Genomic DNA, 288,358 nt, shown 5'->3' with positions numbered 1-288,358 from the left:
CACTGTCACTTGCTAGAGCCAGAGAAAAAGCAGGATTTAGTGATCATTTTATAAAACTGAGGCAGGAGATCCGACTTCTCTCATACCTGCTTCACAGCAGCTACTTGACTTTGGTCAAATTGCTCATAGCCTTATCTTCAGGAGGTGTAGAGCATCAGCAAAGCTCATTTAATTCAATGAGAACTGTAGGTGTTCAATGTCTCTGTAAAATAGGCCACTTATTTCTATGCACCTCAATTTGGAACCAAAATCAGGCCTGACAACTTGCGAAACCATCTCCTTTAGCAATATAGGGCCTTTGGGTATGGCTCCTATGCAGAGTTAACTCAAGTTACTATCGTCAAATGTATTCACTTGAGCTAGCCTAGTCCACACTGCAAAGGAAAGTCGAGCCACACTAGTTACTGCATCCACACAGCCCTTCACTGAACCAAGTGAGCTGCTAGGACTTGTGGGAGCATATCCCTTGAGTCTTCGTGCTGCACTAATGAGAGCTTCTCTTTAAGATCTTTCAAGGAGCTTTAGGGAAGAACAGTCTGTCTTTTCTGGGCACATGGGCAGAAGCTGTGTTAGCTGGACAACTCATTGTTGTACTCCACCTCTGGTGATGTGTTTGTAGCTTGCTTTCCAGCATGAATCCCATTGAAAACAATTACCTATATACCAAATGCTGGCATTAATAGAACTCTCATTTTGGGAACATGAGGCAGATACAGGGCACATGGCATGATGGAGGGTCTTTTGGCAACAGCCTGTCACCCTCAGAAGGTGGCAACAAGCTTTGCTAAGATCACACAGGCTGCATGAAGACAAGGAGCAGTATGGATAGTTGATGCAGGTTTTAATGGCCGTGGAATCCGTCTGTGCTGACTGGTGGTTCTGAAGCAGGACCACAAGAACAGAGTCGCTGGACTGCATTGTCATGCAGCTCTGGGATGATCAGCAGCGGACCCAGAACTTCCTTATGGGAAAGGCTACATTCCTGGAGCTGTGCGAGAACCTTGTCCTGGCCCTTTAATGCCAGGATACAAAGAGGAGACTGGACACGCCAGTCCAGAAGTAAGTTGCTATTGCCATCTGAAAGCTGGTCACACCATACTTCTACAGATCAGTAGCTAGTTGGTGTTGGAAAGGCAACTCTCAGTTCTGTGGTGATGGAGATTTGCATGGCAGTTATAGTTTGGTTCACCCACAGATAGTTAAGGTTGGAAATGTCCCTGTAATAATAACAGGCTTTGAGTGAACGGGCTTCCTGAACTGTGTCAGAGCCATTGATGGCAAACATGTGCCATAGTCTGCCCCCACTCCCAAGATGCACATGGTTATATAAACCAGAAAGAATACTAACCTAATGTTCTGATGGCCTTGGTCAATCACAGAGAATGATTAATGGCCAGCTTTGTGAGATGCACCAGGAGGGTGCATGATGCCATGGCATGCCAAAGATCCAGGGTCTTGTTTATTTTTTAATTTGGACAAGCTAAGTCTTTATTCCCACACGAATATCAGTGGAGTGTCTGTCCCCGCTATTGTTTTGGGAGGCCTAGTATATCCTTTGCTGCCCTGGCTCATGAAGCTTTATCCTAGTGTGAGAGCACCTGGCATAAGAAGGTTCAATTACACACTAAGCAAGTGCAGGATGGCAGTGGAATGTGCATTTGGCCAACTGAAGGCCTCTGGAGAAAAGCTACTCATCTGTGACATAGAGTTGTTTTGTTATCTGCTGGCTGATGGCAGATTAAATGACAGGAAGGGACTAGTGAGCTACAAGAGGGGTGGGGAAGGAGCTGCATGGGAAGTTTGCTTTGCCAAGACATCAGAGATACCATGTGGAACCCTTGTTGCATCAGAAGTTCTCCTGCATCATTGCCTAGGGAGTGACTAAAATTCAGACCAGTATAAACAGGGTGCTGACCTAGGATGCAGCAGCATAGAACTATGCCTTTATAAACTGCCCCTCCCCATCCATTCCACCCAGATTCATATTTTGAGAGACTTTGCAAGTGCTCTGGATTTAATAGCACCGCAGACCATGCAGTGGACTTATTTCCTAGGCCAGTGCTGGTTTTTTTATTGAAGTTTTAGCTGTCTCTGAAAATGCTGTAAGGCATATGCTGTGTGCATGGATTCTGGATTTCCTAGGCCAGTTTGAGAGAAAGCACAGTGCTATGTATGTACTCCACAACTATGCTTGTCCCATCCTCCTTTCCCCTGTGTTTGTGGTCATTGCAGGATCTGTATTAATAATACCTGCTTTACGCACTTATAACAATGTGTGCCACAATAATTCTCCCTCTCTCCTCCCCCCGTCCACACACACACTGCAGTTCATCTTACTGAGTGGCAACTATGCTGGTTCCGCTTCTGTGTCCTCCCGAGTCTGTTCTTTTATCTCTTCCCCAACAGCTCCTGACAGTCTTGGGCAAGGTCCAAGAAGTGCCCAGAAGTGGTGAGCATTTGATCCATCTCAGCTGAGATTGCTCCTTCTCCAAGTCCACACACATTGCCTGTGACCATACACATTGCCTAACATATCAAAGATGTACATGGGCTCCATGTTTTGGACACTGTTACGCATCCAGCTTCTCATGGAACAGGGATGTTCTAGGGCAGTCACCAGGCTGGGAGTTGTGGTTCTTTGAGGAGCACCACAAAATTGTTACAGGTACAGAAAGCTGCATGCAAGGCATGGTCCAAAATTCAAAGCAGGCTATTTATACTGGCTGGAGGTAGTTTCTGGTCTAGAAGCAGGGAGTAGGTAAGCAGACACAACAAAGGCCTTACGAGGAATTTTGGGAAGGTGCTGGGGGACTATCAGGACTTGAGTGGACTCTAGCTTGCCCACACAGCACAAAGTAGCTTTGAGTTGCAGCAGCTCTTGAGCTTCAGCCTATACCCCAAGATGGGCCAGCTATCTTGAGGTTAGAGCACCACCACACTCAGGCTAGAGATTTTTCGGTGTGGATGGGAGTCAGGTTAGTGACAATATTCAAGTTAGAACTTGAGTTAACTTTGCAGTGAAAACAAACCCTTTGACACACAGAGATGCGTAGTTCTAGTTCCATCTAGAGGGCAGGGATAAAACACATGCACTAGTTCAGTATGGTGGCTAGCTAGATGCAATTTGTTCCTGAGCGTCTGGAGTTTGCAGGAATTCAAATTCCACTTCTCACATTAAATCCAGAGCCACCTAGTGAAACAACTGCTGTCACTATGGTAAACACACCATGGTCCCTTGGGATAGAACTCAGGTCCTCTTGTTCCAAAAGCCACAGACCCCACTCATCTGTTGAACTAAAGGAAAAATCAGTTAACATACATATATTAGGGCTGGCAAGCAATTAAAAAAATGAATTGCTATTAATCATGCTGTTAAACAATAGAATACCATTTATTTAAATATATTTTTGAATGTTTACTACATTTTCAAATATATTAATTTCAATTACAACACAGAATACAAAGTGGACAGTGCTCACTTTATATTTATTTTTATTATAAATATTTGCACTATAAAAAACAAAAAAAAATTATTTTTAATTCACCTCATACAAGTATTGTACTGCAATCTCTTTATCATGAAAGTTGAACTTACAAATGTAGACTTATGTACAAAAAAAACTGCATTCAAAAATAAAATAATGTAAAACTTTAGAGCCTACAAGTCCACTCAGTCCTACTTCGTGGTCAGCCAATCACTTAGACAAACAAGGTTGGTTACAATTTGCAGGAGTTAATGCTACCTGCTTCTTGTTTACAATGTCACCTGAAAGTGAGAACAGGTATTCGAATGGCACTGTTGTAGCTGGCGTTGCGAGATATTTACGTGCCAGATATGCTAAAGATTCATATGTCCCTTCATGCTTCAATCACCATTCCAGAGGACATGCTTCCATGCTGATGATGGGTTCTGCTTGATAACAATCCAAAGCAGTGCGGACTGACACATGTTCATTTTCATCATCGGAGTCAGATGCCACCAGCAGAAGGTTGATTTTTTTTTTTTTGGTGGTTTGGGTTCTGTAGTTTCCACATCAGTGTTGCTCTTTTAAGACTTCTGAAAGCATGCTCCACCCCTCGTCTCTTTCAGATTTTGGACGACACTGCAGATTCTTAAACCTTGGGTAGAGTGCTGTAGCTATTTTTAGAAATCTCACATTGGTATCTTCTTTGTGTTTTGTCATATCTGCAGTGAAAGTGTCTTAAAATGAAGATGTGCTGGGTCATCATCCGAGACTGCTATAACATGAAATATATGCAGAATGCAGGTAAAACAGAGCAGGAGACATACAATTCTTCCCCCAAGGAGTACAGTCACAAATTTAATTGATGCATTATTTTTTTAATGAGCATCATCAGCCTGGAAGCATGTCCTCTGGAATGGTGTGCGAAGCAAGAAGGGGCATACAAATGTTTAGCATATCTGGCATGTAAATACCTTGCAACGCCGGCTACAAAAGTGCTTTGCAAACGCCTGTTCTCACTTTCAGGTGACACTGTAAATAAGAAGCAGGCAGCAGTATCTCCCGTCTGTGTAAACAAACTTTTTTGTCTTAGCGATTGGCAGAATCAGTAGCAGCACTGAGTGGACTTATAGGCTCTAAAGTTTTACACTGTTTTGTTTTTGAGTACAGTTATGTAACCCAAAAAAATCTGCATTTTTAAGTTACACTTTCACGTTAAAGAGATTGCACTTCAGTACTTGTATGAGGTGAATTGAAAAAGACTATTTCTTTTATCATTTTTACAGTGCATATATTTGTAATCAAAAATAATAATATAAAGTGAGCACTGTGCACTTTGTATTCTGTGTTGTAATTGAAATCAATATTGAAAATGCAGGAAAAATATTTAATAAATTTCAATTGGTATTCTATTGTTATAAGTGCGATTAATCGTGATTAATATTTTTAGTTAATAGTGATTGACAACCCTAATATATATGTGTGTGTGTGTAAAACATTTATATATACACACCCACACACATACCATTTTAAATGAGTTGTGCACTGCTGGTAAAGAATCTCCATCTTCATTCTGGATTTCCTCAAAGTATTCAGGGCTAATCAATGTTCTAGGCACTAGTGTTTGGATCAAGAATGAAAACTCTTATTACATTTTCCAGTTCTTATATTTTGTCTGATTGAACAAGTTAGATGCCATCATGTTGGCAGGGCCTGACAAAATATAATCTAGAATACTTAAGGAACTAGCTGTAGAGATCTGAGCCATTAGTGATTGTCTCTGAGAACTTTTACGATCATATTAAAGAAGTTCTGTATTAAAATCACAAATGAGTTTGATTCCCCATAGTTCAAATTCCAGGGTATTACTAATTAAGAGGTCTCTTGGTTTTTGGTACTGTTTCTCTCCCTCTGTGTGTGAAACTTGCAAGCTGCTAACTGTGTTAGTACATTCTAAGACAGAGTCTGTTCTCAAAGCAGTTCACAGAGAGAGAGACTCAAAACAATACTCTAACAACAGAAACAGCACCCAGAGACTCCCCGCCCTTTTGTTGTATTAACAATTGTGATTAAAATAGAGATAGAGGATGTATGTGGATGGATGCTTGGTGTGGATAATAACTGAATGATCAGGGAGGTGCCAGCCTAAGAATCCAGTGTCCATCGGCTGAAGAAGGCGTCAATTGGAAATAACCAGAGGACCCCCCCCCCCCGGAGGGCAGACTGGAATCCACCCAACAGCCTCAAGAATGGGAGAACCAAAGAACAAGATAACATCTTGGAGCCGTCAGGAATGTGCTATCTGCTGATTGATTCAGCAACAGCATGATGAAGCAATTCCCATAGACTGGCATAGGAAGAAATTCCTATAAAAATAGACTCTAAAAAGTGAGAACTTTGGGGGTCTGATTCTGCAAACCAACTTCCAGGAGCATCAGATGAGCATCTGACAAGGCCCTGCTCCCTCCTCATGTCCAGGCCACCTGGCCAGTGACTTGGCATGAGCAACTCTAAGGCTGGTAACTATGATAACAACCTTGCAGAACCTGTGTGTGTGTGTGTGTGTATGTTTGTATGAATGAATGAATGTGAGAATAAATTTGAGATTGAATGGAATGTTATAACTATAACTAACTGCTTACTATGATCCTTTCTGTATTCACAATAAATGTGGTATTTTGCCTTTTTCCCTTTAATAAGATCCTGCTGGTTTTTATTTTATTGGTACAACACTAGCTGTAGAGATCTGAGCCATTAGTGATTGTCTCTGAGAACTTTTACAGAACAGGAATGATCCTAGAGGACTGGAAAAGGGCAAATATTCCCCTTTTTATAGATGGGTACTATGAGGACAACCCAGGAAATTATAGAGCAGTCAGCTTAACGTCCGTACCCGGAAAGATAATGGAGCAAGTAATCAAAAACAAACAAGCAATTTGTGAGCACATAGAAGATAAGGTGATAAGTAACAGTCAACATGAATTTCTCAAGAACAAATCATATGAAACAAACCTAATACCTTCTTTTGACAGGGTAACAAGCTTTGTGGATGCGGCCGGGGGGGGAGGGAGGGGGAAAGTGGTAGATGTGATATATCTTAACTTTAGTAAGGCTTTTGATATTGTTGCACATAATATTCTCATAAACAAACCAGGAAAATATTGCCTAGATAAACCTACTATAAGATGGGGGCACAACTATTTGGAAAACTATACTCAGAGTAGTTATGAAGGGTTAGCAGTCAAGCTGGAAGGGTATACTGAGTGGGGTCCCTCAGGGATCTGTCCTGGGTCCAATTCTATTGAATATCTTCATAAATTATTTGGATAATGGCATACAGGGTACATTTATAAAGTTTGCAGAGGATACCAAGCTGGGAGGGTTTGCAAGCACTTTGGAGGACAGGATTAGAATTCAAAATGATCTTGACAATCCAGAGAAATGCTCTGAAATAAATAGGATAATATTCAGTAAGGACAAAATGCAAAGTATTCTGTTTAGGAAGGTAGAATCAATTGCACAGATACAAAATGAGAAATGACTGCCTCGGAAGGAGTACTGCAGAAAAGGATCTGGGGGTTATAGTGTATGGGTAAACAATGTGATACTGTTGCAAAAAACCACCAGCAAGCAAGATTCTGGGATGTATTAGCAGGAGTATTGTAAGCAAGACACAAGAAGTAATTCTTCTGCTCCACTCTGCACTGATAAGGCCTCAAGTGGAGTATTGTGTCCAGTTCTCCACACCAAACTTCAGGAAAGGTGTGGACAAATTGGAGAGTCTAGAGGAAAGCAACAAAGAAGATTAAAGGTCTAGAAAATGACCTACAAAGAAAGATTGAAGAAAAAAATGAGGTATGTTTAGTCTGGAGAAGAGAAGACTGAGGGGAGACATAACAGTCTTCAAGTACATAAAAGATAGTTATAAAGAGGAGGGTTATAAATTTGTTCTCCTTATCCAAGGAGGACAGGACAAGAAGTAATGGGCTTAAATTGCAGCAAGGGATATTTAGATTAGACATTAGGAAAAAACTTCCTAACTCTACAGAAGGGTAATTAAACAATGGAACAAAATTAGCTAGGGAAGTTGTGGAATCTCTGTCATTGTCTAACCTGTTCTTAAAAACCCCCAGACACCTGTCAAGGATGGTCTAGAAGAGGATACTTAATCCTGCTTCAGTGCAGGAGACTGGACAAGATGACCTGTCAAGGTCCCTTCCAGTTCTACATTTCTGTGATTCAGCTAACTAACCACATTTGTGCAGTCATTTGTTCTGCCCTTAAACATCATAATCTTTCACAAGATTAGATTCCAAGCTACAGCACATAAGCATCCGAGGAATGACCACCATCACATATATGCTTGCTTTTTTCATCTAAAGTAGTAAAGAAATAATAGAAGTCCCCTTTCTTGGGATTCCTTGATAAAACCCCATCCAACTTTCATCTTGTCAAACTCCCGAAAAAGTGAATGGACTTCTGCATTTGGAATCTGAACAAAAAAAGTTTTCACTGAACATAATCCGTAGGTGCCATAGCCCCAAGTCTGGAAAGCAACCCTGTTCAGGACAGCACTTAAGCATACGCTTAAGTCCCAGTATAGGGGACCAAGCACAGACCAGGATCTGGCCCACTGTGTGATTTAAAATAATTACAGCATATATTGGTCTCTACAGCTAAAAAAAGAGCTAAGAGGAGGGCTGCAGAAATGCAGAGGTTATTTATAATAAACTTCCGTAGATAAGAAAAAGAAATGAGTCAGTGTGATACAACAGGATGGAATTTAGTCCAGCTGTGCGTGTCTCATCTGGCTACTCCAGATAAGCAATATTGGGAAAGTATGTTAGGAAAAACAGACAATAAATATCACTATCGTCAATAAAAACCAAACCCTGGCAGTTCTTGGAGTATTTTGTCTGCTACCACAGATCTAACACATGGCCATTATTTCACAATGTTCTTAACACTTCAAATGCAGAAGTGAAAAGTTGGATTACGAACGCTTGGTTTCATTGTTCAGTTACCCAAGATACTATTGTCATGTTTTCCTGTATTCGTTTTTCCCGCACATGCATTAAGTAACATCTTACGTTTGCAGTTTACCTGAAACTAAACCCCAAAAATCTCTTGGGACTGAAAGTCCAGGAAAGGGCAGTTCCAACATAATTTCCCCCAGAATAGCCCCTAGCATAAGAATTCCATAATTGTGTACGCACAGACTGGGCATGGCAGCTTTGCAGCACCATCTCAGAATGCAAACATTTTCACAAATTTTCCGACTTGGTTTAAATGCTCTCTGAACATCTGTCTGAAGAACATAATTCACATCGAGATTATGAGAGAAACTAAGGAAAATATTTTTGGTTGTGGAGCTAAAGAAAGCACAGCATATATGGGAAAAGAATGTCACTCGTTTAGTTAAAACAGTATTCAAATCTTTTAAAAAAATACTATTTATTGAACATTTAAAAAAAGGAAAAAACAAACAGCTGCCCCCAAATTCAGCAGTGAAAATGACATTCTTGTGTGGAAAGAAAGGGACTTTATCCTTTTATCAGATACTGGGCATTTCTTCCTTTATCTGAAATTTACCCTTTCATCACATTAGGTGCAGACCTTAAAAGTTCAACACATTTTCCTCTACACTTTCTTATTAAGCTTCTACTTCAGGAATATCTATTTGTGGTTTATCACTTTAGTAAGATTAGAGGGATTTCACCACAATTCAGGAGCTTTTAAAAATGATCCACAATGCGAAATTTCAAAATTCCCAGCCACTCTAACCATATATGTTGATTGTCCCCAGTTGTCAGCCTAAGAGGGGGATTCAGCACATTAGCTTAAAACTGACTTTTCCCCCTATCCTTTTCCTTTAGATCAATCCTGGGTTCTGTTCCAAAAAAAAAAAAAAGCAAATCACGTGATTGGAGACAGTATCCTAATGCATGTGCACATGGGGGCAGTTTCACAGGCAACCTTAATCCTGATATTTCTAACTTAAGTGTTTTATTTTGTAACCATAACTTGATTACATACAAAAAATTGTTTAAAACAGCACATAGACTGTACGGGTATGCGTGTATGACTGTTGTGTATGGGTATGCCTTCACTGCAGCCGGGAGCATGTCTTCCAGCCCAGGCAGATAGACATTACCTCTGCTCGAGCTAGCATGTCTGTCTACCCAGGCTGGGAGTCACGCTCCCAGCTTCAGGGTGGATCTAACCAGGGCCGGCTGTAGGTTTTTTGCTGCCTCAAGCAAAAAATTAGCCACCCCAAGTGCCGAGAGCACAACTGCCCAAGCCAAAAAAAAAAGGATGTCTGGAATGCCGCCCCTGGAATTGTACCGCCCCAAGCATGTGCTGGCTTGGCTGGTGCCTAGAGCCGGCCCTGGATATAACCTATATCATGATCTGCCATGCTTGAAATCCGGTCTGTCTTGAGAATAAATTACTGAAGAAGAGAACCATACCGTATCAATTCAGAGAAGGACAGAATCCTGTTGCAATAACGGCATGCTATCCCTCACGTCCTGTTGCTGCAGGAGACAGAGGGTATTTGGTGAGATATCACAAATAATTGCTCTAAGAAGGGTTAACAAAATATTTCAATAGCTAACATTTCTACAGTGAAACTCGAGATCTCTCAACTCCAAAAAGCAAGGTGTTCACATTTTCATTTCAAGAAACTACATCTGTATCCAGAACACTTGAATAAAATACATAAACCATTATAGACTTAGTAGATGGGCAAGAGCTAGACATTCCCTCACACTAAGCATTTGTCCGTGAAACACACAACCTAGACGAGAACCCTGACAAAGAGCAGTAAGGACCACCAAATTAACTGCCTCTGAGTCAATGGATTTCTGCCTTTTCCCCCCCCGTATGTTGGTAGGTAACTCTTCCTGCCCCCCCCTTCTCTTAAAATTCTGCCTACTTTCTATGTAGCTACACAAATAAAAATAAAAGCATCTGTGCACTGGATATGCACAGCTGTAGTGTACGTGTAGCAGTGCTGGTCCAAATGCAGAACATACCACGTGCTAGTTACTTAGGTTGGGCTTAAGGGGGGATTAAGAAGGGGAAAGGGAAGAGTCCACAAAACCATTAAGAAGCTTTTTCTTTTTTTGCGGTTCTATTTTTATGGTAATGTAGGTAAACAATGTTAAGACCATTCTTCATGATACCTGAAGCAGTGATATGGCAAGTTCTTTAGATAAGAGCTTCAGATACTGGACGCCAAGCAAGTGATCAGGTTTTTGGATGCTAAGTTAAACGGATGTATTATCCCAATGATGTGCCGGATCCTTTGCCGGTGTAAACCAATGTTGCTTCACTGAAGTCAATGGAGGCATGCCACTGTACATCAGATGGGACGGTCAGTGAGCAGGCACATTGGATATTTTCCCCAGAGTCACGAATGTGCTCCAAAAGCAACACTTTCATGATGAAGACTCAGCTGTATAATGCACTTTATAAGATCCTTGTCGGCCTTGTGGAAAACTTAAGATGAAACTGTCATAAAGTAGCCTCTCCTTGGATGCCTTCCAACATCAGGTCACAGCACAACTGGTATGTCTGCCTCAGTTTCCCCTTAAGTGCGTCCCTGAAATAGTCCAGAAAGTCTTTCCAAATAAATAGTCCTTGCAGGATTCATGTATTTCAAAAGAAAGCTCTGTAAATGTAAACCATAATAAAAGTCCCACAACTATAATTCAGACTTCCCCTTTATACTCTAAATGGTACATTAATTCAATCTTCAAGTCCCAGCAGTCAGTCAACAAACCAAATATGGCCCTGCATCTCAGCCCACACAGGCTCTCTGGTTCAGCTCCAGCATTTCACACTACACCTCACCATCTGCCTTCAGCCCTCCAGCTCAAAGAGCCAACAGGGATCTCCATCTGGTGCTGTCAGAATTCAGCCCTCTCTGGCCACAGCCCTCTGGCTCTGGAAGGTCAGCCAGCGAGTCTCTCCACTGGCTTCCTGACTATTCCTCCCTCTTTCCAGGGAGGGCCTGTAGAGGGTTTCCCACTTTCCACAGCTTTCCCCAAAGACCTCCTCCAGGTTCCCAGTCTCTGGCAGCTCTCACCCACCAATCTCCTGACTAACGCTCTGTTGTCAGGCTCTCTCAGGCAGCTAGCACCTTCCTCTTTCCTTACTCCTCCAGGGTCTGCTGTGAGACAGCTCTCACCTGCCTGCTGAGGAGGCAGCTGACAAGTCACAGGAGCTTTGGACCCTGCTCCCTCTTGAAGGGGCCACCCACACTGTGACAGAAATGTTACATGTTTTCTATGGCAAAAGTTTCTCCTCTGCCCTAAGATTACTCTGACAGCCTACATCCTTGTAGTTCTGTAGCCTGTGAGTGTCAGTCACACACTGCAGGCTCCCCAGGCACCAGTGAGGTACCTGATGAATTCAAGAGTACCTACTTCTCAGTAGGTGAGGTATATTTACCTGTAAGTTGTCTGCTAGGGATACCCTAACATTTGTTTCTAAGTTTGGTTTGGCATCTGTACAGTACTCAATGGACTAAGGGGGAGATCCACAAAAGGTATTTAGGTGCCTCAGTCCAAGTTTTAGGTTTTACTGTGATCCATAAAACTTCCACCAAACCCTGTACCCAGTTTTCAGGGTAAAAGCTCTCTCAAACACCTACGTTTCTGTCTCTGGGCTTGTGCACTGCTGCCTCACTCAGGCATCTGGATGTCTATCTCCCATCTAAGCCCCAGATTCACGAGCCAGGGAAGACAAGGGCTCTTCTGCCTATGTCACATATGGGATCCAATCTAGTAGGCATCCTCAGAGGACACTTAGCAGATCAGGTCCCATTCAAATTCTGGTAGCGATGCCCACCCCAGTTTTTAGCCCAGTGGTTAGATCACTCACCTGGGAGACTCAGCTTCAATTCCCCCTCTTTGCCAGAGTGGGGGGAAGGAATTTAAACAGGGCCACCCACTTCTCAGGAGAGCATTCTAGCCACTGAACTATGAGGAAGTTAAAGGTGTTCCACTGTAGATAAATACTGGAAGAGTCATTGGACTGGAGAGGGAGAATGACTCTGTAGTCTAGTCATGGTAGGGTACCCACATGGGCCGTGTTAGACCCACAGCCCAGTGTCCGTGTTCCAGTCACTCGTTCATTATTTATCCACAGTGGAACACCCTCAGGAGGAAAGATGGAGGGAGCCCCACATCAGAATATTGCCTAGCTCTGTGATTAAAGCACTCACCGGCAAGGATTTGAACAGGGTCTCCCACAGAGAGAGGAGGGAATTGAACCTGGGTTTCCCATATCTCAGGTGAGTGCTCTAACCACTGGGCTGAGAAGTCTAAAAGTAGGCACCACTGGCACCAGCATCACCTCTTTCTCTGGCCATTTTGTGTGGGGCAAGACAGCTACTTAATTCATTCCCACAAAAAGCAACTTAGGCATCTAAGCCACCTGACTCCTGGAGGCAGATTCCCATTTGTCAAACAGTTCAGACATAGGTGCCTATCACCAAGAAATGGGTGGGGCTTAGAACACAGCCCTTTCATCAGCATCTCCTATTGGCTAGTTTAGGCAGCTCCCAACTATCATGTTGACTTTTTGTGGTTCGTACTTGAAGGTGCTTAGTCGAGCTGAGTTCATTTTATAGGGAATGTAGGTGCCTAATTCAGGCTTTGTGGATTGCAGTGGGGGTCCTATAATTTTTAGTCACCTGAAACTTAGGTGCCGCAACACTAAGCATCACAAAGCCTATGTCCCTTTGTGGGTCCAGGCTTATACTTTTACTAGACTTCAACCTGGTCACTAAATTGCACCTATGATTTTGCATGTTACATTTTTTGCAGTCACATATTCAATTTTTTGCATATACAAATAATAGGTGCTCATGCATATAGGTTAGTTCCAACTACCTGATCGTGATGTGCTGATGGTATTTGTACATCGAAAGTAGGGTTCTGTGCTATATAGCAGAGATAGAGCTATATGTGAAAAATTGTGAGTGAGGATTTATTCACCACTTTTCAAACCTTGGCTCTATCAGCGTAAAAGAAGAACATACATTTTTCTAATACCTAAGCCAGGGATTCTCAAACTGGGGGTCGGAAACCCTCAGGAGGTCATGAGATTATTACAGGGGAGGTCGCGAGCTTTCAGCCTCACCCCACACCCTGCTTTGCATCTAACATTTATAATGGAGTTAAATATATTAAACAGTGTTTTTAATTTATAAAGGGGAGTCACACTCAGAGCCTTGCTGTGTGAAAGGGCTCACCAATACAAAAGTTTGAGAACCACTGACCTAAATAGAATTTAAAAGAATGGAACACATTAAACTATCCTCCAGCCCCACACCCCATTCTCAGTCTGTACATGGGGATCTCAATCAATGAGACACAGGCAGGAAAGAACAGATTTCTGAAAAGAGACAGCTATTCTTACAGAATGTAAAAACATAGCTGAGCACTGTTTGTTTATTTACAATTTGTTTTGAGTCTTACCAAGATATGCTCCACTTGACTAGCCTGTCTTGAGGCAGCTACAGAGGTTTTGGTGGTAATCTGGTTTTTTAAAGGAGTACAGGCACTGGAACCGTATCAGATACCTACATCCTAGATGTCTAGTTGGCAGCCGGTATCAAGCAGAGCGCCCCAAGGGTCGGTCCTGGGGCTGGTTTTGTTCAACATCTTTATTAATGATCTGGATGATGGGCTGGATTGCACCCTCAGCAAGTTTGCAGAGGGCACTTAGCTGTGGGGAGAGGTAGATACACTGGAGGGGAGGGATAGGGTTCAGAGTGACCTAGAGAAATTGGAGGATTGGGCCAAAAGAAATCTGATGAGGTTCAACAAGGACAAGTGCAGAGTCCTGCACTTAGGACGGAAGAATCCCATGCACTGCTACAGACTGGGGACCGACTGGCTAAGCAGCAGTTCTGCAGAAAAGGACCTGGGGATTACAGTGGACGAGAAGCTGGATATGAGTCAGCAGTGTGCCCTTGTTGCCAAGAAGGCCAACGGCATATGGGGCTGTATTAGTAGGAGCATTGCCAGCAGATCGAGGGAAGTGATTATTCCCCTCTATTCGGCACTGGTGAGGCCACATCTGGAGTACTGCATCCAGTTTTAGGCCCCCCACTACAGAAGAGATGTGGACAAATTGGAGAGAGTCCAGCGAAGGGCAATGAAAATGATTAGGGGGCGGGGGTACATGACTTATGAGGAGAGCCTGAGGGAACTGAGGTTATTTAGTCTGCAGAAGAGAAGAGTGAGGGGGGATTTGATAGCAGCCTTCAACTACCTGAAGGGGGGGGGGGTGTTCCAAAGAGGATGGAGCTAGGCTGTTCTCAATGGTGGCAGATGACAGAACAAGAAGCAGTGGTCTCAAGTTGCAGCTGGGGGGAGGTCTAGGTTGGATATTAGGAAACACTATTTCACTAGGAGGGTGGTGAAGCACTGGAATGGGTTACAGAGGGAGGTGGTGGAATCTCCATGATGAGAGGTTTTTAAGGTCAGGCTTGACAAAGCCCTGGCTGGGATGATTTAGTTGGGGTTGGTCCTGCTTTGAGCAGGGGGTTGGACTAGATGACCTCCTGAGGTCCCTTCCAACCCTAATATTCTAGGATTCTATGATCCACACTGCCCTGTTTCTTTGCTGAAGTTAGATTGCTGCCAAACATGCCATATAGCAAACAAAATGATCAATTAGAGCCAGGTCACCGCTGAAGCCAAAAATAAACAGTTCCAATTTCTCTGAATTTTCAAATGCATGTGATATCTCATGAAGGAAATAAAACAACTATGAAAAACATTCTATAAAGAATAAATTCTGCTTATACTTCAAAAATCCTCTGCGGGAGTTTTTCCACTCATCACTAATCACTGATATATTGGCATGAAAAACAGGATCTTTATTATTAAAAGCCCATCTGTTCTTGCTTCTTATTCCCCACACATGAGATCCACCCTAGGCAGAGATCCAGCGCAAGACCTAGCCCCTGCATAAGTCCCTTAAAACAGTGGGTAGGTGGATAGGTCTTGTGCTGGTCCTAAAGGTCTACCTTCCAGTAAGACCATGCACTACTTACCTGCAGCTGAAGGGGGTAATCCATGCCTGTATATAAACAGAATACACTGGGTCAAATCCACATTTGGTGTAAATCAGTTTTATTCTATTGAAGTCAATGGAGCTATACTACAAACACAAAAACAAACTCAGTAGAAGGCAATGTAGAACCTTTATAATGCAAGAGGACTACAGTGTAAATACAATATTTCCTGTGCAGTAACATTAGCAAATTTTAAGTGAAATAAGACCATTTTTAGCTATTGTACTTGTTGTAATTACACTCGGAAGCAGAATTCTAAGTGAACATGTAACGCTCTTGTAACACTCACAGGATCTGTATTTGCTTATTTATGCATTTTTACCTTTTAAAGAAAGAGTTCGAGTGACTGAGAATCTGTGTCACTAAAACATTTGGGCCAGACCCTTAGCTAGTGTAATTCATCATACTGCCAGTGCAGCACATAACAGAGACCCTTCAGAATTTGCAGGGGGGCACGTTTTTAGGCTTTCCACACCTTAAGGCTATTTTTCAGTTTTTCCTCTCTGCTTTCTTCTTGATCACGCTACACCACTGACTTCAACTGACACCAGCTGAGGCGCCTGCTTTCTTGTGTAGGCTACCGCAACTTAACCTCACAATAAGGGAAAGATGTATGTTGCAATGGGTACAACAGCTGACAGCCCCTGAACTACCATCAAAGGCAAACTACCCAACATGCCTTTCACTTGCAGCATTGTACCAGAACTTTGTTGGACTACCCATTGCTGTTGCTAGGTGACAAATGCATTCTTTGGTACATGCATTCTTCACCGACTATTGTCACAGAAGGGGCTGTGACATCACTTATCTTTATGGGGTGCTCCAGTGTCCTCGCTGTAGCACATACAGCTCTTCATTTGATTGAAAAGCCAAATAAATCATCTGGCCAAGAGCGGTCCTTTAAACTTTGTTTTCTGAACTGACATACCTATTTGGAAACAAAAAAACCCTAAAAAGAATGTGTTTCTATTTCCCCAGTCAGACCTTTAGTGTTAGCATATTGAGATACTTAAACCAAACTGTCTTCTTATGCTTTGGAACACTGTCCCTTTTGAAGGAAATAAGACAGGGATTTAGAAGAGGCAGTTTAGCATGGTAAAAATCACTGAGGAAGTGGTGTTTGTCTCTGCACTTCCCCAGGGGTTTCATGTGATTGTGTGGTTATTCATGACAAGTGCTTTGCCTTAACATCCATGACATCCTTACTCTTTAGGAGACTCCAAAGAATTGGTATACTCCCAGTCATTGAGGTTTCCATATAGAATGACCATTCTTCTTCTTCTCTTATTATGTTGTTCTCTCCATTATATTATTTCCAAGCTATAGTCAAATCTCTAAAAACCCTAAAAGAAGTAAAAGAACAAATGCTGCATATTTGCTGTGTCAACTCTTCAAATCATAACAGATGAGAGACAGGCCTCAGCCAAAAAGGCCCGGCTCTGAGCTTTCCCAAACGATGAGCAGATTCAGATCCACTGTTCTCAGCTCAGTTCTGCCGGGAAGAGGAGAATCATTTATACTGAATAGAGGAAAAGTTGATGCAGTTGAGTCTAATTGCATCATCACCTGGAAGTTATTTTGAAACCCACAACATATTTTAAGACACGCAAAGGCCATTGTATTGTTGCATGCGAATCTTTGGATTAAGAAATAAGTACTGGTTGATCTCCACCTACTATTCCCTTATCATTCCCCTATCCCCTCTCACTTTCTCTCTCTCTCACACACACACACACACCTACTGACCTATCTGACCCTCCCCAATCCACTGTCCCCCCTCCCGCCCCGCCCAAGCTTTGTATTCCTGATCCTGTGCCATGGCTTTCCTGATTCAGCTCTGGCTGCTGATGGTGAAACAGTCCCATCTTGTGACCATTGGGCTTTCCCCTCCTCCAACTTTTCAGCTATTAGGAAAAGCTATTGCATTTTGCTTCTTTGAGCTTGTGAAAATCTGGAAGAGAAAGAAAATGTGTAATGGCTTACTCAGCCTGTTATTCTCAGAGGTTCTTGTAGAGGGGAACTAAGACATTTGCAATAACCCTGTACAGTACAAAATTATATCCCCTCCCAATAGGCCAAGAGTCCACTTCAAATTAGGTATTTTAGATCCTAACCTTTAGAATGGAGCCATGACTACAGTCTTAGTTCTGCCATTTGATGAAGTCAGGTGCATCTCTCAGAGGAAAAGGTCATTCATAATTAAAGGACTATCAAATGTCTTTATGAAACACTGCCTGTGCTTATTAAGAGGTTCCATATGTGAGATCCCCAAAGCCCTTGTTGGATAGAAGTCACTATTGAGGAAGACAGAGACCTGGTTTTATAGTTGTAATGATTAACAATCATATCCTGTGTCACAGAAAATTGCTAGCATTGATTGCTTTGTTGTGGGAGAAGGAAAGGGGCAGGGTTAGGATGGTTCAGGGAGTGGATGATGGAATCTAGAGACTTTCATATCAGCAGGTGAAATTCCACATGTTTTGAAAGCAATTTCTGGCCCCGGAGATTAATTCCATTGAATAATACTGAGCACCTGTAAAAAAAGACTCTCCTTTCCTGCAGGATTTGAAAGCCGAAGGACTGTAGTTCACTGTCCAAACCACCTAAGGCAAGTGCTCACTAGAGTTAAGAAAATAGTGGGAAATTTTTTCACCATACATTCAAATTCTAAAAAACAAAATGTTGTTTCCACCATTTTCTTGACCTTGGTGTGTCCTGAGCAGTCAAGCTTTACTAGCAGGAATAATCACCAAAAATGAAGATAAAGCTCTGATCGTTCAACTGTGTACTGAACGCGTATTTTAACCTGTACATCTAATTGCCAAGCTGGAAAATCAGAGTGGGTTGGTTAGTTACAAGCCATTCAGTCAGGGAACATAAATGTGTTGAATGCATTACATGAGTAACCAGCACAATGCAAATTGTGAATATGCACCATGGGTTGAATTCACTCCTCCCACAGTAAGTGCTAAATCAGGCCCTATAGGCTAATCTGTTGAGAGAAGTTACTCTTTGTAACATTGATACTGTAGTCTTTGCCCTTGGTGGGCAGGTCTATGAATAAGGATAAAGATGTCCTTATCATTAAAGGTGCAGGAACCCAGAAACACACACAGAGGGAAAAGGATGCCAGCAAAACTGCATCAATCTTCTCTTCAGAGCAGGGCTTACTGAAAACTGACAGGTCCCCTTCGGATCCTAGAGCTGACTTAATGCATCTCACAGATAGCTAATATTATATACAAGTAATTAGTTCATTTAAAATGTTTTTAAAATGCCTATAAGACAAATTTTGCCCTATGATGTGTGGCTACAACTGCCACATAAGTGAGTAGAAATTCCCTAAACCTATCCTGTAGCTGCCTATGTTGAAATGCAGTATCTTCCTTAGTATTAATATACTGTGTGACAAACCCTGGGTTTTTTCTGGTCATAATTGAAGACATGGTTATGACTGGCACAGGTGCCTCCGCAGCAAATAGGTGGTGTTCTTGAAGACTCATGCAGTTTATAAGCAGCAGTCATTAATCAATAAACCTTTTGGCATCTTACTGACTTGAATGTACAGGAATGTTTTGAGATGGAAAAAGGTTTGGCATTTATCAGTTTTTTAAAATTACTTTAGGAACTTTTCATAAGTTCCTAGGTCCCAGTTGTCTTAAAGAAACCTTAATGATAGTGCTACTATCCCTTTCTTGACAACTTAAGTTGACACAGGAGTTGGGGTTGAAGTTACAAATGCCAGAGATGATCATGGAAATATCTACATGCCACATTAATATTTTTTTAAAAATAGCTAACAAGCCAGACCTTGCAATAGAACAAACAAACAGTTACTATGGTAATTGTTTTTACCTTCTGCCCCACTAAACTAACAGTACTATGATCTATCAGGATTGGAAATCAAACCCAGGTTTCCCACATGGTAGGACAGACCAGTAATGAACAGACTATGAGACTAGCATCTGCTACACAAACATCCCAGTGACCTATAATACAAGGAATGGGATTCAAAAACAAATTTTGCAGACAGAACACTAATGACCAACCTATTGTTACATTTGAGCCTCTCACTCAGAGCTCTGAGGATTCTGTACCATCATATTCTTTGTTTTTCTCCTCTCACACACAAAATCTCATGTCAAGAGGCCCATCTTTCTAGCAGAGGAGGGCTGGATGTAGCTTTCCTACTGAGCCCATAAAGCATTGCTGCTGAATTGGCCGCAGGGCTTGCTGCAGACTGTCAAGAGGCTGAGTGCACTGCCAGCCTGGGAGCAAAAAGCAGCACGCTGAATATCAATTCCCCCAACTTCTGTATGGTAGCATAGGGCTAGGTCAGCTGCTAAAATTGGTTTTCCACTGGATATCAGATTGCTGTAGATCTTTACAGATGAAGGAATGTTCAGAAAGTAAACAAAGTAATAGCATTCCTTTATTATACTGTTCTGTCCTTCAGGAGAAACCAAAACAAAATAGCCTTGTTTAGTTCAAAAACATCTGACTTTTCCAATAGCATTTATCTTGCCAATTTCAGCAACTGTGAGCTAGTTCAAAACAACTTCAGCTCAAATTCTGGAGACCATCGTAGCTCTTGGCTAAGCCGCAGCCTTTGCTGTCAGGCTTTCATTTTTCTAAAAGAAATGATGTCAAACTAACCATATATCTGTACCATTAACTGACATTTACCTAGGTCCTTTCTTAAGTGATCACAAAGCATTTTACAAACAAACAGATATATCCACCATGCAGGGATCACTCCATTCATCTGTGAAATGCAGATGCTGTGGTGGAACCCCACACTGCTTAGCTGTGCATAGCAACCGTATTTACTAAAATTTAGGGTAGAAAGTGAAGAATAATGTACCCAACTGAAGTTTAGATTTTTTTGGTAGACAGTGTATATAATTATCCACGATGAGCTTTGGACAGAACATCAGGGTTAACAACCTTCTTCTTATGAGCTGTAGCACAAGGTATTTAATGACCAGAAAGGATCAGGTCTATGATTGTATTTCAAATTCAAACAATGGCCTCTCCTGCATAAACATGCTTCTTGGCACTATTCTGTCACATGGTTTTAGCAGTCTCTTTACTGAATCACTCCTATATTTTCCTGACGTACCTACAGCTCCAAAGGTAACTATGACAACTCCTCATCTGGTGCTGAAAGTGGTTTGACGATTAGTGTAGATAGGGTAAAACTATATTCAGCAATTTGCAAACAGTGTCCAAGACTGAGATTGTATGCCATTGTTTTCTAGGTGTAGACGGTGCCTGTGTGCTGTTCTCTCCAAGTAGACAATACACATGGACTTCAGTTGACACAATAAGCCAGTCATTCTGTAAAGTCTGACTCTATGTTACGAAAGTGACTATAAAGCTGTATGTCACTTTGCTGGTTTTCCAACCAGTGCATAACTGATTGATAACTGCTGTCTAGGAACAGTTTTCCCATGATTCACAATCAAGCTGGAAGGGCATATCAAGTGGGGTCCTGCAGGGATCAGTTCTGGGTCCGGTTCTGTTCAATATCTTCATCAATGATTTAGATAATGACAGAGTACACTTACAAAGTTTGCAGACAATACCAAGCTAGGAGGTTGCAAGTGCTTTGGAGGATAGGATTAAAATTATCTGGAAAAAGTGGAGAAATGGTCTAAAGTAAATAGGATGAAATTCAATAAAGGACAAAGGCAAAGTACTCCACTTAGCAAGGAACAATCAGTTGCACACATACAAAATGTGAAATAACTGTCTAGGAAGGAGTACTGCAGAAAGGGACTTCAGGGTCATAGTGGACCACAAGCTAAATATGAGTCAACACTGTTGTGCAAAAAAAAAAAAAAAACAAAGAAAAAAACCCCCCCAACATCATTCTGGGATGTATTAGCAGGAGTGTTGTAAGCAAGACACAAGAAGTAATTCTTCTGCTCTACTCTGCACTGATTAGATCTCAACTGGAATATTGTGTCCAATTCCAGGTGCCACATTTCAGGAAAGATGTGGACAAATTGGAGAAAGTCCAGAGAAGAGCAACAAAAGTAATTAAAGGTCTAGAAAACATGACCTATCAGGGAAGATTGAAAAAACTGGGTTTGTTTAGTCTGGAGAAGAGAAGACTGAGGGGGGACATACCAGTTTTCAAGTACATAAAAGGTTAGTAAGAAGGAGGAGGGAGGTAATTGTTCTCCTTAACCTCTGAGGATAGGACAAAAAGCAATGGGCTTAAATTGCAGCAATGGTAGTTTAGGTTGGACATTAGGAAAACTTCCTAACTGTCAGGGTAGTTAAGCACTGGAATAAAAATTGTTGAATTTAAGACTATCTGAAGTATTTTCAGTGTGACATTGAAGTTCCTGAATGAAATTCAGGCTTGAAGAATTCATTCTGAATGAGAATGTGCTGTCTAGATCTTACTGAGAAGTGATAATGGCTCTGTCCACTTCTCTAGTCCACTTAAAATTACAGGTTTCAGAGTAACAGCCGTGTTAGTCTGTATTCGCAAAAAGAAAAGGAGTACTTGTGGCACCTCAGAGACTAACCAATTTATTAGAGCATAAGCTTTCGTGAGCTACAGCTCACTTCCTCAGATGCATATCGTGGAAACTGCAGCAGGCTTTATATATACACAGAGAATATGAAACAATACCTCCTCCCACCCCACTGTCCTGCTGGTAATAGCTTATCTAAAGTGATCATCAGGTGGGCCATTTCCAGCACAAATCCAGGTTTTCTCACCCTCCACCCCCCCACACAAATTCACTCTCCTGCTGGTGATAGCCCATCCAAAGTGACAACTCTTTACACAATGTGCATGACAATCAAGTTGGGCTATTTCCTGCACAAATCCAGGTGTGGGGGGGGATGTGAGAAAACCTGGATTTGTGCAGGAAATAGCCCAACTTGATTGTCATGCACATTGTGTAAAGAGTTGTCACTTTGGATGGGCTATCACCAGCAGGAGAGTGAATTTGTGTGGGGGGGTGGAGGGTGAGAAAACCTGGATTTGTGCTGGAAATGGCCCACCTGATGATCACTTTAGATAAGCTATTACCAGCAGGACAGTGGGGTGGGAGGAGGTATTGTTTCATATTCTCTGTGTATATATAAAGCCTGCTGCAGTTTCCACGATATGCATCTGAGGAAGTGAGCTGTAGCTCACGAAAGCTTATGCTCTAATAAATTGGTTAGTCTCTAAGGTGCCACAAGTACTCCTTTTTTTAAAAAATTACAGTAGACAGGGTTATTGGACACGGATTTTCTCACTGAGGATCTGATGTATTGCACTGATGGCTGATACACCATTTAAGCGTAACAGATGCATTCTATAGGTTGAAGGACAGGATCAAAAAAATTGATGAGCAGAACCCAAAGTGAAGGAAACCATGAAGGAGGACTGTCATCCTACAAACAAGAAGGTTTAAGGGTAACACAGTGATGTGTACAGAGCATAGCCAAGCTTTTGTGGGGAAAAGGTTATTTAATGATTTGTTGTGCTCCCGTCACAGTAGCCTGTGAGCACCAGAGAGGTTAAAAGGAAAATGAGCTAATAAATCAAGCCATTTGCAACTGATAACATAAGCAGCTCACATGCTCAGTAAATAATCTACTAGTGATCCATACTCAAGCACAAGCTTCATGCTACAACTCTCTTTCTAAGCAGGAAATGAGGGCAAATGCCCCTTGCTATCATGGATTGCAAGGACCCCAGTATCTGAGGAATGGGGCTAAGCACAGTTGATCATGAAGAGGAAAGCTGTGCATAACAAGGAAGATGATGTGGAAGTAGAACAGAAGTAAGAGGGAATAGATTCTCTCTGAGATATTGGGTAAACTGGCTGGAAGAAGCACTCTGGTTTATCCATTAAAAAGAGTCTATAGACCACATTCGGCTCTCAGTTGCATGGGTGTAAATCCAGAGTTGGCATCACTGAAGTCACTCTGGATTTATACTGGTGTAAAAGTAAAATTTGGCCCTCTGGATGTAGTATATTGTTTTTTGTTTACAGGACCCTGGCTGCAGAAACCTTCATTGGGAAGTCAAGTTTTCCCATTTGACTTTGGCCACTATATCTGAGGTTTGCTTATAAGAGGTGGTTGGTGAATGCAGGCCAGCCCACTAACATAGCTCAGTGGGATCAGGGTTCCTGATTCCTTCCCCGATTCAGATAAAGATTAAGTGTAGCACCCAGCATTTTACACCAATTGCTCAGTTATCCGTTGCCTTGACAGGAAGATTAGCAGGTTTTATTTTGTTTTGAAATAAAGCACATCAGCTAGTTGCTGGAGATAAAAATGCTAATCCTATGGAGGGAAATATCAAATGAGCAAGACATGAATCAAGCCAATTACATACAAGGTCATAAAAGTGAAAGAGAAGACAGAACTCTGGTATTCTGTATAGTAGTCAAGCCTTTTCTGAGTGTTTAATACCAAAAAAAACCCACCATTATTGCTTTCTGATTCCATATACATGTAATAGTAGCTCAGAAAACATGGAGTGTAATCGTATATTTCTTGCAACTCTTTTTGCGTTAATCTTGCGTTAAGACATTGGCTGAGACTCATTATTTTTCAGCTGCCAGATGCATGAAAGCTCCCAGCATGGAAGCTCATGCTCCCAGCTTCAGTTTGTTTAGCTTTTCTCAATTGCTCAAAAACAAGACAGCGCTGGTAAACAACCACACTGCAAATGGAACATGGTCACAAGTTCTTGCTGTTAAGTCCTTGCACTTACTCAACAATGAAAGGAATAGTGAGTATCTGACTCATTTATTGAAAGTGTGATTTTATTTTATTTAAAGAAAAGACCTGCACACTCAATATTTTTCAGCTTTCCCAGAGAGTTAAACAATGAAGGAGATAGTTAACGGCATCTTTACTCCACATATATTGGATAAACCACACTAACAGATATCGTTTGGGACAATGGTCTTGGACCAAAGCCCAGTTAAGACTACTCCTGAACTTTGGGAAACTTCAGATCCAGATCTGAACTTCATTGTTTACCCCCATTTCCCAAACAAATGGTTCCTTTAAGCATGTGTATCCTCCAGCAAATGGGTGAATGATTCACAGCTACATAGCTATATTGTACCAGCTGAAACAAACGCACAGTGTTTTTTTCTTCAATCAGATGTGAAAGTAGGGAAATCACTTAGGAAACTCTAATAGAATATGAGCTTGATTAAAAGCACATTGAAGTCAATGGGAGTTTTTCCTGTGGTAATCAGTGAGCCTTGAATCAGGACGTAGATGAATAAAACCCCATTCCAAAGCAAGGCCTGCAGTAAACATTATTCAGTCTGACATACCATTACCGAGATTCTTTGGAGAAGCTCGATGCATCCTGCGTGCTAGTTCCAAGACTTCCCAGTGCTCTTACTATTCTTGGTAATAGTCTTCTGCTTCTTAGTATTGTTTCTTTTACATTTTTCAGGTCTCTTTGATCATTGTCATTTGGGTTTAAAAGATTCTAAAATTGCAAGTCATTTCACAATTTTGTCTTGAAGATTATCCAACGCGCACAAAATAAATGCTCAAATAGGTTACGTGAGGAACCAGGAGAAAAACTGTGACAAGGAAACAAAACTCACCATGCAGTGATCTCCAGAGTACGATCACTGTCAACATATTCCATATAAAAGAGTAGGGAGCAGGCAAAAAGGAAGTGGACTGCTGTCACCAGCATAATTTAGAGTGTCACTAAACTGCTCTAAATTATTCCAGGGTCTGTTTCATTCCTTAGCCAGCTCTGGGATTGGGGGAGGTGGCTTAAAGCCTCATTTTCCCGTGTTCTCCAGGCCCTGCACCAAGCACCGCCTGGACAGACACAGAGATAAGGCCCAATGTCTTAACTTAATGGGAATGATAGTTGTATCAAATGTGATGGTGACTACGGGGTGCCCGGGTCCTTTGTGTATCTCACTCTAGGCAGGTTCTGCCCATTTGCTCCTCTAACAACAGCCCTCAGTCTCTCTCCAGCTAAGATATCTGCAGGAAGTTTCACCACTGCCTGTCCCTGGCTGTTCATTTGGTCTTTCATGCCAGTTACAGAGGTTGGGCCCTCAAGACTTGTGATATGCATGCACCTCTGCGGTTTGCACTGAGCAGACAGCAGGATCAATTTCTCCTGCTGTGCCTCCTTGATACACCCAGTCCATGCCCAGTAACATGAAGCTCACCAGTCAGTGCCATCGATATTATCGATATTTCTCTTAAATGGGAATGCCACTTCATAGGGATAAATGGTCAGAAACCAGAGTGACCGCTGACTGGGATAACCCTTTTGCATTGATAGGATACCTTGCATTGACTGTCTAGAGAAACATAGGGCTTGATTTTTTAATCCGGTTGAGCTGCATTCAGCACAGATTCCAATAGGAATGGGTGGTTTAGGTCACCTTTCTGTATTCCAGTCCCAGGGCTGGCTGGGGGTTAGTTTTCCCTCCTGGCACAAGCTACAGCCACCTCAGGAGAGCTCTAGCTTGCACCAGCTTGTAACGACTCCTGAAGAGCCACTCTGCCGCAACACCCAGTCCATACCCCCCACGCTGGAGAAATCTCAGCTCTCAACCACCCAAAAATTCATTGATACCAGGGGAAATCCTCAGCTGTCTGGTGCATGCAGCTTTGTGGCCTCTTTGTTCCACTGGAGCAGTGCAAAGGGGATGGCACTAGGGTCAATGATCTGGTCCACAGAACTGGGCCTCTCCTTCCAGCTCTGTCTTTAGCTATAACGTCCTCCCAGGAAGACTCAGAGATTCAAAGTTTTATTTTAATTAGTGGAGGCTTTTGCCAAAACCCTGCAACATGAATATTGTGCGTCATATGCCAATGAGAAGAAGAAAAACCAAGTCCAGAAATCTCAGAATGGGGGCAGAATGAGTGACTCATTCAGACAGCCATATTCCTTATAGAAACAGACAAACACCGACATCAATGAACTTTAACTTTCTCTGTAAAATGCTAACCACAAAATCTCTGGCATCAGAACTAGCAAACTGCCCATCAATGCATGACATTTTGTGCACTTAATTCTTTAACTGGATTTGAGCTAATGAAGGGGTCTTGCATCATTGTCATTTTTCTGCCTGACTGGCAAATGCAGAGCAGATGGCACAATTCCTTTTCTGTTCAAATACAGCTACCTTTAGTAGAAATATTAAAGAAGCAAGGTTTATTTGTCAGCCAATGACAAAGTCTGTGTCTAATTTGCATCCGAAGGGTTCAGCAGTCAGGTAGCATCACATGGTCACCTTGTCTAAATTCCACAGGAGCCAAGAAATTAAAACATTCCTCTCATTTTGCTATGGAAGACGCTTACAGAAGCATGGCTGCAGCACAAAGAAGTTTCTATGTGTACAGTTTCATGAATAGGCTTTTGCTGCAGCCTATTGTTTCCATCTGCAGTTACAATGTTTCAATCAGAGGAAGCAATGGTTCATTATGTGGCTAGGTTACCAAAATGTAAGCGATTTAAGGGGGGAACTAACAAGGTCCCCAGTTATTTGTCAGGTAAGAGGAACAATTCAGATTATTTAAAATCATTTATAAAACAAACTGTTTAATAAAATAGTTTAAACCCTGGAGCTTTTTTTTTATTTTTATTTTTTTTTAGATTTGATTTCAGGTTTATATTTGATGCTACTGAAATCTAATGAACGGGAACCTGGATTTGAGGCTACTTTCTGCCACCCTTACTCACATAGTGAAGTGCCTTCTTCCATGAGTACTCCCACTGAAAGCAATGTGACAGCTCATTCATCATAAATTGACAGACTCTGGAACTTGGAGTAAAGTTTTCAAAAGTATCTGAGGGCTTGTCTACATTTGAAATGTTGCTTCAGAGTAGACACTACATATGCTGACTGGAGGGGTTCTTATAGGTTCTGCATAGGTAACCCATTTCCACAACAGGTGGTAGCTAGGTCAGCTGAAGAATTCTTCTGTCAACCAAGGGCTGTCTACATCAGGGATTAGGTCAGTTTAACTACATCATTCAGGGGTGACGATTTTTCACACCTTTAAGCAACATAGTTGGGTTGACCTAACTTTTTAGTGTAGGCCAAGATTAATTTTGAGCCTAAATCCCATTTTCAAAAGTTAGACACTTAGAAACTGGGGTATCGTTGAAAGTCAAGCTTTAGTGTCTTATCCATTTTCCATTATTCCTTTTTCTTTTTAAACGGACACTCATTTATGACCTACCTGCAATTTGAAATGATTTCTTACTTGGGAATAAAATGATCTGTTGAAAATAAGAACAAAATCCTATCCATCTGTGCAAATGGAACAAAACAATTAAAGATCAATGTGATTCAGAAAAAGCTAGATCCCATAGTGTTAAAAGGGTGATATGTCTGTGCCTAACAGTGAGGAATCTTTTCATGGATGGTGCAAGAATGAAGATGAAAACTAGAGGCTACATCTGACTCTCAAGAAGATGGCCAGAAAAGATGCACACTTCAGAATCTGAGTTAAACAAAATTGAAGAACAACACTCTGACCAGATGCTAACATACATGCAAATAGCAGATATGCAAATAGCAACAGTTTGCTCTTCATGCATTGTAGTCATGAGGTGAGACTGATTAACATCCTTCCTTAGAGGTTTTTAAGGTCAGGCTTGACAAAGCTTTGGCTGGGATGATTTAGTTGGGGATTGGTCCTGCTCTGGGCAGGGGGCTGGACTAGATGACCTCCTGAGGTCCCTTCCAACCCTGAGATTCTATGATTCAAATATCAGCTTTTGTTGCAGCATTTCTTCCATTGTCTACATTCAGATATTATTATACATGTTTCAACAGTTGTAGGTCATCCCATGTTTTTCTGCTATTAGATAGCAAAGAAAACAGGGTTTTCTGCTGTAACAAACAGCAGGATGTTGGAAATATTGATAATTTAACAGCATACTTCTGTTTGGCTTTGCTGGGGGAGGGCACAGATGGGGTAATGGGAGAGGGCAAGTTTTGAGAGTCCTTTGCATTTCCTCTCCCCTTTTACTTTCCAGTCACTAACTTCAAAATCCTAGCACTACTTAGGCAAGAAAGATGGGTGGGAAGTGCTCAACCTTGCTCCTTCCAAACCCATTGACACTATTCTGTGCATCGCCACACAGAAGGGGTGGGGGGGGGCAGAAATCTCCCCCCTCCAATGAAGCCAAGCATGGGCTTCATCCAAAGCCTATTCAAGGCAAAGAACAGACACCCATTGTCATCAGTAGACTTTTGATCAGGCCCCATGTTTGCACTCCCAACCTGAGACAGCAACGGAGGAGGGCAGGGCCTAAAGCACATGCTACCTGGCTTGAATTCCTTTTGTCACATATGCTGTTATGTACCTCACATCCTATCCCAGGTACACTGTGTTCCATTTCACACTAAAGTCTTTTTGAAAACTCACTCTCATTTTGCTTTTCTGGAGTGTAGACTCTCAGCTCATTTGTTAGGAAAGCATGTAACTGTTCTAGTGGATATATTTTGGTATGAATTATTTCACCATTAATCTACTTTCCTTCCCTCACATGAAAGAGTTAAGATTTTATGGGGCCCTATGTAAAAAAAAACCCAAACAAAGTCATTGTTTCAGAGCAGCATTGTTGTCATTGTCAATTGAATGTCATTGTTGTCACCCAATTACACAGAAGTTTGAGTCTCATCTTTTCTCCTTCCCTCAGGCAGTTAATGCTTCCACAAGCCGTCTCTCAGTCCCCACTCTTACCACCCCACCCACCCCCACAGCCCCGCACTCACATGCAAGAGTGTAGGTTACTGGCTGTTCAATGACCTCCCCTGAACTGCAGGCAGATCACGAAAAGGTACAAGGGGAAAAGCAACATTTTTAGGTCAGTTTCTTCAGATTGCGTGCATGAGCTGGATGACAGCATCTTTTAAATTAACATCTGGGCCAGTGACAGTTTAAAGAGCATTTGCAGCTTCTCTGTACTAGGACCCCGTGCAAGTGCTACATTGGCAATAGTACTCCCCAATGACTCTCATGGCCAGACATTTGTTTGTAACACACATGAGGAAGGGCCAGGGGTCTTCAAAATAGTTATTCTTCACCAGAGGAATTTGGTCTATAGGGATTTTCTTTCCACTACAGATCTGAGTCAATCTTTGACATGATATACAGAGAGAGCAAAAGGCTTGGTCATTCTAAATCATTTGTATTGTGTATATTTATTTTGCTTTACTGAAACCACTTTCTGTGCAAGACTATCCTCCTCATGAGTGAGCCCCAAGATATTTATTTTAGTTTTCCTCTGTAAAATGACTTTCTTAATATTTTTGATAGTGATCAAGGGCCACCCAAAAGCATCCTTTTTCCCCCTACATTTATCTCAACCTCTTAGGTTCCAAAATCTCTTGGGAATTCTGATCTTAACAGCTGGGTTAGAAATACCAGGAGAATGAATGCTCTTGGTTGGCTACAATCAGGCAGGGAGACCATGTCTATGGGAGTTCCCATGCCAGAAAAGATCAACAATTTAGTTAGCTCAGCATCCTGTCTCTAACCATGCCCCAAAGCTGGATGATTCAGAGCAAACCACAAAATCCTCACATTACATTTACTTGTGCAATGTGATACGATGGGGGTGAAGTACAATAGGGCAGTTGCCACACTCACACACTCTCTCTCTCTCCCTCATGGCCTGGGGTGACACTGCAGCACCCTGTTTCTCCTGCTCTGGTCCTCTTAACAACTCCAGACAGTCTGAAAGCTATGAGACAGAAGTCCCATGCTGGGGTTCTATTTTATGAGAGTCCAAATCTAAAAAAAAAAAAAAAAAGTCTCTTCTGCCCAGGCTTCAAGCAGACCCAGCCCTTTCTCCCTGAGGAACTCTATCTTTCTGCTATCAGAGTAGGTAGAGAGGAAGACACAAAACCTGGCTTGCCTTTCTTTGCCTTCTCCAGCCTCTGGTTGTCATTCAAGCTCCTCATTCTCCTTCTGAGTCAGGACGCCCCAGAACTGGGTTATAAGCCAACAATCCCTTTTACTCCATGCTGGAGCCAGCCTTGATCCCTGCAGCACCCACCTGTAGCTACTTTCTCAGACCAACTGCAGCTTTCCAGGCTGCTCTCCTGCCTGGCACTCCCAGCCCTGATAAGCTGGAGTGTTATGCTCCCACTGAAGCTCCCTTTCCCAGACACTACTACAAGAGTCTCTCCTTTCCTCCCTTATCTCCCCAGGCTTGGCCTGAGTTAATCACATGCCCAAAATCATTTTCCCACGTGGGGAGGTGAGCTGATCTTGTCCCAGGTGGGACTGAGGCCCCATTTCCCCATGAAGGGGCCAGCCACCATGTGACATGAAGGCAGGATTTTTTTTTTCCTGATGGTCCCCTTAGTTTAATGATCAGAATATTTCAGCACTTTGCAGGTTAGATCTCAACCACGTCACCATACGGACACCTTACCTTTAAATTGTGCGTGCTCATTTCTCATGTTAGTTTAATGTGCTGTGTCATTCACTCTCATGCTGCTGGGCTTTTCAGATGTATTTCATACCACCACCCATGCAAAATCACAGAATTGTTGATAATCTGAGGTACAGTCAGGCTTTGCACTGATGTCTCTCCAGTGCATTCCGAATGCTGCACCCACTTTACAGCAGGAATAGAACATACGAGCTAGATGAAAAAAAGTGATGTGTCACCTTATTATTCATCAGGCCAACCTATGACATGAAGTTCAGGCATGTTGGCTCTGTGGGGTCCAATAGAACACTTCCAGTCTTGTTACCTACAGTTCCCTCAGCATCCGATCTTACCAATATGAATGGCCCCATGAGGCAAAGGACTATAACTGACAAGCAGTCATTGAAGCACTAATTGGTACAAAGCAACAGTGGCTAGGTTTCTGAACACTGCTAAGAAGCAGTGCTGCATGTGGCAGCCTGCTATCGCTGCCCCTCCCCCAGTGTACATCCATCATTAACACAAGGTACATCCACATCACTAATATGGTAAGAGCAGTTAGACTTAGGTATCTAACACGTCTGACAGTGGGCAAAATCAGCCAGTACATCATGGGGAGCTTCTCTGCACAAGAAGTTAACGATACACCTACTTAAGCCCAGAATATGAGAGAGGTTAGACGATATGATCCCAATCCTGGCCCATTTACAGTAGTTACCAGCTCATTTTTCTTTTAGAGATATATGGTATGTACCAGCAGAGTGGGTCACCTGAGCCATCAACATTATGGTATCTTCCTCCAACAGTATCTCTCTCCCCATAGCTTTTCATGCTCAAGGGCTAATGTGCTGTAAGATATGAAAGCATTTATACACAAGCAGAAAGCAGCTAGCCCACTAGGAAAACCCTTTGTAAAGCCCAGAGCTCTAACTAGCAGGAGGAAGGCTGATTTTATATAGGTTTCAGAGTAACAGCCGTGTTAGTCTGTATTCGCAAAAAGAAAAGGAGTACTTGTGGCACCTTAGAGACTGACCAATTTATTTGAGCATAAGCTTTCGTGAGCTACAGCTCACTTCATCATTCCCTGGCTCTCCTCTGAGAGCCTGATTTGGGCGTTCAGTCCCTAGCCTGCTTCCTGACCCCCCCTGAGCACCTTTGGGAGACCTGAGGAGGGAGTTATTTCCCTGCTTCTGTTGCTCAGCTGGGGCCTCTATGCCCTATCACAGGGTCTATATAGATTTTTAAAACTCTGCAGCAATCGATTAACTTTGCGTGTGAGTAAACTCTTTATTCCATTGGTTGCTGATTGAAGTGTATTAACAGAAGCTTTCTAGCACATTCAGTTGCTAGACCACAGCTGTGTACTACCTAATGATGGTATTATTATTATTTTAAATACTTAGCATTCATATAGCATCTTCTATTTGAAGTTCTCAATGCACTTTACAAACATTCAGTAATTTTCACAGCAAAACTCTCTGAGGTGAGTGTTATTATCCCTATTGTATAGATGGGTAAACTGAGGCATGGAGAGGTGGCATACCTTAGGTCACACAGTAAGTCAGTAGCAGCACTGGAAATAGAACCTAGAAGCCCCAGACTCCCCATCCTCTGTTCTGATCACAGGATAATCCCTCCCCAGAATAGCCTTATTCTCCTCCTTGTTCCTATTAAAGTTCAAATACTTACTTTCACTTCCTAGATGAAAGTTGCAGTTATTCATTTTTATGCATCAACCTTTGTATTTTTGTCTCTGTACAAGTTTTCACGTTAATAACTGCCTGCATGGCATTTCATATGCTGGAAAGGTGAAGAATTAATTACAGTAGCACCCTAAAGCAATGCTGTAAATGCTGTAGTGGAAATGGCAATTAATGTAGAAAGAGATGTTTCTAATTTGAAAAATATGGCTAAATTGTGAAAACCTAAATCTTCAAATATTTTCTGTGTCACTGAATCCCTTGCATTATGAAACTGCTGCAAGCTGATGTTTTTAAAGCATCATTTACAGACAGAAAGCACTAAAACACCATGATTTAAAAGCAGATCAGCTTCCACGAATGAGTCAGGATTTCATCTGAAAATGTATCAATGAGTACTTTATAAATACTGTCAAGATTTCCCTTTTGTGGCTACCAGTGGCATGCAAATTAAAAATCTCATAACCTTTATACAAATACATTCTGCATTCTAGTTGTCTGTGTTCAGATACATAGAACTCTTTAGCCTATTAATATACTCCAGATCTTGTTTATATTTAAACATATTCAGGACACATATATATGAAAAGAACTTCAAATGCTGACCTTCCATCTAAATAACATCAGTATATTCCCTATCTAATAAGGACGTTTATTAAAAAAGGAAAAGGCTGATTTAGTTGACAAAGTACCATGCCATGGACATAATCGGTACTACAATACCTGATTAATATTATAATCCCTTTTGTAAAAAGAAAAAATCCTGTTTTACAGCCTCATGGGCCATGTATGTGCGTGTGCACATAGATGTGGAATTCCCCGTCTCTAGTTCAGCTCATGCCAAGTTTGTAGCTACAACTCCATCCATTTAGTAATTTGCTTCCAAAATCTAGAGACACTAACTGCTCAGAGAACTTCTCTACAAACATGCCTTTCCTTAAATATACCATGTGACAGGATCTTTCGGATAAGTGGTCCTTTTCCCTTCAGCTTGCATGGTTACCTGACCTCAAATTACATTTTCCAATAGAGAAAATGAGGGAAGTGGGGAAAGGAAACTGACTTCATTTTCTGTGCAGATCAAACATTCCACGGCCCTTTTAGTTTCTGTCTTCTGAAAGCTCAGATTAAACAAGATTTCAAACTTGTTTTTGGACTGGTTATTTTGTATAGAACGTTGCCTGCTTAGGAATAAACATCTTGTCAGAAACAAAGCAACACAGACTGATTTATTCAGCAGTATAAGAACTGTTTCTAGCATGTGATGAGCTGAAAAACTACACATTGATTTATTAACTCCAGGGATTAAAAGTCTTCTTAAAGTAAAATTATTTGTATCTGTTTATAATTAAAACCAGAAGATATTCTGTTTACCTGTACCTGAGGACATATATTCATTAAATGCAAATGTATATATATATGCTTAAGTGTGCATGGGTGATCTGGAGGATGCATATGTTTCATTTGCAAAGTTACATCACCTTTGGTTCTGTTTTATGAATTTTTTAGGCCTCTGGAATAAATTTTAGTAGCTCCAGTTTTGTTTAAACTTTTAAAATATTAAGTATTTTTTTCCTCCTCTGAATGATGAAAAGTTATCCAGTGACCACAAAGGAGACACTCTTCCCTATCCTGGAAGAACTGCTCTCTACAAAGGGCAGTTATGGAATACGGGCATGTAGAGTAAGTTATTAGGAAAGGTCATAAGCAGAAAGAGTATATACTTGAATTCAAAGGACACCTAGATTTTTTTCTGGAAAAGGACATTTGATGGTGTGGTGAAAAAAAGCAGGAAGGCAGGATTAAGAATAGCCGAAAAGGGGCAGATACCTTGGGTCAGCAGGTAGGTTTTTAAAAAAAATGTTTTACACACAACAAATCCTGCATCTTGGCAGGGAGTTAGATAAGATGAACCTTGTGGTCCCTTCTGACCCTATGATTCTACGTGTGCTTCAACATCTGAGCAGGGATCAAGATGTGCACACATGGGTGTGCAGTGGAGCTAGAGGAGTTCCTCTGTGTTGCTGAGTAGCTGACCAATTTCTTTAACACCACCCTTCACTGGTGGGCTGTCATTCAGGTGAAAGTTGCTGAGAGGAAACTGCATATTCCAGGTCCCTGACTCTTTTCTTAAGTGCTCACGAAAGATGCCAGACTGTCGGCATTGCAGGTTATAATTCTCCATTTAACCACAGAGTAGGTTTAGGACTGGACAGAAAGATGGCTGTGTAGTTCTGGGGCCAGACTGGAAATGCCAGGAGATTTGGGGTTTATTCTTGACTCTGCTATGTTCTTCTTGTGTGAATGTGGACACGTTACTTTGACCTAAACTTTCAAAGCAGCCTTAAAAATGGAGACACCCAAAAGCATTCAACTTTATAACTTACCTGCATGCCCTGATTTTCAAAGATCCTGAGCACCTGCAACTCCTACTAAGTTCAATGGATTTGTGAATAATCAGAACTTCAGGAAATCAGGCTTCTTATTAGATGAACATGGATTTAGGAGCCTAATGTATACATCCAGATTTGAAGACTTTGGTCTTTGTGTCTAAGTTTGGAAGCACAAAATTTGCAGCCTCCAAATTAGAAGCCACTTTTCAAAATGTAGTCCTCAGTATCTCTGTACTTCAGATTCCCTATCTGTAAAATGTGGACAATAAAGCTTCCCTATCTGAGTTCATTAATGACTGAAATTTTCACTTATACTTCACTGACGAGTGCCCTAACAATGACGATTAAACACTAACAACATAAAAAATAAATGTAAGCTTCCCCAATGTACTTTGCCAGCATGTATCAGTCTTGACTCCAGCCCCTTTTCATGCCACTTAGTGGTTAGTGGCATAGTTAGCTAAAAACAGTGTTTACATTCACATATCACATGCTTCATAACTGGTTAATAACCAGTGAACTTTAACAGCATGCTGCTCTGCGGGAGACTTAATCTTCCACATGGTTCAGTTTCTGTAGCTGATTGAGTGCTGTTTGCCGTGTTCCCAGGACCTCTAACTATGCCACTGGAACTGATAAATCCAGTCCTTCCCCTTCCCATAACACTTTGCAGTTAGACCCCCCACAAAGTTCTTTACCATTTATTGTGGGTGCCATTCTACAGCCTTGTCTACAGTAGGGAATTTTCACAAAAAATTCCCATCCTAACACCACTTTACCTGCACCAGTATCAGAAATATTGGGAGCACTAATGTAAATAGCTCTCTGGCCCTGGCATCCACCTTCAATGGGGTGTTGAGTAGACTTTGGCAAACTCTCACTGAGGTCAATGGGAGTTTTGCCTCACGAAAGACTGAGTAAAGTTGAAGGATTTGGTCTCTAGAATCTTATGGGAGTCACCAGATGGCACTAATACAGATATTCTAACAAGTTCTGCTTGACTGAATGCACAGGCAGTTAGACCTCGGAAGCAATGTTCTGTTAGTTGCAATGCAGGGTTCTTTTAGAATCTGTATATATCACCAATAAATCCCTGAATGCCTCTTTCACTGGATTCAGAGTAGCAGCCGTGTTAGTCTGTATTCGCAAAAAGAAAAGGAGTACTTGTGGCACCTTAGAGACTAACCAATTTATTTGAGCATGAGCTTTCGTGAGCTATAGCTCACTTCACTGGAATAATTTCATAGATGCACAGCCACCACCTACTATGAAATCAAACAAGAGTATTATATGGTGTCAGAAACATTGCAACCCTCATAACTTTGTAACAATTCTAATGAATATCAGTTTTATATACCAATCACTTGACTTAAATTGACAGTCAGTGTCAAGGTTCCTTCCCCACTCTGAACTTTAGAGTACAGATGTGGGGACCTGCATGAAAACCCCCTAGGCTTATTTTTACCAGCTTAGGTTAAAACTTCCCCAAGATACAAACTATTTTCCTTTTTCCCTTGGACTTTATTGCTGCCACCACCAAGCGTCTAACAGATAGATAACCAGGAAAGAGCCCGCCTGGAAATGTCTTTTCCCCCAAAATCCTCCCCAAACCCTACCCCCTTTCCTGGGGAAGGCTTGATAAAAATCCTCGCCAATTTGCATAGGTGAACACAGACCCAAACCCTTGGATCTTAAGAACAATGAAAAAGCAATCAGGTTCTTAAAAGAAGAATTTTAATTGAAGAAAAAAAGTAAAAGAATCACCTCTGTAAAATCAGGATGGTAAATACCTTACAAGGTAATCAGATTCAAAACATAGAGAATCCCTCTAGGCAAAACCTTAAGTTACAAAAAGACACAAAAACAGGAATCTACATTCCATTCAGCAAAGCTTATTTTCTCAGCCATTTAAACAAAACAGAATCTAACACATATCGAGCTAGATTACTTACTAAGTTCTAAGACTCCATTCCTGTTCTGTTCCCAGCAAAAGCATCACACAGACAGAGAGAAACTTTGCTTCTCTCCCCCACCTCTGAAAGTATCTTGTCTCCTCATTGGTCATTTTGGTCAGGTGCCAGCGAGGTTATCCTAGCTTCTTAAGCCTTTACAGGTGAAAGGGTTTTCCCTCTGGCCAGGAGGGATTTTAAAGGTGTTTACCCTTCCCTTTATATTTATGACAGTCAGCCATCACCATTTTTCCATATAAATTATGCTGTGTGTGGTTTGAATTTAGGAGACACAAGTCATAGTAGGATACAGTTCTAAATGGTATTGGATAAGGACCTGATCCTGCATGCACTTATTCATACCAGTGGTCCTTACTCATATGAGTAAGGCAACAGGACTACAGACATGAGTAAGGAGTAGAGCAACGAGTAAAGATCTGCAGGATTTGACTCTGACTTTGTGATGTAGAAAAGACTAACACAAGTTGAAGATGGAAAGGATCCTCACATGTTTCATATACACTGTGCATCTAATATGTGTACAGCATCCGGCTAGTTTACAACAACAGCAGGCTTGTGAATTTCAAGTGGGTAAACTAATTTTTCAGTTGTCTGAAGGACTCAAAGACTTCATGGATCATTTCATGTTCAGAGTAATTTGGCAACATTTCTTTCTTGCTTGACTGCAAGAAATTGTTTGCAACAAAATCATGGAAATAACTATATGAGGCAATGTTGTTTAGTCTCCTCCCTCAGAATGAAACAGAACCTTTTCATTTCTGTGTTCTACATAAATTGTCCACGTCACTATCTATGTGCATGTTGTGTAACAGCTGCTGCATTGACCCACTGCTGATACCTTGCAGCATTCGTAAAAACAACACACAGGCAATTGCTTTTCGTTTTACAGCCCAGCAGTGCAGTTCTATGCCTGATGTAGCCTGCTGATCTAAAACAAATTCACAACACAGTTGTGACAGAGGCTGCTCCATCATCTCCTCAGTAAGAAGAATTTAACAAATGCGTTGTAGTTTTCAAGCTTTCCTCCACGTGAAAATATAATCACAGTGTCCACTATTAATTTCTATGTTCCCATACTTTTTAAAACACCATTTAATTCAAAATGCAGTGCCTGAAAGCCACAGACTCAACAATTCCTAGCATGCAGTTATTCTTTCTTCTCTGGAGTACATACAATTTATTCATTGGTTATGTTAGTTGTCTTAGATACATATTTCTAAGATGTGTAATGACAGCACAGAAATTTCATATATATATGAGCATATATATAATGTTCAACTTCTGAACATATCAGCACCAACCTAGTTCTATTCATTTCACACTATTATGTCTGGCATAGATCTGCCTTCTAGTGCTCTTTTCACTAACAGTTAAAATAAAAAATCATGTAATCATACAGGATTTGTAATTATTTTTATTTAAATCCCTATATTCTTACCCTATTAATTGACCTTTTCCTTCTAATTAAAAAAAAAAGATGGAAAGAATAGAAGGGTGGGTCTGTATCTGACTAAAGCATTTTGCCATAATGGCCACATGTTGTGGTAAATACATCTCTGTTCCTTTTCATTGTAACTTAATCCTGCTTCAACTGTCTAATACAAAGGTAATTCAGAGATTCATTCGGAGTATGATGGTGCAGTTACCCCTCTCCTCCCATTTTGTAAGTGAGAATGAATTCAACAAATCTCTTTCCTACTGTGTATGTGATTGTCATGAAGGAACATAAGATCCTCATCTGCTTGTTGAAAGTACAAGAGAACATATTTGGTCACATTCTGCTCCTGGATGCTGATGAGCATCTCTTATTAACTTCGGTGGGACCAAAGGCCCCAGTGCAGCAAAACTCTTAAGCACATGCTTGAGGCCATCCCTATTCAGCAAAGCATTTAAGCATGTGCTTAACTTCGGTGCATGCTTGAAGTCCAATTAAAATCAAGGGAACTTCAGCATGTGTTTAAAGTTAAACGTACTCAAATGCTTTGCTGAATAGGGATGCTTTGCTGAATCAAGGGCTAGGTACTTATATCAGAGGTTGAATGTGACCCATTGTTAACAAAGTTAACCGAGAAGTTACCATTATAAAGTTTTGACTGAATACAACAGTATGCAAACATTGCTCCTATATTAAAGTTAGCAATGAAAGTCAAACTGATATTTGCTTTCTTTCAGTGCAAGCCACCTTTTCCTTTATTAATTGTTTTAAACAGGAGGAAAAGCAACATTCTCTATTACTTTGTAGTTTTGTTTTTTGATAGTAACAAGAAATGTAACCCTGAAGGAAAAGGATCATTGCACAAGCAGGTTCTTTTGATGTCCAACCACAAGACAAGCCACCTCAGAACTCTGAAGTCCAGTAGTAATATTTTGGGTTGTTTGTTTGTGAAAAATAGCAAACTGGAGGGAAACAATCTTAAACGTTGATCTTATCATTCTTGTTGTGTGTCTGCTGCCAGTAGTTCAGTAACACATGCAGTTGACTGTAAGCGAGTCATCTCACCACAATATTATTCCTTTAAATCACATTCCCCATATGAAACTGAGCTGTCCTTTGCCAATACCAATATTTGACTAACAGTAAACAAATGCATCTGGGCTTATATTGTAATTTAGCAGAAGCTCAGACAGCTGCAAAGATCTCCTCTTATTAAGTGGTTGGGATGCAGTTGAATAACATATCAGTTAATCAGTCATTCACAATTTCCCACAACATTTTTGACATGGGTGTAGGGCCACATTTGGTGCAAGAAATTCAAAGGCAAAACTATCTGAAGTCTGAGTTTTGGATGCAGCCAGCATGTAGCTTGGGCTTGGATGAGAACATACATACAAACAAAAAATATTGATGTGCAGACACACAGTCATATTCTAGAAGAAGAAATTATGTTTTTAACTGGAATTTGCATGGGTGGCCTCTTTCATTGAGTTGCAATTGAGCCACTGTTCAGTGACCGCAAGATCAAGTGTCATACAGCAGGAGTTCTGCCCTGCACACAAATCCTCACTCCCAACATTATGTATCCATTTCCTCTCTAGAGCTAAACATCAATTTCCTTTAAAAAATATGACAACTAAATAGTGTTGCTCGGCACGTGTGCTGGGTTGCAGGGATAATCCACCGGGAGACATCAGGATGACAACCCTGAGTGACGATGATGACAGTGAAAATGAGGAGGAAGAAGATAATGGCTGACACTCCAAGGAGATGTGAGTGATGCCAGTCAGAGGATTAGATGCTCTGCACTTTCTCTCAGTCTGCTATTGTATTTCACTGTTTGTGGGATTGTTTATAGTTCACCAAAGAAAGTCACAACATGAAGCAAAAAGAGAATTGTGGCTTGTACATCATAAGAATTTTTAAAAGCATTGCTAAATTGTCAAACAAAACAAAACAATCCCCATAGCTTCATCACTGCTCACTGCAGTTCAGAAGTTCGTGGTATAGTGAACAGGACAGACATATTATACAGCTTCTTTTGGGACTTTCCATTTATGGGAATAAGATACATAGGTTCAGATCCACAGCTAGTGTAAATTGGCATAATTCCATTTACTTCACTGGTGCTATGCCAATTTAGTCTCCTCCCTCAGAATGAAACAGAACCTTTTCTGAAGGTCCTGAGCTGAAAGCTAGCCCACAGCCACTATACCCACAGTACTTTGGAATACATCATTACAAGTCCACTTAGTCCTACTTTTTGTTCAGCCAATCGCTAAGACAAACAAGTTTGTTTACATTTACGGGAAATAATGCTGCCCATTTCTTATTAACAATGTCACCTGAAAGTGAGAACAGGTATTCTCATGGCACTTTTGTAGCCAGCATTGCAAGGTATTTACGTGCCAGATAAGCTAAACATTCGTATGCCCCTTCATGCTTCGGCCACCATTCCAGAGGTCATACTTCCATGCTGATGACGCTCATTAAAAATACAATGTGTTAATTAAATTTGTGACTGAATTCCTTGGGGGAGAATTGTATGTCTCCTGCTTTGTTTTACTGCATTCTGCCATATATTTCATGTTACAGCAGTCTCAGATGATGACCCAGCACCTGTTGTTCATTTTAAGAACACTTTCACTGCAGATTTGACAAAACACAAAGAAGGTACCAATGTGAGATTTCTAAAGATAGCCACAGTACTCAACCCAAGGTTTAAGAATCTAAAGTGCCTTCCAAAATCTGAGAGGGATGGGATGTGGAGCATGCTATCAGAAGTCTTAAAAGAGCAACATTCCAATGTGGAAACTACAGAACGCGAACCACTAAAAAAGAAACTCAACCTTCTGCTGGTGGCTTCTGATTCAAATGATGAAAATGAACATGCATCGGTCCACACCACTTTGGATCATTATCAAGCAGAATCTGTCATCAGCATGGACGCATACGTTTTGATATGATGGTAGAAGCATGAAGAGACATGAACCTTTAGTGCATCTGGCACGTAAATATCTTGCAATACCGGCTACAACAGTGCCACGTGAAAGCCTGTTCTCACTTTCAGGGGACATTGTAAACAAGAAGCAGGCAGCATTGTCTCCTGCAAAATTGTTTGTCTTAGCGATTGGCTGAACAAGAAGTAGGACTGAGTGGACTTGTAGGCTCTAAAGTTTTACATTGTTTTGGTTTTGAATGCAGTTATTTTTTGTACATAATTCTACATTTGTAAGTTCAACTTTCATGATAAAGAGATTGCACTACAGTACTTGTAATAGGTGAATTGAAAAATACTATTTCTTTTGTTTTTTATAGTGCAAATATTTGTAGTCAAAAATATATAAAGTGAGCACTGTCCACTTTGTATTCTGTGCTGTTATTGAAATCAATACATTTAAAAATGTAGAAAAGGCCTACAAATATTTAAATGGTATTCTATTATTGTTTAACAGCACAATTAATCGCATGATTTATCATTATTAATTATTTAATCACACGATTAATAGCGAATACTTTTTTTAATTGCTTGACAGCCCTAAATAAAACATTAATATACCATCTTATACATTACTTATTGCTTTTCCCTTACAAGGACAGTCTACATTTTATTTTACCACCACGATGGAAGGAGACATCACTTTTTTCCAATCTATCTTTTTAAACCATCAACCTTTCCCTGCCCCTTAAATCTGGGTAATGGGGCAGATCATCATCTGATGTAATTTGTCATAGCTGTTGTGATGGGTTGGATCACAGAAAACCCCTTGGGAACTACCAACTGATGTGCTGAGACTATCCCTGAGCCTGTTTCCCCTGGCAGCTTGGGACTTCAGTGCCCTGCCTGGTTTGAGCCAGAGACGCTAGCGTGCTGCAAACCCATACCCAGGTCTGAACCACGTTCCCTAAAAGCTGCAGGCTTAACTGAAAAGAGCTTAAGAAGTGTTCCTGTCTCCAACACTCAGATGCCCAACCCCCAATGGGGTCTAAACTACAAATAACTCCATTTTACCCTGTATAAAGCTTATACAGGATAAACTCATAAATTGTTCGCCCTCTATAACACTGATAGAGAGCGATGCACAGCTGTTTGCTGCACCCCTCCCCCCAGGAATTAATACATACTTTGGGTTAATTAAGAAGTAAAAAGTGATTTTATTAAATACAGAAAGTAGGATTGAAGTGGTTCCAAGTAATAACAGACAGAACAAAGTGAATTACCAAGCAAAATAAAATAAAATAGGCAAGTCTAAGCCTAGTACAGTAAGAAAACTGAATACAGATAAAATCTCACCCTCAGAGATGTTTCAAGAAGCTTCTATCACAGACTGGATGCCTTCCTAGTCTGGGCACAATCCTTTCCCCTGTACAGCCCTTGTTCCAGCTCAGATGGTAGCTAGGGGATTTCTCATGATGGTCGCTCCCTTTGGTCTGTTCCACTCCCTTATATAGCTTTGGCACAAGGCGGGAATCTTTTATCTCTCTGGGTCCCCACCCCTCCTTCTAAATGGAAAAGCACCAGGTTTAAGATGGATTTCAGTACCAGGTGACATGGTCACATGTCCTGTGAGACCCCAAGCCTTCATTCCTCCCAGCCTGACTCACGGGAGGGCCTGCAAGCAAACAGAGCCATCCACAGTCAATTGTCCTGGTTGATGGGCGCCATCAAGATTCCAAACCACCATTAATGGCCCACACTTTGCATAATTACAATAGACCCTAAGAGTTATATTTCATATTTCTAGTTTTAGATACAAGAATGATACATACATACAAATAGGATGACCACACTCAGTAGATTATAAGCTTTGTAATGATACCTTACAAGAGACCTTTTGCATGAAGCATATTCCAGTTACATTATATTCACACTCATTAGCATATTTTTATAAAATCATATAGAGTGCAACGTCACAGCTGTATTGAATTCACTGAAGCTATAACAATTACACCAGTTGATGCTCTTTACATTTCCACGTCTGTCTCCCCACACAATCTCCACAGAGGGTCAAAGCTCTCTTAAAATACATGCAAGGGGCTTGTTTCTCAACAGCAATACACACACCAAAAGTGGGGAGAACCTCTTTCTCAGTTCTTGCTCCTTCTTCCTACAGAGATAGTCCAGTTAAAGATGATCACTCTTATGTCAGAGCAAAAGAAGTACATGTTCACTACAGGATTTGTAATGTTTCTTTTTGGGGCCAAAGTAACCTGTGCTGTATATCAGAAAATAAGGCAGGGGAGGAGGCAGAAGAGGGTCCTATCGTGTTTTATGCTTGAATCATGCAAAACAGCTGAACCAACTGGGTTACAACTTTTTTTAAAAAACTATCAATGTCAGGCTGAGACCAAGCATGGGAAACTGCATTCCAAAACAAATTAGAGGAAGTTCTGAGCAATCAAAAGGGGAAAGGGTGCTCTTTCCCAACAGAAATTTGAATTTCCAAATGAGAGTGCATTTCTGCAGCTGAACACATGTAATGTATGGTCTGCAATTTCAGTTAACATTTAAAAGCAACCATGTGTAGTTGCCATCTCCTAGTTTTGAGTTTGATTAGAGATTAATGTAACTGAATTATACTCCCTTCTTTACATGTACATAATATGCACTGCATACTATATTTACACACTACATACTACACTTATTCACTATCCACTTATGGATCAGCACACTACCAACATTGTGCTCACATTCTGCATAACAGAACTTACACTATGCTCAGACATTACGTATATCCACTACATCACTGGCGATCCCTCGAGGTAGAGGATGATCTCTTTCACAGGAGTTTATTTTTTTGTGTCCTTTGGTGACTGATCCTTGAGCCACAGGCTCATTGGCAGATGTTGCAGGTGGTGTTGGAAGTCAGGGTTGGGCAGCGTTTGCTGGTGACAGTTGTCTGTCTTTTCTTTTCTGGTATTTTTCTGCAACCAAGGCAAGGTTTTCCTCAAAAATGGATGTTCCCTCTCTGACAAGTCTTTGCTAGTTATCCCTGTCCTGGGCTGCTATCTCCCAGTGTGTGGTGTCGATGCCATATCTCTTGATGTTTACCTTGAGGGTGTCTTTAAAGCGTTCCTTTTGGCCTCCCCGTTTCCTTTCTCCTTTGGTGAATTGGACATACAGCAGTTGTTTTGGTAAGCGTACATGAGGCATGCGCACACAGTGCCTGCCCCACCTCAGCTGGTGCTGGATAATCAGGGCCTCAACATTGAAGATGTTGGCTTCTGAGAGGACACTTTTCAGAGGAGCAGCCGTGTTAGTCTGTATTCGCAAAAAGAACAGGAGGACTTGTGGCACCTTAGAGACTAACCAATTTATCTGAGCATAGGCTTTCGTGAGCTACAGCTGCATCCGATGAAGTGAGCTGTAGCTCACGAAAGCTCATGCTCAAATAAATTGGTTAGTCTCTAAGGTGCCACAAGTCCTCCTTTTCTTTTTGTGAGGACACTGACATTAATGTGGCAATCCTCCCACTTTATGTTGAGGATCTTCTGAAGATAGTGCTGGTGCTGACGTTCCAGGTTTTTCAGGTGTTTTCTATAGGTCACACAAGTCTCACAGCCATGTCCTCTACACACTACATACATTACACTCCTCGCACATACACTGCATACTTATATATACAAGTGTTACACACCCATTGCATATTACATCTACACAACTTACACTACTATTCATATGCACTGCCCACTACATAAACTAAACTCACACACTCCAAACCTACCATACAGTAGATGTACTATACTACGCTCAAACTCAGCATTATTACTGGCACACACTACACATTGGGCATATGTACATAGGCACTAAAGTCACCCATATCCTGCCACCTATCCAACCCACTCCCACACACTACACTATAGCACGCTCACTGGGAATTTAAACGGCATGATTAACCTGGAGACACGTGTCTAACTGTTACCGATCTGTCTTGCTTTCAAGGTTGGGGTTGCAGGATATGTGTGGGCACTTGTCTGGAGAAGACTGATAACCTGGGTCTCCTGGTAACAATAACAAGGCTGTACAGATAGATCTGATTAGCTCATAGGTCTCATCCCACCCACTCCATTGCGTGGAAGGGCTGCTGCTGCTCCCACGTCAGTGCCAGAGGACATGAATGGGATTCCAGACAGCTGGAGTAATGCTGGCGAGGGACAGGTTCTGTCAGCGTGCACTGCACCGAGATCCCCTACACAGTAGGAGAGCACTGAAAAAATCAACCACCACCACCCAGGAGAATTGCACAGCTTCCCAGCCATTAACGTACATCTGCTCGGAAGCGCCCGGGGAATAGAGGAGACCGGCACGAGAGATTTTTAGGAAGCAGAGAAAAGAAAGAACTGCCAGCAGCTTCTTTCCCAGTGAACGAATAGCGATTGATGAGGACTTTGGTGACATCATAATTCTCTCCAAAACTCAGGCAAGAATCGCACAAAAAGTACAACTGGGGAGATCCGGTTTGCAGGGGGGCGCGCGGGGGGGGGTGAGTTTCAAGATGCAACTTCATTATTTCCTATAAAAGGAAAAATGCCCTTTCCCCTTTAGGAATGATTAACTTGAGAACCATTCCCTCTCCGGCCATGGCGATCAGAATTCGCAGAGCGCCGCCAAGTGGACAGCTTGGCTTTGAACACTGCGAGCTGGCATGGGACGCGAAGGCTTTTTGAAAGCGTGCCCGTGGTCCGAGAAATGCATCGAGTGAGAGCCCTAACCCGCGCCTCATGGAAGGTCCGTGTATGTTTCACACCTCCGAGCCCCGCTGTGCAAACAGCCTGGCCCAGACATCCAGCAGCAAAGATACCTGTGGAAAGAAAGAAAGTCAAAGAAGGGTTTCAGCCAGTGAACATGAGCACGGATTAGTGTAGCCCCAGCCCAGCTGCGATCAGCAACGAATTAACGACCGGGGTAGGAGGGGGGACATCAGACTGGGGAGATCAGCGCTTTCGCGGCCGGGCTGTTCCCTCCCCTACAGACCCTAGTGCTGAACTACTCCAGAGTGTGGTCTCGGGGGAGCTAGGCTCTCAGGCATTCCCAGCACCGCGAACTGGGGTACAGCAAATCCCTTGACAGGTCTGTAACAGCGGCATGGCAGCGCCGCCACCCTGGGCTGCTGGGCGTGCAGAATCGAGAAGCGGGAGGGTGATAATCGCCCTCCCCCCCGCCCGCCTTTTTTTTTTGGGGGGGGGGGGAAAGTTTGTTTCTCTCTTGTTGTGAGGTAACTGGATAAACACCAGCCCGCTTCCTGCCCGGCTGCTGCTGATTGGCCCGCGGGACTTTCAGGAATGTGAGCGACCCCTTAAAGGCGAGAGCAGCTCCTCCAGCCACTCCACTGCACCGGCCAGGGGCTGCAAGCCAAGGGAAACCTGCGGGGGCTGCAAGCGGCTACCGATCCGCCACGCCACGCCACGCAGGACTCACGGCGACCCTCGGACTGCTCCAGGAACAGGGGAGACCCCGCTGCAAAGAGACGCTGGTCTGCAGAGACGCTGCAAAGAGCGCTCGAGACGGTAACTCACCTAAGAGCCACCGGGAGACTCCGAGGATTTTGATCGCTCTTTCTTCAGTGGCTGCAGAAGATAGTTCCTCCCCTGGGTTATCTCTAGGCTCTCATCATCTTTTCCTGTAAAGGTAAGTGCTGAAGCAGCGCTTTGATTTCCCCCTGCGACGTAATGTAATTTCTAAGAGAGAAAATCGAATCCAGCAGAAGGGGGGGAACCCAGCTGAAATGCGTGGGGGGTCTGTGTGTGTCTAGCTACCTAAGCACTCTTCGCTCGTCTCTCTCTCCCTTCGCCCCACGTAGCCCTTTGCAGCGGTTTCCATCTTCAGGGCACCTGACAAACCTACTGATTGCCCCAAACGTTACTTTTCTGAATGTAATGGCTATGAGATGCCCCTTTATTGTTCGAAGGTTTGTCCGGGAGACCGATCTTTGCCATGGAGCTATCGGGCGGACTTTTCCTCCTCCTAATGTTTGGTGTCTGCGGAGCAAACCAGATCCCAGGTAAGAACAGCGGCTTCATTCTGTACCTGGCGATTATAAAGAGATTTATTGGGTCAATATTAATGGTGGGGATTATTATTATTATTATTTTTTAAAAGGCTTCTGATCTCTTTGGTGCTGACTTGGAAGGAATGAAACCTTAAACTGTGGCGAAGAGCGGCTTTGATATTTCCAGCCCACAAAAATGCATTAGCCTGAGGAATATTCAGATTAGTGGTTATGAACAGCAAATATTTCCTCCTGTGCAGAATTTATGTAACCTTCAAACGAGGAAGGACTGAGCACTCAAGGACTTCAAAGTTGAGCATGGTTAAAAAATGTACCTCAGGAACTAAAAGAAGCCACCTGGGGCACTCTCCCCTAGCTTGCCTGCACTGTCCATTACTTCGCAGCCTAGCCCCTGGGGACCACAGAGAGAAATGGTTTATGTACTAGTTGAGATCTCTGTAGGTGATCAGAGAACTCTCCCCTTAGATCTTAAAATGGGATCTGACAGATGTGGGCACTCTGCTGTCCTCCCTTTGTGTCTCCTGATAGGCTTCCCCTCCTCTACTGGCCCTCAAAACCCCACTCCCTGTCCAGCTACCTTTGTGCATAAATCAGGATGTAAATGACACTCACCTGCATCCCAACTGGACTTCTCATGCCCTTCTGCACAGCAGCCCCACTACAGGGCTGAACTAGCTTCACAGCTGCCCCTGCCTGCACTGTCTCTCCATCAGCTCCCCCACCCCATTGGGCTGACCTTCAACTCCCTTTTAAAGCCCCCACTCAGCCTCCGTGAACACCAGCCTGCAATGGGGCTGAGCTACTTTCACAGTCCTCAGCACCTGAGTGTGTTCCAGGGGTTGCATACCACTCAGCCCCTTCCTGTCCTTGTTCACAGTGCTTGCTCTGGTCTCTCCACAGAGTCTGGGGGCGATGATAACAGTGTGTTTGATCTCTTCGAACTCATCGGCTTCACTCGCAAGGGGGCCGGACGTCGGGCAACTGGGGTGCACTTGGTGAAGGGACCTGAGCCCTCCAGCCCTGCTTACCGCATTGAGGATGCCAGCCGCATCCCAGCCGTGCCTGATGACAAGTTCCAAGATTTGCTGGATGCCATCTATGCTGAGAAGGGCTTCATCTTGTTGGCTACCCTCCGGCAGGCCAAAAAGAGCCGGGGCACCCTGCTGGCCGTGGAGCGCAAGGACAGCTCTGGCCATATCTTCAACCTGGTGTCTAACGGCAAGGCAGGCACCCTAGACCTGAGCCTGTCTGGTGATGGCAAGCAGCAGGTGGTGTCAGTGGAGGATGCCCTGCTGGCCACTGGGCACTGGAAGAATATCACCCTGTTCGTGCAGGAGGACCGGGCCCAGCTGTACGTAGGGTGTGAGAAAATGGAGAATGCTGAACTGGACATCCCCATCCAAAACATCTTCACCAGGGACCTGGCCAGCAGTGCCAAGCTCCGCATCGCCAAGGGTGGTGTCAATGACAACTTCCAGGTTAGGCTCCTTCTCTCAGTCAGCAGCTTCATGGGGATCCCGCAACAAGAGAAACACTTAAAGGCACAGTGGCCGCACCTAGACACCCTAGAGACAGAGTAGTAATGAGAACAGGAGGGGTGCAGCCGCTGATCAGCTTCTGCAAGAAAACTGTCAACATCCAACATAAATAGCCTCCACAATCTACTTGAATGCTTGCATGTTAATGGTGGGTTGTAGAAAATCCTCTTCAAATCCCAAGCACAGTTAAGCTTTAGAATCATTTAGTGAGAGATGGTGAATTTCGTAAGACTACAGGAAGAACTCAAAGTTTCTGAACAGATAAATAGTTGTGTAACAAATTTTAGTAAACAAAAATAAAACCCAGAATATAGAGAGGAGAAGAAAAGACATTGTGCATCTGTGGAGTTATTAGACACTTAGAGCTGGGGAAAAGAGTGTTCAGACTTAGGGCTTGCTATCACTGAGTCAACAGGGGTAGTGAAGCATTCTGGACACATCCCTCACCCTATTGCCTTTGACTTTTATGTTTCAATTGAAACTTTTAAATTTTCTGTGCAAAATGACACTTCTTTCCCCTGTAATTGCGACAGAAAGTTGTCATTTTTCCTCTGTCCACAGGGAGTGCTGCAGAATGTGCGGTTTGTCTTTGGAACAACCCTGGAGGCCATCCTAAGGAACAAAGGTTGCTCCAGCTGTAAGTCTGCAACTTTTTTCGAATCCACTGACCTATTGAAAACAGGATTCCTCAGCATGCTGGGAAGACAAGTTGAGACAGAATTCAGAAGTATGCTGAAATGCAAATCATTATTGTATAACAAATTATATTACCTTTTCAGGCTTATAAACAAATGAATGGACTAGGTGACAGCTATGTTAGCAGATGTTACGCACACTTCAGACGATGAATTTTTCACTTGTAATCTTGAGAGATCAAGTGCATGTATCTATATTAACATGCACATACTGTTTTGTTTTTAGCCACTAGTGCGATCATTACATTGGACAATCCCATCAATGGTTCCAGTCCAGCTATCCGTACTAATTACATTGGCCACAAAACAAAGGATATCCAGGCAATCTGTGGCTTCTCCTGTGATGAACTTACAAATATGTTTGTGGAAATGCAAGGATTGCGGTCCATGGTTACAACACTTCAAGACAGAGTGCGTAAAGTGGTAAGTGCAGAGTAAATCCAAAGTAGTTTTCATTAGCTAGTATTTCACTCTCAAATACAACTTGCCTCTAAGACTTGTAGACCAAACTACAAATGTTGAGACAAAGGAGAGCTTAATACAGAAGATACCTGTGATGCTTTTTCTTTTCTGTTTCATTAAGACTGAAGAAAATGAATTGATTGCCAAAGTAGTGCAGATCACTCCTGGTGTGTGCATTCATAATGGAATTCTGCACAAAAATAAAGAAGAGTGGACTATTGACAGCTGCACTGAATGTACTTGCCAGGTAAAGACTTCTTACAGTTCATAACATGCCAACATCTGTATATAAACAACTGCTACCTAAATGATATTCGTTCTGTAAAAGAATGAATCCTACACAAAACTAGGCACACTTAAACTGCATATTGTATCAGACCCATCTAAAAGACCCATCAAGCACCCAGTGATGTAGTAGGCTGTGCTGTAAATGCAGCTTTCATTTAATGTTACCAAAGAAACATTTTAGAAGGGCATAGGCTAAAAACATCCAACTGATATAATAGTCTATTAACCAGTCTATTTCAGTGATTTGGGGAATGCCTCTGTTTAGTTTACACAAACCAAAAAGTAAACTAAGTTAAATACTTGGGGTCCAAATTAGGCACTCAACTGCACTTTTTGCTGACTTAAATGAATAGGAATGAATCCTTGCCGTTAACTAGAAAATGTAACCAGTTAAAAGAAAATCCTGATTCTATAATGAAACTGTTAATGCCACTGAGTTTGCAGACATTTTGCAGCCTGGAACGAAGGACTATTTCATAAAGTTGGTAACTGCTAGCCAAAACTACCACAGAACCATACAAGGAATTCATTCTTCAGTATGTTCTGTTCCTGTAGAATGCTATAAAATATCCTAAAATGCTGAATAATGCCATAACTATAGTTCCACAGACTTCTTTTTTAAAAACTCATCCTTTTATGGCATTCTTCAAATTTTAATTATACCTTCTTAAAAACACTTTGGAGTACAAATCCATCAAAGCCTGCTTCAATTTGGAAACCAAAGGCTAAGAATTAGATATAAATGGAATACTTGTAGGTCTTCATATTCTTTAAGTTGTAGTCAGCTAATGACATTATGATTCTCATTACTGAATACTGGTAGCTGTCACAATCATTTGCTGCACTCTTTTCTAAAACTATATCTATAAGAAGGCCTGTTGTCCTGAAAGGAACAGAACTGGCAAAAGTATACACTGCATTTTAGTTCTCATTCAGTCTTTAGTGGAGTTTTTTGTTCTGCTTCTGGCTTAAAGATCAAAGCCACATCTAACTATAAATTATGGATTGCTGTTTTTTGAGCCAACTCCACTCAACTCACTTTATATAATCAATTTCAATTCAGATTAACATATGAGAAAGCTGGTTTCAAATTCTTCATTAGTTCCCCCAAAGTTTGAAATATTTGGGATATGATGCAGCAGAGTTTGACTCAGACATTTGGCAGTTTCTTTTGCTTAATTTCTACAAATTCTAAAACATTTCCACTCTTGGTTGGAAAGTAACTAAAGAACAACTTGGGAAAACAGGTCTACGAATGACTGGAACAACTACCACTATTGTGTCAGCTCTAAATACAACAAGGAGTTATGCAGTAGACTTACTACTGAATCTTTTCCAAGAAATTCAGTAGATAATTGTCTTTAGCATTTGATCTTTTTCAGCTAAAATTTCAGCTTAAACTTTATTTGTACTTGCTTAGTTATGATTCTCCTTCTTTGTAGAATTCTGCCACTATATGCAGGAAAGTGTCTTGCCCTCTCATGCCTTGTTCTAATGCCACTGTTCCTGATGGGGAGTGCTGCCCACGATGCTGGCGTAAGTAGTGAAATTTGCTTGGCATTTCTGCTGTAATCTGCTCTGCTGTCTCACTTAGCTAGGTATAGTGTACTAAAATGTACTCTAATTACCACAATAGGGTATAGGATTACACCACTGGAGAACCATTAGCCTTAGTTTGCATTAACTGAATTTTGAGACCCTTAAACGATCCTGCAGTCCTGTCCTAAATAGACTATAGTTGATAATTTATCTATTAAATTCTAATTACCACTTCTCAAAGTAATGACCACTGCAATACTGGAAACCTGAAAATACTTCAGACAGTCCAGGCATGGATCCCATGGCATGTTTGCCATGAAAGGAGGGTAGGGTGGACATTTCAGATGTGGTTACTTGCTTTTGAATTTGGTCTTTATGGCACTGATCCAAAGAAACATGCCACATAAAGGAAGTTTAACTGTCCCTCAAAAGCCCGTATTACAAAATACTGTAGACAAATCTAGTCTGATGTAACCAGTATTGAAACTGGAATGCTCTAATACCAGTCAAACCTAAGTCCTTCTTTTAAATCATCTGAATTTGGAACTGCTGTATTTGGAATTACAGCATTGTTTGAAACTCTGCCTTTATTGTGTAGCTTAATTACAAAATAAACATATTTGTATACATAGTCTCAAATATCTAATAGCTTCATATCAACTTTCTCCAGCAAAATATTTGACTTTTCAATATAAAATTTGCAAAAAGACTCTCTCTTAAAATATCAGAAGTAAAGCTGTTACCATCAGGTTCTCTGATAACAGCTTTTCTGATTAGGTCTCTATCTTCCTCCACAACAAATATAACTATACTGTAAACTATTTACAAGAATATTTTGTCATGATTATACTTTTTTGAAAAGTGAATCTTCAGAGTTTTTAGCAACTGAACTATGACCATAAGAGAACACTAATAACGAATTTAGGAATGACAATAGAAGCAAAAATGTCATAGAACTCAAGTCATAATGAAAAACTTGTTTGCTTTTGACATATCACAGCTATCGCTGTATTAGATCTGAGTGAACAGAGGGTGGCCTCATATCAGTGGCCTCATAACTTCAAAGTCTATGGTGAAAAATAAGAAGCCAGGTACTAAAGTTACAACATGTACCCAATAACTAGAGCTGTGCAGAAGATGGACATTTTGTTTCATGAAAGATTTTGAAATTTGCCTTCATTTTGAATCTGAAAAAAACCTGAAAATTTCAAAATTCTCCAAATCAAAGTTTTGAAAACTTTGTTTTGGACTGAACAAAACACTTCATTTTGATTTCAACTCTTTAAATCATATAATATAAAATTTTTCCAACAAAAAGTGAAACATTTCATTCTGAAAATGTCAAAATCGGATATTTTGACATTGTTAGAACTTTTTTCCAGGTTTCTCCAAAATGAAATTTTGGCAGATGCAACATGATTTTGCAAAGCATTTAGATTTTGACCATTTTTTGATAGAAAATGGTTCTGTTGAAGTTTTTCCAAGCAGCTCAACTTATGGCCTAATGGGTTCAAGATAAGCAGCAATAGAACATACATGCAGCCCTTGCCTAACTGTTAGCTGATCTTCCAAACAGTGACCTGAGAAACTCTTATGAAAGTAAAGTACAGCACTAAAATAGTTGTGTTGCCCTTGCCTTCCTCTGTGCTTGCCACTGAGACAACACCACAGAACCTTTAAAGTTCATGCTGAAATCTTTTGTAAAAGGAAGGGAAATGACATAATTGTAGCCTTTGATTTTTTGGGGGGGAGGGGGCAGGAAAAGGGTTTAAACGTAGTCTATAAAATAGAAGTTTTTTATTCAAATTTTAAGCAGAAGTGTACTTCTCTTACAGCCAGTGACTATGCAGAAGATGGCTGGTCCCCTTGGTCTGAGTGGACTTCATGCTCTGTGACCTGTGGGAATGGGGTTCAGCAGAGAGGCCGCTCTTGTGATAGTCTCAATAATCGCTGTGAAGGTTCCTCTGTGCAGACTCGCACCTGCCACATTCAGGAGTGTGATAAGAGGTGTAAGTATTTCATCTGCTTGCATAGCTCATAAAAATTACCTGAGCCTACCCTTGGCTTCCACAGTTGTAATTTAAGTATTAAATTACCACAAGTCAGGGTAATGGTTTAAACCACAATAAGCTGCTTACAGATGGTACAAAACATTGGTTTCTAGCTCTAGCAGTTCCTAAGGTTTTTGGCTACTAAACTCATGTCAGAATTGAAATGTATGCAATGGAAGCAAGCATGAATGTTTGTTTTGGCACTGGGCCTGAACTAAACACAGCAAAATCTCAGGCCAGCATGCATTTAATTTTTTTGACTCTGTAGCCACGATAGTGGTGTAGTAAAACTGTGGTTTTTATTTAATATTGGCATTCACACACTGCCAAAAGTCTTCTTGGAACTCTGCAGACATGCCTCAAAGAACTCATAGATGGTAATAGGTGTTTGTCTTTTCTGAAGTCAAACAGGATGGTGGTTGGAGCCACTGGTCGCCATGGTCATCATGTTCTGTTACCTGTGGCACTGGCATGATCACTAGAATCCGTCTTTGCAACTCTCCAGTCCCACAGATGAATGGCAAACCGTGTGAGGGTGAGGCAAGAGAAACCAAATCATGCCAGAAAGATCCTTGCCCAAGTAAGTATACTGGTCAAATAGAGACTATTACATTATTTAACTTAAACAACAAGCCTCTTGAGCTGGAAGTTGCTATATAATCTATTCCTGGCATCTGTCTCTTGTTAAATCAACTGTTAGGTAAAATCTCATATTTACAAAAAACTCACTACAGAAAAATTAAATTTAAAAATTACTTTGAATAACACTCAGGCTCTAATTTTAGCAAACTCAGAAATGAAAAATGTAGGGCTGCCATTCTGTCCTTCATTCTTTCACGATGTCTAAGTGCAGCAGTGGTGTTGACACATGCATCAATACCTAGGTTAGATGCAGCTAGTAGAATCTTGCTGAATTTACCATCAGTTTTGTGAATGTTTACACTTTCCATGGATTTGTTTTGTAGTAAATGGAAACTGGGGACCCTGGTCTCCATGGGATGTATGTACAGTCACATGCGGAGGAGGCATTCAAAAACGTGGACGTCTCTGCAATGACCCTGAGCCTCAGTATGGTGGGAAGGACTGCATAGGTGATGCCACCGGGACCCAGGTCTGCAACAAGCAGGACTGTCCAATTGGTGAGTAACTCTAGGTTTAAAAAAATTGTTTTTACATAGCACTTGGATACACTTACATCTTCAAATATCTGTGCAAAAATTACACCTCATCTGAAGTCCTGTATTATCTCCAGTTTAGTGATGGGGAAAACTGAGAGTCAAATTCTGTCTTCCATTGCATTGTTACAAATCTAGAGTAACATAACTGGTTTCAGTGCCATTACTTTAAATTTCTATTTGTGTAACTGAGGGTAGAATATGACAAGAATAGCTGGATTACTTTGTCAAGACATGACGACAAGTCAGTGGCAAAACTGAGATTAGATCTGAAGGAGTTTTTGACTCCTAGCCCCATTATCAATCCATTAGACAATACTTCTTTCTGCAGCTAAGAATGCAACTGAAACCAACAACTTCTTACTTTCATTTGACATTCTAATGTCACTGCCATGTAGAAATTTACCTTTAGTATTTTCCACTGGTTAGTGAGGCTGTTCAAGTCTAAAATGCTGCCATACCCCTCCAAAACAGTCCAAAGAGTTTGTTTAAATTCACCTATTGGCCATATCCAGCACCTTAACAGACTGCTAAAATGATTGACATTTACCATGATCTAATCTTGTGTCTCAGATGGATGCCTATCTAATCCCTGCTTTGCGGGAACGACATGTACCAGCTCCCCTGATGGTTCCTGGAAGTGTGGTGCTTGCCCTACTGGTTACCATGGCGATGGTGTTCAATGCAAAGATATTGATGAGGTCAGAAGCTTGGGTTCTTGTTTGTAGTCTCTCTTTTTTTTTCTTTTTTTAAATAAAAAAGTACAAAACACTAAACTACAAGATAAAAACCAAATGCCCTAAGAAATCCTCTAATTTTCCCTGCTACCCCAATCTTTCTCCCTTCAGTGTCAAGAGGTTCCTGATACCTGCTTTGTCCTCAATGGCGTGCACAGGTGTGAGAACACTGAACCTGGATACAACTGCTTGCCTTGCCCACCACGTTTCACTGGAACACAGCCTTTTGGTCGGGGTATTGAGGATGCCACAGCTAACAAGCAGGTACTGCCAAGTTGAGAATTTTCCTGGTTTATAAAACCTCCCAGCTGCCTTCTGTATTCTAAAGCACCTCCTGAAAAGGTTGAAGTTTTCAAAAAAGGGAAAAAGCAAGTTCTTTACCAGCCTTCATAGTCTGGGAAATTAAAGGTTGTCTGTAAAGAGACAGCATAGTACAAGCGTATAAACTGCTTCAGTAAAATGAGTTTTAGAAGCTGTTGCTTTCTTAGCCTTTTAAAGGTGGGAAGGTGCATATGTCATGAGTTTGGGGGATGAACATTGGTTGAAATGTTGCCAATTCAGAAATGAAGTAAATATTTAACATGTGACTATTTAGACCTGTACGTGCCTGATCCCTTTGAAGATAGGTTTTGAATAAGGACAAATAATTATTAATACTAAGATGGCAACTGTGCTTCAAGATTTTGTTTCTGAAAGATCTAGGATCAAAACAGCCATAAATTCCTCTTGCCTTAGTGGTATATCCAGGAAGAATGAGGGATAGAGACTTCTGCAGTGGTTTTACTGTCTTTGTGTGTGTGGTCTTTTAGGTCTGCAAACCACGTAATCCATGCACAGATGGAACTCATGATTGCAACAAGAATGCCAAGTGCAATTACCTTGGCCACTTCAGTGACCCCATGTACCGCTGTGAGTGTAAACCAGGCTATGCTGGCAATGGCATAATCTGTGGAGAAGATACTGATTTAGATGGATGGCCAAATGAGAACCTTGTCTGCGTTGCCAATGCCACTTATCACTGCAAAAAAGTAAGGATATTCCCCTGTTCTCCCACTTAACAGTTTTAAGAAATTGCCTTAGCATATATCTAAGGAATGTGCTAAATGCTCAGTATTTTAAAGGCTTATGAGACAGTCAGACCTTTGAGTAATTACAGGTATTAAACTACCTATAGTGCAAAATAGGAATATATCCCTTCAGGGATATCATGGCATTGTACTGTCAGAAGTCACAGATTGTCAGAGAAGCTGTTATTACAGTAGTTGAGTCATGCCTGTAACATTCAGGAATTCGGAACATTCCAGTAATTCCAAAAATACCACATCTATGTTCCTACAAAGAGCGACCCATAAACTTTCTCAATGTCATAGAGAAAAGCTTTAGGCAAAAAAGATACAGGAGGAGACTTTCAAAAGTGCTTAAGTACCATCTTCAAAAATAACATGCACTTAGGCTTCTAAGTGACTTCTGAAAACTTTATCTGCAGTCTTTAAAAATTATGATGACTGGTTGAAATCAATGTGATTACACTGAGGTATCACCAGTGTAAATGAGATCTGAATTATGCTGTATAGCTCTAGCGGTTCACTCTCTTAAAAAAAAAAAAATAAAGAAAACATGGCATTTATGCCTGGGATAAAAATACTTTTGCATTTTCTCCTTTCTAGGATAACTGTCCCAATCTTCCCAACTCTGGGCAGGAAGACTATGATAAGGATGGAATTGGTGATGCATGCGATAATGATGATGATAATGATAACATTCCAGATGACAGGGTAAGGCTACATGAAAGATTCATGCCTTTTCTAGTGTAGCTTTTCCTTTCTCCACTCCCAGTGGTCAAGTCCTGGCCTCTGACCTTAATCTTAACAGATGATTTTAGGAAATTGACAGGGTCAAAGGGAAAGATCTCTATCTGAAAAGAGATGCCTAACTCTGATTGCATCTTCAGTAGTTCCAGGAAGTAGCTGCAGCTGCCTGAACTTTGAAAATGAGATTGACTCTTGACTTCATGCTTTCATAGTCTCATGCAGGCAAAAAGACTCTTGAGACAGCTGAAGCGTCAGCAAGTAAACAGTAACATTCCAGCATGCAGGTGGCTAATCTTCCTCCTCCCATTCTTCACTTCCACATTCTAGTTGTTGGTTTACAGTAGCAGCCTAACCAAGGTTTTCAGAATGTCATTGTAATTCACTGCAAGTGAGAGCAACTTTATCACTTCTGCTATTTACACCAGTGGTAAATTTGGCTGAGATGCAAAGGGCTTGAAATATTGGCCAATGTTGTTAAGTAGGGTGCGTGGTTTTTTGTTTTTTTAAATCTAAATTTGTTTTATTCCACTTCTTCTTCCCAGACATCCTTTGGATCCATTACAATCTGAGTGTTTATTTATTTTTTTAAGGAAACTGTAGTTCTGATCTGCCCACTGAAGAGGGCTTAACTAGTTTGAATTTTCAAGCATTTTCTTAACTTGCATTAAATGTCCTCCTAAAACAAATGTCCTACATTTGCATTGTGTTGGTAAAGCACCAAAGTAGTTCTCTGTTTATTAATAGTGGTTTTGGACCTCTCCTCCCTCTTGCAGGACAACTGTGCATTCATTTACAACCCACAGCAGTATGACTATGATAGGGATGACGTTGGTGACCGCTGTGATAACTGCCCCTACAATCACAACCCTGATCAGATTGACACTGATAACAATGGAGAAGGAGATGCATGTGCTGTGGATATTGATGGAGATGGTAAGGTGTTCTGTTGCCATTTCCACACTCCTAAACGTACAGATAGTTCAGTACTGCATAGATGGCAGTTATATGTTGCCTCTGTTGGTACCACTGTCTTGTGCAGGATAGAAAGTCAAGTATGTGATCAAGTCACCTCCTAGTGACTGAGGCTATAAGCACTAATCCTATTACAGCCAATGGAAATCTCCTTTTAGTTTAGGAGCCTATATTTTTTGAAGCAGATGGTCCTGATTTATAGCCCCATTCACACTGGCAATGGGTGAGAGATATAACTTATGAAGTCCTGTGCTATCCCACGGTTGTAACAGGGGTTGCAATTAGTGTTCGATAAATTATTGTAGATTATGCTGTACAAGTGTGGGTTTTTTAGCAACATACAAACTGTTGGCTTAATTGTCAACCTTATTTACTTTTTGCAGTTCCACTGCCAGTTTACAGTACTCAGATTGTGGAGCTTATGATCTATGTAAGCCACTTGAATTCTTCATCTCTTCTCTGCTCCTTTAGGCATTCTTAATGAAAGGGACAACTGCCAATATGTCTACAACGTAGACCAGAGGGATACAGATTTGGATGGTGTTGGGGATCAGTGTGACAACTGCCCTATGGAACACAATCCAGACCAGGTAGGTTTTTGTATTCTGACCTCTATCTGCACCTGCTATTCAAATCGTATTTCCCATTTAATTTTTACCCTTTGTTATACACACTGTGCTGACATGATGCCTTTATCAGGTGATAACATACCTCACAGGAAGCTCACACAGCTGCTAGCTATTGTCTGAAATTGAGTAATGGAGGTTTGTAGGACTCTTGCTTGAAGTCATGTGTGTCCTGAGCATTTTTAATGGGAGACACTCCTCCTGTTTGTAAACTTGACTATGGATCTTGTCAGTTGCAGTAACTCTGGGAGTACAGCATGAAATTTACATGGGTTACAACTAATAGTAAACAGCCTATGAGAATTTCTTCTCAGTGATTCTACTGTACAGTCTGGAGTGTAGTCAAATGAACATGCTGTACAAGAAAAACTAAGACTATGTAAATTACAAATAGAGACACACGCATTACTAGGGCTGGGGTTAAAAAAAGTGGATCCAAATTAGCTAAAAATAGAGGAGTAATGTGACTCAAAGCAACTGTTGCTGTTTTTTTCTTTTTTCTGAAAAAAAATCAACCCCCAAACACTTGGCAGGTGCTTGACATTAATACAGGGTGTATGCAGAACATCTGTGTGTGCTAGAAATAGAGGTAGCTCGTAGGCACAGCAGGGCCAGAGGCTTAACTAGTGCAGTGCATTGCATTTCATTTTGTTTAGACACATTGCTTTAACCTTTGTCTCAAAAAAAAGCAGTACAAAACAACCACATTTCAAAAGATTGCCTTTGCCAGTACAATAAGGGTAATGCTGCCTGCTTTTGCCTCTTTATGGCCAAGGCTCAAAGGCATATTCCAACATTCATAAATAATATGAAGACTAATCTTTACAAGATTAAGTGGAGGTGAGGGAGTTTCCAGCCCCTTCCACTGAATTTGCTGGTTCTAAGACACTTGACAGCAGCAGTGGGTAAAGCCTGTATAGTCCTGTCAAGTAAAAGGCAGTAAAATGAATAGCTTCAGGGGCATAACTGGAATGCTTGACTTCTTCCTAATAGGTGGAGGTGAAGTGGGGGGAAGCATGGTCCATTCTATTTTTGTTAGGTTTTTCACTGGCTTTTCATGGAGCGTTTTCTTGAATGGTTGTTTTAAATTAATCCACAAAACTCTCACCTGTAAGTATTGCTGTAGGGTAGCATATTAAGGAAAAAATAACTTAAACCCTAGCACTTGTAGCAATTCAGAATGTGTAAGTTAAAATGGCCTCTGACATTTCAATAACTCCTGGGGTCTGAGGAGTGTCTGCAAGAATATAGGACAGGCTAACTTTTGATAGCTCTAGCAAATATAAAGCTAGATGCCATGTGATCATATTACAGAAACTAACTTAGCAAACAACAAGATGCAAAAGTATATACAAAATGCAAGCAGAAGAGGGTTTTCCAGGTATAGCCCACTACTAAGGGAAGTAACTATCTCCTTACAATACCACTTAGTCTCTATGTTTATAGAGGGCTTTGGAGGCTGTTTCTGTAATTAAGAAAATTATGACATGGAGCGGAAGCCATACAACAGTCTGTCAAAATGTTCTTATAATGTAAGAGTGATCTAATGGCTAGGTACATACTGAAGTCAGTTTCATATGGTGCTTGGAACAGAAAGATACAAGGTGCAAGATGGAGGGTAAACTGACACTAGATCTCTGCAAATCTCATGGAGTAAATAGAGACTACTCTGCAGCTGCAGAAACATTACATGCATAATTGTAAAGCTCCTGGGAAAAAGTTGAAAACCACACTACTCTCTGAGCCCCAGATGTTCAGATAAATAAGCCTAAAGCAATTGGTTAGTGAAATGTTAATAATAAAGTAGTTCAAAAGAAGTTAGCACAACTAGTCTCATCTGAATTGCAAAATGAGTGTAACAATTTAGCACTGGTCCTTTAAGGGAATAGCAATCCTAAATTCTAGCCTTGTATTTCTGTCTTTCTTGTCAGCATCCTCAAGTGCTGCAAGAAGTGTTGTGCATTTTAAAGCTTGTTCTTCAAGCTTTCCCTCTTCTCCAACAGGAGGATTCTGACTCTGACCGCATAGGTGATAAATGTGACAACAATCAGGACATAGATGAAGATGGCCATCAAAATAACCTAGATAACTGCCCCTATGTGCCCAATGCTAATCAAGCTGACCACGACAAGGATGGCAAAGGTGATGCCTGTGACCATGATGATGACAATGATGGTATCCCTGATGACAAAGATAACTGCAGACTGGTTGCCAACCCAGACCAGACTGACTCTGATGGTAAGTAAGATGAACATTATAATATCAAAACCAGTAATTTCCCATACAGGCTTGTCTAGCATTATATACCAATGTTTAAAAAATTCTGTTATGAATAACTTGTTCTCTTTTTAAAAGATTATTAAAAAAAATGTACAGTTTGTATTGGTATTATGTCATTCCTTTTTACTGTAGATCTTATGCTGATTCCCCATATCTTAATGAAGTTTGGGAATATGCCAAAATTGAAGAAATATTGGGATAGGGAAAAGGGGGTCTGAACACATTAATTGCTCATGGCTACTGTAATTAATGTAAACCTAAGCCATATCTTTAAAAAAAAACTTCTTGACACTAAGATACCAGGGTGACTATGTAAATAAATCTAGGCTTCTTGTAGTAGAGACACAGCCAAAACATTGCAACGGATTTCCATCTGAAGTGTCATGTATGACTTTGAGGCAACCGTAGTGATACATCATTCTCAAATTATGCCAGTGAGTTTTCAGAGTTGTCACTGTGAAGCTATACTTTTGTAGGTGATGGACGTGGAGATGCTTGCAAAGATGACTTTGACCAAGACAATGTGCCAGACATTGATGACATCTGCCCTGAGAATGTTGACATCAGTGAGACAGACTTCCGTCGATTTCAGATGGTTCCCCTGGATCCTAAGGGAACATCGCAAAATGATCCTAACTGGGTGGTTCGTCACCAGGGTAAAGAGCTGGTTCAGACTGTCAATTGTGATCCTGGACTTGCAGTGGGTGAGTAGAACATTTTGGATCCTCTCTCCTCAGTGTCTTATAAAAGTCTAGAAACTTAGCTTTAGGTTCAGCATAAGGCTAATAAAAGCAGCAACTTCAAACCTAGTTTCCTTATTATTCACCCAGGATTTGATGAATTCAATGCTGTGGACTTCAGTGGCACATTCTTCATCAATACAGAAAGGGATGATGACTATGCTGGCTTTGTATTTGGTTATCAGTCTAGCAGCCGTTTCTATGTAGTCATGTGGAAGCAGATCACCCAGTCCTATTGGGACTCAACACCAACCAAAGCTCAGGGATACTCAGGTCTTTCTATCAAAGTTGTGAACTCTACCACAGGTCCTGGAGAGCACCTTCGAAATGCTCTGTGGCACACAGGAAACACCGCTGGGCAGGTAAGAACTGCATTTGTGGTTAATTATTTTCTTGCACCTGAGGCCAGGCTTTACTCTAACAATAAGCATGGTAATTCTGGGGAGTTTGTGCATCCTGTTAGTGTAGAAAGGGGCTCTTAGAAGAAATAATGATTTGTAGTTGTAGGATTTTGTGTATAAACTTGACTATGAAGCATATGCTCTACATAGTTTCCGTTTGGAGCTAAGGGACTCTACTAAGCTTAAAACAAGTAGGGAGTCCATTATTTCTGATGGTCTTCTGAAACATTCAACATCCAGCACTAGGCAGATTGAATAATTAAACAGGAACCTCTCTAGGAGCGGAGTTAAATCAGATGCATATCAAAAGACTCTATTCAGAGCCTGTCTTTTGGATACACTGTCCAGCTGTACGCCCTTATTTTGAATATAAAAAGCTTCTCGAGATGTCATGGTGTCAAAATATTGCCTAAATAATTGGATTCCTCTGGTTATTTATCATCGTATCCTTCTTTTTTAGGTGCGGACCTTGTGGCATGATCCTCGTCACGTAGGTTGGAAAGATTTTACTGCCTACAGATGGCGTCTTAGCCACAGACCAAAGACTGGCTACATTAGGTAACCATTGTTGAGATATATCTGAAGGGACTTGAGGGCAAATGTCATTTTGGTAACGGTTAGCCTTATGTTAAAGATAAAAACTTACCACAGCTGACAAGGATGATTTATTACTGCTCTTCTTGCAGAGTTGTAATGTACGAAGGGAAGAAAATCATGGCTGATTCAGGACCAATCTATGATAAAACTTATGCTGGTGGTCGGTTAGGATTATTTGTCTTCTCTCAAGAAATGGTGTTCTTCTCAGATCTTAAATATGAATGCAGAGGTAAGGATGGCATCTTGTTGGAATGACATTTTACTGAAGTACACTGAAATGACAATTGTTTTCTTAAGGCCACTTTCTTAAACAAATTTAAAGATGAAATTTATCAGTTTAAATCTTGTGGGATTATACAACATTTTAATAATCTTTTACTACTCTTGAGCCACATGCAGGATTTCTTTTGAGATCTGTGTTGTGCAGGGATGGGTAGAGGACATCCCGTTAATGAATTTTGCATAGTTAAAAGTTACCATCCACTAAAAGTGAAATGTTGAAGAGACTTAATTGCAGGACATGATGTTTGAAGAGGCATATAAAATATATTTACTTCATGCTTTGAACTACAGCTAGTGATTTTTTTAATACCTGGCCGGATTTTTCAAATGCATGTGCATAAACTGCAGTGTGAAAAGAGAAAATCCTTACTTACATATTAATGTACACATATGCACATGCAAACATACCCCAATTGGCTTGGACCCATGCAAAATGTATGCACAGCTCATGGTTTATGTGCCCATACAAGTCAGGGTTTATGTGTTCAGCTGAGTTAGGCTAGGTTTTCAAGTGTGTATGCACTCTATCATATAACTCAAATCTTTCTTACATTCCTGACCATTTCATACAAAAGTCTGGCTCAAGAAATTGCTACTAAAGGGGTAAAGAACTGCTTTTCAGATTAGTCCCTAACTATAATTATGATTGATAATACAGAAATATTTTAACTCATTCTGTAATTTTTCTGTCTCCCCCCTGCCCTTCCTCCACAGATCCATAATCACGAGGTTATTGATCCAGAGACTATTTAAAAATGCTGGTATTGCACCTTCTGAAATGTTTAATATTTTACAAACCCTGGGACCATTGTATTCCTTCCTTTCTTCTGTCTGCACAAATGTGGACTCAAAACACATGACCTGCCTCAAGAATGCTTTTGAAAGAATGAAACTGAAAGTAAACTCAACATATGACCTCGGCTAAAATGGAAGGAAACAAATGTGTTTTTCATGAATGAGAATTTTTCTTCATCTAAAAAGCACACCTGTGCTTCAGTAAAAGACGTTTGCTTTGCTGTTTTATCACAGTGCAGTGTCACTGCCTCTCTTTTAGTGGTGGTCCCGCCAAGTAGCATTTTTGTAATAAGAACATCTTTGGATGTGCTTTGGACTACTTAAAAACAAAAGATATTTCAATATGTGGGGAAAGGGGATTTGGGATGGGAGGGTGGACTTTTAAAGGTTAAACAGAAAATTGCCATGCTTGTCTAAAAGGTGCCTATGCTCTGGGGTTTATATCCGGGTAACTTGGAGAAACTGTTACATTTTGGACTAAATATCTTTCAGGTGACAAATATATTCCTTGATTTAATGACGTAGACTAGCTGTAGTAGCAAATTAATCCATACAGTATAAAATAGAAACTGTAAAACAGATCCCCAGTGGGGAAGAGGGAATAAAGATTGACACACAGGATTGTACCGCTTGGTAAGAACAGGGATTCACAATTGGAATCTAGTGCCGTTGCCTGATTAAATAGAGATTTATTTTATTCCACATGTAGCAAGTGCAGATGTAGCAAGAACTTTAAAAAAGGTGCTGGAAAGCACACCAGCTCAATTAGCACCTCTGCTGGCCTTCAAGGAACAAGAATCTTTGCTTTATATTTTATGGTTAAAAAGGCACAACAAATGACAATAGTAACATTCCTTTTTCTACAAATTTCATGGACTTTTTTTAACTCCTCACTTTTTGGGAGGAGGAAGAAGGCTGTAGATAAAACCTTAAATGTAAAATATTTATTTTTTACTTATCCTGGATGTCATAATGACTGAAGGACTATTGATAAAACAAAACAAAATAAATGCGTCAAGACTATCCATAGAATCATTGTTACAAGTCTTCAAGACTGTACAATTGTAAATACAGATTATTTATTCTGTTCTATACTGAACCTAGATTTTAGTTTAGAAAGCTTTTTGTTTGGATCAGATAGCTGAGATGTATTAATTACAAAAAGCAACTTTCCCATAGAGAATGTGGAGAACAGGGAACAGCAGCTGGAGGGAATGGAATGTTTGTTGGCTTTTTCTAAGTCAGCGTTCCATGTATTGGTTTTTTTACTTCTTTGTGCAAAGCAATTGGTGATGGCCTGGTAGGTTACCTTTCTGCTTCTTTTAAAAACAAGTCCTTTTTTATATGTTGTCAGTTCCTATCTCTTGTGCCTGTTACTGGAGGGACTAGACAGCATTTGTTACTAGTTAATCATTTATGTAGTGCCATTAGATGTTCATGGTGTTTTACAATTGGTCAACAATATGCCAGACAAAGAACAGAATCCCTGCCCTGACAAGTTTTCAAACTAGAGGCACAAATGGCACTTGTCTTTATGGCATTGGATTATAGCCATTTATGAAGTTGCAGGTTGCACATTGGAATGATCCATGTGCAGTGGTGAAAACAGGAGTGCTTCACAGAGAAGGTGGGATTTTAGGAGCTCCTGGGAGAGGGTGGCAAGACATACATTAATTGAAGCTTTTCCAGGTGTAAAGGGCAGCATGATTATACCTATAATCCTTTGTCTTTCCGGAAAAAAAAATAACAAGGTGAAACTTTTATGTACAAATATTACCTCATTGTGTGACTGAGAAAAAAATCTTTGGATCAAGCAGAAGTTAAATGTCTAACAATCTTTAAAGCTACTGTAGAACTTTTAAAAATAAACGCTGTACATAGTCAAATTCTCTTTGCGGAAAAGTATATTCCCCATAAGAAAATGGCATTGAAACAATGTTAAATATTATTTCTAATGTTGTGTTATATTTTTGTCATCTTGTAGACCATTGCCTGTATTTTTATAAATTATTTTTCTCATTGCCATTGAATAGTTAATCTCATAATTGTGTAGATACGCTATTTAAATAATTTATCAGGAAGTGCTACCTGTAGAGTTAGTATTTCTATTTTTATAAAATATTTGCACACTGAATTGAAGATTTTTGCTCCCCCGCCCATGTTTTTGCTATTAGCATAATTTTCTGAGAATATGCTTTTTTGTACACATTTTTTTAACCATTTTACATTTTAAAGCTCTGTAAATTGTACAATAAAATTTCTTACATACAAGGAACAATAAACCAATATGGAAATTTATATTTACATAATTTTTAATCCATTTTTCATTTCTTCTTACTATGATTCTATGGGCCACTTGAATTAATGGGTCAGTGTACATTAACTCAGTTGTGAAGGCTCAACTCAGTAAGGATAGCAAAGTAATATAGTAATGATATAAAAATGAAGATTTTCCTAGAAACATAGAACAGGGCCAGGATTGAAGTCAATGGCAGGATTATACCCCATATGTTAAGCACCAAATGAAAGAATGATGCAGACGTGAATGTGTTCCATACTGTGGGCATGCTCCATGAAGGCATAGCTAGTCAACATGCATTAGACTATGTCAATAGTATCCACTGACCTGCTATTGGAACCTGGTAGTAGAATGTCAAGTTACTGGGGCATCACTCTGGGGAGTCTTCCCCCAGACAACCATAGCTAGTAACTTAAAGCTGCCACCTGTTGTCAGAGAGAGAAGGAGGGTGAGGTAACATTTTTATTGGACCAACTTCTCGCCAACAGAAGTTGGTCTGACAACAGATATTATCTCACCCACCTTGCCTCTGTAATATGCTGGGACCAACATGGTTACAACACCACTGCAAACATCCACTGTCAGGGCCTTTAAGTAGGGCAGTGGTAGAAAAACTGACCTTACAGAAGGCGGTGGGAGCAGGGAATAGGAGAATCATTCTGTAGAGTGCAGCTGTCTCAGCAAGGTGCAATTTTCAGTCCCCCTGCACCAGCACGGGGTTATCAAGCCCTTACCATTAATAACATGATATGGCAACCACTCCAAATAAATTTAGTGTATGGCATATGTTATGGATTTACAGTGTCTGTGCTATGCCCTGGCCTTTGAATAGTCTTCTGGGGCTACCCCTTTAGTGTGTCAGACCCCCACAGGTTCACCCTCTTCCACAAGGGTAGGTCATGCAGCCTCAATGACTCTGGGAGTGAGCTACTGGCTCCAGAACTCCTGTTTCACACCATTAGCTCTGCCCAGGGGGTTTGAATGAGCTAGACAGATGTTCAGAGACACTTACCCCGTTCAGAGATCAATGCATGTCAGTATGTGCAGCAACACCAGGCAGCCTTCTCAACACCAGGTTGGTTTTAGTAGTCAGCTGTGATACAGGGTTGGGAAGTCCTCAGGTTAGTATAAAGAAGAAAGGTTAAGACAGAGTTCATGCTGGCCAAAGTCAGGGCTCCACTAAGCCACGCTGCTGTAGAATCCATCTAGTCTTTCTCCCTCTCAGTCCCAAATGAGCTGCTGTATGTCTGTGTGAACCCAGTTCTTTACACAGCTCCTGTCATCTTTGTTCTCTCAACATCACCATACTATGTTTGCATGTTGAGTTACTTTTGCAATGAGGTGTCGATCTTTGGGGTTTCCATTATCCCTGTGTAATCCTTCCATTCAAACATATGGATTGCAGCCCTTGATATCTCATTCACCCCCACCCCAGACAACTATGTGACATACCTCATGCCTTCTCTCTGTTCCAGAAGAAATGTTTAAACCTTATTGCACCCACTGGGTAGCAATACCAAGCCAAATGGGTCAACTAATATGCCTATCATTATAAAAATACTACAGAAAATTCCCACTTCTAGTACAGCACATACTTCAGACGAATTGTCAGCAGCTTATATATGGAACTCACTGCTGAAAAGTAGTGAGGCTGAAGTCAGTTTGCTCAGGAATTTCTCAGTTGTTGCAATAGCAAATCCTAGAGAATATGCAAAAATCTCATGATGGCACCCAGGACCCTCTGCTACTTTTCAGGGTGTAAACTCTAACTTGCTCTAACTTGAGTGGAGCTACACCAATTTACCATTAGTTGAAGATCTGTCCCAATATTCCTTTTTCCACAGCTAAAAGATTGTTCAAGACACCAAAAGCATACAGACACCAGTGCTAGCACCTGCTGCCTGGTCTTGTTGTCTTCAACTGGATATTTTTAAACAATTTCTTCTCTGGAAAAATAGCAAAGGGTCATGGGTAGTTTTTGGTGCTCAGGTGTTCCTTTTCTTCTTAATAGCACTACTTATAGATGCCAAGAATTCTGAAGGAACTCAACTGTGAAATTGCAAAACTACTAACTGTAGTCTCTAACCCATCATTTAAATCAGCTTCTGTACCAAATGACTGGAGGATGTGACGCCAATTTTTAAAAAGGGCTCCAGAGGTGATCCTGACAATTACAGGCTGGTAAGCCTGACTTCAGTACTGGGCAAACTGGTTGAAACTATAGTAAAGAACACAATTGTCAGACACATAGATGAACATAATTTGTTGGGGAAGAGTCAACATGGTTTTTGTAAAGGGAAATCATGCCTCACCAATCTATTAGAAGTCTTTGCGGGAGTCAACAAGCATGTGGACAAGGGGGATCTAGTGGATATAGTGTACTTAGATTTTCAAAAAGCCTTTGACAAGGTGTCTCACCAAAGGGATAAGAACTAGATAAATTCATGGAGGATAGGTCCATCAATGGATATTAACCAGGATGGGCAGGGATGGTGTCCCGAGCCTCTGTTTGCCAGAAACTGGGAATGAGCGACAGGGAATGGATTACTTGATGATTATCTGTTCTGTTCATTCTGTGACATTGCATATGTTTTATGGAAATATACTTAGTTGATCTAGGGGAAAGTTCTACATTGGTCCCCACCCCAGTATAGCTTAGAGCAGCCTCACAACTTTGTGTTCTTCCCACTCAACTGGCAGTTTAGGCATTGGGGTGTGATGGATGGGAATAAGAGGTAAAATTTACTTTACCTACGTGTAATTTTTCCTTCCCTGATGTGGGCACCTTGTTCTCCATGTTCCATTCCAACTGGGTTAGTCTTCCTGATCCGCCAAGCACAGCTGCTCCTTTTTCTTTTCCTTTCGTTTCAACCTCTCTCTCTAACTTCACAATGACTCCAGATGGAGTTGTTCACAGAACTGACTGTCTCTAATAGCCCTGCCAACTGCTCAAGTTGAAAAACGAATTATACATTCTGACTGATAAACAATATGAAAAATTAGCTATATCCTGTCAGGATACTTTATCTTTTGTCTTATTCATGTATTATACAAGAAATGGACACACAGAAAACAAAATCCCAATATGAAGAAATCCCAATATTTCTCCATCTTTCCCTGCAGGAATGGTCCATAAGGGAAAAAGGAAGGATTGAGGTATCTTTCCTCCAACTAGATGTTAATGCAAATTAGGTAATGACCTGGTTGGGGATCACCATGTGCCCACTTTAGAGAAGAAAAATTGCAGGTGAGTAAGTGTTAATTTTCTCCCTAATAGACACTTAATGCTCAGTAATCCATTCGAAACTGGAAGTAGCCAGCAGTAAAGCAATCACCACATATGGAAAGGAAACTTAAAACATAAACAAAACTGAACTATGACGAAAAACAGCTCTTACGTTAGATTCCTGGGTGTTTGTTTGCTTTCCCCTTTCTTCCTTCAACCACTAGATGAAGGATTTTCTGAAGGAAAACCAAGAGAGAGCCAGCAGAACCTTTTGTCCAAAAGCCAGATCAGGCAAAGACAACACAACTATTTTAAAATGATAAAGGAATTACTTAAATGAAGCTTCTTCATAGGAAATGGCCAGGTACCTGATTGAATAGCCTTCACAGAAGGAGGGAGATCTTTTACAAACAATTTGTAGGCCTGATAAATTCCTGAATTTATCCATCTGGAAACAGTGCTTATGCTTTGTATTCCTTCTTAAATAATCCATCTAATCCTAAAACTGGATGTGATTTTTTTTCTAGGATTGATTCTGCATAAATAGAATTCGAGTGTTCCATCCATACCTAAGGTGTTCAGAGGATTCTCCTAGCTGTGGTATGGCTTAAAACACACAGAACACAAATCAATAGACTGGTTTAAATAAAAATCATAATTTTGGGGGTAGAAAATTCTAGTGCTAGCTGAGAATCACCTCATCTGGACAAAACTGCACATAAGGAACCCAGAGTGATACGTCCCTCAACTTACTAACTCTCCTGACCTACGTAATTAACAAAAGTAAAAGGAATATTCCTCTAGATATTAAAAAAAGTTCAGAATTCCTAGTCTACTACTTGGCATCTCTGCAGAGACATAACTTTAAGAAATAGGGTAAAGTGAGGGTACCGGGGAGGAGGGAAAGGCTAGAAGTGAAAGAAATATGCTACAAGGCTCATAACACTAAGACTTGTACCTTCAGGAAGTTAGGACTAGGACCCAAACAATAGACCATATAGAAGAAACTCCAGTATATCTCTGATTTTGAGAAAAAATAGGATTCTTGCACCATAATGATCAAGTTTTCAGAATCCCCTAAAATCCCAGATGTGTGGATAGTTTCTACATTTGTTTTATAGAAGCAGGGAATGGTGATGAAAGGGGACACAGCCAAACATAAACACTCACATTTGAAGTCCCTTGCTTCAAATGATGCACTCTCAATCCCTTGATACTGACATTTTAGTGCGGGATCACAGCCTTTCAGATTGTTCATTAGAGCTAGCAAGCCACTGGTGTGAGCAACTGAACATGCTCACCAATATCAATTGGATGAAAGCTGCCGTCAGGGTCAATAAAATAGCAGGCCAAGCTGATCTGGCACATAAGAAGGGAAACTGGAAGGAGAACAGCTTAATCACAACTCTACTTGAAGATTCCAACTACTTTGGTGGTCTGTTGGTACATTCAAGCTAGAAGTATGGGCAAATTGAGGCTGCACTGCTAAGAGAAGCAACCAGCAGACGTGGTAAAAAGACAGGCTAAGTTAGATCACACTGACCTAAAGGAGGCCAAACAGAAAACCGAAGGTCTGCTGCCACTGATAGGCTAACAGTATGGACTAGCCTGCTCTGCTGCATCCTGTGAAAAGAAAAAAACAGAGAAAACAGTAGTAAATGGAGGGCTGGACTAGGCCATACTTGAGGGAGCCAAGGGAAGAGAGGGTTCACTGCACCAGCAGGCTGGCAGTATAGACTAGACAGTTCTGCTGACTTACTGAGGAATAGCCAGTTGAAGGAGTTAGAAAACTGTGGGGAAATAGCTGTCTAGGCAACGCTGAGCAAACCCACATCTGAAGGGAGAACAGAATCAGTGCACAGAACCCTCAGGCTGCCCGAACATAATGGTAACTGGCGCCAAATATGGAGAATCCAAGTCACATGAGTGCTTTGGGAGGCATTGGGGGTTGTTTGTTTTTTAAACTGAAGTTTCTGTTTCAGAGCCTGTGAAAGTCATAGATGATCCCAGAGGTGGAGGAGCTGACAGAAGTGGGGGTGGGAGTTTTATAAGATACCAACTACAACAAGTACAGACATGCTCTCCTTGAACAATCAAGGAAAAATTCCATGTTAGTGTGGTGGCCTGAAAGGGGGTGCAGGGTCCTGTGCCATGGGTTTTTCCTGCTCCTCTGACTTTCCAGTCTCTTAGAGACACTCCTGGAGCCCACATTTTACCCCAGGAAGCACAGAAAAACCAGTCACAGACTTCTGACTTGTCATGTCCAAATGCCAGTTTCTGCTGCTGAATTTCTGCTCCAAACAGCTTAAGGCTGCCTGCCACACTGCTGTAGAGTGGGAGAGGCAGTGCACTATTTTACTGGGCTATGAGCTTTTGATCTTAGCTGGGTCTGCTACACTGCAGCATTTTCACCTCAAATACCAGTTTCCTGCAGTCTCCTGTTCTCAAAAATCCTTTGCCTACCATGAAGGGCACCAAGAAGAGGGAGAAAAATGAAAAAAAACAATGGAAAAAGCTACTGGCTGAAGATAGAGAGCCCCAGAGGAACTTCTTGTCCTTGGAGCAGAGGGAGACATTGGGGAATTAGAAAGGCAATCAGCTGCCTGAACAACTCCATGTGCCAGTGCTATATTGTGAAGCTTGACAGAAGGATTTACAAAAATAAAATAAAGAGGAGCCTCTGTGGTTGGAGAATAAAGAGGAATAGTCCAGTTGTCCAGATAGTCCAGATCACGGAGCTCCAGATTATAGCTTTAAGTGGTCTTCAAGAGTTACCACCCTATTTTATAAGGATACTTATTTTCCAATATATAAATCAGCCTCAAACAGCACAGACTTTTTTAAAATAAAGAACTCTGTTAAAAAAAAAGATTTAAAGATTATTTCATAATGTTCCATGCCTTTTTTTCTAGACCTTAAAACTTTTCTAACTTAAAACCCTCCTGTGAATCTGCCAGTGTATTTTGTCTTCAATATGTCTGTCTTTCAAAGTGTAATAAGATCCATAGAACAGGGACTGTCTTTATATTTGTGTCCTGTGCAGCTAGGAGCATATTTTTGGAATTTAAATAATAAAATTAATAACGTACATAAAAACTGAAAATGAGCGATATGATTTAAAATTGCTTTTAGAAACTAATTCTTAGGGCAGGAAAAAGGGAGTGTAGTCTATAGTATATTACTTTTTTAATTTTGTTTGAGGAAGAGGAGGAGCTTTTCAGATATAATTCATATCTGAACATTCAGACAGAGCATTAATGAGTTTACCGAAATTCACCTGAATGAATGGAAATAATAATCTCTCTGATGACCATCCCCGATTCTAGTGTGAATTTATCCTTCCTAGCCTACGTTCTCTGCTGCTCTTTTCTACTTCCAATCTTTTCCATACAGTTTTGAATTCCTAACAAACATGATGTAGTAATATCTACTTTTATCATAAAGCAAACTTTTCCTCTTTAATCTGTGCGGTAGATCACTGTAGGCTGTTCTTGGCCTGTGCTCAGAGTTTCCACTGACACCACGCATATCACAGGAGTTCTGCATGGGAAATTAGAGCAAATTATGCACCAGAGAGCCACAGAGTAGATATGATAACAGCCATAGTCCATCGCAGAAAAGACCATTTTCATCATGTTTTTTTCTTCTGTTTATGACACAATTGGGGTGTTTATTCTCCCTTTGCGATATGTATATAGTTTTTATAGCCCTAATGGGAGTGTTTATGCCCACCAAGAGAATAAAAAATTCTATTATCCAAAATTTCACTCTTTTGCTCCTAATTATCTGTAGTTCCCAGATGATTTTATCAGGAAATCCAGACATAGGCAGATACCTCCAGTACACTTCATCTAATGGGCCAGATCCACAGCAAGTGTAAACTGTCATAGCTCAATTGACTTCAATGGAGCTATGACAATTTACATCAGCTGAAGATATGGCCCAATAATTTTATATCACTGTCCTACACCAAAACCAATACTTAAGAGTTCCTTGAATCACCATAGCTAAATAGGTATTGCATAGCTTTTCCACAAATCGTGTAAGTAGGAGATATGATTTCTATTGTAAACATGTTAGTAGCAGGCTATGAAAGAGGTCTCAGATATAAATGTGCCTATCATTTGTCTATCTCAGCAAAAAGCACTGTGGAGTTTATCATAAAAAGGAAGCCAGCCATGCAAAATTGACACACACATAATCACTGAAGTTATTCATTATCAACACTTGAGCATTTCCCAATACAGAACAATAGTGCTACATTCAATATACATTACTCAGAGTTTCACTGACAATGGCAGAATGGATTGCTTATTTTCTGCTCAGAAAACAGATGGGTCTTATGCAAAAATCTTCTGTTATCAGATGATGAAGTGTTGACATAAAATACTTTTTGTGAACAATCAGGTTACTTGGTAAATTGGGTACCTTTCTTTTAATAAAAACCTTACATTTTTGGAACAGAATTAATTATTTGCAATCTGCTGGAAGACTCATACTAGGACATACGACAAGAAACATAAAGCAGTACAGAGTTGAACACAGTCAAACTTTTTCTTTGCACACCAAAAATCAACAGTCTCAAAACAGAAAAGGCCTGTTAAAGCTAGTGGGATAACTTTTAAGTGTGAATATCCTTTGCTCGGCTGTGTGAGAGTATAAGCAAAGAGCTGAGAAAGCCTTAAAAAAAACCTTGTTAAATCCTATTTTGTTGCAAATAGTTCTATGGGTTGAAATGGTGCCTTTTATTTTGACAGGCCCGTTACCAAATCCTGATTCAGGTCACAAATGTAAACATATTTAAAGGTCTTAACCTCCGGAGTTGCATCACGACACAGACTAACAATCTCTTATATTTCAGCTTTGCTGGCAGACTGCACAAGAATGGTCCAAAAGCAGGGGTTATTGCAGGTCATGACTGAGAGGCATTGGAAAAACTAGGGAAAAAACAAGTCTTCTCTATTCTTTTGCATCCAACCTGTTTTTTTGCATTTCATCCATGATGCTTCAGCGAATGATATTTTGTGGTTACCACATTTTGTCTCTGTTATTATGAGTGTAGTGCTGAAACCAAAAGTTAACATATTTTCCAAATGTTTTCATTTCCTGTGGTTTTACCTAAAATAAAAGAATTTAAATGAGGCCTCGATTTTATGTTTCTATTACCAAACCACACACATAATGACAGGCAAGAAATGTGGTTATGCTGAAGAAAACCAGCTGTGATTTAGAGTGTTTGATACCAAAGTCACACAAACATTTAGGTCAGTATTTTCCAAAGTGGCCTCTGAGTTTGGGTGTCCACCTTGAGACACTTTGGGCTAGATTTTTACAGGTGTTGAGAACTCACAGCCAGTGATGACAGCTGGAGTTGTGATTGCCCAGCACCTCAGAAGATTAGGCCTACAATGTCTCAAGTTCAGCATCTAGAAATGGTGGCACACAAAAATCAAATACATCTTTTTACAGTGCCTTTTATTCACCATGGCCACTACCACTGAGCCCAGTGCAGGGTGTGAAAAAAATTGCTCAAACCTCTGGGATGCCACATGGTATTTGTGCTCCATGCACTTAGCCATTGGTAGAACAGATATGAGGGGTTACCACAGTGACCTGATGAGTTGCATTATCACCTCACTTATAGGAAGGGTTACCTTCCCTGCAATAGCCAAGTGCAAAATGTCTATATGTTTGTGAGAACTCTCCTCCAACACCTCCATTTAAATACCAGGAGATACAGCTATCTTTTTCAGGAGCTCTTTTTAGATTTTGCAGTCATCCAGTATCAGAGAGGAAGCTTCCAGTACAAGAGCCTCATCAAGTGATGAGGATTATGTATTCAGTGGAGGTTGATCTTGCACTGCTGAGGTAGATTATTAGTCCAAGGCAAGTTGGGGAAGCTCCAGAAACTCTGTCTCTGGAGACAGTTTAATAACAACCATTTGTGGTCTTTTCATACTGGGGTGTGGGGGGTGACTCCTGTCTTGGTGATTTGCTTCTATGAGGAAGCAGAAATGTTTATCAGGATTCCTGAAGCATCCCTCAATGTGTCCAATATGGCCAGTTGGGAGACTGATACAGTACTGGAGGCCAGTTGTGCCTACACCGAGTTTCCAAATCCCGGGGTCTGCTCCTGACAGAGAGTCTTCTGTGAGAACAGGAATGGATTCTGGAGGAGGCCCTGGACTCTCTGATGTAGGAGACCTAGGAACCCACTTCGGACTCTGACAAGGAGTAAGAGAACTCTGAAGGCCAAGATGGTGCAGAGGAGACTTTGGAGACCAGGACATGGATCTATGTTGAGACTGCAGTACCGGCAGCAGCACTGAAGGCTCCCTGGAAACTGGTACTGTGTGGAGTCTGTACCGGAGGCCTAGATATCAACACCAAAGAGGTCAATGAGTGCAATACCAGCCCTGAGATTGATGGGGCTGCAACAAACCCTAATGTTAGTGCTGATGACTGTGGCACATGTGCCGGTACCAGTAGAGGATCTTCACCCTGAATCAGTGGTGATGGCGGTACTAAAAGGCACAATAGGTCCCTGGCAGCCACAAAGGCTTCTGGTGTTGTTGGCACTGAAATGGATGGCTGTCCCACTGTAAGCAGCAATGATAGATCTCCTACAGTCTCTTTTAGGTTGGACATTAGAAAAAACTTCCTTTCAGGGTAGTTAAGCACTGGACTAAATTGCCTAGGGAGGACCGGGAATCTCCATCATTGGAGATTTTTAAGAGCAATTTAAGTCTAAATTGCAGTTATAAGCAACTTTGTTCACAGATGAACGGGGCTGTAAAGCACAGAAATGCTCCAACTACAAACCACAGACAGTAAGAAGGAACTGAAGGATGAGCAGGGTGGTTGTCTCCTTTATACTCTGTGTTGGGAACACAGGGTGCATGCAGGTACCATTAAGGAATACTCTCCAGTACTGGTGCATGAGATGTACACGCACCGGCACTGTAATGGACATATGCAAGCACACAAAGAACAGGGGGCTTCGTTTTCTAATGCAAGGTTCTTCTCAATAACCCTCTTAATCAAATTATATGTAGAGGTTACAGATAGTACATTAGCTTTTTAATGCTATTTCTTAAAAATAATTAAATTATAGAAATTCCATGTGTACATAGGAGGACCATTAAAGGCCTGCAGCTAATTCATAGCTCACCATGAATATCATACATACACAGAAAATAGCACTGAACAACCCAGACTTGTCAGAGCTGCTCTGATTATATTTATACCATAGTACATAGATTAGGACACAAATCTTTCAGAATAAATTGAGCTGAGTAGATTTGTAAATATCAGTGAAATCTGCTTACAGTAATCCTTTTATCCAAAGAAGTGTGGGATATCAACTGCCCAGTACTTGTGGACATTTGTTGCTAAGTGACTCAAAATAAAATGAAAAGACATTTACAAATGTACACTAAATTACAGTTCAAAACTTTAAAGTATATATATTAGGGCAACATTTTCTCAACTGAGCATGCAAAAAAGTGAGTGCCTGCTATATATGCAACGTGAGTAACGGTGAGCATAAGTATCAGATTTGTGTTCAGATACCTGACATGCACATACGGGATTTACAAGTACCAATTTTTAGTCAAAACTGAGGCGTCTTCATTTTAAAATGTAACTGTACAACTCTTCTTTATTCATCATCATCATGCTTATACACATTTTACATATCATCATCATCATTTTTTATTCATCATCATCATCATGTTGCCAGAGACTGAACATTCTGACATACCAACTGAAATAGGAACATTCCTGGAGTTTGTAAATACATTTATTGCTTTCCACATGTAAAAGGTCCAGAAATTCTATCTAACACACCTACAAAAAAATTAGGTGTATGAAACAACATATAGAAGTGTGTACTTTTGAGAAATGTAAATCTCAGACAATACATACTGTACAACAGGGAACAGAAAATAAAGTGATTCTTCTCTGAAAAGTGATTACTTAACAAATCTGCTCCCTGAGTATTGAGAGTCATATCTGCTTACTACTTATTTCTCCCATTAGAATGGCAGAGTCAATACAGCTATAAGTGAGCTGAATTCTTCCTAGAGAAGGGCCTGGCCACAGTGATCCATGTATTTTTCATCTCCAGATTGGATTAATGTAATTCACTGTCTCTGAAGTTGAATGTGAAAGCAAATTCAAAGGCTCCAGTTTGTGCAGAATGCAGCTGCCCACTTCTTCTATGGGTGATCACGTCGCTGTCCTCTACCTCCACTGTTTTCTCAACTACTTCTGCTGCAAGTCCAAGGCCTTTGCCTTGATCTTATTTAAGGACCAGGTCTCAGCTACATCAAAGGTTGCATCTTCATCTAGGAACTGCAAGACAGATGTGTTCCCCATCTGCCCACGACGAAGTCCTTGACAGCTGGAGGTAAGGCAATCTCAGCAAGGAAATCCAGTTGTGGAAGACGATTAGACTAATCCAGAGTCCGACTATTTTTAGGACACACCGCAAGACCTTTGATAAAGTTTTTGTACCAGAACCAGAATGATCCTTACAACAATCATCACTTCCAAATATGAAAAAGAACAATAACCAATGAAGAGCTGAAGATACCAGGAGGTCCATTAGGGACCATGCTATGCCAACTGAGTTAACCTGGGAAATACTCAAGTATTAGAGTGATAGGGACTAATATAAAAACCTTAAGATAGAGAAATAGCAATCATGTTGTTCATGAGACTCTGCACAAATTGCACTCTGATCTGTGAAACAATGATTTGAAAGTCAGTCTGAGAATTCTCAACTACAATCACTTTATGTGAAACTTCACCTCGATTGGAGGCATTTGTGCGATGTACATCCAAGGCTCAGGTTCCAGAACTAAAGAGTTGAGTATTTTACAAGTGTTGATGTCAGTTGTTGTAGCTATCTTTGGCCTTGTCTATGTGGGGACATTCAGAAATGTTACAGCAAATCAACTAAAGTTGTGAAGTCAATGCACAAGAGTTAAAGCATGTTAAACCCCTGTGTGGATGCTCTCATTCAAAAGTAAAGTGTCACGTAGAGGCCACTTCTAAACGAGAGCATCCACATAAGGTTTAAGGCACTTTAATTTAGGAGCTTTAACTTCAAACCCTTAGTTGATTAATTTTACCTTTCATGAGTGTCCTTGTGTAGATAAGCCCTTAGAAGGGTCCTTCCATCAGATTATCCATCTGGTTTCGCATCTGAACTTACTCCTTCATCTGAGGGGAAGCTTCATCACTGCAACTGGATCCTTCAGCTGGACCTGCTACCTTAGGCCCTGATCCAGAAAAACATTTAAGCACAGTTTGAATTCAATGGGGTTACTCATGTGCTGAAAGTTGAACGAGTAATTAAGTGCTTTGCTGAACTGGGGCCTTAGTCACATGTGCATTAGGAAGAGGATTGGAGTATGAAGAGAGGGAGGGGCATTAGGCAGTTGTGGAATGCAGCTGTCCAAATGAATTGAAGCGTCACATGTACTTTGTAATTCTTTTAGCTGCGTCCAAATGGGAAATAGTGTGGGTGAGCTCCCCGGGGATAAAATCAACACAGTTATAGAATCCATTCGATATTCATGAAGGGTGGGCCAGGAAAAAGGAGAAGGAGCGGCACCAGGGAACTTGGTGTTCCCTGCACAAAGAAAATCAGCTGAGAGAAATCAGTGTAAGGGTTTTGGGGAGAAGCAGGTCTCAAACCTGCTGGAACAGGATGTAGCAAAAGCAGCTGAGCACATGGCAGCAAGACAGCAGGCAAGGGGCCAACTGCAGAGGTGCACATGCCTTAATCACACAGACAGGAGTTGGCTGTAGCAATAGGATGAACAATGAAATCTGCAGGAGAGGCTGCACACTACAGCTGTATGTCTGGGAAGCTAGCAGCATGGAAACAACACTGAGAGGACCTTCCCTATTAGCATGCAGCAGTTAGAATTACTGAAGTGGGTAGGTAAGCAGACAATGGGACAGAGGGAATTCTGGATAGGGAGGCTTACTTGCCCAGCTAGAGCTGGGGCTGAGGCTTTTGCAGGCCCTGATTAGAGGCTTCTTGTCTCTTTCTCTGCCAGAGTTGATGGATTTCCCCACACACACTTTTTTTTCTTTTTCTTCTTGATCTTTTCATCTCATAATTCCCTGTTAGAAGCAACAGGAGCTGGAGGTGGTTCAGCAAACTCCATACTTAAAGGATGGGGGAGGGGGAAGGTAAGGAAGACAGAGAGGTGGGTAAAGCCTAATAATGGTATTTTGATTCTAGTATGGGAAGAAGAGAGTCATATGACAAATGGAAGGGAAACACATTTCTGAGAAAAAGGCCAGAGGGAACACCAAGAACTACTAGTGAACTCAGAATTTGAAATAAAGTCTACAATTCTAAAATAAAAAATTTACCAGCAATACAATATTGAATTCTACCCACCTTTAACTTAAAATGAGGTAACACAAATGGCTACTGAAAGAGCCAGTAAGTCAACTCTTTTTACACTTTTTAATTTAGACACCTAGAGCCTGATTCAGGTCCTACTGAAGTCAATGGGAGCCTTTCCACAAACTTCAATGAGAGTCAGATCAAGTGCTCACAGAACATACTTTTGTAATACATGAGATAGATGAGATAGAAGAGATCCTCACCACTGCTCTGGTCCCTTTAAGCCACATAAAAGGGCCAGGATAGCAAGAAGGGGCCCTAAATGGATTCCCCCAGGGCAGGCATTATGCTGAGGCCAGGGCTGGGGGCAGGAAACTATATGGTGGAGGGGCTGTATCACATAGAGCACTGAGCAGATTCTGCAGCCCACAGCCATACTTTAAACAGGCCCCAGGTTCCTCTCCAACCCTCAAAGCAGCCCAGGATCAGAAGGGCATAAAGGTGGCTTAAAATTGCTATAGCACCTCACCATGCACTGTGAGTTCTGTTCTGTATCTCTTGGAGTTGCAACACAGAAACTCACTCATAGAGATTAGGAAAAATAGAAGAAAGTAGGGCCAGTAAAATGGATTCAAGAAGAGAGAAGATTCTGAGACTTTTACCTATATTTGATCATAGAAACTGGTAACATCTTGGGTCTGAATTTATTGTTACATCTTATACACATTTTACATATAGTTATGACTTTAATAAAGATTGCAGTTATATTGTTGTGACAGATAGTCTGCCCCTTCAGAAGATATGGAGAGAAAGGAAAGGGGTCCTAGCCAATAAGGAATGAGCTGGGAGAAGGGGTCAGCATAAATGCTGCCCCCTTCTTCACAGCAGGGCAGGTGCCTGTGAAAGGGCCCAGCTGAGGAGAAGCTGGCTAAAGTCCTGAAGCTGGCCTGAACCACAGCCCAGCTCCAGGGAAGAGAGGTGTGGGAAACTTCTGCATTAAAGAGGAAAAGTATAAAGGACAGTTTGGAAGATAGCCCCATTTGTGCCAGAGAAGCTGAGAGGCAGGCCTATTTATATGACGTTCTTCCTTTGGAGTTAAAAAAAACCCCTGAACGGCCACTATTCAATATACAAGCCCCACTTGATTTATTAAAACTCTCACTTGGGGAGACTGAGGCAGAGATACAATGGTGGCACTGCACTGGGCTGTTAGGGGATGCTCCATGGGTGAGGCCACCCACTAGAATTGTATATTTATCTATTCTTTGTGTCACCTCACAGATATTTTGTATGTATGAGATGATATTTTGATTTAATTTTTATGCTCTACAAAAAAGTTCCTAAGCTGCTAGTCCCCAAGATAACTTCACTGTTAGGCTTTCATTTTCTGACATAATATATAAATCATGCATACAATGTGGTGGCCTTGATCTGGAGGGGTTTGGGTCGGGTTCCTGAGCACAGCATTCACTAAACTACCAACGGGACAAGTGGCACTTGATTATGGCAATTATAATGCATCAGTTATCTAAATTCATAAGCTAAAACATATTGGGCTAGTTTCTGATCTGTTAAATCCATGTAAATCCCAAGTACGTCAATGGAGTAACTCCACTTGCATTTACACTGGTATCACAGATTAGACTTTGTCTGAATATGTTTATTACTTTGAGTTCGGATTAGCTCATGTATGACCTTTGCCATTTCTGACTTTGTATCAGTACAACCAGAAGTTTCTTCTCAATGAATGGTGGATAGACAGCATGAAATCTAAGAAAAAAATTATGCTTTTAGCTTGTGTTAACTGAAAACTTGTCAGTGTGATATATGTGGAGGTCACATTAAATTAATAGATTTCTTTGATGTAACTACCAAATTATCTTTGTTAGAACGACTATTTTTTTCCCTCAGAATCTTTAAAAAAAAATCACTTAAAAAAGTTATTTTATTCTCACATAATAGTGCACAAGATGAAAAGAAAATTGCCTCTTTAACAAAGCAAAAATTCAAGAGACAGAGTAGCGAGGGAGGGATTGGGGACAAAGTAAATTTTTAATACTGTTATCTCAAACATAAAACAGCTGCTGTTTTCCCCCCTTCTGCTAGACATTACCAGAAGGTTTCAGATTCCGATACTATCACTCCAGGTCCTGCATACCTTCTGTTACATCCAACTTCTAAATTCCATCTTCAGTTCTTATTCAGACAAAACTCCCATTAAGGACTGTGTATCTATCTGATTTTCAGTTACACTATTAGGCTTCTCCATACTGTCAAACTGGTGTAAAGGCATTTTAGTGCAACTAAGAAGCAGATCCTAAGAAAGGACTACAGAGACTGACTCACTGTCTCTGTGCAAATTAGTTATGTACCTCAACTAGAACCTAAGGCTACTTGCCACATGATTAAATTCTTATCTTCACCTATTGCTTAATCCTGCAAAGTGATGAGCACTCTAGCTCTAATCCAGCAAAGTATTATTGCACATACTTAACTATATGCATACAAGTTGTCATATTGATGTCAATTATTGTTGATTTAAAAATAAGCAAACGACTATGCAATTTGCTGAGTCAGGGACAGAGTGCTCACCACTTTACAGAATCCAGTCCGTACCACAGACAACTTCACTGCAGGCAGGAATAGCTGCAGTCAGATTTTAGCCATTTTTCTTCAAAACAGTAAAGTGTATGCAAAAAAAGGAAAAAAATAGATTATTAGAATTGACATGTCATATTTTTACAAAGTTCATATTCAATTTTACCAAATTCAATGCAACTTTGTGATTATATCTACTACTGTATGTTGAAAAAATGTACATTGCTGGTAAAACACTGAACACTATTATGTAAAATATTCACCAGAAATTCAATTAAATGGAATATTTTTCCTTTAAAACTCAAACTGCAATGTGTGACAATAATAACTGTCTCTGTAAGAAGAAACTATTTCACAGTAACAATTATGGTATGCAGTATATATATGCATGATGATTTCACTGTATTCAGAGTCTGAAATGATCATGTATTAATGAAAAACACTGAAGTGTAGTTTACCAATGTTTTATTAAAATGACTAAATTGGAGTATGTATATTACTCTGCTGTCACATCTTCAATCTTCAGATCATCTGCACAAAAGAAGAAATCATACATGAATTGCCTGAAGTCCAATAATATTCACAAGTAAAACTAAAAAAAGTAGTAACTGACTGTGATACACAATCTTCCTGAACACTAATAAGCCCAAAGAAAGCTGGGAATAAGAGCAGTCACTCATGCACATCTACTGACTGGACTCTCAAAATGGAGAAATATCAACTTTTGATGTATATGCCTGCACCTGTGGATACGTTTGGCTTCTGTTTATCCCAATAGGCATCATATGTGCATCCAAAGGTATTTGACCGTCTGCCTTTACCAGTTCTTGAGGGGAAGTAGAGACGTCACTTACCTCTCAATGATAACTGTAATCACTGTTCTCTTAAGGTAAGTGCTTTTTTAGCTCTGAAAGTAATTTTGCATCATAGACCTCCATGTTATGATGGATTTGAAATTAAAACTGAATCTGTTTTGGAAATAAACAACTAGCTTTATATTTCTGAATTATTTGAAAGTATAACATTATCCACTATTTAACTTAAACCACCACAGATTGTTCAAGCTCTTGAGCTAGATAGAGGTCTGAAATTTCAAAGAAGAAAATAGAAGGTTAGGCTGTAGACTTCCAATGACAGCTTTTTCCAGGTGAAAAGCAATCTCAAGAAACAGGCATCCAGAAGATAATCAGTATAAAGAGTTTGAACAAGATAGCTGGTCACAGATGTATTTTAATAATTTGTATTAGAAGATTTATGGTACAAAAAGCTCACATTATTTAATGATGCACACTCTCTCTGCAAAAGATTAATAATATAAAGAGAAATAAGTCTGGTATTATGTGACTGTAATCAAAGTCAGGTATTTTCTTTTTAATGCAGTTATGAAGGTACCTGTGTATTTATTTAGAAAGTCAGTGTTTTTGATCACATGGTCCTAGCAAACACTCCACCTCCCAGGACCACCATTTCCCTGAAACCATTGATTTTAATGGAGTTACTGTCAGCTGACCAGGATAAGGCGGTCTAGCCTAGTGGTGGGAGCAGGCATCAGGAACCAAGGACTAAGATCATAGCCGGATTCAGAAGGCAGAGCCAAGGGTCAAACCGGAGCTCAGGAACTGGAGCAAGAAGGGTAGCAAGCAAGAAGGGATTCAAGGCAGGGACAGGACAGAGGAAAGGCTGGGTGCAAGGCAGGAGCAGCAGGAACAAAGTAACACAGACACAGTTGTGGGCATGAGCACTGAGAAGCCAATAAGCTGCTGCTGGCTTAAGAGCCAGCCTGCTGCCCCAAGAGCCAGCCTGCTGTCCCCTGCAGCAAATCAGGTGGCGTAACCAATCAGGCAGCCTGCTACAGATCAGATGTCTGGATGAGGCTGCCTGGAGACTAGCTCTGCTGCAGGCCCTGATTCCTGACAGTTACTCAGAATTTACACAGTCACATGAGAAAGCAGAATTTGGCCCATTTAGTTAATCTTGAACTTTCCGGCAGACCTGAAGATAACATTCTTCTTTTCATCAATTCTAGCAGCAGGGGTTCTATGCATAAAGAAGTCAAATCCTGCCAGTTCCAGTTACTTGCCTGTTTTCTTGCCTTACCTGACACTCTATGCACTCACTGAAAAAGTACAATAATAAATTCTTGATTTTGTGCCATAAATGGCAATAGATGCTGGAGTATTAAGATCTGATCATTACCCACAAGTCTGTTAACTGGATTCTTTTTAATAGTACTAAATGTGTAAATCTTGCTAGGATTCTTCACTCTTCTTACAATGAATATGTGTTTTTTAAGGAACTAAGTGATGTGGGAAGTTACAGTATCTCTTGATGTTAAACATCTTCATTAACTTTTTTGATCATGAGAGACAGTGAGGTGAAACAAAGTTCAATATTTCTGTCTGAAAGCTAAGTAAATGAATGACACCTCAAATTCCTGCAGGGAATTTGCTACCAAATTTTAAAAAAATGTCTCTGTGTGTCTATATTGCCTTCTAAATCGAAAGGGATTAATAAAACAACTTTATAACAAAAGGCCAAACTCTACTCTTGGTTGATCAAGTGTAACTCCAAGCTTCCTGCCTGCATCTGGGGGTCAGAATTTTATCAGAAACATTTCTCTATGAGATGACATTCTGTTTTACTGTTTTTTTCCCAGATATTGAAGGACTCAAGCATTTATGATTCAGTTTAAGATTTTCTCTGCATTGTACAGACCAAAACATGCTCCATGTCTTAACTCTTGGGGGATATAAATTGACATTGATGTAACTGATTATTCCTCAGCACAGAGTACACCAGACCCTCGCTAGAATGCGCGTCTATATAACACGAATTCGGATATAATGCAGTCGCGGCCATGGATCCCAAATTTAAGTACTGTACAGTACAATTTTTTTGCGCATAGATGTGATAAATCGACCACTGAGCACTTTCCTGTCGACTCTAGTACTCCACCAGAATGAGGAGCGCAAGCACAGTTGACGGGAAAGCATCAGCTATTCATGCTTGATCAAGGTGTTATCGCCATTTTTAAGCAGCACTATCAACGGAACTTGGTACGACAAATGATAGAAAGCGAGTTGTCTGTCACCGATTTTCTGAAAAAGTTGACTATAGAAGACTTCTTTTACTTTGGCGGCGATTCCCGGAATTTATTATGCGCTGAAATGATAAACCGCTGTTGGATGGTGGGACTGAAAGAGTCATTTGGCCACCTGCTCCTGGAAGAAAATGAAGAAAGCAGGAATTCGACTTTGAGGGATTTATAGAGGAGGAAGTTGGAAGAACAGACATGGAGTGGATGCAGGAGCTGTGCCAGCAACTGTTCGGGCTCGGAGTAACTGTTCTGCCGCAGAATATCGAGTCCTGGATAAGAGGCGACGATGAAGCAGAAGAATTTTGTCCCGTTGCTGAAAGTCTAACGGATGACCAAATTCTTCAGGCAGTACGACCAAACATACATTCCAGAAGCTGAAGAATTGGCCTTCGCCATGGAAGAAGAAGAGGAAGATGAAGTAGACGTCGTTCCAATGTCAACTGCGACCATAGCCGGCTTAGAGACTGCTTTGAGATGGTTTGAGACGCAAGAAGTTGAGCCTATAAAAATTATGCAGCTACGTAGTCTTTTGCAGTTTGCTAAGCAGCAAGAAGCAAAAGCAACTCACCGACTCTTTTAAGAAAAACTAGATAAGTTTATTGTAATATCTACTTTAAATCTCTAATAAAGCAACACTTTTTTCTCATTTATTGTTTCCTTCAAGTAGGAGTTTATTTTCTAAGGTTTTCTATACTTTATGGATGTGACATTTACTGTATACAGTAATTTCATTTTAACGCGGTCCCCGCTATAACGCGGTACTTGGCATGGATCCCAAATCCCATGTTCTAGCGAGGGACTGGTGTACTTCTAAAATATCACAGTAAGCACTAAAATATCACAGTAAGATATTGTAAAAGTCCTGGATCGCTGCAGTCTGTATTTCTGCCTGCTTCAAGGGAGCTGATACTGTAAGATATAGCATGTAAGATTCACTTGCCTGACAAAACAAGAAGGTCCACTGCAAATATTAAGGATCAGGTCAAAAGCAGACAATAATCCCTATATATTTAAATAGAGATGAAAAAATATGAATAACTTCTGAGTTTTTCATTCTGTTTGAGAGGTATTGTACAATATCTGCTTCAGTAAGTGAATCTACAGGAATATATGTCAATGCTCTAGTGTACATCCATTCTCCGAAGGACTGTATTTTCATAAATAATTTAAAGAAAAAAGATGTGATTCAAAAGCTCAAAAAGACAATCTTTAAGAACTTGGATAAGCTTTTCCCTTCCCAAATAAGGAAAGATACAACAGACTTTCTTGCCTCCTGAGCTCGGAAAGTCTCAGTGAACATCCCAAAATAGATCTTATAAGAGAGATCTTATCTCTGACAAAGCAATACAGCCTTCAGTAGAAACACTTGAGAGGTACAAATAATGATTTTTTAAAGAAATGTAAATACTGAAGGCCAATGCACATACCTTCTCCCAGAAGGTCTACAGGCCAATGACCATGTTCTCCTGGCCTTGTAGGAAAAAGTAGAAACACTACTAACTTTCTAAATTGTCTGAGTCTAAAACACGGTCAAGGGTTTTTAAATAAGTATCTTCCACAAAGACCCTATCTTTTAGAAAAGCATAATTACCACATACTAATCTTCCACGATACTAGGAATTATAGTCATACTACATTTAGCAATATAGTACATGGCTAACTACATTAGGATTTTTTCACTGAAATTTATATATGCACAGTGTGCTTTAGTAAAAAATATTAATGAGTCACAATAAATCTATTTTTTCTATCTTAGAGGTCAATGGATAACTCATGCATAATGGACCAAATCTTGGATTTAAATAGCTTTCTTGGATGGAGTTCAATCCAGCTGCAAGGTCCAGCTTGAATTGTGTCACCTACTCAGATTCTCAGGAGTCAAATGTCCCAAAGAATAGTCCATGATTCTAAACCCCAGGCCTGAGTATTCGCTCTATTACACCAGCTTTACACTGGCATAACTCCATTCACTTAAACAATCACACTGAAGTAACACCAGAATAATAGAGTGAAGCATCAAGCTGCCACATACAAACTTCCACATATGATGTTTCAGAGGTGTTTTGAGATGATATAAGAGAAGACAATGATAGCATTGAGAGAGAGGCTAGCTTCCTCCCCAGCTGAGCAAGAACTGGGGAAACTGCATGATGGCCTGCAGAGGCTCTGAAATAAAGCTATCAGCCATTTCCATAGTAGTTTGGGGTGTGTAAACATGCCTGAACTGTCTACAACCATGGCCATTAAGGTCTTACCCCTACCTTCCCTTGGATTTGGGGCTATGTGGCTAACCAGTGAAGTGGTCTGGTAGAATTTTTCACTATGTTTCCTATTTCCAAAAAAGTAAAACATAAAATTATCCTTAGTGTGGTTCTTATATTAGGCGTAGTTTAAATATGTATACGTAACATGATGCAACTATGGGGATGTCTCTTTTAAAAATAATTTAAAAAAAACAACCCTGGAGCTTGGAATAAAGGATTAAGAAATCTGTTTAAATAAATATGGGTTGAAACTTTGAAAAGAAATGTATTTGCCAGAGATTGGACTCCACTGGAATCTCCAAGGATCTAATTCCTACATTAGTCAACATAATTTATCACATCTAGCTACTGGAGTAATACTGGGCTCATCTATAATATAATATTGAATAATTTCACAGCCTTGATAAAGGTTATGAACTTCCAGTCATGGCCATGAACAAATGTTATAGCTACACATGATTTGTCGTTGCAGGAATCACTTTAGTCCTTTGGATAAATAATGCAATCTTCTCTTTAGTGTTATATCCCATATAATCAGTAATAAACTGACAAAAAAAATTAAAATACCTCACATTTATTTTTGAATTTTAAGTTCTACATGTATTTTAATGTCCGAATGGCACATCTGAAATACCCTCTATCGGCCTCAATTTATGGGGAACTGGAAAATGGCTCAGTTATGAAAAATGACATTACAAATGTCCGAATTCTTTTTTTATACTTCCTTTCATTCTGCCCTACAGATCATCAGCTTTTCATGAGCCAAATCCACTTGTTCCAATTACCTGACCAGAACCTAATGTGATGAGTCAAAGACTCATGTGACAGCAGGTAAATGTGAAGAGGTTTTTCATTATGAAAAACTGAACCACAAAAGTTTGGGCAGAAAAATCTCTGCTACTTACCTACTTTCTTTCAAAGTATTTGATAAACAAAACAGGTTGGTAAATAACTATGTGCATTTAAACTTTACATATTTTAAAGTGTATATAGCTGAACATTATTCAACAATTAATGAAACAAAGGATAAATACACCAGACAATGTTGTGCTGACAGAGTGAACTACCATGACACAGAGACCCTTATATTATTATTAAAGCTACGTTTTAATCATGGATATTTTTAGTAAAAGTCATGGACAGGTCACGGGCAATAAACAAAAATTCACGGCCCGTGACCTGTCCATGACTTTTACTATATACCCTTGACTAAAAGTTGGGGGTGGGGGGCACCCTGGAAGGGTGGCCCTGGGAGCACCACAGGTGCTGGGGGGGATGGCCTGGGGGGCACCATGGGCACTGGGGAGGGGGGCGCTCCAGGGGTGCCACGGGCTGGGGGGGTGGTTGGTGGGGCTGGGTGGGCTCCCTAACTGGCTCCTGGGAAGCGACGACCCCAGCTCCCAGTTCCACGTGCTGCCTCTGCTCCACCCCAAGCTCTCATTGGCTGGGAACCTGGCCAATGAGAACTGCAGGGGTGGTGCCTGCGGGCGGAGGCAGCACATGGAGCTAGGAGCTGAGGGAAGGGAGTTGCTGTCCCCCTTCCGGAGAGCTCCCCCCAAGGAAAGCACTGTCTTGCACCCCAAGCCCCAGCTCTGAGCTCCCCTGACACCCAAACTCCTGCTGCTGGGGGGCGGGAAAGCCCGAGTGTGCCCCAGCAGCGGCTGGTGCGCCTGGCCCAGGGGCTGCCCGAGCTGCTCAGGCGGTCCTTGGGCCAGATGCACGGGCCACTGCAGAAGTCATAGAAAGCCACGGAATCCATGACTTCCATGACCTCTGTGACAAAACGGAGCCTTTATTATTATGTAATAAATCTAACAAAGTAATTCTATAGACTTCAGTGCTTTAGCATGTGATGTTCTACATGGGAAAATTACTTACCAAGTGTTTGTTTTGTTATGATCTACTCTCTTCTCTACTCTGCAAGAAAGATACCTCAAATTATGCCAGTATGGCTCCACTGTCCTATCAGGAAACAGGAACTAAGTGAAATTGCTAGTCTCACAGCCCTATATAAGATGATGGTTCATCTGCAAATTTTGTCACTTCACTTTTTACCCCTTTTTCCAGATCATTTGTGTCTATGTTGAACAGCACTGGTCTCAGTACAAATCTCTGGGGGAAACCACTCCTTCCATTCTGAAAAATGACCATTTATTCGTACCCTTTTTTTCCTATCTTTTAACCATGTTGACAATCCATGACAGGACTTCCCTCTTCAGAACCTTTGGTGTTGGACCTTGTCAAAGGCTTTCTGAAAGTCCAAGTTCACTATATCCACTGGATCACCCTTCTCCACATGTTTGTTGACCCCCTCAAAGAATTTGAATAGATTGGTGTGGAATGATGTCTCTTTACAAAAGCTGTGTTGACTCTTACCCAACAAGTCATGTTCATCTATGTGTCTGAAAATTCTGTTTGTATGACTCTGTAAAGAAGGCTATTTGCTTCCTGGCTCGTCATCTCTGTTTTGTTCTTCTCTAATATCTTCTCTCTGTCATCCTTACACCTGTCATTATCGTATGTCTTTTGAGAAGGAAAGGGGAGAAAGATCTTGCAGATCTTGTTTCCCCATGCTTCCAGGATGAGGTAGTAAGATAAGACTGGGGTGTGGTAAGCAGGGTCTTACCTCTGCAGGCTCAGTTACTGACAATCTTTCTTACCTCCTCATTCCTGATAGGTGGAGTGATAACAATATAATGTGAGGCACCATTTTTACAGAGGGGAAGCAGAATAATGTGCAATCAAAGCAACCATTATGATCAGAGCTCAAAAATGCTACTGTAATAAGGAGGTGTGACAGAGCTCTGCTAAGTTATACCTGAATCCAAATTTGGAAATGATTAGGTATAGCATGACAATAATTATTAAATGATGAGATCTAATTTAGTAAATTAAAGAGGATTTTGTTAAATTACAATAAAATCAAAAGATCTCAATTTATCACAGTCAGTAACGTTAACAGTGTTTTACCAATCTGATGCGATTTTTAGCTAACAATGATATATAGATCTGTGCCTCGCTGATTTATTAGAACACAATTCTGTTTTTAAAAAAAGAGGGGTGACTTGCACAGCTATTAGGCTAAAAATCTGAATTTGGATTTTTATTAAAATATCATAATACAAATGTGTTGCATCAGTAAAGAAATTAGAAATGTGGACACACCTAAAATTTTATAGTAATACATAGTCTCTGTTTAACTGTGCACTGGGTGATATGTACAAGTCTGTCTTTAATGAATGTAAACAACTAAAATTAATATGTAGAATACCAATATGTATATTTAGTATACTTTTATACTATGTGCATCCTGTCAGCATACAGGGTTGAAGTGCTGTAAGCAATTCTGATTAATTTTTCTTATATTTAGATAATGATATCATTTTATTTTATTTTTTAAGTATGGAGTTTGTCATATCAGAGAAACAACTCAACAGATATATGCTGGGACTCGTGTGAATTAACATGGAAACTACTATGAGAATATATGTTCTCCAGAAACAGAAAGGAAGTTCAAGATGAAGAAAAGAAACAACAGGTTTTACTATTATAAAAAAATATTCCATGTGTTTCTAGCATTATTTTCCAGTTGACAGTATTAATCCCAATCAATACTATCAATATAATAAGATGCCAGGATTGTCACTCTGAAGCGATAGAAACAGCTACAAGCATGATTGAGGGCTCTTTTTGTTCAGAATATCACCAGGTTGAATCCTCACTGGGTTTTGCAATCTGTTACCATCCAATTTTTAAGTTCTCAGCCATTTTGACTTTATGAATGATACCCATGTGACAACATGGGCTTTCAGCTACTAGTATTTCATAAAACTATTAATTTTGGGGGCAATTACATCAGGGCAAGAATTTTGAAAAACAGCTTGTGTGTGTTATTTTTGGCATGGTTTTATGCTTTATAAAAGTACTTTGTTGCCCCACCACTGTAATTGTATTGCATTAGTGAATATCTTTGGTGAGAAACTGCTTCTTTTGTTCATCTTAATCAAAAGCCTATTCTAAATGGTTGTTAAGAGCCTCACCTCCTCTGGTCTGCAATGGTATGCTGGGAATGTCAGCCTCTGTGGATAGTTCATTGTTCATGCTGATGCAATAAAATGGTTCATCCAAGAAAGAGGGTTTTTTCAATCTTTTTGCGCTGAGTGCTCTTGACATAAAGTAACCTTCAGTATTACTCTTATTCTCCATCTCCTGTGAACTTTCTAGGTCATCAGGTTCTTCTATTTGGGCCACAGAATCCTTTGATAAATGACTAATGGCCAATGCTTTACTGAGATAGTAGCCACAGGTTTCACTCTCTGCACTTTCACATATACTTTTATCTTCGATACCAGCCCCCTCCTGAGCTGATAACATCCCCACGCTACGGGCTTCATCTAACAGTTTGGAAAGAGTAGACCTGGAGAGCAGGGTGGAGTCTTGAGTTGTGTAACAAAAGGGACTTATTCCATCAGAAAGAGATTCCTGTAATTCTGGCATGGTAACATTGCTTGTTGTTCTTGGAAACTGCATACATTCTTCCAGAAGAGTCACAAGCTGCCCTTCAGAGAGACAAGGTACTTCTTCAGGCTGGAAAAAACAAGCAAAAATTTCTTCCTGTCAAAATCTAACTATTAATAAAACCATCACAGAAGAGTTTGGCAGACACAAAAGAATGAATATTGATGCTATTATTTTAGGGGTTTCCTGAGTTTAAATATACTTATATGTAATTATACTACTTATTAAACCGTTCCAAAGGGTGTGAGATAGATTAGACACTGAAACTTATTAAGGAGGCCTGCTGTATACCAGGCACTTAATGGAGAGGCCTTTCATTTCACCTACAATTTCACACAAGACTTCATATTATTAAAGATAAAAGCACAGTCGTTTACCTACTAAGTTAAACAGTTTAGTTACTTTTTAAAAATATAATATTTCCTTGTTGATTTCAGGGCTCTATTCTCTTTCAAATATCAAGAGAAACAGAATACATAGCTGAAATTTAATTTTTAATTTGGATGATATATTTGGAGCTCTTACACCCATGTATCCCTTTTTCAGTCAATTTCTTATACTAACAATGAGGGGGCAGTTATATTAGACAGGGCTTATGATGTAAAATTTCAGTCATCACAACCTTTAATGCTCCTTTGGGTATGTCTACACTACAAAATTAGGTTGAATTTATAGAAATCGGTTTTGTAGAAAGCGGTTTTATACAGTTGATTGTGTGTGTCCCCACACAAGTGCTCTAAGTGCATGTAGTCAGCAGAGTGTGTCCACAGTACCGAGGCAACCATCGACTTCCGGAGCGTTGCACTGTGGGTGGCTATCCCACAGTTCCCGCAGACTCCGCCGCCCATTTGAATTCTGGGTAGAAATCCCAGTTTCTGATGGGGCTAAAACATTGTCGCAGGTGGTTCTGGGTACATATCATCAGGCCCCTGTTCCCTCCCTCCCTCCATGAAAGCAAGGGCAGACAATCGTTTTGTGCCTTTTTTCTTGAATTACCTGTGCAGACGCCATACCACGGCAAGCATGGAGCCCACTCAGCTAACCGTCACCGTATGTCTCCTGGGTGCTGGCAGACGTGGTACTGCATTGCTACACAGCAGCAGTTCATTGCCTTTTGGCAGCAGACAGTGCAGTATGACTGGTAGCCGTCATCGACGTAGTCCTGGGTGCTCTTTTAATCGGGCTCCTGGGCAAACATGGGAGTGACTCTGCCAGGTCATTTCCCTTTTAAGTTTCATCTCATGGCGATTCAGTCCTACCGGCAGTGCGCTGTCTTTTAACCTCCAGCCAGCAGAAGATGATGGCTAGTCATCATACTGCACCATCTTCTGCCAAGCACCCAGGAGATGATGACGGCTAGCGGTCGTACTTCACAGTCTGCTGCCAGCAAGATGTATAAAGATAGATGAAGTGGCTCAAAACAAGAAATAGACCAGATTTGTTTTGTATTCATTTTCTCCTCCCTCCCTCCTTCCCTCTGTGAAATCAATGGCCTGCTAAACCCAGTTTTGAGTTCTATCCTTGAGGTTTTGAGTTCTATCCTTGAGGGGGCCATTCAGTTTCTCGCAAAGCCAACCCCTTTGTTGATTTTAATTCCCTGTAAGCCAACCCTGTAAGCCATGTTGTCAGTCGCCCCTCCCTCCGTCAGGGCAATGGCAGACAATCGTTCCGCGCCTTTTTTCTGTGCAGACGCCATACCACGGCAAGCATGGAGCCCACTCAGATCACTTTGGCAATTAGGAGCACATTAAACACCATGCACATTATCCAGCAGTATATGCAGCACCGGAACCTGGCAAAGTGATACCGGGCGAGTAGGTGACATCAGTGCGGTAACATGAGTGATGAGGACATGGACACAGACTTCTCTCAAAGCAGGGGCCCTGGCAACGTGGGCATCATGGTGCTAATGGAGCAGGTTCATGTGGTGGAACGCCAATTCTGGGCTCGGGAAACAAGCAGACTGGTGGGACCACATAGTGTTGCAGGTCTGGAACGATTCCCAGTGGTTGCGAAACTTTCGCATGCGTAAGGGCACTTTCATGGAACTTTGTGACTTACTTTCCCCTGCCCTGAGGTGCAAGAATACCAAGATGAGAGCAGCCCTCACAGTTGAGAAGCGAGTGGCAATAGCCCTGTGGAAGCTTGCAATGCCAGACAGCTACCAGTCAGTCAGGAATCAATTTGGAGTGGGCAAATCTACTGTGGAGGCTGCTGTGATGCAAGTAGCCAACGCAATCAAAGATCTGCTGATATCAAGGGTAGTGACCCTGGGAAATGTGCAGGTCATAGTGGATGGCTTTGCTGCAATGGGATTCCCTAATTGTGGTGGGGCCACAGACGGAACCCATATCCCTATCTTGGCACCAGAGCACCAAGCCGGCGAGTACATAAACCGCAAGGGGTACTTTTCAATAGTGCTGCAAGCACTGGTGGATCACAAGGGACGTTTCACCAACATCAACATGGGATGGCCAGGAAAGTTACATGACACTCGCATCTTCAGGAATTCTGGTCTGTTTCAAAAGCTGCAAGAAGGGACTTTATTCCCAGACCAGAAAATAACTGTTGGGGACGTTGAAATGCCTATATGTACCCTTGGGGACCCAGCCTACCCCTTAATGCCATGGCTCATGAAGCCATACACAGGCAACCTGGACAGTAGTCAGGAGCTGTTCAACTACAGGCTGAGCAAGTGCAGAACGGTGGTAACATGTGCATTTGGACATTTAAAAGCGCGCTGGTGCAGTTTACTGACTCGGTTAGACCTCAGCGAAACCAATATTCCCACTGTTATTACTGCTTGCTGTGCGCTCCATAATATCTGTGAGAGTTACGGGGGAGACGTTTATGGCAGGGTGGGAGGTTGAGGCAAATCACCTGGCTGCTGGTTTCGCACAGCCAGACACCAGGGCGGTTAGAAGAGCACAGGAGGGCGCGGTGCGCATCAGAGAAGCTTTGAAAACCAGTTTCATGACTGGACAGGCTACGGTGTGAAAGTTCTGTTTGTTTCTCCATGATGAAACCCACCACCCCTTGGTTCACTCTACTTCCCTGTAAGCTAACCACCCTCCCCTCCTCCCTTCAATCACCGCTTGCAGAGGCAATAAAGTCATTGTTGCTTCACATTCATGCATTCTTTATTCATTCATCACACAAATAGGGGGATAACTACCAAGGTAGCCCAGGAGGGGTGGTGGAGGAGAGAAGCACCAGGAGGGGTGGTGGAGGAGGGAAGGACAAGGCCACACAGCACATTAAAAGTTTAAAACTTTTAAAACTTATTGAATGCCAGCCTTCTGTTGCTTGGGCAATCCTCTGGGGTGGAGTGGCCGGGTTGCTGAAGGCCCCCTCACCGCGTTCTTGGGTGTCTGGGTGAGGAGGCTATGGAACTTGGGGAGGAGGTCTGTGCTCCTGCTGCCTTTCCTGCAGCTCCACCAGACGCCTGAGCATGTCAGTTTGCTCCCCCATTAGCCTCAGCATTGCATCCTGCCTCCTCTCATCGTGCTCCTCCCTCCTCTCATCGTGTTCATTTAATGCTTTCCTGGACTCTGCTATTGTTTGCCTCCACACATTCTACTGAGCTCTTTCAGTGCGGGAGGACTGCATGAGGTCTGAGAACATATCGCGAGTTCGTTTTTTTCGCCTTCTAATCTGCACTGGTCTCTGGGATGGAGATGATACAGGAGCATAGAAATGTTTGCAGCTGCGGGAGGAAAAAAAGGGAGAGTAGTATTTAAAAAGATACATTTTAGAGAACGAAGGGAAGACTATTTCACACTGACATAGCACATATGCTTTGGGTACAGGGTCGCATTTTGCCTCTTATATTGGCTGCCTGCCAGTTTGGTGTGAGACATCATATACGCTTGGCTGGGCAACAGAATTCGGCTTGCAGACAGCTATGGTAAGGCAAAGGGTTTCGGCTTCTTCAACTTTCATAACATGTGGGAATGGTTTCAAACAGCAGCGTCCTTCTTTCCCATATCAAGCAAAGCCTGTTGGGTTGGCCATTTAAAAGCAGGGGCTGCGGTTTTAGGGTGAATGTGCAGCACAACCCAATCCCCCCCCCTAACACACACACACCCAATTCTCTGTGATGATCGCTTCACCCCACGGCTAGTATCAGGGAAGATCCCTGTCAGCCAAACGTGAACAGCTCAGTATGAACGGGCCTCCCCACACCGCGTGGCTAACAGCAGGGATGATTTCTTTTCAGCCAAAGGCAAATAGCCCAGCAGGAATGGGCACCCCTGAATGTCCCCTTGGTGTGGTAAAGTGTCCTACCATGGAGGACGGAATAAGGCTGCCCTCCCCACAAACCTTTTGCAAAGGCTTTTAGAGTACCTCCAGGAGAGCTTCATGGAGATGTCCCTGGAGGATTTCCACTCCATCCCCAGACACGTTAACAAACTTTTCCAGTAGCTATACTGGCCACAAGTGCATCCCAAGTATTCAGGGCAAATCAACTATTAAACACGCTTGCTTTTAAACCCTGTATTATATTTACAAAGGTACACTCACCAGAGGTGCCTTCTCTGGCTTCATGGTCTGGGAGCCCGCCTTGGGACGGTTGGGAGGGTATTGGCTCCAGGGTGATGAACAGTTCCTGGCTGCCGGGGAGAAGGGATTCTCTGCTTGCCGCTGTGTGCTATCCTCAAGCTCCTCCTCCTCATCCACAAAATCCTCATCACTGTTGCGTGAGACTCCCCCCTTGCAGGTGTCCACAGACAGTGGTGGGGTAGTGGTAGGGGCCCCCCTTAGAACTGCATGCAGCTCATCATAGAAGTGACATGTATGGGGCTCTGACCTGGAGCGAGCGTTTGCCTCCTTTGTTTTTTGATAGGCTTGCCTGGACTCCTTAATTTTCACGCGGCACTGCTGTGTGTCCCTGTTGTAGCCTCTGTCCATCATCCCCTTGGAGATTTTGGCACATATATATTGGCATTTCGTCTTTTGGAGTGGAGTTCTGCCTGCAAGGATTCTTCTCCCCATACAGCGATCAGATCCAGTACCTCCCATTCGGTCCATGCTGGAGCTCTTGTGATTCTGGGACTGCATGGTCACCTGTGCTGATCAGCTCGCCACGCTGGCCAAACAGGAAATGAAATTCAAAAGTTCCCAGGAATTTTCCTGTCTACCTAGCCAGTGCATCTGAGTTGAGAGTGCTGTCCAGAGCGGTCACAATGGAGAACACTCTGGGATAGCTCCCAGAGGCCAATACCATCAAATTGTGTCCACACTACCCCAAATTCGACACAGCGAGGTCAATTTTAGCGCTAAACCCCTCGCCAGGGAGGAGTACAGAAATAGATTTTAAGAGCCCTTTAAGTCGACAAAACAGGCTTGGTCGTGTGGACGGGTGCAGGGTTAAATCGACCTAATGCTGCTAAATTTGACCTAAACTCTTAGTGTAGACCAGGACTTAGTGTCCATTCAAGCACTAGCCTTTGAAATTCTATTTAGAAGTCTGAATAACCAGGGGAAATGATGGGAATATATACTTACATTAAATGTATTGTATATATGAAACCACAAAAGCACTTTAATACCTGGGATTATATAGAAAGTTGATACTATATAATATTTGTATATGTCAAACAAAATCATTCTTTTATGGTTAACTGTACACATTTAGGAGGTTCAATACTTGGAATCAACAGTAAATTCTTAGGAGGACACTAAATTCCAGTTCTCCTAAGCTTTCATTGTCTTCACTGTAATGTACTTATAAAACCTCATTAAACAGACAAAACATTTACAGAGATATTATTTTAATAACATATAAATACATCATATTCATATTGTTCAGAATATAGAAACCACATACTGGACAAGGCAAAATGATCTATGAAGTCTGGTTCCTATTATAATTGGAAAAGCTCCAATTGTTCTTGCAAATTTTTAATAGGGAACTGAATCCCATTCAATTGCTAGGCTTTTTACTGCTAATGGTCCAAGAAACTAATTCCTAGCCTGGAGTCTAGGATGCCTGTTAATGACCTTTCGAGCAAGAATCTATTTATGTGTGCAGCTAGTTCTCCTGACCCCAGTTGCCTCTCTCTACCTGAGGGTCTTTTGTGTTTAGCTGAATTCCTCAGAGGCATGGGTCTATAGGATAAATCTTACTGCATGTGGTAGGAATGCACACTTGTACTTATTTTGTGTATAGACCTGCTCTGACTCTGGGCTTACAAGTTCAAAGCATTAGGAATGTTTTCAATTTCTATACAATAATGGAGACAGACTACTAAATTCATTCTCTGTACTAGAAAAAAGACAAAGGAATATTTAAGCCTTTTTGTTTTGTGATAAGATATATTTTTGTTGTTCACCTTGAAGGTACTACAGTTACTTGCTGTGACTATGTCTCTGAAGTTGTTCAGTTTGATTCCTTAAAATTGTTGGAAATGTATTGTAACTGTAATGTAATGTCAAATGTACGGTTTGTAATCTGTTCTGAAATAATCATCTCCCTTCCTGCTGAAAGGAATCCATGACAAGAGTGCAATAACCTACTGAAACAACAATCTGGCTTTTGACACACCAGCAGTGGTATCATTTGGAAGTTTTAAATAGTTATTTACTAAATGATAAATAGCACTTTAAGTGCATAGCTCTACCATATCACCAACAAGGCAATCCTTGCCCTGTACCTTTCCATTTAGCATCTCACACCAACACGCCCGCTCAACAGCCAGGCAATGCCATACATTACCCTCCCTCCTCAATAATCACACATATTTGTCAGTCAACACCACTCATTAGGATATTTGCTTAATCTAATACATTGCATACAAACACCTGGAGACAGCTGATTATTAAACGTGAATGATTTGCCTAAAGTTTTCCAAAAACACTTTAAGGCCCAGATCCTGCAAATACTTACACACATGCCTAAATTCGGGCAAGTAAGTAGCATTTCTGAAGTCAGCACAGGACTGGGGTTTAAAAAACTTGAAAATTGGTTTTAAGTTGTTGAGTCTTATGCTAATCAGAGCCCTGTGTTAATTCTGAGGTGCAATTGCCAGTTATGTCTTTCTAACTTTTTTAAAAACACTAAGAACACAGAAAAAAGATTAAAGAAAAAAATTAGTCTGACATCTGTGAGGTTAATTCCAAGAGGAAATGTAACAAAGACTGCTAAAAAGAATGGGCCGCCAATGTAGCTAAGCAAGGGTGAATCTGGCCCAGAGTCTCCACTAATTTTGTGCCATTAAAAAATTAAGGAATGAAGCCAGACAGAATAACTTGAAACATTAATTTTGTTATTTGTAATCCTATTTGCAAACCTGCTAAAACTATTATTATTCTCAAGTGTCTACTCCACTGAAATGCTGCTCAGTTAAAATTTAAGGACAATTAAATCACAAAACATCATATGGAAACTAAATAAAATACTAACAAGCCACAGTACAAAGATATATTTACATCTGAAAAGAAATCAATCAGAGCTACACAAAGGTTTGCATCCATTCATGCAAATGGCAGTTTTCAGCATTACACCAGGTTCATGAAGAATCAAAATAACTGAGTAGCAGGTGCAACTTGTCTTGTTTTAACGTGGACAACAAAACAAAGACAAAGACAAGACAAGACAAGACATTCAGCTTCCAGAGGCAGAGAGAATATTCTGAATGAGCCAAAAGAAAACTAACCAATTTCCTTCACACAATTTGAAATGAATGATTAAAAAAGACAGAATAATAAATTGAGGTATAAGGTTCCCAGGTAATATTAACCACCATTCAGCACTCAAAGGTATCAAGCCATTAGGGGTGGACAGAAGTATGGATGGAATTGTTCTACAACATTTTCCAGGGAAAAATAAAAGAGCACTGGGATAAAAGAGAAGGTTGTGTATGAAGAGGATTCCTGATCCATGTAGGAAACGTTCCTTTGCATGTTCTCTCTTTCTGCCCATCTGTTATTCTCCTTCCTACACATTAGTCCCCTCACCCTTTTCTAGTTTCTGCATTGTATCCCTTATGCTGCTTTACTTGTGCTATTAGCAGCAGAGTAAACATGTCTAATATCCCATTCTCTGAAGATGCTTCTGGGAGCAGAAGAGAAACAATGCGGGGGGAGGGGAGAAAGTTGAAGGGAGGAGGGGATGACAGAAAAAGGAAGACAAGAGGATTAGCGGGGACCTTCTAATACTATTGGTCAAAGCGGAATGTCAACTTGCAGTATCCTATTTTCATGGTCTCAATATCAGCAAGGCGACCAGCAGCTTTCAGAACCACAACAAAGTGAGTGTCGAAGGGTAGGTGGCTGATGGAAGACATGAAGGCTTCCCAGGGGAAAACAAGCCTAGAAACAGAAAAAACTAAGAACTGAAAACAGCCTAAAAGCTTCATTTTGTTAGTAGTTTGGGAAGTGGGGGGGAGGGAAGGGTGAAGAGATATCACTAAAGAGTTACTTTCCTTGTTTTCCTTTGGTGGGGATAGAGCAAGATTCAGGTGAAATTAACGGCCTTGATAGGGACATTGGTTTGTGTAATTTTGTTAATATTTAGAAGATCAATACAGATAAAACAAGAAGAGACAGAAGAGTGAAAAAATAAAGGGTAAGTCAGATACCCAAACTTTGTGACAACAAAGGCTACTTGGGTAACTGTGCTGAGAGCCTGAAAGCTGAAACTAATTTCTGTCTATCTATCCACACACACACAAAGTCATTAAAAATGAATATACTTGTGATAGCCTGTACCCTTATGTTCACCCTTTTTACAAAACTAACATAAATTTTGTACAAAGTGCCTTGTGAGGAATCATTTGAAAACTCATAATCTGCTGAACATTATTGTTCTGGTAAAATATGTGTAGCAAAGTTATAAAATTCTACTGTATATGACAGGTTCCAAATTTGGGGAAACAGCTTCAAACCAGTTCCCCAGAGACAAACGGCTGGCCAACACCTCAGCCAGGTGTCAGTATAATCAAATGGACTATCACCTGGTTAAGCAGTCATTCCTTGACAGGAAGAAGGGTGTGAGTGAGAAATTTAGATCTTGGCAATGGAACAGCTGGACGTTCCTGTACAAAGAGACTTTCTGTCACCTGAACCTCAGCTGGAAATGATTTTCAAAGAGGAAAAGAACTATAAGAAGTGAGAACAGAGGACACAAGTCATCTCTCCTCCCTTTGTCTCTGCCCACAACATCTACAATGACTGAAGGACAAGGAAAGGAGCATTGGACTGGGTGATGGGGTCCAAGCTGAAGGGCATCCATCCAGTAAGACTGCAAAAGCATGTGGTGAGAGAGACATTTTGCTTTGAATTCACTCAGCCTGTTAGATATTAATTGCATTTTACCTTTTATTTTCTTGTAACCAAATTCTGATTTTATACCTCATTACTTGTAATCACTTAAAATCTTTCTTTCTGTAGTAAATAAACTTGTTTTATTGTTTTATCTGAACCACTGTGTTTGCACTGAAGTGTTTTGGAAATTCCATCTGAGATAATAGGATTTGTGCTATTAATAAACTGACGGATTTTCTATGAGCTTGTATTGTCCATGAAGGTAGTGGGCAGTACAAGACACACACTTCTGAGGACTAGTCAGGGACTGGAAATTTGCTGGTGTCACTCTCCAGTATAATTTAGGAGTGGCTGGCTAGAGCACTCATATAATACAGCTGGGAGTATTTTACATGCTGGAGGCTGTGTGGGGGCAGACCAGGAGTGGTTGCTTTCAAAGTGGAGCAGTGTAAAAGACACCCCAGGCTGGAGAATTGAGGGGATACAGCTGTTCAACAATCCAGATTGTACTCTGGGTAATGTCACAATACTAATCATAGTATCTGATGTTACTTTATCTCAAAAACCAGAAATTTGTTTGAGTTGGCAAATAATGAAAACCTGCACTTGATAATCTTTGGCCTCATTCTGCAGTTACAAGGAGGGTTTAGCAACGAGCCACACACAGTGATGCCACAAGAGGGAAAAAAATAAAAAGAAAGCTAATATCTTTAAAAACTATTCCCTCTAATTTGGAATCACAGACTCTAAAATAACAAACAATCATATGGTATTACTGCAGGGCAGAGTTAAGGTTGTTTGGGTGCCTTATCTGTGCATTTCTTACCTTATTGTATTTGGATTTGTTTTAAATGTAACTGGAAAGGTTCAGACTCATCCCTACAGTGCCTCCTGCTGGTCATTGGGAATTAGCTCTTTTCTATCGTGGAGCACCCTCTGCAGGCTGGTGATCCGCACAGCTCTGGCCACTGTGTCCCTCACAGACCCCGGTGCCCCTTTCTCTGGGGTTCTGCCCCCTAGCAGTACCCCCACACTCTGCCTCTGGGTCTCCCCTTTCTGGGGAACCCCCAACCCACTATCCCCACCTTGCCTCAGTCTGAGCTACTGCCAGTCATCACCAAGCCCCCACTCGCTGAGGCAGACTGCAGTGTAAAGGCCACTCTTCATAGGCAAGGGGGTTTGGACCTGTTGCCTTCCTCTGCCTCCTAGTACCTCTATGGGCCTTGGACCAGGCCTTACAGCCTGGAGCGCCCCCACTCAGCCTGCTCCTTCCCCAGCACTACACCACCCTCAGTACCCTGTCAGGCAGGCCCTGCTCTTTCCCAGCCTGGAAAGAGACTCCTTGGGCCTCTGGCTCACAGCCTTTTCATACAGGCCAGCTGGAGCCTGATTGGGGCATGGCCCAGCAGTGGCTGCTTCCCCAGTCAGCCAACCCCAGCCACAGCACTCTCCAGGGCTACTTTTAACCCTTTCTATTTTAGGAGCAGGGTAGCCACCCCACTACAGTAACCTTAACTTTAAATTTCCTGAGTGTTTAAATGCTTTGAGATAATTACAACAACCCTGTAATGTTTTCCGCCATTAAGTTACTGGTGCATACTCTCAACCTCAACTCCTTCTTAATATAATTTTTTGGAAATTTGGAAATTTCTGGAAATTACATAATGTGTTATAAATGGTGTCATACTATAGCCAAAATTTTCAAATGTGGGTGACTAAATCTGTATTTACGTACAGAGTATGGATTTAGGTGGCTTACTTTAGGCACCCAAGTTTGAAAATGCTGTGTATGCATACAGTTCCCTAGTCTCCTACCAGCTCTTTATCTATTGATCAAATAGCTTCTGTACTTACAGATTCTTCAACACAGTATTTTTTGCAATTTTCTGTTTATAGGAGAATGGTTTGCAATGGTTCCTTTTACTGGGAATGCTTCATTTTCATTAATTGAATCAATTATAACATTTGTGACCTTGTGATTCCCAAAATAGTTTTTGGGAGATTGAAATCAAACCTGAATTGTTAAAACATTACACATAAATGCTTCAATGTTTATGTACTTTTTTCATCTTGGATCCTTTTTTTTTTTTTTTTTCATTTTGAGAGCTAAAATAATAAAGAAATCCTGAGATAAGTTCTTTTCTTGTGTGTTTTGAAACAGAGGGGAAAATAATTTAGTTTTACAATCCCACTGCAAATTCCACTGTAAGCATGTTTTAGTGGTTGATTTGCTTCTGAATAGTATGTCATACACAGTAAGACATAAATCAATGTAAATGGAAGTATTGTGACTGCAACATATACAGTTTTTAAAGATGTAGAACATCTTAACTAGGAGGCACCAGTTTGGGGAGAATTCAGCACTTCTAAAGTCAAATCAGTTGAATGTTCAACATGCCCAATGCATTAATCAAAATAAGCACTTGAGAGAAGGTCACTTCATAAGGTTTTTTTAACTTCTAAAATCTGCTTAGGTTAAAAAAAAAACAAAAAACAAAAAACAAAGAAACAAAAACTCCAGTGTTTTTGTCTGGACATCTATTTTATGTGCCCAAAAAGATAAGACAAGAAATTTTACTTTTAAAAAGATGTAAATATGTATAAATACAGATAATTTACTATGCTGAATAAAACTTTCATCATCTGGGCTCTGTAATAGCATATAACTGTTACTTGGGAATGCAAGTTATTTGCCATGCATACATCTATCTCATGTCTTTAATTGTTATTAAACTGTCATCAGGTTTCCTTTGATTAAAATATGACTCAACTATATTCATTGAGTATCATTAAACTGTGGCTTTGATTTTTAGCAAAGCCAACTGAGTAGACAAAAAATGCTCAGATGTGGTTTTGGCAGTTTTTTGTTACAAAAAGGCCACTTACTTTTTTTTTTTTTTTGCTCATGTTTGCTTTTATTTTCCAAACAGTTAGATACGAAGTGGCGAAAGGTGGCTGCTACTGTACCCTCTATCTCAATTTTAAAACTCTAGCACAAACTATTGAAAGATAGTAAGAAAACTCACGAGTCAAACAGATCCCTTGCCTTAGCTGAGGAACAGAAGATATCTGAACAAAACCAAGGGCATGGACTCTGTTTCTGACGACATCCAAAAAGCTTCTAACACTGGTTGTCAACGGACAGAATTAACACATGCCCATCAAGCCAACGACATTGGGAAAACAGAAGCATCAAACACAGGATCAGATGGCAAATCCACCTTGTGGCTAAACATGCCACTGCAAAAGAACTATTCTGAGAACAAGAATTGGCCATGTGAGCAGAAACCCATTAATGGTATGTCTACACTCAATGTAAGCATTGCCATATAATGTAATTATGAATGACATGATGATTAATAAACTGTGGAGGTCAGTATGGGTTTATGTATGGAATTTATTGAAATGTGAATTGCTGTACCTTGGTTTGCTCCTGATCATGTTTTTACCTTTCTTGTCTGAAATCATGATTGTAAGTGTCAAACTCCACATAAAGTGGGCACATTGTTGGTGAGTTGTCGGAGGTGCAGTACTTGTCACTGGTCTTCCGGTACTCACTCTTCAGCCTCTTAATATGCTCCCTGCACTGATCACCTGTCAGGAAAAACTGCAAAGCGGCCAGCTTTTTAGCTATCTCCATGTACACATGCTCATTCCTGGTGCTTTAGCTAAATTCCAGTTTTACTGGCCTCACACCAGAGATTCACCAAAATCTGGCTGTGTTCCCGTGACGATAAAGCAGCTCATTTCTCAAAAGGTATGCTCTGCTCAGTCTCCATTGCAAATCCAGGAGGCTCTCCGATAGCGTGCTTGCAGATTGGTGATCAGAAGAGAATGGGTTAATGCTGACCTGAGCAGCTGCTGTAAGCCGGGGTGGGGTTGGGGTGGTCATCTTCCATTTTCAGTAGAGTCAACTGGAGATTGTTGGGATAGAGAGGATTAAGGAATTTGGCCCATGGAATTGTGGGAATTCAGTAGAGTCAACTGGAGATTGTTAGGATAGAGAGGATTAAGGAATTTGGCCCATGGAATACTTCTGGTGGACCACCAGGACACCGCAAAGCAATTGGGCTTGCACCCTGGGTCCTGGCTTAACTCGTGCTCGGACACTGCAAGGTCCTGGGACCCTGGGTCCAAGCCCTACATTAGCATAATTGCATTGTAGATGAAATGGGGTTAGGTTTGAGTCTGAGTTTAAACATGGTCCTATGTTGCAGTACATTGCTGTGTAGGCATATCATAAGATTTGGAGAAAGTAATATTGACAGAAGCACAATAAATGGCAGAATAATCCTTTTACCTAACAAGGGAGCTCAGGTCATCTATACTAACCTTCATCACAGATGCTCTCATTCTATCTGCCTAGGAGGGAGTACTGCAGAAAATGGTCTGGGGGTTATAGTGGATTTCAAACTAAATCAGTCAACAATGTGATACTGTTGCAATAAAAGCAAACATGATTCTGGGATGTATTAGCAGGAGTGTGGTAAGCAAGACACAAGAAGTAATTCTTCCCATCTGCTCATCAATGATAAGGCCTCACCTGGAATACAACATCCAGTTCTGTGCACCACACTTCAGGAAAGATGTGGACAAACTGGAGAAAGTTCTGAGAAGAGCAACCAAAACGATTAAAGGTCTAGAAAACATGACCTACACGGGAAGCAGAGGCGGAGGGAACGATAACAATCTTCAAATACATAAAAAGTTGTTATACACAGGAGGATGATAAATTGTACTCCTTATCCACTAAGGACAGGACCAAAAGTAATGGGCTTAAATTGCAGCAAGGGAGATTTAGGTTAGACATTAGGAAAAACTTCCTAACTGTAAGAGTAGTTAAGCACTGGAACAAATTACCTAGGGAGGTTGTGGAATCTGTCATGGGAGGTTTTTAAGAACAAGTTAGACAAACACCTGTCAGCGATGGTCTAGATAACACTGTCCTGCCTCAGTGCAGAGGACTAGACTAGATGACCTACTGAGGTCCCTTCCAGTTCTTCATTCTATGATTCCATGACTGAGGAGAGTATAAAAGCCAGGATGGACTGGCTGCTTTTGAGAAATATGCATTTCACAAGCTCAGCAGAGAAAAGAACTATGAAGACATTTACTTGTGGATACCAAGGAGATTATCTATATAGAGATATATTGCAACATATTCATATACTTAGCCATTATACTACATTGATTTCTGTACAATTGTTTCCCCAATGAGAACTTGAAATAAGTAAACTACTTTTTCTACCACTCATTTCTTCTTCTTCTTCTCCCTTATTGAAAAATTCAGTGCATATTTCATGCCTAATCTATTTTAATTGGGTAAATTGAAACTGCTTCAAAGTAAATTCAACATTAACTTAAGTTCAAATGAACAAAATCAACTCTAATTTAATAGGCACATAACTTTAAAAAAACCCTAAAATTATTTTCTGCACAGAAAGAAGCGGCCTAAAAATAATAATATATGTAACACTGAGTTTGCTCTACAGTTTATGGACCAATTTTTGTCACAAAAGAAAATCAACACACCAATTTCACTGAACTTTTCTTACTTAAATCTATTCTAGATGTAAAAAAATCATTGTCAGCCAATCCATCAATCAGTTAATTAAAGTGCCTTTTACCATGCATAATCCTAACTGTCCCTGCCACAGTAGGATTTTCGTGAACTGAAACCTGGATAGACAATGAAAGCAGTCTTCTCCTGAAGGTCTTAATCCCACAATGATGTTGAGCACTCTGACTCTGATCCAACACAGTACCTAGACATATGGTTAACTTTAAACAAGTGCTTAGGTGCTTTGTTTGATCAGGCCACAGCCGTCAGGTTCTGGCAGGATCAAGCTCCATGCTTTTGTTTAAAGTCAAAAGCACTGACAAGCATGATGCTGCCATTCCTACCACTGTCAACAAAGAACCACTTTTGTCAGTGGTAACCAACCTCCTTTTTTATTTTTGTCAATGCTAACCAAAACCACCATTTTATTTTTTTTAAAAATTAAAAACAGAGGAATTGCCACTCAGGATCAGACCCATGGTCCAGCTCACTGAAGGGCTGACATGTTAGGAGTTAAACTGCTACTGATAATTTCTAGTAAGGTTAAAAAGGGACAAATTGCTAGATATTGGTTTGAAAGCAAATAATTATGCCATTAAGGAATAATGTATATAAAATTTGTATAGGACACCCAATCGCTGTAGTATTTGTGTGCTTCATATTGTTTAAACAAAATATTAAAACAAACAACAAACAATCAGTAATACTACAGTCCACTGGTTGCAGTCCTTAATTTACAACAAAATAACCTCCCTGCAAGAGCAATGTTTAAAGACTATTGGACCTCTACATAGTTTTACATGTTTCAGTGGACTTCTGGTGGGTATTACCCTCCTGCATCTCAAAGCACTCTCTCATAATAAATGTAATTTTGCACATGGATATCACCATCACATGTATGTATGTGTGTTATTATGAAGGGATGGTAGCCATTCCACAGTGAAGGCTGCACCTAACTTCTCACTATTAGCCTATTAGTATGCAACAACCCCAAAGTCATACCCATAATATCTTTTATTTTAGATATACATTTTGCATATGTCACAAAACAACTCTTTCAGGAATGTTCTAGAGAGATTTTTAAAATGTTGTAACTTTTTCTTTTCAAATCCCTCTGTCAGTAAAGCTATGTGCCTAGAGCCTGAACCAAAACTTACTGAAGTCAAAGGGTGTCTTTCCTTTGTTTTCAGTGGACTTTGGATCCAACCTCTAGTTATCATAAGTCCAACTGGACCCAATCAAAAAAATGACCCAATGAAATTGTTTCTAATTATAGACACATAAGGACTTTAATGTAGGATACATGCAGACCTTCCTTGGACATTCCAAATAAATACTCACTTGAAATCTTCTGCCCATTGGTGTAAGGCTTCCACTGTCAGTTACCTACATCTAACTATCTACCTATCTGTCTACACACACACACACACACACACACACAAGCTGCCACTGAGGCAGGATCAACTTCATTGCTACTCCTGCATGTTCACTGTATGATACGGACAAAAGCCCGGAAAGAGAAGACTAACCTGAAGAAAAATCAATAGGTTTTTAAGAAAAAGAACAGTTGTATTGATGAAAGGTCAAAATCTCAGCTTTGTTTTAAAAATTCTTTGTCCCTCCTCACATGGCCCACTGAAGCTTAACTAATTTGTGACTGCAGGAAAAAATTAATAACTGTACCATGTTGAATTTCTAAGTGTTTAGTGAATAACTGCCAGATACATTCAGAATATTTGCTGATTTACTAATGTTGCTGTTGGTTTATCTGAGGCTTTGCTTTGCTTCACTTTTCTTACTTTTACATGACGAGTAGAGATTCATGTTCCTGCACTTACTAAAAGGAGTATTTTCTTTGCTCAGAAACTGGAACCAGTTCAAAAAGGTTTGAAAAGCCAAAGAAAATGTTTTCCCAAAGCAAGTGTACTGTTCATCACATTCTTCCATAGGGCCCTTGTGTTTGTTGTGTATGGAAATAGAAGAGACAGATGCATGTAGCTCCTTCCAAAACCCTGCCATCATTTCAGAAAAAAAAGGTGTAGTCAGGAATTTCTATTCTCTTTCTTTTCGTATTTTTTTCAGCAGCTCATAAAAATTATGCACATGTTGGTGAGCACTGCTGCAATAGAGATTCCCATAGCAGTTTACCAATAACCTCACCCCTAACCTGAAGAAACCACGTCCACTGAATCTGTGAAAGAATTCAAATTCCTTCCTGGCTCAAACCATGACATCTCATAACCAGTCTCAGTTGTGCCAAAGTTACCCTAACCCCATCTATATACATACACAAACATATGTATGCCCCAAATTAAAAAAAAAATAGTAAGGGAACGAAAAAAGTGCCACTGTGGCTAACCAACAAAGTGAAAGAAGCAGTTAGAGGCAAAAAGGTATCCTTTAAAAAGTGGAAGTTAAATCCTAGTGAGGAAAATAGAAAGGAGCATAAACTCTGGCAAATGAAGTGTAAAAATATAATTAGGAAGCCCAAAAAAGAATTTGAAGAACAGCTAGCCAAAGACTCAAAAAGTAATAGGAAAATTTTTTAAGTACATCAGAAGCAGGAAGCCTGCTAAACAACCAGTGGGACCACTGGACGATCAAGATGCTAAAGGAGTACTCAAGGATGATAAGGCCATTGCGGAGAAACCAAATGAATTCTTTGCATCGGTCTTCACAGCATCACCAGGACCAGATGGTATTCACCCAAGAGTTCTGAAGGAACTCAAATGTGAAATTGAAGAACTACTAACTGTAGTTTGTAACCTATTATTTAAATCAGCTTCTGTACCAAATGACTGGAGGATAGCTAATGTGGTGCCATTTTTAAAAAGGGGTCCAGAGGTGATCCCAGCAATTACAGGACGGTGAGCCTGACTTCAGTACTGGGTAAACTGGCCGAAACTATATTAAAGAACAAAATTGTCAGACACATAGATGAACATAATTTGTTGAGAAAAAGCCAACATGGGTTTTGTAAAGGAAAATCATGCCTCACCAACCTACTAAAATTCTTTGAGGGGGTCAACAAGCACGTGGACAAAGGGGATCCAGTGCATATAGTGTACTTAGATTTTCAGAAAGCCTTTGACAAGGTACCTCACCAAAGGCTCTTAAGCAAAGCAAGCTGCAATGGGATAAGAGGAAAGGTCCTGTCATGGACTGGTAAATAGTTAAAAGATAGGAAACAAAGGGTAGGAACAAATGGTCAGTTTTCAGAATGGAGAGAGGTAAATAGTGGTGTCCCCCAGGGGTCTGTACTGGGACCAGTCCCATTCAACATATTCATAAATGATCTGGGAAAAGGGCTAAACAGGGAGGTGGCAAAATTTGCAAATGATGCAAAACTACTCAAGATAGTTAAGTCCCAAGCAAACTGCGAAGTGCTACAAAAGGATCTCACAAAATGGGTGACTGGGCAACAAAATGGCAGATGACATTCAACGTTGATAAATGCAAAGTAATGCACATTGGAAAACATAATCCCAACTATATATATATAAAATGATGGGGTCTAAATTAGCTGTTACCACTGAGGAAAGAGATCTTGGAGTCATTGTGGATAGTTCTCTGAAAACATTCACTCAATGTGCAGCGGTAGTCAAAAAAGCAGACAGAATGTTGGGAATCATTGAGAAAGGGATAGATAACAAGACAGAAAATATCATATTGCCTCTATATAAATTCCTGGTACACCCACATCTCTACTACTGCATGCAGATGTGGTCATTCCATCTCAAAAGAGATATATTGGAATTGGAAAAGGTTCAGAAAAGGGTAACAAAAATGTTTAGGGGTATGGAACGGCTGCCATATGAGGACAGATTAATAAGACTGGGACTTTTCAGCTTGGAAAAGAGATGACTAAGGGGGGATATGATAGAGGTCTATAAAATCATGACTGGTGTGGAGAAAGTAAATAAGGAAGCGTTATTTACTCCCTCTCATAACACAACAACTGGGGATCACCAAATGAAATTAATAGGCAGCAGGCTTAAAACAAACAAAAGGAAGTATTTTTTCACACAATGTACAGTCAACCTGCGAAACTCCTTGCCAGAGGATGTTGTGAAGACCAAGACTATAACAGGGTTCAAAAAAGAACTAGATAAATTAATGGAGGTTAGGTCCACCAATGGCTATTAGCCAGAATGAGCAGGGATGGTGTCCCTAGCCTATGTTTGCCAGAAGCTGGGAATGGATTACTTGATGATTACCTGTTCTGTTCATTCCCTCTGGGGTACCTGGCATTGGCCACTGTCGGAAAACAGGATACTGGGCTAGCTGGACCTTTGGTCTGATCCAGTATGGCCGTTCTTATGTTCAAAGCTTTTGAAAAACAAAACTGACCACAGAAGTGTTTTCTTCAACTGGAGCCTAAATAAACAATATAAAAAAAAATCTACTTATTGCAAAGTGAAGGTCTACAAATGTTTCATGAATAGCAAATGAATGAAGATTCAGCTCTCTTGTTTTTCTGTCTGAAGTCCCACCTGTGTAACTAGGAAGAGACTTGCTGATGCCAAGGTTGCAATTCACATACATACATACATTGCTACCAACTCTCGCAATTTTATCAGAGGTCTTGAAATATTTGGTGTTCTTCTTAAAGCCCCAGCTCCTGAAGTCAAGCACTTAAGTGAAAATCTCAGCTTTCTTTTCGAAACTTTTAAAAAGCAAGTTTGCATGGTTGTAGAGAGAAGCTTGAAAACGTGACTAGAGTACACCCTAAATGCCCATAAACAAGATGGCAAATATAAATAACTCCAAATCTATTAAATCCCATGACTTTTAATTGTTTGGGTTTGGAAATATTGTACAGAGATTTAATTGCTCCTTAGATGAACCACAAATGCAGAACAATAAAGGCTGAGGGAGTGAAGACTGAAAGCCCGAAAAGTAACTTTTATAAGGATCCCATAAAAAAGGTCACTCCATTTATCCTTTGATTTCCACCCAATCCCTCAAGGTCCATGTTGAAAAAGGGCGGGAAGGGGGTGCATCATTCTATTTTACCTTTGACTGTCATGCAGTCCGCATAACCTTCTTGTTGTAGCAATTTTCCATTAATTAATGGTGGGACATGATTCCCTCCTGGGCCCAGTTAATATCATGCTCAAATTTATTACAGGGATGGACCACAACATAACAACAAAAATATCAACTTCCTTTGCAGTTCTTCCAACTAAGTTGCCTCAGTGAATTCACACATAGTGTCTAATTTTAAAAAGGAATTAGATTCTCTTTGTTTACTAATTAAAATATAATTAAATATAGATATTTGCATGAATGTTCTGTTGAAGAACTATCGAGCAGGACTCAGTGTTTTGATTCCTGTTTGACAGATATGACTTATGAGTTCCACATTTTTGCTTTTTCCTGCATAGACATTCATAAATCTGACTGCATAGAGCAGCAGTTGAAACATTTACTGTTTGCATTGATTACAGGACTTTGATTAGCCAGCCAAATTCCTGTACAAAACCTTTATTTTCTCCACAAAAAAGTCACTGTTCTTTCCTTCCACTGCAGTTATTTTAGTTTTTTTAATTCTCCAGGCTTTAGAAATAAGAGCTACTTTCAGGGTCTCCCATTGTTCTTCTAACTGATAAGCTCTTTCTCAAGTGCTAGAACACCAGACAGCTGAAAAAGTACATTCATTCAAATTCTTGCAATTCCTAGTTCTCTATCAATGCATCTACTGTAGCTAACCAGTTAGGGTGTCTTTCTTTAATAAGCAAGAGAAGGTTGTGGTTTTTGTAGCTGATAGTGGGAGCCGTGAAAACAATGAAGCTGTATACAAACACCAAAATCACCAACCCAGTGCCGCAGGGCTCATGACAGATGCATAAAAAGCTAGATGGAACCCCACATATCTTATTTTGTACAGGGTCCCTCTGAAGGCTGGCACCACAATCATCCTTTTACATGATTCCCATCTCCTTCCCAAATGGTCAACATGGATGATCTTGCTCCCTATTCTCCATAGATATGTTTCAATTAATGTGAATCACATAAAAATAAAAAGAACAGGAGTACTTGTGGCACCTTAGAGACTAACAAATTTATTTGCGCATAAGCTTTTGTGGGCTACAGCCACAAGTACTCCTCTTCCTTTTGTGGATACTAACACAGACTAACACAGCCGCTACTCTGAAACCTGTCACATAAAAATAAGATATTTGTCTAGTGAGAGATTTTGCATGAATAATTCTTAAAGGTTTTTGCCAAATAAGATATCTATGTGAGCTTCCTCCCTCTCCAAACTTATGACTCAAGCTCTGTTATAGTCACAGGGTCAAGAATCAGCTGGCAAAAATGTGTCACAGACAGTATATTTTAACCATTGACCTTAAAATTTCTTGTGTCATACAAATATGGCAAAAAAGTGAAACTGCACCAGTTTTCACCATTGCGAAAATCTATGCAAATGTCATTTGCCAAATTATCTTTGTGCACAAAACTTTCTACACAATTAATTATATAGGTAACAATAATGCTATAGCAATGCACCACAAAATGGTACACTATGTGATTTTGCATTACAGTTACTTAGGTTGAATATATTGCACTTACATAATATCTTGGCAAATGTAATTAATTTATCGAATAAAATATTTAGAATCCAAACTTAAACTGTCTGCAGTTTAACAATACCCTTTCTTAAGACCTTATGTCCAGCTACCTTTCCACTGATTTCAGTGATACTTACACAATTAAGCACATGCATGAGTGCCATCCTAAATAAGGATGGACTTACCATGCTTAAATGCTTTCCTGAATTGGGGGCAAAAACGGCAATTAATATTCAGATTTTTTAAATGGACAAAGAAAGAAAAATATATATGGTAAAATAATCATGACTTCACTGGTGCTAACTAAAGTGTGTCTTTTTGCCTATGAGGTCAAAGTTTACATCACTGATAAGATCTTAAAAGTTTAATTTACAAGCAGTCTGCATGATCACATTACAAGGTCAATGGTAGAAACGCAAAACTCTCTGTACCCAGCAGTTTGGTAATTTCTTTACTACATATTGGAATTCTTTACCCAGTTATTTTAGTAAAAACCAGCTAACATTCATAGCTGTGCTTCTGATCTGAATTAATTTTGACAAGGTTTGGTTTAACAAGATATTGCACTGCTCATATTTATGTGGAATTTTATTATCATAGCTACTGATCAGCCAGCAATGCCACAGTCAAATATTGTATGTATATCTTCAAGACATTTAACAGAAGGCTCCTTTGTTTCATAATACTAATTCAGACAGAGTGCTCCTATGGAACCACTAAAGGAAAATTATTGTTTTTTCTAAAACACAATAATAGCAGCTTAGAATGGATGAAATCAATTTAACTGATATAACTCATTTTGCCAAGAGCATGGCTGAATTTAATGTGAGTTTATTGAAGTTTGAGGATTTAAATGGTTTCAGGATGGTCAGTCAAACTATTCAAGTCAAATGTACTGGAGCTCTGATTTAGTCATAGGGCAGCCTTAATATGAAAAATACCATAGGTATCCATGGAAAGATTGGTGTGCCTCTAAACATGCATGTTCCTCATCTCTTGCATAATCAATTTCACTGAATACAGAACGTACATGTGAAGGCTTAAGGTCTAGAAGTCTGGACCATAGATTATCCTAATTTGCATATTTGATAGATGTGCATTTACCTATTTTTATTTTTATAATGACAAATGGGACAGAAGGTAAGGCACTTTGGACCTTTCCCTGGCACAAGGGCCAGGCCTATTCAAATTCTATACACATAAAAAAAAACAAAGCTGAATTAACCTTGTAAAGAATGCATTTCCAAGAGAGCATCAACAAAAGCATTGAACCATGGTTGTGTCCTTCACAATCATGATTTGTTTATTGCCTTCCTAATTTAAATTATTTTATTTCAGAGAGTTACATGCACTGAAGAGAAAGTTAAATGTGAGATGTGTATAGTTTTAAGGACACAATCACCGAGTAAAGGGAAGGAATTTTTCACAATCACATAACAATGGAAAGTTGATTACAAGGGGATAGCAAAGTAAGTAAAGACAGAATAAACTTCAGTGTAACACAATGGGCGATGAACTGGCAAAGAACAGTAAAAGGTGGTTTGGTCATCTGAGTCTCAAAATCAGCAACATGGAGTCTAGTTGCAAAATATCAGTAATTTTCATCATGTTTCACACAATAGGTTTTTCCATTACCCAAACATCCTATTTAACTCATTGTTCTAGGCACTCCTGTGATTTGATTGCAGTACACTGCCACCCTTTTACAGATCAGTCATGTGAACTCATGCGTTCATGTGCATGATCACACATTCCTACAACTATATAAAAAGCATATCACAAACCTATCTGATTGAACAAAGAAGGCTATGTATGGTTAAAAAATAGGCCTAAGAATAAAAGCTTGATTAAGCTTAGATGTACATTAACCCCTATGAGTTTTATATTACAGCCCTATGCACTAACCTAGATCACCACACCACACAGACGAAGGTTCTCGGTGCATCTGCATAACTGAAACAACTGGGCCAAACAGCCTTGAGCTCATCTCTTTCAAATGCTTTGTAATTTCACATCTCTTACTCATGGTCTGGAGGTTAAGGTACAAATGCTTCTTAGTTATCTCTCACAAGATTTTCTTTATGATGTCTGCAGAATCAATTTGTGTTTCTTTAGTGTATGTTTCTGTATTTGTTAATGTGTTGTATCAAAGATTTTTCCATATATTCGATATTTTGCATTTATTTAATCTAGCTCAAATGAAAAATGAATTTTTATTTTTCATTTTCAAGGAGTCCTCACAAGACAACAAAAGTCAGTTAGCAAAAACTTAGGAAAACAACTATCTAGCCATCTATGGTACTTCTGTAGTCTCCATCACTGCAGTATCTGAACACCTCACAATCTCTAATATATTTATCCTTACAACACTCCTGTGAAAAGAGTGCTATCATCCCATTTTACAGATGGGAAACTGAGGCAAAAACAGACTAAGTGATTTGTCACGGGTCACATAGGAAGTGTATCTCACAGCAGGAATTTAATCCAGGTCTCCCATAGCCCGTACTAATGCCCTAACCACTTGACCATCATTCCTCTCAAAATGTTCCAAGAGTTTATTTGGTCTAAATTCAAATAATGAAGATGTCATTGAAAAAATGCATCACTCTTAATGAGAAAATGGAGAATTTAAATTCCTATGTTTCAAGATATACTATTTGCCCCTTAAAATTAATTCCAATCTTTATTCCAAAAGCAGAGAAACACCAGAACAGGCATAGGTGGGTGGAAATGCATATAGTAACAATATAATAAAATAATAATATATTAAGAACTATAGTAATAATATGAATGTGTATGAAATCATTCCCTATCCTGCAGTGAAAGCAGCCAATTATATAGTAAAAACATCCTCAGTATTTGACTCTTAGGCATACACATAAGATTGGACCACAGTGTACCCAAAAACCACATAGTCAATCCATATGTTCATGAAAATAAACTATGTGGAAAAATCCATCTTTTAAAAAAAATCAATAATAATAAGTGGATAGACAAAATAATTTTATTTAATCAAGTATACAAAAAAGGACTTTATTTTTCTTACGACTTAGAGAGAAGTTTATGCTGGAAGACAACTTAATAAAACACCTCTGACAATATGTACAGGTGAGATATAAATAGGATATGTATCATTTAGATCTAAGGGACATACTCTCTACCCCAGATCTGGCCTCTTTGTGTGGTCTTAGCAGCTGGTTGATTGAGCTGATGTGGAGGGGAGGTCCTGATTTGACCAAAGACCATGAATCCCTAAGATCACAGAGGGTAGAGCTGGAGCAAAGGGACTCCATGGAACTCCACTGCATGCATTGGCAAGAACCATCCACCAACCCAAGGAAGACAGGATAGTTGCAGGCATCTGAGTCAACAATTGTCCAGCAAATGATGAGAGGGACAGTAGACAGATTTCAACCACCTTTGCATGATTCTGAGGTGAAGTCTGGCATGCTGAGTCACATATGTGCAAGCTGCCATGTGACCTAGAAGTTTCAGGCAATTCCTTACTGTTGTATGAGAATACACCTTGAATTCTTTGCATAGGTTGAATGTTGCTTGAAATCTGGCTTGTCAAATATGCTCTCACTGACATCGAGTCCAGAACCACTCCTATAAATTCAGTCCTCTGTATGAGAAGAACTGATTTGACGGTGTTGGTCAACAGATCCAACAAATGAAAAAGGGACTGGATCTTCTTGATGACTTCAGACAGCACATCCAAACACATACATTTCACAAATTCATTCTGAAAGGTAGTGTGGTTAAGTGAATGAGACTTGCTATATTAGAAACCTGGGGTGAAATCCTGGCCCCAGTGAAGTCAATAGCAAAACTCCCATTGACATCAATTTTTCACGTGAGCCCTACACTGACAAGTTTGATTGGGGGGAAGGGAGGAGGGAGAGGAGAGAAAGATAGGCTCTACATTTAGTTGTCCACTTACACGTGAAAAAAATGCTACACATATGGGCAACTTCATTTTTCTTTACATCTGATCTGAAAATTGAGCATAAATTATATTCTTGACCAGAGCTCTTTAAGTCAAAGAGATATTTATGTCTAGACTAGATTCCACACTTCTAATTTTCTGACCTGCTCCTTTTCCTGACTTTGTCAAAAGGTGGCAAAATTCACAGATTATTGTTATCAGGAGCTCACATGATGTAATTTGTAAAAATAAAAGATGTGATGAAATATGTTGTCCATGTGCAAGTTAAACAAATTGCCTCTTAGAATGATGATCTTAAAGTATTTCCATCTGTCTTGATAAACGTTAAGTGTGCTTGATTCGTCTGTTTTTAATCAGTAGGTTACAAGCAACCAGCACAGCATGTCTTTACAAATGTCCAACAAAATGAGATGGTAATGCAAGAAAGAGCCAAAGAAATATGAAAGGCAAGGAAGTGCAATCTTTTGGCTCAAAAACATTAATGTGAACACCTTGGCAAAATGACTAAACAGTTAATCTAACATGTAAACACTTTATATCTGACATGAAAACAAATCCTTCTGAATAACAATTCAGAAGTTTGTTTTGATTTGTGCAGTCAACAAATGGTTTCACTGTATTAGCATCTATGGACCAGATTCTGATCTTGGTTACGCTGTGGTAAAATTGAAGTAGTTCCACTTAAGTATTTAGAGTTACTGCACATTTTATACTGGTGTAACTGAAACTAGAGTCAAGCTCACTCTCACTGAGATTTCATATGATTTGCAAACTATTCTGTTTGGTATTTTAACAAACATAATTCAATCTTTCTGTTACAAACAGGAAATCCCAAAATACAATTTCTGATTCAGAGCATTATACGATCTAAATATTGAGTTAATGATAATGTTGTAAAATTTGAAGTAATCTAGCACTAACAAAGACTGGATATGAGATTCAGTCACATTGTTAGAAAAGCATTTTACATGTAATTATTAAAAGATCTGATATATCTTTTGCCTTGCAAAACTTAAAGCTCTTTACAAATTAATTTTTGAAATGATCAGTCTGTCACACTGTCCGGAGTGGCTCACAATCGTGAGTGCTAACCTCAGGGCAGCCTGTCAAAAAGCAGCACATATATCAGTTATGAAGCTGAATTAATGTAAGCTGCAGTACTGCCTCACAGATGACCATCTGCATGCTGTACTTCAGATGAGTGTCTCTCACTTTGAGTCAAACTTCAACAAACTGGTTGCTGAGAAACAACCTCAGACTTCTCGCTAACTCAGAAAGTACACTCTTTATTTGTAATTAGGGAGAAGGCTATGTGTTCTTTTCTGTTTTTTTCCCTGTTTTCTATCATTCTGATACATGTTTTATGCACTGATTTGTTTATTTGTTTTTAATAGACAATGCTGTACATAGAAACAACCTATCTAAATATATACAAAAAAAGCTGAACTTAAAATATAAATTAATACACGTGACTTTAAATCTTATTACAATACGTAGAATCTGTTTGGCCTGTACAAGGTTGTGCTTAGGTTTATTAGGTCCTCTGTTATAAGGTTGGTCACCACTGCTTTACACTATAAACGAATATTCAGTCTATGGACCTTTTCCCACACCCCAAATCATGAAGATGGAGAGCCAGTCCCTCTACTGCAGTTGCCAATGCTTGTGTCATGGACGATGAATCTACTAAAATGAGTTTATTTTGGCAATGAGAGACTGGCTGGATGTGCCTTAGCAGAACAGATACCATGTGCCTTCTTATACTCTCTATATAGGGCGATAAACGTTAATCTGCAATACAAGAATAATATACTTGCACAATAAACCTCACAGTCTGAAAACCATAGACTACTTAACACACTGGGAAATACAGTGTCTGTGGCAAGCTTTGGTTATTTTGTAAGTTACTCTTATTATACAATATTAGGGTCTTCACGGTATGAAATTAATTCTGACCCTCATGCTGAGGAGTTAATTCCATGAGAAAGATGAAGAGCATTTTTAACTTCCACTGTGGCTGCTCAGCACCTCTGAGATCTAGGCCCATACTGAGGTCTATATAAGTGCACACGGACATGCACACACTTTAAAACAATTATGTGGCAATGTTTTACAGACTACTAATAAGCTATCTCAAAACATCTCCTTACCATAAACTATATTGCTAGTGCATGTTAGTATAACATCACCCAGTCAAAGGTTCCCTGTCCTAGATCTTATAGATTTGTGAATGTTTAACATGTATTTCCAAAGACACTCTTTACTGCCTTGGCTGCAGAAACATACAGGACATACAATAGCATGTGTTAAACATTTAACAGACTGTAAGAAATACAGCCCCGTCACTTATTCCACATTAGCACAGTATAACCCTTTGGCTGTTTCTACACATACCTTTTTTCTCTAAAATTTGCCACTATTTCTAACATCATTGGTACCAAAGGGAGGTGTGCTGGTGTAGAAAAGGCTTCAGGGGCATCAGCATTTTAACAAATGTAATATCTAACAATGCTCAGAGAGGTCTAGATGACATCGTGCTTAAAATATCAGTAGATACTGGCAGCTTGTCTACATTGACACACTACTGCACATGGAGCTATACCAGTAGTTGAACTACAGGACATAGTAAGAAAAAAATTCCTAGCATAGACAAGTCTAAAATATAGCTAAATTGAGCACTGACATCACAGACTGGAATATGATCATCACTATGGAAAATATACAAACTTATTTCCAAACAGGGCATTTAGAATCAGTTGGCATGACAATGGTAGAATAGAAATACAATTGCTCCATAACCCTTAATAAAACATTTAAAATTTAAAATAATTTATCTGTTAGAGTTTAAGGAAGGTAAAAATCTTGAACAATCCTAAACATGCTAAATAATATATCTTGCCTTACTTATTTAGGTTATTCAATTACATATTCTGTTATCTAGCTGTAATACATTGTGTGTGATCCAATCAGATCTTAAAAGCTATAATCTGGTCAGAACATGGATGGGAGACTTCTAAAGAACTCCTAGTTGCTACAGTAAATAATGTTCATGATTCAGCTGGCTGTGCTCTTCCCTTTGAGTCACTGCTGAATTTCAAGCATGGATGCTTGAAAGCATTGTGGTACCGGAGATGCCTTCTTCTGAATGAGATGTAAACTCAAGGTCTTAATCAATTCTGTTAATAAAAATGGTTATTGACCTTCTATAACTGTTGTTCTTCGAGATGTGTTGCTCATGTCTATTCCACATTAGGTGTGTGTGAGCCATGTGCACCATTTCTGGAGATTTTTCCCTCCGTGGTATCAAGTCGGGCTAGCTCTAGCGCCCTCTGTTGCTGCATGTTTATGTCCCAGTATAAGGAGTGCTGCTGGCTCTGCACCCTCTCAGTTCCTTCTTGCCAGCTAACTCCGACAGAGGGGTAGGAGGCTGGGTTGTGGAATGGACATGAGCAACACATCTCAAAGAACAACAATTAAGGAAGGTCAATAACAGTTTTTTCTTCTTCGAGTGCTTGCTCATGTCTATTCCACGTTAGATGACTCACAAATAGTATCCAAAGGATGTGGGCTCAGAGTTCATGGACATGCGTATTGCAACACTGCTCTCCTGAATGTAGCATCATCTTGAGCCTGTTGGGTGATGGTGTAGTGGGATGAGAAGGTATGCACTGATGACCAGGTTGTGGCCCTGCAGATGTCTTGGATCAGAACCTGGGCCAGAAATGCTGCTGAAGAGGCCAGAGCTCTCATGGAATGAGTGGTCAAGATGGCAGGCAGTGGAACATTCGCCTGCTCGTAGCATGTCCAAATACAGGAGGTTATCCAGAATGAGATTCTCTGGGCTGAAACTAGTAGGCCTTTCGTCCTCTCTGCTATTGCCACAAAGTCATCTTGATACAAGAAGTGAGGACATGCCTAACATCCAACAAGCGAAGCCACTGCTCTTCTGAATTCTTGTGCAGCTTCAGGAAGAAGCCTGGCAAGAAAATGGCATGGTAGGTATGAAACTGCAAGACCACCTTTGGCAGAAAGGCCGGATGGGGGCACAATTGAACCTTGTCCTTGAAGAATACTGTATACGGTTGTTCTGACATAAGGGCCCTGATTTCAGAGACTCTTCTGGATGAGGTAATTGCTATCAGGAAGGCAACCTTCCAGGAGAGAAACAGAAGAGGACACAATGCTAGTGGTTCAAAGTGAGGGCCCATGAGTTTCAAAAGGACCAAGTTCAAATCTCATGAGGAAATCAGTTCACAAACCTGAGGGTAAAGTCTCTCTAACCCCTTAAGAAAGCAGACTGTAATCTCATGAGAGAAAACTGACATACCGCCCACTGGTGGATGGAAGGCCAAAATTGTTGCTAGGTGTTGATAGATGTGAGGGCCAGACCTTGTTGTTTTAGGTGGAGCAAACAGTCCAGAATAGACTGAAGGGAAGACCGAGTTGGAGAAAGGCCTCTTTGGGACAACCATATTGAGGAATGCTTCCACTTGGCATGGTAGGTAGCCATAGTGGCTGGCCTCCTACTACCCAGCAAGGTCTGGTTGGGCCCACCAGAGTTCCTATGTGACCCCAGCATTGAGGTTATGGTGGATGGAAGCAGTTGATGGCCCTTGTAACCTCTGACCTTTCTTTTGAACAGATTCTGTTTTGGTGGCGGAGCTGAAAAGCGGGCCGCCTGTTGAGGCCTGACGTGCTTCCTTGAAGTAGATGGAGCATAGAGGCCCAGGGAGGGTAACCCTTGAGTCCTTCAGGCTATAGAGTTTTGTGTTCGTTTGCTCAAAAAACAATGAAGAGCCTTTGAAAGAGAGGCCCTAAATTGACTGCTGGACCTCCTAAGGTAGCCCCAAGAACTGCAGCCAAGAGCATTGCCTCTGGGCCACTGCAGAGGCCACTGTCCTGGCCACTACATCGGCTGTGTCCAGTGTCACCTGGAGTGAGGCTCTCCGATGTTCTTTCCCTCCTCTAAGAGGGCAGACAATTTCTGCCTTTGAGTCCTGAGGCATGGAGTCTTTAAATTTGAACAAGGAGTCATAGAATCATAGAATCATAGAATATCAGGGTTGGAAGGGACCTCAGGAGGTCATCTAGTCCAACCCCCTGCTCAAAGCAGGACCAATTCCCAGTTAAATCATCCCAGCCAGGGCTTTGTCAAGCCTGACCTTAAAAACCTCTAAGGAAGGAGATTCTACCACCTCCCTAGGTAACGCATTCCAGTGTTTCACCACCCTCTTAGTGAAAAAGTTTTTCCTAATATCCAATCTAAATCTCCCCCACTGCAACTTGAGACCATTACTCCTCGTTCTGTCATCTGCTACCATTGAGAACAGCCTAGAGCCATCCTCTTTGGAACCCCCTTTCAGGTAGTTGAAAGCAGCTATCAAATCCCCCCTCATTCTTCTCTTCTGCAGGCTAAACAATCCCAGCTCCCTCAGCCTCTCCTCATAACTCATGTGTTCCAGTCCCCTAATCATTTTTGTTGCCCTTCGCTGGACTCTCTCCAATTTATCCACATCCTTCTTGAAGTGTGGGGCCCAAAACTGGACACAGTACTCCAGATGAGGCCTCACCAATGTCGAATAGAGGGGAATGATCACGTCCCTCGATCTGCTCGCTATGCCCCTACTTATACATCCCAAAATGCCATTGGCCTTCTTGGCAACAAGGGCACACTGCTGACTCATATCCAGCTTCTCGTCCACTGTCACCCCTAGGTCCTTTTCCACAGAAAAAGAGTCTGACAAGTTGTAACTGTATCTCCCCAGCAGGTCTTCCTGTTCTAAGATACGTAGCTGTAGTCCACCTGTTGAATATTTTTTTCTCCCGAACGAGTTCCTTTGCATCCTTCTGTCTGGGGGTAGTGCTTGCTTGGCCCTGTCTATCCCTCTCATTGGCTGCCGATTCAACTAGTGACATAAGGAGGGGGTGAGAGTACAGGTACTCTTATCCTTTGGCTGGCATGCAGTATTTCTTCTCTGCCCTCTTTGAAGTGGGAGAGAGAGAAGATGGGGTCTGCCATAGGGCTTTGACTGGACCCATTACAGCTTCATTAATGGCTAGGGCCACCTTAGATGGTGCTGCTGCAGCCAGAATGTCAATAAGGCTGTGGGATGATTTCTTGAGCTCCTCAATCTCTAGCCCCAGGTTAGCTGCTATCCTCTTTAGAAGCTCCTGATGGGCTCTAAAGTCATCTTGTGGCAGCAAGCTGCTCGATCCCGAGACAGCCTCCTCTGGGGAGAAGGAAGAGGCCTGTACCAGAAAGGGGGCTTCTTCCTCTTCTTCAGTCTCAACTACCTCCATGGGGCCCACATCGTGTGTATCGGCACTGGATTTGGTACCCGAGTCAGGGTCTGGTGCTGAGCGGAGCAGTGCAAGGGCCCTCCTCTCGGAAGCAACTGAATATGACCAGTGAGACGATGGACCCGGTACTTTCCACTTTCCACCTGGCCAGGCACTGGTAGGGAGACTATCTTCGAAGTCTGGTGGCATGTAAGATGGGTAATGGTGGCAATTCTTGGGATGGGTGTAGGACTTCATCTTGATCTCAGACGAAGAGTCCTCCTGAGGTTACCACGGGGAAGTGGTACCCCTCACTTCCACCAATCGGCGTTGAGGGTCCAGGGACTGGTGCTGGACAGGAAACGACCTTGTAGAAGAAAGCAGGGTCGGCTTGCCCCGGTAGGTATAGAAGGTCCCAGTGCCAGGAAGGAGCTCGGAGCACCATGCTCTCTCTTGCTTGTGCTTGCTGGAGTGGGTGGTTGTCCCCTCAGAGTTAGCGGTACCAAGAATGATAATAAGTCCCTGTCACTGCAAAGGCCTCTGGGGTTGAAGGTACTGTGATTCCACTGGCACCACAATGACTTCTTGGTGGAGTTGACGGTGCTGCTATGGGACCAGGGTGTAGTGGGCCGATGCAGGTCGCACTCTACTGCCTTCCCCTGGCTTGCTTTTTTCAGTACCGGCAAGCGCCTGCTCTCAAAGCGCTGCTTTTTATGTTTCTGCCTGAGCACCGGAGATGGAGAACAGTGCCAGAATACACACAGTGCCGGAAGAGCACTTCGTGCCAAGGCCAAAGTGCTTGGTGCCAAATCCGAGCAGCTTTGCTCTGAAGGCGGTCTAAGAGCAGTTTCCGTTAGGATAGCTCTCTGTCTAGTCTCTCTGTCTTTCTTTGAGGTTTAAAGTCCCGACAAATCTGACAGCATTTTCTTACGTGAGCTTCTCCCAAACACTTCAGACAACTGGAGTGTGGGTTGCTCACGGACATAGGCTTACCACTGGAGGCACAAGGTTTGAAGCCAGGGAACCCCCTCAACGATAAAGGAGAGGTTCTGATTATGTACATTATTTACACTACAACTATACTAAGACTAATAAACTACGGTACAGAGAAGAAACCACTGAAAAAGGCCTTGCCGAAGCAAGAGCAGTTGTTTCAGCAACCATGACGGGTGGTAAGAAGGAATTGAGAGGGTGCGGGGCCAGCAGCGCCCCTTATGCTGGCACATAAGTGCGTGGCACTATTGTGCACTAGAGCCAGTCCAACGGATGCCATTGAAGGGAAAATTTCTAGCAACAGTGCACACGGCACGCTCAAAGAAGAAAGATCCTTTGCATCTTAATGTAAGTATAGGGGTTTTAGCCCTGGTGCCTTGGCCAAATTCCAGCCCAGGTAACTTTCTGCCTACTTAAATTCTTCCCATAGTTTCCATTGGAAAATATATTTATCCTCATTTCCTGTTCTAAATCTGTTGCTGTGCACTATTAAAACAGATGTGTTTCAGCCCTGCTGATTTCTTTGGAGGGCGAAGTTTGTTAAGTGCTGTGTGAACCTTAGAGACAAAAGATATTATATAAATGTCAATTATTATTACTACTAAGTAGCACAGAAGAATGGAAAAGATTAAAGGAGAAATCTTGTTCTCAACTGTAACAGTGATTTTAAAAAATAAATCGTATACCAATAAAATACTGATAAATAAATGCATACAGTACTTTGATGAAGAAAGAAAAGGAGTACTTGTGGCACCTTAGAGCCTAACAAATTTCTCTAAGGTCTCTAAGGTGCCACAAGTACTCCTTTTCTTTTTGCGAATACAGACTAACACAGCTGCTACTCTGAAACTTGATGAAGAAAGTTGTTCCTAACTACACTGTCATCCATCTACTAGAAGCCATTATTTTGTCAACACAGTAATGCTCCAGGCTGACAGCTACTTTTCTTTTCAGTTATAGCAATCAGTGAGTTTGATTCAGGATCAGTCCATCTAGGGATTGACTGCAATCATAGCATACCCATTAATTCTGCATACCTGCATAATCTCTCACCTTTATCAAGAACATCTGCAGAGCCCCACAGCATTCCTCAGCAGCTACTTACTGAGAGATAAATGGGACAAGTATTCAAACACATTTGAGACGTTTTCTTTGCATAATATAGATGGAAATACCATTGTGGACTGATACTAAGCAAACATATCTTCTCAAAATTAAGATATAGAATTTTACATGGTAAACTGGATAAGAGGAAGAAGAATTTATGGAAGAAATGCAAAACTGTAAATGAAGTATTGCCTATTAATTTCAATGTGCTGAAATGCAGGAATAAAAGTATATCCATAAACAAGCCTTCCAGAAAAAGAGGGAAACTTCCCCAAAACTGAATTAACAAATGAGCCTGTAAAACAGCATCTGCCATCAATGGCTGTAGCTAGGACTATCAATGATTACATTTTATCAAGCCCTAAAGTAGGCAAAATGTTAAGACAAATAATTTTTGGAGAATTAATGTATATATAATCCTCGGCATGCTACATAGCATTTATCATAGAAAAATCTGAACCTCTAAGCACTGTATATTAAATAAGCTTCTCAAAAGATGGGGAAACTGAAGTAGGGAGAGGTTAATGGCCAAATTTTCAAAAGCAGAGCAGAGCGTGTTTAGGTGCTCAGAGGATTTTAAGAATGGGTATTTAGTCATGTCCATGTCCTCTGAACACACTGGGAGATAAGCACTCCAAAAGGCAAGTCCAGGGCCTAGTTAAGGTGTTGGTGACTCAACTGGCATTTTTTAAAGCAATGATTCTCAACCTCAGGACCCATTTGTTAATCTTGATGGCCTGTTGCAACCCTGTAAATAGGCTGCAGGCAGGGAGTTGGGTCAGGTCCTGCCCTAAAGGGGTGGGAAGTCCTGGGGGGAGAAATGACCTGTCACAACCAGTAAATACGCCAGGGGGTCAGGTCCTGCTCCTGAGGGGTGGGAGACCAGGTCCTTCCCGCAGGGTTGGGGGGTCCTGGGGATGGGTCCGAGGCCCTGTGGGGGTCCCGAGCTCATCCTGCACTTACCTTGCAGCAGTGTCTTCTGGGACTCTGATCCAATGGGGATGGTTGGACTTGGCTCCCTGCTCTAGGTACTGCCTCCGGAAACCCAGCAGTCCTCAAGTTTGACCCACTCCCCTCATGGGGGGCCAACTGGGCCAAATTTGTGTGAGTGGCACTGTGATCGGGAGCATGGGGTTGCAGTGCCAGTCACTTAAATTTGGCCTGACTGGCCCCGTCATCAGGATGGGGGAGCAACTGGGCCAAACCTGAGTGATGCTATGACCCCGGAGGTCATAACACCAAGCTGGGAACTGAGCCCAGCCAGACCCACGGGACTGGAACTGCAGGAGCCAGCACGTAACCCTCTGAAACATTTTGGCAACCCAATTTTGGGTCATGACCCTTGGGTTGAGAAACCCTGTTTTAAAGCACTCAGAGCTCCACATTCATTCAACAAAGTGCTTCAAACTTAAGACATGTCAGTGACTCTCCATTTTGATTAATTTTCATGTAGCCAAATATCAGGGGGTAGCCGTGTTAGTCTGTATCCACAAAAACAACAAGGAGTCTGGTGGCACCTTAAAGACTAACAGATGCATCTGAAGAAGTGTTTTTTTACCCATGAAAGTTTATGCCCAAATAAATCTGGTAGTCTTTAAGGTGCCACTGGACTCCTTGTTGTTCATGTAACCAAAGACTCTATTAGTCCTCAGTCACTCCTGTTTCTTTAAACACTGGTTACACAGGCCCCAGATTATGACCCAAGCCACTGTGTTCAATCCCCTTTAGTGATATCTAATTTAAAAGCAAACCACTTTTTCTTAATAAAAGCCACTGACCATTTCTTAATCTGCATTTTTCTGAATGTATTATTACCACAAGTCCCATCCCATTCTGAGCAGTGACTAGATGCTGGCAAGTATGAATGCGCTGCACTGCTTGAACAGAAGGGGTTTCACAACAACTATTTAATTTATCAGAAAGTTACCGATCTCTTATCTTTGTCCACTCCTCACTACTGAGATAAGCATTTCTTGTAAATCCAGGTGGCCAGAAGATCTTTCTGTGCACATCCTTTCTTTGCCCCTGCTGAAACCAAAAATCTTTTTAAATTCTGCCTCAATATGGACTGGCACCATTTTTAAAAACAAATTACTGCTAAACTGGCTGGTTACTCATTCCACTTGGTAGAGAGTTGATTTGTGGTGGGGACAGGAAGGTTGAGCAGAGTTCTCTGCAGGGGCTATAACTGGTTATTATCGTTATTATCATTTATTATTTGCATTATCGTAGCACCTAGGAACCCTATTCATGGACCAGGACCACATTGTGCTAGGTACTGAATAAACATAACAAAACGATGGTCCCTGTCCCAAGGTACTTAAATCTAAGCTATTGTTGTTTGTGTGTTCATGACAAGAGGAAAGTGTCTTCATTACCTTTTCATTTAATAGCGAATATCCCCTACCCTACTCCATCCAGGACCCAGTTGCAGGTCACAGAGCATAATTTACTATAACAAGGATGAGAGTGTTCTTTGAGTTAGTCGAATCTTCAGAGATTTAAGTTGCTGCTGACAAAGCATGTTTCCTGAGATGGTCTTGCATTCATATTCTAAATCAAAGTTCCCTCTAAGTGCAGACAGTCGCCCAGTAGAGAGGCTGAATTTTCAGAGTTACAGCACCAGCTCCCCTCAGCTTTGAAGCATCCAAAAATAAATTTCTGAAATTCCCTGCTGTGCATCCAAACTGCTCCCACAGTAAATTCTCCAGCAGTTGACTAGTCCACGTTCACAGTGAGTCAGGGTGCATTTATACTGCGATATGAAAACAACAGCACCAAGTCGCAGAGCCTGGGTCAGCTGACTCTGGCTTACAGGGCTCGCACTGCAGAGCTATAAAATTGTAAGTTTAGACATTCAGGCGCGGTATGGAGACTGGGCTCTGAGACCTGAGAAGGGGGAGGGTCTCAGAGCTCAAGCTCCAGCTTTTTGAGCCCAAATGTCTATACTGCAATTTTTAACCATGCAGCCTGAGCCCTGCAAGCCCAACTCAGCTGACCTGTGATACATTTATCACAGTGTAGATGTACCCTCAGTGACAGAACCAGCAAGAGATCCCATGTATCCTGATTCCCAGTCCTGTGCTTTAATCATTAGGAAACACTGGTCTATTGATTTTTTTCCTATACAGGTTAAGAATACTTAACAGAATTCTGGAAATGAGAAAATAAGAAAATATTTTGAAATTGACTTCCCTTACTCTATTCTGCCTCTTAGAAGAGAGAAGCAAGCTATACTTTAACATTACCATTAGAAAAAGTTAGCTCACCAGAGCAGAAATACCAACTGCCTTGCCTTAGTTTAAACTCATTCTGTAGAAACAAATTAGCTGAGCTGCAAACCCACTGTAACAAGGTGACAAAATAAAATCTACACAATAGTTTCCTAGACTCTTGAGAAAAGTTGCCCCCAACCATCTATAATTAGAGCTAAATTGTCTTTAATTTTCTTTTTCTCTTATAAAATGATGGAATTTCATGCATTGTCTAAAGCTTCTAAACCCGGCTTAAACCACTACTGAATATTGCAACAAAAGAACCTGAAGTTACATGCCTACTGGCTGGCTGGATTTCTGCCACTCCTGCTTACTATACAACACAATACCATTAACTGATGTCACAGTAGAGGAATTTTCCTCCCCTGGAGTCACATATTCTAGAGGTGTTAACATTCAGGACAAATATGCCAGACTCAGTATCCAATGTCAGATTCATGCTGATAAGGACTGAAGAGAAGGAATGGAAAATACACACTTGGGCATTGGCAGTAACTGCAGCTATATTCATAACCACTATAAAAAATTGTACTTGGTACTCACAATACTTCCTTATAATATGAGGTTAGGAATGACAATGGACTAAGCCATTCTCATTGAGAGGAACTTGGGCAGAAGTAACAATGTGTGGTGAATTGAGAGGAATAATGTAAGAAACAACAGGGGCTAGAGGATTAAAACAGTCTGAATTTAGATAATAAAGAAACAGACAAAGGTACCAAAAGAATAACTTTCGGATTTTTTTTTAATGTTTCTGAAAGCATTATTCAGTGATCCACTGCGCTCTATTTAAGTGCTGTTCCAGTGGGAAGAAAAGATCTCATCAGGGTAGGTATTGTGATTTGGAGTTCAACAAAGCATTGTCCAGAGACATTGTCTATTCATCTCTGCCACCTGGTTTTGAATCCAGCCTCACTTATGGCAACTAAAAGCTTCTTGAATTGAAAAGCTTTAGGAGATTGCAAGTGAAATAAATGCAGAGACTCAGTATAGTTTTAAAGCAAACAAGGATTTACACTGCATGCTTTAAAACATATCAAGAGTGGTATGCTTGAATTGACATGTAAAAGCAAGGATTTCTTTAATTTCATTAACTGCACAAAAGACGAATCTTCTATAATTCTTGGAAAGCTATAACTGAAGCAATCAGCTGTAGCAGTGTCATAATATATATATTAAAATAAAGGGAATCAAAAGAAAGTTACAATAATGGCTAAATAATCTTAACTTGTATTTTGTTTTCAAACACTGATTATTGGTTTCTAACCTCTGCAATAACCCACCTCTAACTTCCTTCCCCCTTTTATCACATCCCACAATTATGACAAATGCTAATAAATACTAAAGTCCTTAAATTTCAATGTCAGATTAAAAACCTTGCATTTTAACATCAATAGAGAATTTGGAAATACAGTAGTATTAGAAAAGATGATCATTACTTAAAACAGCTGTTTTCCTAAGAGAGGCACTGTCCATTTGCACCTGATTCATAGCAAAGTACATAAATTCCCCACTCTTTGCTTTAAAATTGAGTTTCTGTAACTTTTGCCACCACTGCTCCCCTCAGGCTCAGAAAAGATACTCAGATTTTCTTGTTGGGGTTTAGACTCATAGGGTTAGAAAAGACCACGAGGGTCATCTAATCTAACACCCTGACAAGATGCATGACATTTTGTGTCTAAACCGTCCAAGACATAGAGCTATCCAGCCTCCTTTTGAAAACCTCCAGCGAAGGATTTTCCACAACCTCCCTAGGCAGTCTGTTCCATAGTCCTACAGTTAGGAAGTTTTTCCTGAGAAATCCGCTATGCTGTAGTTTGAACTCATTGATTCTTGTCCTGTTCTCTGTGGCAAGAGAGAATACCTTTTCTCCATCTTTTTTATGTCAGCCTTTCAAGTATTTGAAGACCACTATCATGTCCCCCCTTAATCTCCTCTTTTCACAACTACCCACCTCCTTCAGCCTTTGCTCATTTGGCTTCCATTCCATCCCTTTGATCATCTTTCAGAGTAGCAGCCGTGTTAGTCTGTATTCGCAAAAAGAAAAGGAGTACTTGTGGCACCTTAGAGACTAACCAATTTATTAGAGCATAAGCTTCCGATGAAGTGAGCTGTAGCTCACGAAAGCTTATGCTCAAATAAATTGGTTAGTCTCTAAGGTGCCACTAGTACTCCTTTTCTTTTTGATCATCTTTGTCACTCGCCTCTGTCACTTTCCAGTTTCTCTACATCCTTTCTACACATTGGTGACCAAAACTGGACATAGTACTCCAGCTGAGGCCTAACCAGCGCTGAGCAGAGAGGTACTATTACCTCCTGTGATTTACCGGCTATGCCTCTGTTTATGCAACCTAAAAATTCATTTGCTTTTTTTGCTACAGCATCACATTGCTGACTCATGTTGAGGTTGTGATCCACCATAACTCCCACATCCTTCTTAGTAGTGGTGCTCCCATGCCAATTATCCCCCATTCTGTATTTGCGCATTTGATTTTTCTTCCCTAAGTGTAGTGTCCTACATTTGTCTTTGTTGAATTTCATTTTGTTGTCTATAGTTCAGTTCTCCAATTTATCAAGATCCCTCTGAATTTTAGCTCTATCTTCCTAAGTGTAAGTAACCTCCCATAGCTTTGTGTCATCTTCAAATTTGATCAGTGTGCTCTCTATTCATACATCCAGGTCATTAATAAACATGTTAAACAACACCAGAACCAGAACAGACCCCTGTGGAACCCGACTTGAGACCTCCCTCCAATCTGACATAATTCCATTAATAGTTATCCTTTGTTTGCGGTTGTTTAACCAATTATGTATCCACTTAATAGTAGTTCCGCCAAGCCCACCTTTCTCCAGCTTATGTCATGTGGGACTGTGTCAAAAGCCTTGCTGAAGTCCAGGTATATTATGTCCACTGCATTCCCCCTATCCATCAAACCAGTTACTCTGTCAAAGAAGGAAATCAAGCTGGTTTGGTATGATTTATTCTTGGTAAATCCATGCTATCTGCTAGTGATTACCCCTCATTCTTCAGGTATTCACAAATTGAATGTTTTATACATTGCTCAAGTAGCTTCCCAGGTATCAAAGTCAGGCTGACTGGTCTATAGTTCAGTTATAGCTTGTTATGCCATACTTGCATTTTCTTCACCAGGGAAAAAAAGAGCCTCCCTCAACCTCTCTACAGGGGGGACAAGAGACGCTGCCAGTCTGAAACCTCTCCCTGCATGCAGAAGAGGAGGAAAGTGCTGCCTCAGGAAATCCTGTTATCTGTTTACATGCTCTGCTGCACTGCCACTCTGCACCCTCCCCTGCGGTGCTGTCAAGACTCTGGTTTCGCTTCTGTTTCTATAGTAACAAGAAGTTCCTAAGGGAAGCATGTCAGAGAAGCATGTCATAGGCAGAAGCTGGCAGAGATCAAGGACACAGAGCATGTGGCCCTTGGGCACACAGCTTTTTTCTTTCCTTGAATGGAAGAGGGTGATGAGAATCTGGGGCAGACAGTGATGATAGGGGGAATAATGATGGAAGAACTGTAAGGATGAAGCCAGAAGTAGACTGGGAAAGATCATGATAATTAATTCCAAGATAAAGAAGCAGAGCAGAGATAATGACCACAATGGAGAGGTGAGGAAGGAGAGTCAAAGAAATGGAGAAAACACAGGTAGGGGAGGGGACAGAGAAGTTGCGGGGGAGACAAAGACAGGAAGGTGGGAGGACTTAGAAACACAACACAAAAAGAGGAGAAAATTGATAAAGAGGAAAAGAAGAAAAAATAGTATGAAACTGAGAGATGGAAAAAGAACAAGCAAGAAAAGACAACTTAAAGATGATTTTTCTTTTATTAATGTATTCATTTCACTTGTTTATTTATTTTTATATTGGCAGAAAAGAGGAAACCTGAAAGAATGGGAGTATCTCTGGGTCAAATTTGACTCTTCTGGTGAATAGGGATACTTTATTCAGGATGGTTGTGGTCTTCGAGTGGGGAGTGAGGGAAGGGAAGCTGGACACTGGCCATTCTCCTCCACCTCTAATTCAAGCACAGCTCCTCAGACATAAATATTTTTAAACAGCTCTGCAGATAAATATTTCTAAACTTTTTAATAGATGGACAGGACAATCTGTTTCATTTTCCTTTTGGCTGGATCATTTTCACTTAGGAAAGGTGGAATTTCCTATGAAATATCCATTATGGAACAGACAGTTCCCGTTGCTGATTTGTTATGTGAAAATGTTTAAGGAAGTAAACAATTTTTCCCCATCATCTCTTCTTTAACAAACTCTCATTGGAAGAGGTCAAAGCATTCCCAAGAAGTTCAGCCTCAAAGGCTGAGAAATAGTTCTGTAGAAATAACTTTTAACTTGCTACCTTTAAAAGGATTTAACAATATCATAAAACACAAGCAGATATTGACTCTTTTTGCCACAGGATAGGTTTGCAATGAGGGATAAATGATAGCAGAAAGGTGGGCTTGAGCCAAAAGAAGTCCCCCTTAATTGCACTCATATTATTCTATGAAGTAGAGACACAAAGGTTGCCACACACTCCATTTGCCCCCTAGTCATACACTTCCAGCTGGAAATGAAAACAAAAATAGAACATCCTGCTGAAACCTTGAAGAAAGGAAAAATATGAAGCTGATCATTCTTGCTGATCCATTTGTTACAGTCCAGGCTGACTTCCTAGTTGATGGTTGTCAGACTGTGTTAATCAGAATCAACCTTTGGATCCCACATGCTTACAAGCCATCTGGGCAGCATCCAGACACTGTTCCTATTTCTGGCATCTAAGGGTACACCCCCGCAGCAGTGATTCTCAGAGCCCGGGTCAAATGACTCAGGCTCACAGTACGTGGCTAAAACCAGCAGGGTAGATGTTCCTGCTTGGACTATGAAACCCAGCTGGAAGGGTGGATCTCAAAGCCCAAGCTCCAGACCTAGAGGAAATGTTTTCGCTGTCATTTTTAGCCCTGTAGTGTAAGTCCAAGTCAGTTGACCCAGGCTCTGAGACTCGTTGCTGCCGGTTTTTTGGATTTTTTTGCAATGTAGATGTACCCTGAGGTGTAGACTCCCTGTTTGAAACCTTTTCTTGGAACGTGGATCCTGAGGATATGTCTATACAATTAGACACCAATGGCTGGTCCATTTCAGCTGATTCGTGTTCCTGAGGCTCAGGTTAAGGGGCTGTTTAATTGCAGTGTAGTTGTTTGGGCTGAGGCTAAAGACTGGGCTCTAGGGCCCTGCAAGGTGGGAGTGCCCCAGAGTCTGAGCTTCAGCCAGAGCTAGAATGTTTACACCACAAATAAACAGCCCCTTAGCCTGAGCCCCATGAGCCCAAGTCAGCTGGCTCTGGCCAACCACAGGTGTGTAATTGCAATGTAGACACACTGTGACGTCCAACTGCCCTAAGCCCCAAGACCAGTGCTGAGACTTCCCATAGCTCTGTCATTCATGCATGCTTCCCCAGAATCCACTTCCATGTGCTCTCTGGTTTATAGTTTAACTCTTCAGGGATATGTGGCAGGTAAAGTAATGAACACAAGTTCTGCAAAGGAAATTCTTAAACACAGACATTTACTCGGACAGCATAAGAGTTACAAACCTATGCAAAACAATAAATGCCTGGCTCAATCCTCTGCCTAACTGTAAATGGGAATGAGAAGCAGATAGCAACTCTACCTCTATTGGTTATTTTACTACCTCTTCCCGATTGAAAAGACTGAATGATTAAAAAAGAGTAAATGAACAATTGTGTCCCTGCAATATCAAAGCAAACTGCATACATACCAGAGGTTTCTTCCCCTGCATCATACTCGCCCGTGCTGGACTGTAGGGACTGGCTCGACTGCTCTAGAGTCAAGAACAGGTCCTGGCTCGCTGCACCACTGATCCCTGGTTGCCTGTCCCCCATACTCCTCCTCCTCTTCCTTGTCCAGCATCTTCTTTTCACAGTTCACTTCTGGGGTCTGTGACTCCAGGTCCCCCGAAGTATCCACAGGACTCTTGGCAGGGGTCACAAGGACTCCGCCAAGGATGGTATGCAGCTCTTTATAAAAGTAGCATGTCTGTGGCTCTGCACCAGAGCGACTGTTAGCCTCTCTTGTTTTCTGGTACACCTGCAGCAGCTCCTTGGCTTTCATGCAGCACTGCTGCATGTCCCTCTTGTAGCCCTTCTCCACCATGCCCTGAGTGATCTCCTTGTAGATATCAATGTTTCTATGGCTGGATCTGAGCTGTGCCTGCACAGCCTCCTCTCTGCACAGACCCAGGAGATCCACCTCCTGTGTGCTCGAGAGTCACTAGGTGAGCTCTCCACACCAAGCAAACAGGAAATGGAATTTCAAAAATTTGCAGGGCTTTAAAAAGGGAGGAGCATGTATCTGTGTACTGGCTGTCAGGCAGCAGCATTCAAAACAGTGATAAGAATGGTCACGGTGGGGCATCGTGGGATACCCCTTGGAGGCCACTAAAGTCAATGTAAGTAACGCAGTATCTACATCGACATTGTGTCGGCCTAACTACGTCAACCTAAATGCTATGCTTCTCAACGATGTTCTTCATAATAAAGTTATTAGGTCAATGTAATGGGAGTGACATTCTAGTGTAGATGCTTACAGAGTTAGGTTGACGTAAGCTGCCTTACATCATCCTAGCTCTAGTGTATAGAATCATAGAATATCAGGGTTGGAAGGGACCTCCGGAGGTCATCTAGTCCAACCCCCTGCTCAAAGCAGGACCAATCCCCAACTAAATCATCCCAGCCAGGGCTTTGTCAAGTCTGACCTTAAAAATATCTAAGGAAGGGATTCCACCACCTCCCTAGGTAACGCATTCCAGTGTTTCACCACCCTCCTAGTGAAAAAACTTTTCCTAATATCCAACCTAAATCTCCCCCACTGCAACTTGAGACCATTACTCCTTGTTCTGTCATCAGCTACCACTGAGAACAGTCTAGATTTATCCTCTTTGGAACCCCCTTTCAGGTAGTTGAAAGCAGCTATCAAATCCCCCCTCATTCTTCTCTTCCGCAGACTAAACAATCCCAGTTCCCTCAGCCTCTCCTCATAAGTCATGCGTTCCAGACCCCTAATCATTTTTGTTGCCCTCCGCTGGACTCTTCCCAATTTTTCCACATCCTTCTTGTAGTGTGGGGCCCAAAACTGGACATAGTACTCCAGATGAGGCCTCACCAATGTCAAATAGAGGGGAACGATCACTTCCCTCGATCTGCTGGCAATGCCCCTACATATACATCCCAAAATGCCATTGGCCTTCTTGGCAACAAGGGCACACTGTTGACTCATATCCAGCTTCTCATCCACTGTAACCCCTAGGTCCTTTTCTGCAGAACTGCTGCCGAACCATTTGGTCCCTAGTCTGTAGCGGTGCATGGGATTCTTCCATCCTAAGTGCAGGACTCTGCACTTATCCTTGTTGAACCTCATCAGATTTCTTTTGGCCCAATCCTCCAATTTGTCTAGGGCCCGCTGTATCCTATCCCTACCCTCCAGCGTATCTACCTCTCCTCTCTGTTTAGTGTCTTCTGTAAACTTGCTGAGGGTGCAATCCACAAATCCTCCAGATCATTTATGAAGATATTGAACAAAACCGGCCCCAGGACTGACCCTTGGGGCACTCCACTTGACACCGGCAGCCAACTAGACGTGGAGCCATTGATCACTACCCGTTGAGCCCGACAATCTAGCCAGCTTTCTATCCACCTTATAGTCCATTCATCCAGCCCATACTTCTTTAACTTGCTGGCAAGAATACTGTGGGAGACCATGTCAAAAGCTTTGCTAAAGTCAAGGAACAACACATCCACCGCTTTCCCCTTATGCACAGAGCCAGTTATCTCGTCATAGAAGGCAATTAGTTTAGTCAGGCATGACTTGCCCTTGGTGAATCCATGCTGACTATTCCTGATCACTTTCCCCTCCTCTAAGTGCTTCAGAATTGATTCCTTGAGGACCTGCTCCATGGTTTTTCCAGGGACTGAGGTGAGGCTGACTGGCCTGTAGTTCCCAGGATCCTCCTTCTTCCCTTTTTTAAAGATGGGCACTACATTAGCCTTTTTCCAGTCGTCCGGGACTTCCCCCGATCACCATTAGTTTTCAAAGATAATGGCCAATGGCTCTGCAATCACATCCGCCAACTCCTTTAGCACTCTCGGATGCAGCGCATCCGGCCCCATGGACTTGTGCTCATCCAGCTTTCCTAAATAGTCCCGAACCACTTCTTTCTCCACAGAGGGCTGGTCACCTCCTCCCCATGCTGTGCTGCCCAGTGCAGTAGTCTGGGAGCTGACCTTGTTCGTGAAGACAGAAGCAAAAAAAGCATTGAGTACATTAGCTTTTTCCACATCCTCTGTCACTAGGTTGCCTCCCTCATTCAGTAAGGGGCACACACTTTCCTTGACTTTCTTCTTGTTGCTAACATACCTGAAGAAACCCTTCTTGTTACTCTTAACATCTCTTGCAAGCTGCAACTCCAGGTGTGATTTGGCCTTCCTGATTTCACTCCTGCATGCCCGAGCAATATTTTTATACTCTTCCCTGGTCATTTGTCCAATCTTCCACTTCTTGTAAGCTTCTTTTTTGTGTTTAAGATCGGCAAGGATTTCATTGGTTTCAGAGGAACAGCCGTGTTAGTCTGTATTCGCAAAAAGAAAAGGAGTACTTGTGGCACCTTAGAGACTAACCAATTTATTTGAGCATGAGCTTTCGTGAGCTACAGCTCACTTCATCAGATGTTTACCGTCACCTGCCATATTTACTATTCTTTCTACACATTGGGATGGTTTATAGACCAGGCCTCAGAACCTTCACCATTCCTGAGAGTCCTTGGGTTTGGTTTGTGACCTTGGGGGAAAGCAAAGCCCCTCCTCTCGCATTCCTCCAGCTGTATCTTCTGTTTCTGGTGATGGACTGGCCCCTTTGCTTAGCGTGCATGTCAGTTATCTCATTTAAAAGCAGTCTGTGACAGGTTTTCTCTTTTTCCACTAGAGATTTTACATGCTCCAACACTTCCCCGCTCCTCTCCTTCCCCCCCCCCCCCCACACATACACTGGATTGCTGATAGAGAGTCATTAAGAGTCAATGGCTTGCCAATAGCAAGTGTTCCCAGTGTTCTACCAGGGTAGAATTATTCAGTATTGATGGCTCCTCCATAGCCCTATTTCAGCTTCCAAGACAGTCTGTTTCTGCCACAAAACAGAGGATCTACCACCACACCAAAGGTCACAATCAGAAATATTTCAGAAAACAAAGAAATAAGTTGATAGACACATTCCTCAAACTGTCACACCATTCCATTGTATCAACTATGAATTTAATACCCTTAAGACTTTGAGGAGAAAAAGATTCTCTTCCTTTCTGAATTTCCTTTTCCCCGAGAGTCATGACTTGCCTCTCCATGCCTCCAAGGGTCACTAACTAACCTGCTCTGTTCATCTTTTTCAGGTGCTCTGCTGTTCCCCCATTTGAATCATACATAAAGTTGGGAAAGAAGAGCCAAGAGATGACCCTCACATAAAAAAGATATTGCAAATCATGCAGTAAACCAAGCAAGGTGCTGGTTTCACCATGTAACAATGTTATTCACATAAAATCAATGCCTCAAAAAGCTCCTCCTGTGACTGGTGTTTCCCCCTCACAGAGCAGAGGATACATGGTAAATAGGAGACAGGTGGATTTGCTTCCTCTTTCATGTTGACTGGCACTGTAATAGTTACAACATGATAAAGTTATATTTAATAACTACGGACAGTAGTACATCCCCTATTTATTACATTTTCTTTTATAGCACAAATTTTGTATTTGGAAGCCTCCCCAGAAATATCTGGCAGACATTTAATACATGGGAGAGCTTTGAAAACAGTAAGCAAAAGGAAAGTAAGTTGAGCAATGGAGAGTTCTTTAAGAGAGAGAAACAGACACATGCAGTGATAGCAACCTTTCCAAATGCCGTTCTTTATTGAAGGATACCTCTCCACCAATTTACTTCTGCAATATACCATTCTAAAGGCTTTCAAGTGAATGTATGTAAGGAATAAGCAAAAGTGTTAAATAGAGACATGTAAAACAACATATTTTCCTTTCATTGATCTGAAAGAAGACAAAAATAAAAACATATGGAAACCACTTAAATAAGCAACTTACATTTAGAGACACAATGTGGGTGAGAGAGACAAGCTTTTATTATTTCAACTTCTGCTGGTGAGAGAGACAAGCTTTCGAGCTTACACACAGCTCTTCTTCAGGTCTGGGAAACTTAATCAGAGTGTCACAGGCCTGGTCTACACTACCAAGTTAAATCGATGCAAGGCAGCTTACATTTACCTAACTCTGTAAGCGTCTACTCTAAAATATCACTGCTGTAGATGTAACTCGCCTGCTATGCCAACTTAATACCTCCACCTGAGTGAGAAGTGTAGCACTTAGGTTGACATACTTGGGTCGACGCAATGTCATTGTAGACACTGCATTACTTACGTTGACTTTTGTGGCCTCCAGGAGGTGCCCTACAATGACAATTTTGAACTCTGATACCCTGCAGCCAGATCAGATAGCAACTGCCCAGCTGACCATGTCTGCTCCACACTGCAGACGTGTTCTTGCCTGCAGTACACAGGAGGTGGTGGATCTCCTGGGCCTGTGGGGAGAAGAGGCTGTGCAGGGACAGCTCCGATCCAGCCATAGAAATGTTGATATCTATGAGCAGCCCGCTCAGGACATGGTGGAGAAGGACTACAAGATGGACAAGCAGCAGTGCAGCAATAAAGCCAAAGAGCTGCGGCAGGCAAACCAGAAGGCAAGGGAGGCGAACAGTCACTCTGGTGCAGAGCCACAGACACACCGCTTTTACAAGGAGCTGCATGCCACCCTCGTCAGCAACCCTAACAACACACTAAGGGCCAAGTGGATACTTCAGAGAAGTCGGGGTCACAGGCCACCAGAGCAAACCCTGAAGATGAGGTGTTGGACAAGGAAGAGGAGGATCCAGTAGCACAGTGAGCTAGGACCTCTTTTTGACTCCAGAGTAGTCAAGCCAGTCCCTACAGTCCAGCACAGGCGAGCCTGATGCATGGGAAGGCAACCTCTGGTAAGTATGCAGTTTGCTTTGAAATTGTCATGACACATCTGTTCATGTACTCTTTCAATCATGCTACAAGAGGAAGCGAAAAAAACAACAGAAGCAGAGTTGCTCTCTGCTCCTCATTCCCTCTCCCCTGTTAATCAGAAGGGCCCCTGCAGAATAGTTTACTTATGTGCACCAGGATGTCACTCCCATGAACCCTCCATTCCAGAGAGGACGGGGGGAAGGTGTCCCTGTCCTGTCCATCAGCTGTGCTCAGGTATCTGCCTGCCTTCTTGAGCTCACTGGAGTTGGTCTGCCTGCTGCTGCCGGCGAGTAAGAAGGGGAGCTTCTTTCCTGCAGTGATTGGAAAAAATGGGAGGGCTCAGGGGGAGGGAGGAAGGGGGGGCTGCCAGGGACACTGGGGATGATCATGGGGGGGCTATGGGGAGGCAGCATAGGCCATGGCTGGGAGTCGGGGGCTGGGGGGCAAGGAAGGAGCCATGTGGCCAGCCTGGATGGGCATTGGGGGCGGGGGGGAGAAGCAGCAGGGCCAGGGGCTCACAATGCAGGGGGTGTTTGAGGGAGGCAAAACCCATGGAGGATGGGGGATTTGTGTGGGAGAGAGAGAGGTTTCTTGGCCTGGATTCCTCCAGCCACACAATAAGCTAGACAGAAATCCCTGATGTGCTTTTAGCAATGCACAGGATTCTTTTAAAGCCATAAGGGCAGGAAACAGGTATTTTACTTTAAATAAGGCCCTGCCTGAGTTCCAAATGCTGCATGAGTGCAAAATCAGAGTCATATTTCATGACAGGAAACCAAACTTCTCATGTGATCTGGACCAGCCTATTAGTAGCTGGTGAGCACTTAAAACTCCAGTGCATCCTCCAAGTGTTTATTGTGTGTTGATATGAAATTCAAAGAAGGGGGAGGATGGTCTTGTGGTTAAAACACTGGCTTCTCTTTATAAGACCTAAATAATAATATTATTTTGCCAGAGACTTCCTTTATGCAAGTTGCTTAATTTCCCTCTGCCTTAGTTTCTGTAAAATGGGGATAATTATTTCTGTAAAATGGGGATAATTCTTAGCTTGGACAGGCATGTGATGATGAACTTGTCTGTTAAATTTTGGAAGAATGTGCTATAGAAGGACAAAGTATTTATTAAAATATTAAGGATGAGACTTTAAAGAAAGGGTGCTTAAGTTAGGTGCATAGGGCATTATCTTGCATCACTGAACTCAAGGATACCATTGCCGTTGATCTCAATGGGAACAGGATCAGAGCCCTAAATCCTTATTGAGGTTCCTAAGTAAGTGGCCCCATTTTTCAAAGCACACATCAGCTTCATTTTTTAAAAATTGGGTCATGTATTTCAGAGCCTAACTGGGGCACATATTTAAAGGGGGGAAAAGTCTTGGTCTGTGTGTCTGGAGGTTATTGCCTTCTTTGAGGCAACAATTATTGCTCTTTGGGCATTTTAAAAAAAAATCTGCAGCCAATACCTGTAGAACATTTAAGAGCAATTGTCATGCAAGGGTATGGAACTGAGTAACTGACATGTGAGCAATATCAAGGTAACTTGGTGCAAGTTACTCATTCTTCCTTGTTATGAAAATTTACCAGCAGAGGCACAAAGTCTACTAACCCAAACTTACAATATTTTAATGAAAGCAATATTTTACTTGCTTGTTTCCCCCCCCCCCCCCCGCAAAAAAAATTGTTTAGCATGCATGTGTGGAGTTTTGTAAGGCATAATCAAGTCAGACTATGGGAAATGCTTCAGGAATGTGTGCTGATTAAGTTAGCAGTTCCAGAGTTTTGTGACTGATAATGTGGCACTCCCTAAATTAGTAGATTAGAGCCCAATCCTTCAAACATTTCCACACATTAGTAAACATTATTTACTCAAGTAGTCTTATTGAAATCAATTAGAGTAGTGATGTGGAATGCAGCTAATGTTGGTATGTTGATTACTTGTGTGAGTTCTATTTGCAGTGTTTGTACAATACGGTTTCAATCCGAGGACCCAATTCTGCACTTAATGGAGAAATAAAATCTTTAGCAGAAGCCATGAAGACTCTGCTGTCTTCCTCTTTAACTGCAATATAGTAAGGTTTCCCCTGAGAGAAGTAGCTGCTTTACCTGCCAGTTCATAACTACACTTAAATGCCCTTACCACAACTCAATTACATTGTATAAAGTAGATACATATTAGATCAAAATGTGATAGTGTATTTAAGCACCCATATTTTAGCCAAGCTTTATACCAAAGATCTTTTTCATAATTCATGAAGTAATTTCATCTAGTTATATACCTAAGTGTATTAACAGGAAAATTCTGTATTAACAGGAAAAAGAGCAGAACATTACTGCAGCCAGCTCAGGGAAGACCTCCACTCACTGTGCAGCCATAGGTTAAAAAGCAAACAAAATGTTAGGATACATATGGAATGGAGACTAACTGGAGAGTAAAATAATGCCAATGTATAAATCAAGGGTATGACCTCATCTGGAATACTATGCACAGATCGGATCGGATAGGGATAAAACAGAAATAGAGGGAGTTCAGGCATGGGTGCTGAGATTGATCCGAGGCATGGATAAGCTCTCATAAGTAAAGATATGGAAAAGACTGGCATGTTTACCAGAGAGATGTTTACCAGAGAGATGGGATTTCAGTATCTAACTTTCCCAGGAGCCTTTGAAAATCCTAGCTCAGATGAATGAGAAAGGACCTGATAAATGTGAAGAAAACAATTAATGGTACAGAGAAGGTAGATCAGAAACTTCTGTTCACCCTGTCTCATATTCTGGGAACAAGGGCATATTATATGAAATCGAAAGGCAAATTCAAATATTGTAACAGGAATTATATTTTCACACAATGCAAAACTAGCCTGTGGAACTCACTGCAATCTCATTGAGGCCAGAAGATGAGAAGGAGTACAAAAAGGATTAGATATTTATGGACAGTAAGAATATCCAAGTTATAATAGTAATTATACGTTAAAAGAAATATCCCAAGGAATTTTGGAAGGGATATAAACCCTTAACATGCTGTAGGGCATAAGGTAGCCTCTGCAATTGGGGAATAGGAGTAAACTTTCCCTGGGGCGCCTTACACCATAACTAACTACTGCAGGGTTTCTTGAACCTTGTTCTGAAGCTTATGGTATTGGTCACTGTTGATGACATAAGGCTGGACTAGGTTGATTGCTGGTCTGATCCAGTCTGGTAATTTGGCAATTCCTGTATTTCTGTGTTCCTGTTATTAGAAACAAGGAGGACAGATTTTTGGAGTCCATCTAGATTTAAAATTGAGGGTATTAAGATTATATATAACAACAGATGCTGCTTAGTTTACTAAGATTTTAATTTTGTAGTTAGTTTTTTGTTTTGCTTTATTTTGCATTTTGTTTTGCTTTACTATGTAAGTTGGTTAGAGAATTCATATTGCGTAGGGTTAATTTAATGGCTATTTAAAATATATATTTAAAATTTATATTTATATACATATTTTAAATAGCCATTAAATTAACCCTACGCAATATGAATTCTCTAACCAACTTACATAGTAAAGCAAAACAAAAAACTAAATACAAAATTAAAATCTTAGTAAACTAAGCAGCATCTGTTGTTCATCTTGTTAAACTGCCACCTTCATAATAAATCCTGAGTTGCACAGTTTATATTACTGAATGCTGGAGGCAGGGTCAGAAAAGGTGGGTAAATATGCATTTATTTTGTGGGTTTCTAATAGTGGACTACAGTGCTGCATTTAATTTTATGTTACCAGATGCCTCATCATTCCATTTATTTTTACTTTTTCTTGAAATGAAATATTCCTTTTATTACAAGTCAAAACGTCAGGAGTTAATGGGATATTCATGGTTAACAGCACGCTACATCTTTCTATATAGTTCAAGTGTGTTGCTCACTCTGAGCCTTTTAAGGTATGGGTCTTCAACCTATTTATAGACTCACCCCACTAGTGTGAAGAAATATTGGCCCATAATGTTTAACTATGGTTTGATGCACTCTTGTGTTCTGCGTATGACAGAGCTGTTGAGCTTCCTTATGCTATACAGAACAGTTCTGTGCACTCAAGTTCTCTTGTGTATCTAGCTATCCCATTCAATTAACAGGAGGATAGACTGAACATGAGAGTTCCTTCAGGCCTGAGCTCAATAGAACCTCCCAGTGTCTTTTTTTATCTCATACATTCTAAAGAATAATTTTCCAGTCCTGGGTGGTGTTCCATGAATGCCTGTCAGCTTTATTTTGCTCTTGTCAAAGCATCTGTTATAGAGGTACATATATGTGGTAATTGTTCCAACTTAAAAATAAACCATATAAATTCCTCCTACTACTAACAGCAGGGAGTATCTTTGCAGACATTTTTCCACCAGATGCTCTTTTCAGGTGTTTCTGAGGGAGGACACAATTCCCCAAACAGGGAGAGACAGGAATAAATTACTTTTGTGTCCCTTGCTTGTGTATGGACAAGACCACTTGCAGCAATTCTGGAAACATACTTTCTCCTGGGGTCTTTCAGGAGCACGAACTGCTTGATCAATAATGATTTGTCAAGTTTCCAATATATATGAAAGATCTAACATTGACTGGAGAGTAATATTTCCTGAAAGCAGGGTTGCAAAAGTGCTTACACTTTTTATTAAGATGACCACCATCCCAGTCCTGCTTTACACCAGGCTTGTGCCAGTCAGTCTGGAATTCCCTTTGGGTCTAGGAGTCCTACATTCCTCACCCTCCAGGTGGGCAGAAATGTAGGATCACGGCTAAAGGCACGTCAACTTGAAAATCACATTTCTGTCTGAAAACTTTGTACCTACTATAGTGACAAGCTAACAAGTAAGATTATGAAAACCAAAAGAGATTAGGGTATGCGTGTGGGGGGAAAAAGAGTCTCCTCTACATTTTTTAAGTTTATTTTATGTATTGGTGGCACTTTGTGTATAATCAGTTTCACAGTGTCCCTGTAAGGTCTGTTAGGGCTAAATTTGGGCCGTGGTGCAAGCACCATGTATGGGGCAATGCAATACCACCATAACCTTTAAATTGTGCCCCTGTACTCTCAGCGGTTACTAGTCGCCTATATCTGCAATCATCTGCCAAAGGTTTCTGGGGAGGGCTGTCTTATTTCTTCCACCACTGTAGAACACTTTCCCACATCACTCAGCAATTACTTCAGCAGTCATCATTGCAACACATAGGCTAGCAGCATACAGACCCGGTCTGTAGTCGGACACGTACAGGAGTTATTCCCCTTCAGCCTCTGTAACCCTCAGGAATGACATATCAGCTAACGTCACCACTGCCTGTGGAAAATGGTGCCAGTATTCAGTTCAGTTGCCCTATCCACATATACTCAATGCCCCTGAGCTCCCGCCCCCACCACCCATTGGGCCAGCTTACCCGCGCCCTGGGCCATACTCACTACAGCTGGGGCTGCTGCTGTGTTCAACGAATCCCAATCAGAAATGAGAATGTAGTGCTTGTATCCTGTGTGGATCAAGGGGAATGAATACACTCACAATAGTACCTCTGTGCACTGTATTTTTTGCGACTGGAAATGTGGCCTTGAGGGTCTCTCCATCCACACCAGTGGAGCAACTCAGACAGATAAGGAGGAGAAGGAAGAGGACACGGAAGGACATGTTCCAAGAGATCCTCAATGCCTCTGGTGCTGCGGATAATGAGCAGAGGGCTTGGAGGATCATGCTCGTGGACAGAATGGACAGGGAGAATACAGACAGTAGAAAAGCGTGGGAAACGGAGATTGACATGCAGCAGGAGGTGATAGCACTTCTGAACAGCAAACAGACATGCGAGATAGTCTGGTTGATTTTCAGGCTCAACAGATCCATGCTCGCCTCCCTCTGCAGCCCATACAGAACTGCATTCTAGGACCTGCCTACACACACCCCCAACATTCCACGTGGCATCTGAGGCCACTGCACTATGCCATACCACTCCACTCTGGGGAAGAGTGCAAACAATCACAGCCACACATACAATGACCTGGGAGACACGGGGTTAGTGTATGGATTTCTGAAATGGAAATGACTGTTTTTTCCCATTCAAAGGTTCTTTTCCCTGTATTTATAAAGTTTAATTCACTTTTAAATATGTTTGTTTGTACATGTTTGGAATAAAAAGTCTATTTATGGAAACGTAATTCATCTTTATTAGTTCACAACATATGCTGGCTCGAGTTGACATATAATAGCAATAGGTGCATTAGCTATGTTATATTACCATATACACAGCACTCATTACAGGGTTCAAAGTGGGATGAAAAACGTCAGACACACCACATAACAGCAACACACATTATTGTGGCTCATTATTAACATGTCTTTCAAAGCCTCCCTGAGTCATAGAGCTCTCTGTTGAGCTCTTCTGATAGCCCCGGTGTCAAAATCAGCAGACAGCGTTCCACCCCTGCCCTCCACCACGGCGGAAACTTCTCCCACTTTGCTTCACAGATATTATGAAGTACATAGCAGACAGCTATAACCATCAGGATATTTTTCTCAATGAAGTCTAAGCTTGTGAGTAGACAGCATAGACAGTGCCAGAGGCTTTTCAAGTGGCCAATGGCACATTCAACTGTCATTCTGCACCTGCTGAGCCTGTGGTTGATATGCTCCTTGCAGCTGTTGAGGTGACCGGGCTATGGCTTCATGAGGCCAGTAGTAAGAGGTAGGCTGGGTCTCCCAGGATGACTATTGGCATTTCAACATTCCCAAGGATAATCCTCTGATCTGAAAAGAAAGTCCCTGCTTGCAGCTTTTTGCACAGGCCTGTGTCCTTAAAGATGCATGTGTCATGCACCTTCCCTGACCATCCTGCACTGATATCAGTAAAACATCCCCGGTGATCCACCACCGTTTGCAATACCATAGAAAAGTAGCCCTTTCTGTTGATGTACTCTCTGGCAAGGTGATCTGGTGCCAAAATAGAGATATGTGTGCCATCTGTCACCCTGCTGCAGTTCAGGAACCCCATTGCTGCAAAACCATCCACTATGTCCTGCACATTGCCCTGAGTCACAGTCCTTCGTAGCAGGATACGATTAATGGCCCTGCACATCTGCATCACAGCAATCCCCCTCCCCCCCCCCCCCGGGTGGATTTCCCAACTCCAAATTAATTCCCAGCTGATTGGTAACAATCTGGAGTTGCAAGCTTCCACACAGCAATCACCACTCGCTTCTCCATCATCAGTGCAGCTCTCATTTTGGTGTCTCTGAGCCAGAGGGCCAAGATGAGCTCTGCACATAGTTCCAGGAACGTGGTCTTGCGTATTTGAAAGTTCTGCAGCCACCACTCTTCATCCCATACCTGCGTAACGATGCAACCCCACCAATCAGTGCTTGTTTCTTGGGCCCAAAACTGGCACTCCGACTGCAGCTGCTTCACAACTGCCAGCAACTACCTTGGATTATTTCTTTCCATGGTGCACAGCAAGCTAGCCTGCAAGGAATCAACATACTCCATCAGGCTCCTCATGCAGCTCTGTAAATACTGCAGGATCAGGCACGTTGCGTTCTCAGTGCTCATCACAATAGTGCAGAGCTGTGCAGGATCCGTGCTTCGCACAGAGATGACGAACACATGGGTTTGTGGGACTTTTGAAAGAGGTGTGAAACCTTATGGGATGCAGATAAAATTATAGGATGAAGAAAACTGCATTACGAGACGTTGAAACCATGTTTCCAGTCACCCCTCTGCAATTCATTTGCCCACGTGAGGCATTGCAAACCCTTCCCAAAACACCTTGTGCTAGATGGTGGCAAGTTGCACATGGGATGCCGATCCAGAGTCCACTGCTCTCTGCAGTGATGCAAGCGCTGCTAGTGAGGATGCACACCACCAACACAAGGAGCGTACTGTGAACATGCAAAAGCGATTTAATTACTGTGAAAAGAAAAGGAGTACTTGTGGCACCTTAGAGACTAACCAATTTATTTGAGCATGAGCTTTCGTGAGCTACAGCTCACTTCATCAGATGTTTACCGTGGAAACTGCAGCAGACTTTATATACACACAGAAATCATGAAACAATACCTCCTCCCACCCCACTGTCCTGCTGGTAATAGCTTATCTAAAGTGATCAACAGGTGGGCCATTTCCAGCACAAATCCAGGTTTTCTCACCCTCCACCCCCCCACACAAATTCACTCTCCTGCTGGTGCTAGCCCATCCAAAGTGACAGCTCTTTACATAATCAAGTCGGGCTATTTCCTGCATAGATCAAGGTTTTCTCACATCCCCCCCACCCCCATACACACACAAACTCACTCTCCTGCTGGTAATAGCTCATCTAAACTGACCATTCTCCAGGTTTAAATCCAAGTTAAACCAGAACATCTGGGGGGGGGGTAGGAAAAAACAAGAGGAAACAGGCTACCTTGCATAATGACTTAGCCACTCCCAGTCTCTATTTAAGCCTAAATTAATAGTATCCAATTTGCAAATGAATTCCAATTCAGCAGTTTCTCGCTGGAGTCTGGATTTGAAGTTTTTTTGTTTTAAGATAGCGACCTTCATGTCTGTGATTGCGTGACCAGAGAGATTGAAGTGTTCTCCGACTGGTTTATGAATGTTATAATTCTTGACATCTGATTTGTGTCCATTTATTCTTTTACGTAGAGACTGTCCAGTTTGACCAATGTACATGGCAGAGGGGCATTGCTGGCACATGATGGCATAGATCACATTGGTGGATGTGCAGGTGAACGAGCCTCTGATAGTGTGGCTGATGTTATTAGGCCCTGTGATGGTGTCCCCTGAATAGATATGTGGGCACAATTGGCAACGGGCTTTGTTGCAAGGATAAGTTCCCGGGTTAGTGGTTCTGTTGTGTGGTATGTGGTTGTTGGTGAGTATTTGCTTCAGGTTGCGGGGCTGTCTGTAGGCAAGGACTGGCCTGTCTCCCAAGACTTGTGAGAGACAAGTCTGTGGCGGCTGTAAGTGACATAACTTAGATCAACTTAATGTTGTAGTGTAGACTTGCTTACAGTTAAACCCTGGATGGAACAGATTTTTTAGCATGAGTAGTTAACACGTTTCAAGAGACCATTCAATATGAAATAGTAGCCTGTTAACATCCCTCCCGTCATAGGGAGGAAGGAGGTTGGGGGGAAGCAGTTGGGGGGAAGGATTGTTAGCGAGTTACGGATTGTTGGAATAAGCCATAAATCCAGCATCTCTATTCAGTCCATGATTTTTAGTGTCGAGCAAAGTCATGAATTTAAGCTCCCAGGCCCATTTTTGAAGGTGCTGTGCAGGTTTCCTTCGATGATGAGGGCTGAGAGGTCAGCTATGGAATGACAGAATTGTCAAAAATGTTTACCCACAGATGATACAGTATTTGTATCTTTTATCATTTTTCTGTGTCAGTTCATTCGAGAGCACAATGATTGTCTGCTTTCACCCACATAGTTGCTATTGGGGCATTTAGTGCACTGGATGAGGTACACTACATATTGTGAAAGGCATGTATAGGACCCAGGGATCTTGTGGGGAGTATTGATCATTGTAGTAGGGGAAATATGCCTGCAGGTTTTGTACCTGTTGTTCTGGCAGGGTCTGATACTGTTTTGAGTTTTTGTATCCTGGTCTATACAAAATTAGGCCAAAGCTGAGTGCTTTTGAAAATTCTACCCATAATTTTTGTGAGGGTTTTAAATAAGACTTTTGTTTTGGGATCGCTGATTAATTTTGAGAATACTGATCAGTTATTTGGTGTCAGAAGTAAGGTCACTGTGGTGTGATGAAATGTATTTTTCTTTGTACTTGATAAGAATAATATATTTATGTTTATCATGTGTGCAGCATAGAATTTATTATGCCTTCACTATTCATTTAGGGATCGGTCCTATGAAGTGCTGAGATTCTTCAACTCTCAATGAAGTCAAAAGAAGTTAAGGCTGCTCAGCATTTTGCAAGATCAAAGCCTTACTTGAATGTGAGTGCCTGGATTTTGTAGACAGTGTGATAGGTAAGCACACTTTTAAGGAATCCTTTTAAACACAGACATTACAAAATTAAATAGAATATAAAAAGATAAATGATTCTGGTTTATGAATTATATTTCTCCCTTTTAAAATATATATTTTCCCAACAAAAGAATTAAATTTCACCTCTTGATATTAACCTTGTAGCCAAATACAGCTACCTAATTTTAAAAATATTAAACTTTGGCAATAAATCACCTTCAATTTTTCAAATGCCTTTGGTATTGAATTCTACGTCTGCAGCTAGAAAAAAAGACAAGTGTATTACTATTGCACAGCAGGATTCAGATTCCTTTTTCTAAGTAAAATTCCAGACATTCCATCTGTTTCCCATAAAAGGAGAAAATAGTCAGTGTTAAAAGTGGATAAGAAACAGTGCATCTACGGTTAAAGAATATCAGAAAAAAGGCTAGCCAAACCAACACCCCTATTGCAGAATATTTATGCTCAATACTCAGGAAAAACTGTTGTAATACGTGCACTGCAAGTCATTGCTTGATCTTAAAATTAGTTAAAAATTGTCCAAAGGATTTGAAGCTACTTAACTAGTAAGTGGATAAAGTCAGCTTTGGGTCTGATTTGCAAAGCTCCATTCAGCCATAGGTGCAACCAGTAGATTGGAGGCAGAGGGAGAGGGAAATGTGTTCTCCCCCTCACTTTTCACTATCTTTTTGATGTCTCCCAACAGTAAAGCTGCAGGTCTCTTATGACATTACGTCTGGTTGCCCACAATTTTTTTTCTACATTGGACCTATGAACATAACAGATTATCTATGCTGAATGTGCATACTTATTATATAAGCAAATCCCTATATTTCCATATGTAAATCCAGTAATTGCATAGGCATATGAAATTACACAATTGGTGTGCCCAACCAACGTATGTGGATTATGCACAGTTTGCCAACTGGATGGGACTCTGAAAATTTGACCTTTTTCCTGTGTTGCCTGACTGGCCAACATATATAAAAAAATTAATATTAGTTTTGAGATTTAAAATCACGGAAATTTCAGAAATAAGGCTTCCACAATAACTTCAGTTCCACACCTTTCTCTATGTGCATTATAAAACAAGCTAAGTACTAAGTACATATCAAATTGGAGATTTAAAATTAAACCTATATTTCACTTATTCTATCCAGGCATTTCTCAAGGTTTTTTTAAAAAATCAAACATGCATATTTGTCATCTTCAAATAACTCAGAAGTGGCTCAATGGATTTTTGTCAAACTTTCCTAAATAATTCACTTCTAGGCTTAGTCCAAGATCAATGGATAAGTTTTACTTTGTCACTCTTAGATTTCTAAACATACAAAATTATGGAGCCAATCCTGCAAACACATAGTTCTGCTCAGAAATAGCCCTTAGAATTCACATTACACATGTGGGCTTCTAGGATCAGATTCTAACAGCAATATAAAGAATCTACAAAAAGAAAAGGAGTACTTGTGGCACCTCAGAGACTAACAAATTTATTTGAACATAAGCTTTCGTGAGCAACAGCTCACTTCATCGGATGCATCCGATGAAGTGAGCTGTAGCTCATGAAAGCTTGTGCTCAAATAAATGTGTTAGTCTCTAAGGTGCCACAAGTACTCCTTTTCTTTTTGCGGATGCAGACTCACACAGCTGCTACTCTGAAACTAATAAAGAATCTAATAACTTAAACAACATATGAAATTGGTTAGACACATAAAGAAGATTTCTACCTGCGTTAGCTCCAATCCTGCAAAGATGTAAGCACGTGCACAGCTTTACAGACATGAATAGTCCACCTGGTTTCACTAGGACTACTTGTTAAGTACATACTTATGTATTTGCCAGATCAGGACCTTAATTTGTATATAGGGTGACCAGATGTCTCTATTTTATAGGAACAGTCCTGATATTTGGGGCTTTTTATTATAGGAGTGCCTATTACTCTACACCCCTTTCCTGATTTTGCACACTTTCTATCTGGTCACCCTATTTGTATAGTAAGTCAGGAAGTACCATAAGTAAGTAAAAGTAGAAATTTGTTAATCATCTCAATCAAGTTCCTACTGGATTCAATGGCATGTCAAAAAACCACCACCACCACATTTGGCACCTTTCATAGCACTCCTAGAAAAGACAAGAATTAAGGAAGCAAGGAGACTTGTTTCAGGTTAGGGCTACCTCCACATAAAAATTAGTTGTACCAATTAATTACAGTATCACTATTTACTTTATTTGTGATGCCCTAAATTCATATTTCTTTATTTTCTTCAAAATGGCTCAAGTTTTATCATTCTTAACTTTAAATTAAATGGCTTTTAATGCTGCACCAAGTCAAAACCTCACTAAATTGTTGTAGTAGGCTTAGTCATCTGTGAATTCACCTGTTTTGGTTTACATTAAGACAACAAAACTTAAGGCTCTCAAGTCTCAGAAACATTTACATGCATATATTTTGGCCATATTATTTCAAATATTATAATTATCCCCTTTGTTGTGGGATCTGGGTACACTGACACACAAAAAAGGGATTAATTATATTACATTTTCTTTATAGAAATACTGTAATATATCTTGTGAAACACATACAGAAAGCATTAACAATTTTCTGAATGTAGGTAATAGATACCCCTCAAGAATTTTTAATATTTAAGCAAAACTCCAGCCCAGCAGTTAGCCTTGTTGTTGTGTGGATGAAACACTAGGCACAAGATCACTATTTTTCTTATCAACGGTTCTGGTGTTCAGTTCAAGGTCAATAAACAGTTGTCAAAACGAAATGATACTGAAGGCTACCATGATGAACCACGAATATTTCAGACAACCTAAGCCAAATTATTCTCCTGTTTCATGAATCCTTTTAGAACTAGAATGTTAAACAAAAACAGTTGTCTGAAGAGAAAGATGTGTGATTGTTGTTTGTACAAATCACCACCTCCTTGCCATCTAATTAGCATTCCAGATTCCCCATCACTCTTGTTTTATTACATATGTGGTCCTGATGGGACTCTCAGAGTGTGGGGAATCCATTTATTGTTATATCCTGATGAAATAATCCATTTAATAGTTTTACCAGTGATATTCTCTACTTCCAACAAAAACAATTACCTATGTTATTAACTTATAAAAAGGAAATTGAATTTCATATGCATAGAACATACATACCATGAAAAAGGTAACATGTTACATGTAACAGCTTTGTCTCATTCAAGATAGTGCCAGAACTATTAAACTTTAATGGGGTTCTCACTTCCTAATTGCTTTTGAAAGAGCTACTATACCATAACTTGTGTCCAAACACCACATTAATTTATGAGAGAATTCATATAACTTATTTTGATGATAATGTATTTTTATTTTTAAAAATAAGTTACTCTCAGCCAGAGACAACATCCCGGGTCAAATTTTCAAATTGTGGGCACTTCTTGTATTTGAAAATCAGATCATTTCACAGCTAGATGCTAGTTTGCATGCATAACAACTCTGTTTGCATGTGCAAATATAGGTTTTCTGAAGATCACCTTTTTTGTGGCACTGCACACACTGTATATAAGTTTAACAAATCCAACTCTTTGGGCCAGATCTACAGCTACTATAAATCAATTGAGCCATGCCGAATTTACATAAGGCAGATCTACCTTTTTATGTGTTGAAACTAAAATATTTCTGATGTTTAGATCAAATGAGTTACATAAATAACTGATAGGCAAGTCCATTAGAAGTTCACTATAGCAATCTGAATTATATGGCTATTTCTAGTTACACGGCCATTTCAACTCCAAAGCGTATTGTGGACACTACTGGACTCAAAACTTTCTACATACAACACAAGATTTGCAGACAACATTAGACAAACACTGTAATGCAACTACTGAAACCACAATCCTCACTGATGAACTCTAAAAAAATTGTTTTGGGTCTTGTTTTTCAAATAGTAACTCAACTCTGCTTTCACATACTGGGATAATAGATTTTGATTGTAAAATAAAAGTCAATAATTGGTTAAGAAGGTTATTAAAAGAGGAAGTTTTTAAACTTAAAAAATCTTAAATGGTCAGTGCAGAAACATACAGTGCCAAATACTGTCCTGGGAGGCACATGAGATTTCAATGGGAGTTGCATATGTATACAGTCACTAAAGGAACTAGAGATCTGAATTGCAATTTGGAAGATTTATGATCAATTCTGCTTCAAAAACCAAAAATAATTTAACAACTTAAGCTATGTGGATGGCAGAATTTTTAATTTAGTTCTCACTGAGTATTTAAAATATCTGCTACACAAGAGACACATTTCACATAAATGCCAATTTAGTTGAGATGGTAATTAAATAAATATTAACACGTCATGCTGTATGATTAAATATGACCATTTATATCATTGATATGGCCACTGTTATACAATTGCAACAAATCTCGTATAAAGTATATCATGTAAGGTATCAATGGAAAAGTTATGATTTGCTAAATAAGATTACCCTGTTTAAATCCATTTATCAACACTGTATCTGAAATAATGAATATTGGCTGAGTATCTATATCTCAAATGTGTTTGTTCCTGGGGTAACATCCACAAGATAGTTCACATCCAGTCTGTCCAGCCCATTGTGAATGGACTATTCAAGCTTGATGGCCCATTAAGGACACTTCACTCTAACAGTGGGCCATAGAAGAAACATATCCCACCCAGTAAGCCTTCCTGTGGACACCTCAGCACAGATATGGGCAATGGCTGCGTCTGTGAGTCATCAAAACATATAAGGACATGTGATATGCTCATGTGACCCTGGACTCCATCTTAGGCCTGTAACTTTCCACAATCAGAGGCTGTGAGCTGTGTTTGAGCCAGTAAATTTCCAGGCACATGGCAAAGGGTGTAAAAGACCCCGGAGATTCCTCCATTTTGCCTCTTTCCTGACTAATTCTCTGGACTGTGGATTTACTACAAAAATCTGACGAAGTGGGTATTCACCCATGAAAGCTTATGCTCCAATACATCTGTTAGTCTTTGCAATTATCTGTATGTATATGATCTATTAACCATTATTAACTCTTTTATTCTACCTTTTATTATTAAACCTTTAGATTTTAGTTACTAAAGGACTGGCAGCAGCATGATTATTAGGTAAGATATGAGTTATATCTTGACCTGGCTATGTGGCTGATCTCATGGGATTAGAAGAACCCTATGTTTGATTAAATAGGTTTTCAATAACCACTCATCATAGAGTCCGGTGTCTGGGTGGTGAGACAAGGTTTGGAATGCCTAAGGAGATTGTAACTTTGACTTCTTGTTAATTAATATGGTGAGACAGAAGTTTACTTTTGTTACCTGCTTGCTATAATCTAATGATAGAATAATCACCAGTTTGGGGTGAGTCTTCCCTATTTCTCAGCAGTTTGTCCTGAATGTGGCATCCTCCTCAGCTGTTACCCACTGAGGCACGGTGACAACATAAATACAGGTCAAGATTTTCAAAAATACTTTGGATGCCCAAAGTATATCTTAATGGAGCCTGATTACCATCAGAGGGTGGTTGATTCAGTATTTTCTGAAAATCAAGCTCCTTTTTAAGGTGTCTCAAAAGTTGAACATCTGAAAATAGAGATACCAAAATAACTAGTCATTTTTGAAAATCTCTGCCACCATCTCTCTCTTCTCAATGCCGATTTACACAGATAAATACTAAAGGGAATGACATCAACATGGGTAATATTAGGCACCCCGTGGGACCAAACTCTTCATTCACTGACACGATATATGGCTGAGTATTGGAACAATTTAGGTAATATAGCTTATACCTGACTTTGTACTCAAAATATAATATATAAGTATTCTTCTGAATATTTGAGGGTGGATCTCAGAAAAGTGGACTAGTCAAAAATGAGTGGTTTACATCAAGCCCTACAGATCTTGGCATGCTACTGTGACACTAGCAGATGAGGTGTCAGCTCATGCCAAGGTCCCTAGGCGACAACGAACACTGGCAAATGCATAGCTGGAAACCAATATGGCTTACCTGTGTGTTACTAATATTAAAACAGATATTAGAGTTGTAAGAATGTTTAGTGTTTAGACTTTTTAGAATGCTTGTGGGATGCTTCATGTATTAATCCTATTTATAATATCTGTATCCCATGTTATCAAGTAATGTTTAAATGTTTGTTCTGTAACTATAAAAATGTTTACTAAGGACTTGTCTTTACATACAGTGCTACAGTGGCACAGCTGCACCACTGTAGCACTTTAGTGAAGACACTACTACGCCAAACAGGAGAGCTTCTCCCGTCAGCAGTTAATCCACCTCCCTGAGAGGCTCTCCCATTAACATAGTGCTGTTTACACCGGGGTTAGTTTGGTATAACTACATCACTCGGGGTGTTTTCAGATCCTGAAGTGATGTAGTTATACTGATAGAAGTCTGTAGTGTACACCTGGCCTAAGGGCTTGCCTACACTACCAAGTTTTGTTGACAAAACTTAATGTTGACACCCAAAAGTCGACAAAAAAAATCGTCAAAGGGTGTTCACGCTTACTGCCTCTGTCGACAGATCATGTCCACATTGGGGACATCATCATCAACAGGGTGAGCAATGCACTGTGGGTATGTATCCCAGAGTGCAGTGTTGTGGGAAGGAAGAGCTGATCACTGTGCATCTTGGGAATCTCTCCGAGTTCTCCCACAGCCCCCTCAGCTGCCGAGAGCAGCATCATGAGCAGCTCTGTGAGCTTTCCGTACTGAGGAATGGCAAAGCAGAACACCAGTCTGCCTGCTGCTGTGTTCCTAGAGCAGGGCAGAACAGGAGCATTCCAGTGATTTGTTCTTTGTTCCCTAAATGGAGCAGCACACAGATACTTCCCAGAGCTTTGAAAGGGGAGGGATGCATGCCTGCAGGGCAGCAGAAATCAAAACACTGAGCATAGCAATCAGGGCAGGCATTGTGGGATACTGGTGGAAGCCAGTTCTGTGGACAAAACGATCAGCAGTGTCTACACTGGCTCTTTGTCAACAATAAAGGGAGGGGAAAAGACAAAAGTCTCTCGTAGGGATGACAGTTTTTTTGTAGCCAAAACTGGGCATTTTTTGTGACAAAAGTCCCATTGTAGCGTGTAGGCTTGTGCTGTTTTGTCGCCAAAAGGCAGTTTTTGGCAACAAAACTTGCCAGTGTAACCAAGCCCTAAGACTGTAAATTCCCCACAGTTAAGGGAGAAGCATTACCAAGTGTGAAATGCTAGTTTACCACAAGAGATGTTATCTCCCCAACAAAAGAAGCTCTTCAGACATCAGCCAGGTCACTGTGGACAGAAGACTTTGCTTATTGCTTCCCCCACACACCGGAAGAGGGTGCATGTATGAGCCCACATCCCATCACAGCTTGAATGTTGGGGAAAGGGAATAAAAATGCCTGCTAAGGAGAAATTGATATCTTTATGCTGTCTGGACTCTGAAGGGCAAAGATTCCTAAACATAAGCAAGAGATTCCCCAAGCTGCTTGCCTTGGGTTAGCCCTAAAGGACTTGCTTATTTTTGAAGCATTATTCGCTTTTGAATTTAAGATTATACCCCATTTGTGTGTGTATGTTTACCTGCTTTAACCTTGTAAATAACTCATTTCTTTTACCTAGTTAATAAAACTTTAGTTTGTTTCTTACAGGATTGGTTTGAGATCTGAGTGCAACTGACTTTTGGGACTGGGAATATTGTTGAATACTGTTATGATTTGTGGTGTAAGGGACCATCTATCATAGAGGCAAGCTTGCCTGGGTGGCAAGACAGATTGGCAAACCCAAGGGCACTGTCTGTGGCTCCCTATTAAGGCTTTTATAGTGTCTGCGGAGTTCACACTTGTTACTGGGTTCGTAAAATCTAAGCATACGACACACAATCAGTTTCGGGTTCATGCCCTGTGTCTTGACAATGTGCTCTGAGGTTGGCACTCACAGTCGTGAGCCACTCCAGACAGAGTGATGGCTACCATCTGTAGGTGGCTCTTAAGATCTTATAAATTACTCCCAACCTTAGCTTAAAGCCTCAGAATAATTTATGCACAAGGCTTCTTCGATGAGATTCCAATAAGAAGCTTTCAGGCTATGTCTGTTATACATCTTTGAGGTAATCAAACCCCCAAATGCAAAAATATTAGCATTCAGAGACATCATGTGAATTTGTGAAACATCACAAAAATGCATGAACTGCATTCACACATGATGTACATCTTTCTAACACAGGGTTTTCTATAGCAATCATCACTATAACATCTAAGCACTTATATGTAGCTTTTATCATCTAAAACAGTTTCAGGAATAAGGCCCTGGAGCTGTGTCTGCTCAGTCATCTGTGAGCCTAATGAGCACAACTGGGCTGCATCAGCTAGACCACCTCATAGAGTGCCCTGCCAGATTGGCTGAGGAAGCCAGCAGGCTTGCTCTTAAGCTCAACAGCAGCAGCAGTTCGCTGGCTGCTCAAAGCATTTGCCCACGGCTGCAATAGCTCCTGTGTCCCAGCCTTGCTCGCACCTTGTTCCAGCCTTGCTCCTGCCTTATCTCACTCCACTGACCCTCACCTCTGATTCCTGACTTTCGCACTGACCCTTGGCTCTGGCCCCTGACCTCCAAATCTGGCTCTGACCCAGGGCTGCGATTCCTGGCTATCGACTCCTGCTCCAACCATTAGGACTTATGTCCCACATCCCAGTCCCATGACAGATAAAATGTTTGAATTTAACATATAGTGTTTAGAGCGGAATCCTTATTACCTGTGGAAAAACTGAGTGAATGGGCTTTTCTTACATGACCTGCACATGGGTAGTGGTGGTGAACAGAAACCTTCTCCTTCAATGTATGCAGTATTTTCATAACCACTCTGCAGCTACAATTACAATCTCTGGGCTGTAGTAGTGGGCACAAGCCACTATCCTCCCTCTGTGAAGGAATTTTGTGTAAGGTGTACTTGTGCAAGAGGGCTGAGTGGGATGGTAAGACTTCTCCCCTTTCTAAACAATCCAAGTATAATATATTCTAATCAAAATACTTCTCGTTAAAAGAATGTACTTGACAAGCTGCAGAATGATCTAGGTGCTAAAAGCAATCCAGTTTATTCTTGTTTTTATTAGCACTTAATCAGTTGCAGTCAGTACATCTTGTATACACAGAACACTAACTAATTCACCAAGTTGAAATACGTAGGATAATTACTTTTCAGCACTATATACTAACTGGATAAACAAGAGAGGGAAATTCAACAAATATTCCTACAATTATTGTTAAGTGTGAATTTAAGAGCTATTTTTAATATTTTAATATTAACTAGTAGCAAATAAAGAATTAACCAGTTGGTCTTAAAAGAAAAATTATCTGAAATTTTCATTTGGAGCTGACAACTGACAACCAAGACACCTTTTATCACCACTAAATTTTAACTTACTGCTTGTAGTTCCATGACAGTTCCAGGATTGTGGAGAAGAGTTGTTTTCTGTTTTGCACTCTTTTGTTTCTATGCTGGATGAAAGTTGGTCTTGTGGTAAACTCGCCAAACTGGAACTCAGGGGATCTAGGTTCAATTGTTAACTCAGCAAGGATTCCCAAAGATGCAATGACAAATAAGAGTGTTTACTTCAAGCATATGGCTTCTGACAGCACAAACAAGGAATTAGATGTTTGGTAAGTGACATAGCCATTCTGTCCCAGCACCATCAACTGGAGACGTCAAGCGCATCCATCCACCATCAAGACGGCAGTCCATAATCAGATGGCATGCTGTTTGTTCTTGAGCTCCAAAGGATCAGGAGGGGGAACTCAAGAAGCCACAATGGCAAAGATGTAAGTTAAACAGCCCATGATTATAATGTATTCTGTTATAACAAAGAAGAATCTTTTGGTTCATATGGTTGTTCTGAGGGACATGAGAGAGGTGATTTGGGGAGAGTAGGGGATACAGATCTGCATTGTCAATCTGCCAACAAATGCACCACTGATCCAAAATATAGTCTTGCACACGCTGTTCCCACTGTTCCTTAAAGAGGTCATATCCGATGTACTGTCTGAGAGGCTCAACTATTTCAGAAAATAGATGTCTTGACTACAGTCGGCATTTTTGAAGTTGCTTTGAGGTGAAGGAAGTTATCTTAATAATTGGCTGCATGCAGTAATACAGCCAGGGCCCTACCTCCGTGCCTAATCGTCGGAGAAGCAATGCCTTCTAGAACTGGAAGGCTGGAGACTGGAGTTGTCCAGATCACACCAGTGAATCAGAGGGCAGAGTGGATCTCTGATTTCAACTTGCCACAGTGATGACTGGAGTCCCATGCTGCTGCACAGTATCTGGCAGGAACAATAATTAGGGCAATCGTAGATGTCCATAAGATTGTGGCACTAGTGCCTCACACACACAGGACATGAAAAGATCGGGGTTGGTATGGAACAGCTTTTCATATATATATATATATATATATATATATATATATATATATATATATATATCTATCTTCCTACTGTATTTTCCACTGCATGCATCTGATGAAGTGGGTTTTAGCCCACGAAAGCTTATGCCCAAATAAATTTGTTAGTCTCTAAGGTGCCACAAGTACTCCTTGTTCTTCTTCCTAATACAGACTAACACGGCTACCACTCTGAATTAACATGCGTCTTCCTTACATTCCCAGGTTTTCTTGCAAAGCATGTTCCCTCTAATATTTCATCAAAATATTCCATCAGTATAAATAATCAAGAATTCAACATTTAAAATGTAAATGATACTCAAGTGTCAACCTTTGGAATTCTTTATCTGGATTGTCTCTCAACACTATTTAGCTTAATCTCACATATGGCATATATGGATGGTCAACTGGCAGATCATAGCTTCAAGGAGTTATTACTAAACAAAACAGGGTTTGGGACACATGTTGAAACAGAGTAGGTTAAGAGCGAACTGGATTAGAGAACGGTTGGTGCACATTTTTGTTGCGGAAATAGTAAGATTGGGGAAAATTAAAAATCATAAACAAAACTACATGTTAAAAAGTGCAAGCAACGTAGTGAAATTTCTTTCCTGTTTTTTGCATGCACAGTAGAATTTTCAAAAATAAAATAATTTACTATTATGTCCAAAAATGTTTTAAAGCAACAAGAACAACCCAGAAACATATACTGTGACCTCATAATTCTACAGGCACACAGAGGGCTGAAAATGAAATCTTGTATGGTACTTTATTCGTGCTACATACTGTGCCTAATCTATTCACCCCACTGCGAGATGTAAAGGGAAACGTTAAAACTAGGCTAAAAAATGGAATAAAGTTTGCCTGAAAGAAGTAAAAAAGGGGAAGCAGAACTCCTGGAGCTGAGCAAAAGCTCTCTCTGAGCACATTCCACATGATCAAGTCTCTTGGACTCTTTGGAAGGGGTCATTCCAAGGACCCAGATACCTGTAATAAGTACTAGATGTCATGATAAATCGGTGTAATATAAGTACTTAGATTAGATTAGGATAGATACAGTTAGGTAGAGACAAACAAATGAAAAACAGGTTGGGGCAGCTGGGGTTCAGGGCTGGAGAACAGCCACTCTACATAGCATGCACCACACCTGAACCATTAGAACTACTGCCAACAAAGCAAGCAGACGACAGTGCTGCTAGTAACAGGGCAAGCAAAGTAACAATAAATAAATTAATTAATTAAATGAAAGATAAGAAGAGGCAGGGAAGGAATGGGGTTACAGCAATAACGTCATGTGATTAAGGTTAATAATACAAGCAGCCTAAGAAGTGCTGCAAGGGATTCTACACAACCAACGTCAAAGGGCTGCCACAGGAGTGCTTTAATGTGGCTGTGTGGTCACGGCTCCAGCCCTGGGAGAGAGCTCTCCCAATGCTGTAATAAAACCACCTCCGCGAGGCTCCAATGCCTTAGCACTGTCTACACTGCACCTTTACAGCGCTGAAACTTGCATCGTTCAAGGGGGTGTTTTTTCACACCCCTCAGTGAAGAAAGTTTCAGTGCTATAAGTGGCAGTGTAGACAAGGCCTCAGTGGCAAGCAGGAGAAAGCAAAGTAGGTTTAAGCATATTCCATTTTCATCAAAGTACATTTAAACATGCTCTATTTACTGCATTTACATTTGTCTTTCAAATATTTGTCAATTTTCTTGATACCTATCTAGATACTAGTAAAAATATTAAAATAAGATTTTTCCCTTGCATAGTCCAATCTTCTTTTGCTTGATCCTGCACTGAAGCCATTATTTTCAACATTTACGAGATCTGTTATTTACATGACAAAAGAAAAGATGCCAAGTGAGAAATGCAGTAATTAATTCAGTAGAAGATCCAGCTGAAGCGGAAGGTGAGCAATGAAGTGGTATGCTCCTATCCACCCTACCACAAATATCAGCAGAAACAGAAAAGAGCGCTCTGAGAAAAACACTGGCCAAACAGATTTCCTGTTGTAGACATATCTTGCTTTACTTAAGTTTATTCCAGTATCTCGTTAAAACATTCCATTCTGCTACCTGGGAAGCCATTAGAATATTTTCATAAACATGGGAATGTCCTGGAACACCTTACGGAATTGGGACCATTTAAAGATATTATCAGTCTACTAGCTCATTCCCCCATTTGATATACAATACACTTGGATGAAGGACAGACAGGCAGGTTAGTGAATTAATAACATCAAAAAGGGAAAGGTGGTAACGTGTGGTCTTCCCACAACTTCGATATCTTTGCTGAATAAATTGGATTGCACAAATGTAAGTGAGGGCAAAATTTCTCTAATCTGATCAAACAAGGAATTTTTTCCATAAGGTTCATTTTCCCATGGAATTTTTTCCACCATATGAGATTACGGAGAGGTCAACCATGAAAGTACAAGCAAGATTTAACTAAGTCATTCTGTGCCTGGCTAACATCCAACTATAAGGTCAGGTGGGGTAATATGCTCAGTGGTTTGGGGATTAAGTTTTTACTTATTTGCATGTGAACTAGGTTCAGTGAAGTGTCAAACTTTAACTGAAATATTATTCTAATGCTTAACCACCATCCTTCCTACCCACATTTTTAAGATTACTTAGTTGTTAATATCCATTCACAACAATCGGAGTTCATTCTTCATTGTTTAAAGGCTGTGATCTCAAAGGATAGAGATTCTTCTTATGCAAGTCTGTCCAAAAACTGAAGTCTTGCTGATTCTCCCCATGGATATGAAACCAAGTATAGACTAGAGGGCTCCATCTCCCAAACTAAATGACAATTTAGTGCCCAATTCTTTCAAATCCATAAACAGACACCTGCACCCACATGGAACCCACTGACTTCTGCATAAGGTATGGGATCATCCCATAGTGCAACTAGTTGTAGAACTGTGTCCTTAAGTTTGGGTCCTTAAAAGAAACGCAAAATATGATTCAGAACAATTCTAACAAGCAGGCTGGATAATTCAAAGTATATGAACACACTAAAAGACAGAAGGGAACCTAATTTAAAGGTTAGATGAACTGTCAAGTTCTCTCTTCTCCAGACAACAGACTGTTGCAAAAATAAAAACAGGGATGAGAGGAAGGAAATTTTCAAAAATGGAAGACATTAGGCTGTTAGATACTGGGTCCCTCTTCTCCAAGATTAAACATATCAAAACATGTTCCACATATCCAGTTAAGACACACATGCAATTTAAGAGTGCCTTAACAGATTTAATTTCCAACCTGAGAATTTATATAAATAATATCTTACCTATATACAGCAACTTTGTTCCTGAAGGATCCCAAAGTGGTTTACAAACCCACACAGGAATCACTTCATTTACTACTTGAGTAGAACAAGTCAACTGTTTAGCGGTGCACAACATTTTTTTTTTTAAAAAAGCAACATATGACAGGATGCAAAGAACAAATCGACTATTTAAAATTACAGGGAAATTTCAGGTATGCAGAATATAATTACCCAGGCAGGAATTTGTCCAAGGCACTAGAGTTAATACCTCTACTCCTGTTAGGAGTAATGTAGATCTTTAATGACCATAAGTAGTTATGGCTTCAGTTTTATATTTCATCCATCAGACTGCCATCCCCCAGGAAAATGTGCTGGGAAGCCTGCCTTCTCAGAAAGGGAAGCTGGATGAAATCCAATCTCTCCTGCTAAAGAAAACCATCAAGCAACAGCAGAAAGGTTTTATTCAAGATACTTCTTGATAATCAAAAAGACAAGGATGCCAGCCCATCCTAAGTCTCAGAGACCTGAATCAGTAAATGGACAAAGAGAAATTCAACATGCACATCCTGGGAACCACTGTGCCTCTTCTAAAACAAGGCAACTAGCTATGTGATCTTGCTCATGTGGACATTGTGTACTTTGATCTGGCTGCCCTGACCATGTCAAGGGCTATTCAGTTCAAAACAGTGCTGCCTGCTTTCAGGATATTTCCATGTCAGACATATGCAAGGCAGCCACATGGTCCTTACTCCATATAAAAGTGATATTGCTTGGATTCTGACTCAAGGGAGGAGTTCTGCCTGGGTTTCTCAGTAATGCAGAACTTGTTTCTAAGGTAAAGGAAAATACGGTTACTAACCTTTGTAACTGTTGTTCTTCGAGATGTGTTGCTCATATCCATTCCAAATAGGTGTGCACGCACAGCCAGAGAATTTTTACCCTAGCAACACCCAGTGGGTCGGCTGTGGAGCCCCCTGGAGTGGCACCTTCATGGCGCTGGATAGACACCCCAGCTGACCCAGCACCCCCTCAGTTCCTTCTTGCCAGCTACTCCAACAGAGGGGAAGGAGGGTGGGTTTGGAATGGATATCAGTTATATCTGATAACGAACCTCAATTTACCTCTGAAATATTCCTAGCATTTTCATAGGACTTTCATTTTGGGGGGAGGGATAGCTCAGTGGTTTGAGCATTGGCCTGCTAAACCCAGGGTTGTGAGTTCAATCCTTGAGGGGGCCATTTAGGGATTTGGGGCAAAAATTGGGGATTGGTCCTGCTTTGAGCAGGGGTTGGACTAGTTGACCTCCTGAGGTCCCTTCCAACCCTGATATTCTATGATTCTATGATATGAGCAACACATCTTGAAGAACAACAGTTACAAAAGGTGAGTAACCGTATTTTCTTCTTCGGGTGCTTGCTCATATCGATTGCAATTAGGTGACTCCCAAGCCTAACCTAGGTGGTGGGGTTGGAGTGGATTGTAGAACCGCTCCACCAAATGCCACATCGTCTCTGGCTTGTCGGACGATGGCATAGTGAGAGGTAAAAGTATGTCCTTAAGACCAAGTAGTGGCTCTGCAGATCTCCTGGATTGGGACCTAGGCCAGGAAAGCCGCTGACGAGGCTTGGGCCCTTGTAGAGTGAGCGGTGAGGGGCGGGGTCGGAACACTGCCAGATAATAGCAAGCATGGATACAGGAAGTGATCCAAGAGGAGATCCTCTGGGAGGAGATCAGGAGGCCCTTCATCCGTTCATTCTGCCACTGTGACGAAGAGCTGGGTCGTTTTTCTGAAAGGCTTTGTACGCTCAATGTAAAAGGCCAGGGCCCTACGAACATCTAGGGAGCGTAGCTGTTGTTCCTGATGAGTAGCATGCGGTTTTGGGTAAAAAACCGGGAGGAAAATGTCCTGGTTGATATGAAAGGCTGATACCACCTTGGGAAGAAAGACTGGGTGAGGTCGTAGCTGCACCTTGTCCTTATGGAAGATCATATATTGTGGTTCCAAGGTAAGAGCTCTGAGCTCGGATACACGCCTTGCCGATGTGAACGAGGAAAGCAGTTTTCCAAGCGAGGTATAGGAGGAAACAGGTGGCGAATGGCTTGAATGGGGCCCCCATAAGCCTGGAGAGGACCAGGTTCAGGTCCCACGTGGGAACTGGCTATTGCACCTGTGGGTAGACACAGTCCAGGCCCTTAAGGAACCTACTGACCATGGGGTTGGCGAAGACAGATCGGCCATTCGCTCCAGGGTGGAAAGCCAAAATGGCTGCCAGGTGAACCCTGATGGATGATATCACCAGGCCCTGCTGTTTCAGGCTCAGGAGATAGTCCAAAATGAGAGGCACGGATGCCTGGGTGGGGCGCGGGGGGTGTGCTGCGGTGAGTGAGCAGCATGAGAATCACTTCCATTTAGCCATATATGTGGCCCGAGTGGAAGGTTTCCTTCTACCCAACAAAACCTGCAGTACCAAATGAGAACAGAGTAGCTCAGAGTGGCTCAGCCATGCAGCATCCACGCCATGAGGTGGAGGGATCGTAGGTCGGGGTGACAGAGGCGGCCCTGAGTGATCAGGTCCGGAAAAAGGCAGCAGAACCGGGGCATCCACCAAGATCTCCAACAATGTGGTGTACCAGTGCTGTCTGGGCCACACCAGGGCAACCAGAATCAGTCGTGATCTGTCCCTGAGTACCTTGAGCAGGACCTTGTATACAAGGGAAAATGGTGGGAAGGCATAAAACAACCTGCTCATCCACGGGAGTAGGAAGGCGTCTGTGAGAGAGTCTGGGGAGCAGTCCTGGAGGGAGCAAAAAGCTGGGCATTGCCAGTTGCTGCGCGAGAAACATGTCGACCTGGGGAAACCCCCACTTGAGGAAGATGGGGTAGATGACATCAGGGCAGAGCAACCACTCGTGGGATTGGAAGGACATGCTGAGGTGGTCCGCCAACGTGTTTTGGACCCCTGGGAGAAATGACGCCACCAAGTGAATGGAGTGGGCTATGCAGAATTCCCACAGTCAAATGGCCTCTTGACAGAGGGGGGAGGAACAGGCCCCCCCCTTGCTTGTTGATGTAGAACACAGCCATGGTGTTGTCTGTGAGGACTACCAGCAACGACCATGCAACCGCTCCCGGAAGGCTTGGCACGCAAGACGCACCGCCATCAGATCCCGTACGTTGATATGGAGAGAGAGATCAGACAGGGCCCATAGACCTTGCGTCTGGATGTCCCCAAGGTGGGCACCTCATCCCAGGGCTGACGCATCCATGACGAGGGATAAGGAAGGCTGAGGGGTGTGGAAAGGGACTCCTCCGCATACTGTCCTTGCGTCTAGCCACCATTGGAGGGAGGCCAGGACCCTCTCCAGAACAGTGACCACCAGGTTCAGGCTGTCTTGACCTGGGCGGTAGACCGATACCATCCAGGCTTGAAGAGGATGGAGCCGTAGTCTGGCATGTCTGGTCACGTATGTGCAGGAAGTCATGCGTCCTAGAAGACTCAATCACGTTCTTGCCGTGGAGGTTGTGAAGCTTTGAAGGCTCCTGATGAGGCCTGACAAGGCTTGGAAGTGAGCATCCAGAAGGAGGGCTCGAGCCTGCATGGAGTCTAGGACCGCCCCGATAAATTCTATCCTCTGGGTCGGTTCTAGCGTTGACTTCGCCACGTTGAGCAGGAGGCCTAACCATTGAAACGTGTGTGTGACGAATTGAAGGTGAGCCTGCACCTGCTCTTTGGTGCACTCTCGGATGAGCCAGTCGTCGAGATATGGGTGTACCTGTATCCGTCCTCAACAAAGGAAGGCTGCCACTACCACCATACATTTGGTGAACACCCAGGGGGCCATGGAGAGGCCGAAGGGAAGGACCGTGAACTGGTAATGTTCATGGTTAACGCGTCTGTGAGTCAGATGAATAACGATGTGGAAATACGCGTCCTTCATGTCAAGGGTGGTGTACCAGGATTCAGGAAAGGTATAATAGTGCCCAAGGAGACCATGCAGAACTTCAACTTTACCATGAATTTGTTGAGTCCGCGCAAATCCAGGATAGGCAGAAGCCTGCCCTTTGCCTAGGGGATTAGGAAGTAACGGGAGTAGAACCCCCTACCCCTTTTAGCTCCCTTGGAACCTTCTCGATCGCCCCCATGGCAAGGAGCAACTGCACCTCCTGGAATAAGGAGTTGCTTATGAGAGGGGTCCCTGAAGATGGACGGGATGGGAGGGTGGGGAGAATGAAAATTGGAGAGAGTATCCCCTTTCCACCATGCGAAGAACCCAACGGTCCGTGGTTATGAGGGACCAGGCACGGTGGAAACAGGATAAATGATTCAAGAATGGGGTAGGATCCTGACTGAGGTCCGGTACACCGTCCTTGGGCGTCCCTTCAAAAGTTTTGTTTGGGACCCGCCAAGGGCTTGGAAGGACCTTGGGCCTTGCCGGATTGGTGGTTGGAGGGTTTTCTCCTGCCACCGAGCGCCCATCTCCTATAGAAGTCCTGCCTCGGCCGAGGAGGAGGGTAGGACCGTTGAGACTGCAGTTTAAATGTTTTCCGCAAGGTAGATGGTGTGTGCATCCCCAGCAAATGCATTATGGCCCTAGAGTCTTTGAAGCCTCAAGTCTGTCTTGTCTGAGAACAGGCCGTCTCCATCAAAGGGGAGATCCTGCAAAGTTTGCTGAAGCTCTGGTAGTAAGACAGAAGCTTGCAGCCAAGAAATGCGCCTTACTGCTATCCCTGAAGAGAGGGTCCAAGTGGCAGAGTCCGCGGTGTCCAATGAGTTCTGCAAAGCGGTTCGCGCGACCGTTTTGCCCTCCTCTACCAGAGCTCCAAACTCTTCTCTGGACTCCGGAGGAACCAGTTCCTTGAACTTCATCATGGAGTTCCAAGAGTTAAAATTGTATCAGCTCAGGAGAGCCTGCTGGTTTGCAATCCAGAGCTGGAGCCCCCCTGAGGAGTAGACTTTGTGCCCAAATAATTAGAGGTGCTTGACCTCTTGATTTAGGTGCCAGGGCTTGCTGACCATGACGCTCCTTCTCATTCACTGAGGCCACCACCAGTGAACAGGGCTGTGGGTGAGTGTAGAGATAGTCATATCCCTTGGAGGGAATGAAATACTTCCGCTCCACCCCCTTAGCAGTTGGGGGAATGGAGGCGGGTGTTTGCCAGATTCTTCTGGCTGCGGTTTGAATGGTCCGGATAAGTGGTAAGGCCACCCTGGAAGGAGCCTCTGGGGACAAAAGGTCAAACACAGGGTCCTCCACCTCAACCACCTCCTCTGCTTGCAGGTTCATGTTCCGCGCCACCCTGCGCAAGAGTTCCTGGTGGGCGCAGAGGTCTATGGGGGTGTGGGGGGGTCTGATATAGCAGTACCCGCCACAGCCTCATCAGGGAAGAGGAGGATGCCGCCACAGGAGGGAGAGGATCATCCAGATCCTCTTGCTGAGCTATGCCCCGCTGCTTCAGGCCAGGAGTTGGAGTTGGAGGAAGAGGAGCTGGCGCCTGTAAGGACGATGCCACTGTCTCCATGCCTCTGGGAGCAGGACGGCTGGCAGAGGCCTCAGGACCTCACGGCTCAGACAGGGCTGAGCGAGAAGCCCCAGAGGGAGCACCCTGGGCCTGGTGATACGCCCAGGGTGTCCAAAAGAGCCACTGGGTGGACCCTTGAGCGGGGCCCTGTTCTTGTGCCTGCCACTGATCCGCCCCTGAGCCCAGGTGACCGTGATCAGAGCGGTGGCAGTCTGAGAAGCGTGACCCTGCCTCAGACCCTGATGAGCGAGAGGCGGAACACGATGGTCATGGTGGTGCCAAGTGGGTCTGCGCCGAATCAGGTCGACGAGACAAAGTTGATCGGTACCGCGAAGCTGGAGATCGGTGCCAAGATGCAGAAGAACAGTGCCGCGATACTGGGGAGTGGAGTGGTATCTGGACCTAGATCGGTGCCAGGACCTGGACCGGCACTTGGATCTAGACCTGGGTCTCGATGATGATGACCGGCGTTGGGAGCAGCGTCGGGACCGGGATCTACTCCTGGATGGCGACCGGAACAGTGTCGAGACTGGCACCGGAGAGCGAGAGCGGTGCCAGGACGGCGAACAGCATCGGGAGTGGGAATGGCGCCAAGAGCGGGATCGGTATTTAGGCTCAACCGACAGTGCTGGCAGGTGAATAAGAGTCGGCTTGCCCCGGATGATGCCATGCGGGCATGTGGAGGTGCCTTGGTGTGTTGAGGGGATGGCGATACAGTCCAGGCAATCAGATCCCTTGCCGCCACAAAGGTATCTGGTAAAGATGGCAACTGGACCTCAACCACGCTGTGAGTCGGGTAGTCCAGTAGCACTGGACTCAACAGCTCCATCCTCGGTGCCAGAGTCAACGGTGCCGAGGCTGTCACCTGTGTCCCCGGGTGCTCTGCTGCAGGACAAGGTTCTGCAGGGGGATCCGGAAAGGGTGGTGCCTGCTGAGGTGGGCCAGCCTTTTCCAGCTTCCGGTGCCACTTCTGACCAGGCAAGTGAGAGCAGTGCCAGACTGAAGATATTGGTTGCGGTGCCGGGGAACCTCGGTGCCGCAGCTGTCTATCAGAGTCCGACCACGGCACCGTTCCTGTAGCTGAAGCCAGGGCTCTGCATACCGAAGCTCTCTGCACCGGGTCTTGCCGCACCACTGGAGGCTGAGGACTAAGAGCCGCCTCCATAAGGAGCTGTCTCAAACGAAAGTCACGCTCCTTCTTAGTCCAGGGACAAAAGCTCTTGCAAATCCTGCACTTCTCCACCTGGTGAGCTTCCCCCAGACACTTCAGGCAAGAGTTGTGGGGGTCGCCCATTGGCATGGGCTTGGAGCAGAATCCGCAGGGCTTAAAGCCCGGAGCTTTGGGCATGAGCCCAATCAAGTACGCAGAGGAGGGGAACCCCCTTCTCCCCTACTAATACAAAACTACTATACTATAACTAGAACTACAACTATTAATCTATAACAACAAACTATGAACAAACTGTAGGGTGAACGCTAGAGAGAGTGGAGAGGAGCAAAGCCAAGCTCCACAGTTCCAACGACCATCCTGGGCAGAAGTTTTGTTGTTTGGATGCATCCCCAAGCTGTCCAAATGTTAAACCTGATACTCTAAGCCCTGGTCTATACTACGGGGTTAGGTCGAATTTAGCCGCATTAGGTCGATTTTAAAAATGAATGCGCCTACACAACCAACCCCGTTCCGTCGACCTAAAGGGCTCTTAAAATTGACTTCTGTACTCCTCCATGGCGAGGGGAGCAGCGCTAAAATCGACCTTGCTGGGTCAAATTTGGGGTAGTGCAGACACAATTCAAGGGTATTGGCCTCCGGGAGCTATCCCAGAGTGCTCCAATGTGACCCCTCTAGACAGCACTCTGAACTCCAATGCACTAGCCAGGTACACATGAAAAGCCCCGGGAAATTTTGAATTTCATTTCCTGTTTGGTCAGCATGGCGAGCTCAGCAGCACAGGTGACCATGCAGTCCCCCCAGAATTGCAAACGAGCTCCAGCATGGACCAAAAGGGAGACACTGGATCCGATTGCTGAATGGGGAGAAGAATCTGTGCAGGCCGAACTCCAATCAAAAAGAAGAAATGCTAATATATATGCCAAAATCGCACAGGGCATGGTGAAGAGAGGCTACAACAGGGACACACAGCAGTGCCGCATGAAAGTTAAGGAGCTCGGGCAAGCCTACCAAAAGACAAAGGAGGCAAACGGTTGCTCTGGGTCAGAGCCCCATACATGCTGCTTCTATGATCAGCTGCATGGCATTCTGGGGGGGACCCTACCACTACCCCACCACTGTCCGTGGACACCTGCAAGGGGGAGTCTCATGCAACAAGGAGGAGGATTTTGTGGATGAGAAAGAGGAGGAGGACAAGGACAAGAATGCGCAGCAGGCAAGCAGTGAATCTGTTCTCCGTGGCAGCTAGGATATTTTCATCACCCTGGAGCCAATACTCTCCCAAGCCGGGATCCCTGACCCTGAAGCCGGAGAAGGCAGCTCTGGTGAGTGCACATTTGTAATACAGTACAGGGTTTAAAAGCAGTAGCGTTTAATGTTTGATTTGCCCTGAAGAATTGGGATGCATTCGCAGCCAGTACCGCTACTGGAAAAGTCTGTTAACGTGTCTGGTGATGGAGCGGGAATCCTCCAGGGACATCTCCACGAATTTCTCCTGGAGGTACTCTGAAAGCCTTTGCAGAAGGTTTCTGGGGAGGGCTGCTTTATTTGATCCTCCACAGTAGGACACTTTACCCCGCCAAGCCAGTAGCAAGTAGTCTGGAATCACTGCAACACAAAGCATGGCAGCAAATGGTCCTGGGTTTTGGTTGCATTCAAGCAACTTTCGGTCTTTATCTTTCTGTGTTAGCCTCAGGAGAGTGATATCATTCATGGTCACCTGGTTGAAATAGGGGAATTTTTGTAAGGGAACAGTAAAAGGACCCCGTTCATGCTGGGTTGTTTGCGCTTGGCTAAAAGGAATCATCCCAGAGAATAGCCACATGGCGGGGGAAGGGGTGAAGCGATCATCCCAGAGAATAGCCACGTGGTGGGGTCGGGGGAGGCATGTGCTGCACGTATACCCAAAAATCGCAGTCCCTCCTTTTAAATGTGAAACCCAACCGGCATTGCTTGCTATGGGAAAGGATGGTGCTGCAGTTTGAAACCATTCCCACATGTTATAAAGGTGTAAAAAACCAACCCCATGTACCAAAAGGCTTAACATGGCTGCCTGGAAACCGAATGCTGTTGCCCAGACGTTCGTGATGTGTCACCATACTGGCAGGTGCTCAATATAAAAGGCAAAATGTGACCTTGTACCAAAAGCACGTGCTGTCTGCTGTGAATTGTTTGATTCACTGTGAAAGTCTCCCTTTTGTTCTCAGAAATGTATCATCTTAAATTTTACTCTCCCTTTTTATCTCCCCCCAGGTGCAAATGTTTCTATGCTCCCCCTGTCATCTCCGTCCCTGAGGTTATCGCAGAAAAGGCGGCGAAAAAAACGCACTAGTGATGACTTGTTTTCCGAGCTCATGCAGTCCTCCCACACTGGTAGGGCACAGCTTAATGCATGGAGGCATTCAGGCAGAGGCCAGGAAAGCATTAAGTGAGCACGAAGAGCAGAGGCAGGAGGTGATGCTGAGACTAATGGGGGAGCAAACTGACATCATGAAGTGCCTGTTGGAGCTGCAGGAAAGCCAACAAGAGCACAGACCCCCGCTGCATCCATTGTATAACCGCCTGCCTTCCTCCCCAAGTTCCATATCCTCCTCACCTAGATGCCCAAGAATGCGGGGGAGAGGAGGATGGCCTCCAGAGGATGGCCCAAGCAACAGAAGGCTGTCATTCAAACAGTTTTGATTTGTAGTGTGGCTACAATAAGCAAAGTGGCCTTGTCCTTCCCTCCTCCTGCACCCCAACCCACTCGGGGTACCTTGTCAGTTATCTCACTTTTTTTTTTAATTAATAAAGAAAGAATGCATGGTTTCAAAACGATAGTTACTTTATTTTCTTTGCCAGCTGTGATCGAAGTGGGGAGGGTGGTTGGCCTACAGGGAATTAAAATCAACAAAGAGGGCAGGTTTGCAGCAAGGAGAGACACACACAACTGTCACACTGTAGCCTGGCCAGTCATGAAACTGGTTTTCAAAGCCTCTCTGATGCACACCACGCCTAGCTGTGCTCTTCTAATCGCCCTGGTGTCTGGCTGCTCAAAATTGGCCGCCAGGCGATTTGCCTCAACCTCCCACCCCACCATAAACATCTCCCCCTTACTCTCACAGATGTTATGGAGCACACAGCAAGCAGCAATAACAATGGGAATGTTGGTTGTGCTGAGGTCTAACCTAGTCAGCAAACAGTGCCAGTGAGCTTTTAAACGACCAAAGGCACATTCTACCACCATTCTGCACTTGCTCAGCCTATAGTTGAGCTCCTCCTTACTACTGTCCAGGCTGCCTGTGTACGGCTTCATGAACTGTGGGAACAAGGGGTAGGCTGGGTCTCCAAGGATAACTATAGGCATTTCAACATCCCCAATGATAATTTTCTGGTCTGGGAAGTAAGTCCTTTCTTGCAACTGCTCAAACAGCCCAGAATTCCTAAAGATGCGAGCATCATGCACCTTTTCCAGACATCCCACGTTGATGTCGGTGAAACATCCCTTGTGATCCACCAGTGCTTGCAGCACCATTGGGAAGTACCCCTTGCAGTTTACGTATTGGTTGGCAAGGTGGTCCAGTGGCAAGATAGGGCCATATGTTCCGTCTATCGTCCCACCACAGTGAGGGAACCCCATTGCAGCAAAGCCATCTACTATGACCTGCACATTTCCCAGAGTCACTACCCTTGATAGCAGAATGTCAGGGATTGCATTGGCTGCTTGGATCACAGCAGTCCCCACAGTAGACTTGCCCACTCAAAATGGATTCCCGACTGACCGGTAGCAGACAGGCATTGCAAGCTTCCACAGGGCTATCGCCACTTGCTTCTCAACTGTCAGGGCAGCTCTCATCTTGGTATTCCTGAGCTTCAGGGCAGGGGAAAGCAACTCACAAAGTTCAAGGAAAGTGGCCTTATGCATGCAAAAGTTTCACAGCCACTGTGAATCATCCCATACCTGCAGCCCTATGCGGTCCCACCAGTCTGTGCTTGTTTGCCAGGCCCGGAATCGGCGTTCCACTGTATCAACCAGCCCCACTGCTGCCATGATGTCCCAATTGCCACAGCCCATGCTTTCAGGAATGTGTGTGTCCATGACCTCATCACAATCATCCTCGTGCTGGCGTCTCTTAGCCCGGTCCTGCACATACTCCAGGATAATGGGCGAGGTGTTTACAATGCTCACAACAGCAGCGGTGAGCTGAGCGGGCTCCATGCTTGCCATGGTATGGTGTCTGCACGGGTAACCCAGGAAAAAAGACGCAAAACGATGGTCTGCCGTTGCTCTCACGGAGAGAGGGATGACGGATGACATGTACCCAAAACCATCCTCAGCAATGTTTTTGCTCCATCAGGCATTGGGAGCTCAACCCAGAATTCCAATGGGCAGCGGAGACTGCGGGAACTGTGGGATGGCTACCCACGGTGCACCGCTCCGGAAGTCGATGCTAGCCACAGTATTGAGGACACACTCCGCTGACTTTATGCGCTTAGTGGGGACATACAATCGATTGTGTAAAATCGATTTCTAAAAATCGACTTCTATGAAACTGACCTAATTGCATAGTGTAGACGTACCCTAAGAGTCATCTCCCCACTTCCCGCTTTTGAAAGGCGGTCTATTGTTGGCATTGTCCTAGTGCATGCTGCTGGCTGCAGCAGTTGCTGCTGCTCCTCTTTCTGCAGTGACATCCCTCAAGCCAGTTATTCGCCCCGAGTGAAAATCCTACCCATATGGGATCTGCAAAACAGGGAGAATCACTTGCCTTTTAACTCTATTTCTCTAAAGACATCACTCCAGTTGCGTTCTCACCCAGCTGATGACCTCCCCTCAGATGACAGAGAGGAACCAGCTATTGAAGAGATGATTGTCTCTTAGATCTTTATTTCTGTAGCATTTTGAGACATTAATTTTTCATTCATTTTATTTTTGTTGTGATTTTCTTTGCAGAATCTTCACTTTCTGCTCAAATAGCAACTGCCTGGAAGGTTTCAAGTATGGCAATTAAGTTTCCTGGTTGGCGTAGGAATCACACACTAACCCACTGCTACAGCCCTAAAGACCACAAACATTCAAACTTGAAGAGTTCCACCTATCTAGCTGTAGGAAGCAACCGATCCAGTGGAGAGAGTCCTTCCAAAATGACATCTTCAGATGGGAAGGGTAGGAATTCCCTTTTGCAAGCAAAATTGGTATTTCCAGTGTAATCTCCTTTTGCAAAAGCCTCCTAAAAGTAGAGCAGCGCAACTCCCTTTGAAACAGCATTAGAGATTTTAAAATGGTTTTATGGGTTCACAATTTAATTACAGAGAAAATATTCCAGTCAAGCATAAATAATTATTCAATGTGGTTTGATGGCAACTGCATGCATAGGAGGAGTGACAGCAGCCGACAAAGCTAAAGCAGGGGAGTAAAAAAACCAAGCTATATTATCAGCTTTGCTACTGACTTAATAAACGGCATTGGGCAAGTCACTTAATTTTTGGTACTTCAGTTGCTCCAGCCATAATATACCTACCGCTGTAAAGTGCTTTGAGATCATAGGATGAAACACGCAATACAAGTATAAAATATTATGCCTACTGACATGATGCACATCACTTTTTTCTTTTGCACACTTATTTTCAGTAACATTTTTACGGTTTTAGAAATCAACTTGGGGATAATACAGGTCATCCTTAAATTGCCATTCTTTACTATCATGTATATTTATAATTTGCATGGGAATGTCTACTTTATCATAATCATCTAAGCTACAAAGGCATTTATAGTCTTCTAGGTTCCTCACTTTATTTAAATTTACCAAATTTGCTGAAAAGATCAGAATCAAACTGTTTAAAAAAATGCACAACAAAAAGAAATACATCCATCATCCATTTCAGTTCAGTGCCCTAAACTTTCTATTGTAGTTTAATCCCATCATCTCTCAGAGTAAAGCCTGTTACTATATAAAAGGAAAGTGCAAAGCTCCCAATTTAAGGACTAGTTACAACTCATTAAAGTGAGGACACATATAATTTGAAGCATTAGAATTTATGCTGAAATATAATGAGTGGCTATGAATCAACCCTGCATGGATTAAACTAATTCCTGGAATGCTATTATAGAGAGTACCTTGTGCAGAAAGAATGATCCTTCTGTTTGCACAGCAACTAAACAGCTTCAATTTACTTTTAATCAATTTGAATAGAGATAAAGCCCCAGCATTTCAAAATGTGGCCTTCTAAACATAATCAGCCTGAATTATGCCTGTTTCACACTGCAGTACTTGCAACCTGGTTACAGGAAGAAGGGATAAGGCTGCACTCAGTTTATTTCACTGCTTAATTTATATGGTAATTACAGCACCATAGCCAGAATGGAGAGCATCTGCCAAAACTGAAGGCCCCACAATAATAAAACTGACATATGCTGTGATATTGTTGAAGTGCTGACTAAGAAACTTCTTTTGTCTCCTCTTGAAGCCATAAAATGGTATGCCTGTTATTACTAGCAGGGAATTTTAACAACTTTGCATTGACAGCAATTATGTAACACATGCACAAAACAATAGAGTTTCACATCACTTAATAAATCCTTGAGCTCTCTTAGTGCCAGCTCTCTTGCTGGCTGGATTTTATGGTCTGGTAACTCCATCTGACCTCCAAAATATTGGAGTATACAAACCACAATAGCAGTAGAAAGTTATTAGAAACAACTGGTTTTTGTCCCCATTAGATCGATTTAATAAACGGGGCATGATGCATAATCATGGGTTAATTAAAAGATTTGCTCATTCAATTTATTCTCTGTAACTAAATGTTGTTATGAACCTCTGGCAAGAAATCAAGCAAAATATACATGAGTTTACTCACTTCAAAAAAACATCTTTATCAAACATCTATCACGTGGGGGAAAATGTGAGTTCCTGACCCATATCATATTAAAGAAACGTCAAGTTGTTTTGGATTGAAACTTTATCAGCATAAAACAATTGCTGTTGAATTTCTCTAAATCTGCATAATTACCACCAATTATCCCCCACTTGGCATCATCAGTCCAGAACTCCCAATACTAAATTCTAATGCATTTGTATTAGTACTTGGCATATAAAATTCCTAACTCCAGTGCCAAGAATCTGGAACTAAACATACTGGAAATAGTATTATTATAAAGGGTAAAGAGAGACAAAGAGAAGGTTAAGGGATGACTAGATTGCAGTCTATAAGTATCTACATGGGGAACAAATATCTAGCGGAGAAAGATATAACGCAATCTAATGTCAGAAAGTTGAAGCTAGACAAATTAAGACTGGAAATAAAGTGTAAATTTATAACAGTGAGAGTGACTAACAATTGGAACAATCAAGAGTGGTGGTGGATTCCTCATCACTGAATTTTTAAATCAAGAATGGATGTTCTTCGAAAGATATGCTCTAGGAATTATTTTGGGGACGTTCTATGGCCTGTGCTATACAGGAGGTCAGATTAGATGATCACAATGGTCCCTTCTGGCCTTGGAATCTATAACTCTATGAAAGAAATACCTGTCAAAGAGGGATGATTGGCTGACTGGAAAAGAGGAGTACAGAGAAAGGTAAATAAGTTATAAATGTAGTCTAGCCTTTATACAAATACAGCTGTAGGGAAAGGTAAACTAGCAACGGGCAAATCCTTCCTCCCTTCCTTACACCAATCTGCCTGAATACCAACTACCTAGGGCAATTGCAAATTATGATTATTATTAATATAAAAGTTTATTCCTTTATTTGAATCCTAAACTCTCTGCCTCAATATCTTGTAGTAGTGAGGTCCATAAAATAATTATGCATTGCATAGAAAGGTTTTCCTTTTTCAATTTGCTGCCGTTAAATGTCATCGGTGTCCTCTTAGTCTTGTATCATTAGACATAGTAAAACAGGGAGGGAAGGGAAGGGAAAAAATAGATAATCATCTATATATATTTAAAGGGAGAATATATCAAGGGCAGAAAGGAATTGTTTAAGGAGTTAATTACATTCCATGACTCCTACTTTATGTAAAGAAAAATGTATCCTGGGCAATAGAAACCCTTCCCAACAGAGTGATTTATCGGATTTTGAAATAATATTCCAAGGGAAATTGCAGAAGTCCCACGTCCTCAGTATATGCACAAACCAATACAGGCCAAAGCATTTAAAAATAAAATGTAGGAAATAATCTTGCACTGACAGGGGAGTAACCAGGTGACCTAACAGCTCTGTTCCTTATATACCTCCTATCAGTCCACGTTTTTTAGCAAGTTACCTGCAGGACATTAGGCATATACCATTATCTATTTAAGCTGTGAGCCACAAGGCCAGACAACTTTGGATGACAGCTGAGTGAATATCTCAAAAAACATTTCCAGGAATATTCACTCAAAATAAAAATTCAATGTTGCTTTGTCTATGTTTGCACCCCTTTTGGGTCTGCTTTCCGAGAACAGTCCAGCAGTTGAGTTTACTGGCAAAAACATTCACAAGAAACAATTAATTTTAAGTGAATATTAGAGACTATCTGCAGAAAGCAAATTTTGAACTTAAGCATGAGTATTTACATTGGAAATCTGCTTCTAAAGGTTAATCTCATTCACACAGGGATAAGAGAAAAATAAACTGCAAAACACCTCTGGCATCTGGGCTGATCTGTAGAAGTACAGGCAGGAAAAGGTTATGAGGCTAAAAGATCAAGACAGCTGGATCTCATCAAACAGTCAAGGCCAACTGACTTGTACAGCAGAAAAGGAAGTGGCCCAGAGTAGACTAGCGGAGATAGCCTTGAGCTTAGAAAAGAGATGGGCTGTGAATTGAAGCATAGAGTTCCTGGACTAGTAAAATTGTATGGATTTTTTTTTTTAAATATGAACTGCCATTTGCATGCTGGTGGGGGAATAGCATTAGCAGAACTGCTGTTTACACCACTGAGGGAAAGCCATTTACTTGAACTGGTTTTGCACCCAGAAAGGAGGGTGTTGGTGAGGAATACACCATTAACTTGTGTGAAGCCCAAAATGTTCAGCTAATTCTATAAACAGCAGTTCAAACAAAGCTTTCCTCTCCTGAGCGCATATAACCAGCTGGGAGGGCAAAATAATGTCCGAGTTTAAAGGGTTGGAGAGGGAGACAATCTTTTCTATTACAAGGCCCATATATATAGTCTATTCAACTGACCAGTATCAACCTGACATTATCCACAAATAGGGACATCTCTTTCAGTACCATCTGTATCAGTGATACCAAATAAGCCAAATAGTTACTGAAGAACATCTCTATTAGAGTACAAAACAGTGTAACTAAAAACCCGTTGTGTCATTAGACTCTTTAGGTTCATGAGGGAAAGCTTCCAGAGCTTTTCTAAAATCAGTTTTAATCCTATTTATAGGGTCAAAAGCAAAATGTCTCTGAGAAAGAAACAAGAGCATCCCAGCTGGAAATAGAAGAGTGGGCATGAGGGAGATCAGGAGAAGGAATGGGATGGGATCACGGGGACAAGTGGAGAGGTTACAGAAGGAGAGCAAATGAGACACTTCTGTATCTATAAAAAGAAAAGGAGTACTTGTGGCACCTTAGAGACTAACCAATTTATTTGAGCATGAGCTTTCGTGAGCTACAGCTCACTTCATCGGATGCATGCCGTGGAAACTGCAGCAGACTTTATTTATACACAGAGAATATGAAAAAATACCTCCTCCCACCCCACTGTCCTGCTGGTAATAGCTTATCTAAAGTGATCAAATTTGTGCTGGAAATGGCCCACCTGATGATCACTTTAGATAAGCTATTACCAGCAGGACAGTGGGGTGGGAGGAGGTATTTTTTCATATTCTCTGTGTATAAATAAAGTCTGCTGCAGTTTCCACGGCATGCATCCGATGAAGTGAGCTGTAGCTCACGAAAGCTCATGCTCAAATAAATTGGTTAGTCTCTAAGGTGCCACAAGTACTCCTTTTCTTTTTGCGAATACAGACTAACACGGCTGTTACTCTGAATTCTGTATCTATGACAGGGAAGAAGGAAGAGTGCTGGAGGGGAATTAGTAGAATCAGAATTGCTCAAGGGTGTTTTATAGACTCTATACCAATAAAATTTAGCAGAGTGCTCTTTAGCACAAATAGTAGCAACCTCTACTTTGGGAGCAGAGTGTCTGAGTTATCTCCCTGCTGATATGCAGTCCCAGGTAGCCATGGTGTAACAGCATAGTGATAAATGTGAAGTCATAGGTAGCCATGGCTTTTTGACACTGTTTTCAAAAATGAGAAAAAAATATATTTTCAAAAAGTAAAAAAAATGGAGAAAATGCTAGGGAAAAGATGTAAAAAGTAGGAAAAGTTGGAGAGTAAGGAAAAAGTTGAAAAAAACAAGGGGGAGTCTGGGACTCATGAGTTTTAATTCCACTCTGCTACCAATCTCACTGTGCAATTTTTGATGAGTCACTTAACCTCTGTGCCTCCAATCTATATACTATTATATACGTGCTTCACAGGAGTGTGGTGAAGCTTAAGATGCCAAACCTTTACTTACTAGTGTGTGGAGAGACTGCTGTGCCCACACAGAGCCCCAATTAATTCAACAGCATTCTTTGTGGGCACAGAAGTCCAGCCACTTGCTATTATATGCAGTATCAAGGCCTAATTAACAGTTGTGAAGTCCTTTGAGATCCTGGGATGCCAAGTAAAATGTAAGCTTGCAAAGTTACTTGACTGCTATAAATGTATTCAGTTCAACTGGTCTCAAGTGTTCCAGGAAAATATTTGTGTGTGTTAAATTACTAAGGGTTCACATAAATAAGCATCTCTTACTTCCACAATTATTTGTTTTGAAAGTAATTATCACATTTTCAAATGGAGGAATTCATATGAAGAGAATTCTAGCTAAGTGCTCATCTGCATCTTGTCTTCACTACTGCGAAAAACTATCAACATTATTATAATTTTTTGTTTCAAGCATCTGAGCAAAATAATTGCACAGCAGTTAATTTGTTTTTCCGTTGCATATTGTTTGTGGCACTGCTTTCTTATATCATTTTTTGTTTATACAGTAAGCGTTGTGTGCAGAACATCTGGTTTCCATACTAAATATTACTTCCAGGAGGAAAGTGGTACCACTTTTCATTCTGAAATAGTTCTGTATAACCACATGAATAGAACACATATTGCAAATTTACGTAAGCAAAATATGATTAAATGTTATTTATCAAAGCTTCAGTACCTGCTAGCTATGAGTGCTTTGCTGAAGTGAGGTCAACACAGTGACAGAATAAGTTGTCTTCATTAAGATATGTGGTATGCTTTTTCCTTTCAGTTTATGCAGTGAAGCATTTAACAGGAAATCATTATGATAAATAAATATTGACTTTTAAGCATAAACACGTTTATGAGGAAACCAGATGTTAGAGGATAGTGTAAAAAGAAAAGGAGTACTTGTGGCACCTATGCTACAGCATGGCCAGAGGGCAGCAGGAGAGTGTTAGAAGGGAGCTTTATCCCCTGTAGAGGGAAGAAAGTTTGCTATAGATTAATTAAAGCACCTGAAGCCAGTCACCTGATAAAACCCCCCTGCTTCAATCAGACAAGGGAAGGAGTTGAAGCAGAGTGGATTGGTGTTGGAGCAGAGAGCAGTTTGGAGGGAAGCAGAGGAGAGTTTGGAGAAGTGCTACAGTGGGCAAAGACGACCAAGATCCTAGGTAAAGGGACGCCTGGTTTGTGCAGAGGGAGGGCAGGAAGCCCCACAAGCTAAGGGCAGGAGAGGGAAGTAGTCCAGGGAAAAAGAAAAGGAGTACTTGTGGCACCTTAGAGACTAACCAATTTATTTGAGCATAAGCTTTCGTGAGCTACAGCTCACTTCATTGGATGCATACCGTGGAAACTGCAGCAGACATTATATACACAGAGACCATGAAACAATACCTCTTCCCACCCCACTCTCCTGCTGGTAATAGCTTATCTAAAGTGATCACTCTCCTTACAATGTGTATGATAATCAAGTTGGGCCATTTCCAGCACAAATCCAGGTTTTCTCACCCTCCGCCCCTCACACACACAAACTCACTCTCCTGCTGATAATAGCAGGGAAGGAACTGCTAGTTCAAGCGGTTTACTGCTATCCCTAAGGACGCTGGGCTGGGACCCGGAGTAGAGGGCGGGCCCGGGTCCCTCCCTCTCCACTCCCCTCGTCTAGGACACTAGTGGGGCAGTTAATACCCTGGTTCAGGGGCAAGAAACGGTGCCCTGAACCCTCCCCAAAAAGGGAAAGCGCGAGACTCATCAAAGTAGTGCCAGCAATTTGCCACACACCTTAGAGACTAACAAATTTATTTGAGCATAAGCTTTCCTGAGCTACAGCTCACTTCATTGGATGCATGCAGTGGAAAATACAGTGGGGAGATTTTATATACACAGAGAACATGAAACAATGGGTGTTACCATACACACTGTAACGAGAGTGATCAGGTAAGGTGAGCTATTACCAGCAAGAGAGAAAAAAAACCTTTTGTAGTGATAATCAAGGTGGGCCATTTCCAGCAGTTGACAAGAACGTGTGAGGAACAGTGGGGTGGGGGGCAAATAAACGTGGGGAAATAGTTTTACTTTGTGTAATGAGACATCCACTCCCAGTCTTTATTCAAGCCTAATTTAATGGTGCCAGTTTGCAATACATAATTTTTGTCTAAATATTTGTTACTTATGTGTAGGTTTTGGGAGGATTCGATTTTTTTATTAATAAATGTTGATAAACGTCAATTTCACTGTACATACACAAACCACTGAAAAACTATTTCCATCAGTAATAATCCAAATTTACAGATAGACAAAGAAAGAAAAATGCTGCTAGAGAACTTAGAGTTTGATTTAAGGCTATTTACTTAAACCCCACAACCCCAAAGTCTAGCCCTCACCTCAGGTCAAGTTGCAGTCTCTCTCAGCTACACTCCTCTGTGGCCAGGTGCAGTGTAAGGGGGGGAAGGGTGGGTCCCAGGCCCAACCGCTAGTCTGGGTCCCAACCCAGGGACCTTCTAACAGCAGCCTCTCTCTGCCCTCCTTCGTTCCCTTCTTGTCCGCTTATCTTCCCTTGGTCACTTCCCCTTTGGCCCAGAGTACCTTCTTGACCCTTTTTAGCAGGGGCCGCAGCCTGGCAGGTGACTGGGCCGGAGCTCTCCTCTGCTTCCGGCAGCCTGCCCAGCACTGCTCTGTCCAAGGTGCTACCTCCTCACCTCAGGAGCCAGTCCTCCTCCCTTGCTAGTCAGGGAGAGATTGCCCTCTCCTTTGCTAGGCAGCCTTTATATAGGGCCCAGCCTGGCTCTGATTGGCTGCTGGTCTGAGCAGCCTCTCTGGCCTGTTCCAGCCCTTTTTCTCATGGAGTGGGGCAGCCGGTTTATTGCCTGGGGCTAGCACTGAGAGTCCAAACTGTGTCTCTGCAACTGATTGTTGCTCGAAAACGTAGTGCTTAGTAAAAGTGTGGCCAGAGGCCCAGGTGGCAGCTTTGCAAATGTCCGTGATGGGTATTCATTGAGAAATGCTGTGGATGCTGATTATGCTCTAGTGGACTGTGTGCAAACTCCTGGTGGAGCAGGGAGGTTGTTCTGCTGGTAACACAAAAGGATACAGCCAGAAATCCATTTAGATAGTCTCTGTTTAGAGATGGTCTGACCCTTTGATTGTTCTTTTGTGGAGAGAAAGAGTTGAAACGATTTTCTAAATGGTTTTGTTCTTTCTAGGTAAAAGGCTAGCGCTCTTTGGATGTTGAGCGTGTGAAGTGAAGCCTCCCTGTTGTTGGCGTGTGGTTTCGGAAATAACACAGGTAAGTATATCGGTTGATTTAGATGAAAGGGCAAGGCTATGTTGGGTATGAATTTGGGGTGCAGTCATACAAAATGTCTTTACATAATGTGGTAGGTGGGTATGCCAGTAAGGCACCTAGCTCTCCTACCCTTCTCGCCAATGTGATGGCAATCAGGAAGGCAACTTACATTGATAGCTGTAGCAACAAATAAATAGTTAAGGGTTCAAATGGTTTCGCCATGAGGCTACAGAGGATGAGGTTAAGATCCCACATGGGTGTAGGGTCTTTTGGCATTGGGTAGGTATTAATCATGCCTTTTAGAAAACGCTTAGTCATTGGATGAGCAAAGATAGCGGCTCCATCCACGTTATAATGGAAAGAGGTGATTGCACTGAGGTGTACTCTAATGGAGCTGTAGGATAGCCCGGATATTTAAAACCCAGTATATATTAGAGGACCCTGGGTAGTGGGACGGAGCATGGAGAAATATGGTTAGTCTCGCACCAGGTGCGAAATTGTGTCTGCTTCTGCTTTTCCATGTGCTTAGTCTGCGGCTGTTCAAGAGTATGTTTTTAAGTTCGTCAGAATAGTCTTTGTCAATACCCGTCAGCCATGGAGAAACCAGGCCTTGAGATGGACAAAAACTAGGTTGGGGGTGATTGATGTATCCTGAGTCCTGTGTCAGGAGGCGAGGTATTAAAGGGAGGGTTCGAGGTGGTTTCACTGCCATCTGTCACAGACATGGGAACCATATTTGTCTGGCCCATGTAGGGGCAATGAGAATGACCCTGGACTTGTCTTGCCTGATCTTGTGTATATCTGACTCAGAAGTGGAATCGGAGGGACCACATACAAATAGGGGCGTCTCCCATTTCATCAGGAGGGCATTGCCCAAGGAGTGGTGTTGCAGTCCCGCTTGGGAGCAGTATTAAGGGCACTTTGCATTGTGAGCTGTGGCAAATAGGTCTATAGCAGGGAACCCCTATAGGTTGAAGATGGTGGTGAGGGTTACATAGTCCATCTCCCACTCGTGGGTTTGTGAGAATTCTGTGCTCAGTCGGTCTGCCGTGGTGTTCTGGTGATCCAGCAGATAGGATACCGAGACGTCTACATTGTGGGAGATGCACCAATTCCGTATTGCCTCCATGCACAGAGGGTTTGATCAGGCTCCCCCTTGGAAGTTTATTTAGAACATGCATGCTGTGTTGTCCATAAGGACTTTGATATTAGTGCTGTGGATTAGAGGAAGGAAATGCTCGCCTGCATTTCTGACTGCTCTTAGTTCTAGTATGTTTATATGTAAGTTGGCTTCTGCTGCTGACCAATGACCTTGGATCATGTTGTTGACCAGATGAGCGCCCCATCCCATGAGGGAGGCATCCATGATGATCATTATTGTAGGAGCTTTCTGTTGGAACGGGACTCCTGAGCAGACATTTTGTGGGTGTGTCCACCACTCGAGGGAATCCTTTACCTTGCAGGGCCTGGGGAGCTGCCTGTTGAGGGAGTGTTTGTGTGGTATGAAGCAAGTGTGAAGCCAGGCTTATAGGCATCTCATATGTAGTCTGGCATATTTGACAAGGAAAGTTGTAGCGGCCACATGCCCCAAAAGTTGTAGGCATGTCCTGGCGGACGTTTGTGGGCTGAGCGTGACCGTAGTAATCAGAGTGGTTAAGTTGACGAAGCATTGTTGAGGTAACCTCACTGTTGCTGTGAGGCAGTCAAGATTGGATTTTATAGGAGCCTATTGTTGGACAGGGACCAAAATGGACTTCTGAAGATTTATTTGGAGTCTGGGAGTTCATAAAGAAGGCCATTGTGGTTTGTGTGGCCTCTACTGCTGCAAGCTGAGTTGGTGGTCATAATAGGCAGTCGTCTAGGTATGAAAAAATCATGACCCCTCGTCTGCGAAGGTGAGCTGCAGCAACAGAGACGACCTTGGAAAAGACCCTTTAGGCAGTTAACAGTCCAAAGGGTAGCACTTTATATTTGTAATGTTGATGTCCTAGGGTGAAGCACAAGGATCTTCTGTGCGCTGAGTGAATGGTGACATGAAAGTAAGCATCTTGTAGGTCAAGGGATGAGAGTCAATCTCCTTTATCCAGTGTCAGAATCATCGTTAGGGTCACCATTTTGAATCACTGTGTTTTCACAAACTTGTTGAATTTGCGTAGATCCAGAATGGGTCTCCATCCGCCGTTCTTTTTCTGAGTGAGGAAATAATGGGAATAAAATCCTCTTCCCCGGTGTTGAGGTGGCACTGGTTCCATGGCCCTTAATTGCAGGAGGTGGTTTATTTCCTGTTGTAATAGGGGCTCATGAGCGGGGTCCCTGAAGAGAGATGGGGAATGGGTGGGTAGGTAGGATAGAAATAAATGGGATGGAGTAACCCTGCTGAATAATTTCTAGGCCCATCTGTAGTGATCTTGTTCCAGACTGGGTAATATGGTGACAGGCGTTCCCCGAATGTTGTTAAGGTGGGGTTAAGTTCCGGAGTTAGAGAGTAGAGAGGTCTCAGGCCCTCAACCAGACCTTCAACACGATTGCCTGGAGGTGGAAGGCTGGGGAGTGGCAGGTTGATCTTGATTCTGTCTTCGTCCCATTTGCCTCTGTTTGCAGCATTGCATATAGTGTCTTTCAGGCTGGGAGTAGGGTGCAGCCCGGAATTTTTGGCTGTAAAACCTGCCTTGCTTCCTCTTGATTCCAGGGACATAGATGTCCAGAGTCTTTAAGGTGACCCGGGAGTCCTTTAAAGGATGTAAGGATGCATCTGTGGATTCCGTGAACAGTTTCAGACCCTCAAAGGGTAGGTCTTCCACAGTAGCCTGCACCTCCATCAGGAACCCAGAGAGATGTAACCAGAATGCCCGACGCATGATGATGGAGATTGCGATAGAGCGTGCTGCTGTGTCCACAGAATTGAGGGAGGCTTGGAGGGTCATCTTTGCAATGAGAGAGTCTTCGGAGATGTTGGACTTACCTGCTTCTCTCTTGTCCTCTGGGAGATGTTCAATAAAAGAGGACACTGTAGAAAACAGGTTGTGAATGTATTTTGCAAGCAATGCAGAGTAATTTGCGATGCGGAATTGCAAGGTGGCAGAAGAATAGGCTTTGCGCCCAAAGAGGTCTAGCCTCTTCCAGTCCTTGTCATAAGGGGTGGATCTGTACTGTTGCCTCTCTGATTTACTGCCTCCACGACCAGTGAATTAGGAGTAGGGTGGGTAAAGAGAAATTCAGCCCCTTTTGCTGGCACGTAATATTTTTTTATCCAACCTTTTACATGAATTAGGGGCCGTGGCTGGAGTGTGCCAGATGATTTTGGCAGGGTCCATTTTGACAGCATTAATCAGCAGTGCTATTTTTGCTGATGGGGACGCCTGGAGGATGTCAGTGAGCTTATGTTGTGTCTCAGGGAGCTCAGACAAGGAGATGTTGACTGAGTCCACCACCCTCTTGAAAAGGTCCTGAAAGGACTTGAAGTTATCCCCCGATGAGGGAGGTGGTGGCATGATTGTTTCATCTGGAGATGAAGATGAGATGCGTAGGTGGCAAGGTGTCACTCTCCTCATCCTGGGCCTCTGAAGGTACTGGGCCTGTTAGTGAGGGGGAGTGGGGTGTTCTGGAGACCGGTGAGTTAGGCAGTCTAATGTTCTGGACCCTATAAATGGCCCATGGGTTCCAATATGACCAGTTGGGTGGGAGGGCCATAGGAGTTGGCAGCCAGGATTGGGGCTACCAAGCTTGCGTGTCTACCAGTGGCTGGTGATGTGAGGGTCCAGCTTTAAGAGAGGAGTGGCGAGGGATGTACAGTCCTGGGTCATCAATCATCATCATCATCATCAGTGGAGAGCAATGGCACTGAAGCCCCCAGAGTGATGATCTGGCTTGGTTCAGGCCTCACTGGGGTACCATCGGTACTGAATAGGGGGATGTCTGGTGTAGAAGAAACTGTCAGGTCCGCCTGCATAGTGAAAAGTTGCAGTACCGGGAAGCTCATTGCCAGGGATGGCAGCGCAGTCTGAGAGGAGAGGGTCAGAACTGTCGGTGCCGAGGTCTTGCTGAACTGTATATGTGCAGCAGGTGACGCCATTACAACGGTCGATGCTGTGACAGTTTTCGGCACGGTCAGTGCCAAGCTAGGGATCTTGGCTTTAGATTGTGCACCTCAGTGAGAGCCTGCCCATACCGGATCCTTGGCTCCTCGGGAAATCTCAGTACTGGACATTCCCAGTTCCTCTTGGTGCCGTCGGTAGCAGGGCAGATTTTTCACAAGAAGATTGCCACAGCGATATTCGTCTAAAAAGAAACAATGACTGAGGCCGGTGTTTGTCGCCTTTTTATGGACAGGGTCCTTAGAAGCGGTCTTGGTAGTGGAGCCCTTTTCTGACGCTGCTGCTGGTGACCGTTGGCCAGGAGGCATCTTGGACTCTGGGTCGGAGGCTGGCCTGAGGGATTTCTCCATCATGAGTAATTTAAGTTGGAGGTCCCTGGCCTTTAATGTCCTGGCAGTCAGTTTTTTTACAATGAGGACACTTTTGAGGAATATGGGTCTCTCCCAGAAAGTGGACGCACTGAGCATGGGTGTCCGAAACAGGTATCGATAGCCTGCAAGTAAGGCAGCGTTTAAATCCAGGGGAACCAGGCATGCCTGAGGAAGGTCCAGCTCTGGAGAGAAATGGGCAGCCCGTGTCTAAGCAGTCATTGCTGGTGGAGGGCCTCCGGAGCAGGAGGCGAAAAACTACCCTAAAATATTTTTTTAAATATGGAAAAAAATAAAAGTAACCAAAGTTAACTAGATTAAAGGGGATAAAAGAAAAAAGAAATATAAACTTTCTACGGAGCTGAAGGGGTGCTGCTGTCACTCTGACTCAAGCCAAGGGCAGTAGAGAAGGAACTAGGGGTTGGTTGGCTGTGCATGCTTGGTAGCCACTCAGAGCAAATCTTTGGCCAAGACACCTGAAGTGGAGCACGCACAGGGACACTCCTTGAAGAAGAAATATAATTGCTTTCCTAATGTTTTGGGGATTGGGGGAGTAATGCAGGGGAGGGTTGTTACTGTATTATTTGTTTGTTTGGACTTAGTACTGCACTCCTATTGACGTCAGCTCAAGTTTGGCCTATATAGAGACTGCTGGATCGGGCCCACCAAGTTAAATTAATCCCAGTTCACAGGGCTTGGACAAGATCATATGCAATACTTTAGCCTCACCTAAGGTCTTAACATAGGGTTTAAATGGTGCGTGAGGCTTTGTCCAGCTCCTTGAAACTAAAATGAATTTTACCCTGCGACTTTCTCACAGACATGTGTATTATACATCATTACTAGCTACTATACCATCAAGGATATAAAGAGACACTTCCGGCCAATATTTTCTGAAGACATCAATGTGTGCTCACGTTTTCTTTCATATATCCATTTAATTCTTTCTCTGCCCTCCCTATTCTAAAATGCTGATTTCCTCATGAGGCTCTGAAAATTATTTGATATTATGTATATAATATATTTTCCCACCTTAAGATTTAAGTTTTTATACAGGATAGGATACAAAAGGTAAACACACAATACTAGAATCACTGTTAAAAATTTACATTTTATGCCCAGCTGTTGAACCACCTGCCTGGTCAGAATGTTAATTAACAAACGCTTTCCACAGCTGTGCAGACAACCCTGATGACACTGATTCTCAAATTAAACAAAACTGTGTTTGGCTTGTGCTCAAGAAAAATGGGTATGGCAGATTTAACTAATGGAAAGGATATGAGTAGTGTACTGGTACTAAATTCTGTGAAGCTGAAATAAAGAGAAACTGAACTATTTAAAAAGAACAAGGGGTACTTGTGGTACCTTAAAGACTCACAAATTTATTTGGGCATAAGCTTTCGTGGGCTAAAACCCACTTCATCAGATGCATGGAGTGGAAAATACAGTAGGCGCATATATATATATATAAATATATATGTCGAAGGTGATGGATTTTGATCCATCTTTTCATGGTGTGTGTGTGTACACACACACACCATGAAAAGATGGATCAAAATCCATCACCTTCAACACTGCAGAAATCCCATATCTTCTTAGTAGGGTTCTCACTTATTACAAGCAGCTAACCAATGGAAGCCATATTTCAAAATGTAAAAAAAGAACCCAAAACCCCACTAGATTTGTTATCCTTTGTATACAACATTCTTTTTATCAGTGCTCAGCAACCGGTCTTCAGAAGCTGAACATTTTTGAAGCAGTAACGACAATGCAGTTAGCTAAACAAAGCTAAACTTAATGGTTTCCAGGAAACTGAAAGATGAAAGAATGTGGAAAGAAACTGCCATAGCTTCAAATGAAGAACAAGTGAACTAAGGTCCAATAGAAAATCAAAAAGAAATTCAACAAGGGCCTAGAAACCATGGTCAGATAAATTTCAGTTGGATTGAGATTTCAGAATGCATTTTTAACACAGCATACAATACATTCCTTGGTATATTATTTCACTAAGGACATTTTTTAAGAAGTTGCGAGGGGAAGTAACATTGCAAAGCCTGTAATGATTCTCACTTACTTAGAGCATAACAGTATAACTGATTTACTTTTATTTACTAAAATGATGACTCAACATTAAGGGGCACATGTTGCTTCCCTTTGTGGATTCAGCAGTTACCAGATCCAGCAGAACCAGGGAGATTCTAGTGCATGTGTAAGCAAGGGCAAAGTTGGTGGAGGCTGTTGGGATTTTAGGAGATAACATAGTGATGGAGCACCTAGTACTGGATGTCATGGACCCCAGCTCCACTGGGTTTCCCTGTGCTCTCTCACATAGGCACAGGTCAAGGGAGGTGAATGAGTCCACCAGCCACCGCTCCTTGCTGAAGAGGATCATAGCTCTTACTGAAAACTGTGCCACCTGGAAGAAAAATTAACTTTCCCTGCCCTCATAGATACTCAGCACCCAACCACACTTGGGATGACCAGAATCAGGATTTGGGGATAACTATGCTTCATGTGATTTTCTGAAAGTGGTTCTTCAGTGCTTTTCCATGAAATGTCTTTGCAAAACTTTTTTTTCTAAATTGCTGAAGGTCCATAGAGAATTAAATTCTCAATAAAACTAAATTATTTTTAAAGTTGCCTAATTAATTTTTAAAATGGCTTAGAACAATTTTTAAAATGGCTTAGAACCTGGCTTAGAACAGGTGTGTTTCAGAATGAGCAGTACCTGAAACAACAGATCTCAGACCTGAGAAAAGGAGTTAAACATACTGTTACAACAGCAATTTGTAGTGTTTGGTGCAATAGATTTTCTCTATACAAAAGGAAATCATCATACAATTAGTTTTATATGCCATGTTCTTGTAGCCATGTTGGTCCAAGGATATTAGAAAGATAGGGTGGGTGAGGTAATGCATTTTATTGGACCAACTTCAGTTGGTGAGAGAGACAAGCTTTAGAGCTTACACAGAGCTCTTCTGTGTAAGATTGAAAGCTTGAGTCCCTCAGCAACAGAAGTTGGTCGAATAAAAGCGATATTACTTCACCCACTTTCTCTCTCTAATTACGTTTATGACTGTGGCAAGCCATTTTTAACACACAGTACAGGACTGTGCACATTCTTTCTAACTGAATCATCAATTACTTCTAGTACAGACATATATCAAACAGGAATTTTATTTACTTGGGAATTTGTTATAACGCAAACAGATGTAATATCTTAATCATCAAATCAGTAATAAAATCATACATTTAAAAATGTCTTTCATACAGAAAGATAAAGCTCTTTACAACTATGCATATAAGCATCACCTCTCCTACTGTTGAAATGCAGCCTCCTCTAAGGTGGAACATAGAAGTTCTTTTTAGAACACAGCCATATTACAGAACAATTTAGGGTAAAGTGAAGGAGAATACCCTATCCAAGTACAACAGGAATTTTAAACAGAGTATAATTATCCAAACTAGAATTTGAGTAGACATCAGGGCCGACAAACCTAACTTGTGAAAAGTTCCATGAGCTCTGCCATGATACAAGTAGTTATGATCAATGAGTACATTTTCACTTTGAACTGGGAATCACACCCCCATCTTGATTAGACATACTCACATTAGCTCCCATCACCCTAGTGCACTAAAAGTAAAATATAGCCATAGCAGCATGAACTGTAGGATGAGCTACCCCCACTGAATACGTGCCTAGGGACTTGGACGGATACACACTTAGGAAGGCTAGCCTGTCCCACCAGCTTGTGCTGCTGCTCGATAATGCTAGCTTGATGACAGCTGGTATGACTATGTCTACTCAATGTGGTAATCACATCCCCAGCTCCAAGTGTAGATGTACCCTCAATTTTATATAATCAAAAGCACTTTCAGCAGCACAATCGTCCTAACCTATACCTAGGCACTGCTTACTGAATTAGAGAGAAGGGTGCCACCTATTGAATAATGAACATTTTCTGAAAAAACTGAGCTTTCAGTGCAAAGTCTGACATCAAATACTGCCAGGGCCAAGCACTCAGTTTTGCGATGAAACTACTTGATGAAAAGTTAAAGAGCTGCTTCCCTAAGTAAAGAGTGCTGCTATGTTAGTCTGTATTCGTAAAAAGAAAGAGAGTACAGTCTCTAAGGTGCCACACGTACTCTTTTTCTTGCTACGCAAAGTATGTCCAAAATTTTCAAACTTGGGCGCATAGGCAGCTAAGTAAACATAGTCTTATTTTTAGAGACACTGGTCAAAAAGTCAGGTCACTTATATTTAGCTTTCTATATACAGACTGGATACCTGAACGTAGCCATCCAAGTTTGAAAATTTTGGCCTAAGATGTCTAGTTACAGCAGATGACATGTCATGATGATCTAGGAAAGCAATCATATTTATTAATACAGGGGTCTAAAATTAGGAGATGATTGATAATCCAAAAACTAGTGATTTACATATAACCTTAATCTTCTTGGTAGTGGATTGCCCCAATAATAAAGACAGACTGGGAAGTGGCCAGTTTTTGCATGTCATTATGAAGCATTCTATTTGAGAAAGTGACGCAACAAATTTGGCCAGTGCTGTGATGTTATTCCAAGAAACTTTGCTTCTTAGGTGTTGTTTCCTAGAATGTCATTCATAATGACAAGATAAGTGGAGTATCTTTTGAAGGTTGATGTTCTTTCAATGAAGACGTATACTATTTTATTTCTATTATTTCGACTACTGGAAGGGAAACCGCAACATAATTTACATTTGGATGCTTCCATATTTTATGCAGACAACCCAGAGAATTTATAAAATATGCCACATCCATATAATTTTGAAACTGTATGTCATAATTTCATTGTTATGCTACCAGCAACAGGTGATGTTAAAATTCAGTATTTCCTTCAGAAGTAGTTTTATGAACAAAATGTTCTGAAATAGTTCTCACACTATGTAGTGAAGCTAACCCAGCCATGGAATACACATTACTACAGGCTGTTTCTATGTTGATAAATACTGTAAATAAAGAATCGGCTCTTGTCATATAAGGTTCTATACACATACAAGAAAACATGTTTGGCATGTTACAGGGGTTTGCGTGACATAGCAGATACCAAGAAAATACTGTGTTGTGCTGATCAAGCCTTGAAACTGAGCTATTAACATTCATAACATTCTAATGACTCAGTAGCCCATTACATTCCAAAGTGCAGTAATGTCCTGTTGTGGACCACCGCACAGAGCTGCAGACACACTGCCTGGGATTATATTTACCTCATTACCAAGGGTCAGTGACGAGTGAGAGAGTAATGCACGGATCAGTGGCTGGAATGGATGTCATAGCATGGATTTATTTTTATCAGTTCCCCAGCAGACCTAATTCAATTAAATTGAAGATTTACAAGATTGGCTTAAACTATTCGATTAACAATTACTTACATGCTAACCACAACGTACTAAGGTGGAAGTCAACCACAGCTTAGAAATTGAATAGATGAGGAGCTAAATATGTTGTCTTGCTGAAGTGGCCACATACTTGGATGGAGTCTGAATCTCTCCTTGTCTCTTTGGGTCTGATCCTGTACTATTTATGTAGGTAAACCTCACTGAAATCAGTGGGAATAAAAGAGTCAATTAGGCAAGCTTACTTTGCAACACCTATTTAAGGAATGCGAGATTAGGTCTTTACAGTGTGAGTTAGATGGAACGGTATACGGTATATATCTCAAACTGGATTAATGTTGAAAGCAAGAGTGCTAAAAAGTCAGCCAAAGTTGGCAAGCAAGTAAGCAACAGCTGTTAATACAGCCTGTTGGAAGTTGTAATGTTTTTCTTTTTCCTTCTCCCTTTCTTTGTTTCCTGCTGTTTAATAAGGAATTTTCCCTATTACGTAAATAAGCTCCCTTTATTTTTCCTTCTGAAAAAACTTCAAATTCAGTTATTTTTCTTTATCATCCCCTCTTTTTGTGAAGGACCGTTTTACCCTCGGCTTAGGGCAGTGGTTCTCAAACTTTTGTACTGGTGATCCCTTTCACACAGCAAGCCTCAGAGTGCAACCCCCCCTTAAATATATAAAAACGTGTTTTTAATTTATAACACCATAATAAATGCTGGAGGCAAAGTGAGGTTTGGGGTGGAGGCTGACAGCTTGCAATCCCCCATGTAATAGCCCTGTGACCCCGTGGGGGGTCCTGACCCGCAGTTTGAGAACCCCTGGCTTAGGGCAGGTCTAAAGTGCAATTAAAAACCTGAGGCTGGAATGTGCCAGCTGACTCAGACATTCGGACTTGGGCTACAGCCCGACCTGTGGGATCCTCCCAACATGCAAGGTCCTAGAGCCTGGTCTACAGCCCAAGTCTGAGCATCTACACCACAATTAAACAGCACCTAGCCTGAGCCCCATGAGCCCAAGTCAGCTGGGACTGGCCAGCCCCGGATGTCTGATTGCAGTGTAGATATACCCTTAGGCTGTTTGATCCTCCTGTGTCCACACTGTCACTCTCATGGCCCATTTGTGGCACTACTGCAGAAGACCACAGCCATCTCTATACCCTCAATTAGTGACTGTAATATGCCCATTTTTCTCTGCCTCCACTGAGAACAGAGCTCCCTTTCCTCCAAGAGCTTCACACAGTAATTTCCCAAATATTAGACTTTGTTCAGCTTAAATTAAACAAAAGAAGTATGTTTTGTCTTTTTTACCAAATAGAAGAAAATAAGAATAGAAAATAAAAGTTCTTACACATGTAACATGGAATTTACTATAAAATTCCCTAAACTGACACTAAAAAATTAAATTACTGAATATTTGTATAGTTCACCTTATTCCTCAGGTAGAGAAATGAATTCATTCCTATAGTAACTATATGATAAACATGCAATATCTCTAGGAGTCTGACAGATCTCCCTAGAAGGAATGGTCTCCCATCTCCCAAGTTAAAAGAGTTATGGGGGGAAAGATCATTTGATCCCAAAATTTAACATAAAATGTCACAAAATACACATTAACTTTCAGATTTTTTTTTATTCAGCCCTTTGTTTGAATACACAAATGTATAATTTATTTTCCTTTTACCCAGCATACTTCTTTTAAAAAAAAACCTTTTTTTATCCAGCTGCTTAAAATGAACAAAAAGGAGTATATAATTGTCAAATCACCAAAATAAATCATTAACTTTCTCCTATTTTGTTTGGCTAAAAAGTACATCCTAGACTTTTCTTGTACCAGTTCTCTTTTCATGTTAATTAAGAATCACACTAGCTCTGGGAAATACATTAATGTGCTGAATGCTAAATCTTTTAAAAAATTCTGACTCTTGCCCCCCTACCCACTCCCCACTTCTGCAAACCTTGGGGTAGCTACCCTCACAGAGGGAGGCCACCTGACATCATATGATACTTAAACTACCAAATATGATCTATCTAAGGCAGTGTCCACATTATGGAGTGCCCCTTATTGTAGATGCAGCCCACACACAACAGGAGGAAGAGTTTTTCTGTTGGTACAGGAACATCACTGCCCCAAAGGACGTTATCTACGTTGACAGAAGCCCTCTTCCATCTGCACAGCTGTTTTGTGAAAAAACACAGGGGTTTTTAGTCAGCGTGGCTATGTCAGCCAGGGGTGTGTTTTTTCACACTCCTGGCCGATGTAGGTATGCCGATGTAACTTTTAAGTGCAAACCAAGCCTAAGGTATTTATGTGGCCCACATTACTACAGTAACTGAGCATGTCACAATCTTTACGGTATTTATCTTCAAAGCACCTTTGTGAAATTGGTTAGTGCTATTATCCTCACCTTACAAATGGGGAACTGAGGCATGGAGAAACTAAAGATAGACATTTTGAAAATCCTAAGTAATTTAGGAGCAGAGTCCCTTTGAAAGTCAGTGGGACTTGTGCTCCTAAATCAATGAGGCACATTTGAAACATCCATCCTAAGTCACTTGCCCAAGTTCACAACAGGAATCTATGGCAGATGAGGGAATTGAATCCAGGTTTATGAGTCCCAGACTAGGACCCATATCATCTGACGAGCTTTCCTCTTTGGAACAAAGGCATTGTGAGACAAAGAAGCAAAAATTGAGTAAAAAATAATCCAGTTGTGGGACTTATTTTCAAAACAAGGGGCAAAAATTTCCTCTCACTTACACCAGTAGCATCTGTGATCAGTCAGTGAGGTTGTTCCAGTTTAACTTACAAGAGGATTTAGTCCATATTAGAAGTCAAAACTTCTGCAAATTTAAACACCCTTTACACCAAGTTCTGGCTTCTTGTTACTGCCTTGAAAGCCCTGACTAATTCTGGCCCTCTCCAACATCACATGCAGCAGCGGATTTACCATGAAACAAACCATGTGCTGGCACAGGGCCCCCAACAACAAGGGGGCCCCCAAAATGGAGGACAAATATCTGGCAACCTGCCCCCAAATCCTGGCTGGCGGTGCAGCAGGGCTCAGGCAGGCAGGCTGCCTGCACCCAGCACCCAAACTACCTACCAGAGCCCACCCCCTCACTCCCTGCACCCCAACCCACTGCCCCACACTTTATTTTAATTTAATCCCCTTAATTTATAATATAGGAGGAGGATGAAGAAAAAAGAATGAAAAATGGGTGGGGGGGGGGAGAAGAGACAAGAGAGAACGTTCTTTTTCTTCGCTGGGTCCTGAAGGAGGGGCCCCAAAAATGAAGCTGCACACAGGGCCCACTAACTGTAAATCCACCATTGATCACATGCCATGCCTTCTGTTCTTCCAGAGATGCTGGCCTCATCCAACCATTTGGCAGCTTGTCACACAAACATTTCTGCTTCAGAGTAACAGCCGGGTTAGTCTGTATTCGCAAAAAGAAAAGGAGTACTTGTGGCACCTTAGAGACTAACCAATTTATTTGAGCATAAGCTTCCGTGCGCTACAGCTCACTTCATTGGATGCATACTGTGGAAAGTATAGAAGATCTTTTTATACACACAAAGCATGAAAAAATGGATGTTTACCACTACAAAAGGTTTTCTCTCCCCCCACCCCACTCTCCTGCTGGTAATAGCTTACCTAAAGTGATCACTCTCCTTACAATGTATATGATAATCAAGGTGGGCCATTTCCAGCACAAATCCAGGGTTTAACAAGAACTTCTGAGGGGGTGGGGGGTAGGAAAAACAAGGGGAAATAAGTTACCTTGCATAATGACTTAGCCACTCCCAGTCTCCATTCAAGCCTAAGTTAATTGTATCCAATTTGCAAATGAATTCCAATTCAACAGTCTCTTGCTGGAGTCTGGTTCTGAAGTTTTTTTGTTGTAATATCGCAACTTTCATGTCTGTAATCGCGTGACCAGAGAGACTGAAGTGTTCTCCGACTGGTTTATGAATGTTATAATTCTTGACATCTGATTTGTGTCCATTTATTCTTTTACGTAGAGACTGTCCAGTTTGACCAATGTACATGGCAGAGGGGCATTGCTGGCACATGATGGCATATATCACATTGGTGGATGTGCAGGTGAACGAGCCTCTGATAGCGTGGCTGATTTCCTGCATCAAGTTGCCCATGCCGGTTTTCCCTCTGCTCAGTTTCTTGTCCACTCTAGTGCAATGGTGAATTACAGTTTAGCCCTCAAGCAACAGCCTAGGAAAACACCTCCCCTTTCAGCATAACACAAGAGTCCAAACAAAAACACATGTCCAAAACTTCAAAGAAACAAGTCCTTCAGCCCTAGGCTTAAACAATAGCCCCACCAGTGTCTGTCCTGGTCTCCCCCTGTTGATGCCATAACTAAAAGGGCACCTTCTCCAGAAATTCGGGCAAGGCCGTAAGTAAGAACCAGTAACAATGAGTCTCCAGCCCACACCAGAATCATATTGTCCCCGGCCTTTTTATTTCATCCTTCCCCAGAACTTCCATGTATTACATGCCTCTTTACATGCCTTTTTCACAGCTCTTCATGGGCTGATAGCTTCCCTGCTTTTCTTGGAAAAAGTCCCACACCATGTCTAACCTCTCTCTCCAGAGTGCTTTTCTAGCAAGCAAGTTCTGATGTCCACAATTCAAGAAAGATGTTGATAATTGCACAGGGCTGAGAGTAGAGCCACAAGAAAGATTGGAAAACAGGCCTTACAGTGACAGACTCAAGAAATTCAATCCCTTTAACATCAAGAGACAAAAGTGACTTGATCACAGTCCCTAAGCAACTCCATGGGGAACAAAATTTTGATAATGGGCTTTTCAATCTAGCAAAGGTATAACAAGATTCATGGCTAGAAGTTGAAGCTAGATAAATTCACACTAGAAATAAGACACAAAATAGAAACTATCATTAACCACTAGAATGATTTACCAAGGATTGTGGTGGATTCTCCATCACTGGCAATTTTTAAAATCAAGATTGGATTTTTTTCTAAAAGACGTGCTCTTGTTCAAACACAAATTAATTCAGGGAAGTCCTATGGTATGTGTTATAGAGGTAAGACAAAATAATCACAATGGTCCCTTCTGGCTTTATAATCTATTAAAAAAATAAGCAGCTGTTCTTCAACTCTGAGAAACGTACCCTAAACAAAATCTCTGAACGTTGCAGTTCACCTAGCATTAACTTTGCTATTACATTGCTTTCAAACTATAACAGAAAAATGTGTCCACAAATTAGAGTTAAAGGGCAAGAAGTCTGATATGTTGTTTGGAAGATGCATGTGATCACCCAGGTTTGGGCTTGTTGTCAACCCTTGCTCTATGTTTTAGGCATAAATACAATATACTTTGTGGTTAGAGGATCTTTGTAAATTTCATTTCTCTTTCCCCCACTTCTCTTACCCCAAAATAATTATTGTTAACACTGAGAAATTATGCAGTTTTTTTCCCAAAGTGTTACTGAGTTGCAATTCACATTTTATACACTTACTAACATTTTAACTTTCTTGCCTCCTATTGGTCTTAGAATCATAGAATATCAGGGTTGGAAGGGACCCCTGAAGGTCATCTAGTCCAACCCCCTGCTCGAAGCAGGACCAATTCCCAGTTAAATCATCCCAGCCAGGGCTTTGTCAAGCCTGACCTTAAAAACCTCTAAGGAAGGAGATTCTACCACCTCCCTAGGTAACGCATTCCAGTGTTTCACCACCCTCTTAGTGAAAAAGTTTTTCCTAATATCCAATCTAAACCTCCCCCACTGCAACTTGAGGTCTTCAGGTACTGTATTGGGCTAGGTAAAGAATTGTCAGTTTTTTTTAAAAAAAAATCATATGAATTAAACAAAACTAGATCATAGTGTCAATGTTAGAGCACAATGAATTACTTCAAACATATGTGAAGAAGCTACACTAAATTCTATAAGTTATTAGAAAGTACTTAAAATATTTACTTCTTTATGTGTATATAGTGGTCACTCTTGAAAGGCTTCTTCCATTCTAAAAGAGAGTTTGAGAGATATTCCCTAAATATAAATGGGGAGTATCATTAGAACTGGGAATCTCTCTCAAAACTAGAGAAGCTTATATATTTCTTCTTTTGGGGTTAATTTTATAAGCATATGTAATTATAAACTCCAGCACAGCTTTCAAGTTTAAACTTACAAGATTTCCATCCAGATTTTTCAGCTGTTGATTAACCTCTTTAAGTCGGTTTTGTTGCTCACGTTGCTCACGTGCGTCTTGCAGGACCTTCTCACCTGGAACTGCTTCCAGACTTCTATTTGCATAAGCCAGAGATTCCTGACAAAAGTAAGAGTGGACACGGCTAAAACATCTTAAAATATATGCTTTAAAGCAGAAAAAAGCTAATTAGATCTTTACAGAAAAAAGTGAGAGAACACGAATATTTATGCATAATTGGTTAGTTTCACATTTTGGTCAATGTATGTTAATAGTATTTAAATATTGAACAGGATTTTTTCCACAGAGTATTAACTAACTCTGTTCAAACTTGTAAAGGAGAAGAACAAACATTCATATTCAAGATTTCCATTCTAAGAGTTTTTCTATACAAATATTTAACAGTGGAGGGAGGACTTTTCAACAGCCCACAGCACTGGTCTAAGTCCAGTTGACTTCAGTGGGACCAGTCAGGGCCAGCCAATGCGGAGTACTTTTCAAAATCTCACTTAAAATGTTTCTCTCCGATATGAAGCCTGAGGAAACAGCCTTTGCACAGTGGATCTATGTGCGGACATGAGACACAAAACCCATTCTCTAACCCATAGCCAAGCCATGCGGCACACATGCAGCTGGACTGCAACCACTACTACAGAGCAGAGCTGAACAATTTTACAAATATTCCGTAGCCTGGGACCAGATTCTAACATTCTTACACACAGTGAGTATGACCTTAATTACGGAAATCAACTGGACTATTTGCGGGATTAAGGGAATATTCAATGTGAGAAAGACCAGAATGGAATCTACCCAACTGGGAATGCTAAATATTGACAAAATTGCAAATCTACAATTGACAAAAACAGGGTTTGCCTTTGGCAACCAAGGATTTAATATAAGAATCCAAGTCATAGAGTAGTCAAAGTAACAGCAAAAAAATTTGCCAAACTCTAATTACCTTTAACCCAAGAGAGTATGCCGAACTATTTAAATAAAATCCTAGTCGAATTAATCACTCTTATTTTCAAAGCAACTCATCCATTCCTGATTAACATATATTCCTCAGTAAAGGAAACTAAGTACTATACTTAACTGGAAAGAAGGACAGTTTTCTAGATTTAATCATTCAGATGAAAACTTCTCAGCATACAGGCTACAGTTTGTAAAAAGTGTGACTGTGTTAAAAACAATATATTTTCTGGTCAAAATGCATATGACAAATAAGTGACTCTGGGACTTTAAACCATAACATCAGTGAATCATGCAATATGGAGTTTATTTCTCAGCATGAGTATTTGAAAGTATCAGAGCTATCACACAATGGCTCCCAGTATCACAATTCCAAGAAATCTCACGCACAGCGGAAGGAGGTATAAGAAGAGTCATCTATAGAAGCCTGGAATCTCCCCAAACTGAGCCAGTTTAACCCTCAATAGGGTGAGCTATCTTCAGCTAAGATTCTCAACAATGACTATCTAAGGTTAGGTACCTAAATGCATATTTAGCTATCTACATAAGTGGTCTGAAGTCAATAGGCATGCATAATTAACATCTATGCAGATGTTATAATATCAAGAACCTGCACCACTTCTCTCTATTTCTATACATTAATTCAATGTACCAGTATATCATCTTCATATTTTCAATATGAATGGAGAAGTGGCTCAAGAAACCAATAATAAAGATTAAAAGTTACTACTCTTCAGGCACAGCATTTATTGGGAGTTGATGTAGGGCTTTTTTTTCCCCCACCCATGATTGCAAGGTAAGAAAACTCATTTATTATGGTAAAATAGAAAAGACTGTGACAACTTTACATTTTCTTACAAATTACACCTATTTCTGCAATGAAGTCAAATTTCTAAATCCACCTTTATAATCTGCATACTTACAGAGACATGGGTACCATTCAGTGTGGATTATAGCTGTGATTATAATTTGTTATAGGAAAATAACTAAGTTTATAAGATACATTTAGTGGTACTGCAAGGTCACTAAATGTTATATTGTATTTCCCATTCATTTGCTTCACTATTATTTTATTTGGGGTTTTGAGTATATGGATGGCAGGTGGATATTTTTATATGAATTTAGACTTCAATGAACAGAGCTCAAATTGCATGTAAAGCCACTAAAATGTTTATCATCTCAATAGGACATAGCTTTAAAAGGGTAATGATGAGAGAAGCCACACAACTCAAAAGTTACTGGCTCCAAGTTCTTTTTTTCCCCTTGTACATTGTCCTGAACAATGCTTTTTACTGGCCTTGGCCCTGATCCTGCAAACACTTAGACACATGCTTCACTTCATGCTCATAGAATCATAGAATCACAGAATATCAGGGTTGGAAGGGACCTCAGGAGGTCATCTAGTCCAACCCCCTGCTCAAAAGCAGGACCCATCCCCAATTAAATCATCCTAGCCAGGGCTTTGTCAAGCCTGACCTTAAAAGCTTCTAAGGAAGGAGATTCCACCACCTCCCTAGGCAACGCATTCCAGTGTTTCACCACCCTCCTAGTGAAAAAGTTTTTCCTAATATCCAACCTAAACCTCCCCCACTGCAACTTGAGACCATTACTCCTTGTCCTGTCCTCTTCCACCACTGAGAACAGTGTAGAACCATCCTCTCTGGAACCACCTCTCAGGTAGTTGAAAGCAGCTATCAAATCCCCCCTCATTCTTCTCTTCCGCAGACTAAACAATCCCAGTTCCCTCAGCCTCTCCTCATAACTCATGTGTTCCAGACCCCTAATCATTTTTGTTGCCCTTCGCTGGACTCTCTCCAATTTATCCACATCCTTCTTGTAGTGTGGGGCCCAAAACTGGACACAGTACTCCAGATGAGGCCTCACCAATGTCAAATAGAGGGGGATGATCACATCCCTCGATCTGCTCGCTATGCCCCTACTTATACATCCCAAAATGCCATTGGCCTTCTTGGCAACAAGGGCACACTGCTGACTCATATCCAGCTTCTCGTCCACTGTCACCCCTAGGTCCTTTTCCGCAGAACTGCTGCCTAGCCATTCGGTCCCTAGTCTGTAGCTGTGCATTGGGTTCTTCCGTCCTAAGTGCAGGACCCTGCACTTATCCTTATTGAACCTCATCAGATTTCTTTTGGCCCCATCCTCCAATTTGTCTAGGTCCCTCTGTATCTATCCCTGCCCTCCAGCGTATCTACCACTCCTCCCAGTTTAGTATCATCCGCAAATTTGCTGAGAGTGCAATCCACACCATCCTCCAGATCATTTATGAAGATATTGAACAAAACCGGCCCCAGGACCGACCCCTGGGGCACTCCACTTGACACCGAGAAGTCCCACATGCATAAGTGCTTGAAGGAGAAATAATAGATGTGGAAGGCAACTGTGTCATATTTCCATACTCGCCTCCCTCATTTCACCCCACTATAGTCACTCAACATGTTTGAGTCTTGTTGCTTCTCTGGTATATGCTATATGGTGCTATGAGGAAGAAGGCATATTAGGGTTACCTAAAGCTACTACTTTATCCCCCTCCAAACATCTCTTTAAAAACTCTGCTGTAATGCCTACCAATCCCTGCCAGTTGACAATCACTAGGCAGACAGTGAGCTATGAGCCTATGACTATTTAACATTTCAAAGCTGCTTGTTTCAGTGTTTGCTCGTGGACCCCTTCTCCTCATATCCCAAATCTATTTGTTCCAGCCACTACTTGTTTCTTGTCCTATGTCAAGATGGTAAAGTCTTTTTACTTCATTTCTGAAAAACGAGTGCATATGGTCTGAATTCTCAAACAGGGCCCCTAGGCACTACCACCGTACAAATAAATAGTGATAATAATGATAAAATTGTAATAAAAAGTCAAATTATTCCAATGCAGTGCGTTTTGTTGGGAACAGTTTCAACAGGAGAGATTAAGAGTTTAACTCTCTATATCCCAATGACTGGGGCACACCCCAGGGAGGTGGGAGATGCATGTTCAAGTCCCTGCTCTGAACCAGCAGAGGGGGGATTTGAACCCGGGTCTCCTACATCTTGGGTGAGTGCTCTAACCAATGGGTATTGGACATAAAGGCAGGGGAGTACAACCTCCTCCTCCTCCTCCTGTCTTTTATGCAGAGTATGCATACTCAGGGCACATACACACCCCCACTTAAGAAAAATATAACAGTGAAGCCATGAGTCAGGGTTACATTAACAATTCTGACATACACCTTACCAGTCAATTTATATGTATACACAAAACAGACGTTCCCCCCCCCCCCCACTGGCCAGCATCCAAAACAGTCAAATATGTATTCAAACATCATTCAGATGATTACTGAAATGTTTACTGCATCGAAGCTATGACATTTTGAATATTTTAAACAATTGCAAGGGAATTAAATGTGTGTAAATTTGAGAAGTTCTCAGTTGGAGGTAGAACTTATTATCTAGATAGTTCATTAGCGAGACAGATTGAATGGATTGCACGATTTGTTATTGCAGCTTCGTCAAAAAGGAATATAAACACTATGACTATTTCTCTTTAGAATTATTGCTGTGCACCAGCAGCACACACAGAACACAACATTAAACAAAGTTAAGAGCCTGACCCTTTCCGCACTTAAATCAATGGCAAAATGGCCATTGTCTTCAATGAGAGCAAGACTTAACCTCAAGACAAACCATATACCACCAAAAAGCACAAAGATGACCAGGCAACAATGTGGTTACTCAACAACACAGCAGATTTTGACTTTTTATATATGTAATATTAAAGGACTTCAAAACTGGTGGGGATTAACAGTAAGGCTCAGTACAAGAACTACGCTTAGATGGATTTTAAAATTGAGGGATTGGAATTTGCCACATCAGGATGACAAGGGCATTTGAGGCATAGAAGGCACCACAATGGAAGAGAAGAAAAATGCAAATGAGATTGTCAAAAAGAACTCAGTAGAAAGTGAGGAATGAGAAATATTGGCAGGAGCAAAATTGTGCAGAACTGTGAAGGTCAAAGCAATCACCTTATAATTTATGTCAGAAGGAAGACAAAGCCAAGGGAGGATTTGAAGAGGAGGAGATGTGGTCAAAGTAGTGGGCAAGCAAGATGATCTCAGTAAGAACAGGTTTAGTTAGACTGCAGGGGTACAATGTGGAAGGCAAAAAGGTAGAGCATACAATAATCTGAATTATGGATTAATAAAGCCTCAAAAGGGATTTTAACTTCAGAGATGAAGAAAGGACAGAATTTAGAATTGTTATACAAGAAAAACAAAGTATCTGGCAAGGGTATGGATATAAGATGGGGGGTTAGGGAGAAGTGAGGAAGCGGAGAAAAAAGAATGTTACCAAAAGGTAATGAGCTGAGTAACAGTGAAGATGGAAAAGATGACAAACCAAGCTGACCACCATTTCCCAAATACTGCACTCTTTACTCCGACAAAGACACCTGATAAAATAAATTTGTGCCCTGCAATTATCTTGGGGCACAAACACTTCTAAACAGCATCCATTACTTAGAGTATAGGTACCTGCTCATCTAATCCATCATGTTGGTGTGGATGCTAGGAGCACATGCTGCCAGAGGGTTCTTTAATGACAACATGAGCTCCCTAAGCAATTTTTTGCTCTTTTGACAAGTTACTTATATAATTCATCTGGTTATTGTAGCTGACTGCTGTGGCTAAGAAGTCCAATTTTTCTAATGAAATAAGCCCCTATCAAAGATAAATGGAGAGCCAACAGGTTTACTATGACTGCCTTCATATCAAAATTAGGGCTCCGTATCTGTCACGGAAGTTGTGGAAGTCACGAATTCCATGACATTCTGCAACCTCCGTGACTTCTGCAGGGGCCAGGGTGGCTAGCCCCACGGCCACCCAAGCAGCTGGCTCTGGGGCCAGCAGTTCATGTGGCCCTGAGGACAGCCACACCAGCTGCTGCTCCGGCAGCCCCCAGCAGCGGTCCCGGGTTGGCTGGAGCAGCCGCGGTCCCTGGCCCCGGCCAGCGGTCCCCAGCCAGCTGGCTAGAGCAGTGGCAGCGATCCCCAGCTGGCTGGCTGGAGCAGCCACAGTCCGGGGCAGCTGCCTCCAGCCACCTGGAGCAGCTGCCGTCAACGGTCTCAGGCAGCAGTCCCTGGCTGGCCAGAGCAGCCACAGTCCCAGGCAGTGGTCCCTAGGCAGCTGGCCAAAGCAGCCATGGGCCACAGCCCCTGGCAGCTGGTGCCACTGGCCCCAGGCGCCCACCCCCCCAGCAGCAGTCGCCCGCTGCCACCTCTCAGGAACACGCCCTCCACGGTTCTCCAGAGCCCCACCCACAAGATTTAATCACAGGTATTCGTAGTACAAGTCATGGACAGATCACAGGCTATGAATTTTTGTTTATTGTCCATGACCTGTCCATGACTTTTTCTAAAAATACCCATGACTAAATTGTAGCCTTAATCATAATCAAGCATGCAGATGTTCTGAGGCTCTCTTTGTTCACTGATCCTGGGTTTATGTTATTTCCAGATGAGTTTTACAGTTCTTCAAGTTGGCATTTGTAGTCACTATACCAACTCTGCATCCTGTTGTCCCAACCTAGCAAATAGGCAATAGTGCGTCTTTGGTTAACAAGAACAGACAATTTATTCTACCCTATGAATCTTACGTGTCCTATCCCATTTTTTCAAAATTGTATTAAACTGAATAGATATTTTTAAGGAACACAAAACAAATTAAGAGACAGGCATTTGTAAAAACATTTTATTAAGATGGCATAAGGAGAAATGCTTCAGATAGAAATAAAGTTTTCATGAGAACCATTACTAAGTAAAAAAGAATACTAACCATGGAAAAGCATTCTGGATCCAACTGGACTGATTGCAAAGAGATTAATAAAGTACACTTCTGTAATACCCAAACTGCAGTACTGTAGGCTTAAAGCCAGTTGTTAAAGATTTCAGAAACAAAGTCACAGCGTAATTCCTAGAACCTGAAAATATAGCTAGAAGCAACAAGAAGTAAGTCTCTCCAGGAGCTTATGGTAATTAAATGTTTGTACATCACACAATTTTATCTGAGGAATCTACTTAGAAAGTACTATCAAATACTACTCTTGGCAGAAAAAAATTGACAGATTTATTACACACACTGGAAGCTAAATTTCTTAAATTAGTGATTGTATTCTAAATGGAAACAAAAACAGATGATTTAGAAATGACAATGATGTTCTTTTCTTTATTCATCATCATGACTACACTATTCTTTCTTCAGAGACTATGGGTGATATTCTCGCCCCAATGAAGCAAATGGGAGTTTTGCCATTGACTTCAGTGAAGCCAGGATTTCACCTCATTAGTCAACTTTGTCTTCAAATGGAGTTGCACCCATGTCAGAAGAATTTAGACTTTGTGCTGCACTGAATTAAGCTACATGGCAGGAATTCTATCACAGGCTTACAGACACTGTTTATAAATTTGTTGCTCTTCACTGTAAAAAAAAAAAAAAAAAACACAAACACAACCCCAAAACGTAATGCTCCCTCACATAGCACATTTCCTACATTTCTGTAAGCTGTTTTACCCATGAAGCCCAGAGCCCTGTGCCCCAAGCAGGGCTGAAGCCTGGAACCCCGAGCGGGACTACAGGCCTAAGCCCCACAAGGCTGGAAGTAAAGGATCAGAATTTTGGGGTTTTTTTGGGGGGGGGGGGCGGGGGGATCACAATTTTTTTAAAGTCCAAATGGGATCACCAGCACAAAAAGTTTGAGAAACACTGCGCTAAAGTTTTAAATTGTTTTATTTTTGAGTGAAGTTATGTAAAAAAAAAAAAAAAAAATCTTCATTTGTAAATTGCACTTTCACCATAAAGATGTTGCACTATAGTACTTTTATGAGGTGAATTTAAATCAGGGGTCCCCAACACGGTGCCCTCGGGAGCCATGGCACCCACCGGGGCATTTTTGTGCCCCCGCAGGACACCTTGCCTCCAAAATATCGTTGCCGAGCATTGCCGTTTCTCGGCGGCGACGCTCCTTAACCGCCGGCGGCATTTCGGCGGTGGAGTGTCCGGCGCCCGCCACAGTCTTCTGGGAATAGCAATATGCTATTCCCACAAGAAAGGTTGCGGACCACTGATTTAAATACTTTCTTTTGTTTATCTTTTTTACAGTGCAAATATTTGTAATAAAAATAATATAAAGTGAGTCCTGTACACTTGGTATTCTGTTTTGTAACTGTAATCAATATATTTCAAAACGTAGAAAACATCACAAATATTTAAATAAATGGTATTCTATTATTAACAGTACAATTAAAACTGCAATCAATCACAATTTTTTTTTTATTCTTACAATTAATTTTTTTTAATTGCTTGACAGTCCTAGTTCAAATCCCTGCTCCAAAGCAGACCCACTGGGGATTTGATACTGGGCCTCCCACAGCCTGAGTGAGTGCCCTAATCACTGGGTTATAAGGGGGAGTAACACCTCTTCATTTTCTGTGCAAAAGGACTGATCTGGCTTAGATCCCTAACTCCAGGAGAGCTTGTGGAGATAAGTGCCTCCTGTTGCATAGCCTTGGACACTTAATTCCCATACTTAGGCCATACTTCTCTTCTCAGCATTTCATGCTGGCTAGCCGAGGCGGCTCCTTGCTCAGTGTGATGGATTTTGTGAATCCCATTTGTAGACCCCTGACACTCCCCATACATTGTATAAGGAGCCTGAGTGGCTAACTCTGGGCTGAAGATTCCACTGGGAAGCCAGTACCTAAAGTTAGGCACTACAGCACTAAGCCGATATGGTGGATCTAGCCAAATAATAGTCCCAGAGAGAATATATGCTAGAGCAGTGATACTCAAACCTTAGTGGTTCAGGAGCAAAATTAGCAATCAGCATTACCCAAGAGAGTCACAATAGTGTGAATTCATTGTTTCATTTATTATAGTACTATATATTCATATTTAAACAGCAGGACAGAGGAAATATTTAGTGAGATATATATATATATATATACACACACACACACAAAGTAGCGGGGCAGCGACTCACCCCTGCGGCGCCTCCTGCTGGTCGTCCAGGGAATTAGCATTTCCAGCCTCCGGATTGCCCTCTGCAGGCCGGTGTCCCGCTGGCTGCTGGGCCCCAAGTCCCAGCGTGGTGCTGCCCCCTGGCAGTACCCCCACAGATCTGGGTCTCTCCCCCCCCCAGGGAACCCCAACCTCTATCCCCACCTTGCCTCAGTCTTTGGCTACTGCCAGTCACCAGCTAGCCCCCGCTCCATGAGGCAGACTGCAGTATAATTGCCACTCATCATCAGCAAGGAGGGTCTGGACCTGCTGCTCCTGCTTACCCTTGGGCTGCCCTCTGAAACCGCAGTACCCCTCTCCTAGGCCTTCATCAAGGCCTGCAGCCTGGGGGTTTCTCAGTCCAGAGCGAGCTCCTCTGGCCTTTCCCCAGCTCTGCTCCACTGGTAGGCCTTCTACAAGGCCTGCAGCCTGGGGTTTTTCCAAGCCAGAGGTCCCCAGCTCCACTCCACTTTAGGTACCCTGCTCAGCTCCCAGCAATCAGGCCCCTCCCTCTCAACATCTAGAGAAAGAGTGTCTCCTCCTAGCCCAGGGCCCTCTTATAAAGGCCACCTGGGGCCTGACTGGGGCATGGCTGCAGATGTTGCTGTTTTCCCAATCAGCTGAGGCTTGCTGCTTTCCCTAGCAGCAGTCCTCTCACAGCCTTAGCCCTCTCCTAGGGCTGATTTCAAGCCCTTTGGGGCAGGAGCGGATGACCACCCTGCCACAACATATATTATTCTCACAGCAAATAAGATAATACCCTAGTGCAAGTTGATAACTTATTCGATTAATAACATAGTAAAGCATCCTGACTGATTAATAACTTACACTGGGTAGGTTTCAGAGTAGCAGCTATGTTAGTCTGTATCCATAAAAAGAAAAGGAGTACTTGTGGCACCTTAGAGACTAACAAATTTATTAGAGCATAAGCTTTCGTGAGCTACAGCTCCGATGAAGTGAGCTGTAGCTCACGAAAGCTTATGCTCTAATAAATTTGTTAGTCTCTAAGGTGCCACAAGTACTCCTTTTCTTTTTACATTGGGTAATAATTAAGTAACACAGTGTTTTGATACCCAGTGCTGCAAAATGTTGCAGGAGACACATTAAAGAGCCACTTTCAGCTCACAAACCACAGTCTGAGTATCACTGTGCTATAGTAGGCTGAATAGCTCTGCCAAAAACAGCTCTCTGAGTTGCAGGGGCCCAGATGCCAGAGTGTCTCTCCATTACTCTAGGGCATGCCACAGAAGCCAACCTCCCTCCTGCAGCTCTCTCAGCTCTGTATAGGAATCACCTGACCCCCTTCCCATCTGGTCTGATAATTGAATGTGGCTGGTTGTCCCCAGATGCCCAGCCTTAAAGGGGCAGACTACCTTGTTACACAATTACAGCTTCCCATTTTTAATTGAGGATGGAGTGGGGAGCCAAAAAGATACTACATGCTTTTTCAAAGTGTCATGGAAGTATATTAACAGTTACATATAGTGAGATGCAGGCTGCACAGGAAAGACAACTACATAGAAAGAGCTTGCAGTTCAGCTATAAAGTACAGTTTGGGGAGAAGTTAAATCAAAATACCAGATGCTTGAAAATGTTCCAAATTATCACACACCTTAGTCACAACATCATTTGGCCAGAATACTTGGTGCAAGACGAACTGTTCCCCAAAAGGATCTTAGGAAGTACTTATGCTAGTTTAGGTTTCTGGAAATAAATAAAGTAAGGGATTTATTTTGTTAGAAAAACAGGAAATGCCATGAAAAAACTGAAAAAGGTATCAGAGGATACTCCAGTTTGCTCTGAAGAAGGATCAGTTGCTCTAGTTATTTTGTTTTAGAAGCTCACAGAAACCTCAAAAGCACAGATGTTCTTTGTACCCATAGTAATTAAAAATATATCAGTGCAGGCAAAAGAGAATGAAATGCAATGGAGAGAACTAGATTAATATATATAGTCCTAAACAATCCTATATCCTGAAATATTCTAGTATAACCTCTCAGTTGTCAAATATTTATAACCCTAGTTAAATTTAGTATTTTTATATTAAATGACAGCATCTAATAGGGCTCATACTTTATTTTGACATCCTACATATTGAAATCATATCTTAGTTCTACCAACAAAATCCTCTTCTTAAAAACTGACATAGAGTAGCATTTGGGACAGTCTCCAGTTACAGGAAACTGTTATACTTCGGGGGGGTGGGGAGTAGGCCACGGGTTGTCCACCTGAAAATCTAACTTAGCAAAAGAGAATCCTCTGAAAAATGTTTTACTTGGTGCTTTAAAAACAAAAAAACACAACACAACACTTCTCTGAACATCCAGTTGCAAGGTGCACGGTCCCAGGCCCCACTACGCTCCAGGCATCATTCTGAAGTGGTCACACAGAAATGAGCCTCCAGCTGGGACACAAACAAAATGGATCTTTCCCTGCCCCTTAGCAAGGTATTTGTTAGCACAAGGGAAAGCCCAATGAGTGGGAGACAGGTGATGTAGATTCAATACTTCTACTCACTTGTGCAAATAATTCTGTAGTATTTTTAGTAAAATAATTGTGTGCCATTCATAATCCCCATTATAGAGACAGACCTTTATCCTCCTACTTTAGGAGGGAGGCAAGTCTCAGCCCCACCCCCCATTTTACAGAAAAAATAACTGGAAGGTTAAATAAGGTGGTTTCTGGCTCAGCTGGGACTAGAGTCCCCGGGTGAAATCTTGGGCCCATTGAAGTAAAAGGGAGTTCTGACAGAAACTTCAAGGGAGGCCAAGTTTTCACCCTAAGTCTCTAATATGACAACTCATCCACTTAGCCACACAGCCTCTCAGAAAGAATTTGTCAAATCTCTGTGCTTAGCCTGGGGGTCTGTAACATGAGGTAGTTCCTGCATGTGTAACTCATTGTTTCAATATGTTACACATCCCCCCTTTACTGTCTGGCCCACAGAGGATAACAGCCTACTATTGCTGCTAACTGATGGAGGTTAGTCCTTTAGCTCAAGTAGTAGAGATCTGTACTGAGTTTGAACCTTGCTATAATGCATGCAGAGAGTCAGTACAGAGTTGACCTCAGATGCTTGGAATTAGACCTCCTAACTGTATATAACTCACAGACTCAGTATATTTCATTTCCCCCCTACTGTGGCTGGTCCACAGAGGAGGATAGCCTACTACTGCTGCTAGCTAACAGGAATATTGAACAGCTGCCTCATACACTAAGTACCAGCCTTGTTGTGCACTAAACCAGGCAAGGGTTCTGAGGAAAAAATAGGTGACTATGTAATTAAGTACAGTATCGAGTCATACATAGAAGGGGACAGAATTAAAGTTGCAAGCATTTCCTAACATTTAAACTTTGCAACCTTATTATTATTTTAATACAGTTTTGTATTAATTTTACATAATTATACATATCATAGGTGGATGTGAGATTCATTTAATAACTGAAGACGATAAAAAACAGTTACTGACCTTCTTGCAACTGTTGTTCTTCAAGACGTGTTGCTCATGTCCATTCCAATTCGGTGTGCGTGTGCACTGCATGCACAATAGCCAGAAGATTTTTCCCCTAGCAGTATTCATAGAGTCAGCCTGGGCACCCCCAGGGGTCGCGCCTTCATGGCGCTCCATATAGGGCCCTGCCGACCTGCCACCCCCTCAGTTCCCTCTTGCCGGCTACTCTGATGAGGGGAAGGAGGGTTGGTATTGGAATGGAGATGAGCAACACATCTCAAAGAACAACAGTTACAAGGAAGTCAGTAACCATTTTTTCTTCTTCTAGTGATTGCTCATGTCAATTCCAATTAGGTGATTTCCAAGCCTAAATTTGGAGGCAGGGTCAGAGCTTAAATGTTCGCTAACTGAAGCACCGCTCTACCAACCAAAGGCTGCATCGTCTCTGGCCTGCTGGGTAACGGCATAATGCGATGGGAATGTATGAATGGAGGACCACGTCGCCGCTCTGCATATTTCCTGGGTTGGAATGTGTGCCTGTTGCTGACAAAACCTGTGCCCTGGTGGAGTGCGCTGGGAGCGGAGGGGCAGGTATCTTCGCCAGGTCGTAGCATTCCCGGATGAAGGACATGATCCATGATGAAATCCTTTGGGAGGAGACTGGAAGCCCTTTCATTCTGTCCGCTACCACGATTAACAACTGAATGGCATTCTGGAATGGATTGGTTTACTCAATGTAAAAGGCCTGGCGAATGTCCAGTGAATGAAGTTTTTGTTCCCTGCTGCTTGACTGTGCCTTAGAGTAGAAAAATGGGAGAAAAACATTCTGGTTGACATGAAACTGGGAGACAACCTTATGGAGGAACGCTGGAGGTGTAGAAGGTAGTCCAGTATAAGGGGTATGGACATGATCAGAGACGGACAGTGTTGTGCCAACCAGATTGAAAATCTCTTCCATTTGGCCGGTTTCCTACTGCCAAGGAATACTTGTCTCACAAAGTCCAAACAGGAGAGCTCCATCAGGTTCAGCCATGGAGCTTCCATGACCTGAGGTGCAACAACTCAAGGTTCAGGTGCTGCAGACAGCCATGATCCTGAGTTAACAAGTCCGGGAAGAGTGCTAAGGTGATCAGGGCTTCCACAGACATTTCGAGGAGGGGTGTGTACCACTGTTGGCAGGGCCAGGCTGGAGCTATTAATATCACCGACACTTCACCCCTTCGTACTTTGAGGAGTACCTTGTGAACAAGAGGAATGGGAGGGAACGCATATAAGAGGTAGTCTCCCCATGGGAAAAGAATGCATCTGTGATGGGAGCCTGGGCTGTGATTCAGTAAGGAGCAAAACTGCTGACACTTCCTGTTGCGTCGCATGTACAAGTGGCCACATGTCCTAGGAGTTTCAGGCAGTTTCAGGCAATTCCTTGCTCTGATGGTAGGGAACTGCCTGAGAGTTCAAATGATATCACCTAGGGCCTGGAATCTTGCTTCCAGGAGGTATCCCCTGACCTGTGTCGAGTCCAGTACCGCCCCTATAAATTCTATCCTCTGAACCGGGGACAGCGTTGATTTTCCCACGTTCAAGAGAACGCCCAGTTTGTCAAACGTTGTTCTTATGAAGTCCACTTGTGCCTCCACCTGAACCCTGAAGTGGTCCTTGGTGAGCCAGTCATCGAGGTACTCAAACACCTGTACCTGCCGCCTGTGCAAGAACGCGGCCACAACTGCCATGCCCTTGGTAAGTACTCAAGGTGCCACTGACAGGCCGAAAGGGAAGACTGTGAACTGGTAATGGGTGTGGATGACCACAAAACTGAGGTACCTTCTGTGGGACAGTGTGATCACTATGTGGAAATACGCTTCCTTCAAGTCGAAGGTGGCATACCAGTCCCCTGGATCCCAGGAAGGGATAACGGAGGCCAAAGAGACCATGCGGAACTTCAGTTTCTTCATAAAGCTGTTGACATCTCACAGGTCTAGGATGGGCCTGAGGCTGCCTTTGGCATTTGGTATTAGGAAATACAGGGATTAGAAGCCTTTGCCCTTCAGCTCCACTGCCCACAGCAACAGAAGCGATTTCACCTCCTGTACGAGGAGTTGCTCATGAGAAGGGTGCCTGAAGAGGGATGGGGAAGGGCAGGGGGGCAGAGAATTAGAGGGAGTATCCCCTCTCTACCGTGCGGAGCACCCAATGGTCCAATGTGATACAGGCCCATACAAGGTAGAAAGGGGATAGTTGGGATGAAAAGGTAAGGTGGGATAGATCCAGTTGTGGCACTAGTACATCATCCTCGAGCGCACCTTCAAAAGGCCTACTTCTGGCCCAAAGACGGACTGGACTGGCCAGAGCCCCAGCCTCAGGATGTGTGCAGTCTTTTCCTGCCGCTTCTGTTTCTCCTCCGAGAACCGTCCTGCTGGGTCTGCGGTTGGTAGAATTGTGGGGGAGGCTGTGACCAGAAATGCTTCCACTGAGTCACGGGAGTATGGAGGCCCAGGGACTTGAGGGTGGCCCTCGAGTCCTTTAAACTGTGGAGTCTTTTATCCGTTTTCTCCGAGAAAACGGCCAAGCCCTCGAAAGGGAGGTCTTGTATGGTCTGCTGGACTTCGTAAGGAAGACCAGTGACCTGAAGCCAGGAGCTCCTCCTCATGGCCACCCCTGTAGCCATCTGCTCCATCCAGAGCCACCTGCAGGGAGGCCCAGGAGATGAGTTTGCCCTCCTCTACCAGCACAGAGAATTCTGTGTGGGAGTCCTGCGGCAGCAGCTCAGCAAATCTGACCACCGCGCTGCAGGTGTTGAAAGAGAACCTACTTATGATGGCCTGTTGGTTTGAGATGCGAAGCTGCAATCCCCCCACTGAACAATCCTGTTTTTTTGGGGAGGGTCCCTGGTAGCCCTGGCACTCGTGCTGCTTGGCTGCATCCACGACCAAGGAATCTGGTGTGGGGTGGGTATACAGACGTTCGTAACCCTTGGAGGCGACGAAATGCCTCCTTTTGTTCCTCTCAGCTGTAGGGGGCAAGGAGGCCAGAGTTTGCCATAAGGTTTTTGTGGTCTTGCTGATTGTTTTTATCAGCAGCAGGGCAATACAGGAGAGCCAGAGTGGGCGAGGATGTCTACCATGGGGTCCAGAGTAGCAGCCATGTTAGTCTGTATTCACAAAAAGAAAAGGAGTACTTGTGGCACCTTATGCTCAAGTAAATTTGTTAGTCTCTAAGGTGCCACAAGTACTCCTTTTCTTTTTACCATGGGGTCGGCATCCTCCACCACTTCCTCCGCCTGGATCCCCAGGTTCTGGGCCACACGCCACAGTAACTGCTGCAGGACCCTGCTATCCTCCAGGGCTGGGGCCGTTGATGTGCCCGCCACAGAGTCAGCCAGGGAGGACAAAGAGGAGAACCCTGGGAGACAGGCCTGCTCCCTCCCCTCGGCGCTGAGGGGGTCATGCGGTGTCCGGTGCTCCCAAGCCGCTGTTCCCACTGTCGGTGGTGCTGGAACCACCAGTGCTGAGGTTGCCGGGCCCACTATTGACGATGCCACTGACAGCGGTACCGAAGCTGGCGGTGTAGGTGTTGACATTGATGGAGCCAGGGCGACAGAAGCAGGTGTCACTATCGCCCATGCCCTCAGTGCCAATGGTGCCGGTGGCCTGACACTGATCTGGACCACAATCCATAGCTCCGACCCTGGCTCTGATCATAAGCCCTGGGTGTCCAGAAGGGCCACTGTGCTGGGGGTTGCTACTTGCCTGGCCATGGTGCCGGACAGGGCTGCCAATTGCGCCGGGGACCTGGACCTTCTGCTTCTGGTCATATCAGAGCAATAGGATTCTGCCTCCAAGGTCTCAGAGTACAAAGACCATGGAGGAGTGGTGCTGGCGAGTGATGCTCGGGACTGGGGGACCAGTGTGGCTCCCCCACGTGGGCAGCCCATGCCACGGAGTGGTGTGCAGGGGATGGAGAGTGGCATGTCATCATCACCAGCTTGCCCCTTCATGGTATCAGGGGTCGGGCAGTCACCAGCGATGTATCTCTCCTCGGAAGCAAGGACAGTGCCGTCAGCCTCATGAGGTCCTGTGCCGCCTCGAATGCCTCTGGCATGGAGGGGAGTTCAAGCTCTCAGCCGTGCCAGCCTGGAGAGTGGTGAGGGCTCGGATTCAACTGAACCCCCACAGGGGCAAGAGTCAACATGACCCTTGGAGGCGGTGGGGCCAAGGTGATGTGGCCCAACTCAGGTCTCCCTGCAGCAGGCTCCTTCGGCTTGTTTGGAGAAAATCAATCCCTCTCAGGCCTCCTTTTCTTTTGTGGCACCAGGAATTGGGACCAGTGCCTCCCAGTAGTCTGTAGGCAGAGTTGTGGCGGTGCCGAGCGTCTCTTGAGGAGTCCTTCCTCAGCCCCTGCTCGTGCATCGATTATACTGGCGCACTCCTCACTAAGTAGGAGGTGCTCATGGTGGGATCTGCTGACCCGGGGTTGGATTGCAGGCGGAGCACAGCCTCCATGAGGAGGCCCTTAAGCCGCTTCTCCCTGTCCTTAAGGGTTCTGGGACAAAACCCCCAGCAGATTTTGCAGCGGTGCTTCTGATGATTCTCCTCCAAACAAGAAGTGTGCGGGTCACTCCTGGCCATAGACTTGCCACAGTCCTCGCAGGGTTTAAACCACAGAACTGAGGGGGTAGCAGGTTGGCTGAATTTTTTGGGGGGGGAAGCGGGAGGGGAGTTTCTTCCAAAAGGGTTCAGCCATCTCAGAGAATGAGGTTATGAGAAAATATGTTGTTTTCAACATTAAAAGAAATCCTGATGATCTTTCCTTTCAGAAGCTCTAGCGCCCTCATACTTTGGAGCAGGACATGAAATTTGGCAAGTTGGAGGGGTGGCGGTCTTTGTGTCCGAAGATGTGCCTATTGCAGCTCCAGTGAAAATCTGCCAAATGTGGTCATACTGTAAGCCACTGAAAAATCTCAGTTGGCAGTCAGTAGAGACTTTAAAAAGTTTTAACAGCTGAAACCTCCAAAGATTCCATCCAGCTGCTCACAGCTCCTACTGTTAACCAGACAGTGCATGCACCATTCCCACAGAGCAACTGACCATGCTCCAAATTCTCAGAGCTCCTATGTATGACAGGACTACACATATGCCATCCCCACAGAGCAACGGAGCAGGGCTGCACGGACAAAGCGAGACTTTCCCTGTAATTGCCCTGTAATAGTTCGGTTGGACTAGACACCAGAACTGAGAGCAGAGAACCTCTCTCTTCTCTGCTCTCAAATGATCCCTCTCCTCGTACCCAGCAACGTAGAGGAGACCACCTGACTTAAATGCAACAGGGAAGGGAGGGAGTAGATAAGAATAAGGAGCCCACTGAGACTGGAATTGGGGGACAGGGAGAGAAGGAGACTGGGACTGGTTGGGTACAAATACTGGGAGCCAAAGTGGGTGGAACTGGAGTGGAGGAGGAGCGGAGACAGATCTGTTTATGTGAGGTGGGGGGACTGGGACTAGTTAGGCAAAACCACTGGGACAAGAAGCCAGAGAGGGAGTGGGGGGGCGGGGACTGAAATTGGATAAGAAGCCAGTGAGGGGAGGCTGCAAGCCAACTGAGAGGGAACAAACAGGAGTGGGACATATCAAAGAGCTTGGAAGTGGAAAGACTGGCTGGGCAAGAAGACTAGGCAGAAGGAGGCAGGGCAGGAAAGGAACTGGGACTGGCTGGGGGCAGGGAACTGGGATGAGAAGCTGGCGGAGAGGATAGGCAGAGACAGAGTAGGCAGAGTAGGATAGGCAGAGACATGACTGAGCCAGGGACAGGTTGGAGGGGACGGGGTGGAAGGGGAACAGGCAGAAGGGTCTGTGACCATTATAGAACACTCCCCTACAGAGCCTGTAATGGAACCCAGGTTTCTTGAGTCTTATTATTCCTCTGCTGTCTGTAAGTATCTGTGAAATCCACTCACAAAGTACATCTCACCCCCTTCTAGTAGTTGTCTGCTTAAAGAATGACAATCTACTAGTACTAGTACTACCACCACCACCAGTTACTCCCTCAGTTCAAGTGGTAGATGTCTGTGCAGTGGATCTAAATGTTCTAACTCTGATGATTAACTGTGTGGGTGTCAATATGTGACATACCCAAAGCTAGTTTTTTTGAGTTTGTTTTTAATAAACCAAGGAAGTTACACACACGAAAACTACAGTTAAAGGTTGCCTGTGCAACCTTCATTCTGCTCCCTTGTGCATATTCATTATCATACAGCTATTAATTACATGATCACATACTATTTTTTCCACAGGACCCCTGCTTCATTCAGTGCACAGGATGGAAGGTGCTCACTTAATAAGCAGCTATTCAGTATTTCGCTTCAATCTCATTCTTTCAAATGTGTGGTGCAATGTCTTATTTACTGCACACTATTCAAATCCTGTAACATAGAATTATTAATTTTCTCCTGGGTTTTCTATCGTGCTCATACCTATAGTATCAGAGTGCTTTACAAACATTAATTCTCAAAGCAACCTTGCAAGACAAGGGGCGGGGGTATTATTCCCATTTTATGAATGAGGCACAGAGAGATTAAGGTCACTAGTTCCCACTAATTTTAGGTGCCCAATTTGAGATACTTAGGTCCTGATTTTTCAGAACACTTAGCATTATACATCACTTTATACATTCAAAGCACAGTTCCCACTGATTTCAGCTGCCATGGTGAGTGCTCGGCATTTTTGTAAGTCCAATGCCAGGGTCTCACTTTGGGCACCCAGAAGATGAGGAACACACAATTAGTGACCACCTGTGAAAAAAGTGGTTTACATGACTTGCCTACCATCACATAAGAACTCTGAGACAAAGGTAGGGATAAAATCTAAATCTCCAGGGCAGCAATCAACTGCTTTAATCATGAAACTACACATTCTCTTTCCACAATCCCATGCCTCCTTCACGAATCACTTAACTGCTGCAACAAATCATAGAATCATAGAATATCAGGGTTGGAAGGGACCCCAGAAGGTCATCTAGTCCAACCCCCTGCTCGAAGCAGGACCAATTCCCAGTTAAATCATCCCAGCCAGGGCTTTGTCAAGCCTGACCTTAAAAACCTCTAAGGAAGGAGATTCTACCACCTCCCTAGGTAACGCATTCCAGTGTTTCACCACCCTCTTAGTGAAAAAGTTTTTCCTAATATCCAATCTAAACCTCCCCCACTGCAACTTGAGACCATTACTCCTCGTTCTGTCATCTGCTACCATTGAGAACAGTCTAGAGCCATCCTCTTTGGAACCCCCTTTCAGGTAGTTGAAAGCAGCTACCAAATCCCCCCTCATTCTTCTCTTCTGCAGGCTAAACAATCCCAGCTCCCTCAGCCTCTCCTCATAACTCATGTGTTCCAGACCCCTAATCATTTTTGTTGCCCTTCGCTGGACTCTCTCCAATTTATCCACATCCTTCTTGTAGTGTGGGGCCCAAAACTGGACACAGTACTCCAGATGAGGCCTCGCCAATGTCGAATAGAGGGGAATGATCACGTCCCTCGATCTGCTCGCTATGCCCCTACTTATACATCCCAAAATGCCATTGGCCTTCTTGGCAACAAGGGCACACTGCTGACTCATATCCAGCTTCTCGTCCACTGTCACCCCTAGGTCCTTTTCCGCAGAACTGCTGCCTAGCCATTCGGTCCCTAGTCTGTAGCGGTGCATTGGGTTCTTCCGTCCTAAGTGCAGGACCCTGCACTTATCCTTGTTGAACCTCATCAGATTTCTTTTGGCCCAATCCTCCAATTTGTCTAGGTCCTTCTGTATCCTATCCCTCCCCTCCAGCGTATCTACCACTCCTCCCAGTTTAGTATCATCTGCAAATTTGCTGAGAGTGCAATCCACACCATCCTCCAGATCATTTATGAAGATATTGAACAAAACCGGCCCCAGGACCAACCCTTGGGGCACTCCACTTGATACCGGCTGCCAACTAGACATGGAGCCATTGATCACTACCCGTTGAGCCTGACAATCTAGCCAGCTTTCTACCCACCTTATAGTGCATTCATCCAGCCCATACTTCCTTAACTTGCTGACAAGAATCTGTGGGAGACCGTGTCAAAAGCTTTGCTAAAGTCAAGAAACAATACATCCACTGCTTTCCCTTCATCCACAGAACCAGTAATCTCATCATAAAAGGCGATTAGATTAGTCAGGCATGATCTTCCCTTGGTGAATCCATGCTGGCTGTTCCTGATCACTTTCCTCTCATGCAAGTGCTTCAGAATTGATTCTTTGAGGACCTGCTCCATGATTTTTCCAGGGACTGAGGTGAGGCTGACTGGCCTGTAGTTCCCAGGATCCTCCTTCTTCCCTTTTTTAAAGATTGGCACTACATTAGCCTTTTTCCAGTCATCCGGGACTTCCCCGGTTCGCCACGAGTTTTGAAAGATAATGGACAATGGCTCTGCAATCACAGCCGCCAATTCCTTCAGCACTCTCGGATGCAACTCGTCCGGCCCCATGGACTTGTGCACATCCAGCTTTTCTAAATAGTCCCTAACCACCTCTATCTCCACAGAGGGCTGGCCATCTCTTCCCCATTTTGTGATGCCCAGCGCAGCAGTCTGGGAGCTGACCTTGTTAGTGAAAACAGAGGCAAAAAAAGCATTGAGCACATTAGCTTTTTCCACATCCTCTGTCACTAGGTTGCCTCCCTCATTCAGTAAGGGGCCCACACTTTCCTTGGCTTTCTTCTTGTTGCCAACATACCTGAAGAAACCCTTCTTGTTACTCTTAACATCTCTGGCTAGCTGCAGCTCCAGGTGCGATTTGGCCCTCCTGATATCATTCCTACATGCCCGAGCAATATTTTTATACTCTTCCCTGGTCATATGTCCAACCTTCCACTTCTTGTAAGCTTCTTTTTTATGTTTAAGATCCGCTAGGATTTCACCATTAAGCCAAGCTGGTCGCCTGCCATATTTACTATTCTTTCGACTCATTGGGATGGTTTGTCCCTGTAACCTCAACAGGGATTCCTTGAAATACAGCCAGCTCTCCTGGACTCCTTTCCCCTTCAAGTTAGTCCCCCAGGGGATCCTGGCCATCCGTTCCCTGAGGGAGTCGAAGTCTGCTTTCCTGAAGTCCAGGGTCCGTATCCTGCTGCTTACCTTTCTTCCCTGCGTCAGGATCCTGAACTCAACCAACTCATGCCACTGCCTCCCAGATTCCCATCCACTTTTGCTTCCCCCACTAATTCTACCCGGTTTGTGAGCAGCAGGTCAAGAAAAGCGCCCCCCCTAGTTGGCTCCTCTAGCACTAAATGAGGCAGAGGTTCTACAAACAATCAGATAACTTCAACCCTGAGTCATCCCCAAAGCAGGTCCATTCTGTGCAGTGATGGAGGCAGGCATTTTGTGGAAAACATAGCATGCAATCATGTAATTAAAGACATAATGCAGAAATGCCAAAGGAAGCTAAATTAAGGTTACACGGGCAATTCAATTCTAGCATTTCCTAACTTCTGAATGCTTGACTTTAGAACCTTAATGTTATTTTACCATAGTTTTTGTGTTTCTAATATTAATATAAATTGAAAGCTTACTTTGAGTGATTACTACTAACTGTAGCTCATCTACCAAATGATGGTTTGTGGAAGGCAAGTGCTAAAAGAAGGTGTGTTTTTTTCCTGATTCTTTCCTTATTTTCCCTTTTTTGGTAACTTTTTTTTTTAGGCACTTTATATTTGCTTAGCCTTTGGATGAATGATGAAGCATGCAAAACACCATAGCTCCATGCCCTTGCATGTATTACTGGTTACCTAACCTCATATCATTTACACTTATACTCCTATAAATCTTCGGAAGTACAATCGGTGAAAGAGATGCTCTTATAATAGGGCACATTATATCTGGTGTGGAGCAGATCTGTCACAATTAAAATTTATAAATCAAGTTATTCCTTCTAAAAGTTCAACACAGTGATTACAGGAAAGGAAAAATCCCCAGAGCATTCAATAGGAAACACTGGGGTGCCTTACAAAGCAACTAAAAGACAGTGTCCCTAAAGTGTACAACCTAAATACAATATGACAAACATAAGGGTTACACAGAAAATAGGAAGAAGGGAAAGGAGAAGCAAGGATGGACATGGGTGACAGGTTCTGTTTCCTTTATTGTTTAGTTACCTTTCTTCTGCCTCACTTCTGTAGGAAACATGGCAAAAATGAGTTTTTAACGAGAGATCTCAATGACTTCAGGGATGTTGGTTGATGAACTTGTGAAAGCATTCCAAAAATAAGGGACAAGAGGGAGGCTCTGTCACAGAACTAAATAAAGGAGGTATCAAGGCTGAAATCGCTGATGGAGCAGAGGAAAAGCAAAAGGAGACCAACTCAGTGATTAAAAAAGGGTTATGTGATAAGGCCTTGAAGGCAAGTACGAGAAGTTTGAATTACAGTGGAGTGGCTCAGAGGAGACATCATCTTGAAGCAACAGACAAGAAAGGCTTTTGGCAGCAGCAATTTGAATGAAGAAGAGGTTAGTACTGAAACATCCAAGATGAAGAGACTGCAGTAGTTGAGGCAGGAGATGATGAGGCTTTGGACAAATCAAAAAGGGTGGATTTTAGAACCATTGTGGAAGAAAAAGTTACAGGACCTTGCCCTTGTTACAGGACTTTTGGGAGAGGAAGGACAAAAGCTTTCTCTTAGTCTTTTGCTCTTCATAGAATACTCCTGCAGTTTTCCAAGGTCAGCTTTATTCTGAAGTCCACACCAAAAATAGAACTCTCTCTGAAGTTGGCTTTTCTAACTCTCTTCTGTAGATGTGAAAAGATTCCCTAGTGTTCAGAGGTAATAAGGATTACTTGTTGCCCTTATATCTTTCATAAAAAGTAACTATCAAAAAGGCACTTGAAAAGGATTCTGCTGGTGTTAGGCTGCAGAAGGTCAAGGCTTCATTCAGGTGTGAGACAGTGAGAGTATATTCAGGATTATATACGTATAGGAATTACAGTTTCAGAACAGGTTTCAGAATAGCAGCCGTGTTAGTCTGTATCCGCAAAAAGAAAAGGAGTACTTGTGGCACCTTAGAGACTAACCAATTTATTTGAGCATAAGCTTTCGAGAGCTACAGCTCACTTCATCGGATGCATCGATGAAGTGAGATGTAGCTCACAAAAGCTTATGCTCAAATAAATTTGTTAGTCTCTAAGGTGCCACAAGTACTCCTTTTCTTTTTGCAGTTTGAGAACAATTATCTGGGTACCAATTGGTTAACACAAAGTTTAGACAAAACCGATGACACTTAAATAGAGAATATAAAATGATGCTGGACTGAATTAATAAAGAAGTCCTTTTAAAGAGTTCAATTGTTAGGTACATTTCATCCAAACGGCTCTCTCATTAGAAAGAATATTTGCGTAAAAACAAAGATACCATACAAAACCTTGCAAATAATTTCCTAAATAGGATGTCAAAAAAACCAACCCACCTTTATGTACTTCAAAACTGCCAGTTTATGGTCAATTTGTAATCAGTGGTATGGAATATTTATTTATGGAATTAATACATTTTATAGTTCTTTAGTTTTTATAACATACCTAAAAGGTAATAAAATGTTTTTAAACTTTCTAAAAACCATATAAGCACGGTATTTCAGATGTTGTGTTTTGGTTTGTTTTTATGGTCAAGTCAACTCAAAAACTTCAGAGCATTTTTCTGCAAAAGCAATGACAGGTCCAATGTGGCAAAACATAGTGCTTATCATCATGAATAGTCCAACTGACTTCAGCTGGACAGCTCATGGTTGTGAGTGTTATACTGGATAGTGTTTGCAGGATTGGACCCATAAGCCTAAAAACAATGTAAATTAACCATATTTATGAATGTGATTGAATTAATGACCAGCGGGGGTTGCTGCTTCACACTAAAGCATCTGTTGCTAGTACGGCATTAACCTCAGTATCAGGAAGAGCTTCCTCCTGCACTCGCACAGCTGGAGGAACAATTCTATTATTGTTCCTTGTACACTACATTACTGAAAGACATGAATGAGAATTTAGACTCCTCCAGGCACAAAATCTGAATAATGCTTTTTTCCAAGTAAAAGAACTTTAACACCTTTTACTGCTAACATCCAAAGGCGGATTATTTTCACTATATTTGTTACTGTTTGTCACTGCACATACTTCAGCAATGGATCATGGAAAGCCATCTGAATATTCAAAAACAAAGAGGAAACTCAATTTTAGTCCCCAAAAGACAGAACTGTCAGCAACTCTGGTAACACCACATTATAAAAGAGCAACTGAAGTCCATTGTGTGTTTAATAAAATTCAAGTTACAGTACTCAGACTTTGCATCTGAAACTTCCGGATATATTTAAGTGTATTTTGCACTTCTCTACATGTTTATTTTCATTAAACCTCAACATATATTCCAAAAAATAAATATATAATTCATAGGCATTGTGCATTACTGTACCTGATAAATTTGGCTTGGGACTTTTGAGCAGGAGCTGTGACTTGCACAGAAATCACCATTAGAGAGTACTACTTGGAGTTTAGCATCTATTTCATTTAGGTGATGATATTCCATTGGTTCGGGTGTGTACCCTTCTCCTGGTATTAGCCAACCAGTTACATCTTCCTATAAAAAGTTAAGGGAAAGGGTTATTTCATCTGACCAAAGAAAATGGCTATTTAAGGCAGTCAAACATCAATATATATTACTTCTCAAAGAAATGGTATTTTGAAGAACTAAAATACAGTGAGCTCTCACCCACATCAGTGTAAATCTGAGTTCCCCTGAAATTAATGATGTTCCTCTAGTGTACCTGAGAACAAAATCTCATCCAATAATTGCAGGCATACTTTTTAAATTTTTCTTAAATATAACTAATCAGCATTTTTTAAAAAGTGTATGCAAACCTCCTACATTAAAAAAATCTATTCTAAAAAACATACATTTATACTGTCATATTTCCATGACTCATTAAAATTTAACAGAAAAAAAACATACTGCATACGTACAATACAGTTTTGCAATGTTTATAGCATCTTCTTTCTAAACAAAGTGTTTTTAAAGAAGACAAACATGTCCTCATTAAGTTAGAAATCTTGAAATGAAGTCAGTTACCAGAAAGCAAATCAAAAACTAAAGCTCAGACTTCTTGACATGTAAAAAAAGTTTTTATTTAAATCTCAAAAATTTCAGAGACAGTAATCAAATGCAACTCTATCAACAAATATGTCACTGCATAATAAACAAGAGAAATTTTAAGTCAAAAGGTAGCTTTAAAAAGTTTCAAATGCTTGAAAATATAGGCTCTGAATAAAGGCTCTCCTTCAGACATAAATACAGGTACAACCTCATTAATGTAATGTATATTCAAAGGTTCAAGGGTGTGCATAAGCTTCACATTATAACTTCTCCCCAAGAATTCAGATGCCGCAGCTGGCACACCAATGCTATCTGGTAAGCAGAGTGGGAACACAACAGAAATAAGCAGAATCAAGACAAAAGACTAGCTGAAGGGGAGAAGAATCATGAGGGCCTGCTTTTGTGAATGTCAGGTATACAACTGTATGAAAAAACATGTAGTTTGTTTAAGTTAGTATCTGAATCCTTCCTGCACCATAAAACATCATTTAGGGCATGAACAAGACTCCACCATCTCTTATCATGCCTTTTGCTCAAATAGCTATCCTTGCTGTGTTTCCTGTACAGTAATTTTTTTACAAGGATAGGTCCTTGGCCTATCACTCAACCCATTTTCATCTGGTCCCTATGCTTTGCGCTTGGGTGGCTCTACCAGGGGTTAGAACTCCAGCTGGCACAGTTCTCCAGTCACTGGAACACACAAGCTTTCCCATTGTGTCAAGATGCAGGTCCCAGAGAAGGACACGTGTCTAGTGACACTTTAAACAGGCCATTTAGTCACTCAGTTGGGTACCTACGGCAAAATTAAACTCTAACATTGGTGTAAATTGACTCAGTGATTTACTCTGGATTTACAGCAGTGTACTTTACAGTGGTATTTAAATCCCAGTTTTGTGGCGGAGATGGGAGGGGAAATCAGACCTTGAGTGCCTAAGAATGAAGAAATCATCAGTTAATGAATGAATTCTTTCAATAAAAGGCCTAATCCTGCAAGCTTTCTGCATAATGGAACTCTCATTTATTTCAGCAGGAGTTCAGCACTTGGGGCTTTCACAGGACCGGAGCCATAATCTTTTGTAGACAAATGGAGCTGCACAGAAAAAATTGGTCCATGAAATGACACTGGTAAAGGAGAAAATAACGAAATGTAGCATTCATTTATTACTCTAAATAATAAACTGGCATCACTTTAAAATGACATCTTACAGTAGTTCTGAGGCAGTGTATTTTTTTTAAATTAAACTTAAAATATTTTAAATTTAAGTATTTGAACGGATTGGTGAAGATTCTTTAAAACCAATCTCTTGTGTAAATCAATTCACTGGAAAGAAAATCATTAACATGCGGTCTGAGAAAAACATACACAACAGTCCTAACTCAGTGCAATTCATGCCAGAAATAATACCTTTGAAACTCTCACTATTGTCTTTCCCTGACAATATCTGTCTATGCAAAAACAGGTTATATACCACAGGCTAAAATATGAATTATGTAAGAGAATACACATGGAATTAATAGCAACCAAAGAGCTGCCAGAAGTCAGAGGAGTCTGCATACTTTTATGATAAAAACCTGAAATAAACCTGAAAAAAATTAGAAGAGCATGTCAAACTAAATTCAACAGACAACCACAAATTAGTAGCAACATTTACTGTTCTTTTACAGCAAAACATCATGTCCATATAAAAAACAAGAGCCACCTCAACAAGTCAAAAATTGGTTCTTTAATGGCTTCTCATACAAGGACGCATTCCAAAACTAACTGGAGGTGAAGGAAGTCATAAAATCACTTTCTGAAGCCAATAAATGAAAATATCACAACAGGCTGTAGCTTGCTGAGCAACTGAAGAATTGCACAGAAATAAATAGACAACATAACTAGTTCCAGTTTAAATTAGCATGTTATGATGTCAAGATACCATCTAGAAGCAAGTTCAATACATACATAATCTCTCTTGTACTCTCAAAACAGCCATAGCGATTTTAAGTTTTTCATAAAAAGAAAACTTCTCTCTCAGACTCCTACTCCCAGTTTCCAGTTCATTAAATCAGAACATGCTTTTCCAACAACATAGTAAAGTCTTATTATTATTATTCTCCTGGAATATTTGAGACAGATTACACGCTTGCAAATTTGATGGTCAAACTACCCTGACAAAGAGCTTTTGAAATGTTTTAAATGATAAGAAATCTCTTTTACAAAGGTTGTAGATCTAAAGGAAAAATCCTATTTGCATTATTTGACAGTTATCTAGCAGAACTGACTGAATGCAGTTGCTTAATGCAGAATACAATTTACAGACCATTTATGTAACATAGGACTTCTGATTTTCGGTTTTAACCAATAAACCCAGACAATACCTCCCTGAGGTTAAAAAATGAAATCTGTGTTTATTGGATAAACGTTGGAAAAACACTGGTAATGGTTACTTGTGTCTAATGTCTTGCTTACATGAAGCAGTAATGAGGACTACAGGGGTGTGATTTCTTAAGCATGCTAATGCGTTGCACATTACTTGGTCCGCATAGGCCCTGCTGGTGCACACTAAAGGTTCCCTAGTGCGCTTGAACATAGTGCTGTATAAAACAGCACTATGTTAAAATGCACTAGGGAACGTTACTAAGAGAGTCTCATTATATATTATATTATATAAATTACTCATTACAGTATATACCAGGGGTAGGCAACCTATGGCATGCGTGCCAAAGGCGGCACGCGAGCTGATTTTCAGTGACACTCACACTGCCCGGGTTCTGGCCACCGATCCGGGGAGCTCTGCATTTTAATTTAATTTTAAATGAAGCTTAACATTTTAAAAACCTTATTTACTTTAAATACAACAATAGTTTAGTTATACATTATAGACTTATAGAAAGAGACCTAAAAACGTAAAAATGTATTACTGGCACACAAAACCTTAAATTAGAGTGAATAAATGAAGATTCGGCACACCACTTCTGAAAGGTTGCCAATCCCTGGTATATACAATGGAAATGCCCAGAAGCCCCTTGATTTTAAACAGCTACAATAAAACTCAAAAACTGCTAAAAAATAAACACTGGGAAAAAAAATAAGCTTTAAATATAGTGTGCCAAATTTGTCCTGACTTACATCCCACATAACATCCGTGAAGCCAATAAGATTGGATGGACTGTAAGTCAGGGCAGCATATGCTTTGTCCTTTCAGGGCAACAAAAATGATTAGGGGACTGGAACACATGACTTATGAGGAGAGGCTGAGGGAGCTGGGATTGTTTAGCCTGCAGAAGAGAAGAATGAGGGGGGATTTGATAGCTGCTTTCAACTACCTGAAAGGGGGTTCCAAAGAGGATGGCTCTAGACTGTTCTCAATGGTAGCAGATGACAGAACAAGGAGTAATGGTCTCAAGTTGCAGTGGGGGAGGTTTAGATTGGATATTAGGAAAAACTTTTTCACTAAGAGGGTGGTGAAACACTGGAATGCGTTACCTAGGGAGGTGGTAGAATCTCCTTCCTTAGAGGTTTTTAAGGTCAGGCTTGACAAAGCCCTGGCTGGGATGATTTAACTGGGAATTGGTCCTGCTTTGAGCAGGGGGTTGGACTAGATGACCTTCTGGGGTCCCTTCCAACCCTGATATATTCTATATGCCTGGCAAAGAGCTGGTCTCCCAGGGCACACCCTAGGTGATGGATGAGCTTTAAACTCCCACAGCCTTTAATCTTCCATCTCTGGCACAGGTCTGGCTGTAGGAGAGACAACCCTGCCACTGAGTCCGTGGAAGTCCACCCCTTTCAGGGCTATCAAAGATCAAAAAGAAAACCACGTACACGAACATATACAAGATTACAGCAAGACTCTCTGAAGGAAGCTAGTAAGCAATAGACTGGTTCAGCACCCACAAGTAAGTCTCTACTAATAGTTCCAAAGTAATGGTTCAGCATCAGGCCCTCGATTCTCTTGAAGGGGGCCTCAATAGGCAATGGCTCCCTGAGCGTCTCCTGCCTTCTGCCCAACCCTCTCCAAGAATTGAAGAAAAGAGTATGCATCCGATGAAGTGAACTGTAGCTCATGAAAGCTTATGCTCAAATAAATTTGTTAGTCTCTAAGGTGTCACAAGTACTCCTTTTCTTTTTGTGGATACAGACTAACACAGCTGCTACTCTGAAACCAAGAATTGAAGGTTTGCCCTGAGCAGTTCATTAACCCTCACCAGCCAGTGTCAGGTTTATACACCCCGTCACAGTGCCCAAAAGTGTTAATCAGTTCTTGAAACAACAAGTATCGGAGCCAATTCAAAACAATCAAGATTAGTCGTTAGTTTCTTGATAATTTCCTCAAAATCTTCCCTGCCAAAGGTCTCAGGAAATGCCTAGGTCAGATTATAACTCAAATGTGGGGGGAAAGAATCCATCTCTAGACTGGTCAGGTCTCAAGTGACTAAGGAAAGCATTTTCCTTTCTGTTTCCCCATTTTGTCCATAATATTCACATTTGTTTTCTAACAATCATTTAATAGAATAATCCTAAAACTGTCACTCCTATTTTCTGGTGTTCACTGTGTATTAAGTCTGCAGCAATACACAAGCATCTCCTAATGTGAGCTGCTGAAAGTCTGTCACAAACAACAGAAAGTCTCTGATAGGTATCCAAATAACGTGGTGACTGGTCCCAATATGAGAACCTAGGTAGACTGTTGCATTTCTATGGCCATGCTGCCATCAGAGTTGGTATAAGAAACAGCTAAAGCATTGTTAGGCTGAATCTTCATTAGTCATCCTAAACAGGGGACTCCTGATACACAGAAAACCTTTATTAACTATTTTTGAAGTTGTTTCCTGTTTTAAAAATCTGAGGGACTACACATCTGGAGAGAAGACATAAATCTGCATGTAGTAGAGAATGCCATTCTTCATGTTAGGAAAATGTATTACTATCTTTGATGTTGCCCACCAAAAAAACTGTTTAAAAGACTTTCAAGTGAAGGCATTTCTGAATGAGTCTCTCTCAGGTTTTTCTTTTGTTAATGTGAAAAGCATGTGCTGGAATGTGGAGCGTATTTAAAAAAAGAGGGCAGAAGAGGTTTGGGGTTTTTTCTTTCTGTTTCTATTAGAATCTTAAAATATTTAGGTATCCTATTACCTAAAATGTAATTTTCCTGCTGCCAAATCTGTTTCAAGCAGATTTGGCAACATGATCTGGTAGTATGCTCGGAACCATTTTCTGCAGGAATAGTTAATACACTGAGGGAAGGGCAGATTGACTCATAACCTGGTGAGTTATACTTTCAAATTTTGTTCTTCTAAAACTCACCAAATTAAGGATAGAGCAAAAGCATCTTCAGCTACCTCAGTTCCTCTGAACCACAGTAGCAGGCAGACCTCAAAACTTGCACCTGGGTTTTCATTAAGCCTCCCCTATTGTTTGTACTTTTAGTATTAATCGTATTACACAGTTGATTAATTACAATAATCAGCACAGCTGTTGGTGTTTACAAGATTTTTAAGCATTTTTGGAAGTTTTTGGCTCCTCAGCCCTATTGTGCAGCTCCCACTCAGGCGTGACATAGCTTCCTCTCCAGAGATTTTACTTGCTTCCAATATGCACACCATCTGCCGAGTCTGCTTCAGAGCTCAGAGAGAGATTACCCATGTAAATGCTGTGTGATGCAAGTTCCTTTCCCAAGGGCCAGAAAAGAAACTGAGAGGCCAGGCCTTGTCTTCTCATTCCTTGCAGGGCAAAGCTCTGAGCCCTTCTTCAGGGATTAAGAAAAAGTGGATACTCTGAAGGGCATTGGTTTCAAAAGGTTCTGATGCTCTGCAGCAACCTGGCACACTTACAAATAATGGGAATGTGCAGAGGCTACCCAAAGAACCTATGTTCACTTCCAATCCCAATCTCCACCTGAGCACAAAGTAAGTGAGTGAGTTTTGTTTGTCTTTTTTGCCCTACCAAACTAGCCCAGTCTGTTTCCTAAAATCAGCAAGCCTGGTAAGCAACCAACTTACAAAGTTTTCTGGAAACACACTTCCAAGAAGACTTTGTTGATTGCCTGCAATATAAGGTCTTTAATCACAATCTTTAATCACAAATATAATCTTTAATCACAAATGCTTTGTTTGAAAGGTAAATTTCCCTTCTAAAATAATTTTCAACTGACGGAATACACCTCTGTATTCACACCATACATATTATTGTAATAATCTTTGTACACAGTATGCCTAATAGGGTACCATTTGAAAACTCATCATTTGCTGGTCAGTACTATCCTGATAAAATGTCTGTACAATATTGTATGTGAAGTTATAAGCTTCCCCTGTATGATGTTGTTAACACACATTCCAAACCCCACAGCCCTGCCCAGGCAGAAGTCAGGTCTGTCACAGACAAAGGAAGGAATGTGTGCTTGCCTTAATTTGCATTTAAGCAGTAAACAGAGTCATCAAGCAGGAAGGAAAAACAAAGGAAATTCAAATAGATGAGAAAACCAGTGGGGAATATCCTTTCAGATAAACTCTTTATCTCCCGGTTCTCAGCTGGAAATGTTTTTCAAGAGGGGGAAAAACTATAAAAAGGAGGGACAAACAGCCCAAGGCACCACTCTCTCTCTCTCTCCCTGCCCATTTCATTCTCTACACCTGAGAAGAGAGAAGGAAACAGCTGTTGGACTTTGGGGATGGGGTCCTGACCTGAGAGTTGGTCAGTAATCTGCTGGAGCATGTGGTGAGAAAGTCTGCTTTGCAACTAAGATAGTCTGTTAAGTAGATATTATTAAGTGTTTTATCTTTATTTTTCTTATTACCATTTCTGGCTTTTATTCCTCATTACTCACAATCACTTAAAATATTTTACGATTTTATCTAACCAAGTGTGTTTAAATTGGAGTGTCTGGGTAGTCTATTCAAAACAATAAGCTGGCTTATTATTCTCTTAAAAGAATAATGGACTTAATATGTTTGTACTGTCCAGAGATGGCTGGCCAGTACACGACATATATTTCTGGGAGAAGATCCCAGACTGGGGCTGGGTTGAGGTCACCATGCAGTACAACCAAGGCTGGTGAGAGCCAGGGTGTAGATGGCCAGCTGCATTTACACATAGACACTCAGGCCGTGGCTTGCATGCCAGAAGGTTGTTTGTGAGCGGCCCAGATAGAAGCTACTACAGTAAGGCATTGTAGGGCACACAAAGTTGCAGGACAGGGGTGACAAATCCCCCCCACTAGTCTGGATTATGGCCTGGTATGTCACAACAACATTGCACTCTCTATTAGAAATATATGGCATTATAATGTTTCGATGGTACAGTAAAATACTGTTACAAAGTTCCTGGCTTATAAACTTCAACACAGTTATACCACTGGATATTGCTTAATCTCAACCTCACTCCCATTCAATTGACGGTGTTAGAACAGTATATGCTTATAACTTTCATGGTGATCCCATCACAAATGGATATAACATTGTCGTCTTCCTTACTCATAATACTTGTTGAGCAATGAACATAACATGATATGCATCTAATGTCATACTGAACGAATAAGTCATATTCAACTTTAGGGAAATTGATGGTAATGTGTTACCGGAAAAAAAGATGGCACAATAATTTACAGTACTCAGCTAAATTTTTTTTAAATACTAGAATCTGATACTATTAAGAGATGAAAAACACTCTTCACTTATTTCCCAATCATATGTCAACTTTGAAATTTTACATTTCAAAAAACAACAGAAGTTCAACAAAGAGTAAATAGTGTAAATCACACTTTTTCCCTTAAACCCACTACCTTAAATCTGCAGTAAAACCTGAAAAGAAAGACAAAGCTAGAGATTTATAGTTTGATAATTGGGTTAGACCAATGGGCTATTTAGCCCAATGTCCCATCTTCCTACACTGGCCACTGCCAGATGCTTCAGAAAGAACGAACAGAACAAGGCCCTTTATCGAGTGATCCAGTCTCAGCTTCTGGCAATCAGAGGTTTAGGGACACCCAGAGCATGGGGTTGCATCCATGGCTATCTTCGCTAAATAGCCATTTATGGACCTAGCCTCTGTGAACTTACCTAATTCTTTTTTGAGCTCAGTTATACTTTTGGCCTTCACACCATCCCCTGTCAACAATTTCCACAGGGTGATTGTGTTGTGTAAAGTAGTACTTACCTGATGCTTTTTAATTTCATTGGGTGACCCCTGGTTTTTGTGAAGAGGTAAATAACACATCCCTATTCACTTTCTCCACATCATTCATGATTTTATAGAGCTCTATCCTACCCCCCATTAGTTGTCTCTTTTCTAAGCTGAACAGCCCCAGTCTTTTTAACCTCTTCTTGCATGAAAGCCGTTCCACACCCATAATTTTTGTCGCCCTTCTCTGTACTTTTTCCAATTCTAATACATCTTTTTTTGAGATTAGGCAACCAAAACTAGATGCAGTATTTAAGGGGTAGGCATACCACAGATTTATATAGTGGCATTATGATATTTTCTGTCTTCTTATCTATCTCGTTCCTAATGGTTCCTAACATGGTTAGGTTTTTTGACTGCACTGCACATTGTTGAGCAGATGTTTTCAGAGAACTATCCACAATGACCCCAAGATCTCCTTCTTGAGTTGTAACTTCTAATACAGACCCCATCACTTTGTATGTATAGGTTGAATTCTGTATTCCAATGTGCGTTCCACTTATCAACACTGAATTTCATCTGCCATTTGTTGCCCTGTCACCCAGTTCTGTGAAATCCTTTCATAACTCTTCGCAGTCTGCTTTGGACTTAACTAACTTGAGTAATTTTGTATCATCTGCAAACTTTGAGGTAAACTCACTGTTTCCCTTCTTTGCAATATCATAAACATCCATGAAAGTCCAGTCATGAGTCAGTGCAAATTAAAATCATCATACCTCAATGCCTTGAAGTTCACTGCCATTGTCTTCTATATCTTTCAACAGTTCAACCAATCTTTTCTTCTCTTCCGTTAGCATAACCAGTTGGCTCCCCGAATCCTTTGCCAGCTGAAGTATTTATGGATAGAAAGCATTAAAAATAAAACTATAAAACTGGGTTTGCTCGCAATACTGACAATGGAAAACATGTTTTCATTTCTGTGCTACTAGTTAAAACCAAAACCAAGCTGATCGAAACCACTCACAAATCTGGTGGCCTGTAGGAAGTAAATTAGTATTCTTATTCCTGTTCATGGCACAGAAGTGTGCACATGTCCAAAAACCTCTACCACACCTGGCAACCTTGTTGCAGAGAATGTTAGCAGATGAGTCAAGAACTAAATGATGCATGGAAAGTAAACTGCCCTCTGATAGCAGTAAGTTGCTTCTCTCCATCAGGGTTGAGAATACTCGCTGAATGGTATAGGACACGTTGCTGTGCCCTGGCCTTTGCTATCACAGTTCTGTAGATAGAGAATTTCAAATCACCCAGTGTCCACCCATTATCTTAAGAACACCAAACATCGTTTTTTCTTTTTTTAGAAAAAGGTTATAAAGAAGTACTTGTCTACAAAATGTATAGGCTGTGGCCAGGCACAGATTGGAAAATATAAAGTTTCTCATTCTTATATGACCATCTAAAAGCAAATGGGGACCTAATTTGCAAATTTGGGCAACCAGTGAAGGATGAATACTCGGCCGCACTTTGCAGTGAACAACAAATTTTTGTAGTATAATGTTGTTCATTTAATCCTGATTAACTTTTACAGAGTTAATAATGGCATGTGTCTTGATCAAGAAACCAACGTATTTTTTTTGGCAATGCATTTAGTATACATCAGTAACTCCCTAAACTTTTAGTGATTTTAGGCCCTAACACATACCTCAATGTTCTTTTTAATAAAATCTTGAGTATTTTTACTTCTGGTGTCACTTTTTTGGTCTGTTTTTCCTGTTATTTTCAGTGAGCCGCTTGTTTTGATTTCATTTAGATGGTCTGTAGTTAAGAAAAAACAGTTGCAAAAATGTGATTGTTGCCTCTCCAATAGACAAAAATCAATAACTACTATTTTCACTATGATTTATTATATTTATAGTATTGGAAGTATTACCTATATTTACCATTAGAAACTATTATCATAACCATTTCCACAGCTAAATGTGGTAAATCGAAGTTTTTCAGGGTGCCCATTTAGCAAAGTTATTTCTTACATAAGATTATAGTTTTGTGAAGGCCAAAATATTTTTTATGGAGATCTGACCTCAAAAATGTTAGACACATTGCCATGATTTTAAACCCATTCTTTTTAAACCTCTTATTGTTTGAACTATATCACCAATACTAGATAAATTAAGTGGTGATTTTTGGGGAAAGCATGCAACTGTTTGGGGATATTTCAAGCAGATTTCTTAAATGAAACAGCTGAAAAACAGATGAGGTCTTTGATGTTCTACAGTCCCTTGTTGTAACAATTTTTGTTTTAAAACTCACCTTAAATCTGTGCAAGTTATGAAACAAACATGGTTTCTTAGTAACAGCCTTAAATATATTATGTGTGATCATTACATTTAAAGATATGTTCTAATAAGCAGATCAGATTGTTTAGGAAGTAGCACACTGAACATTTAATTCACCCTCAAGCTATTTTCAGATTTAATGTTTTCTGAACACAGTTTCTCCAAAAACCATATGAACAGACAATATATAGTATGTGCTATTCAGAGATTTCTAATACTTTTAAAGTGACAATTCTTTCATGACTTTGGAATGATCCAGATTCCAAAGATTTATAAATGACAAAACTAAACAATCATATTTAATGTCCTATAAATCTCACAAATTGATGTGTTCTCCTCCATACATAATAGTTCTCTCTTTTTTTCCCCTTTCATCCTGGGGTTAGACACACGTTTGGGGATTACCTAGTTATAAAACTAGAATGTGCTTCCTTATCATTGGATTTATAAAAAGATTAACTATCACTGCCTCTAGGAGCACATACATTACATTTAAAAGTATCACAAATTAAAGAATATGCAATCTGACCAAAAAAGGCAACTAAAAGAAAGCTCACTGGATCATATAAGAAGTTCTACCCATTCCTCTGCACAGAAGTCTTAGTATATACAGAAGCTGTGCAACGTTCTTTAAGGTCATACAAACTCTGGCTGTGCAAATACCAATGAAGGAGATGAATTCCCAAGTGGAGGGCCCCACCCTTGAAGAAAAATTGCCTCCAACCCTCCAGGGTTCAAATCTAGGGCCTATTAGGAAAAAGCATCCCAAACTTTCTTAGTTGCTATCACAGAGCATAGGAGAAACACTACCTTGAAGCTAACCAGGAACCAGAGCATGCAGGGTTTTATGGATAAAAATGAACACTTTGCATTGCATCCTGAAGCCATTGCAGTCTACAAGCACAGGTGTAATAAGTGTCATATAAGAAACACTGCTTAACACCGCATTCTGTGCTAGCTGAAGTCTGAATGGCCTTCCAAGGTAGACCCACATAGAACATCTAATGCAGAATGACAGAGACATGGATAATTGTGGCAAGGAATGCATCAAAGAGGAAAGATTGTAACCTGATGTCTGGACCAGAGGAAAGAGACTATGGCCCCAATTCAGCGGAGCATGTAACAGGATTAAATGTAAAATTAAGCACATAAATAGTCCCATTAATGGGACTACTTAAGTATTTATAGTCAAGCACAGCCTTCTCTGCTTTACTGGCTCAGGGCCTATCTTGGCTCCTACCTGGGAACCCAGGCAACAGCCAAGAATGCTACAGACCTCAAGATTACAAACCAAACCACAATAACAAGAAGCCTGAGTAGAAACAGCAAATATCACCTCCTCCTTAGTGCACCCATACACACACACACACACCCCTCATCTCTCCTGTTGTGAATGATCTCTAGTCAAGTCCCTCTCATCCAACCCCCCATCTTAGCCAGTTACCAAGAAACCAGATTACTTTGAATCACATAATATGCTTCCAGAGCTGAGTGTCATCGGGGTACTGGTGGCAACAGCAATTTAAAACATTTCACTACTCTCCTAATGGTCATGTATACATGCTGAAAATAACCTTTTGAGTAAATGAGCAACTGCCCAATGCCACGCAGTGGAATCTCACAGAGATGGAAGAATACAGATACTGAAACACAACTCATTCTATCTGGACAGATGCCTGCCACAACAGTATCTCATAAGCAATCAAAACAACACACAAATCTAAAAGAACTAGCAAGGATGTCTGATCTTTGTCAGGAGATCTTCAAACATCAAGACAAGTGCAGTCTGTACCATAATCAGTTTAATAGGAAAAAAACCCACTAAACTGAAGGAGATTAAAGAAGTCTGAAGACATTAAACAGGGCCAGAGAACCTTGACCCAAAATAGGAATATGAGAGACTGTGTAATACTGCACTTTGCATCAACCGTCAGATTTGAGAGAAGGTTTCTTCAGCATAGGCCTAATAATTGCACACCTAAGGGAAGATGGTGCCTCATAGTGAGCGTATGATTCAGTCAGGAGCACTTTAATTACCTGAAAATCAACAAGGAATCCTACAAAAAGTGGAAACATGGACAAATTTAAGGATGAATACAAAAGAACAGCACAAGCATGTAGGGACAAAATCAAAAAGGTTAAGCTAAAATGACTTACATCTAGCAAGAGGCATAACGTGCAATAAGAACAGGTTCTTTATATACATTAGGAGCAAGATAAAGACACAGGAAAGTGTAGGTCCTCTACTTAGCAAGGAAGGAGAGCTAACAACTGATGATATCAAGAAGGCTTAAGTGTTTAACACCTATTTTGCTTCAGTCTCCATTAAAAAGGTTAATGGTGACCAGATACTCTACACAATTAATATTAACAACTAGGGGAAAGGAACACAAGCGGAAACAGAGAAAGAACTGGTCAAAGAATATTTAGATAAGTTAGATGTATTCAAGCTGTCAGGGCCTGATGAAATTCACCTTAGGGTACTTAAAGAACTAGCTGAAGCATTCTCGGAAGCATTAGCAATTATCTTTGAGAACTCATGGAGGACAGGTGAGGTGCCAGAGGACTGGAGAGGGACAAACATAATACCTATCTTTCAAAAGGGAAACAAAGAGGACCTGGGGAATTACAGACCAGTCAGCCTAACTTTGATAACTGGAAAGATACTGGAACAAATTATTAAACAATCAATTTGTAAGCACCCAGAGGATAACAGGATTATAAGGAATAGCCACCATGGATTGGTCAAGAACAAGTCATGCCAAACCAACCTAATTTCCTTCTTTGACAGAGTTACTGGCCCAGTGAATATGGGGGGGAAGCAGTTGAGGTGATATATCTTTATTTCAGTAAGGCTTTAGACACAGTCCCACGTGACATTCTCATAAGCAAACTAGAGAAATATGGTCTAGATGAAATTACTATAAGGCCGGAGAACAACTAGTTGAAAGACCATACTCAAAAGTGTACTTATCAATGGTTTGGTCAAACTAGGTGGCAGACAGTATATAGATGGATTCCACATAGGAGTGGAAAGTATGCTTATAAAATTTGCTGATGACACCAAGCTGAGAGGGGTTTCAATCCCTTTGGAGGACAGGATTAGAACTCAAAACAACCTTGAAAAACTGGAGAATTGGTTTGAATTCAACAAGATGACATTCAATAAAGACAAGTGCAAAGTACTTCCCTTAGGAAGAAAAAATCAAATGCACAGTTACAAAATGGGGAATAGCTGATGAGGTGGTAGTACTGCTGAAAAGGATCTGGAGGTTACAGTGCATCACAAATTGAATATCAATCAACACCATGATGCAATTGCAAAGAAGGCTAATATTCTGGGGTGTTTTAACAGAAGTGTCATACGTAAGACACAGGAGGTAATTGCCCTACTCTACTCAGCACTGGTGAGGCCAGAGCTGGAGTATTTTGGGCACCACACTTCAGGAAAGATGTGGACAAACTGGAGAGAGGCCAGAGGAGAAGAACAAAAATGAGGAAAGGTTTAGAAAGCCTGACCTAGGAAGAAATGTTCCAAAAAAATAAAAGGGGGGGGGCATATTTAGTCATGAGAAAAGAAGACTATAAGGGGAACTGCTAAAAGTCTTCAGACATGTTCAGGGCTGTTACAAAGAGGATGGTGATCAATTGTTCTCTATGCCCACTGGAATTAGGACAAGTAGTGAAAGTCTTAATCTACAGCAAGGAAGATTTATGTTAGATATTAAAACTCTGGAATAGGCTTCCATGGAGGCTGTGGAATCACCATCATCAAGTTTTAAGAACAGGTTAGACAAACACCTGTCACAAATGGTCTAGGTTTTAACTGGTGGTGCCTCAATGCAGGGCCTGGACTTGATACTTTTAGAAGACCCTTTCAGCTACAAATTTCTATGACCCTATGATTATCAGTATTAGATTAATAGCAGAGATAAATTTTATACAATTTCCAAAAAGAACCACATTGTTGATAAACTCCTAAATTTTTCAATCAGGGGTGTAAACTTGTATTACCTATTTATATTACATACATTATGGGAATGTTATGTTTTCCAACCTCTGTATGGCACACAACGCTTCTCTTTCAGCCTTGATTTTCTGGAACATTTTACTCATTCAAATCCAGAATACAAAAGCTCATTACATAATTATAGGACTGTAATAAGGGCTTACCCTGTACAGCTTGTTTTTCATTGCAGTCGTAATCTTCTGAATTAATTTGTGTGTGAAATACTGAAATAAATATTTCATCTTCTTCAGAATGGGAAGGATCTGTTAATTAGAAGTGTATTGAATAATTGTTAAATACTTATTTAAAGCAGATTTTTGTGACTTAACAGTATGATTAATGTACATTTCTCCAAGTACGATATGCAAGAGTCATAGAAGTTTATTATTGATTTTCTTCAAGTAGTTACCACAATACAATAAAACATTTTACAAGAGATAGAACAGATGGAGCAAAAGAAGAGAGGTGAGTAAGGGAGTCAATATGCGAGTAAAAGAATCATTATGAACAAAGGCAAGTAAGATTGGAAGAGAATATCAAAATGTATTATACCACTTCTGATGTATCTATGAAGTCTGGTAGAGGTTTTGAGTAAATGGGATTACATATTTTTTTCTTCTGCTGCATTTACAGGCTTCTATAGGACTGGTAATTGTATGTAAGTGATACAGCCAAAGGCCAAAATATTCAAAAGCTTCAACAGACATGAATAGCCATTTGGGGAATCATCTAGAGGTTCAACTGAAAGTTAAGTGCCCAGGGGGTGTCTAGATGTGCCCAAATTGTCAGAAATCCAACCGGCCTCTGTCAGGAGTGTGATCTGGGAGAAATGGGTGCCAAACATCCCAGTGCTCAAGAGCTGCTTCAAGTACTCAAAGTGTTAGTCATGCTCCTGACAAGAATTAGCCAGGGAGTGCAGGTTAAGGAGAAGCCCCACACTGTCTGCTCTGCAATCTGTGCACACTTAAAAAGCACATACTCTAAGGATCCACATACATGAGAGATTAACTAATATCAACTAAACAACAAACAGCCTGTAATAATTAATACTAGCCTTCTCAACTGAAAGCATGATGATGATTGTCATTTAGTAACAACTGAATGCGCATTTTATAGCTGCAGAGTCTAATTTCTGCCACAATTAGGGCAGATGTGTTTCTGCTGCTAGAGATGTTGAGACACAAGTGGCTGGATAGAAGTGATTTTGTGGATGTAGCTGGCATTTGAAACTCTAATGACTCTTTTCAAAACAGACTATTTTCAAAACAACCTCCCTTGCATCATTTGTTGTCGTCAAATAAAATAAAAGCTAAATATTCAAGCGCTAGAAGACAAAGTTAATTACATTCAGTTCTTTATTTTCAACCAGGGAAAGTCCCTCAGCTGCCAATCATACAAAATGATTTGATGAATGAAAAGTGTTAACATGCTACATAAAACCTTGAGGCAAGGAGGACCCTGGAAAAATCTAAACCAGGGGTCAGCAACCTATGGCACACGTGCCAAAGACGGCACACGAGCCGATTTTTAATGGCACGCTGCTGCCTGCCGGGTCCTAGCCGCCAGCCCCTCTCAGCCCGCTGCCAAACCCAGGCCAGGACCCCGGCAGACAGCAGCCTGCCATTAAAAATCCTGCCCGCCACAGCCCGCTGTTCTCTGCGCCCCCCCCAGGCAGGGTGAAGAAGCTTGGTCCTGCCGGCTGCTGCTGCAGGGCAGGCAAACTCCCCGCTCCCCCGCCTCTTCCCCCAGCGTGCTGCGTTCCTGCCCCTCCTCCTCTCCCTCCCTGACTCCGATCAGCTGATAGCCCTTGCGCGGGTGGGGGAGAAGCGTAGCCACAGTGTGCTCGCTGCTCCAGGGAGAAGGCGGAGAAGAGGTGGGGACAGGGCCTTGGGGAAGGGGGGTGGAATCAGGGCATATCCCCTCCAGCCCCCGGCCATTTGCTACTCTGAGCAGGGAGCTGGGAGCACCCCCATGACCCCAGCCCACACCCCCAGCCCTCTGCCCTGACCCTTACATCCCCCCCCCATACCCAAGCCCTCTGCCCTGAGCCCTGCACCCCCTCACACGCACCCAGCCCTCTGCCCTGAGCCCTGCACCCCCCACACACCCCAGCCCTCTGCCCTGAGCCCTGCACCTTACATCCCCCCACACACATCCCAGCCCCCTGCCCTGATCCCTGCACCCCCCACACACACACCCAGCCCTCTGCCCTGACCCCTGCACCCCCCTCACACACAGCCAGCCCTCTGCCCTGCACCCTGCACACACCCCAGCCTCCTGCCCTGACCCCTGCACCCTCCACGACTCCATGCCCTGACTCCTGCACCCCCCACACATACCCAGACCCCTCACACCCCATGTCCTGACTCTTGCACCCCCCACATTCCCACTCCCACCCTGAGCACCAAAGAGGGGCTCCTGCACCCTCCCACATTCCCACCTGCACTCCTAGCACCAAATGGGAGCTGCCCAGGTAAGCACTCCACACCCAAACCTCTTGCCCCAACCCTGAGCCCCCTCCCTCATTCTAGCTCCTGGCCAGACCCAGGAGCAAATATATGACCCATACACCTGTAGTTACCTTTGAAAAGAAAAAGGAAGTGCAGTGTGGACTTTGTTAATAACCACCTCATAAACAAATTTTCTCTCCATATCTTAAAGTTTAAGAGACCTAGTAAAGCATATTCTTTTTATTAGATGCTGACACCTACTGGACAGTTTTAAATTGCTGTAAAGCTGATATGTAAATCTTGTGTTTTTTGCCCCCTGAATAGTAAACTAAATAAATGTTATGCAGTTATTGATGTAAAAATCCTCTTTTCCAGTATAAAGAAAAGGAGTACTTGTGGCACCTTAGAGACTAACAAATTTATTTATTTTATCATCATGCATCCGATGAAGTGAGCTGTAGCTCACGAAAGCTTATGCTCAAATAAATTTGTTACTCTCTAAGGTGCCACAAGTACTCCTTTTCTTTTTACGGATACAGACTAACACGGCTGCTACTCTTTTCCTGTATATACTTCTTTACCATTTTCAAAAAGTCCAGCACAGAATGGTATAATTCAGTTATAAAACTACACAGTCACAACAGGTCTAATGTTAATGGTCAGGCAACAATACAAAAAACCATTCTGATAGGAAAAAAAGCAATTATAATCCAAGATGATTACAAGTAAAGATTCTCTCATTAAATTTTGTAACAGCCAATAATGTAATATTTTTAAGTTTGGAGAGCACAAGGTGGTGAGAATCAAAATTCTATAGTGCAACAGGCTACCAAAAGACAACTTTTGGTAATTCTTTTATTTAAGAGATTGAAATATTTTTTAGATTACAGAGGTCAAAAATTTGTACTCCAAGAAATCTTTCCCCAACAAAAAAGAAGAAGTCTGTGTTTAAGAACTGGACAAAACAATTAATAAATTTGAGAGCAGTATAAGCATTGCCAAGGTAATTCAGTTCAAAGCACAGTCAAAATCAAAGATGGTAAGAGCAAAGCTGGTGTATTTGCTGCATTTTAAATGCAAAAGAGTTATTGTTAAATTATTCTTTGTAACAATGCTGCATAGCCAACTACCCCACAGAATGCTGTGTGTGACTTCAAAAAGCTGTCTGACCCTGGATTTAATAACCAGAATGTTAAAATACATTAAGGTATATTTTTGAAACTCTGAAACTGATTATTGTTGTAACCAGAGATTTATTTAGCGTGCTGTACTTATAGCATCTCAGCGCACTGGAATTCCAGTTCCGTTTGAAATGTTGAGGAGTAGGCCAGGTAAAGAGTGTTATAGGCTGTAGTTTAAATATGTTTGGTTTCAGTAAAGCACTTATTTTCCAGATTTCTTTCTACAATACTTTAAAGTCATTCCTTCTGAGAAGCAGAAGCAGCAGTATTCAGAGCATTTGCTCAGCCAACCTTCCTTTTCAATAGGATAGTTATGGCCACAGCCTCACACTGCAGGAGACCATATATCTGCTCTGCTGGATAGGGCCTTTTAAAAATGTTTAGCTTTGCTGATGAATTTCCAGACAAGGCTGAATGGTTAGGGATCAAAAGTCAAAATGTAAATGTGAGGGATAAAAAATGAAGATAAAATTGCCAATAGTTAGATTCTGAAGACACATACAGGGTTCTGTACTGGTTACAATAAAATGGGGTTTGCCAACTCAGTCTATAAAGCAGCTTAGAATTTGTTTTTCTATCACAGACATAAGTTATTCACATTTCTCCTACCTTGCTTCTACTTAGTTAAATCTTCAAGGCTGCCCAGTCATTTGAAATACTGCAGAATTATTGCAAACAAAAATCTGCAAAGCAATACTACATTGTGAAGGCATGTGCAGCAGCAAAAATACTTTTTACTCAGCTTGAGGTTTAGAAAAATTGTCTTTACAAGTTTTTACGTGTAAGGACTATTTTATTGATAAAACTTTAAAACTGCACTTGTAATGGAAAACATTTTAATCTATTTTAATAGTAGTGATATCTTAGAACTTACAGAAATACAGCTATAATCAACATATAAGATAATCTTATGAGATATTTATAATTTACCTGTTTTACTTACTTACCAACTATCTGCAATGAGGAGGTCAAAGATAAAAATTTGTTTGTATTTTCTATCTCCTCTTGAGTTCCTGAAGCACTTAGTGAGGTTACAGACTATTTAAAAGAGGGAAAGTATGAAAATATAAGATAGCAGCAAATATATGATCAGACTGGAATTACAGTAAAATACTTTTCCTGATGATCTATCAGAGGCCCAAGTCTAGCAAACTTCAGATCACACACCAGAAGCCTTTTTTGTCAATCAAGCTTTTGGGTGAACATTATTTTCTTACTTTTTTTTTCTTACTTTTTTGGGTGATCTGAATGTCTTAGACTCTCTGAGCATTTATGAAAATAGCATAGATTTTTAAGCTCTGTATATGCTTATAATTATTGTACATCATCTATCCATGGATTATAGGAACTATATAGTTTTATAGATACATAAATTTGAATTCTGGTAGACTTGCAGTATGATTTACATTGCATATACTGCTTTACCATTTCAAACCAAATTTTATACATATTATATGTGGGGCTGGTAGCACTGCCTATTATTAACATTGCAAGACACTTCCCAATAAAAGACCCTATTTTCACCTACCCATAACCTTGCCTAAATATAACTGTTTGGTCTGAAATTTCCCAGACGTCAAGCAATGTCACATTTTTTTGAAAGTTTCAGCAAAAACAGTTTAGCCATTTCTGAGACTGAGGTTCGGGAAAAATATGTTCTGTAATGTTAACAAAATTGTGGTGACATTTTTGGTGAGAAGCTCTAGTATTCCCACACATTGGAGCAGAGACTTGAAAGGGGTGGCCTTTTTGTCAGGAATGTACCTTTTATTGTTGGGCCAAGTTAAAAGTCTTTGAAAAATTTCAGTCCACACATGCTCAGCAAAGACTTCTTAGGGTTAAGCAGCTAAAATCTCCAAAGGTTCTGTGTGCACTTATTCCCTCACAGCTCCTACATGTGATTGGACTGCACATGGTGCCATCAACAAATCGACACAGACACACCCCTAGAACCCCGACCAGGGGTATTCTATCTGCTACCCAAAATCTATAAACCTGGGAATCCTGGATGCCCCATCATCTCAGGCATTGGCACCCTGACAGCAGGATTATCTGGCTATGTAGACTCTCTCCTCAGGCCCTACACTACCAGCACTCTCCGCTATCTTAGAGACGCGACTGACTTCCTGAGGAACTACAATCCATTGGTGATCTTCCAGAAAACACCATCCTAGCCACTATGGATGTAGAAGCTCTCTACACAAGCATTCCACACAAAGATGGATTACAAGCCATCACGAATAGCATCCCCGATACCATCACGGCAAACCTGGTGGCTGAGCTTTGTGACTTTGTCCTCACTCACAACTATTTCAGATTTGGAGACAATTTATACCTTCAAGTCAGCGGGACTGTTATGGGTACCCGCATGGCCCCACAGTATGCCAACATTTTTATGGCTGACTTAGAACAATGCTTCCTCAGCTCTCGTCCCCTTACCCCCCTACTCTACTTGTGCTATACTGATGACATCTTCATCATCTGGACCCATGGAAAAGAAGCCCTTGAGGAATTCCATCAAGATTTCAACAATTTCCACCCCACCATCAACCTCAGCGTGGACCAGTCCACACAAGAGGTCCACTTCCTAGACATTGCAGTGCTAATAAGTGATGGTCACATAAACACCACCTTATACCGGAAACCTACGACCGCCATTCCTACCTACATGCCTCCAGCTTTCACCCTGACCGCATCACACGATCCATTGTCTACAGCCAAGCTCTAAGATACAACTGCATTTGTTCCGATCCCTCAGACAGAGGCAAACACCTACAGGCTCTCTATCAAGCATTCTTAAAACTACAGTACCCACCTGGGGAAGTGAAGAAACAGATTGACAGAGCCAGAAGGGTACCCAGAAGTCACCTACTATAGGACAGGCCCAACAAAGAAAGTAACAGGACGCCACTAGCCATCACCTACAGCCCCCAACTAAAATCTCTCCAGCGCATCATCAAAGATCTACAACCTATCCTGAAGGATGATCCATCTGTCTCACAGACCTTGGAGGCAGGCCAGTTCTCGCTTACAGACAGCCCCCAACCTGAAGCAAATACTCACCAGCAAGTACACACCACACAACAAACACACCAACCCAGGAACCAACCCTGCAACAAACCCCTGTGCGAACTCTGTCCACATACCTATTCATGGGACACCATCATAGGATCTAACCACATCAGCCACACCACCAGGGGCTCGTTCACCTGCACATCTACCAATGTGATATATGCCACTATCAATGTGATATATGCCATCATGTGCCAGCAATGCCCCTCTGCCATGTACATTGGCCCAACGGGATAGTCTCTATGTAAAAGAATAAATGGACACAAATCTGACATCAGGAATCATAACATTCAAAAACCAGTAGGAAAACACTACAGTCTCCCTAGTCACTCAATAACAGACCAAAAAGTGGCAATTCTTCAAAAAAAAAAAAAACCCTTCAAAAACAGACTCCAACATGAAATTGCAGAACTGGAATTAATTTGCAAACTGGACACCATTTGATTGGAAGTGGTTGGGTCATTACAAAACCTAAACCTAATTTCCCCAATACTAATTTCCCCCTACTGTTACTCACACCTTCTTGTCAACTGTCTGAAATGGGCCACTCTCATTACCACTTCAAAAGTTATTTTTTCTCCCTGGGTATCCTGCTGTCAACTGAATAGTCTCGTTAGACTGACCTCAAACTTGGTAAGGCAACTCACATCTTTTCATGTATTTATACCTGCTTCTGTATTTTCCACTCCATGCATCTAATGAAGTGGGTTCTAGCCCACAAAAGCTTATGTCGAAATAAATTTGTTAGTCTCTAAGATGCCACAAGGACTCCTTGTTGTTTTTGCTGGTAGACTAACATGGCTACCACTCTGAAAGTTGCAACCATCTCCCAGGGCTGAAGCCATCAGACTTTGGCTTTGGCCCTGGGCCCCAGCTAGTCTAAGCCAGCCCTGGCAATCCCATTTGAAATGGGGCGCGACCCACAGTTTGAGAACTGCTGAACTAGACTTCTCCCTTCCATAAGATAGCATTCTGAGATGCTGTTTTATTGGTAAATATTTAAAAAAAAATCACACTTTGCTAACCTGAAGTTCTTCCCAAAGTTTAGCCCTCACTTCTCTGCCTTGTTTTTTAATTTCTCTTTCTCTAGATTGTTTCTTTGCCAGTATATTGTCCAATTTATTCATCTTCTTTATCGCTACTTGAATCCGAGGATCTATAACTTTCTCTTCAGTATTTTCTAGATTGGTAGAATTTGCTGTAGATTAGATATAAAATAGGATGTGAGCTTCAAGCATTTAATAAAATAATCACCAGACAATAGGAATTATTTGGCAGCAGCTTCAGTAGGAATAGGACCATTCACTATCACATGTTGCTTTTTGTTAGTTGGTTACACCAGGAAAGAAATATACAGGTCCTTCCAGAAGATAACAGAACTTTTCCTTTGTGGTAGAAAGGTAGTGGTAGATGTTTGTGTTTCTGGACACATAGGACCAGAGTTCTAGTTTGGCAGTGTGTAATATTTATTCTGGGGAGGTAGTGGTTTATCCATAGCAAAGGTTGTAACCACAACCCCATAATAAGGCTAAAACTCAAAATAATTGTCATGCTTTCAGATTTTTTGAGGTAAATCTCATTGACAACTAAAATGTGTCCTGAATTTTCTGATTGAATTAAGTCATTTTGAGATCAAGACGATTTTAAACGGCTCCATTTTTAAAATGCTGCAAAGCATCTAAAGTTTTAATATGTTCCTCTACCTGCTCAACCAAAAGTTTCAATACCAAAAGATGGGAAACTCAGGTACATTTTGACATTTGATCTGGAAATAAGCAGTTAAGGGCAGAAACAATAATATGCTTAAGAAATTACCATTATTTCAAAATTAAACAGGATTCTCTGTCAATGATGCCAACAGAGAAATATATATTTGTGATCAGCTTCTGAACAGGTCTGGTCTTCTTTTCTAAATTGAAAAGAAATTTCAAGGATCTAGTAAGATAGTTCTCCTGCAGGCATTTCCCACTAAAATTGCCCTTTGTTTATAGGAATGTGCACAAGTCCACTTATTTGAAGAGCTAAGAGAGGAAAAAAGAGCTGACGTGACCTGCCAAAGTTACATGGAAAACATGTAATAGAGCCAGAACAGAACCCTGAACCAAGGCTTACTATTCACTAGATCAGTGCTCACCAACCAGTCAATCGCAATTGACTGGTCAATCCTAGAGACTCTCCCAGTCAACTGTGATATCTGGTGGTGCAGTGGGATTGCCACTAAGGCAGGCTTGCTCCGTGCCTGCCCCGGGCCCATGCCACTGCCAGAAGCGGCCAGTGCAGCCCCCGCAGCCCCATGGGTGGGGGGGGCGGGGGTCTCAGTGCACTGCTCCTGCAGGCAAGCACCGCCCCCGTAGCTCCCATTGGCCGAGAACAAGGAACTGTGGCCACTGGGAGCTGAGGGGGCGGTGCTGGCAGATAGGGGCAGCGCGCAGGGCCACAGGGCCTTCCAGGAGCCTGCCTTAGCCTTGCTGCACCACCGACCAGGAGCTGCCCACAGTAAGTGCCGCCCGGCGGGAGGCTGCACCCCAAGCCCCAGCCCTGAGCCCCCTCCCAGAGCCAGCACCCCAAACCCACTCCTGCACCCCAACCCCCTGCCCCAGCCCTGAGCCCCCCTCAGAGCCTGCACCCCAAACCCCCTCCTGCACCCCAACTCCCTGCCTCAGCCCTGACCCCCTCCCAGAGTCAGCACCCTGCACCTCCTCCTGCACCCCAATCCCCTGCCCCAGGCTTAGCCCGGAGCCCCCTCCCACAATGCGAACCCCTCGGCCCCAGCCCAGAGCCCACACCTGTTCCCAAACCCCAAACCCCTGCTCCAGCCCAGCGACAGTGAGTGAGGGTGGGGGAGAGCGAGCGATATGGGGGAGGAAATGGAGTGAACAGGGCGGGGCTTCGGGGAAGGGGCAGGACCTCGGAGAAGGGGCAGGGTAAATTCTGTGTTGCCCTTAAATTCAAAAAGTGATCCTGGGCATAAAAAGGTTGGAGACCATTGCACTAGATCATACTGTCTCCCTTACGAATTACTTGACAACTCTGAGCCATATCCTCAGCTGGCATAAACTAGTACAGAGCCATACAAGTCAATGATATATTTTTTGCTATGAATGGCCTCGTTATCCATATACATGAGTAATCTATTTTTAATGCCTAAAAAGTTATTGGCCTCAATGATATAAAACAACAGTTGCAACCTTAACTATGGAAGTACAAGTAGCAATTCTATACTTGGACATGAATTTAACAGCCTAGTAAGGAAAAGTATTATCTATGTGGGATGTGGAAGAGTGTTATTATAATACTTTTTGATTTTCTGACATTTTGGAACCAGATTCACCTTTGCAGGATCACCCCACCCATCAAGTGCGGGGCTCAGCTGTGCTGGGGGTGGGGGAAGAATTCACCACAAGGGAGGATATTAGTGGTTCTGCCAGGGGAAAGCAGCTTTAATATCCAACTTGGTCTCCATGCCTAAGAGTGCCTCTCCCACCTGGCCTGGACATGTAGAATTACTGAACAGATCCAAACCACTTTGGGGTCTTCATCAGACCATTCCTGCTATAGTGGAATGGATGGGGTACAAGTTGCCTAACACTGCTCCAGATACACTTACCACCACTGGGTTTTGAAGACTTGTGTTGACAAAACCCAGAAAGGTGTATCAAGCACTCAGATACTACATCCATCACTATACTATGAAAACCTAGATAGAATCAAGCCCACAAATTTAAACTCTTGACTTTGACACTACATGAACAGATATTTTTCCTTCCTTTTCTTTTATTTAAAGAACTTAAATTAAAAAATACACAATGAGGCTGTCAAGAATTCCCCTCTTGAAATATCATCACCACACACTTCTCTTCCCTCTCCTGACTGCTCCTTCACCTTTTCTGGGAATCTGTTTTACTGCTCTATTAACTCAATGCATCTGAAAAATAATACCTTCTTTCACGTTGGTTAGCTTCCACTGAGATGCTTTATTGAATTTAGAAGCTTGAGTTTCAGCACACCCATCTTCAGAACCTACTGAGCTAGAAATCTATTCTGACAAAAGACCATCACAAAAATATAGATTATTTCAAATAACTTTAAAATATTTGATTGAAATGTTAAATAACAAAAGAACAAAGTACATTTTTTTCCTGTCAATCATAAAATAGCATCTCTAAAACACTCCACAGCAGATTTCTGTCTAGAAAAGGCACATTCCAGCACAGTACGACCTTGTGCTTAAAACACAGGACTAGGAATCAAGCAATCTGTTTCACTCCTGGCCCAACCGCAGAATCTTGGTGTGACCTGGAACAAGTCATTTAAGCTTTCTGTGCCTTCATCTCCCTGCCTGTAAAATGGCAATACATGCTTACTCATGTTTTAGGGTGTGAGAAGTATTGGGAAGCTTTATTTTATTAATATCTATAAAGTGTATTAGCACCTTCCATCTGAAGATCTCCTATAAGTACCAAGTATTACTAGAAAATGCAGTACTTTATTTTATTTAAAATATTTCTTTTTAGATGTATATTGTACACTTGCAATTGCTAAGTTGGAAAAACTGAGATAACTGACAAATGTTAGGGCACCTCTCATCCATGACCTTTTTTTCCTCCTCCAAGTTAATTCACATAAGTGCAAATATGAAATACTAAGAACAAAGTTCTGCTCTCATATCCACAGGGTGAATTTTGACTTCATCATTCTGTTCTTACAGACACAGCATTCCAAATTTGCAGATCCAAGAGTAGAATTTTACCCAAGTTATATAATAGTAGTTGGCATTGCTGACTAGGGTTACCAAAATTAACATTCAAAAAAGACACACTCTACGGGGGGGGTTTGCTCGTGCCTCCTCGCCCCTGGCCCCGCCCCAACTCCACCCCTTCCCTGCCCCCATTCCAACCCCTACCCCAAAGTCCCTGCCCCAACTCTGCCCCCTCCGTGCTCTATTGGACCCCCTTCCCCAAATCCCCGCCCAGGCCCCACCTCCTCCCCTGAGCAAGCCGCTTTCCCCCTCCTCCTCCCTCCCTCCCAGCCACACGAAACAGCTGTTTCGCGGCGCAAGCACTGGGAGCTAGGGGGAAAGAGCGGACACTCTCTCGAGTGATCAGCATTCACTCTCTCTCTTGAATGATCAACTCTTCTTTGGGGAAAAATAATAATGGCAAATCCCAGACATTTTTAGATATTTAAAAATTCCTCCCGGATGGTGATTTAAAAACCAAAATGTCAGACATCTCCGGGAAAATATGGACGTATGGTAACCCTATTGCTGGTAAACTTAGTCATTCTCATACCTGGACACTCATTAGCATTTTGTATCTTCTGCTGGAAAATGCAGTTAATTTCCTGCTCAGAAGTCTGTGGAGATGTTCTCATTTTCTTCACTTCATGCGTCTCGCTATCATCATCTTTGTTTTCCTCTACACTGCTGTTTCTTGAATTGTCTTCTTTACGCTCAACTGGTGAAGAAACCTAAAAATTATGTAAATTAACAATTTCCACAGAAGTATTAATCTTTTAAAAATACTTTCTTTTCTTTCTTATGACTGCTAATAATAGTGACACCAAACCAGACTTTGCAGTTCTGCAGCTGCTTCTATCCAAGGATCTCAGAGCACTTTACAAATAAAAAAGCTTTACAACACCTCTGTCAGGTACATAGGTATTATCCTCATGTTACAGATGAGTGAACTGAGGCACAAAGTGATAAAATGAGTTGCTCAAAACCTCACAGCAAGTCAATGCAGTACTAACTCTGGCATCCTGATTCCCAGACACTGATATAATGCTACACCACACTCCTTGCCTTAAATTCAAATTTGATTTCAAATATTAATATCTTCACAATGGGGTCAAACACTGTACTTACACTGGAATTTGTTGAAATAATTAAATAATGGCACTTGAAAAAATCTTTTAATCGTATTCCACTTATTACAGAGCCCTCACCTTAATCAGGATGTGCTTAATCAGGAATTCCACTTAGCTGAGATCTCCCAAGTGTGCTCAGTTTACAAGTGCAAATGATATTTATTCTAACTTGTTTGCAGTGTTGGTTGTAGCTATGTTGGTCCCAGGATATTAGGCAGACAAGATGGATGAGGTAATATCTTTAATGGACCAACTTTTCTTGGTGAAAGAGACAAGCTTTTGAGCTACACAGAGTTGAAGAAGAGCTCTGTGTAGCTTGAAAGCTTGTCTCTTTCACCAACAGAAGTTGGTCCAATAAAAAATATTGTTGCATATATTCTAACTGTTAACCATGCAAGCACAACCCTGGATCTGAAAGTCAAGTTGCGCCCTTTCTGGCTCACGTATCAGCATTAAGCCTGTAAGAAAGTTGTGACTCTTTTTGTTCAAAAGTTGCAGCCGCTGTTTGATATAGTTGTGGTTTTGGTACAGTCCGTTCAAATTTGAGTGACGTTGCAACTCCATGTGCCAGGCTGCGACACCACTCACCCGAATTTGGCCCAACCACCCCTTTAGAGGAGTGGTCAGACCAAATCTGACTGAGGGTCACAATGCCACTCACTCAAATTTGGTCTGCCCACCCCTTTGAAGGGGCAGCTGGGCCCAATTCAAGTGAGTGGTGTTGTCACCTAACACACAGGGTCACAACACCAATGAAATTTGAGACAACTATAAAAAGTTAAGGTGTGTGCTAAAAGCGGAGGTTTCCGCAACAAAATCACAGCCTGCAACTTTCATATAGCTTTAGTTATCATCAGTAATAAAAGATTCTGTGGCCCTCAGAACTCCTCAATGCCCACTGGCAAGGGGGTTACAAAAATATCCTGGTATGAACAATCTGGTGCACAAAAGAATATTAGGTCTTAAATGAAAGCCAGGGTCCCACTGGTCATTAATATCGTTGTGAAATGTACGTACAGATCCTATGTAAGGAGTTATGTATATATACTGACAAAAAGTTCCTCAAGTCTGTGTGATGCTAGTGCCAGCTCTGGCCAAGGCCATAGGCATTAGCTAAGAACTAACAAACTCATAGCTGGAAACCAAACCAGCTCACCTGTATGTTAGTTTTTTCAAAATAGGTATTAGTCTTACAAGAATGTATTCAGTGTTTAGACTCTATGAAATGCTTGTAAATTGCTGCATGCATTAATCTCAACTGTAATGTCTGTATTCCATGCCATGAGGAAATATGTAAGCTTTGCTTTATAACTTTGAAAATGTTTGCTCTGAACTTGTGAAGCCAGGCACAGGAATCATCTCCCCTGCCCATTTAGATGGCCTACCAAGATGAAATGAGACATTAAGGAACATCGTGACACAAAGGATTCTAAGCTTGTGAATGGCCCTATCACATCTTAGAAATGTACATGCAAGGGAGCTCGTCTCATACACTGGAAGACTAAGGGCATGTCTACACTACAAAATTGTGTGGACCTAGGTTACATTGGCATACAGCTGCCACAGTAATTAAATCGCTTTTGCGTGTTCAAACTACACTCCTCGTGTCAGCAGAAAGCAGTGCACCATGGGTAGCTATTACACTGTGCAACTAGCCACCATCTAGTACAAGGTATTTTCGTGAGGTTTTGCAATGCCTCATGGTGGCCAAAAAAGTCATGCAGGGGTGACTCGGAGCATGATTTCAACATCCCGAATTGCAGTATTCTCCATCCCATAATTTCATCTATATCCCATAATGTTTCACACCTCTTTTCAAAATCCCCACAAACCCACACATCCCTGCTCGCTGTCTGTCATCTGTGTCAGAAGCATGGATCCTGCACAGCCCTGCACTATTGTGATGAGCATTGCAAGCATGGGGCACCTGATCCTGCAGTATTTGCAGAGTCACCAGAGAAGCCACGGGGAACATGATGAGTCCATGGAGGCTAGATTGCTGTGGGACATAGAAACAATTCAAAATTGTTGGAAGCATTCATGGGGAAATGCAGATAGTGACATGCCAGTGCCAGGCCCAAGAAATTAGCACTGACTGATGGGATCATATTATCATGCAGGTTTGGGATGACAAGCAGCGGCTGCAGAACTTTCAGATGTGCAAGGTCATATTCCTGATTCTGGGTGCAGAGCTCACCCCAGCCCTCCAGTGCAGCAACACCAAAATGCGATCTGCACTGAAGTGGAGAAGTGGTGACCACTCTGTGGAAACTTGTGACACCTGATTGCTACTGAACAGTCGGAAATCAGTTAGGAGTTAAGAAATCCACCATGGGGGCTGTTGTGATACAAGTGTGCAGGGCCGTTAATTGAGTACTGCTGTGAAGGACTTGACTCTGTGCAATTTGCAGGATATAGTGGATGGTTTTGCATCAATGGGGTTCCCAAACTGTGGTGGGGTGATAGATGGCACACATATCCCTATTTTGACACCCGACCACCTTGCCACAGAGCACGTCAACAAAAAGAGCTACTTTTCTATGGTAATGTCAGCAATGGTGGATCACCAGGGACACTTTATTGACATCAATGTGGGCTGGTCAGTGAAGATGCATGACGCTCACGTCTTTAAAAACACAGGACTGTTCGGAAAGCTGCAAGCAGAGAATTTCTTTCCAGACTGGTGGATTAGCACTGGGAATATTGAAATGCCAATAGTGACCCTGGGAGACCCAGCCTACCCCTTATCCCCATGGCTCATGAAGCCATACACTGGCCACGTCAACTACAGCAAGGAGCGCTTTAACTACAGGCTCAGCAGATACAGAATGACAGTTGAATGTGCCTTTGCTTATTTGAAAGGTTGCTGGCACGGTCTACTCACGAGATTGGACTTCAGTGACAAAAGTATCCCACTGGTTATAGGTGCCTGCTGTGTCCTGCATAACATCTGTGAAGCAAAGGGGGGAAAGTTTCTGCTGGGGTGGAGGGCAGACATGGAACAGCTATCTGCTGATTTTGAGCAGTGCCAGGTACCAGGGCTATAAGAGCAGCTCTACGCAAAGCTGTTTGGCTCAGAGAGGCTTTGAAAAACCATGTGTGTTGCTGTAGTATGCTCTACCTGGCACTGCTCTTTTGCAACCCCATATGAATCTTGTAATGAGTGCTGTGTGTGTAGTAATATAACATTACAAATTCACCTGTTACTAGCACCCCAGCCAGCATATGTTGTGAACTAAAAGATGAATTACGTTTCCATAAATAGAGTTTTATACCATGCCCATGCAAACAGACACATTATAACTAAATAAAACGTAATAAGTAAAGGGAAAAGAACATTTGAAGGGGAAAGAACAGTCATTTCCATTTCAGAAACACATACGCCAACTGTCTTTTTCACAGGTCAGTGCATGTGCAGCTGTGACTGCCTGTACGCTCCCCCGGCGTAGAGTGGTAGGGATAGTGCAGCAGCCCCGGATGCTACGTGGAATGCGTGTGTGTGTAGGGAGGTCCCAGAATATGGTTTTCTATGGGCTGCAGAGGAAGGTGAGCATAGTACTGTTGAACCTGAAAGTCAACAAGAGTCTGCAGCATGCCTGTTTGCTGCTGCACTTCCCTGTCCATTTCCTACTTCTTTCTCCTCTGCGCTCTATCCCTGGTCATGCTGCCTGCGGGGGTGATTCTCCAAGACCAGTGCTCAGTATCCAAAGCAGCAGAGGCTTGCAGGATCTCTTGGAACATGTCATCCCATGTCCTCTTCGTTCTCCTCCCTATCTGGCTGAGCCACTCCACTGGTGTGGATGAAAAGAGCCTCAAGGCCACATTTCCAGCTGCAAAAGATACAATGCACATAGGTACAATTGTGACTGTATTCACAAGATAAATGGAATCCTGCTATACAGAACTCACTGCCCTTGATCCACACAAGTTGCAAGCACTCCATTCTCACTTCTCTTTGGGACTGATAGATCATGGTGGCAGTCCCAGCTATGGTGAGTATGGCCCTGGGGGAAAGGGACGAGTTAGGGAAATAAGGGGGCATAGCTCACAGGCATGAGTACATGCACATTGGGCAACTGTACTGAATACTGGCACCAATTTCCACAGGCAGTCATGATTTTAGCTGATATCTCACTCCTGAGGGTAATGGAGGCTGAAAGGGAACAGCTCCTGCAGGCATCCAGCTGCTGACTGGGGCCATATACTGCTAGGCTGTGTGCTGCAATGATGCCTGATGACATAATCGCTGAGTAGCATGGGAAAGCATCCTATTGCAGTGGAAGAAATCAGGCAGCCCTCCCAGAAACCTTCAGCAGAGAACTGCAGACTTCCTCCAGGAAAGTTTCCTCGAGATCTCTGGAGGATTCATAGGACATCCCGGTGCACATAAACAAACTGTTCCATGGGGCTTCCTCTGTTGAACTCCACAGGGGAATGAAAAGCAGATGGCAACTCTACCTCTATTGGTTGTTTCACTACCTCATCTAGCATAAGTAGAAAAGAGTAAATCAACATGTATGTCTTGGTACTTTGTGGGTTCCATCCCTGCAATATCAAAGCAAACTGCATACTTACCAAAGGTTCCTTTCCCTGCATCATGCTCGCCTGTCCTGGGCTGTAAGGACTGGCTGGACTGCACAGGACTCAAAAACATGTCCTGGCTTGCTGCACAGCTGGATTTGTCAGTCCCCTGTTCCTGATATTCCTCTTGTTCTTTGCTGTTCACAGTGGAGGCCTGTAACACTTCCTAACTATCCATGGGACTCTTTGTGGGGGGAGAGGGGTGTTGTCCGAGGATGGTATGCAGCTCTGTGTAAAAGCAGCAGGTCTATGACTCCGCACCAGAGCAATTATTAACCTCCCTTGCCTTCTGGTTTGCCAGCTGCATCTCCTTGGCTTTCATGCGGCACTGCTGCTGCTCCCTCTTATAGCCCTCCTCCTCCGCCATGATCTGAGCGATCTGCTGGCGGGATTGGAGCTGTGTCTGCACAGCCTCTTCTCCCCACAGATTCAGGAGATCAAACACCTCTTGTGTACTCCAGACAGGAGTGCATCTGCAGTGTGGAACCGGCATGGTCAGCTAGGAAGTTGCCAGGTTTGCTTGAGAACTGCTATGTGAGCTCTCCAAGCTGAGCAAACATGAAATGCCATTTCAAAAATTCTCACGTCTTTAAAGAGGAGAGGCAGCTTCCTGTGTACCTGGCCACTGGGCAGCAGAGTTCAAAACGGTGACAAGAGTGGTCAAGGTGGGACATTGGGGGACACCTCCTGGAGGCCACTAATAGTCAATGTCAATCTAACCTTTACGCCACTTGTGGAGGTGGAGTTAAGTTGGCATAGCGGGTAAGTTACATCAGCAGGAGCAAAATTTTAGTGTAGACACTAACATAGTTATGTCGACGTAAATCAGCCTAACTCTGTCGTTTAGGCCTAACTGTAAAAGATAAAACAGGGTCACAGGAAAATTGTTCATCTCTTTGCTGTTTGAACTCTCACAGGGCCAGAAAATTTAAACTGAAGTAAGAGAACCCCCAGGGTTATCCTTGGGTTTGCACTGAAAGACATTTTGAATGGACAGATCACTACAACTCTGTCACTCCTAGGTTTTAAACTGCAACTCATTAGTGCGCATATTAGCTTGCTTTAACCTGTAAATAACTCAAGTCTTTTTCCTAGATAATAAGCCTGTAGATAGTTTATGACAGGATTGGCTACAGGCAGTGTCTTTGGTGTAAGAATTAGGGTACCAACTGATCTAAGGTAAGTGACTGGTCTCTTGGGGACTGGAAGCAACCTGAATATTGTGTGATTTTTGGTGAGAGTGACCACTTAATCACTAAGTCCAGCTTGCCTTGGTAGCAAGATAGACTGGAGTGCATAAGGGGACTGTCTGTGACTTCACAGTAAGACTGCTATAATGATCCAGGAGTTCACATTTGTTACTTGGTTGGTGAAATCTAATTATAGAACATACCATCAGTTTGGAATGTCTTCCCTGTTTCTGACACTCTGTCCTGAGGTAGGCACTCACGGTCATGAGCCACTCCAGACCGTGTGACAGCCTGTATCAAGGCAGAGCTGACAAACAAGTTTTCTGTTTGCCAGAGGAAAGATGTTTATTCTTCTCTCTGTCAGCATGTAAACTGAGCATTGTAAGCCGACACAGTGAAAGCCACATTTCCATACAAAGTCAACAGGTGGAGGGATGTGAAATCAACAGGAGAATAAACTACTGCGGGTTATCCTGACTCAGGGTACAAGCTATGAACTTCGGGGGACAGAAGGAGAAGGTAAGGAAGACATCCCTTTATCCTGCACTTAGGAAGTAATCAGGCAGTGCAATTACATTCTGGAAAACGGGATCACAACTAACCTCGGCTGAAATGCTGCTGTCATAAATATAAAGGGAAGGGTAAACCCCTTTGAAATCCCTCCTGGCCAGGGGAAAGCTCCTCTCACCTGTAAAGGGTTAAGAAGCTAAAGGTAACCTCGCTGGCACCTGACCAAAATGACCAATGAGGAGACAAGATACTTTCAAAAGCTGGGAGGAGGGAGAGAAACAAAGGGTTTGTGTGTCTGTCTGTAGTCGTCTTGGCCGGGGACAGAACAGGAATGGAGTCTTAGAATTTTTAGTAAGTAATCTAGCTAGGTATGTGTTAGATTATGATTTCTTTAAATGGCTGAGAAAAGAATTGTGCTGAATAGAATAACTATTTCTGTCTGTGTATCTTTTTTGTAACTTAAGGTTTTGCCTAGAGGGGTTCTCTATGTTTTTGAATCTAATTACCCTGTAAGATATATACCATCCCGATTTTACAGGGGGGATTTCTTTATTTCTATTTACTTCTATTTTTTATTAAAAGTCTTCTTGTAAAACACTGAATGCTTTTTCATTGTTCTCAGATCCAAGGGTTTGGGTTTGTGGTCACCTATGCAAATTGGTGAGGCTTTTTATCCAACATTTCCCAGGAAAGGGGGGGGTGCAAGTGTTGGGAGGATTGTTCATTGTTCTTAAGATCCAAGGGTCTGGGTCTGTAGTCACCTAGGCAAATTGGTGAGGCTTTTTACCAAACCTTGTCCAGGAAGTGGGGTGCAAGGTTTTGGGAAGTATTTTGGGGGGAAGGACGCGTCCAAACAGCTCTTCCCCAGTAACCAGTATTAGTTTGGTGGTGGTAGCGGCCATTCCAAGGATAACGGGGGTAATATTTTGTACCTTGGGGAAGTTTTGACCTAAGCTGGTAAAGATAAGCTTAGGAGGTTTTTCATGCAGGTCCCCACATCTGTACCCTAGAGTTCAGAGTGGGGGAGGAACCTTGACAGCTGCAAAGGACATTTGGGGTGAAATAAACTTCTATAGATAGAAGGTTAGTCTATTAAGTTTAGTCTTTAGAAATCATGCTATGATTTTGTTGTATACATTCCTTTTGTTTCTATTATTTTTACTCACTATCACCTGAATCTCAAATCTTTGATAATAAATGTATCGTGGTTTTCACTAAAAATATATCTCTGAGTGCTGTGATACTATACAAAGAGATGATCCTGAGTTGAATCATTCAAGAGCTGTCACCTTCAGCTCCCAACTAAAACCTCTCCAGCGCATCATCAAAGATCTACAACCTATCCTGAAAAATGATTCCTCACTCTCACAGATCTTGGGAGACAAACCAGTCAGTCCTCGCTTACAGATAGCCCCCCAACCTGAAGCAAATACTCTCCAGCAACCACACACCACACAACAAAAACACTAACCCAGGAACCTAATCTTGCAACAAAGCCCAATGCCAACTCTGTCCACATATTTATTCAAGTGACACCAACATAGGACCTAATCACTTTAGCCACGCCATCTGGGGCTCGTTCACCTGCACATCTACTAATGGGATATATGCCATCATGTGCCAGCAATGCCCCTCTGCCATGTACATTGGCCAAACCGGACAGTCTCTACGCAAAAGAATAAATGGACACAAATCTGACAACAGGAGTCACAACATTCAAAAACCGGTAGGAGAACACTTCAGCCTCTCTGGCCACTCAGTAAAAGACTTAAGGGTGGCAATTCTGCAACAGAAAAGCTTCAGAAACAGACTCCAACAAGAAACTGCTGAGCTTGAATTAATATGCAAACTAAATACCATTAACCTGGGTTTGAATAAAGCCTGGGAGTGGCTGGGTCATTACACATATTGAATCTATTTCCCTAAGTAAAGTATCCTCACACCTTCTTGTCAACTGTCTAAATGGGCCATCTTGATTATCACTACAAACTTTTTTTTTCTCCTGCTGATAGCTCATCTTAATTAATTAGTCTCTTACAGTTTGCATGGCAAATTCCACCTTCTCTGTATGTATGTGTATATTTTATATATATCTTCTTACTGTATGTTCCATTCAATGCATCCGATGAAGTGGGCTGTAGCCCATGAAAGCTTACGCTCTAATAAATTTGTTCGTCTCTAAGGTGCCACAAGTACTCCTGTTGTTTTTGTTTTTTTTTCAAGAAGGTGTGTACACTGTTCCCTGGGGCTAGTAGACCTGATATTTCTGTGAGTGTTCAGCGGATAAGGGGCTGGACACTGCAGGGGAACACTGAAAAGGGGCTCAGGGACTGGGGTGCACCTATTCATAATCTGCAAGGCAAAGTAAGGGCTGACGTAGCCTAGAGGACTTTGTTTGGGCAGCTAACAGGCTGCTGGTGTCAAAGAGCTAATATCCAATTAAGCACAAGAAAGTCTCCCTCACACTGGAGGTGGGGGATGGGGGGGAGGTTTTAACAAGGTGATTCACAGTTCTGGGTACCCCACGAACCATCATAAACTCTGTCCCAAGTTATATCTGTGAAACCTTCCTGTTATCAATGGGGTAACAAAGGTTTAATTGAGGGAAGAATTTAGTTAACAATTTGACTGGTGGTGCATAAAACAGAATATGATCTAGGCTAACAGAGGGGAAAAAGTAGTACAGATGTATGTAAGTCTTTAAAGTAAGCAAATATCACTCTAAATACATACAAAGAGCTGACCTGTGTACACACACTCACTCTTGAAACTAGAACTGCATTTTAAGTGACTTTCTTTCTATGATAATACTCACTAGTATTTACACATCAATTTTAATCCATAAAGCACTTTATAAATATTTTACAAAGGTTTATTCTTTTCATTTTATAGATAGGGAAAAATGAGACACACAGAGGTTCTGACCTGCCAAAGCTCATACCTTTGACAAGCATGGCTCCGGTGTTAGAACCTCCAAAGATGCACTTAAAGCTCTGCTTACAGGGTGCGCTCTTGAGCTAGATGCAGGCCTTGAAATTTCATCCAAGTTTCCCCTTGTAATATCCATTGTGATCTAAAATGGACAAATAGAGAACAACAAATGCTACCACATATCAATAGCTTATTTATTAAACAAAAAACCCCATAAGGCTTAGGCAACAAATTAAACAAATCTAGAAGTCCTACCCCTAACAAATTATACAATCTTTATATACAATGTATACAATAAAGGAGTACTTGTGGCACCTTAGAGACTAACCAATTTATTTGAGCATAAGCTTTCGTGAGCTACAGCTCACTTCATCGGATGCATACTGTGGAAAGTGTAGAAGATCTTTTTATATACACACAAAGCATGAAAAAATACCTCCTCCCACCCCACTCTCCTGCTGGTAATAGCTTATCTAAAGTGATCCCTCTCCTTACAATGTGTATGATAATCAAGTTGGGCCATTTCCAGAACAAATCCAGGGTTTAACAAGAACGTCTGGGGGGGGGGGGTAGGAAAAAACAAGGGGAAATAGGTTACCTTTCATAATGACTTAGCCACTCCCAGTCTCTATTCAAGCCTAAGTTAATTGTATCCAATTTGCAAACGAATTCCAATTCAACAGTTTCTCACTGAAGTCTGGATTTGAAGTTTTTTTTGTTGTAATATAGCAACTTTCATGTCTAATCGCATGACCAGAGAGATTGAAGTGTTCTCCGACTGGTTTATGAATGTTATAATTCTTGACATCTGATTTGTGTCCATTTATTCTTTTACGTAGAGACTGTCCAGTTTGACCAATGTACATGGCAGAGGGGCATTGCTTTTTTTGCCTCGGTCTTCACTAACAAGGTCAGCTCCCAGACTGCTGCGCTGGGCATCACAACATGGGGTATAGATGACCAGCCCTCTGTGGAGAAAGAGGTGGTTAGGGACTATTTAGAAAAGCTGGACGTGCACAAGTCCATGGGGCCGGACGAGTTGCATCCGAGAGTGCTAAAGGAACTGGCGGCTGTGATTGCAGAGCCATTGGCCATTATCTTTGAAAACTCGTGGCGAACGGGGGAAGTCCCGGACGACTGCAAAAAGGCTAATGTAGTGCCAATCTTTAAAAAAGGGAAGAAGGAAGATCCTGGGAACTACAGGCCAGTCAGCCTCACTTCAGTCCCCGGAAAAATCATGGAGCAGGTCCTCAAAGAATCAATCCTGAAGCACTTACATGAGAGGAAAGTGATCAGGAACAGTCAGCATGGATTCACCAAGGGAAGGTCATGCCTGACTAATCTAATCGCCTTCTATGATGAGATTACTGGTTCTGTGGATGAAGGGAAAGCAGTGGACGTATTGTTTCTTGACTTTAGCAAAGCTTTTGACACGGTCTCCCACAGTATTCTTGTCAGCAAGTTAAAGAAGTACAGGCTGGATGAATGCACTATAAGGTGGGTAGAAGGTTGGCTAGATTGTCGGGCTCAACGGGTAGTGATCAATGGCTCCATGTCTAGTTGGCAGCCGGTGTCAAGTGGAGTGCCCCAGGGGTCGGTCCTGGGGCCGGTTTTGTTCAATAACCTCATAAATGATCTGGAGGATGGTGTGGATTGCACTCTCAGCAAATTTGCGGATGATACTAAACTGGGAGGAGTGGTAGATACGCTGGAGGGCAGGGATAGGATACAGAGGGACCTGGACAAATTGGAGGATTGGGCCAAAAGAATTCTGATGAGGTTCAATAAGGATAAGTGCAGGGTCCTGCACTTAGGATGGAAGAACCCAATGCACAGCTACAGACTAGGGACCGAATGGCTGGGAAGCAGTTCTGCAGAAAAGGACCTAGGAGTGACAGTGGACGAGAAGCTGGATATGAGTCAGCAGTGTGCCCTTGTTGCCAAGAAGGCCAATGGCATTTTGGGATGTATAAGTAGGGGCATAGCGAGCAGATCGAGGGACGTGATCGTCCCCCTCTATTCGACATTGGCGAGGCCTCATCTGGAGTACTGTCTCCAGTTTTGGGCCCCACACTACAAGAAGGATGTGGATAAACTGGAGAGAGTCCAGCGAAGGGCAACAAAAATGATTAGGGGTCTGGAACACATGAGTTATGAGGAGAGGCTGAGGGAACTGGGATTGTTTAGTCTGCAGAAGAGAAGAATGAGGGGGGATTTGATAGCTGCTTTCAACTACCTGAGAGGTGGTTCCAGAGAGGATGGTTCTAGACTATTCTCAGTGGTAGAAGAGGACAGGACAAGGAGTAATGGTCTCAAGTTGCAGGGGGGGAGGTTTAGGTTGGATATTAGGAAAAACTTTTTCACTAGGAGGGTTGTGAAACACTGGAATGCGTTGTCTAGGGAGGTGGTGGAATCTCCTTCCTTAGAAGTTTTTAAGGTCAGGCTTGACAAAGCCCTGGCTGGGATGATTTAATTAGGGATTTGTCTTGCTTTTGAGCAGGGGGTTGGACTAGATGACCTCCTGAGGTCCCTTCCAACCCTGATATTCTATGATTCTATGATTGCTGGCACATGATGGCATATATCACATTGGTGGATGTGCAGGTGAACGAGCCTCTGATAGTGTGGCTGATGTTATTAGGCCCTGTGATGGTGTCCCCTGAATAGATATGTGGGCACAGTTGACAACGGGCTTTGTTGCAAGGATAGGTTCCTGGGTTAGTGGTTCTCTTGTGCGGTATGTGGTTGCTGGTGAGTATTTGCTTCAGGCTGTGGGGCTGTCTGTAAGCAAGAACTGGCCTGTCTCCCAAGATTTGTAAAAAGGCTGACAACGGAGGTGCTGTTGTCATCATGAATAGGTCGGAATATGAACAAGAGGCTGTTCGGCAGCTCTCCAACACCACTTTCCACAAGCCATTACCCTCTGATCCCACTGAGAGTTACCAAAAGAAACTACAGCATTTGCTCAAGAAACTCCCTGAAAAAGCACAAGATCAAATCCGCACAGACACACCCCTGGAGCCCCGACCTGGGATATTCTATCTACTACCCAAGATCCATAAACCTGGAAATCCTGGGTGCCCCATCATCTCAGGCATTGGCACCCTGACAGCGGGATTGTCTGGCTATGTAGACTCCCTCCTCAGGCCCTACGCCACCAGCACTCCCAGCTACCTTCGAGACAGCACTGACTTCCTGAGGAAACTACAATCCATCGGTGATCTTCCTAATAACACCATCCTGGCCACTATGGAGGTAGAAGCCCTCTACACCAACATTCCACACAAAGATGGACTACAAGCCGTCAAGAACACTATCCTCAATAATGTCACGGCTAACCTGGTGGCTCAACTTTGTGACTTTGTCCTTACCCATAACTATTTTACATTTGGGGACAATGTATACCTTCAGATCAGCGGCACTGCTATGGGTACCCGCATGACCCCACAGTATGTTAACATTTTTATGGCTGACTTAGAACAACGCTTCCTCAGCTCTCATCCCCTAACGCCGCTACTCTACCTGCGCTATATTGATGACATCTCCATCATCTGGACCCATGGAAAAGAAGCCCTTGAGGAATTCCATCATGATTTCAACAATTTGCATCCCACCATCAACCTCAGCCTGGTCCAGTTCACACAAGAGATCCACTTCCTGGACACTACAGTGCTAATAAACGATGGTCACATAAACACCACCCTATACCGGAAACCTACTGACCGCTATTCCTACCTACATGCCTCCAGCTTTCACCCTGACCACACCACACGATCCATCGTCTACAGCCAAGCTCTGCGATACAACCGCATTTGCTCCAACCCCTCAGACAGAGACAAACACCTACAAGATCTCTATCAAGCATTCTTACAACTACAATACCCACCTGCGGAAGTGAAGAAACAGATTGACAGAGCCAGAAGAGTATCCAGAAGTCACCTACTACAGGATAGGCCTAACAAAGGAAAATAACAGAACGCCACCAGCCGTCACCTTCAGCCCCCAACTAAAACCCCTCCAATGCATTATTAAGGATCTACAACCTATCCTGAAGGATGACCCAACACTCTCACAAATCTTGGGAGACAGGCCAGTCCTTGCCTACAGACAGCCCCCCAACCTGAAGCAAATACTCAGTAGCAACCACATACCGCACAACAGAACCACTAACCCAGGAATCTATCCTGGCAACAAAGCCCATTACCAACTGTGCCCACATATCTATTCAGGGGACACCATCACAGGGCCTAATAACCTCAGCCACACTTTCAGAGGCTCGTTCACCTGCACATCCACCAATGTGATATATGCCATCATGTGCCAGCAATGCTCCTCTGCCATGTACATTGGTCAAACTGGACAGTCTCTACGTAAAAGAATAAATGGACACAAATCAGATGTCAAGAATTATAACATTCATAAACCAGCCGGAGAACACTTCAATCTCCCTGGTCACGCGATTACAGACATGAAAGTTACTATATTACAACAAAAAAACTTCAAATCCAGACTCCAGCGAGAAACTGTTGAATTGGAATTCATTTGCAAATTGGATACAATTAACTTAGGCTTGAATAGAGACTGGGAGTGGCTAAGTCATTATGCAAGGTAACCTATTTCCCCTTGTTTTTTCCTACCCCCCGCCTCCAGACGTTCTTGTTAAACCCTGGATTTGTGCTGGAAATGGCCCACCTTGATTATCATACACATTGTAAGGAGAGGGATCACTTTAGATAAGCTATTACCAGCAGGAGAGTGGGGTGGGAGGAGGTATTTTTTTATGCTTTGTGTGTATATAAAAAGATCTTAAAAGTATAAAATATAAAAAATATAAAAAGATCTACAGTTTCCACAGTATGCATCCAATGAAGTGAGTTGTAGCTCACGAAAGCTTATGCTCTAATAAATTGGTTAGTCTCTAAGGTGCCACAAGTACTCCTTTTCTTTTTGCGAATACAGACTAACACGGCTGTTACTCTGAAACCTGTCAGAAAGGAGAAAGTTACAGTACTTATTTATTCTGATTTGCAAAGCTTTAAATCATTCAATCAATAGGTTCCCCATCCTGTATTTCGGCTTCAACACTTTAAATTTACATTCATATTAAAACATTTCATATAATTATGTAGGTACATGGCGGGTTAATTTTATTTATTTATGGAGTATGAGCAATGGCACACACTCCAAGCCCAGATAAACCTTCCCAAACCTTCAGACACCATCCTTCCCAAATGCCTGAGATAAATGATGAGTCTTGCAAAACATATGGAAAGTGAATCCACACGAGACATGATTATTGCAAAAACAAGGAGTTTAATCAATGGGGATATCAAATAGAAGAAACTCTGATTAAAGAGTAAGAAATTATAGGACTTAGCAAGAGAATGGACATAGGAAAAAAGAGAAAAGTCAAATTTAACACTGAAGTAGTGGGAGACAGAAAGGTGAGAAGTACATGTCATAAACTTCTGCAACTTCTTACATATATAATTGCCTCCTGTTGTGTTCTTTCAGATATATTTTCCTAAAATAGTTTAAAAAAATTAAATATATTTTTCAAGTTCTCTTAATAGCTAGTTTTCAGAGGTGGTCAAAAATTCTCAAACTTAGTCAAGAAATGAGCATTTTGGGCCATCAGAAATTGTTTTTTCACTAAAACAAAAATTGTGTCTTATATTTTTCAGTTTCTTTCCTCCCTTTTTCAGTTATCAAATGGAAAAAAAAGAGTGGGATTTGGCAAAAAAAAAAAGAAGAAGAAAGAGCATTCATTAATGAAGAAAAGAAAAGAAACAAATGGAGAAAAAGCCCCAATAAAACAATGAAAACTTTTAAAACTAAACTTCATAGATACTTTTGCAAAAGTTTTCAATCAATTCATAATTGTTTCTTTTCAAGAAGCATGGAAAGAATAGGACTGAAATTCCCTATATGGCTAGGTGCAAGCCATTAATCCAAAGTGAGATCGTAAATCCACATGACACAAGGTATCTGAGTCTATTTTAGACATTTCTTTGGGTTCCTGAAAGATATGCTAATAACAGATGTAAGAGAAAATGCAAATGTGGCAATATCTTTTATTAGACTAGCTTCTGGTGATGAAAGAGACCAGCTCTTGAGCTAAAAGGTGCTCTTCTTCAGGTGTGGGAAAGATATCTTTTTAAAAATGATTTTTAAAAAGATTACCTTCCCCAGACCTAAAGAAGAGCTTCATGTAGCTCAGAAGCATGTCTCTTTCACCACCAGAAGCTGGTCCAATAAAAGATATTATCTGACCAAGCTGGTCACTCTCACATCCAGGACCAACACAGCTACAACACAGCCAAAGGCAACAGATGTAGTCAGACACTGCCCATCACATAGCTGAAGTGCTTCTTGTACTGGTTATTCCATCATGAACAGGGAATAACTTACACCCAGGAAGTCTCTTCCTTAAGACAGCCGGATACAAATCTTTAAAAAAGGGAAGGAGGAGGATCCTGGGAACTACAGGCCAGTCAGCCTCACCTCAGTCCACAGAAAAATCATGGAGCAGGTCCTCAAGGAATCAATCCTGAAGCACTTACATGAGAGGAAAGTGATCAGGAACAGTCAGCATGGATTCACCAAGGGAAGGTCATGCCTGACTAATCTAATCGCCTTTTATGATGAGATTACTGGTTCTGTGGATGAAGGGAAAGCAGTGGATGTATTGTTTCTTGACTTTAGCAAAGCTTTTGACACTGTCTCCCACAGTATTCTTGTCAGCAAGTTAAAGAAGTATGGGCTGGATGAATGCACTATAAGGTGGGTAGAAAGTTGGCTAGATTGTCGGGCTCAACGGGTAGTGATCAATGGTTCCATGTCTAGTTGGCAGCCGGTGTCAAGTGGAGTGCCCCAGGGGTCGGTCCTGGGGCCGGTTTTGTTCAATATCTTCATAAATGATCTGGAGCATGGTGTGGATTGCACTCTCAGCAAATTTGCGGATGATACTAAACTGGGAGGAGTGGTAGATACGCTGGAGGGCAGGGATAGGATACAGAGGGACCTGGACAAATTGGAGGATTGGGCCAAAAGAATTCTGATGAGGTTCAATAAGGATAAGTGCAGGGTCCTGCACTTAGGACGGAAGAACCCAATGCACAGCTACAGACTAGGGACCGAATGGCTAGGCAGCAGTTCTGCAGAAAAGGACCTAGGAGTGACAGTGGACGAGAAGCTGGATATGAGTCAGCAGTGTGCCCTTGTTGCCAAGAAGGCCAATGGCATTTTGGGATGTATAAGTAGGGGCATAGCGAGCAGATCGAGGGACGTGATCGTCCCCCTCTATTCGACATTGGCGAGGCCTCATCTGGAGTACTGTCTCCAGTTTTGGGCCCCACACTACAAGAAGGATGTGGATAAACTGGAGAGAGTCCAGCGAAGGGCAACAAAAATGATTAGGGGTCTGGAACACATGAGTTATGAGGAGAGGCTGAGGGAACTGGGATTGTTTAGTCTGCAGAAGAGAAGAATGAGGGGGGATTTGATAGCTGCTTTCAACTACCTGAGAGGTGGTTCCAGAGAGGATGGTTCTAGACTATTCTCAGTGGTAGAAGAGGACAGGACAAGGAGTAATGGTCTCAAGTTGCAGGGGGGGAGGTTTAGGTTGGATATTAGGAAAAACTTTTTCACTAAGAGGGTGGTGAAACACTGGAATGCATTACCTAGGGAGGTGGTAGAATCTCCTACCTTAGAAGTTTTTAAGGTCAGGCTTGACAAAGCCCTGGCTAGGATGATTTAATTGGGGATTGGTCCTGCTTTGAGCAGAGGGTTGGACTAGATGACCTTCTGGGGTCCCTTCCAACCCTGATATTCTATGATTCTATGAAATACCTGGGCCGCAGGCATGCTTCCCTCAAAGTTAGTAGCAGGTGCTGCTGCCAAGCGACGCTGGCCACACGGCCCCCTTCAGTGCTCTGCCACGTTGTGCGTGGGTGCATTTGGAACAGTGCAAACCCAGACAGCAGAATACACTGCTCCAGCCCAGCAGCACAGAGCGCCTGCCCTGGGGCAACAAGTGGGATGTATGGCCCTGGTTAGCTCCCCTCTGGAGAATGTACCATTTGTAGGCAGTGCTTTAGGTGACGTGCTGCCTTTGATACAAGCTATTTCCCAGTTCGTCTTCCCATGGTGCCCCGTTACAGGGGACGCAGCAAGGGTGAGACTCTTGGGAGGAGCCCCCCTCCCCCCGCTCCCCTCACCCATAGGTGCAATAACAGGGAGGCTGGGGGTGCTACTGAACTCCCTGGCTTGACATGATTTCCAACATATATAGGATTTACAGTTTGGTTCAATAAAAAGTGCTTGTGGCACCTTAGAGACTAACCAATTTATCTGAGCATAAGCTTTCCTAAGCTACAGCTCACTTCATCGGATGCATCCACAGGTGCCACAAGTACTCCTTTTCTTTTTGCAGATACAGAGTAACACGGCTGCTACTCTGAAACCTGTCAGTTCGGTTCAATGGCTCTCAGCAACCCCCACTATAAAAACTGTTCCAACACCCCTGCCCTCCCTCCAACAGGCCCTCAGCTCCTAGCCCTATGGAGGGCAACCGACCAGCGCCCACAGCTAACGAGCCCCATAGCATGCGCAGCCCCGCCCCTACACTCACCCAGACGGAGCGCAGCCAGGCTCCGCAACAATGGACTCAGCGCGGGGTCGCGCGAGCCCTGCTCCGCTACCCTCCCTCTGCCGGCTGGCAACCTGAGCCCCTTTCCCAGCCCCGCTGCGCTCCCGTGCGCAGTACATCCGGGAACGCCGTTTCCAAGCCAACCAACAACTACGTCTCACTTCCTAGTTTATTTCTCGCGAGAACTGTAACCCAGCTCTCTTTACTCCCTGCCGTCACCTGAAAGTGGACGGTACCATTCACGGGGAAAGGAGGAGGGGGGAATCGCTACCTGAAGCAGGCCCTGCCTCTATGCACCTAGCTGTGGGAAGATTCATCTCCCTCCCACCCGTTCGTGGCGAAGAGGAGGGGCCGCTCCGCTCTGCTTCCTTTGTAAGGGGCTCGTCGTGGCAGGTGCCACCTTTTCTCATGGTTCAGCCCTAACGGCGCAAGTTCTGTCACTGAAATTAAAGCTCTCTTCTGTAAATACGCGAATACTGTGACTATAGGGGCAAGCTGGGGCCCAGCGTAAACACCGCACCGGCAGTACTGCCCTGCCTTTCCGGCGGGAGAGAACGGGTGCCGCTAGCGCTGTGGTTCTCAAACCTTTTGCACTGGTGACCCCTGTCACACAGCAAGCCTCTGAGTGCGACACCCCCCCCCTTATAAGTTGAATACACTTTTTTTGTATATTTAACACCATTATAAATGCTGGCAGTAAAGCAGGGTTGGGGGTGGAAGCTGACAGCTCGTGACCCCCCCCCCCATGTAATAACCTCATGACCCCCTGAGGGGGTCCTGACCCCCAGTTTGAGAACCGCTGCACTAGTGGCAACTGTCCACTTCCGGCTGAAGCTAAACCCTCTCTCACTGGCTAGAAAACCTCCATTGAAACTCACGAGACCCCCTTTGTGTTGTCCAAACTGGTAGAATGCAAAAGAATGTAAGCAGTGTCAGGATGAGCTCCACCCTGACATCTGGTGGTGAGGTGTGGCAAGTTGTGGAAAAGAACTTCAGGGGCTGATCTCATTTGCATAGGCACACCCACCACGCCTAGAATGAGGCCATAGCTGCCCAAATGGTCACTTTGGCTGCTGTGGGATCCCCAGTGTCTCTGTTATTGGGGCAGGAAGAATAAATTGTTATTACCCTGATTATGGGAACTGTGCTTGGAACTGTACGTGGCCTTTTGTTATGATGGAGGGATTCACCATCAACTAAGTAGCACTCGCTAGGCAAGGGTCATGGGTTCCAAAACTGTGTGAATGGAGAGAGGCTGGGGACAAGTATTAATACTTGGTGGTAGGGGCCCCTTGGTGAGGGCCTTACATGCTAATTGCACTTCCTCCTCTCTCCACTGTGGAATATCAGAGCTAATTTTGATTTCATTAGAAGTCTAGTTATAGGCTGCTGAGCTCACTTTGTGCTGACAGTGCACCAGCACTGGGGCTCCCCTATTATAAGCTGAATTCACCTAAGAGCTGAAATCACTGAGTGTTGTGCTAAGTAGTGGGGGAGCCTGAAGATATATTGTGGAGCAGTTCGATGCGGCGCAGTGTGTGGATGGCAGGAGCTGCTTGTGGGCCGTGGAGCTGAGTGAAGGAGTTCGTGGGGCGGCTGGCGGAGCGGAGCGCAGCTGAGCGAAGGAGTTCGTGGGGCGGCTGGCGGAGTGGAGCGCCACTATGGAGCTATGGGGCGGTCAGCTTCAGATCACGTAAGGTGCCTCTTACCCCTGTCCCATTTCCACCCAGGTTGGGAGGTAAAGCTCCGCAGATAAACTTTCGAACTCTGGGGCTGCCCTGACCAGGGACAGAGACTTTTGGGGCATTGGACTTTTGGGACTTTGGGTGATTTGGGGTTGCTGGACTCAAGAACCAAAGGGAAAAGGGCATGCCCCAATTTGCCTGGGGTGGGTTTTTTTTGCTCATGGGTTGTGTTATGAATCCTGTTGGTGGTGTTTCCCCAACAAAATGCCACATTGTTTCTCTCTGTTATTAAAAGACTTTTGCTACACTCAGACTATGTGCTTGCGAGAGGGGAAGTATTGCCTCTTGGAGGCGCCCAGCGGGGGTGGTATATATTTGTCCCAGGTCACTGGGTGGGGGCTCGAGCTGGTTTGCATTGTGTTATTGGAATGGAACCCCTAGATATTGAACCCGGCCCTTGTTGCTGCCAACTCTGACGGGCAGAAGGGTTACAAGAATAAGTGAAATGTAAACTACATTTTCAAAACTAATTAACTTTTAATAAGTTTAAAATATTAGTAAACTAGGTAATGAAATAATTTTAAAACAATTTGTTAAAAATTCTTGATGAAAAACTAAAGAAATTCATAGAGTCCCTTTTCATCCACTAGATGGTGCAGCAAGCTGCCCTTTTTTCCCCTTTCTTTTTGCACATTGTATCTAAATTCCATGGGGCTCCAGAAATGGCTCGCTATAATAGGGTTTCTGGATGTGTTAAACTCTTAACAGCTTACGGCGGATTGAATGTGAATGACCATTACTTTAGAGTAGCGCCTGCTAAGGCAGGAGGGAGAGGGTGTAGTCTTGGGTTGCAACAATCTTCCTGATAGGATAACTCGTAAAAGGGAGATTGCTGGTTTTTTCCAGACTAAAAGTGGATTTATAGTTAAAGTGTTGAATTGTGGTGTAGCGGAGATAAGAAATTTCATGACTCTGTCTCTTAAATAGTTAATCTAGTACTAGGAACCAATGCGTATCTTTTTTTTCTAATGATGATTTGTCTAGTTTCCTATATATGAATGCTTCCTTAACTAATAGCATATACGGCATTCGTCCTCATTTATGTGTCTGTTTTTAATGAGCCCATTAAAATTGAGTGTTATACCCGGTAATGACAGGTTTCAGAGTAACAGCCGTGTTAGTCTGTATTCGCAAAAAGAAAAGGAGTACTTGTGGCACCTTAGAGACTAACCGATTTATTAGAGCATAAGCTTTCGTGAGCTACAGCTCACTTCATCAGATGCATATCGTGGAAACTGCAGCAGATTACTTCATCAGATGCATATCGTGGAAACTGCAGCAGACTTTATCTGCTGCAGTTTCCACGATATGCATCTGATGAAGTGAGCTGTAGCTCACGAAAGCTTATGCTCTAATAAATCGGTTAGTCTCTAAGGTGCCACAAGTACTCCTTTTCTCTATACCCGGTAATGTATATCTTTACTCACTATCCTCAACTGATTATTCATTGTTATAAGGGATTGTGATAGAAGAGAGAGTGAACTAGTAAAACTACACCTTGTTATGGGCTGGTTTCTAGTTGGAAAATCTGGTTGCCAGAATGTATGCCACTTTCTTAGGACAACATAACTGCTGTTATCTACAGCACAATTCTGATTGATAAATGCACACAGAGTAATATACGGGACTTACAGCTTCTTAAAAGCATGTGTCATTTTTAGGGCTGTCAAGTGATTAAAAAATTAATCGCACTGTTAAACAATAATAGAATACTATTTATTTAAATATTTTCAAATGTTTTCTACATTTTCAAATCTATTGATTTCAATTAAAACACAGAATACAAAGTGTACAGTGTATACTTTGATTACAAGTATTTGCAGTGTAAAAAAACAGTATTTTTCAATTCAACTAATAAAAATTACAGTAGAGTATTTGTATCATGAAAGTTGAACTTATGAATGTAGAAATATGTAAAAAAACTGTATTCAAAAATAAAACAATGTAAAATTTTAGAGCCCAAAAGTCCACTCAGTCCTACTTCTTGTTCAGCCAATCACTCAGACAAACAAGTTTCTTTACGTTTGCAGGAGATAATACTGCCTGCTTCTTGTTTATATCACCTGAAAATGAGAACAGGCGTTCCCATGGCACTGTTGTAGCCAGCGTCACAAGTTATGTACATGCCAGATACGCTAAAGATTCATATGTCCCTTCATTCTTCAACCACGATTCCATGGGACATGTGTCCATGCTGATGATGGGATCGGCTTGATAACAATCCAAAGCAGTGCGGACCAACGCATGTTCATTTTCATTATCTGCATCAGATGCCACCAGTAGAAGATTGATTTTTCTTTTCTAGTGGTTCGGGTTCTGTAGTTTCTGCATTAGAGTGGTGCTCTGTTAAGACTTCTGAAAGCATGTTCCACATCTTGTCCCTCTCGGATTTTTGAAGACACTTCAGATTCTTAAATCTTGGTCAAGTGCTGTAGCTATCTTTAGAAATCTCATATTGGTACTTTCTTTGTGTTTCAAATCTGCAGTGAAAGTGTTCTTAAAATGAACAACATGTGCTGGGTCATCATCCAAGACTGCTGTAACCTGAAATATATGGCAGAATGCAGATAAAACAGAGCAGGGGAAAATAGAATTCTCCCCCAATGAATTCAGTCACAAATTTAATTAACACATTTTTTAACGAGCATCATCAGCATAGAAGCAAGTCCTCTGGAATGGTGGCTGAAGCATAAAGGGGCATATAAATGTTTAGCATATCTGGGACATTAATACCTTGCAATGCCAACTACGAAAGTGCCATGTAAATGCCTGTTCTCACTTTCTGGTGACATTGTAAATAAGAAGAGGGCACATTATCTCCTGTAAATGTAAACAAATTTGTTTGTCTTAGCAACTGGCTGAACAAGAAGTAGGACTGAGTGGACTTGTAGGCTCTGAAGTTTTACATTGTTTTGTTTTTGAGTGCAGTTATGTAACAAACAAAAAAACCCGACATTTGTAAGTTGCACTTTCAAGACAAAGATTGCACTACAGTACTTGTATGAGGTGAATTGAAATATACTATTTCTTTTGTTTATCATTTTTACAGTGCAAGTATTTGAAATAAAAAATATACACTTTGATTTCAATTACAACATAGAATACAATATATATGAAAATGTAGAAAAACATCCAAAATATTTAATAAATTTCAATTGGTATTCTATTGTTTGACAGTGCAATTCAAACTGTGATTAACGGCAATTCATTTTTAATCACAATTAATTTTTTGAATTAATTGCATGAGTTAACTGCGATTAATCGACAGCCCAAGTCATTTTATAATTATACTAATTTATTGGTATCTTTTCTGGTATTTAGTAGAGTAATTATATGACAGGATTCGCAATTAAAATGGATACACATAATGCAGAAAACCCTCGCGTCACTGCATATATTTTAATGTGCTATGAGATTTAAATATTTTGAGCTCCAAGTATATTCAGACACCAACATTAATCTGCAATTGAGATGACGGTATTTAAAACAGCTTTTAAGATCCAGGGAGGACCTCAAAGCAGCTTATTTATAATGCTGTGGATCAAGTCTGAAACTGTATTATACATACTGTGCTATGAAAAGTATGCCATTTGATGTGTAGAACATTGCAGATAAGTATGAACTGTAATTTGGAGCAGAAAATGAACATTAATTAATCTGGGGATTTTTAAAAATTAGGTTCAGACCAGAAACTTCTATTAGAATATAAATCTTAAGGGGAAATTTTTCCTGTAATATTCATGTTGAAGGGGTTTAGTACCACAAATGTCTGTGTATATGAATATATTAAACACACAATCTGCCACTTTACTAGAAATGTCATTTTCATTTTAAAAAATAATGAATAGAATGAACGATTGTGAATCATCTCAGGCATAACAGCAACATTTTTAGAGCAGGAAACTCCTAGGCTCAATTCCAAATTCCATCCCTGACTTGCTTTGTGGTTTTTTGGACAGTCACTTAACCATGATATTCCTCAGTTCCAATTTAGAAAATGAGGATAATATATACTTACCTTATATAGGGGCATTATGCAGTTTGTAGAGAGCTAGAGATCCTTTGATGATACATGCTATAGAAGTGCAGCATATTACAATCAAGAAAGAAAACATAACAGAAACATGAACAGAAGTGTTGATGCCTGTAGCCTGAATATCTTCCCTTCTAACATTTAAGATTTTTATTTATGTGCCCAACAATAGTGTACAGAACATTACATTGCACCATTTTATTTGTACGTATATTTATGGTAATGATAGCTTTGGATTTGTGCCCCCGACCCTTTTTTAAATAAATTTAAATAAATGGCATGTGGCAATCATACTGGTCAGGATGCCAGAACAAAACCCCTAGCCACCAGTTCAGACTGGTTTTAACACTTTGGTACATTTGTGACACATTTATTGGCTCAGAGTTTGCATGGAGACACATCGAGCCCTCAGGGACACCAAAGCAGATTTTCCATCCAAGAACTAGTATTAGAGAAAAAAAGGATGATTAAGAGAATCACCCTTTTCAGACTGGTTTCTACTCTACTTCTGGACAGCAAGTGGATTCAGGGCTGGATCTAGACTGTTCTCATTGGATCTAGACTGTTCTCAGTGGTAGCTGGTGACAGAACAAGGAGTAATGGTTTCAAGTTGCAATGGGGGAGGTTTAGGTTGGATATTAAGAAAAACTTTTTCACTAGGAGGGTGGTGAAACACTGGAATGCGTTACCTAGGGAGGTGATAGAATCTCCTTCCTTAGATATTTTTAAGGTCAGGCTTGACGAAGCCCTGGCTGGGATGATTTAGTTGGGGATTGGTCCTGCTTTGAGCAGGGGGTTGGACTAGATGACCTCCTGAGGTCTTCCAACCGTGAGATTCTATGATTCTATGATTCTAAGGCAATCAGGGACCTAAGTACAGTGTAAATACAAGCTTCCTGCACCCAGCATCACAGGGCTCTCCCACCCCAGTAACACACAGGGAGTTCAAGATGCCTTACTCTTCCCCTAGCAGCAGGGACAGAGGTCCCTTCTCCTCTCAGGACAGTGTCAAGGAGGTAAGTAGCATAGGGCCTCCTTTCCCCTTAAGTGCAGCAGAAAGGCACCCCTCTCCCCCTGGGAGCAGCAGGGGTCCCTTCTCTTGGAGTGGCAGGGAGGCAGTGGGGAGAAGGAGGTCTCCCAGAATATATCCCCAGCAGCGATAGCATATCTGCTTGGGTCGGTAGACCAGGCTTGTTGCATTCTTCTCCTGCCACACTTAGGGTATGTCTACACTACGAAATTAGGTCGAATTTATAGAAGTCGGTTTTTTTTAGAAATAGTTTTTATATATTCGAGTGTGTGTGTCCCCACAGAAAATGCTCTAAGTGCATTAAGTGCATTAACTAGGCGGAGTGCTTCCACAGTACCGAGGCAAGCGTCAACTTCTGGAGTGTTGCACTGTGGGTAGCTATCCCACAGTTCCCGCAGTCTCTGCTGCCCATTGGAATTCTGGGTTGAGATCCCAATCCTGATGGGGCTAAAACATTGTCGCGTGTGGTTCTGGGTACATATCCTCAGGTCCCCGTTCTCTCCCTCCCTCTGTGAAAGCAAGGGCAGACAATCGTTTCACGCCTTTTTTCCTGAGTTACCACGGCAAGCATGGAGCCCGCTCAGGTAACCGTCACCATATGTCTCCTGGGTGCTGGCAGACGTGGTACTGCATTGCTACACAGCAGCATCAACCCATTGCCTTCTGGCAGCAGACGGTACAGTAGGACTGGTACCCGTCATCGTCATGTCTGAGGTGCTCCTGGTCGCCTCTGTGAGGTCGATCAGGAGCGCCTGGGCAGACATGGGCGCAGGGACTAAATTTGGAGTGACTTAACCAGGTCATTCTCTTTGTCCTGCAGTCAGTCCTATTGAACCATCTTATGGTGAGCAGGCAGGCGATACGGATTGCTAGCAGTCCTACTGTACCATCTTCTGCCAGGCAGGCAAGAGATGAGGATGGCTAGCAGTCCTACTGCACCATCTTCCGCCGAGCAGCCATGAGATGTGGATGGCTTGCAGTCCTTCTGCACCGTCTGCTGCCAGCCAAAGATGTAAAAGATAGATGGAGTGGATCAAAACAAGAAATAGACCAGATTTGTTTTGTACTCATTTGCTTCCCCCCGTCCCCCATCTAGGGGAGTCATTCCTCTAGGTCACACTGCAGTCACTCACAGCGAAGTTGCAGCGAGGTAAATCTAGCCAAGTATCAATCAGAGGCCAGACCAACCTGCTTGTTCCAATAAGAAGAATTACTTAGGTGCACCATTTCTTATTGGAACCCTCCCTGAAGTCCTGCCTGAAATACTCATTGATGTAAAGCCACCCGCTTTGTTGATTTTAATTCCCTGTAAGCCAACCGTGTAAGCCATGTCATCAGTCGCCCCTCCCTCCATCTGAGCAACGGCAGACAATTGTTCCGCGCCTTTTTTCTGTGCGGACGCCATACCAAGGCAAGCATGGAGGCCGCTCAGCTCACTTTGGCAATTAGGAGCACATTAAACACAACACGCATTATCCAGCAGTATATGCAGCACCAGAACCTGGCAAAGCGATACCGGGCGAGGAGGCGACGTCAGCATGGTCACATGAGTGATCAGGACATGGACACAGATTTCTCTGAAAGCATGGGCCCTGCCAATGCATGCATCATAGTGCTAATGGGGCAGGTTCATGCTGTGGAATGCCGATTCTGGGCTCGGGAAACAAGCACAGACTGGTGGGACCGCATAGTGTTGCAGGTCTGGGACGATTCCCAGTGGCTGCGAAACTTTCGCATGCGTAAGGGCACTTTCATGGAACTTTGTGACTTACTTTCCCCTGCCCTGAAGCGCATGAATACCAAGATGAGAGCAGCCCTCACAGTTGGGAAGCGAGTGGCGATAGCCCTGTGGAAGCTTGCAACGCCAGACAGCTACCGTCTGGGCAAATCTACTGTGGGGGCTGCTGTGATGCAAGTAGCCCACGCAATCAAAGATCTGCTGATATCAAGGGTAGTGACGCTGGGAAATGTGCAGGTCATAGTGGATGGCTTTGCTGCAATGGGATTCCCTAACTGTGGTGGGGCCATAGACGGAACCCATATCCCTATCTTGGCACTGGAGCACCAAGCCGGCAAGTACATAAACCGCAAGGGGTACTTTTCAATCGTGCTGCAAGTTCTGGTGGATCACAAGGGACATTTCACCAACATCAAAGTGGGATGGCCGGGAAAGGTACATGACGCTCTCATCTTCAGGAACTCTGGTCTGTTTCAAAAGCTGCAGGAAGGGACTTTATTCCCAGACCAGAAAATAACTGTTGGGGATGTTGAAATGCCTATAGTTATCCTTGGGGACCCAGCCTACCCTTTAATGCCATGGCTCATGAAGCCGTACATAGGCAGCCTGGACAGTAGTCAGGAGCTGTTCAACTACAGGCTGAGCAAGTGCAGAATGGTGGTAGAATGTGCATTTGGACGTTTAAAGGTGCGCTGGCGCAGTTTACTGACTCGCTTAGCCCTCAGTGAAACCAATATTCTCACTGTTATTACTGCTTGCTGTGTGCTCCACCAGATCTGTGAGAGTAAGGGGGAGACGTTTATGGCAGGGTGGGAGGTTGAGGCAAATCGCCTGGCTGCTGGTTACGCGCAGCCAGACACCAGGGTGGTTAGAAGAGCACAGGAGGGTGCGGTACGCGTCAGAGAAGCTTTGAAAACCAGTTTCATGACTGGCCAGGCTACGGTGTGAAAGTTCTGTTTCTTTCTCCTTGATGAAACCCCCCGCCCCTTGGTTCACTCTACTTCCCTGTAAGCTAACCACCCTCCTCTCCTCCCTTCGATCACCACTTGCAGAGGCAATAAAGTCATTGTTGCTTCACATTCATGCATTCTTCATTCATTCATCACACAAATAGGGGGATGAGTAACAAGGTAGCCCAGGAGGAGTGGTGGAGGAGGGAAGGAAAATGCCACACAATACTTTAAAAGTTTACAACTTTAAAATTTATTGAATGCCCGCCTTCTGTTTTTTGGGCAATCCTCTGTGGTGGAGTGGGTGGTTGGCCGGAGGCCCCCCACCGCGTTCTTGGGCGTCTGGGTGTGGAGGCTATGGAACTTGGGGAGGAGGGTGGTTCGTTACACAGGGGCTGTAGTGGCAGTCTGTGCTCCAGCTGCCTTTGCTGCAGCTCAGCCATACAGTGGAGCATACTGGTTTGATCCTCCAGCAGCCTCAGCATTGAATCAAGCCTCCTCTCATCACACTGCCGCCACATTTGAGCTTCAGTCCTGTCTTCAGCCCCCCACTTACTCTCTTCAGCCCGCCACCTCTCCTCCCGGTCATTTTGTGCTTTTCTGCACTCTGACATTATTTGCCTCCACGCATTCGTCTGTGCTCTGTCAGTGTGGGAGGACAGCATGAGCTCAGAGAACATTTCATCACGAGTGCGTTTTTTTTTTCTTTCTAATCTTCACTAGCCTCTGGGAAGGAGAAGATCCTGTGATCATTGAAACACATGCAGCTGGTGGAGAAAAAAAAGGGACAGCGGTATTTAAAAAGACAGATTTTATAAAACAGTGGCTACACTCTTTCAGGGTAAACTTTGCTGTTAACATTACATACATAGCACATGTGCTTTCGTTACAAGGTCGCATTTTGCCTCCCCCCACCGCATGGCTACCCGCTCAACCCTCCCCCCTCCCCGTGGCTAACAGCGGGGAACATTTCTGTTCAGCCACAGGCAAACAGCCCAGCAGGAACGGGCACCTCTGAGTGTCCCCTGAAGAAAAGCACCCTATTTCAACCAGGTGACCATGAATGATATCTCCCTCTCCTGAGGATAACACAGAGAGATAAAGAACGGATGTTGTTTGAACGCCAGCAAACATACACTGCAATGCTTTGTTGTACAATGATTCCTGAGTACGTGTTACTGGCCTGGAGTGGTAAAGTGTCCTACCATGGAGGATGCAATAAGGCTGCCCTCCCCAGAAACCTTTTGCAAAGGTTTTGGGAGTACATCCAGGAGAGCCGCGAATGCCAGGGCAAAGTAATCCTTTCACATGCTTGCTTTTAAACCATGTACAGTATTTTAAAAGATACACTCACCGGAGGTCCCTTCTCTGCCTGCTGGGTCCAGGAGGCAGCCTTGGGTGGGTTCGGGGGGTACTGGCTCCAGGTCCAGAGTGAGAAACAGTTCCTGGCTGTCGGGAAAACCGATTTCTCCGCTTGCTTGCTGTGAGCTATCTACAACCTCATCATCATCATCATCTTCTTCATCCCCAAAACCTGCTTCCGTGTTGCCTCCATCTCCATTGAAGGAGTCAAACAACACAGCTGGGGTAGTGGTGGCTGAACCCCCTAAAATGGCATGCAGCTCATCATAGAAGCGGCATGTTTGGGACTCTGACCCGGAGCAGCCGTTTGCCTCTCTGGTTTTCTGGTAGGCTTGCCTCAGCTCCTTAAGTTTCATGCAGCACTGCTTCGGGTCCCTGTTATGGCCTCTGTCCTTCATGCCCTGGGAGATTTTGACAAAGGTTTTGGCATTTCGAAAACTGGAACGGAGTTCTGATAGCATGGATTCCCTTCCCCATACAGCGATCAGATCCCGTACCTCCCATTCAGTCCATGCTGGAGCTCTTTTGCGATTCTGGGACTCCATCATGGTCACCTCTGTGTCATGTAGTAGTTAGACTGTGACACGGGAGATATGACTCTAGACTGAATTAACCTCTCTCTATGCCTCACTTTCCCTAGCCATAAAATGAGGATAACACTTCCCTGACTCACATGGATGTCAAGAAGCTTAATTCAGTGGTTTTCAAGCAGGAGTACATGTACCTCTGGGGTACACAGAGGTCTTCCAGGGGGTACATCAACTCATCTAGATATTTGCCTCATTTTGCAACGGGCTACATAAAAAGGACTAGTGAAGTCAGTACAAACTGAAATTTAATAGAATGACTTGTTTATACTGCTCTATAATATCAGTGTTTCTCAACCTGGGGGTGGCGACTTCCCAGGGAGGTTGTGGGATGGATTTAGTGTGGTTGCAAGTGCATGGTCAGGATCAGTGGGTGGTAAGCAGGGACCCTGCAAAGCTAAGATACATGCTGACGCCTAAGCTCCCCCAGGGCTGAAATCAGACTCCTGAAAGGGGTATGGTAGTCTGGAAAATTTGAGAACCACTGGCTTAATTCATTCCTGTTGTTCAAGTATTTGGAGATTCTGGGATTATTATTCCTTTTTTACATCAAACACACTTCTCAAATGCCCAGCACAAACCTAAGGCCAGTACTGGCGGCAGCCAAAACTTGCAACTAGCACCTCTTATAACCTATATGTATCTCTCTAAATGTATTAGAAGTTACATTATAATATGGATTATAACATGCAGGAAGGACAAAGCACCCCACCTTGTGCCTTTCTCCCCACAAATACTGGCATTATTGAGGATCCCAGACCAGTCATAGTTCTGAGAATGCGTATCACTCCAGCTCATCATGATGAGCACTATTCCTTGTTGTCATTCTGTTTCACATGTGTTTGTTAAAGTTGTCCAACCATTTGGGGGGGGGGGTACATTAGATATTCACCTGCTCAGATATTTCCTAAGTGAACAGTAAGATTATTATCTAACTGTACAACAAACTAATGAGAGCATCTTGATATGAGAGCATGATGAACGCAGAGGGACTGATTCTGAAATTGGTGTGAATCAGGGGTATCTTCCAGTGTATAATGGGATAGAATAGGGCCAAAAATTCTGATCACACTCACATTTTTTGGTGTATCTATCTGAGATGCATCTAAATTGCCTAAGCACCATACATGGCACTCTGGCAGTAGTGCTGGATAAACCTCATATAGTTCAGAGTTTAGAATTAATCCAGATAAATATCTGAAATGTGGCTGCTTTTCTGAAACTGATCTGGATTATATAACCCTCTTATTCCTACAAAATTAGGCTGGAAAGCTCTTTAAAACAGGATTTTGTGAGGATTCTTCTTCATCTAGTTCCTCTCTTTCAAGGTTCTGTACATCACAGTTCCTCCAGCCATCCCTCTCATGGCACACTGTGTTCCATTCCCTCCTGATGTCCTTATTTGTACCCTTCTCTCTCTCATGTTAACAACTTCTTCTGAGCCTGCGAACCTCTCTGCTTGGAACTTCCTTTCTTTCCTTGGGTACCTAATTATCAGAAGAGCTCAGCACCTGCAGCTCCCATTGAAGCTGGAGATTGTAATTGCTCAGTGGTCTCTGAGGGCCACATCCTCAGAAGAATAGCAGTGGAAGTTAGGAACCTAAATAACTTTGTGGATACCTAAGTGATTCCCCCACCCCTGTTTTTTTAAATTCAAATCCCTACTCACAATACTCATCCTGTACAGTCATTCACCATTAAGCTATTGGGGGAGAGGGGAAACCTGCATTATCTGACATTTTTATCATCAACTTCTGTATAATATTTATATGCTAGATCTATATTATCTGTTTGATTTAAATAATAAACCCCTTAGTGGTAAGGACTGTGTGATTCAGTGATGGCTTGTAATGCATGGAAACAGCAATGCCCCCACAAGCACCTTCTTTTGAGAGTGTCTAGTCCTTCCTTATTATCCCCATAGCCGGGTTCCCCTCATATAGGAACCATTTTTCCAGCATGCCTTTCTGGGAAATATGCTCTTTACAGAGGGCAGAGCCAAGCAGCTATAGATCTGAAGTGGCCATTTTGCAAATGGCCTCTGCTTGCTGTATCTCCCTCTTTTTCTACCAGTAGGGTCTATTGCAGTGGTTCTCAACCTTTTTTTTCTCGCGGATCACTTGAAAATTGCTGAGCGTCTCAGCAGACCACGTAAGGATCTTTCCAAATGTTGTTTGTACCATTAGCTAACTATTGTAAAACGTTTTCGATAAAAGCGCTATAAAAAAAACCAATAATAATTAACTTTTTTTGTTCTACAAATAAAAGCACACAACTCATATTTTAATATCAGTAGTCTTACCTTTCTAATGCAATGGATGTGCCCTCTCTTCCCCGCTGCAGCAGCCCCTGAGCTGGGGCTGGGAAGGAGGGCCGTCTCTCCCCGGCAGCCGCAGCCCTGGAGCTGGGGAAAGTCACCTCTTTCTCTGGCCACCGCAACCCTGCACAAATTCCTCCCATCTACCCTCTATTTCCCCCAAGCCAGCACCTCACCTTACATGTGCATCTTCTCCAGGGTCCAGGCACCTGATTAGTGGAGCCACGCCTGCGCAGCTCCACTAATTAGGTGGGTGGCCTTTCATTCTTTCATGTGTGGCCACCCAGGTATGCACCTTAGAGGGAACTATCCGCGGACAACCTGAATGGAGCTCGTGGATCACTGGTGGGCCACAGACCACAGTTTGAGAACCTTTGGTCTATTGTGTTTTATTCTTCCTACTGCTGAGGAGAAAGCATATGCTCAGTCTCTTTTTTCATGTATGTACAGTGCTGAGTTCACCTCTAGCACTCAATAAATAGTACAATATTTATTAAGTTGTGATAATTTTAGAGGACAATATGATAATTTCTGCCCCAGTATTGCTAACTCACATGTTCAAAATCGTGAGTTGGGCCCCCCAAATCATCAGCTTTTTAAAGCATTTTAAACTTTGGGGGTTTTCCTTTGCCCTCTGGTTTCTGAGCCCTTCAGATAAACTCATGGCATATTTACAAGCTTTCCTCTACAACCATAGAATCATAGAATATCAGGGTTGGAAGGGACCTCAGGAGGTCATCTAGTCCAACCCCCTGCTCAAAGCAGGACCAATCCTCAACTAAATCATCCCAGCCAGGGCTTTTTCAAGTCTGACCTTAAAAAACTCTAAGAAAGGAGATTCCACCACCTCCCTAGATAACGCATTCCAGTGCTTCACCACCCTCATAGTGAAAAAGTTTTTCCTAATATCCAACCTAAACCTCCCCCACTGCAACTTGAGACCATTACTCCTTGTTCTGTCATCTGCTACCTCTGAGAACAGTCTAGATCCATTCTCTTTGGAACCCCCTTTCTGGTCGTTGAAAGCAGCTATCAAATTCCCCCTCATTATTCTGTTCTGCAGACTAAATAATCCCAGTTCCCTCAGCCTCTCCTCATAAGTCATGTGCTCCAGCCCCCTAATCATTTTTTTTTGCCCTCCACTGGACTCTTTCTAATTTTTCCACATCCTTCTTGTAGTTTGGGGCCGAAAACTGGACACAGTACTCCAGATGAGGCCTCACCAATGCCGACTAAAGGGGAATGATCACGTCCCTCGATCTGCTGGCAATGCTCCTACTCATACAGCCCAAAATGCCGTTAGGCTTCTTGGCAACAAGGGCACACTGTTGACTCATATCCAGCTTCTCGTCCACTATAACCCCTAGGTCCTTTTCTGCAGAACTGCTGCCTCGCCGCTCGGTCCCTAGTCTGTAGCATTGCATGGGATTCTTCCGTCCTAAGTGCAGGACTCTGCACTTGTTCTTGTTGAACCTCAGATTTCTTTTGGCCCAATCCAAAAGAATCCATTTGGGTTGGCCCAAGGAAAGTGTGGGCCCCTTACTGAATGAGGGAGGCAACCTAGTGACAGAGGATGTGGAAAAAGCTAATGTACTCAATGCTTTTTTTGCCTCTGTTTTCACTAACAAGGTCAGCTCCCAGACTGCTGCGCTGGGCATCACAAAATGGGGAAGAGATGGCCAGCCCTCTGTGGAGATAGAGGTGGTTAGGGACTATTTAGAAAAGCTGGACATGCACAAGTCCATGGGGCCGGACGAGTTGCATCCGAGAGTGCTGAAGGAATTGGCGGCTGTGATTGCAGAGCCATTGGCCATTATCTTTGAAAACTCGTGGCGAACCGGGGAAGTCCCGGATGACTGGAAAAAGGCTAATGTAGTGCCAATCTTTAAAAAAGGGAAGAAGGAGGATCCTGGGAACTACAGGCCAGTCAGCCTCACTTCAGTCCCTGGAAAAATCATGGAGCAGGTCCTCAAAGAATCAATCCTGAAGCACTTGCATGAGAGGAAAGTGATCAGGAACAGCCAGCATGGATTCACCAAGGGAAGGTCATGCCTGACTAATCTAATCGCCTTCTATGATGAGATTACTGGTTCTGTGGATGAAGGGAAAGCAGTGGATGTATTGTTTCTTGACTTTAGCAAAGCTTTTGACACGGTCTCCCACAGTATTCTTGTCAGCAAGTTAAGGAAGTATGGGCTGGATGAATGCACTACAAGGTGGGTAGAAAGCTGGCTAGATTGTCGGGCTCAACGGGTAGTGATCAATGGCTCCATATCTAGTTGGCAGCCGGTATCAAGTGGAGTACCCCAAGGGTCGGTCCTGGGGCCGGTTTTGTTCAATATCTTCATAAATGATCTGGAGGATGGTGTGGATTGCACTCTCAGCAAATTTGCGGATGATACTAAACTGGGAGGAGTGGTAGATACGCTGGAGGGGAGGGATAGGATACAGAAAGACCTAGACAAATTGGAGGATTGGGCCAAAAGAAATCTGATGAGGTTCAATAAGGATAAGTGCAGGGTCCTGCACTTAGGACGGAAGAACCCAATGCACAGCTACAGACTAGGGACCGAATGGCTAGGCAGCAGTTCTGCGGAAAAGGACCTAGGGGTGACAGTGGACGAGAAGCTGGATATGAGTCAGCAGTGTGCCCTTGTTGCCAAGAAGGCCAATGGCATTTTGGGATGTATAAGTAGGGGCATAGCGAGCAGATCGAGGGACGTGATCGTTCCCCTCTATTCGACATTGGTGAGGCCTCATCTGGAGTACTGTGTCCAGTTTTGGGCCCCACACTTCATGAAGGATGTGGATAAACTGGAGAGAGTCCAGCGAAGGGCAACAAAAATGATTAGGGGACTGGAACACTTGAGTTATGAGGAGAGGCTGAGGGAGCTGGGATTGTTTAGCCTGCAGAAGAGAAGAATGAGGGGGGATTTGATAGCTGCTTTCAACTACCTG

General features: G+C 42.1%; 2 protein-coding genes across 5 annotated transcripts; one reads left to right on the top strand and one right to left on the bottom strand.

The window, feature by feature from the left end:
* Positions 1-46,792: 46,792 nt before the first annotated feature.
* THBS1 (thrombospondin 1) lies at positions 46,793-66,778 on the top strand. Of its 2 annotated transcripts, XM_073348815.2 has the most exons (22): positions 46,793-47,109; positions 47,390-47,482; positions 48,392-48,969; positions 49,591-49,666; positions 49,951-50,147; positions 50,308-50,433; positions 51,917-52,010; positions 53,849-54,022; positions 54,468-54,644; positions 55,030-55,203; positions 55,813-55,940; positions 56,088-56,240; positions 56,786-57,004; positions 57,644-57,751; positions 58,561-58,720; positions 59,231-59,349; positions 61,389-61,623; positions 62,142-62,369; positions 62,496-62,767; positions 63,267-63,364; positions 63,493-63,632; positions 64,400-66,778. In XM_073348815.2, the coding sequence occupies exons 2-22, from the start codon at positions 47,416-47,418 to the stop codon at positions 64,405-64,407; spliced, it is 3,531 nt and encodes a 1,176-aa protein (XP_073204916.1). In that variant the 5' UTR covers positions 46,793-47,109; positions 47,390-47,415; the 3' UTR covers positions 64,408-66,778. The 2 variants fall into 2 exon arrangements, with proteins under 2 accessions (XP_073204916.1, XP_073204917.1); XM_073348816.2 differs by lacking the exons at positions 46,793-47,109; positions 47,390-47,482; positions 48,392-48,969; positions 49,591-49,666 and adding an exon at positions 49,692-49,756.
* Positions 66,779-83,403: 16,625 nt separating this feature from the next.
* On the bottom strand, positions 83,404-271,754 carry FSIP1 (fibrous sheath interacting protein 1). 3 transcript variants are annotated; one of them, XM_073348818.1, is made up of 12 exons: positions 271,621-271,754; positions 262,999-263,130; positions 253,200-253,377; positions 248,934-249,106; positions 245,784-245,874; positions 241,370-241,468; positions 236,563-236,675; positions 235,637-235,747; positions 226,082-226,246; positions 201,137-201,274; positions 92,377-92,923; positions 83,404-83,506 (listed from the first exon to the last, which is right to left on the bottom strand). In XM_073348818.1, exons 2-12 carry the CDS (start codon positions 263,122-263,124, stop codon positions 83,472-83,474), a joined length of 1,776 nt encoding a protein of 591 aa, XP_073204919.1. In that variant the 5' UTR covers positions 263,125-263,130; positions 271,621-271,754; the 3' UTR covers positions 83,404-83,471. The 3 variants fall into 3 exon arrangements, with proteins under 3 accessions (XP_073204919.1, XP_073204918.1, XP_073204920.1); XM_073348817.1 differs by lacking the exon at positions 271,621-271,754 and adding an exon at positions 270,840-270,926; XM_073348819.1 differs by lacking the exons at positions 262,999-263,130; positions 271,621-271,754 and adding an exon at positions 256,661-257,555.
* Positions 271,755-288,358: the final 16,604 nt, after the last annotated feature.

This window comes from Lepidochelys kempii, chromosome 6 (assembly GCF_965140285.1).
Source record: "Lepidochelys kempii isolate rLepKem1 chromosome 6, rLepKem1.hap1, whole genome shotgun sequence".
NCBI classification, from domain to species: Eukaryota; Metazoa; Chordata; order Testudines; family Cheloniidae; genus Lepidochelys; species Lepidochelys kempii.
Note: the sequence above shows the minus strand (reverse complement) of the source record. Positions and strands in the feature narration are given on the sequence as shown.

Bases quoted from the DNA above. Each gene is read 5' to 3' on its own strand.
- FSIP1 (XM_073348817.1), bottom strand. The intron at 253,378-262,998 runs GTATGAGCTTTG...CATAATTTTTAG, and splicing joins CGGAGCCATGCTTGTCAAAG to GTTTCTTCACCAGTTGAGCG. The intron at 226,247-235,636 runs GTATGATGATTT...AACTTTTTATAG, and splicing joins GTGAACTTCAAGGCATTGAG to GAAGATGTAACTGGTTGGCT.
- THBS1 (XM_073348815.2), top strand. From the start codon at position 47,416: ATGGAGCTATCGGGCGGACTTTTCCTCCTCCTAATGTTTGGTGTCTGC. The intron at 52,011-53,848 runs GTAAGTAGTGAA...CTTCTCTTACAG, and splicing joins GTGCTGCCCACGATGCTGGC to CCAGTGACTATGCAGAAGAT. The intron at 54,645-55,029 runs GTAAGTATACTG...TTTGTTTTGTAG, and splicing joins CCAGAAAGATCCTTGCCCAA to TAAATGGAAACTGGGGACCC.